Raw genomic sequence first — 263,865 nt, 5'->3', positions numbered from 1 at the left:
TTCCCGTCTTCCACCAACTTGTACACTCAATCTTTGTGGAGCTTATTACGAGTATTTAATTCAAGTAGCATCTTTTTCAAAAGTGTGTTTTGTGCAATAAATTGTTTTTGATACCAGGTGTGACTTAATAAATTGCCCTTTTGTACTTTATGGCTGTGATAGTGGAAATAAGAGTTAAAAAAAACGATGATTATCTAACTCCAGCTAAATCGACTTCACTAAATGCCTTTTGCATTTAGTTTATGAGCACACAGTTTTGCCTTTGACCCATGCAGTTTTGTGATGATATTGAGATATCCAACAAATTTTTATTGAAAGTAGCACGAATTGGATAATAACCAGTCATTGAGTAATTGCTGTTCATGGCCCTGGAACCATTGCATACTTTTTGTATCATTTTCATGAAATTATTAATCAATTATAAGCTTTGACACTCTTGACAGTGTTCTTTTTAATTGCTACCCCAACATTTTTTGATGTTTTTAATTTACTTATATTATTGTATTTGTTTATGATAAATAGTGTTAAAGTCTCCATTTATTATTTTTTTATTTTTTTTCAAATTGTTTTAGCCCAGTCAAGCTGTAGCTTGGCAAAGGAAATCAGGGTCAGTCTACCCTAATCAGGGTCAATCTACTATGAGTGGCTTCCTACCAAAGTATTTTGAACTTGTCCAGATTATGTAGAAAGCCTGAGCAAAGTAACTGAACCAGGTTGCTCTTTGTTCTATCAATCTGGCCAAATTAACTTGATCAGCACATTATAGTTTGTTATATTTCCTTATAATAAACCAAAGTGAATATTTCTTTCAGCTTCCTGGAGTTTGGGAAGATGTAAGGATCACTATTAATCGTCCTGGTGAGATCCCAACACAGAGCGTATGTGGTAATACTATTCCTCAAGATGACCTTCTTGTTACATCCTTGCCATCAGGAAGCAGGTAAATACATTCAATTCAGATTTATTTGATATTCGTGTACTGGCTATTTAGTAGTTGATTCTTTAGTTCTTTAGTATCTTTATATCTTTTTCTTTATTATATTTAATGCATGAGGCAGCAGCATTCTCGTGTTTGTTTAACTTGTTTTTCTGGGTACCAGTGACTGCCAGGAAAGTCTGGCTGGCAACCAGGGATAGGCTAGTGGACTGCCAGGAGACACTGAATAGGGGGTGCCTTGGTTAGCTACTCAGGGTACCGGCTCTTTTTCTTGAGCACCCATATTAAATGGCTACAGAAACACAGAACGAAACACACTCTCAAGGCTTTCCAAGAGGGGGGGGGGGAATGATGAGCCACAGGTTGATCTTGATGCCTACAAGAAACGTCTCAGACCAAGGAATTCATCCAATGTTTCTGTGTGCCCAGTTTGCTGGTGTGGAAGGGTGTTTTGGCAGCTTCTGAGGCAGCAGAGAAGGGTTCTGCTTGGATTTGGACCAAGTATGTCCAAAGGAAGAGGGTAAACAGCAATTAAGCAATATTTTTCTTGTCGTTTATTTCTTTCTTTCTTCCTTTTTTTTCTGTTACCAGTGGGGAAGGTAGTGCTTTGCACTGCTGGCCCACAACCAAGAGGTAGTATTTTTTCTAACAGGCCGAAACTCCCAGTGACTGTGGAAAATAATTGAGGAGTCCCCCTGGTAATGCATGAATGATCCTGCTGTCATAATTACAATTTATAAATAAATTATATGTTTATTTCCAGACATGTTGTCTTGAGTAATCCAGTGTGTCTTGAGACTGGGAAGACATATACTATCCGAGTAGACTTCACACGATACAGCTCTGATAACCAGGACAGCAATGCACAAATTCTACTTGACTCAGTAAGTAATGATAATAATGATATTGATGGTGTAATTTTATGAAGCGCACACACACCGTCCGAAGATGCTCATGGCACTATTCTAGCAGCAGTTCAGTTGTATATAGTATACTCAGACAAATTACAAATAAATATTTTAACAAATTTCTACAAATCGATGTTAAATTGCATAGTAGAAAAGGTACAATCTTTACCTCGAATACAGTTTTGCACCACTCAACATAATTCCTAGCTACACCCTGATGGGGCCTGGTGCCCTCCTGCTTGCTGCTCCATTCACCAACAATTTAAGGGACAAGCCTGGTCAGCTCACTACTCACAGAAATTGTAAATAAGCCTTAAAGGGCACCAGCCTCCAAAAGAAAGCAAGTGAGACCAGACCAGATAATCCTCCCAGAATATCACTGAAATCCTCTATAGCACTCATGTTTATGTAACTGACCAAAAATATTAGTGGAGAAATAAGAGAGATCCTGAATAAACTTATATTCCAATTGGAATATTTGACTAGGCTCTGTCAATATCTTTTTTCCAGCAATATTAATAGCTGCCTGAGATATATATAAGGCCTACAAAACATCCAGTATTTTTTTTTAAATAGTTGGCCATGTGTCTTTCTAACTTATTTATCCATCACATTGATCCATCAGAGATGATAGAATTTCTATGTCAAAGTCATGTTGGTGTTTATTGTTAGCCTCATCATTGTGACTATCATTTGTACACCAAGGGTGTGATTATTCTTTATTGTCTCATCGTTTGTAGTTGGTTGTGATGCCAAGGGCTACCATCTATCCCATCTTCCAAGGACCAGATCCAATTGAGCAATACCGTCGTGAGCAATGGGAATATTATCGTTGTGGAGAAGCTCACATGGCTGCTCACCATGCAACTCTATCTGATATCTGTAAAGAGCTCATGTTCAGCATGTCTGCACTTGCCTTTGATGGTGCACTTCGTAAGTCACTTCATGATCCTTGTCTTTGAATATGATATCTTTAATAATAGAGAAATGGTCCAGAATGCAATTCTCCTTATTGTTTCTAAATATTAACTTAATAGAAATGAAAGTGATGAGTATGACTGTTTGGTTTATTGGCCTGAATGCTTAACTAAAGAAAGTGCGTTTCAAGCCCTTTTCTTGCTATTTGCTTGAAAATGTTCATTGAAAAAAATTGCAATTCCTTGTTAGAAAGAATTGTGTTGGTCAGTATGGCTTTGATTTCCTTGAATGTATTTAACATGACTGCTAGTGTTGAAACCAAATGCAATTCTCAATAAGAGCAAAAATAACAGAAGCAAATGCATTGTTTTGTAAGTAATTACTTGGGCATTCTGCTTGCCTTTAGCTAGCATTTGATGTTTGTTTCAACAAGAGCAGACTCAGCATTACAAACAATTCAAATATAAGTTTGAATGGCACATTGAATGAATTGCCATTTGAATGTTGACTGATCTCATGTTTATATTTCCAGCTTGCCAATGTGATCCAGCTGGCTCACTGAGCAACATATGTGATGAGACTGGTGGACAATGTCAGTGTAAACCCAATGTGATTGGCCGTACATGCAATCAGTGTGCTCCTGGAACATATGGCTTTGGGCCTGAAGGATGTACTCGTAAGTAAACCCATTCTTAATCCTCCTGATAAGCATTTCATTAACATCAAGTTGTCAGATCTGAAGATTTTTATTGATTATGAAAGGCTTAAAAGCACAGGTCTGTGACTGTTGGTAACTGCCTGATGATAAAATTCTCCCCTAATGGATTTGCACAAAGTACATTTCAGGTTGTGTGCAGTCAGAAGCTTAGTAAACAGGGTAGCAACAACATTTGTCCAGAAAAAAATTGAGCTAAAAGTGTTTTCACGTTTTTGTTTACTGAATTAATTCTGCATGGAGACTATTAATCCTCTAATATTTTCTTTGATTTTTTGCATTCCGTTTTGCATCATTGACACTGATAGTTATTTTGTAAAGGTTAAGAATGATAGCTATCAGAAAGATTAGCTGATGCAATGATGAAGGAGAAACTTCATTTTAGAGAAACTATTATAGTTGTCAAATGTAATTGTACAAATGTTCAATTTTGCAACATTCACATGCAAATGTTTAAACTGTTATTCCTTACATCCATATGTTTAGTCCTCTTCAATTCATCATGTGAGGATCTTGGTTGTCAATAAATTGGTGTAAATTTTTATTCGTCCATGTAGTTTTCAAAGGACTATTTCTAATGAATTAGGGACTTTTTTTTAACATTGTCAGTGTAATCTCTCTTTCTATACCCCTTTCTATAGCTTGTAACTGTGATGGAACTGGTTCATTGAATGAGTTCTGTAATCAGCTAACAGGTCAGTGCCCCTGCAGACCCAATACATATGGACAGCAATGTAATGAATGCCAACCAGGGTACTGGAACTTCCCTAACTGTCAACGTTGTAATTGCAATGGACACGCTGACCTTTGTGATCCACGTACAGGAGAGTGTATTGATTGCCAAAGCAACACCGCTGGATTTGAATGTGAAAGGTACATGTAGGAAGAAAACAAGCACAGAGCATGACCCGGCACTGATTTCTTTGTATATAAGTTCTCATGATATTATGATGCCAGTGTATGAGGAATATAGATATGGTCTGAATTTTTGAAAAGATATTTCTTATTCTAGTTGTGGAATCTCTTAAAGTACTCGGTAAAATGAATCCACCTTTGTTTTTGTAGAAATTATTTACATACCACCTATTGTTGCAGTATAGGTATAACATTACGTTAAGGACATGATTAATTTATTAATTTGTAAATGAGTTGGATTGACCCCGACAGCCTGGTTGTATGCCATAGAACGATAATGAAACATAATCTTGAATGTCATTTTGTTTATGTAATCAGATGCAAGCGAGGTTACTATGGGGATCCCACAAGAGGCTCCGCATTGCCATGTCAGGCATGTCTTTGTCCGGGAGGAGCTGGTAGCGGGAATCAATTTGCTGAGACTTGCCAACTAGACCAGGGAACTCAAACTGTTCAGTGTGATTGTTTTGCTGGATACACAGGTATGAAGCCATACTCAATTTGATATATCCCATCTTACAGGATACATGATGTGGAAAGAGACCAAGTTATTTACTATTCAAATAATTAGACACACAGATGTAATATAGTATGCTAGTCCTAGTATTCCACCATACACAAAACATTGGAGGTTGCTAGAATGCAGCTATATTTGGTAGAGAATTTTGGAATAGAAATTTAGTTAGGTGCATAAATCATGATGAATTTAAAATGTATTCAAATACAATTAGACCCTATATGCTGTTCATCATGGCTATTTGGGGAAAAAAACACCAATCGGCTGTAAAGATTAGGTTGAATAAATAACATTTCTTTGAGTATAGTTTCCTGTATGAATTGTCAGTGTCGGTGAATAAATATATAAATGGAAAATTCTGTTTTGTTCTTTATTCACTTGATGTAAATGTTCTGAGATAAAGTCATTTGCTCCTTACCTCACCTTTTATGTTGTTTGTTTGATCAGGTATCCGCTGTGATCAGTGTGATAATAACTACTTTGGAAACCCAACTGAACCCAGAGGTGTTTGTAACCTGTGTAACTGTAATGGTAATACTCTATCTAGTACACCAGGCAACTGTGATGCAAGGACTGGACGATGTTTGAAATGTCTTTATAACACTGCTGGTTTCAACTGTGAAGAATGTGCCCCAGGATTCTATGGGGATGCAATCCAACGAACATGCAGAGGTATGCATATTACTTCTTAGTCCACTTTTAAAATTTTATTCCACTTCATTGTTGTGATATCATTTTTGTCTTCAGAGAACACTGCCTACTATGAACTGATGTATAGAAATATGTATGAAGATGTATATTTAAAAAATCTGACATTTCTATATATATTTTTTCATGAATGAAATTCCTTTCATGTAAGGAATTTTTGTAAGAGACATACATTTATTATACACTCCAGAGGCTAAAAAGATTACTATTCAAACAAACTTTGCAATGTCTTCTAACAGACATTCTGTCACTTATTGTTGATAAAAATGATGAGCTCTCGTAGATGTTGTTCTTGGAGATATTACACGGATTACAAGAAAATTGGAAATGAAATTTGTTAAAAATTTTGCTGGGGGGGGATGAGTGAAGAATGGTGTGATTGATAAAGAAGTTCTGTTTTCTCCTCTGTAGATTGCCAATGTAACGTCCTTGGAACTGACCGTTCACAGTGTGACCTTGATAATAACTGTGGTGTTTGTGACCCTGTCTCTGGTCAATGTCCATGTCTACCTAATGTACTTGGTCAACAGTGTGACCGCTGTGCTCAAGACCATTGGAAGTTGGCCAGTGGTACCGGATGTGAGGCATGCAATTGCTGTTCATATGGAGCTGTCTCATCAAGATGTGATGAGGTAAGATGCTGAGAGATTTACCTGCTCTTGTTTGAATTATATCAGATAATCTTGTAAATGATTAGATATTTATGATTGATAATTACATTGGAAGCTTGTGGCTCCCTCAAGATAAGCACAGCTTGCATAATAAGTACTATCATATTTGATTTTACCATCCAGTGATGGAGACCATGGTCTAAATGTTTGACATCAACAGCCAATTGATATAAAGAATTCCAAATTTACCGTCAAGCTTAATTAGAAAAATATATCAAACGTTGTCCTTTATGAAAAAAGTTGAAGTCATTCTTTGATGTCCTTTCTTTATTGTTTTTTTTATTTCTCATTGTACATATGTCTGATTGTGTTCAAAAATTGATTAAGATAGAATTTAAATGAAAAAATATTCAAAGTATGCGAAATAAGCAGTATGTTGTAGCAATTTTATATTTCATTTCTTTGTACACAAAATCCTGTAAAATGCCTTTTTTGCGGGAATGTTCATTTGCAGAATTTGCTGTGACTTTACATCCCCGTGCATCCATTTTTCATACACCTGGTACCAAATGATTTACAAGATGTAATGAGAAAATCATGAATTACACTTGATGAACTTTATTCATTCTTCCTATTTTTATTTGACTGGGTTTTTTTTATGTTGCAGTTCACTGGTCAGTGTGCCTGTAGGTCTGGCTTTGGTGGAAGGGAGTGCTGTGACTGTGAAGCTAACTTTTGGGGAGATCCTAGGGAAGGATGCTATGGTAAGCTACAGTCTGTCCATTTTGAATTAGACAAACAAGATAGAGCAAAAGGTGTAATCACATGAACTAGTAATGAATTTTATGTTTGATATATTGGATCTTGTATAAGAAAATATATCTATTTTTATACAGTCATGGCATTTGGCAAATTTATCTTATTTTCTTAATCATGATTCTTTAATTGGAAGAAATAAGAGTATACAAATATGCAATCAATATACTGCCCCTTCCATTCATGATCATTGTGATATGAAATGATTGGCAGACTGTAGACCTTTTGCAAAGTATTGTATCGATATGCATACTATTTCCTTGTGGTAGAGTTTAACAAGGCTTTTTATTCTGATTCCGGCCCCCCCCCCTTTAATTCATTCTTACAAGAGATTATATTGATATTGATATTACAGAATGTGACTGTGATCCTCAAGGATCTGCTACCAGCCAATGTGAACGAGGTACAGGACAGTGTGTATGTCTACCTGGTGTGACAGGATATAGATGTGACCAGTGTGCCCGTGGTACTACTGGAGAATTACCACGTTGTGAACCCTGTGGAGAGTGCTTTGATGAGTGGGATCGTATCATTCTTCTTCTTAGGAGTAAGTTCATAATCATTTAATATTGCTATTTTAAGTGTATGTGCATGGAATTCTGTTGGAAAAATCATATTTGAAGGAAAGTGACAGACTTCAAACGTGTGATGAAGGAATATGTATGTCTAACATAATGGTGATTTTTTTTTACCTGATTGTGAAGATAGTATGAATTGAGCAACCAGAGGCCCAAAGGCTTAACATCATCTCTGAAGGACCTTGTAGTATAGATGAATGACAAAGGGCACTAACGTATTAACTGTTTCCCGGCCATAGACATAATTCCTCATGTGCCACACTGGGTTTAGAGTGCAATGTTTAGATGGGTTTCACATGGATTATGCTCATTCAACTCACAGTAACTCTTGATTGGTGTATTGCAAATAAAATACACTTTACAATGTGATATGTAGACTAGGATATGTAGACTAGGTCAGTTTTGTCTGAGGTAAAGAGTTAAGTGTAATGGAACCCAAGTCATTAGAGGATTGCATTACCATGGCTCTAGGACTGAGCCAATATGCCTCATTATATTAAAAAATACAATCATAACTGTTAGATAATAGTATATTCAGTTTAAATTCTGAAAGTTGTTTAAATTTATAAGCTTTCTCTTCTATGCTTCATTCTGTGTAAATGATTTACAGAGTTATTGATTTTGAAACGACATCAAAACTTTGTACTAAAACTGAGAAAATATATAATCTTTCATTCTAGTAATTCGTGCTAACATCTGTGTTTTGATTGTCCCATCACACATGTAATTAAAGGCCAAGTCCACCCCAGAAAAAACATTGATCTGAATAAGTAGAGAAAAATCAAACAAGCATAACGCTAAAAATTTCATCAAAATTGGATGTAAAATAAGAAAGTTATGACATTTTAAAGTTTTGCTTATTTTTCACAAAACAGTTATATGCACAACTCTGTGACATGAAAATGAGTCAGTCAATGATGTCCCTCACTTACTATTACTTTTGTTTTTATTGTTTGAATTATACACTATTTCATTTTTACAGATTTGACAATAAGGACCAACTTGACTGAATCATATAGTATTACACAAGGCTAATTCCACATGTTCAGAGAGGAATTATTTGTTGTTACTTGACAATGAGGAGAAGATTAGAATATTTTTATATTTAGTATAGTAAGATACAAAAGTAATAGTGAGTGGATGACGTCATCAGTTTACTCATTTGTATACCAACTAAAATGTGCATATAATTGTGTGGTGAAGTTAAGCAAAACTTTAGAATGTCATTACTTTCTTATTTTACATCCAATTTTGATGAATTTTTCAGTGTTATGCTTGTTGGATTTTTATCTTTTTATTCAAAACAACTTTTGTTGGGGTAGAGTTGGCCTTTAAAATAGAAAGTTGAGTTTCTATTAGTTTTCTGTAATTTTTTATTCATTTTTTTTCTTACAGATGAGACTTATGATTTGATCGCACGTGCACAAAACATCAAGGTATCTGGAGTATCTGGTGTCTATGATCGAGAGTTTAATCGTCTTGAAGATCTAGTAGAGTATGCCGAATCTTTGATCCGAGGTGCTCCCTCTGTCACAGAAAATGATGTAGTTAACATTCAGAGTGAACTGGATGATATCAGGTACAGTTTCAAAGCTTATACCATATATGACATTGAATAATTATATACAATACAAAGGAAAATATACAAAGTAGGTAAAATTTAATCATCACCAAATACTCTCCCATGACCATCATCATCATGACCTTCATTTTCACCATTATCACTGTCATCTTCATCATTATATAAATATTATCCTTCCTATATATATCATCCTTCCTAAATATAATGGAAATAATGTGAATGCTTGTAATATAAATTGTTTTTACTTTTTCCCACAACAGGAGTTTAACTGAACTTCTGTCCTATAGTAAACTTATTTTGTTGAAGTTATCCTATATAAGACCTTTGTCCAATCATAAATTTACATAAAATGCAAATGCCTGTACATCATATTTTCTTGTTCATCCATCAAAGTGTAACTTCGCTCTAACAAAATTCTTATTTATTAAAAGGAGAAAATCAAACAATCTTAATGCCTAAAATTTCATCAAAGTAAGACAGGTTGTACATTTTAAAGTTTTGTCTTATTCTATAAAAAAAATATATGCTCATCTTTGTTTGTATGGAAATGCAGGAAACAAGAATGTCACCTACTCACTATTTCTTTTTTATTTTATTATATGCTATATTAGATGTTCTAATTTTCTCCTTACTATGATGTGAAACGAGTTATTCCTCCTTCAAAATAAGGAATTGTCATTTTTGAAAACTATTGTGATTTTTATGAAGAGTCTGTCAAAATCTGCAAAAATTGGAATACTGTATAATTGAAACAATTAGATATAAAAGATATCGTGAGTAAGTGACATAATCAACTCATTTGCATGTCCCTGCTTTGTGTGTATAAGTACTTTGTAAAAAATAAGCATAATTTTAAAATGTCAACATTCTCATCTAACATCATTTTTATCAAACAATATTAAGCATTAAGCTTTTTTTCTATTTATTTTCAGAAATTTTTGTGGGGGAGTGGACTTGCCCTTTAACAAAACATTAAAATGTATGTCATCTTTTATATTTATATGATTGTTGAGCATTTTGACAAAGATAGAAATGAACTCATACTTTTTTTTAACAGAGATACTCTTGAACGTTACCATGAGGAAGTACTAGGGTTAGAAGATATGCAAAGGCGTACACGTGGCAACATTGCTCGCGCTAACCGTGAACTTGACCTACTGGAAAGAGAAGCTGATGAACTTAAAGCAGATGCTGAGAATTTACAGAGGGAAAGTTATGATTTTGGAACAGCAAATGTAGAAGGTATATATCTCATTGATAAGAGTTACTTTATTGGAATGTATTGTTTCTATTGTAATAAACATATAGTAGTGTCATTGTTAGTGAATGATATGGATGAATTTTAGTTGGAGAATAAAATGCTTCATATCAAACAAAGTGATATTTATTTCAAGAATCTTCAAAGTTAGAATGTGCCATATAACTTAGTTTCTACTCCAACATGAACAATACAATCTGTGTCAGCACATGGTTGAAGTAGAATTGATTGTGCTTTATTAATGAAGGTGCCATGAACAGCATCCTTAGAAGTCAAAACCTATCGCGTGCTGCTGAGGATCGTGTTGATGGAACCCAACCTACTCTAGACCAATCAGAAGCAGTTCGTCAAGAGGTAGAAAACTTGATTGGTGAAAGGAATGCTGCCCTTGAGCAAGAGAGACAAGGGTATCTGGATAGATTGGATGATGTGGATAATCAATTGACTGGATTAGAAGGACTTCTGACAGGACTCAATGAAAAGGTTTGATATCAATCTCTGCTTAACCAATTTGTGACAAGGAGTTATATGATGTCTTATTTGGTCAATATTCTTGTGATTAATAAAAAGTACACTTTTTGTTTCTATTCTTCATTTCTCTAGTTAATGTTGTTTTAATACTTCAAATGAGTTGAATTTTTAACAGGATTGAATTTGATGAATTTGGCAAAGTGCATGTGGAACTTTTGCTCTTTCTCATGTATTTTGCATAATTGTTAGTTTACTGCATCAAAAGTAAATGGACCATTTTGTTTCAAACAGCTCAATACTCATTTTGAACCTATGACAGGATGAAGGATTATTATCCTCTAAACTTTGAGTAACATATTGGTGCTAGTTTATGTAAAGCAATTTTTGCCAATTTATGGTCATTTGCTGGATTAATTCTGCAATATAAACAGGAATTGGCCAGACCATTCAATTCGAGAATGACCTGATGAATTGACAATTGTGGTATTTGTACTAGATCTGTGGGTCACCTGGAGATTCTTGTGATAATTGTGGAGGAGCTAGCTGTGGTCAATGTGGAGGACTGGGATGTGGAGGATCTGTACAGAAAGCAGAAGAAGCACACAGACGAGCAAGAGAAGCAGACCAGAAACTTGATCAGAAAGAAGAGGAGGCTAATAGCATGCTGGATGAGGTATCAACATTACAAAAAAAAATGAATTGTTCATTAGTTTAAGACTCATCACAATGAGTTACCTGTTATGCCAAAGTTTTATTTAGTCAAATACACAAGTTTAGTAGTCTGTTATTTGATGCTTAATGACTTGATGGTAATGATGACAGTGGTAGTGATGGTGGTGGCAGTGTTGGTGGTGGTGGTGATGATGATGATGACGATGGCAACAACAATGATGATGATGATGGTGATTTTGATGATGATGATGGTGGTGATTGATAATGAGGATTATTATGACTTTTGAAAATATTTTGAAAACACAATACAACAACATCAATGATTTTATATACAGTGGTATACCTCGGTAGGAGGATTTGTATGACAATTATGTAATAAGAAATATTTCGTCAATTTGGTTTATCTGATTAAGTGGTTATTGAATTGTTTTATTTTGGTCGTCGTAGATGATGCAAGCTAAAAACAAGACTGGTGAGGCACAGGAGTTAGCCCAACAAGCATATGATCTAGCACTCTTAGCTAAACAAGAAGCAGAAGAAGGACAAATCAACATCAAAGATCTCATCAAAAATATCACAGACTTCCTAGGACGAGTTAAATCAGAGCCTGAAGATGTTAGAATGCTTGTCAATGACACACTCAATACCAAGATTTCTCTTTCACCAGAAGAAATTGAAGGTAAATGTGAGACCTATCTATGTCAGTGCTACAATAATACTATTCCTGTAATATAGGTTGATTTAGTGGTATTATTGAATGAGTATTTGGAAATTGAAACTTAGAATTGTGATTATTGAAGAGAATCATGAGAATGAATGGCTTTATTAACACTCATACATAAACATGGAAACAAGTATGAATTAATTTATCAGCATCAGATCATCATGAGTGATATCTTTATTCAATGTCATGTACTTCAAAATGGACTATGTGTAAAATGTAGGATAAAGGTGTATCATTACAAAATGCAGTGATATTCTTGTAAATTTAAACAGACCTTGCGGAACAGATCGAAGATATTATTGCAACCTTGGAGAATATTGATGAGATCATCGCAGCTACTAGAGATGACCTTGAACGTGTCAATGACCTCAAAGAAAGAGCAGATGCTGCCAGGTAGTTTTCATTTATCACTTTTTTAGTGATGGTTATTTTTGTCTTGTTATTGCTTTCATGAACAACCAGGAACCATGATTATTAAACCTTTATAAGGGCCTATGTAATTTGTTGATTAACTGGACTTGTTATATTTTATGAATATGGACCAGATGACTGACTGCTTTCATGAATGAGGATTAATGCTCTTCCAAAGGGTACTAGTCCATCATCTTGTTTTTAAGAAATATAAGTAGATGATTAAACCATTGGAAAATCACTTTTGTCTTTCCCAGAGATCTTTCTATACCAATCATATCTTCTATTCTACCTTGATGGGGTTTCTTTACTTTGTTTATTATTTCTTGAAAATGAATTATTGAGCTCTACCCAAATCATGTTCAAATAATCTTCCAGGGCAGACATATATTCATATACCCAGATGGTCCCAGTTTCAAAGTCTTTCACAGCTTCAACACCTAATCTGAGTTTACTATATAAATGTTCCAATTCATATAATCGATAACTCAACACCTTGTGAGACATGTCCCAGGACCATACAGCCTTATTTTGGTGCTGTGCCTCTGTAAGAAACACCAACACCAAAAGTTTTACACTTAACTTGAAATAACCCATTTGCCAGATAGATTTTGACATAATGTTTTGTTGTTGTTTTGTACAGGGAGTTCGCTGAAGAAGTACTGGCTTCTGCTGAAGGTGTTAGACGTGCTTTAGATCAAGCTAGGGATGCACAGGATGTAGCTGATCAAGCAATCAGGAATGCTACCAAAGACATCAATGATGCACAAGATGCTCTTGTTCAGGTAAGGAACAATGGGCATGAACTAAACACATTTTCAGGCATTATAATCACTCATGGATTGTGCTTTATCACCAGTAGCAATCTGTAACATCTCATTTTTAATTATCACAATTGGTGATTGCAACGGGCAATTTGTAATGTGTCTTTGACAGGTATTCACCTCTTGCAATGTAGGTAACATGTTTTACTTTCCTTGACAGCATTGTATCATTGATTGATGCATCACAGTGCACAATGAATATTGTCAATCATGAAGTATATTAAATATGTCACAATTCAGATGATAGTCCACTGTAGTGATCATAAGCAGGAGTCAGTCACTACTTGCTGATCTATCAGCAAAGGTGATAGATTGAATCCATGGCCTTCCATTCATGGGGCAGACACTCTATGACTGAGCCACATTGACCAAAATAGGTTGTACAAAGAGCAATCTTTGTAGAAATTTAGTATGTAGATGTGTGTTAATTCAATGTGATACGATTGGATCCTTTTTCCTTTGATTTCTATATCCAGATTGAATCTGAAGCTGGCAATGCTAGAGATAAATCTGAAGGTCTTCTTAATGATATAGAAGATATGAAAGAGCAGCTAGAAGGTGTACAGCTCAAGGTCACAGATAACAAGGAAAAGGTCAACCAAGCTGTTAACTTGGCACAAATGGCTGAGAATCAAGCCCAAGATGCTGCAGGCGTAAGTAAAATGTTCAGTCATTGCTCATTGTAATGGTTCTATACCTTTGTAAGCTGGGGAATGAACTGACTAACTTCATTCAAACTAGATGGACTGCTCGCAGTAAAAATTTCGCACCAAACTTCTTAAATTTTCAAATAATGACTGGCATGATATTTGAAATCTTGTATCATTGCCATCTTTGAGTATCTCCTAGCTTTCATGCCTATGTCCACCGTAAGTGGTAACCTGAGGTTCCCAGGAGTGATGATGATCTGATTAGTTTTGGGGCATTAAGTGTAAAAGTCACAGAGGTGATGATATACATTTAATTATGTCATTCTCACAATAACTGAAGAATTACTTGAGGGAGGAACTATACACTTGATTCATGTATACATATTTGATGGACAATGATCCAATTAAATTCAGGGGTCATGAGGTCAAAGGTCGTAGTAGTAACATACCTGAAAATATTTCTTTCTTGCAACAATTGAAGAACTGTGTAAGGAATCCTTTTCAAACTTGTCTCCTGTATGCAATTTTTTAATGAACTGATTAACTCCTTTGGGTTGCAAGGTCAATGGTTACAGAGGTCATTATTGATCATTTTAGAAGTAAGGTGTGTAATATTGATAATTTTAGAAGTAAAAAAATATTTTCTTGATGTGGCAATGGTAGAGGCATAAATATGATTGCATGCAATGAGAATCCATTTAGTTTTGATTCTGATAAAATTGATTTTAGGATCATTAATACACAACAGATTTCATGCATGGATTAGCATAATTAATGCAATTTAGAAATGACATTGTTTTAAAAAAATTGATAATCAGTCGGTAATTAACAGTGCAACTTTTATGCTAGTTTTCATCACTGAGATCTTTTGCAGGGGAGGGGGGGGGGTGTATTTTAGAGGCCATTCATAATGCAAGCTATACTCCTTCTTTGTTGACAGAGAGTTGATGCTATTGAGCAAGACTTCAATCAAACATCCGATGAGGTCATGGCGAAGGTCGCTGAGGTCGATGAAGCTAAAGGTCGCGCAGATGATCTTTTCTTAAATGTCATTGCATTTGAAGAAAAGATCACTGAAGACTATGAAGAGCTTTTGGGTAAGTCATGAATAATGTATTCATTTACTATAGGCAAACAAGGATTAAATCTGTGAGCTGTCAAAATACCTTTCAGTAAGACTGCAGGTCCCTATGCTAATGAGCAGATAAGCCAGATTCATCCAAATCCTCTCATTCCTGAATAATCCTCCATGCAAAATTTTGTGAATCATGAGATTTTCTTTCTTTAAGAATTTACCTACTTTACTCTCAAGTCAAATGAAATATCTTTGCACAATTGGACAAAGTAAATGTTTCTTTTTCATATTGGTCATTTATTTTTTTATAAAATATTTTGATAAATGAGTGAATTTTAGGCCTGAAAATGTGCATCAAAACTGAATTTTCTTCCCCTTTGTTTTTTTTTTTGCAAATTGTGCAAAACTTTTTTAGTTTGAGCTTCAAAGATATCTATAGCACCACAAAGCTGAATTTATGTACTTTCTCACAATGTCAGCTTTAATATGTGGCACATTTTAATCGGTCAAGATCGCACTTTTCCCACAAAGGTACAAGACGAGATTTCTAAAATTTTGGAGTAGCATGAAATCTAGAGATCTGATTGGCTGGATAAGGCTTAAAAACAACAAGTGCGGCTAATTTGATGAGATTACCACATGGGTAGTGTGACCTTGCCAAGAACCCAGCCGTTGAGTGTGTGATCTCTTTGACCAATCAGAGCGCAGTATTCTTGTTTTCAAGCTGCTTAATGTACTTGGCCATTGAAAAGTGTGATCTTGACCTGGTTAAACCAATTCTTTTCTGAAACCTATACCATTTAAAGCATAGATATTCAGCTTTATCATGATCTAAAAATTATTTGAGCTCAAACAAAAATAAAGAGTAAAACAAAATTTTTTTGTCAGTTTGCAATAGTTTTTGTCAGCTCGCAATAGTTGATTATACAATGAGATAAGTATCATGTACCAGAACTTCTTTCGTGTGTTATGTTGTAATTCTACAAAAATCAGCATTCGCTTGGCGCTCGCATTAGATGACTGAGATATGCTCTTCATAAATTCCTCCAAAAAAGTCCTTAAAATGTTTCTGTTTGGAGTCACTACATATAAAAATTTCAGCTCGCTCTTTGCGCTCGCGTTATTTGATTAGTGAGATCAATCCTTTTGATGGCGCAGTCCTTAAGATGTCTTAGTAGGTTAGGTCAAGTACCTGGCTAGTGAGCATGCTCCACGCGCCCACATAAGTAACCTAAAATTTTTGCTGATGCCCCCCGATGCGACGATCCTAGGTACGCCGCTGTCTGTCAGTCATGCTTGTCCATGACGCAATGTCAATTTTCTTTTTTGTTTATCTTTAAACAGGTATGCAACAGACCTTTAACAACAACAATGCCACCCTACACGACCTAACAGCCGAAATCAATGCATTGAATATGAAAATGATGCAGATACTACAAGATATACAAGAAAAGGCAGCTTACTATAGGAGCTGCACAGAGAGTCCTACACCCCCATAAAAGAAATCCATATTGTTAAAATAATGATAAAATTGCTCTTCTCATAAAAAAAAATTGTAGCACATAGTCATCAAACACCTCTTAAATAGTTCAGTAGTTATTGACTCAGTTCAGGACTCATTCATATTACCTTTGTTGGTTATATAGTTGGATTACATCTGATTATATTAGGTTGAGATAAGATGTGATAAATACATAGTATTCATGTCATTCATTTTCCCATTCTCCAAACTTTTGAATGCAATTTCATATGAACATTGAAGAGTGATAAAATGGTTCATTTATGGATCTATTCCTTCCAACCATTGAGAAATAATAGAGTCTGATTTCCAATTTAAAGCCTTCACTGGCGCACTCTAGAGGCATTATTCCTTATTCTTACTTGATATCAACTAAAAGTTACACACCTACTCTAAAATAAGACCATTATAGTGTGCTATATCATTCAATTTTCTGCAGAGTAAAGTTTTCTACCTTTGATGTAGGATAAGAGGCTACACTGAATGTATTTTGATAAAATGGTGTATTTTTTACTTTACATATTTTATGCTTAAATAAATGTAGATTCATATCAGCATCAGTGTTGGTTGTGTTTGTATTTTTACACATTTCTATCAAAAGCAAGACTTCATAGATATAGAGATGATTGATTTATATGACTAGGTATTTTCACTATGGTGCTCAGTAAGTTATTTGCATTTTACTGTTTTTTTTGCAGATTAAGATAATACCTTTTACTATATTCCCACAACTCACTGTACATTTATTGTTGATAGTTCAGGAAAAAAAAGAAAATTATCTTTGGTGAATTGGTTGTATATGAAATGGTTTTCTATTGGACAAATTATTGGTAATGTATATCAAGATGACAGAGGCTGGGTACAAGCCCCTACCACCAAATTGTCATCCTGATATTGTTCAATCTCCAATGTTGATTTACTTCAGCATGATTAAAACTTGCATGAAAATTAAGTAATGTCACTGCCATATTTATTCCCTCTCACCCTATCTAATCAGTGATACCTTATTCTAACCTTGATAGATTCATGAAATGGATAATGTCTTAAGATAACAAATAATCATGGTTTAAATTTTGAGTGTTTTTTTTAGTTTAATGTACAAAACAGAATGTTGGAGTAAATGTGAACATTTTTGAAGTTTGTATACATAATAATAACTATTTAATCAGTAGATATCAATTCATAGATCTAAGTTTCTAATTTCTGTACAGAATTTGAAAATACCAGTCAGTTTAATGCAAAATGACATTATCGAATGTTGTTTGAAAATATTTGTGTATGTATTATATGGTATAATGCGATTGGGTGCTTATAATATGTAGTTTGTTTATTTACTTGTTGGTATCATATCTGTTATCTATTTATGTTTGACTCTAGGATTAGATTTTCCATGTTTGAGTACTTTCTTTTCTAATTTATCCATTCTTTATCTCAGTGCCTGATCATGCTGAATACATATTTCCCAGCAATTGGAGTAAAACAATCAGAATTAGATATGATTGGATTCCTAATAATTTACAAAGACACAATGGATATCACACAGACTTTTAGAGAATAATATTGTGTATCATCAGAGAGGCTTAGTCAGATATCGGTACTGCTAAGATAATTTCTCATCTAATCATTTGAATTTTATCTCTTTAATGTTCTCATAAAATATCTTTTGGGGAAAGATGATCTCTTGCCCTCTCACTTTAATGCAGTATCATGTTCATTCTATTCCTTGGTTAGATAGATATATGTGAATCCATATTTTTTTTTGGAAATCACTGGCTTCCATGTGTTATTACTAATTAGAATGGGCTTTCATACTGGCTTGCAACAAGGATATTCATAACTATGCAACAGTTTTTAGTTTTCTATCAAGAAAATTAAATTAATTCATGTATCTGGCAAATTTTTAATAAACCCTTTTCATGTAAATAAACTGATCTGTGTATTTATTTTTCTTTATGAGTATGCATGAATTAAGAGTGAGTGAATTTTAAATTGATCATTCTTCAATACTAAAGGAGGTAAAGTTATCAAAGAAAGTGAGAAAGCGGATGAACGCTGTCAACTTCGCACCTTCTTGTATAACTACACAATCACATTTCATTGGATCCTTAAAACAAATACAAATCTGGGTATGAACTGGAAGATCAGAATTTTTTTATATATATTTGATCATTCAGATATATATGTGCAGTTCGTCCCACAAAACTGACAGTATTCATGATTTATCATATCTGAACTTCAAATACAATAGACAAATTACCCATGATTGTAAAGCTTAGAGTCCCTTTTTTCCAATTTGGTATAACCTTTGATTGTTCTTCATTCACAGCTAAAGTGAAAACGATTTGAAGAAATGATACCAAGATAGTTGCTTGGCAGACATCCAAATTTCAAAGGGAAAAATGTAATTCAATGAAATATTATGCAACGTAATGCGATATAATTTATTATGCTCTTAATAATCCTTATACATGTATTACGTTAAGATATAAATGTTAAGCGCTTAGAAATTATTGGGATAAGTGCTATATAAATGTACATTAATATTATTATTCAAAATTAAGTTCCACGACTTGTTTTTTTTTAATTTACACACCCATTAAACAAAAAGGCCAAAGAATAACATACCTTCGTTCTAAAAGTATATACTTGTTTTCCGTAAATTTAATGAGACTTTATGGATTGCTTACCATAGCTACGGCAGGGTAAACACACAAATTTGTGTATTCATGATTGTCAACAAAAGTGTTTAGTAAGTCCAGCTTGTAAAATATCTTAATTTGATAAATTTTTGATTAAGCATTATAAAAATTAAAACAAAAACGGTACCTTGTTATTGCTTGACCATTTTCTTTTAGGTATCTTATTCATAGGCGGATGCAGAGGCCCCCCCCCCACTGGCGGAGCAAAAAAAAAATGGGGATAGAAAGAACAAAAAAGAAGAAGGGAAAACAGAGGAGAAACATAAGAGGAGGAAGACGAGTGAATAAGATGAGGGGATGACTTGGAAAATAATTTAAAAGATCTTTCATGTCACTATATAAATTTTTGCTTGCGCTTTGCTCTCGCATAGCCTTTTGAGTGATTTACATGTCTTGATCAATATGGAGCTTAATATACCAAACGTTGAAGTCAATATACAAAACATATTTCAGCTCGGAAATCGAGCTTTAACATTTTCACTTGCTAATTCTCTATAAATACTAACATCCTCTGAAAGTGAAAGAACTGTCATGTGAATTTGCTCCTTTCTGCCTGCATATCAATGGCTTTTAAAGGTTTTTTTTTTATACATTGCCATAAGAATTATCATGGCTCAACTCGCCCCATGTTTGCTGGCTCAAATCCCCCAGTCCGAATTTAAAACAATATTTCCACATTTCTTATGCATCCATCATGTAAAGACTGTGACAGGAATGGGAATCCATACCTGGACTAACAATATTGTTCTTATGTCTTTATAATATATATTTAAAGACGTATGTGGGTAAAAAGCACTGATCTATTTCACACTCTTACTTTTTTGGCTGAAATTTGTATTTCGCCTCTAAAATAGTACTTTTTGTATCAAAGTTAAAAACAATGTGGTGGGGTTAAGGGTTATGTAATGGATCATCAATACATACATGGATAGGTCCATGACACTACCACAATGTCTGGGGTGGTGGCTCAACTTACCCCTATGCTCAGCTTACCCCGCCTTCCCCCAGGGGCGGATCCAGCTCCCGCCAGTAAGAGGGGGCGAATTTTTTTTTCAACCATATTCTCCCCGATCGGCTGCTCGAAGTTGATTTTGGTTTGTTTCTTTGAATGGGTTGTCCCAGGGGAGTAATGAGCCCAAAATTTGAGGGGGCTCGATACGGCGTATTGCATAAAAGTAAGTTGCGAGCGAGCAAAATATTTGACATTTTTATTACAAAAGTTTGTGATAGATTTTGACATAACATTTGGAAAATAATAGGGCGACGTTTCACCGTTAGCCCTTTCTTTTTCTCCTTTTTTTCCTTGGTCGTGAAAAGGGGGGGGGGGGAAACGCCGCTGTCCTAACAGTAATTTCTTAGCTTTATTATAAAACAACATGAAAAATTGTAATAATCTCAAGCACTATTTAAATAGTACGAGCACGAAGCGCGAGCTAATTTTTTTTTATTTTATTTTATGTATTTTGTCCTGAAAATTGAATATTATGTTTTGTAAATCATGAAAAAGGATGGGTAAACTAATTTGATATCTTCCTACATTAATAATACGAGCGCGAGCAGAAACATTTTGATATTCTGATCTCAAACTTGATAATTTTAGCACGTTTTGAATAAAGAACAAGCTGCACATCTCAATAAACATGTGCGCGCGCGTTTTTGGCATTGGCGTATAGCTAGGAATTTTTTTCCTGGGGGGCACTGGGGGTCCTTGCTTTTTCAGGGGGGGGCAACTTTTTTTCTGTGTGTGTGTGTGTGTGTATGCCGGTCACAAGGGCGGATCCGACTTTCGTCAATAGGGGGGAAGGCCCGAAGTTATCTTCACCTATATTTTCCCCGATCAGTCACTTCTTAGCTTTATTCTTATAAAACAATGTAAATTGAAATAATATCACAAGCCCTATTTAAGAGAAGCGCGAGCGTTTTTTTTATAACTTTCATGTATTTTGTCCTGAATATGTAATATTCTGGGCAATGTAATTTGTGATCTTGAACAAGATGCGTATGTAACTAGATATTACTGCAAACGCCAAGCGCGAGCAGAAATTTTTGATAACTGTTCTAGCATGATCGAAAAGGGACCTGACAAGGACTGTTTATATTTACCCACGAGGACGGTACATATTTCAATAATGGAAGCGCGAAGCGCGAGCTAAATTTTTGTGATATTCTGACCTAAAACAATGGTCATTCTAAGCAGTTTTTTAATCACGAATGGCACGTAACTAAATGCGAAGCGCGAGAAAAAGAAAATTGAGATTTTAGACCTAAAAGCGGAACACTAATTCATATTTTGTAAATCATGAACAGGATATTGTTAGTTTGGTATCATTAATAATGCGATCGTGAAGCGTGAGCAGACAATATTCTCGATCTGAAACTGGATACTTTAAGCACATTTTAAGTAAAGAACATGCATGGTACCGCGCATGTTTTAGATTTAGACCTATGGGCATTCTGAATACATTTGTTGAATCATGCAGATCCATAATGCAAGCACGAGCTGAAAACATTTGATATACCGATCTGAAAAAGGTCAATTTAAATACTATTTCAAGCACTGTGTAGGAAAATTGTGAAGTGGACGTGGATCACATTTAATGAATGATGCGAGCGCGAAGAGCGAGCTGATATTATTTTAACAGAGGACATTTTGTCATCATATGAAAATGACAATCTTCCTATTATTCCTAAGCTTGTCGATATTCCATATTGAATAGACCCAATTTAGTTTTAGGAATTCATGAAAATATTATTTTCTTATTTGTTAATCTAATGCGCAATGACAGCGTGGAAGTTGTTGTTTTTAAGACTTGAAAACTACACTGTAATCACTTTGTTAATATGAATACGTATTACAATAGTTAATACATCTTTTAACAATAATGCGAACGCAAATCGCGAGCTGAATTTCTAAAATAAAATGTAATGAAAAGGGGAGGTTTTTTGGTTATAGAATTGAAAAAGAGTACTCACCTATCAAAATGCGAGCGCGCAGCGCGAACTTGCATGGCCTTCGTTTGAAAATCACTTCTGAAAGTGAATATTTTTAGAACTTTACGGAATACACGAAGACAATAGGAACAATAGAAACAATGCGACCACGCAGCGTGAGCTTTAAAGAAATTGGGCATTCTGAATACTTTTCATTTTTTGTGAACCTGAACAAGATGCGTATGTAACTAGATAATTACTGCGAGAGCGAAGCGCGAGAAGAAATTTTTAATATGGGTTCTGGCTTGATCAGAGAAAGGGACCTGTAAAGACGTTTTGTAATTAGCCGTTAAGACGATGAATATTTCAGCTATTAAATAATGCGAGCGCGAAACGCGAGTTATTTTTTTCTATATTCTAAGCACTTTTTGTAATCCTTAATGATATAGGTATAAAAACCAAACAATTGATGAGATCACGAAGCGCGAGCGGAAAAGATGAGATTTCAGACCTAAAAATGGGACACTCTATTCATGTTTTGTAAATCATGAAAAAGGATGGGTAAAACTAATTCGGTATCGTCCTACATTAATCATGCGAGCGCAAAATTAAAGCGCGAGCAGAAAGATTTTGATTTATGCTGATCTGCCAACTGGATAATTTTAGCACGTTATGAATAAAGATCAAGCTGCGCATCTCAATGTGCGCGTGTTTTAGAGTTGGATCAGAAGCTGGGCATTCTCGATTCATTACATTTTTTTATCATGAAAATAAATAATGAGAGCGCGAAGCACGAGCGAAAAATACTTGATATTCTGTTATGAAAAGGGTGAATTTAAGCACTATCTATAAAGCACTGTGTATAGGGAAATTGTGAAGTGGATGTGGATAGCACTTAATAAATGATGTGAGTGCGAAGCGCTAGCTCATATTTTTATTATTATTTTGACCTACGACCTGGACATTCTAGGCCAAAGACATTTTGTCATCATATGAAAATGATGATGAAATTTTAGATAAACTGTCATAAATGGGGATTTTAAGTAGTTTGTTATATAATTGATTGATTGGTTGATTTTTTTATTCATTTATTCCCACACTTTATAAAAAGAACAATACAGTGTAAAGATGGAATTACAGAATACAGTGCAATATATTCCAATGCATAAAGAAAACATACACTACACAAAACAATAAACTACAATCTGAATAAGAAGAGAAACAGTATATGCAAATGTGGCAGATCATTTAAATAATTAAAAACTTATAACATAATTGTTAATTGGATTATATATCAATCCAATTCATATATAAAGAATCTTATGGAATAAACAAAGATAAAATGTAAGCTTACTTGGCAAATCAAATAATGCGAGAACACATCGCAAAAAGCTGCAAATGATATTGACACAATAATACGGACATTTTACAGAGCACAAAAATGATGAAAGCTCGATGTCTGAGCTTGTATATTGACTTCAAAACTTGATATTTTAAGGTAAGGTTCGAAGTGGAAAGAATATCGAATGGTGTTCAAAGTACAAATTCTGAATGCATTCTATGTTTTTTTCTAAAACTTAACCATTGTGGTCGAACAATAGTCATTTAATTCCGGCTGATTCAGCTTGATTCGGAACAGGTGTGATATAGTCCTTATTTGAACAGAGTGAGGTAAACATTCCAGTTCTTGAATTGAACAGGGTTAAAGTAAACCTTTCATGAGTATCCAGGCTTCCCGTACAATCATATAAATAAGGGACATGGGTTTCTACTTTTTGAAAAAAGGAGCATATATCCGTGAAAAGCAGTCCATGTTAGAATAAAAGCTCGTCACCTAGAACACCACCGGGTCTGAAAGACACTGCCAACCACAAGCATTGTCCGTATATAATAGTAGGCATATTTGCGAAATACCTTCTTATAATCGATATTCAAGTTGCACCGCTCATGTTGCGGCCGTTCCCACGTTGGTAGCCAAACAATCTTATTCAGTATTGGCACAATACGTCATGCGTCGCGAGCAAATAGACCAGTACGTCTGAACTTTTCATCCAGATAGGTTGTGAATTGTGACGAGATGATGGAGAGCGTGTCATCTAAATGGATTTCTGTATTCGTTACTATGTCATTTATCCAGATTGGTTTTGGACATAAGATATTAATGAATGCCATCCTCGGTGAGGGAAGCCATTTCTTATGTGCAGCCTCTGTTGGAGAACGTCTTGTTGAGCAGGGTCATAATGTAACGTTTCTTATCAGCAATGCCTACGCCCACAGGGCCACTGATCCCAAATTCTCGCAACTATTTGAATTTGTAATATTTCGTCATCCTATCCCGGTGCAGAAAGTTCATGAACAATTCAATGCTTTTAATGAACGTGCTTTCATGCCTGCTTCTGCTCAAATGTGGACCCTAGCCGAGGTGATGAGAGACGGTAGAGCTAATGATTGCGACGCCTTACTCTCTGATCTTGATATCATGGAGCATTTTCAAAGTGCTAATTACAGTGCAATGATCTCAGACATCGGTTGGATGTGCCCTCTAATTATTGCTAAACGCTTTAATATTCCTCACATAGCTTTGTCAGCTGTATCTTCACCATGTATGGTAACCGCGTTAGTTGGATCTGATAATTCCCCAGCCTACGTTCCACAAATATTTAGTGGTCTTTCTAATAAACTGAACTTTAAGGAACGTGTCCAGAACTCGATTGCACAATTATTTATTATACTTTTTGGAATGTACTTTCGCCGACCATACGATGAAATTAAAGTAAAACATAACATCATATCAGATACTTCCATCGAGCAGCTTTTTGCTCAGAGTGAATTATTTTTGGTAAATAGTGATTTTGCGGTGGAATTTCCATGCGCCATACCTCCTAATGTTGTTCCTGTAGGGGGTCTAACAACAAGGCCATCAAATGCACTTCCGGAAGAACTTGAAAAATTCATGCAAAGCTCTGGAGAGAATGGTGTCATCGTGTGCACCATGGGCACCTATTTCACTTCAGTTCCTATTCAAGTCATCAAAGATTTTATCAATGCTTTCGCACGTCTTCCCCAAAAGGTACTTTTCCAATTACAAGGCACCCCGACTGGTATTAACCTTCCTCCCAACGTGAAGACGTTGCCATGGTTACCGCAAAATGACCTCTTGGGTCACGAGAAGACCCGTGCTTTTCTATACCAAGGAGGAAATAATGGTTTTTATGAAGCCCTTTACCACGGTGTACCAATTGTTGTTATACCTATTCATGGTGATCAGTACGACACAGGTGCTAAAGTTAGTGCTCATCGAATCGGCATCACCATTGATAAACTCACACTAACAGAAAATAAAATACATGATGCACTTCATGACGTCATCACCAATGAAACCTTTCAGAGGAACATGGACAGATTATCAGGCATGTTTGTTGATCGACCAATGCTTCCTTCTCAGAAGGCAGCCTTCTGGGTGGATCATATCATCAAACATGGTGGAGCACAGTATCAAGTACCTATTGTTAACCTAAATTTTATTGAACGAAACCTTGTAGATGTATCAATTTTCTTCATTGCTTGCCTCGCTGTTTTATCAGTATTCCTGATATTAATAGGAAGGACTTGCTATAGAGTTATCATAAATGTCATACATACGATGTCAAAAGTAAAAGCGGACTAAATTATATATGTTTATATTTTTTACATTTTTTTATTTCTCTGCAAACATTCTTGCAAAACAGTAATTTTATGTGTATAAAAATGTTTATAACAAAGTCAGTACAACTTTAAGTGCCTTCGAAGTGTCAAATCACTACCACTACGAACATTAGGTGGGAAATAACAGCTCCTTCGTCTTTCGTCATATTCAGGATTTCAAAACAGTAATTTCCTACTGATCAAAATACGTAATTTATGTGAATATAATTCAAGGAGTAGAATATTTTGAATTTAAGTGTTTTTTCTATGGCATGAAAATTCACTATTATGGAATAACAGTCGACATTCGTTTATATCACTATTTACCTCTAGACATTCAATGAATAGTCTCAAGTGTGGTATATATATATATAGTAGTAAATTACATCTTTCTAACATTCTAAAGACTAGAAAAGACTAAAAATCAAACTTTATCAAACAAATATATTCAAGATGAAGTTTCTCTTACAGGTAGCTAGAAACCATGAACCATGTTTTTAGATGAACTATCATTCTTGGGATCCAGTCTGCACGTATATTTCCGGGTCCTGTGACTTCAAAATATCTCAAAACCTTTCCTATGAAATAACAAATGTACATTGATTAACCACTTTAGTAAACAAGCCCATGTATAAAACATGCATTTACCATACGAGGTATTTAAGTCCCCTCATAATCTCCAGGACGTATTTGCAGATGACTAAGTCTTATAAAACAGTATAAATACGTTTTACGTAATTTACATGTTAAAGTCTGAGTAAAAATTGCTACATTATTATTTTACAAATTTTCCGCATTGAACAAGCTTCAATTACAAAAATATCAAAACGGCATTAAGGAATCAACTAAAATGGTAGTTCAGTTAATGTCAATACATCTAAACGAGGTAATGATGTCAGAGTCAGATGTTTTCTAAAGAATTTCATTTTCCCTCTTTGACAATAAGTGCAGACTGAATTATGCTGATATACATTACTTCAATTTTTATGAAAATTTATCTGTAGCCTGTGAAAGGCCCTTGTATAACAATAATCAGTATTTTCTATTGATAAAGTGACAAATATCATTTATTATAAGCTGTAACATTCCGTGAAATTGAAAGAAAATTTCAAAAACTTGAAAAGCTAGAATAGAATAGGCCTATAAATTTTACAAATAGTTCAGAGCAAACGAATTTAGAGAGAGAAAATTTCTTCACGTTTATTTTACAGTGCTTATAGTGTTTCATCACATAAATTTAAATTCACATGAGAATATAAATATAATTCATATATTTGCTATCAGATGTATAACTTTTTATAAGCATTGTGTATAATAAGTATTTGGGTTGCCTTATTTAGGGACTGTCTGTAATGGTTGGTAGCCTGTATAGACCATTTTCCGGATTCGTTGATATCGTTTATGTTAACATGGAACATTTCATACTTGCGTTGGTGCGAATTTAATAAACGATTGTGAAAATAGCTCTTATTGAATGATAGTCAAACTGATCCTATATATCATAGAGCGCACATAATTTATTTTTGAAGATATATTATTATGGCAGTGGCGGATCCAGGAAGGGGCACATCCGGTCAGTACCCCCCCCCCTCCCCTTCGAGAGGTATAACAAATATTTGTAAAAAAAAAAAATATATGCGGTTCATATACGCAATTGAGGACCCTTTTTTTGTCAAATATTTCCTGGCATAAATCACCATCAATTGGGAGTGAAAACATTTTTTCGGGGTGGGGCTTCTTATCTGTTTGTGCGGAAATACCCCCCCCCCCGGAAAACCTAGACCCGCCCCTGATTTATGGTACCTATAACGTTTATCCGCATCATTCACCTGTACTGAGCAATATATATGTATTCTCTACTTCTGGAACAGCTCAATTTATTAGTTACAGAATGTGACAAAATATCCTACATAGTTTAAACCAGTTAAGTAAATTTATTTAACACAATAATTGAAGGCTTTACGTTTCTTTATGTCTGACTCTATGTTTTGTGAAATATAGAATGTAAAAGGTAACCTGACTGTGAAGGAATATGGATGACCGGTTTCTCGTTTTTATATTAGATAACATGCATGGTCAATAGACTGTCCGGTCGTTAATTAACAAAAGGTCTGAATTCACTTAGGAACTATCTACATCGCACAATGTTCAAAAGATTAGTTATGATAATCAATACGTTGTGAATATTTTTGTGTCCGACCTAAAATGGTCACTAAACCATATTATCTGTATATTCTAAGCAATGTCTTCGTTAATTTTGACCAAAACTGTTTCTTTTTTTGTGACATGATTATATCCCTAACACACAAGATATTTGCCAAATCCTTTAGCATGATGTATTTGCTATTGCTTTTAATTCAAACACTATCAAAAGAAATGTTAATATACAAGACAATATTTGACATGACATTTTGTGAGAATCATTTAAAACACGAAATAGACCTGTTATAGGTTTTCTAACATATTCAAATTGTCATACTTCAGAGAAAGCATCACAGGAGAGATGCCCCTGATTTTTCAAGTAGTGAAAAAATAATAGGGGGGTGATGGGTGAGAGAAGAGAAGAAAGAAGGTGGTAGAGTATAAAATGGAGAGGTCTGTGCAACTCTTTATCCTATAATTCGATTTAAAAGAAATATGAAATCACTTTGACACTGACATATGACAGAAGGTCGTCTCGTCCGACCCCACCCCTCCAGCTATGTCAAAATTTCCCCGCGCCGCCCCTGATATACTTTGATTTAAAAGCCGAGATCGGAGGCATTCAAGACATAGCAACAAGTAAATGAATACCTTCTTACTTTCATAGGAAAGAGACGTTCATTGATTTCATTCAATTAGTAAACATGTCTACGGGTCATAGCATCGGAAATATAAGTAGGCCAATATGTATTATCTTCCCGAGAAAAATGTACTTGAGGTTTTGTATTTCATAATGGAAACTCAAATATAATTCCTTTTTTAATATAATATGGGGTCCATCTAAAACTAAGTAAAATATATCACTAGACCTATAACAATTATCTTTCATAGTAGTTGAGAGTCAATCCCTATTTCAGGTCAAATCTTCGGGGATAAAGAAAGTACAAAATTTGATTTTTATGATCATGTTGAATACAAGAATTAATGGTTGAACGTGTGTCATCACTGATACATTATACATCATACACTGATATAACTATTTCAACGAAACAAGGCAATTCTTAATGAACCTATATAGCTTTGCCATGTTTCTCCACTACTGATTTAAATGTAATTTACTGTTTTACTGGTTTTCAGGGGTATTGATTCGCTAGACCTCTCTGTTTTGATATCTTGACCTTTTATTACATTTTGTAATGACAATCCAATTTGTACAAAATAGTTGTGATAGTTAGAAATAATCATATTTGCGTGCTCTTCGTCACACAAAATTGAAACAGACATGTCGATCTCTCGTGACACTGGAATTATCAACGTATAAGGGAAAGAATATGATGCAAGTCATGGGAAATAACGTAGTGAAACTAGAACACACAACAGTATAACGGAATGAGCATTGAAATTCCACCTGAATTTGAGATAAATTCAATATAACAGGTCAGAGAGGTGACCGCTTCTAGAATCGTATCTTGCCAAACTTCTGTCTCTTACCAATTGATGCATAAGTTAAAATTAAACTTCTACCCGGACATTCTTGCTTTTTAGTGCTCACTTTACGAACGGGTCATGTTCAGTCAACGGCCTTATATCATATATGCTTCAAAATATCTTGAATTATAAAGTCTTATGTACTGAAAATAATAATTTAAAAAACATTAAAGTCTATGATAAGATCATTTTCATAGGCGCATAATTTTTGTTTAATGAAAGCGCCGTTAAAAACCACTTTGATCCGTTGTGAAGCTAAACTGATTCGAATACGTACACACTTAAAGGGGAATCCAACCCAAATAAAAACTTGTTTTTATAAGAAAAAGAAAAATCAGACAAGTTGATAGGTGAAGGTTTGAACAATATTGGACAAACAACAAGAAAATTATGAATTTTTAATAGTTGTAAATATTGGTGATCACTTTACCTATGGAGACTTCAAATTGGCCGCATATGTGATGTCATAGTGATGTAAGGCAAGGACTACTCTTCCATGGACTCCAATACATATTATGGCTAAAATGTCATTTTTCCCAAAAGTTTTATTTCAAATTATATTTTTCTTTCATGAGGACATAAAACAATATACTACCTGGGTTATATTTAGAGAACTGCCCCGGGGGAATGGGTACTTAGGAGAAAACCACAAATCCCTGATAATAAAGTACATGGCCTATGGGAAAGTTGTCCTTGCCCCTTGTCATAATTTAATTACCCAGTTGCCAATTTGGAATCTACATATTATTAGTGATTTCAATTTTAAAGTAGCTATAACTTTCTTACTACTTGGCCGATTTCTTTCAAACTTTCACCATTCTGTTTAATTTATTTTTCTCCTTCCCAACACAACTGTTTAAGGCCAAGGCTGGATTCCCCTTTAAAACTCCAAACATTCAAACACCTCCAAAGTTTCGGAGTAATACCTCGGTCACGTTTGCTCTACGGCGGCCGTACGGCGAGTCGAAAACAGCCGTTTTAACATTTTTTTGTACCAGCTACATATAAGTGGTTTGAATAAAAATTAATAAAACGACTGTTTCCGACTCGCCGTAAGGCCGCCGTAGACCACATGTGACCGAGGTATAAGGCTGGTTGCGACTTTCATGATTTTGAGTTTTGTTTATACAGCGTGTCCCATCACAAAATATGTTAATTACACTTCAGATGGGTACAATATTAAAATAAAAACATAATGTTATTTGTACCTTTACACCCGTAAATTCATTTACTGCAACTGGATGAAATTTTAAGTGATATGATCCAATAACCACAAAGATATGAGCATTTGTTTAAGTAGCATGTGCAGTCAGGATCATCTAACAATTCACGTTCAGCCACAGGCGTAAATATGCAAGGATTTTCTTTTCTTCAGGACTTGAAGACGACCTATTCATTCATCTGATGGATAAATATTCTTGCATGTCATGATGAACAACAGAGAGATTCACACTTTAAAAAATAAAAAAATCGTAATTTAAATGATGATTCCAGTGAAAAATAAGGCAAATGACGAATTTTTAGCGCGACCATGGGGTCTCGAAAAGCACCTTAAACAAGTATTTTCCATATTCTGAAAATGCACCCCTTAACAAGTAGACAAGTTAACAAAAAGATACTCTTGGCAAGAATTCCCTGAATTGAACCCCGAAACAAGTACAGCGATATTTTAATTGTTGTGTAACGGACGTCGGTCGTCTGTTTTACCTTTACCTGCATCATTGGGTATAGTACGGCCCAGGCTCTTTGTAAGAATGGCAGAGGTAAAAATGGCAGAGGTAATAATGGCAGAGATAAAAATGGTAGAGGCAGGGGCGTCGATCCATTTTTCAGATTGGGGGGCAAAATCATGAATCAATTTTCCAAAGGCGCTCGATCACACAAACACACACATAATATTATGCCTATATATATGTGTACATATATATATGTATATATATATACACACACACACACACACACACACACACATATATATATATATATATATATATACATATATATCTCACCAGCAGATTAATGCGAGCGCGAAGCGCGAGCTGAAAATTTTGATATTTCGATCTGGAAAAAAAATTGAGTTTAATGGACGTTTTTAATAAAGAACAAGATTATATCCAACAAAAGATTATTGCAAATCGAAGTGGGAGTGAGGTTTAGAACTGAAAACGGCACCATATTCACCTATTTAATCATGGAAAGTATGGGTTTTTGTTACAAAAATGATGCGAGCGCGAAGCGCGAGCTGAAATTTTTTGATATTCCAATCTGAAAAGTGGACATTTTGAGCACGATTTTAGACGAAGAACGAGTTGTGTATCTCAATCTCGCTTGCTGATTTCTGTGTAACATAACAATCTTATTTTATTTTTAGCACATGCGGAATTATTGGGGGCAAAATGATATGTTTGCCCCCCAATATTTTCATTGGTGGGGCGATCGCCCCCTGCCCCCCATAATCGACGCCTCTGGGTAGAGGTAATGATGGTAGAGGTAATGATGGCAGAGGTAATAATGGCAGAGGTAAAAATGGCAGAGGTAATAATGGCAGAGGTAAAATGGCAGAGGTAATGGCAGAGGTAAAAATGACAGCTCTAGGTAAAATATGGCCAGCCTTAAACCCCCATGCATTGAACTGTCAAAAATCCCCCGCATGTACATAGATTAAATTAGAAGTGCATTTCACGCCAAGCACTTCATCATATCATTATTTCTTTATCGACCGTACAATGCTGTTTACGAATTGGTTGGAGATCGATGCACCGTGAAGGCTTTTTAAAAAGAAATCAAACGACAGATATTTTTTTCATTCAATTTATCAGGAGCAAAATGAAACTGCACTATTCTCATTCATCATTTTATAACATTCCTTTTTGTCTGGCTGTTTTTTTATATCTAAAGTTTTTCCAGGTTTACCGATGAAAAGGGATGAAGAGTAGCCATAAGAGAGGTGGAGAGAACGAGAGGGTTAGGGGGTGGGAAAAAATAGAGAACAAAGCGGGAAAAGCTTAGACGTTGAAATTGTCACGAATGATTGTGGTTAAATATTGTCCTTATTTGTATTGTCGTCTGACGTCTGTACTATTCTTTTTAAATATTTGAATGAGTAAAGCATGCGTTCCCAGGCTTGGCGCTGAATATGTAACTGATTATGAAAATCAATAATAATCTTGTTTTGACTTTTAAACCAATGTGGGGTCGATCGAGGGGGGGGGGCGTCTGGTTCAGATTCTTTGCATAAAAGAAGACACTGAACCTTCTTTACCACTGCATCCAATATGATATAAACGGCTTGATGGTCATAACCCTTGGAAGCGGAAGTGCTGTTGGGTATTTTGTACACCATAAGCAGCACCCTCTTGGTAATTAGGTTGGTATACTAAAATGTAGCGATTTGATACAAATCTCTATTAGTTTTCAAACAGAAGAAAAAACATTGTTTATTATCTGATTATTATTCTTTTTCTGACCCAAAAGAACTTTACCTAGTTGAAATAATTTATTGAGTCATTTTCCCCCTTAACCAAATCCCCTTTGATTTTAGAGTGAAAACTTTTTTTCTCGGCTTTTTAACAAACCAGCACCCCATATCTCTTTCATTTTTGCCTATGCCATCTTTACCTTTTCCATTTTCAACTCCGCCACTTTTTACACTGTTAGAAAATTTATACTTAAAAATAAAAAAATTAGTCTGGAGACCACCTGTAATTATACTGCACTGTGTAATCCTACATGCATGCATTTGTGTAAACTTACAGAAAATTGGTATTTTGTGCATGTACCCTTACAAATTTATCATAATAAAACTGTTTTCTCCTTTTTTAAAATCATATCTGTTCTGTAAAATTGTAGAAAAATTGTGGAAAATCCTCCTGTTATTATAATCTACTTTTTTTTTCTGTAAAACCTGTTTTTTAATTTTTCTTCTGTAGAATTTTCTGTTTTTTCTCACAGTGTTAACTATTTTCTCACAATTAACTATTGGCCCGGAAATTGTGGGCCCAAAATCTTAAAAAAAAAGAGAAAATAAAATAATAGAATGAATGAAGACGTGAACTATGCACTGTACTTTATTATACGGAATATCGAAACTTGGATTGAGAGGTTTTCTGACGAGAGCTGAAAAGAAGTATAGCTCCGTGTTCAATTAACCATATCGCATTAAATTTGAGCCAGTTGTATGAAATAAATCATAGTCTCCGATTATAAAATTATATACAATTTAATATAGTAATTCTTACATTATACTCATTTAAAGTGCCATTGACATTTTTTGAGGGACACGCTGTATAGAGGAAGGGGTTGATAGACCAGGACACAGGACCGTAGTCAGGAACTTCTTAAGGAGGTTCCGAGTTATAAAAGTGGACCGTTATTATAACTGTAGTTCATGATTAGTTCCTACCTATGATCAATTACGTTACTTCGCCAAGAAGGGGGGTGTGCGTGGGACATATTTTCATATATAACTCTCTCCGATCAGCCGCTAAAAGCTAACTAAACAATGAAGTTTTAAGCACAATTAACATTATTCTTACAAACAAGATAATGCATCTCATATATAGGCCCTACATAACAAGCTCAAATTTTTGGATAATTCATGTATTCAGACCCGAATTGAAATTTAACATTGAAACGTAGCGACAGCTCAAGAAAATTAAAATAGTCAGTTGGGCCTTTTCAATTCTTTATCATTATTGCTCGATAGTTCAGAAAGCTTTATCTTATCTTTTTATAAGTAGACCTTTTATTACCACTAGTACAGTGGGGTGCCAATACTTACCTGTTTCATGTGTAATGTCGTATGATAGTTTTATACTTTTTACTACATTTACAGCTTCCACTTTAAATTATATCATCATCATCATCATCATCAACAACTTTACCTGTTATTCAAGTGTTCCGTTAGCATTATAAATAAAATAGTTTTAAAGGTTTGTAGGAGCTGCAAAGCAACGCCCCCCCCATCGGTGTTGGTGGCTTAAAGGGAAAAGACATGAAAAAGAAAGAAGAAAAAGTAAGATGAGGAATTGAAAATTTAAAAAAAAAATGAGAAGTTAAGAATTGGAAAACAGAACCGCTCGTATTGTTTTCTGACATACATATCACGTTCAAGATGAGCGAATTAAAATATCTCTGGTTTTTAGGTCAATTTACAAACAACATTTTAGCTCACGTTTCATGCTTTCATTTAAGTGAGATACGCATCATATTTACGATACGGAAAATGCTTAAAAAAAGCAATTTGCCTGTCTTAATCTTCGGACATTTCAGTTCCCACTCATATTTATTTAGTGAGTTACAGATGTGCTTAAAATGTTCCGTTTCAGGTCTACATAATTATTCAAAATATTCAGCATGTGGATAATTTGATTGGCAATTTAGAATAAGGAATAACAGTTCTAGTGCATATGACGTATTTTTATGACAAAAAATATATTTGTGGTTTTTCCCGAGAATCTTATCTTTAACATTCAAGTAATTTTGAATCATAAGCTTCTGTGCTTACATTACAATGTAAATCACAATTTAGACGGTATCTATGATACAAAGTAGCTTAAAGGTCTAAAGGGGGATTAAGTTCTGCTGATTAAGTAGGATTTTTTTTATATCAGAGGGATACACCAGGCTGAAAATAATTTTAACAGATAAGGAAAAATCAGACAAAGCACTGAAATTCGATCGAAATCGGACAAGGAATAACGAAGATACAGTTTAGAGATTTCGTTGGAACAGTTCTATGAATGTCTTCATTAATATGCAAAGAAAACATTGATGATGCCATATCCCCGCTTGTTCTTTTGCATTATATGAAATACTGTTGATTAATTTTCCTTCAAGAGCAAAAAAAATTGGTTTGACATTTGCTTAATGCATTAGAAATTCATTTCTGCAACTTATAAGGGAGACATACCATACCCACATGTATAAAACTACGAAAAAAAGAAAGTGACATGGCCTCATTAGATTACCTCTTAAACATTCATGACGACGTGCATAATCGTTAAAACAAAATATTGCTAATCTTGAAAAATTAAATAACTTTTTTGTTATCAGGTTTTGATTAAATTTTCTGCATTTTTCTCAGTGAAGTTTATCTCTATTCATTTAAGGATTACTTTCAGCCCGGAGTAGCCTATATATCCCTTTGATAAGAGCTTATAGCACAATGAATACAAAGTTAAAATCTGATCCCTAATACTTGAATTCATCACACTTTTAATTTCCTCCTAATCGAAAGAAGCCTTGACACATGAAAGTTCAAGAGTCAACCAACACCTTCAACCAAAAAACATGTTTTGTTTTGCTCACACGTACAATGCTTACATAGGCGGATCCAGGGGGGGGGGCCGAGGGGCCCGGGCCCCCCCTATTGGCGGAGCAAAAAAAGAGAAAAAGGGGAAAAGAAAGCAAAAAAAGAAAAGGAAGGGAAAAGAGAGGAGAAAAGAAGAAAGGCAAACATAAGAGGAGGAACATGACTGAATTAAAGAACATGAGGGGAAGACTTTGAAAATAATTTTTTGAAAAATCTATTTGTTTGCATTAGGGATTTGCATATCTTGCTCAATATGAAGATTAAAATATCAAACTTTGAAGTCAATATACAAAACATTTTTCAGCTGGGAAATTGAACTTTCATTATTTTGTTTGATTTACAAATAGATTTTTAAAAAGTGCTCTGTAAAAATGTCTGTGTTATGGTCTGAATATTATCATTTTTTGCTTGCGCTGCGCGCTCGCAAAATTTGATTTGTCACTATTATTTTTCTGTATTCTTTAAAGTTCTCAAAATATCCCAATTCATGTAAGATTGTCAACACGTATCAGCTAGCGCTGCACGCTAGCATTTTGATTAGTGAGTTATGTACATCCCAATATTGATTCTAAATCAAACTACATTGATGACAGTTTATCAAAAATTTCGGCTCGCGATTTCCGCTCGCATTGATAGATATTGTCATGCATCTTATGCATAATTACAAAAGTGTTTTAAATGTCCAGTTTTCAGGCCTTAATAACAGATTTCGCGCTCTCATGCTTAGGAAGAGAAATATGAAGATAGTCATCATTTTCATATGATGACATAATGCCCTTATAGAATATGTCCCGGTCCTATGTAAAAACTCAAAGTAATAATAAAATACATCAGCTCTTTTTAACTGTCATCCATCACAATTCACAATTTTCCCACAAAGTGTTTGCAATACAGAGCTTAGATTGACCCTTTGTTAGATCGGAATATCATATATTTTTAGCTTGCGCTATGCGCTCGCTTTATTGATTTTCATGATAAGAAAGGTACTTAGAATACCCAAATTCTAGGTGCAAATCTAAAACACACGTTTATTCAGATACGCAGATTGTTCTCTATTTAAATCATTATCCAGTTTCAGATCACAATATCAAAAAGTGTCTGCTCGCACTTTGCGCTCGCATTATTAATGTATGAAAATTGATAATAACTTATCCTTTTCATTATTTACAAAACATGATTAGAGTGTCCAGAATTTTTCCGCTCGCGCTTCGCGCTCGCATCAATAAAGTTTAGTTTATATACATAGAGTCCTTCCAAGATTACAAAAAAGTGCTTAGAACTTTATTCAGGTAAAAAAGGTCAAAATTTTTCAGCTCGCGCTTCGCGCTTGCAATATTTGAATGTTAAAATATTAAACGTCTTTAATGGCTAAAAGCAAGCAGTCCATAACACGTACAATTTCGAGCAGTTCAAAACGTATACAAAAATTTTCTGCTCGCGCTCTGCGCTCGCATTATTAATGTAAGGAAGATCCCCACTTACTCATCCTTTTCATGATTTACAAAACTAATTTAAGAGTGTCTTGTTCAGTAGGTCTAAATATCGACATTTTTTGCTCACGCTTCGTGCTCGCATGTTTAATTATATACCTATTCTGTTAAGTTACAAAAAGTGCTAAGAATTTCCATTCCTTAGGTAAAAATGTCAAAAACTTTCGGCTCGCATTATTTGATTTTTTAAAATATGTAACGTCTTCATGGCTAATTGCAAGCAAGTATTTAACAGTACCTTTTCCATCACTTCATTTCGGCTCACTCTTTACGTTCGTATAAACTTGCATACACATCTTTTTTTTCAGGAAAACAAACATTTCCGAGAATGTTCAAAATTTTATGAAAAAGTATAAGATTTCCAAAAAATTTAGCTCGCGCTTCGCGCTCGCATTATATAAATAAGGGTTATGGTATTACACATTTATGTTTCATAAGAATAAAGCTAAAAAGTGACCATTAGGACTACCCCTTCAAAGAAACAAAAAATCCCGGCAAAAATCATATTCGAGCGGCCGATCATCGGGGAAAATATGGCTGAAAAAATTCCGGCCCTCCCCCCTATTGGCGAAGGCTGGATCCGCCCCTGGCTTATCATTCATTAATATGGCAAACCCGTATGGCAAGTACAGTATAATGTTCCTGATTTGATTTAAAACAAAGATAATGATAACATGCAAGCAAAGTGGAGAAAAGCTGTCGAATTCATTCAAACGTTAACAAAGTCGCATATCATTCTGAACTTTGGTATTCCTTCCAGTATGGCGCCGCTGATGGGGGGGGGGGGGCAAGAGGATCCGCTGAAAGTGGTGTCATCTTTTATCTAATGGTATCATAGAGTTTTCTTTTATCTTCGTTTCTTATCTGTCTTTTTTTTTTGGGGGGGGGGTCACAACTTGAAAAAGGAACGAAGGGGCGGTCACCTGCTACCCTGTCGTCCGTTTTCTTCTTGTAACAACGTAGGTCGAATTTTCTTAATTTGTTGACCTCTCCTGATGTTCAGTTTGGTCATCTTCACATCTGACCCTACCCATTTAGTGGCCCAAAATACCACAGACAACCACAGATCTGGATACACTAGATCATAGGATACCAAACTATGTACATACCAATTATTTGATGATAGAAGATTATGGGTTAAGTATCTGAGGTCATGATCATGGTTGAGGTTTGAATTCCCCTTTTCTCCCAATACATTGAGTACAATCCCTATTCGAACACAGGATGACGAAGAGTGATACGAGTCAAAATCTTCCACGAGAAATCAAACCAGATTTTACATTATTGTAACAAAATATATGAAATTTTTTGTATAGTGTCTTCAGACTTTTGCAGAAAGACAGTTAATTATTCCCGTTTCAAAAGCTTATTTTTAACATGCACAGTTAAAAAATGATTTTGCAAGAATTTGTAAATTTAAATAGCTGGATTTTTTTGACGATTGAAATAGTTTATAATGTGTATTTACAAACTGAACCATTCAAAGAAGGGTATAGACGTACATTATACATAAACACAGTTCTAATATCAAATTCTAGTTTCGTTGATGGTATACCCCTCTCTCTCTCATGCACATCCTCACTGCGACATAGCCCATGAAAAAAAAGCAAACAAAAAAGAAGTGTTGCGTCATCAAGTATAAACAATGGTATATGAGTAGACATTGCTAAGCTGATAAGCTCTGTTTTATCAGTCAAACTTCAGCTCGTTTTATAATGAAGTTCTATTTTGTGTTCTTGAAATCTAGTATACAAGGGTAAGTATAAGCATGGAGTAGCTCTATGGTATAAGATTGGAAACCCTGACAACACTTACTTACAGTGTGTTAAGTATATAACAGCTTAATGGACATGAACATTTATGGATTGATCAACTATTGAAATTAGAAACATATCTCTAAACTAGTTTTTGACCTGAAATGACGTACGAAAGTTATCAAGGGACAGGACAGTTTACTCACAAAGTTGCAATTTTGTAGAATTCAAGTAGGGGTTCCTTTCCAGGTGCCGCGTAACAAGGGGGGGGGCTGGATTCAACCCCACAAGTTTTCAGTAAACGTGTCCAAAAACGTAAACTTACAATCCGATTGTGTTTTTTTTTTCATAGTCAGTCAAGTAGGGGTTCCTTTCCAGGTGCCGCGTAACAAGGGGGGGGGGGGGCTGGATTCAACCCCACAAGTTTTCAGTAAACGTGTCCAAAAACGTAAACTTACAGTCCGATTGTGTTTTTTTTCTTTTCATAGTCAGTCAAGTAGGGGTTCCTTTCCAGGTGACGCGTAACAAGGGGGGGGGGCTGGATTCAACCCCACAAGTTTTCAGTAAACGTGTCCAAAAACGTAAACTTACAATCTGATTGTGTTTTTGTTTTCATAGTAAGTCAAGTAGGGGTTCCTTTCCAGGTGCCGCGTAATAAGGGGGGGGGGGGGCTGGATTCAACCCCACAAGTTTTCAGTAAACGTGTCCAAAAACGTATACTTACAATCTGATTGTGTTTTTTTTTTTTTGCATAGTCAGTCCCCTCACTTTCAAAACCATTCCGCATTCCATTACTGCCATTTTTTATAACGCCAGAACCTTTGTCTGCGTGCTGAACCTTCCACCCATTCATTGTTCTATCAGTAGGTAATTTTGACATCTACACACTGTGGCTTTTTCTTATCAAACTGGGCTTTCCCCTTTATAACCCCTTCCATTTCTGGCTCAACAGTGGTGCTAACAATTTAGTTAACCCCACCAGAAAATGAATATATTTCAAATGTTCAACTTCTGCCATGTTTTAATTGTGAATTCAGGTTATAAAATACTTCATTCCATAAAATCTATTTATCTGGGTTCGCCAAACATTGTAGTGGTGTAGTCTCCATTCAGCATGAAGGAGTGAATTCTATGGTGGGGTTCACTCACTTTTTAGCACCACTGTATATGTTCTTTACAGAATTCTATACATAGTACAATTTCCTGCAAACTACTGTCCTTGCAGAATTATATGACATACAATGTTTCAAAGGAGCAGCTTCTCCCAATTATAAACTACAGACATTTAAAGGGAATGAAACCTTTAGAACAAGTTGACTTTTGTGGAAACAGAAAAATCAAAGAATAAGATCAAAGCAAGTTTGAGAAAAATTTGACAAATAATGAGCATTTGAATATTGCGATCACTAATGCTATGGAGATCCTCCAATTGGCAATGCGACAAATATTTGTGATATCACATGTGAACAACTTTCCCTTTGATGGACTATAAAATTTCTATTTTTGCTCTTTCTTAGGGTGATAAAAACTCTTTATCCATAATGTATTCTTTGAAAATCTGTATTACATGCCCTCCTATAGAAAGAATATAATACGATCTGCTGATAGATGTGATGAGGCATTTGAAGTGAAATATATAGAAATGCAATGGGAAAATAGTTGACATGTGACATCACATATCTTTGTCGCATTGCCAAAGGGGGATCTACATAATGATAATGATCTAAACTTCAAATGCACATAGCTTTCTTATTATTCATTCATTTTTTTCTCAAACTTTTGTTTATCTGCTTGTTTGATTTTTCTGTTTTTGCATAGGCTATCCTGTTTCAAGGGTTTCATTTTCCTTTAAGGACAATTGAAACCCCCAGACATGCAGACATATTAAATTTCAATTAAGACTTTATTATAATATAAAGCAACTAAGAGACATTTCAAAATATAAAGTATTTATGACCTAAACTTACAATATACATAATTCATAGATGAGTGAATAGAAACAATATGAAGAAATACTACCATAAGTCATGAGGTGGGTAGAATCTGAATTTTAAAATGGCAGAGCTCAGTTGATTTTCTGCCCTTCAATATTACACATCGAGTAAAACAAAGTTTAATTTGATTCAACTAATGCTTGTTTTCCAGAAATTTGTAAAGCTTCATTTCTGAATTGTCTGTCACTTAAAAAAAAAATTATAGCAATAAATCATAATTTTCATTACTTAACCAGGGGCTTTCTTCCCCCCCCCCCATAAACATGTACAAAAAGATAAATATTACTAGCTGATTGTATTATTTTATATATTTTTGGTTCTAGCTTAGCCCAGCCCAAAATATCAAAACTTTAACATGGCCCCTGTTTCCTTTTGAAAAGCAGCTTCCTGATATCACAAGATTCCAGATAACAAAGATATTTAATCACAATGGCCTACATTAAAAGCACTTCTCCCATATAAATTATATCCTTCTTAGTATTTCTCTACCCCTACATCATTACAAATGTCATTATATCATATGTATCATACTGAAAAGTACTTCCATTTGGATGCACTACCACCCCTCTCTGGGGGATATAAAAGGGGTTATATCAAAGAGCAATGCAATGTGATTGTATCATACATGATTTTACAATATGACAAATGTCATAGCATTATTGTATTAGCCACAGCCTTAATGCAAATACACTAAAAGTCTTCATAAATTTACCTCCCATTATCACCCGAAATGAATTAATTTTCAAACCATGTTATGCAAAATGGATACCAGTAACAATTTCAAAGTCAAATTTGTCTTACGTGGAATAGACTTCTGTGATGCAAAAAATTTGACTGAGTCATAGTAACCTTTATTCCTGTACATGGTATAAATTCTTTCTTAGACCGTGAACATGCACAAATATTTGTTTAATTTCTAATCCCCAATATACAACAGTGATAACATTACACAGAAATATAGATGAAAGCATAATACTACGAAGCATGTGAATGGATGATTGCAATAACCTTTGGACTTTAGAGCTAAGATTCATTTCCTGTAAGAACTGACCTTTCCTCTTCCCACATCCTTCAAATGCTACCCTTGACATAACAAAATAAAACTAATTGTTTTACCAGTTCAGGATATCTAAGGTTGAATGTCATTACAATATGTGATTGTCTTTTTCACATGAAGATAAAATTCAAAATGCATGTGGGCATTTTCACGGTAACTGACGTTACACGGCACAATTTTACACACCTTTCATTGTGTGTATCTCTAAAACAACAAATGATGGGAGTTTGCTTTTAATAGAGTTAATAAAGTGAACCTTGCTGTATACTCTGATACTAAGTTTTTCAATGTAACCACATCAGCATGCAAAAATGTGTCGGTAACTGACATTACGCAAAAAGGACATGCAATATCAGGGTATTCAGTAAAATTAAAATATCTCATGTCCCTGAGTAGATAGAATAATAATTTGAATATGTAAATATCCCTTCATTACTAGGTTAAGATGTGTCAAAATATTAAATAATTTGTTTTTGTCTATTGGGGGCTATGATAATTTTTCCACAACCATGCTGGTAACTGACATTACACTTCATTTGCCATAGAGATAACACATGGAAGTCAAATGTGTGGAATCATTGCATTTTATCTTCTGTGCAGGGCTTCACATGAAAGTGAGCTTGATGTAGAAGTATACCTGAGTTTCTGGAAACATTTGAATGAAAAAAAAAAATCTTTTTTTAATTCCTTTTCTTTGATTTGAACATTTTATTATTACTTGTCAGTAACTGACATCGCACATTAACATTTACCAGTGCCATATGATTTCCAAAGGCATAATTTTCTTTGTTCTGATATGTAAGGCTTTTTAAAATCATAAAGGTTTCATAATATTTCACATTTTAAATCATAAAAAGATAAGAAATGTATGTTTACTTACTCGGGGGGGGGGGGGGTCATAGTAGTTACATGTATTCCTAAATAGTAATAGTAATTTAATATCGCATTGACTGTACACATGGATTTTTCTGACTATTCACCCATATACTTTACTTTTATATTGACTCTTTAAAACTGTTCCTTCTCCAACCTCCCCTCAAAAAAAGGCAAAATTAATAAGGGTCTCCTCCCCTAGGCACCCCTCCCCAGAATCTCATGTAGCCATGTAGTTTAATGGATTTATATTCTGGTCAGTGCAAGCAATGCTTGTTCACATCTGTTGGATTTCAATTTTCTTCATAATTTGTTTCATCATTCTCTTTGCTAATTTCTTTTTTAAGCTGTTAACAAAAAATAAACTCCAGAACTTCTAAACTGAAACTGAACTATTTGTAAATTAGAAAAAAAGACAGTTTTAGTAGATCCATGCAACATTGATCAGAACTGTCAAATTTCACTTTTCATCGATACTTGTAAACAGTCGGCAGGTCCCAAGAAAGTGGCTTCTTTCATCCAAGTGATATTCATGACTTGAGATGTTTTGCATATTTAATGAGCTTGATGCGGAACAAAACACCTCTTTTCATTCGGTCATTACTGCTCTAATTGTGCATCGAATTTCATGATTTTGGTATCATTGTAAAGAAGAATCATTCTTTCAGGTCATGTGTTTGAATTTATTCAAAGATTTTATAATATAGGTTAAAATTTTGATCTGCTACAAAATAATTATTTTAACCTGACAAAAGCTGATATTTTCACACTTTATTTTTTTTTTGAGCCCAAATGATTTTTAGATCATGATAAAGCTGAATATGTATGCTTTAAAATAGTATAGGTTTCAAAATGAGAATTGGTTTAATCGGGTCAAGATCACACTTTTCATTGGCCAAGCACATAAAGAAGCTTGAAAACAAGAATACTGCACTCTGATTGGTCAGAGAGACCACACACTGGCAAATTCCAACAGTTCCAGTGCCTGGGTTCATGGGAAGGTCACACTTCCCATGTGGTAATCTCCTCAAATTACCCGTGCCTGTTGTTCTGTGAACCTTATCCAGCCAATCAGAACTCTGGATTTCATGCAAGTACAAAATTTCAGAAATCTTGTCTTGTACCTTGGTGGGAAAAGTGTGATCTTGACCCGATTAAAAGGTGCCGCATATCAAGAGTGGCATTGTGAGAAAGTACAGAAGTTCAGCTTTATGGTGATATATATATCTTTGAGGCTCAAAATAAAAAAATTTGCAGTTTGCAAAAGAAAATTCAGTTTTGAGGCACATTTTCAGGCCAGAAATTTACTTATTTATCAAAATATTGTATACAAATAAATGACCAATATGAATGAATAACATTTTCTCTATCTGATGGTGCAATAATATTTCATTTAACAGGTAAATTCTTAGATAAAGAAAATCTCACGAATCACAAGATTTTGCTAGGAGGAGGAATCAGCCACGAGATGATTTGGATGAATCTGGCCTTTTTGCTCATTAGCATAGGGACCTGCCGTCTGACTGTAAACCAAAAACAAAAATTGTATCACACATCTACGCTGCTAACAGGTATAAAAACCAGGAATTTACTTTTAGCCCGGCAATGCTCAAAAGAATCCTAGAAAACTAAAAAAGTGGCCCTGGAAACCCCCTTTCATCACAATGTTAAGCTTACCAAATCTTGCAGATTTAGGCAATAGTTGGAAAAAGTACCCCCTCCCCCCGAAAAAAAAAAAATATATTTGTCTGATACAAACAATTAGGTACTTGGTAAGTACATGTACATATATGCAATTTCACAGTAATTTTTTTGCACGACGAGAATGCAACTTCCTTCATAATTTGTTATATAGTATTCTTTGTGAACTATACCTTTTAACAAGGCAAAAGCGATTTTGTGTCTTGCCCACTTACATGTATCAAAATAACCAGAAATATTGTGATTTGCGAGGGCACGCAACAGAATTATATCAAAACTTCATTGCGAAATGACTGGGATGATAACACTTGTCATAAGAGCCTTGCACATGTGACCTCCGACTGCAGCATAACATGCAGGTCCCCCAAGTCCATCTACAATCCAAGTTTGGTTGAAATGCGACTTACGGCTGTGGAGTTATGTGTCATTAGATTTGTGATGGACGGACGAACGACATTTGGATCCCTAAGTCTCGCCTTCACCTCTGGTGGGCGAGACAAATATCAACAGCAAGCTCCTTGTGTGATTTAACTAGAAAGACTTAAATAACAAGTATACAACATTTCTTCACCATAAAATTGACCACATTTGCATTTCACTACTGGTAACCAACGTTTTATCATGGTAACTGACATTACATTTTCCACTTGGTAACTGACGTTACACATATTCAATGGTTCCCTATGGCTTGATTGTTTATTGATTATTTTTAATTTTGGTGTAGAAGGGAGGGGTGTTACCTAAGGAGGAAATCTACCAAGTTTCATATAATATATCCTCTTTTCTGGGAAATAAAAAAAGTTAATGTTTTTGGTAACGGACGTTACATACCATATTACATACTTCATCAATATTTTTTTTATCAGATAAATGAATTAATAGCATTTCTTTCTATGGGATTTTATGAAGTGTTATTGTAGCAAGTTAAATCACAAGGGAAAGCAACATGATCAAACCTGTTCTTTAAAAATCTGTCAAAATAAAATATGTATCAATATACAATTTTCGACACTAATTTGTATCCATACTTTGGCGGCTATTTTGAAATAGAAAATGGCTGCCAGAGTCAGACAAAAAATTGTCCCAGAAACTTCAGGTCTTGTATTATTAAAAAAATAAAGCATTTGACATGAGTATCAATTTGATTTTGTTTTGCCTCTGTGTCCATCTGTGGTGAAAATGCCCATATGATATCTACATGTCAGAATGTGATTAAAGAGTATAGTATGCCTGATATGTTGTACCACCATTTAATACAGAGATTGCAATGTGAACAAAATTACATGAGTGTTGAGAATTGAGTATGTAAGTTTAAATGACCAAGTTACTTGTAATACATTTGAAACATGATTCTCATCTTAACCAGATTGAACATTTAGGAGGAGGCAAAAGACACAGAAGGAAAAGTACATGCAAGATATATTGGGATAGAAGGTAACAGTGAATACTATTGCATCAGAGGGACAAATCATCACCTAGCATCATCATCAGACGAACAACAATCATCTTGTCTTTGGACCTCCTATGAATAATGAAAAAGAAAAAAAGGACATTTATTCTTTTAAACCACCATGAAGATGATCATGAAACATATTCTATAAAACTTCTTGCAATGTAATGATATTTGGATGAACAGATAGTGAAAATGAAATGATCAAAAGAATTTGCCTAATACCTCAAGGATTAAATCCTAGGTGTGTGCTTCTCTAAAGAATAAAGTATTTTCAAACGTTTATAAGACAGATACAAGCAAACAAAAAGGTAATAAATTTGAAAATGTCTCATGTTTCTGTGTAAAAGTATGAAAGCAATTTGATACTCCAGCTCAAAGTCCTACAAAATGTTATTACTACTACCAGCTGCAAAATGACTGCCATTATAAGGTCATTTTGAGAGTTCAAAGGACTTTGGAATATCACATTTCATTATTAACCCTTCACATGGTAATGAAATTTACATATTGTTGCTGGGGCTTACACCTTATATCTCAGACATTCTTGGCATGGCTGATAACTATTTTTGCTTTATTCACGGATGAGCTGTGATCTCTTATCAAATTTCTAAGTTTTTACCATCTGAACGCAAAGCCTTTTCACCATGTGAGATCGAAGCTTATTCAAAAGAGTGAATTCATTTCACTCTGTTCAATGTTAATTTTTTATGATACAAGTTTTTGTCTCCTCAATGGCAATATTTGTTCAATTAAATTCCTATGATCTTATGATACTGGCAATTAAACTTCTCATACTCTTCTGTTTATATAATTGATTGTTTTCACATTTTAATTTTTTTTTTGCAATTTTGTGATACATACTGTACATCGCAAATATTGTTTCAACAGAAAATCAAGGATGGTATAAAACTTCTCGTAAAAACAAAGAGTACAATCTTGACTGCTCAGAAATGTTATTCCTTAAATTCTTACCATTTTCAAGAAGTCGACCAGCTTGTTGGCATCTGCCCCAGTGGAAAGATCTAAGAAGTCTGAAGGCATAGAATAAGCTAGATATGGACTGGGTTGTACACCAGCCTCTTCTCTGATACATCTAAACTGACATTCTTCATCGTTGTCTCTCATTCTATAGAGCTCATTCCATGTAAAAAGTAAGGAATCAGTCACTTCGTTGAAAGGGTTGAAATCTAATATCAAAAATTCAGCCTGCAACAAATAATTGAAAATCAATGTATTACATAAAAAATATGACCAAAAAAAAAAAAAAAACATCATGGCAGCTATTAAACTGTATCAAAACTTAATAAATTTTGTTTAAGAAAACCCTATAACACATCTACGAGCGTTTATTTTTTATGTTTCTCCAAGAAACCATACAAACTTTTAATTATATATATTTTTTATTAACGCAAATTATTAGCCTGCTCTTACAAAAAAAAAATTCTGGTCCTAGATGTTATGAGAACAAGGAGTGCAACGTTGCGTAACATATACTCACCTTGTCTTTGCGGAATACATCTACAGCATCTGAATGCATAACATAAAAAAAAATGGAAACATGAATATAACAATGGAATATTTCATTTCATTTTCTGTAGGAAATAAAAATCATATTCAAGATAAGAATCAGTTGAACAGGTAGGAGTCAAAGTGGTACTGATTTACAAATAACTATACTTTTTAAGTTTTGAGGAAAAAAAATCCTGTATTTCAACTTAAATGATGTTGGATTAGCATATAAAAATGTGAAAATTAGATACTGTTATTGCTGTTACAGAGATACAAAAAGTCTTCCAACAAATGTATGCATGTCATACCACTTAATACATTCAATATATAACCATAAAATGCAAAGTATAATAGACTGACTGGATAACAGCCACTCTTTCTAAAAATATATAATTTATTGCTGAATGTAACGCTGATGTATAATATCATATCTCAGTTTCAAAAAGGCATCATTTAGCTACCCTGTACAATAAAACTTACAATGTCGTTCTTTGAATGTGCCAGCTATGTATCTGTCATGAAAGTTGATTATCTCAAATGTGATGTCATCTTCCAGCGGAGGTACACATGGAAAGAAACTTTGACAGTCACGTTGTGAGATTGCTAGTCCAAGAAAAATAAAAACAATATCTACTGTAATATTCAAAATATTGCAGCCTTATATATAGGGATGCCAGTTGGAATTGATCAGAGGGCCTGAAAATCACCTAGAATACAATATTTTGTACACAAAAATGCTAAAACTATGGCCTGAAAATAAATTGCCAGATCCTGAATTCGGGCTTTTGCCTGAAAACTGGCATCAGAGATGCCAAGTTCAAAAACCAGCTATGCTTGAGATTTTCTGTGAATCTGAGTGAGATCACAGACATTGTGTACAATATATATGGGAATAGGCTGTGATAGTTGCGTGAGACAGAGATTTGAGGGGATGAACAAGAGTAAAAAATGCTTGAGTCTCACACATAATGCGTGAGACTTGGTAGCTCTGTGGCATCCCTGTATACAGATTAAATTCAAATGATTGAAATGCAAAGTAATGAAATATTTAAAAACTACATCTTTAAATCTATGTGATACAGCCTAAATATAAGAAAATAGTATTGTTGTCAATGGTTGTCATACAGAGGGTCAGTGAAAATTACAATAGTAAACACTGGTACCATTGAAAAATTGAATAAAAATTAATTAAATTGATATTGATTCATCAGGACTATACACAGTAGCCATCTGGACAGGTTCAGGAGAGCATCTGTCAATAAAGAACTTTGATTCTCTCAAAGCTACTGATAATCACTAACACTAATGTTGCCATCATCAAGGGAAGATATGACATGTAAGTAGATAAAATTGATTCCATGTGCATGCTATGTACTATAGGAGGCAACTGACCCCCCCCCCCCATGTTAACTTTGATTGTAACATGATTGTTAGTTCAAGATCACTTAAGTATCCACAACCAAGAGCCCTAAAAATGTGCACATACCTATGACATCTTGATTTGCAACAAACACACGGAATTCCATTGAAGGAGGTATTTCTATCCATCTTCTTAACACCAACTGAAAGTGAAATATATAGATTGAACTAGAAACTTACCATAGTCTAGTAATAATCCTATTTCTTCAAAGACTCTGACTGAATACATGTAAAACAATTTTGATATAGATACCACTTGAGAGGAAAGATTACCATGAAGAGATCCCAAGGAATGGTATTCTGAAATTCATTTATCTTTGAAAAAAATGTCTTTTTTTTATTTCTGTTAAAATCAATGACATAAAATACCCTTATAATCTCTTTGAATTGGTATTCTGAGAACCATTTTATTGTCAGCCCTGAGTTACCCTTCCTGGTGGAGGACTTCAGGGAATGGAACTACAAGGTACAAGGTATCTTCATTTTGTATCTCTATGTCAGACCCATGATGCAATGTCCAATGAGAAAAGCTGTTTAATGGCACTCTCATCTCATTAATCCAATGAAAATCCTTTCCACTAGGAGGTGGGGCAATGGTGTGAGAGAAATATATACATACAAAGTAAAAGACAAAAAAAAAGGAAAATAAAGACAAGTTGACATGTGACATGTATGCCAGGGTTCACAAAAGGAAATTCATCCTTGTTGCCCGTATGCATGTGAGCCCATCTTTCATTTAAATGCGCTTGCACTGTACACTTATGCATCTTTTGGAACTCTTAATAAAAAATGAAAACTAAGTGTCTTGTCACATAATTAAATGCATCATTTCTAGGACAACTTTGGTCTTTTGAAACATTTCACCATTCTATGGTATTAGTATCAATGACTACATATTTTTCTTCATTTTTATTCAAACACTCATCTAATTTATCTAGACATATTGCTGAAATGGACAATGCAGAGATAAAATATCCCCCATCCAAATCAATTAAATCCTTTATCTTGCTTCAAAGCAACCTGTTATCACATCATCAGCATACATGTAGCTATGTTCCTCACTTTGCCCGACTTTGCTCGACACAAGTGCTGATTGGGTACCCAGTAGGATGTGAAAGTTATTGTATATTTAAACTTGCCAGTGCCATGATGAGGTTGTGATGAATGCAAGGAACACTGTCCAGGGAATTGAATTGTGCACTTTTTGTGTAGGATTTAATACATCGACCTGGGTAATATGCGTTAAAGTGCTTTGAGCCATTATGGGAAAAGTGTTATATAAAAACTAGCTACTATCATCATTATTATCAAATACAAAATTTATAAGCACTTAAAATATTAAATGAAATAAAGAAATTGAAAGTTTAAGATTACCTCGTACTGTACTTGTCCCCCTTGCTCTGCCTCATTGCATAACTCAAACCTATTAAAAAATTATATATTAGATTGTTTCATGCATAGTCTGTCAAATATCAATTATGATAATTTGAAAACCTTAAGACAAACACATACATAAAATACAAGTGATTCAGTTCATGTAAATTAAAAAAACAAGTGGAATTCCTCTGGCAGTCTCGCCTGCATTACGCGATTCAATATAGCAACAGTGCTGACTTTGAAGACAGCTATTGCATAATTATTCACATAATATCATAATAAAATATTATGTCCATTGACCCAACATGACCTTTCACCATAATCATGTGACCTAAGACGTGTGCAAAAATACTTGATAACCCTTATGTCTACGTTTAATGAACTACATACGTGTAGATCCACAAACTTTCTTAGTTATGATGCCAATTCAATAAATACCCCAACACGGCCAAAGTTTATTGACCTTAAATGACCTTTGATCTTGGTCATGTGACCAGAAACACACACAGGATATTCAAGGATACATTGGTACTCTTATGTCCAAGTTTCATGAACTAGATCCATAAACTTTTAAAGTTATAACAATTCCACAAATACCCCTAACATTATCAAAGTTCATTAACCGTAAATGGCCTTTGACCTTGGATATGTGACTTGAAACTCGCACAGGATGTTTAGGGATACTAAATTGTTCTTAAGCCTAAGTTACATGAACTAGTACTACATATGCTTTCTAAGTTATGACATTTCAAAAACCTAAACTTGGTTAAGATTTCGATATTGATTTCCTAAACATGTTCTAAGTTCATTAACCTTAAATGACAATTGACCTTGGTCATGTGACCTGAAACTCAGGCAGGATGTTAAGTAATACCTGATTATTCTATGTCAAAGTTTCAAGAACTAGGTCCATGCACTTTCTGATTTATGATGACATTTCAAAAACTTACATCTACGTACATCTACCATCCCAAGTTTTATTGAATAATGACTTACGGTTGCAGAGTTAGGTGTCATAAGAGTCTTGCATGTAAACTTTAACATTGACCTGAAAATGACCTTTGACTTATCCATGTGACCTCCGACAGCAGCATCACATGCAGGTTCCCCAAGTCCAACTACCATCCAAGTTTGGTTAAAAAGTGACTTATGGTTGCAGAGTTAGGTGTCGTAAGAGTCTTGCATGTAGACTTTAATGTTGACCTAAAAATGACCTTTGACCTTATCATGTGACCTCTGACTGCAGCATAACATGCAAGTCCCCCAAGTCCATCTACCATCCAAGTTTGGTTGAAAAGTTACTTACGGTTGCAGAGTTAGGTGTCATAAGAGTCTTGCATGTAAACTTTAGCGTTGACCTGCATGTAAATTTTAACGCTGACCTGAAAATGACCTTTGACCTTACCATGTGACCTCCGACTGCAGCATAACATGCAGGTCCCCTAAGTCCATCTACCATCCAAGTTTGGTTGAAAATCGACTTACGGTTGTGGAGTTATGAGTCATTAGGTTTGTGACGGACGGACAACATTTGGATCCCTAATACCTTGGTCACATTTGATCTATGGCGGCCATACGGCGAGTCGACAACAGCCGTTTTATTAATTTCAAGTCAAACCACCTATACGTAGTTGGTACAAAAAATGTTGAAACAACTGTTTTTGACTCGCCGTACGGCCACCGCAGAGCAAATGTGACCATGGTATAAGTCTCACATTCACCTCTGGTGGGCGAGACAAAAATGGCGGATGATGATAGCAGCAATAATAATATTCCACTTGTGTGTTCATATAGAGCTCAATACACCGGAACAATGTATCTAAACACTTTTTACAGCTTTATATATTTACAAATGTAAATATAAAACATTATGGTACTATCATTTCATCAAACAATACAAATTCATAAAAATTGTTATCAGAAACAATAAAAAAGATTGAGTATAAAGGTAAAAAAAACAAATGGAACATTAGAGACAGATCTGCACAAAAATATTTGCATTATTCTGGGATATTGAGTATCACCATCCCCCCTACATAGAAAAGAGATAAGGAAATGAAGGTGTTATCAAGGGTTGATAGAAACAATGATATACTTACGGTTTGGTAAGATCATGGGATATAAAGTTGGAGCTTTTGAGGAGCAGGATTATATCATTAAAAGTGTTGCATTTCAAAGAATTGCCACATACAATCCAGGAAGCATCCTATAAATACAAACATCAAGATTAAAAACACAATTTAAATCAAAGTTTATCAATAAATAAAATCATTATAGTATTTAGATGTCCCCTTACATGAGAAGCACTTTATTTTCATTTTTTCATAAAAATAAACAAAATCACATTCAAATCAACTTGAAAGGTATCAAACCAACTGCTTGGCTTTAAATGAAAGAGATGTTGAATTGTGCATGGTCTTTACTAAAAGTTCATTGCAATATGTACTATCTTGGATAAAAGTTTGCATTTTTTTTTATTAAAATGAGGATTGAATTAAGCATGTTTAACTATAAACATGCTGAAATCAAAGATATGCATGCAGCAACCAGCAAGAAGTAATATTCTTTGGTGAATATAACTTAAGCCTGTGTCTTCTTTAGACCATTCACATCCTTTCCTTTCTCTAGTATATTGCTAATATGGACTGCAAAGCAAATAATCACCTCTCAGTTTAAGAGACAAACTATTAATTACTCTGAATGCCACATAGAATATCAATGTTACATGAAATGCAACACTTTCTCCAGGCACACTTGTTCATTTCATTGTGAACAGAATACTCACCCTTGGTGCACTCCAGTTAAGCTTGGGAAAAACTGCACCTCCAAGTTGATTGATTACTTTCTCTACTTTAGCTTGGAGATCAGGAAATGATGGACGCTGTAAAGATGAAATATTAATACTGTAATATTTATGGACTACTAGCAGGCATTGTAGCCTCTGTGATTTTGTTAAGTGTTAAGTTTGGAATGCAAACAATATGACACTATAATACAGTATATATACCCAGGGTAGCCACTTCAGTTCCAAATCTGTTCTCACAACAGGCCCTGCTATTTCAATAAGTTAGTTTATACCATCTCTTTTTCTTTTGCTGTCATTAATGAACCTTCCCTAAATAATAAATCTTTTATTGACTTTTTATTTTCCTCCTTGAAAGGTTCGCTTATTATTGAAATGCATTTAAAATGTTTCATTATTTACCTTGGATGATAGCTCACGATGAATATTCTGCTCCGCTAATTCAGCTTTGCTATAAAAATAGGAAAACAAAATGTTTTACATCAATTAATAAAATATTGTGTACATGTAGGTCTAAATAGTATGAAATGCTAACAAAGGTAATAACACAAATCCATAGAAGTTTACAGCAGCTTTAAATATGAAAACAAAAACTATATTAAATAAATGGATCACAAAACAGTCATTATAATATTTTTTGCACCAGCTACATATAGGTGGTTTGACTGGTTTCATTAAAATGGCCGATAACTTGCCGTACAGCTACCGTAAGGGAAAAATGTCTGCACCATTAGCCAAGCGTGTTGATGGTAGCAGAACTATACATTTTACAAAAAGCATAACCAGGGTATACAGCTGATTAACTTCTGTCTCTAAATGATGCAATTAGGACTGCTTCAGTCAAATTGCCGTTTTCACATACCTAAGAGGAAGATAGATTCCATCTTCTAGTAAATAGTTGACAAAGGACTGTGGCAGCTTTATGACTTCACTGCAAAGAAAAAGAAAAATGTGCTGAAAAAACTGAAATAATACATCAGATACAACAGTAGAAAAATAACACACAAATAAAATTGGCAAGGTCTTTCTTTCACTCACCAATCATGACATTATTAATTACCATTGCAAATATCTAGTCGAGATATAATTATTGAAAACCTATTATTGTATTCATAGATATGAATGAACTGAACTAAATTTTTTCCTAAAAATAAAGAATACTTAAACTGAATCTCAAATAGGCCTACCCTCTTTTAAGATAAGAGGTTATTTCAAATTATTTTCACATATTAATTTCTTTAATTGAGTGGCATTGTCATGAAATAGGCAACCACATGCATTCTTACAAGATTTGGCTCCCTATTCATTGTATGCATATGTATACGAATCAACAAGTGGTTTCCTGAACAATTTCACCAACTGAGTCAACCCATTAAAAGTATTTATTAAGGTCCTACATGACATGATTTGCAGGCATGCCAATTCCACACCATTTCAAGAAAACTTGGACTACACTTCAGACTTGGGGGCAGCCTGGGGTCTGTTTCACGAAGCTGTTCTTAACATGCCATATAAATTTGTATTGAAAAATAGTGGATTTCCTTTTTAATGTTTAGGAAAATATGGAAAAAATACATCATATAACCTTGTTCATTGAATGAGTGGAAAACACTTATTGGTATAAATGACTTGAAATCCATCCACACACACAAAACAAGAAGCAATGTTGCCTTGAAAATCCTCTATTGCCTCCATTAAGGAGAAAATGAATTTATTACAATTGCATGCCAGCCCATACATAATACGTAAAATTTTCTACGATTGCATCTATAGATATCTATCTACGGTGCATCTAAAAAAAACTATACACTTCTGAAAAGGCTGACAAACAAAAAATATGTCACTTTGGGGGAATATACCTAAATATGTGGAAAGCCAATGAAGTCAACTTTCAGATACCATCAAAAAGTTGGTAAACTATTCATGCTTGAGTGAGCAATACCCACTCAAACAAAGGGTTTGAAAATTAGGGTGGGCAGGAATTATCCTTCCAATATCTTTCAGTTTTTGAGAGGTGAGTGCTTTGGAACTTGCAAAGTTGAGGGTGTTGTGATAAATTAATGATCAATCATGATCAATTTAAATTGCTGGAGCAAATTTCATGAATAATTAAAGTGAAATGTCATGCATGAGTGAACGTGTGTTGCAATTCTTAGTGCAGCATTTGAACTTCAACATGTGGTTCTCAGCAGTGTGTTCATTGAAGTACGGAGAATAAGGGTGAGATAGGACTTAAGTAGGTGAAGTAAGTTGATGGGAAAAGGTCAACAGAATGTTTAGCCTCCCTTAGATAGAGACTGAATGCTTTTACATGTATGCATAAAGTCCAGAGCGGATTGTCAATTTGATGATAAATTCTGATAATTTGGTCATCAACTTTTACCATTCAATCAACAATTTATTAGTAAATCAACTCAATCAATGTGATCAAACATTCAGCTTTTTCAATGAATTATTTCATAAATCATCATAATTAGTCAATTTCCCCAGGTCAATTTCTTAGTAATCATTCAACAGAAAAAAGACCCATCAACCATCAGTCACTTGGCAGTTAAGTTTTGAATAACATCCAGGAGGAAGAGAGAAAGAGGGGTTGGAGGGGGAGGGTACATGATTTGTAATTTGTAAGAGAACACAAAGAAGGATGCCCTTTTAACCCAGTCTTACCTATCTGACCCCCTTATATGCATCAGGTACCATCATATTACTCTGACTCTAACAAGAACATTAATTGCAAGATCCACATAATAAACTTAAAATGCTATACACTAAAATTACAATTCCTGTTTACTCATGTACTGCATTTCAATTTAGTACCTCATGAAATTATCTTAAGAAACCAAAACTGATTCATCAGTAATTTAGCATATATACTACACCCTTAACTTTGCAAGTTCCAAAGGACTCACCTCCAAACAAAACTGGAAGGCTAATTCCTGCTCATCCTAGCAAATGCTAGTCTCTCAGGAGAGGAAGGGATGAGAGGAATAGTTTTCGAATTTTTTGGTGTCATCTGAAAGTCGACTTTATTATTTTCCAATATAGGTATTTTTCCCCTAAAGTGACATATCTTTTGTTTGGTAGCTACTTCAAAAGTGTATAGTTTTTTTTTAGATGCACTGTATAGATCGAGTTCGTTTCACATTTGCATCAGATCACGATCTACAGTGCGTCCCCCAAAAAACTATACACTTTTGAAATGGCTGCCAAATTAAAAGTATATCACTTTGTGGGGAAATACTTACATATATGAAAAGCCAATAAAGTCATCTTTCAAATGACACCAAAATTTTGGAAAACTATTCATGCTTGAGCGAGCACTGCCCACTTAAACAAAGGGTATGAAAATTAGGGTGGGCAGGAATTAGACTGCTAGTTTCTTTCAGTTTTTGAGAGGCGGGTCCCTTGGAACTTGCAAAGTTGAGGGTGTTTTGATAAATCAATGATCGTCATCATCAATTTAGGTTTTTTATAGCAAATTTTAAGAATAAATTGAAATTTAATGCATGAGTGAACATGAAATACAATTTTTCACTTTTTCAAATGGATCTCAGCAATGTGTTCATGGAAGTCAGAATAGGGATAGGACTTAGGTGGGGGAAGTACGTTGATGGGTAATGGGTCAACAGAACACTTAACCCCCCCTCTCTCTACCCCCTTCACCCCTCCTGTGAAACTAGCCTTTGCTGGGGTGAGAAGGAATTAGCCTTCCAGCTTTTTTTTTTTGAGGTGAGTCCTTTGGAACTTGCAAAGTTAAGGGTGTTATGCTAAATTACTGATGAATTGAGATCAGTTTTGGTTTCTTAAGCAAATTTCATGAGGTACTAAATTGAAATGTATTGCATGAGTAAACAGGAATTGTAATTTCAGTGTAGCATTATTAGTTTATTATGTGGATCTTAGCAAGTGTGCTTGTAAGAGTCAGAGTAATGTGATGGTACCTGTTACATGCAAGGGGTGAGATAGGGTAAGACTTTTCTTTTACAAATTACATGTCATGTACTCACCTCAGCCCTCCACCCCTTTCTTTCTCATGGATTTAATACTGAAATGCCAAGTGACTTATGGTTGATGGATCTTTCTTTTCCATTGAATGATTATTAAAAACTTGAATAATTATAATGATTTATGAAATGATTTATTGAAAAAGCTGAATGTTTTATTGATAATTTATTGAAAAGGTGAATATTTGATTGATCACATTGATTGAGTTGAGTTACTATCAGATTGTTGATTGAATGATCGATAGGTACATTTTCAGAATTTATTATCAAATTGACAGTCTGCTTTGCACTTAATTCGTACATGTAATAGCAATCAGTCTCAATCTCAACAGGAGGGGGAGGGACGGACCTGTAGGAGGGAGGCTAAACGTTCTGTTGACCCTTTTACCATAAGCTTACTTCACCCACTGAAGTACAATATTACCCCTATTCTCCTGACTCCAATGAACACACTGCTAAGACTCACATTGTAAAGTTAAAATGCTGCACTAAAGATTTCAATTGATGCTCACTCATGCATGGAATTTCAGTTTGATAATTCATGAAATTTGCTCTTACAATTTAAATTGATAATGAATGACCATTAATTCATCACAACACCCTCAAGTTTGCAAGTTCCAAGGGACTCGCCTCTCAAAAACTGAAAGAATCCGAAAGGCTAATTCCTGCCCACCCTAATTTTCATACCCTTTGTTTAAGTGGGTAGTGCTCACTCAAGCATGAATAGTTTTCCAACATTTTGGTGTCATTTGAAAGATGACTTTATTGGCTTTCCATATATATAAGTCTTTTCCCCCCAAAGTGATATACTTTTTATTTGGCAGCCATTTCAAAAGTGTATAGTTCTTTTTGGGACGCACTGTATAGTCCATCTCGTGAATATTCATGAATTGAGCTGTGATTGCCGCACATTGGGAATTTGCGATGTCTTGGATTCGGCAGTGAATGAATATGTGTGAGAAACCTGATACTGGCTCTAAATCACAAATTTTGAGACAAACCGGAGGATGGATATGGAGTTAAATGAAAATGTAAAGAAGATGTTTTTATTCTTTTAATGACTGTTTTAGTGCATGATTTTTATATTTTCCCCCCATAGAATCCCACCTTTGACACTCGGAGTATCAGACTCAGAGCGAATTTTGTACCTTGATGTTTGGGTAGGTGTAGCAGTAGTGAAATGGAAGGTTTATTTCCAATTCGTCCAATTGCCAACTCGTCACCTACCATTTGGTCTATCATAATTTTGTCTACTTTCCACATCGTCTACTTTCATTAAGTCTAATGCCATTTTCATCTAATAACCAGTTGGTCCAATAGCCATTTAGTCATACCATTTGGTCCAATTAAATTAAAGCGTTAACTGTGCAAAATGAATGAAAAGAAAAGGGGTATTACTATTAGACCAACTGGTTATCAGACCTGGATCTGGATGTATACGATGCAGGGCCCTCCTGGGCATAAACTGATTGCGTGAGAGAGGGCGGAGTGAGAATTAGAAGGTCCTGTCAACATTGTCAATGGCCTTCTTGAATGAGCTTGTTGATGTTGAGTTGATGACAGCGTCACTCAATAGGTGATTCGACTCAATAATAGTGGATGGGAAGAACGAGTTCCTGTATTGTCCAATTCGTGCTCTAATTGGATTGTAGCACTTATTATTTGTCGAAATGGTGATTAGATCTAGACAATGTAATGATTGGACCAAATATTGGTTATTGGACCAAATGGTTGTTAGATGACATGTTGATGGATGGAATGGCATTAGACTAAAAGTAAATGAAGGTAGACCATGTGGCAAGTGAACGAGTTGGCAGTGGACAAATTGGCAATTCTCCAAATGGGGAAAGACTTCCTTATGTCCCCTCCACTAATTTTAAAAAGTACTTCTCCAAAACCCCCTTCTTTCATTCCTATTTTCTTCTTACTTCTGGTTGGAACTTGATTCGAACCTCTCGCTGCAGAACGAAGCATCTCCAATCTGACGCCTTACTCATTGAGCTCGCAGGAATCGTTGAAAGCCATGGCCCATGGATGTCAAAACGGTTATCAACCGATATTACGACTAGTCTACTCTCCAAGCTTATTGGGAATTTATTTTTCTGACTAAATAAACTGATGGAATTGGAGATTTACACACACTCAAAGTTTTGATGGAATAAAGCCATATTTTGGTATGTATCCAACTTTTCCTTCTTAAATTGTCTTAGATATTTCTTGATTAACCTTCTCCATATTTTTTTTCTCAACTTTAGTGGAGGGGACATATGGAAGTCTTACTCTTGCCCCAAAAGGAGTGGCACTCACACATATTGCGAGGTTAGGATTACATGTAGTATACTAACCTTGCACTAGAAACCACATTTGGCAGTCGATTTATAACTAGTGGGTCGCGCGTGCTGCGATCTCACTTCTGGTGTCCACAACGCATGACTTCTATGGATTGATTTTTCTGTCCGCGATGGCATGTAATGAACCCTTGAGTGATGGAGTGGAGCCCACACACGCAAACTTCAGTATCACTTGATTGAGGTACCCTCAGGCCGATTGCTCGAAAGGGTCTTTTGCAAGGACCGTCTTTCATGTAGACCATTTTATGATGCGCCATGTGAAACGCATTTCAATATCTGCAAACACATTTTATTCGCCCGTTAAAATAAATTTTATAAAAATGATGCAATATCTCATGAAATTGTATAAAATTTGATTTAAAGCAAGCTTACAAATTTCGGCCAAATCGTGGTTTCGGGAACCACTCGTCGATTTGCATACGCGCACAAGTTGTGTACAAAGTGAATGGAGATGGAAATAGAGAACCGTGGTGTGACTGAATAAAACGCTGCTGTATGAATTATGAAGTGAACGGCGGTTCCCAATATCACGATACGCGATAATGCCCAAATTTCATTTGTTTATCATAAATTTAAAAAATACCCTGCTTAATAATCCCGCTTATATTAGCGCATCATAAAAGATGGGCGACACAAAAGACGGGCTGATCCTTGCCCTTGCCCACTCATTCAATGAACAAGGTTATGATGCCCTTGGAAAGACCCTTTCGTTCAATCGGCCCCTGTTGACAACGTGCGATCTCAAACCGATTCGCATTTGTATTCACATTACGTACATACGTACCTCTCGATCGTACGCTCTACGAAGTTAGAGTACCAAGACGAAAAACTACAGTTCAAAACATGCTGTCGATTCATTGTTGATAAAAGTTATTCTCAGAAAAGTCGATGAAAAATTTACATCATCATTCATATATTTAAGAGCTCCTAGGTTATCGTTATACGGTTGAATATCAACTAACTTTCGTCAAGATGCCATTGAGTGTGCGAACTGCAATGCATTTGCAGTCGTCTGCTGCATGTACAGCGCGCGATATCGATATGCAGAAATCATAATCGGGAATTGAATTGCGCAATCACCGGAGTCAAAGAGGTGAAAGAAGGGAAAGAGAGGAAAGGCTAGCTAGGAAGGGAAGGGGAGAGGAAGGGGGGGGGGGGGGGAGGGGTAAAGGGAGAGGTAAAGGGAGAGAGGGGGAAAGGAATATAGGGAAGGTGAAAGAGAGAACCGGAAACACATTAGGAAAAGTATAGGGGGAGGAAGACAGGCAAGAAATGAAGGAGAACTAAGAGAGAGAGAGAGGAAAGAAAAAAAAAAGGCGAAATAGAATGAAAAAGAGAATGGAAGGAAATGAGAAATGGAGAAAGAAAGAAGAGTTAAACAAAAGGAGATATTGGAAAGGGGGAGGAGAGAAGGGGAGAGAAAGCAGTATGAAGGAGAATAGAGGAACTAACTAATTTTTATCATTATTATCATCATCATCATGATCATTATTATAAGGCCTATATTATTCCTTCTATTTTTATTATCTGTATATTCATTTATTTATTTGCAATTCATTCATTTGATCATGAAAGACAGAAAAAATGGAAGAGACGAATGGTTATTAATTTTGCCAAGGCTAACAAAAAGTAATAACTTCTGTTACGCAGCTATGTCATCTTAGTAAACCACTGACATAAATATCGCACAATCTCATGGGGAATAAAATCAAATTAAAAGTATTTGTCCACATAATTGTAATAAAGTTAAGAATAGCCTTTTTTTATTGTAAGCATAATAGTTAGGAATGGTGACAGAAACTGCTGCCAAGCACCAATTTGTTAATATTTGCATTAACATGACTGTTGCACCTATATATCTATGGAAGGATATTGATTTTTCAACCCAAGCTATATCAATATGATTACGTTTCGCCTGAAATCCTTTGGAAATATGGTGTTATTGTTTTACGACTACTTTGAGATATTTGATGCTTACGATGATTGCTGAAGGTGATCTATCAAATCATGGAAGCATTTTAAACATCACCATAACAATGTGCTCAGGTATGGCCCATATGACTTTTGACCTGGAAGGAAGATTTCTTGTTTGGGCCACTAATATTGGCCCAAATAGAAGTCTAATTAATTGTCAGGTGTGCAACAGAATGAAAAAAAGGGGGGAACAATTCCATCAATATTTTTTCTTCTTTTTGTGATTAAAAATGAAGTTGTATCCCTTGGCCAATTAACAATCACAAGGACAAACTAGCTACGTCGTTCTTATATATTATCAAAGAGATAAGATGCAGTTTAAGTTCAATTTTGATAATAAAAACAGTAGCAGAGAAGGTTAACACCATCAGACATGTCAAACACGTAGTATTGAAATATGCAGATAGTCAGGTTTGAGAGGGAAACTCAACAACACTTTTGCTACTTAGTATAAATCTCGGGGTTATCACCGTTTTTTTCTCTGTCACCCTGTAGAAGGGCTCGCACACAATCTTATAGATTGCATGTTGATCCTTTTCTTCTCAGTACTTTCATATGCTGGGTGCATGAACTTATGATACATCGCCTGCCATTTGGGCCCTTTGGAAAGCCTCTGACAGATTTTCTGGCCTTTTTCATATCTGCAGGTCAAAGGTAGTAACGGCAATACCTAAGCAAAATTTTGATGCAGTCTGGTGTAAAATGTATTTGATTGTACTGATATTGTATGGTTTTTTTTACTCAATATGTGGGGAAAAAATATATAGTTTTATGGACCAATTTTTATCATCATAAAGTTGCAGTACTGGTTAATAAACCCAAGTCTATACCAGCTTATCAATATTACAGGTGTTCCCAAATATTTGAAGGGGAGGGTTGTGGGCTGAATATTGTTGTTCCATATTTTAATTGTATATTCAAAAATTCAGTTGTTCATAACATGCTTACATATTTTGTGTTTATGGTATATTTGGGGGTATATTGTGGAATATGAATATGAATACTTCGTCTACTACCACTACAACAACAACTACTTTTACTACAACTACTACTACTACTACTATCCATTCTCTATCCATTCTCTCTCCCTCCCTCTGTATTTTTCAAGACTGACCTCATATAAACACCTTATACAAGGAAACATGGAAAGGAAATATATGCAATAATTCTCATGATTTTATTGAAGTAAATGCCAAGACTAATACGCACATATAATTCACACTTTGTAAAAAATAAATCCATTTTACCCACATACATTATAATTTTCATGTACCATGATTACTCTGTATATAGTTTCATTTTGCATGAAAGAATCAAATATACATCTAACAGTGATAATATTTAACTATGTCAAGAATATGTTACAATAGATATTTCTTTCACATTGTCATAAAGATATATAAAAAATCCAGTGATTGAATCAATATTTTCCATATTTTTGACCACACATCAATTCATCAAACCAAAGAGAAAGCATGGACTGTATGTCCTATCACACCATACGCAAATTCCCAAATTACACAAAAAAAACCCCAAAACAATGGCATAATACATGATATTTTCCACAAATATTCAGCATTCTGCCCTTTTTTTTCAAAAATAAAATGACCATATCACACTGAACAAAATACTTCAATTACAAAAGTAACATGAATATCATTCTAGCAACCTAGAATATTGGTATTAACAAACACATTATTCATTCCTTTCTTCTCACTTTAGCAATCGACCAAGAAAAGAAAACAAACATTATAAAGAAATGCTGAATATAAATTACAGCTTGTTAAAACATTAATAATCAAAATCTGAAGTAACGATACATCTTTATAATTATATATGAATGACCATTCAGGGGAGTGTTTCATCAATATTTTCGTCCGACAAGTTGTCAGATCTGACATCTTTCCTTGATTTTGATTGGCTGATAAGCAATGTTACTATGGTAAATGTCGGATAAAATGGGACTCGGATAAAACGTCTGACAAGTCCTTTCATGAAACGCTCCCCAGGAGAATGTGTTGTCTAATATTTTATTTACTCCTGGTAGCCACTACAGCTATTATGATCCATTCTCCCAGTGGGCCCTACATAACATAAACATCTCCTAATGAGAAATGAACACTTTGCATCTTGAAATCAAATGCTATTGCAATACTTTGGAAGCACATACATGTAATTAGAAATATATAAAAATGTTAAATACAACATTTCTTAAGATATATACATATTCTAGTGTAATTCAGGAAGTTAGACGATGTGCAGAAAAATAAGAGCTGATATCCAAACCTTGACACTGAACCTGGTGAGCCAACATTACAGTTCATTATTCTTAAAAAACTGTGAGAATGGCTCTCAGGTTTCACTATTTCAACAATTGCCAATATGGATATTCATGTAACAGATAAATATAAACAGTCTGTATAAATCTCAGCAGGGATGACATGAAATATGATAAGAAAAATTTTATAATGTTTAGAGTAATTCAATTCAAAACAATAAGAATTTAACCTCAATATAATTGTTCTCATGATGCTTCTTGTATTGTAGATTTCTTTCTATTGAATACCTTTTTTAAGAATTCAGAAACAAGCCCAAAATGAAATTATTATGGCAATTAAGTATCACTTTTAAGTAGACAAATGTATATTTCTTCAATCTCAATCTACTAAGTACAACTCACTGAATAACAAATGGGATAGAATTACTTCAGCTTGTTGCATGGAAGACATTTCAGTTATTAGTTGCATTTATTTCTTTTTGAAAAGGAGAAGAAGTGATGAAACTTTACAAGTTGATTTACAGGTAATGCTTGGATAAAAAGTCTACAATGATTATGTCATCTATAAAGAATCATCAACATCAACGGCAAGACTTCACATAAATGGTTTATAACTTCCTTTGTCAATTTATCTCCAAATATTAAAATACATCCATGCGGTAACTTGCAAACCAATATAAATGTTATAATAGTAGTATACTGCATAAATAGAGTGGTATAAATATATGAATAGTCAAAACTACAGTTTCAAATACTGTATAATGGAGAAGAGTTAAGCAAATGAGCTTAAATACCAGTAACAGGAATCAGGATATGAATTAAAGTTTACTTGGAATTCATACTTTCTTTAAATGAATGACGATTCCAATTAATTGTCCAAAGAAAGACTTCCAGCTAATGACCATCTTTCTATTATTTTCTAGAATGAATAGAAAAAGAATTCACATTAAGCATTGTAGGTGTACCTTGAAAGGTATTTCATTTGCTAACCCCAAAACATATGAAGCCTATACTGCATTCTTATATCCCCTACAGCAAAATGAATTGAATGAAAGTCAATATCCATGCTGCTCCATACAAAACTAAAAATCATACCAACCTACAATTAAATATATATAGATACACCCGTAGTATATCCAAGAAAATAAGAATCCCATTTTAGAGGTAGATTCCTTAATCAAAAAATATGATACGATTTGATATCTTGATAGATGTATCTGTCTATTCAAAACCATATATTGCGCAAAGGATTACAAACAATTAAAATGGCTGCGTCATCGGAGGCAAACAATATTAAACATTATTAAGTACATTAAATGATTTCTTTCTGCATCCATTTCATCTTTTCAGAATTTTGTTTCATCAAATTTCATCTCTTCTGAATACTGTTTTATAAAAAAAAATATTTTTAATATCACTTTAATTAATAAAAATCAATTTACAACTTTCTCTCCTATCAATTCTTTAGAGAATTTTCTCTCCTAGTAATTCTTTAGAGAATTTGAGTAATCATTTCCTTATTTCCTTTTTTTATGAAATCAATCACATGTTTTTAAAATTCAGTAATCTCAATTTCATTCTCATTTTTGTAATCAATGTCAAATCAACTTCTCAATCTAAATGGAAGCTGCTTGGTCAGGAAGTCAGTTGTGTTTCAATCTGCATTCATTTTCATTAAGATTTGGTACAAGACACTCAAAGGCATAACTGCCCTTTCACATGGTAGGGAAAAAAAATCATAACTTGAATGATGATTCCAGTGAAAAATAAGGCTAATGACAAATTTTTAGCACGTGTGAAACCAAACTAGAACATGATTAGAATCACAAATTCAAATACTACTCCGGAGGTGAATTCCAGTTGAGTTTCACTCGAATTACGTTTCGAATTTTGCGTGTGAAAGGCTTGACCTCCAAAACATCTTTTTTTTTTTGGGGGGGGGCAGAGCTTACGTAGACTTTCAAGCACTTCCATATATAGTATAATTGTCATGCACTCATCTAAGTTTGTATTTGCGATGTAGTGCTTTGATTGACAAGTGACCAAGGGCACATACCACCTTTGCTCAGGAACTCGATTTCAAATCAGTTTTCGAGCGACCGTGTGAAAGAACTGATCATTCTAAAGACGAACTGCAATCATTATCAGAACGATGATTCAAGATTCATGTGTGGTAAAGCCCTAACATACATGTAATTGCATCATTCATTATCCCAAATTATTGACCATTTATATGCAATGTACATGTCAAAAGAAATGAAAATAATTTTGTTGTGAAGCCTATATTTCACTGAGAAGAAAAAAATACACAGCTAATGAATAGAAATGTGGTCGTTATAGAAAGATGGCCAATAATCATATCAATATAAGGTAAACCATGTTTTATTCTGTGAAAAATATGTACATTTTCATGATTGAAAACTTAGTCATTTAATTTAGATGTGATATAGTAACTTTGCAGCATATGACTTGTGTTAATAAGAACCACTTGGCAGATCTGCAACACTGTGTACTTTTTTCAAATCAAATTATATTATATAAAGTTTGATATATCTTACAGCTTTGATTCTTACTGGAACAGTCACTATAGATCAATCAATTCATGATGGTTGGTACAATACAAATAGTACAAAATGCAACTGTGAAAAAAGGGATGGTGACATTTATATTCAAATTTGACCGGTAACAGTTAATTAGCTTGCATATGTTATCATGATAAAAATTACCATAAAGTACTTTAAATTCATGTGATAAACATGACTTGCCTGTTTACCTCACTGAATATTCTTACTCCCCTCAAAACATGTTATCATTCAATTCAAGGGAAAAATGATGTTGATGCTAGACAGTAGGGTTAGTGGTCAGTATAGTTAGATTGGTAAACCATAAAACTTTCTTACATAAAATCACAGGATATGATCAAAACTTCAATTCAATTAATTAATTTGGAATATTTTCAAAATCACAACTCATTTAATGAAAACAAAACTGTAGTATTACTTGGTCCACAGATTAGAGAAAGACTAATGGTAAAATGTATGTGGTCTTATGCAAATCTAATAGCTGATTACCATCACTTTCACAAAAAATAAATACTGGACAATCATGCTACATGCACAAAATTGATGGATTAGTTTGGTTTATATATATATATCACTTATTTTACCATCTTATGCTCAACATTTTAAGGAAGTAGATAGTGGAAACATCTGCAGCACATAAATATAAGGTGAAAGAAGAAGGAAAACCATAAGAAAGAAATGAAAAGAAAATCAATAACAAATATACAAAAATTATATGAAGATATTATATTGGAAGTCAGTCTGCTTTGTAGTATTACTTGGTCCACAGATTTAGAAAGACTAATGGTAAAATGTCATACTACAACAAAAGACACTAAGCCCATTTAGCTAAAACTGATATGTGTTGTACAATTACAAAGTATATTATCATTTCTGATTCAAATCTACCTGCAAACATTAATATATTTCACACTGCAAGTAGGAGGCACAAAAATGGAATGCATATAATGAAAAAGTTGACTTATACACCCAATCACAAGTGTTTCCTCATGCATGACATGCAAAATTGTGAGATGAAGTTTTCTCCAATGATAAAAAAAAGTTATTTTATTCCCAATAACCTCACTCGAATTATTGCAAAAGTATATTTTTTTTTATTGATGAAATTGTTAATATTAAATTTAATCATCTGTGGATTTCATCTAAAGCTGATGTTATTGCAATGGATGAGAATCATATTAAACTTGCAACAATCCAATCGTTTGCAACTTTATGAATAGTTGTGTGAACTTCCCAAAGGATGAATCCTAAAGTCATTGGACATGCAAAGTCATGTATTAAATAAAACACAATATTTTGCCAAAGTCAAAGGTGTGCGAAAAGTTATAATGACTATCTTAATCGCAGCAATACATAAATAACATTGATTACTTTCTCTTGATAAATGAAAACATACATTCCTCTTAGAATCCATAATTTATTGCTATAATATGTCAATCTTGGTTTTACCCCTAGTGCATCAGAAAAAATGTTGACTTTGTTCTTATTTATTCAAACATAAAATTATTTTACTTTCTAGTGAACATGGAAAACATTTTTTTAAACATAGTGATTTTTAAAAACAGATGGCAAGGAAACTGTTGCAATGGTACAACTTAAGTAGCCATTTAAGATGACATGTCGATAAAGTAAACAGGAGGCATGTCTATTTGACACAATGTAATTCATATTAAAATTAAAGTCATAAATTTACAAAAAATCAGCACCGAAAAGTTCATAATCTTCAATACGAGAATTTCAATACCACATCCTCTCATATACATAATGCATATAATGTACAGGATTGCATGTGTATAGTACAATGAACAAAACCCTTTATTTACTTTTACCAGGAATAATAAGATTAAATAAACACTTCACTTAAAGTACAGATGCCATGTCTATTCAATAACTTTCATTATTGAATTCAACCAACCTCTACAAAAGAAGAAAGAACAGGCTAAAAATATATTACATTCTATATATCATGTGATCAACACATAAAGGCACAAATGGAAAATTAAAGTCCATCTCTTTCAAAGACTAGTGCCACTGCTATCCTTAATGAAAGATTCCTTCCTTTTAGCAGGTCGTAATGGAACAGGTGGTGCCCCTTGAACATTTCCATTCTTATTAGGTGAAGTCACTTTGCTAGGAGTTGTGGGTCCAGGGGTAATAGGTAATGACATGGGTGGTGAAGTGGCTGTTGGTGTCTTAGCTTTATTCTTCTCAGGGCGTATCGGGAGTGGTGGGGTGGCATCAGACTTGGCTCCAGGAGAGTCATTAGAATAACCATTGGGTTTAGGAAGTGGTACAGGAGAGGTCAGATTAGATGGCTTTCTTTGTCTGGGGACGGTGGGAGGGGGAGCTCCTCCGGGGGGACGTCTTGTATCATGGGTGGTAGCTGTGGAGACAACAGGTGTGCTGGGGGTGGTGGTAGAATTGGGGGAGGGGTGAACACTATCTCTGGTTGCTGTATTTGACGGCGGCGTTTGGACCGCAGAGGGAGAGTTGAGGAGGAGACTGGTGTTACCGGTTCCCGAAGGTCCATGTTGGATGGTGTCCTTTGCCGGGATCTGCTGCTAATAGAAATGGAAATATATTAGTTATCATATCTATAATGTCAAATATACTCTTCTCATTTATTTCATAACCTTTCATCCGCTGATTAATTGATATATTTCACAATAAAAGTGGAAACAGTTTAGAATTGAAAATTATTTTCCTATTATATACAACTCTTCCTGTTTGTTTTCAAAATAGTCATAAACAAGTCAAGCTCTATATTTTTCTCTATTTTTTTATCATAAAGTAGTCAAGATCTATCTATCCACCCATCCATCTATCTATCCACCCATTCATCCATCCATCTATCTATCTATCCATCTATCTATCTATCTATCCATCCATTCATCAGCCTACCTATCTACCAGTACCTAAATGTATTTATCAAATTCTGCAAATACCTGCATCCCTTTGTCTAACAGTATTTGTGTAATGAATGTTTCTACTCTTTGATTTTTATAAAAATATGACTCCTTGATAATTCTGCTGTTTTGTAGTCAGTGAAAACACAAATATGGGTTATGCATGCCACCAAACACTACCACAACAGTGTATGCTTTATGCGTCCAAATAACTTCCTGTTCGGTAGTTTTCTTGAGTTTTTTTTTTAAATGCTGACCTAAAAATAAAAAAATATTCACTAAAACAAACATTCAAAAAGTTGTTACTCCTCCCTCTAAACCTCTGGCAATTTATGCTCTGGCAATGTAATTCAATAATTCAATATCATAAATACTAAAGGTTTCCAAAATAAAAGCTTATGTCTTTTGAATGGTACCATATTGAAATCTTGTTACAGATGCCCAATTGCAAAAAGAATTGCAAACAAACCCCCCAAAAATCAAACATAAATATGTTTTCAACCAGTGAGAAGCTGGGACTCGTGCTTGATTTTTTTTGCAACGAGTCTCAGAATGCTCAATTTTCAAAAATATATATATATTTATTACTTTACTGTTTAGAAACTACTTGATCCTTGCTTATAAATGGATTCTATACTTGAGATGACAGATAAAATGCCATGCTTCAATAATTCCTTTTTTTTTTTTTGAGGAACACAATTCCAACCACACATGCATTTTACAAACCAGATAAAACCCCATGCTGCAATTAACCATTCATTTATAATTCATTCTGCTGCTAATTCCGTAAACAGCATGAAATTCATACTTAGGATATTAATGCTTCAGTTGGGCATCATTTTAAGTCACATACTCATCAAAATCATAGGTTGCATTATATTAAAAGGCTAAAAATATTGAGCCAATATGACAGTCTTCAGAAAACCATGTCAACTGTATACTGTATCAGTCTGTTAGGAAAATGCAGATGCTGTCAGTTGAGAATTTGAAGAAAAAACAATAAAGGGATAAATAAAAGTTGGAGCAGATTATTATCTTTCTCATATACATTATTAGGCATGCCTGACAGTCCCACACACTCATGCTTGCGTACCATTGTATGATCATTCACTTTAAAGTATGGATGAATTCTGCCATTTACCATCTAAGAAAACGTTTAAGCTGAGTCAAAATCAATAAAATGCATTGATATTATGTCATGATACCATCATTCAAATGAATCTTCATAAATTTCTTGCATAATCCATTTTACAGACATTGATACATGTTAATTAATTTTAGAAGCAGAATATGACCCCATTCTCATTATACTTTCTACAAATACTTTACTAGAAACTGATTCAGGAAAGCAGTTTGGAAGATTGCTTTGCGCGCATTCCTATCTTATGTAAAGTGGTCTAGTTACAGGAACACTCCCTGTAGGGTGCCATGTTTTGCAGCATAGACATTAGTGTTTGGAATACCATGCTCAAAATGTGTGAAGATCGCTTCCCAAAGAACAGCTTGGAAGATTTCTTCCAAGGCTGCTTCAAGTGTTCTCATTACAGTAAACTTGTTTTATACAGGGTTTTAGAACAGGGTCTATGAAATCCAGTATATTGAATTGGCTTGTGAAACTAAGCAGTAAAACAGTGTGTGAATACATAAATGTATGTCACTTTATCCAGTGCAGACCTCATATTTTTATGGGGAAAATATTCAAGTTATGCAAAGAAAAATGCAATTTCAGTTACAACAATTTTAACAACAATTTGATGCAACTCATATTCACTGCACAATTTTTTTTGAAGATAGCAAATAGACATGAAGAACAAAAGGATGAATCTCACAAAAGTGAATCAATCTATTCAAAGAGGTATAGCTGAGTTACATAAATTGCCTTCTTCGACTTTGGAAGAATTATAAGGTTCCTGTACCTTGATGAGAGCTTTGTCTTCTAAAATAAATATTTGGGGTTTATCTTTTTGAAAGTGTACTTTGTTAATGCAACCCCCCCCCCAAACATTTGAAGGCATTTAGTGTGATGTAAAGATGGCATGCCTTTTTGATCCTACTGAACTAAACACACTCATAAGGTGACCCACTGATGGATCTAAGGGGGGGGGCATGCCCCCTTTTTGAGAGGCATAATAAACATTTGAAATGTAAATTTGCCACTCTAACACTCTGTGCCTCCCTTTGAAATTGAGGACTTTTTCTTTTGCTTGTCAAATTTTCCATGGACGAAATGACCTTAAATTTTGGGTGAAAAACTTATCAAATTTTCCTCGGGATGATGTGCCCCACTCCCCCTTTTGGAAAATCCTGGATCCACCCAAGGTGACCTGTCAACATGAATAGACTAAAGCAATAGCTGCACTAAAATATTATGTGGGATTTCTTATGGTGTAACACAAAAATATTGGTCAGATTTCAGAAATGTTAATCTTTTGAAAAAAAAATCTAACAAATTGCATCCACATTGGTGTTGATTTTACTATTCTTAGTCCAATGTAAATGTATTTCAAACATCAAATTTAGAAAGGTTTAGAAACTAGAATTTATGGGAAACGAATGGATAGAATGTAAAAACATTTAATTTCCAAATAATCTTGTCATTTTCGTTGAAAATGAGCAAGTCCTTCATATCACATCTGAAGTCTTACTTGTATTCATATGTTCAATATTAAAGATAATATACATGAACGACAGATACACAGCCTACAGAGAAAAGGAATGTATCAATCCTATGACATTACTTACACTCAGTAAACATTTAAATCAATATTTGCTCAGTGTTTCACTTTAATGTATGCTTAAAATGGCTTTTTGCCCATATCTTCACTAGATATTGTTGGCTGAACCTCATCAATTCTCTCCTAAATCCACTACTCATATGATTTTAAGTCCAAAATATATTCATATTATGATTTGCCATCTTCTCTCTTTTTTAGGAGGGGGGGGGATTTGAATATCACCATCATGATCATCATCATTACCATTATCATCACTACCATCAATCATTTCATCTCCACCTCCATTTCATCATTTATTCCGCTAAATACATGTGTCTGTCCAATTAATGCAGATGCTGTAATTGCAAAGCAAATTCCTTTTATTTTTTTTATTTTTCTTTATAATAATTAAAATTTTGACGTTCTTCTATCATGCAAATATACAAATTGGTCCCTGCTTTGGGGGATAAATTACTTCCCAACTTGTTATGGTTCCTCATGCTTTGATCAGGCTATGTTACTCTTGAAATCATGCTTTGATAAGCTTTATTATGCTTTGATGCGATTATGACCCTTTAAATCAGGCTCTGATACGATTATCAAGCTCTGTTGTGAATTGTTACGCTATGTTAAGCTGTGTTACGCATTGGAAAATGTTGAGATTGCCGATTTCATGCTGCTTTTGATCCAGAGCGTATAAAAATGCAGCAGATCCACAAGACCTCGACCTTTCAGCCGCCGGGTCTCTGCCTGTCCCCTCGAGCTCTTCTTTGCTGCAACTCTGCCTCTCTTGGGTCCAATCTTTGTGTTTTTTTAGTAATTTATCAGGTTCAGGATACTTCATCTTCGTTTAGAAACAATGCAATGAGTGGTACTCAAGTCGCAGCACTATTTAGAGGGACGGAGACAGAGCGTTGGTATCATGGGAGCACGTGAAAGAGCGTGAGGAAGCTTGCCAAGCGTAACACAGAGTTTCAATCCTTGATCAAAGCATCTCAATAGACCAGTTCGTAGTTACTTCTTGGACAATTTTGGTCAAATGACCTTTCATTTATTTCATTATGATAGGCAGATTTCGAAGCAAGATATTACGTAAGCATGCCTTTACATAGCAGGATGAAGAAATTGAATAGACCAGGTGACTAGAATAGCACACCAATGAACACTTTATGAAGGTATTTGTTGCATTTCTATTTCAGATGCATATTATAGCATGTTGCACAATGTACTTGGCAAACTGTGATATACCAGTCGTTCATGCACGCATTGTTATTGTTTTTGGATGTAAATGAAAAATACAATTCAAAAGAACATATGAATAATCAAGACATCAAAGTTGGTGCTTATCTCATTAGATTTTAAACCACCAATTTATTTTAGTACAAATGACCTTCCTCTCATCATGCGCAGAAAGGAACTATGAACTGGCTTATTCGTGGGAAAGCATGAGAATCCTTCAGGAAAGCATCACAAAGCAGGTCAGATCTTGATGAAAGCATCTGACCTTGTGTAAGATCTTCATGCCAGATCTTGAGACATCTATAAAAAATCGTGTCAAATGGTGACAGACTGTGAAGACTGGGGTCCTAGCTTTGAACCAAGCTTTGTTAAGTTTTCCTACACTTTGAGTCAAGCTTTGCTGAGCTTTGTTAAGCTTTGATATGCTCTCGGTGCTTTAATCAATTCGTGACAGATCGCCAAGAATTTTTAAACAATCAATATGTTTTTGGCACTCTTGCCGAATGTCCCACTTTACTCCAAGCTTTATCCACGATCTATTACAACCCTGACACTTTAATCAAGCTTTGGTGCCACTTTGCACGCTATTTTAAAGCACCATTAAAGCACGTTCATGTGAACTGAGCATTACTAAAAATAAAAGTCAAATCAAAAGAAACCTAATTTTTGTTGGCATCAAGATTAGAGCAATAAGTTAGAATGAATATTTTAAAAGATCACTGGGGGAGGGGGTCTTAAAATCTGACTGCTTTATTGGCAGGATCTAGTATGACTGGTACACACCAGTGGTGCAGTGTATGTAATTGTATAACAGGGTGACTAATAGAAGCTCAGACAAATTTCAGGTTGGAGATTTAGGTTTAAACTATTAATGAATTATGCTTTCAAGAAAAACAAGTTGAACGCCTCTGGCAGTCTAGCCTGCATTATGAGATTTGATATAGCAGCAGTGCTGACTTTGAAAGCAGCTATTAAATAATTATTCACAAAAGAAAACACTCATTGGATAATAAAATACTATGTCCATTGACCCAAAATTACCTTTGACCATGATCATGTGACCTATGGCATGTGCAAAACAATCATTCATACCTGATTACCCTTATGTCTATGTTTCATGAACTACATGTGTAGATACATAAACTTCCTAGGTTATGATGCTAATTCAACAAATATCCACAACACGGCCAAAGTTAATTGACCCTAAATGACCTTTGATTTGGGTCATGTGACCTGAAACATGCACGGGATATTCAGGGATACATGGTCATGGTTACTCATGTCCCAAGTTTCATGAACTAGATCTCTAAACTATTACAGATTTATGATGACAATTCCACAAATACCCCCAAAATTATCAGTGTTCGTTAACCATAAATGACCTTTGACCTTGTTCATGTGACCTGAAACTTGCACCGAGATGTTCAGGGATACCTAATTGCTCTTAAGTCTAAGTTTCTTGAACTAGATCCATAAAATTTAAAAGTAATGACAATTCCACAAATATCCCCAACATGGTAAAAGTTTGTAGACCTTAAGTGACCTTTAACCCTAGTCATGTGACCTGAAACTCAGGCAGGATGTTTAGTAATACTTGATTACCCTTAGCTCCAAGTTTCATGAGCTAGGTAAATATACTTTCTAAGTTAGGATGACATTTCAAAAACTTAACCTCAGTTAAGATTTCAATTTGACGACATGGCCGCCATTGGAAAAGTGGCACCTGTAGTCTCGCTCTGATATGCAGGTGAGATAAAAATCAGTTTACCAACAAAAATAGACTTCAAATTTTATTGGGAATTTAAATGGACACTGCTCTTTATATTGCATTGTCAGACAAATATTTCATTTTTTTTAAAGCAAGGTCAATGATTAGGAAAGCATTAGGAAATGTGATGGGGAACAAAAAAGGAAGAAGATTAATTAAGGATGCAAACAATCACTTTCCAATGGTGCTTTTTGCTAGGTGGATCCTGCACTTTGTATGAATATGAAAACAAACCCCTTTTTTATATCAAGATGGGTTTGATTTAAAAGAGTGCAAAATCAATGATCAACATGGATACTAACTTCTCCATTATCAAAAAGAGAGAAAACAGAAAGCTTTCTTTTGAATGCTTGAGCCCAGAGATAAGATGATTGCCAAAGACTGCTCTCATTTAAATCTCCCTATTTAAAGTGAATACAAAATGATTATTTCACATTTAGAAGAGGAGAAAGAAGAAAAAAGATCTATAAAGTGGATGTGGTACATAATAAATAAACATGTTTAGTGAAACATGTTTGTACTATGTTTTATTGTAATCATATTTGTATCTTTGAATATCTACTTTGTATTTAATTCTCTTGCTGCATTTGTATTTTTTGAACATTGTAATTTTGTTGTTTTTTAAAATGGTTAAATCAATAAATGAAATGAAAAGACTCCAGATTCAGTGTCTTGTATATGCTTCACAAATTCATATATAGACCAACAGTTTATAAATAGCAAAAAAATAAGTTTCATGCTCATGAGAGATGGATATTTATACCAATTTCCCAACAAAAGATGGGCTTTAAAGACTAAGTTTCGATGTGAGGGAAGGGGCGGGGCAAAGTCATCCCATCCCCCAGCTATCAGTATCTTAAAGGTCAAATGAATGCAATATTTCTTCCATTCTATTTTCAATGACATTGTTCACATATGTTCATACTGAAACTTTGTAGGTAGCATTTGAAATAATATAGTACAAAAACGAAAATTAGAATGTTATTACTATTCATTGTTTAACATATCCCATGGATTCAAACTACTTCATTAATTACTTAATATAATATTGAGACTCCACAAAAAATTCCCAAGATATGATGGTATCCTATTCAATGTGAATCAATATTATAGGAGTATATCATGAAATAAATTGCAAATGAGAAGTCAGTCATGACATGCTTATCACACCAAAACAGCATGTCTAAGTACTTTACAAATACATTATTATTATTACTATCATGCTAGAGATCTCATAAATAATGCTATTGACATTGAAAGGATTTCAAGAAAACTGGGGTCCGTTGCAGAAAGAGTTGCGTTTAAACGCAAGTAAAAAAATCAATCGCAAGTCCCAAATGCGCGCTTTTGATTGGTTGAAAATCAAGTTGCGCATGATTTTTAGAGTTGCGTTTAATTGCAACTCTTTCTGAAACGGGCCCCTGGGGGTGTTTCATAAAGATGTTCAAAAGTTAAGTGACTTTAAGAATGACCTGTGATCCTTTCTTACGCACTAAACCATAGCCAATTAATATTTTAGTATATAGGCCTACCATTTACCACAAGGATCACCAGTCATTTGTAAAGTCACTCTTATCTTATTAACAGCTTTATGAAATGGCCCTAAAGATCAACTTGAATGACTTTCAGCAAACCCTGATGATAATTGCAGAACTAATGAATGGACCTCCCTTCCTTGTTAGAATGATAAGATTGATTTTCCACCCCCTACCATGCTTCACTAGGCAACAAATACTGCATTTTTATTACAATGAAAAATAATTGACACTAAGTATGGATTGAAAGTTCTTCCTCACTCTGTAACAAACATCTGGGTTTAAATCTTCCATATTTCTTACTAATGACACTTTCCTCACTTGTGCTGCCAAAGCTAAATATTGTTAAATGTTCAAATTTATCTGGAAAAAAAATTGTTCAAAATAGATGGCCTAGAATGGCTAATATAAATGTGTGTTAAGGAGTAAAATATAAGGTATTGTTCAAAGAAATATCCCTACAGCTTCCTGATAAAATTGCATGGGATAGCAGTACAGTTTACCATTATACAGTACTACCAAGCTTACCCACAGATTAATTGAATCACTTTTAAGTGATATTAATAATTACAATACACCCCTGCAAATATGTACCAATACTAACACTTGTAGACTTATGTACAGAAGTCATATAAAACATGAAAGGCAGTTAAAATAATTTTTTTCTCTGAATTTTATATCAAAATAAAAAGTTTTGTATTAAATAGGTGTAAATTTTTGCTGGCTCGCAGGTTTTTTTTTTGTTGCCCCATACACTATATTTGGTTCCCTCAAAATTTTGGGTTCATTACCCTACTGTATACATCACCATATATATACATTATATAATCCCCATTCTTTAACTGCACTACATTCAGTGTGTACCACAAAATGGCACTCTGGATGGGTGTAATATTAAAATTACAACTTATTGTTCAAATCTTTAAACCTGTAAAGTAAACTGTAATCAATTTTTAACAACTGGATATTTTATGTTAAATGGTACAATAATCACAAAGATATATGTGCATTTTTTCACTACACATCAGGAAACCTCTCCATACAAGTTTGTTATTAAGTAGTAAATGTAATCATATCAATCAAGTGGTGGAAATTATTCTTGTTCATTTCATTCAGGAATCTGGGATGACCCATTCATTTATCCCCTTCTATATTTATGCCCATGACTAAATGTGAAAAGATATAATTTACACCACTTGAATAGATAATTGTGTTAGCTGAACCTGATTACACTTACTATCAATACAAAACTTGGATTGAGAGGCTTTCTGGTGGGTGCTGAAAGAAGGCACATATATCTTTGTTCAATGGACCATATCAAATAAAAATTTAAGCCAGTTGTATAAAATACATGCTAGTTTACAATTATAAAATTGTAACTCATTTAGAGTGCCATTAAACATTTTTTTGTGGGACATGCTGTACATAAATTTACTTGCCAAGATCTAGAGTTCAATGTTGTGCACAAGGCCACAAAGCTGAGGCCACACTGTCCAAGGACTTCATACCACTGAGGCCAAGGCCAATTAATTGTCCTTGAGGCCACAGCCAGGCACAAGGATCACAACACTTCATATAATTTTCCATTAAAATATTTCACCAATTCAATTCAATATCATTTTATTGTCCAATGTTTCCCTCTTATTTTGGATTAAATTAAATTTCCTGGCCTTGTCCAGCCTTGTCCTTGCCTTGTCCCAGCCTTGTCCATGGATCTCTCCGGCAAATGCTAAGGACTTAAGACCTCTATGTCACATAAATTGTCCATGGAGAAGCACTACATTGCTAGTGTTCCAGTGACTGCATGGTGACATGTACAGCTAAATGTTTACATACTTTTCTATGAAAACAGAAACTGAAAGCAATCCAGACTTTTTGATGGAACATGAGCCTTATGTATGATGTGCAAATGATATCTCTTCATTTTTGAGACTATGAACATGCATGACAAGAATCTGTTGTGACTAAATGTACATAAGAGTGCATAGGGTGATGTAATTCATCTGAGAAATCAAATTAATATGATGGGTAAGCTGTGTAAAAGAATTCTAAAATCAGAATAGCATGTATACATATAGAAATCATATTTAATGATCTTCATAAATGTAGTATAACCCAAAAAATTCCCCAAAGTTTACCTCTTAATCCATAGAAAGAAGTTTGACTGTTGAACATAATATTGCCAATCTGAATTTCCCATTCTACTATGAAACAGTGATTAATGTTATTCATATGAATATAAACATTCATGTATATTTAAATGTATAAACCTCATGAAACCATATGCACATTTTTCATGTTTGCTTTCATTCCATAGGAAATGCACTCATATACATGTATGCAACTGAAGCAGTTATTTCACAGAAGCAATTCCACAATGAAAGTAATGAGCCCAATGGTCAAGCACTACCTAATATCACTTTCTTTTTCAAACAGTATACTTGACATCATGCCTTTTTACAAGAGACTCATTCAGTAACAAACAGTTGCAGACTTACCCAGTAAAAGATAATTTTTATCTCTTAAATACTAGGAATAAAATAGTGAAATATTTACACTTGACATGTAGCTTTAGGCAGAGGCAAGTGGCTAAATCTGAACCAAGTTGTACAAAACTTAAACACTAACATTTACTTTTAATTGATGGTAACTTCCAGACAAAACTCGATAGATGTTTAGAGATGTTGACATGGTAACTGACACTGATGGCAAAGATACCATTAGTACTTGGGTTTTCATGCAACAAGGCTCATAACTGGGGGAATTTGCAGCTGAGGTAAAGCTTGAAGGTTTTGCAATTAAATGATAAATGAAACACATCTTTCAGATATAGACAAGAAGTGAGTCAAGAAGAAAAATTAAACATTGGAACACTCTTCCCTCCTAGACACCTCTATTATCAACCCATTGCTTTTGGGAATTGATTGCAGACAGCACCTCAAATCTGTAATTAATAATCTCTTAATTAATGATATGCATAAAAACCAGCTAAAAAACAAAATACCAAAATAAAAGAGAAATCATAGCAAGTTTTACTTGTGTTGAAGCTTTTTCTTAACTCCGTCTGGGGTATTCCTAGCTTATTCATGAGTTCTGCTAGATTTGCTGATATCTATGACAATGTGAAGTTATTACAAACAAAGAAAATAAAACGTGTGAAACTGTGACCAACTATACCCATTTAACCATTTCATGGAGCAGCCTAATCAAATTCTATTTTAGTGAGATGTTATGAAATGACTTGCCAGCAGATAACTGGATTACCTCATACTATGATTTACTTCCAGTAATCTAAAATAAGAAAGATTATCATTGCAAAATGATATATCATTGCAAAATGAAATTTTTCATACAATCTCAGTATCTGATAATTCAAAGGAGTCTTGCAGATTTGTAAACCTTCATGAAATATCAATCCCTTGATCAATTATATATGGATCCTCAGTCTCATTTTTAAAAACATTAAATGCTAAATATGTTTGTCAAGCTTCTTACATCTGCATCATTTTTTTTTCAAATTAAAAGAATAAAATTATGGGAAATGTACATTTTGTAAACAATGTTTTAAGGTAAATTTGTTTAGTAAATGACAACAAACTCCACCTCCTTTCTTTTTTTCAACGTATTTAAAACGTATATGATAAATACACTAAGATTCAAGAAATGGTCAATATTCAGATTTTTTTTATTCTGAAATATGCCAAGATGCAAAATCATACTTTTAAAGCTCTTAAAAAATTATTTTCAAATAAGATACAAATGATAGCTCGATGATATATTTCATGTCCATTTTTAAGAATTGTCAATTTCATTTGAAAACTGCTTATGTTGAACATCATGTCAAACTGGGCAGATCTTGCATGTGTTCTCCTTACACAACTTAAATATCATACAACTGACCAAAGTAAATTTGATGGCTCCGTGATAAATACAATCAACAAATATAAGCAATTTCTGTGCTTGTGATACAAAAACTGGTCAAAGCCATTAAAAGAATAGTAATTGCATACTTCAAATAAAAAAAAAAAACATAGTCAAGTTTGATGATACCCACTCTCAGGATATATGTGGGTGAGTGTATTGTAAAAGAGGTGAAAGTATGTATCCCTGACTTACCCCAAAGAATTCCAGGTACTAAGCAGAGATATCCTGAAGGACTAGTCAATTACATGAATAATATATTGCTTATTTGTATCTCATTCTTATTTAAACAATAAGTTATTTATTTTTGTTTTACAGGCCAGGGGAATATTTCATAAAGCTATCGTAAATTACCTATGACAAAGATTGAAAACATGTTCTTGAGTCTTAACCAGATTCTCAATCAATGTCATTCACAAAACATAGGTGCCTCGGAATAGTTTACTAGACAGATGGCGCATAAGAAAGACTGTGTTTATTATTATCATTATATTGTCTGAAGTTTAACGAAAATATTTATAAATTACAATCCTTTTCATTTACAGACAGTTGAATGCAAAGCTTATCAGTCATTAAAAAAGTCATTAAGGTGTTAGGAAATTCTAAAACCAGAGAAAATTAGAGATAACAATTGAAGTGTAAGAATATTAGTCCTGCTAATCCTTCATAAAGTCATGACAAAAAGTTTTAAGAAACAACTGAAGGGGAATTATAAGCTTTATATGAATTGCATGTATCTTGTGATGTCAAATGGTAATTTCAGAATATTACGCAGGAAAGGCAATTGATTTAAATTAAAAAAAGGATAAGTTGAGTAAAATTAAATCCCTATGCTGAGATTTATCACTGATTTGATTAGACACCAAAAATTTGTATATAAATAATTGTAAAGATAGTTAAAAATCTAACAAGACAAAAAAATTTTGTAGATTTTGTTTAATATGTTGAATGGCATCAATGATATTTTGAGCATTAGCAACCACAACAATTTTTTTTGTGCTATTGCTGAAAACAATATTAGAGCAAATAACTTTTTTCTTAATTCTGAATTTATAGGTGTTGAATATTTTTGTTGATAAAGTGACAAACCAAGTAAACATTTCATAATGCTTTTGTAAGTTATGCATGACAGGTGAACTTTTTTGTATAATTTCTGAACAGTTTTTAAAAACACCATCCAGGTAATTCTAACCCACGAACAATACAAAATATTGAGTAGTTCATTACTACAGTCTGACTTTATTTCATATCTCACGTTGACCTAATATTTAATCCAATAACAATTTATTCTGTCTTAACATCTCTGAATACACAAGGTTAGAGTTACTGTAGGGTTGTGATATCAAGGTAATGTGAGGATGAGAAATAGGGTTAGGGTTAGGATTATATTTGGTGTTTGGATTAAGTTATGTTTTATGCTTGGCTTAATGTGCACATTTTTTTATAAGAGTGACACTGTCACATAAACAAATGTCTCAGAATCACTATATACCTCTCTTTATATTTATAGCAGAACTTGAAAGATAGATGAAGTCTAATAATATAGCCAAAACCACATAACAGTTATGAATTTTTAGATTAACTTGCAAAAGAGAAAGTGTGCTGCTACACATGACTGATATAAACATACTTCTGGAATGGATAAAAGTGATATAAATACATAACATGTTTAGATTAGGAAGCAAGAATTTAAACAAGGAATATATTAACAGGCTCTGAAACACGTTATTAAGTATAAAAATACAAAGAAAAAATGGAATAGAATGGTATAACTAATGAATACTAGCACTTAGAATTTGACAAAATGATGACAAGAGGAAAAAATGAAGGTGAAGAAATGGGAAAAGAGGAAAAAAACATGAAAATTGAAAGAATGAGATTTGGGGGTACAAGAGATACGAAGGGAAATGAAGATGAAAGGGAAGGGATAAACATCTTGAGTGAGGGGTGCATGGAAAGGGAACTATCAAAACTAGAGAAGGAAAGAATAGGGGGAATGCATGTGCAGGAGAAAAGAGAGGCAGATAGAGTGCAAGACAGAAACAGATAATAGAAAGGAAGGAAGGAAGGAAGGAAGGAAGGAAGGAAGGAAGGAAGGAAGGAAGGAAGGAAGGAAGGAAGGAAGGAAGGAAGAAAGAAAGAAAGAAAGAAAGAAAGAAAGAAAGAAAGAAAGAAAGAAAGAAAGAAAGAAAGAAAGAAAGAAAGAAAGAAAGAAAGAAAGAAAGAAAGAAAGAAAGAAAGAAAGAAAGAAAGAAAGAAAGAAAAAAAGAAAGAAAGAAAATAAAAAGAGATGGGGAACATAAAATATCACAGGAAAGACATCAAAACTTGAAGACTATTTGATTAAGACATTACACTTACTGTTCTGGAAGGGACAGGGGGAGCTACACCCTCTTCAGATATATCTGTACCAGAGCAGGAACTAGAGCTACTCATTCCTGAATCAACAAAACAAAAGAGAATGGAAAATACAACTTCGATTGTTTCAACTAAGTATTATTTGTTTACGTACAGCATTTAATCAAAATTTGAAAGCAGAAGGTACATAGATCTGGTAGATATAAAACAGTTGAAAGCTGTCTCATGTTTGTATTTCTGTTTATCATGTCCAATATATATAAGCATACAAATATACAACCTGCAATGTTAAATTGTCTTAGAAACCTCCTCAATATTTCATTCAAATGCTTATGATGTATAATAAATAAATAAAAAAATATTTCCTTGAAACTGATTAACTATTTTTTCAAGAAAAGAAATCAAAGTTGTATTTTCTGTTTTTTCTAAAACATTTGGTATGAGCCTCCATTCTCTAACCCTGTTTATTGGGAATAATACATGTATACCGTGTTTACACTTAATCGGCTTTTTCATAGCGTGTAAATGCAATTAACTTGCGACGGCTCACGGTTCCGAACCGGCAATTTTGCGCCACCAACGTAATAGGCTCAGAACCGCGAGCTGATGCAGAATTGGCTTTTTTACTACATGTAAACAGAAAGCCGATTCTGCATCGGCAATTGGTGGGCATTTCATTTACTTTACCATTGTGACGTAATTGTAAGCGCATGGATCCAGCGTTGTCTTTATTATGACGTATATTGTTGGTTTGCGTATCTTTTCAGGTTTTTGCATTGGCTCGCGGTTCTGAACTACGAGCTGTAACAGCATGTAAACTCAGTACAAAATAAACCACAACCCGATTAAGTGTAAACACGGTAGTATTCATACAAAAATTCTTTGAATATACATTAAACATTGGAAGGGTTAGCAAAATCATAACACAAAATATTCAATACCCGACTCCTAAAAAATAGGTCATACTCCAGACGTTATAATCTTATTTCAATTATTATGTAAAATCATACGCTTTACCAAGTTGAATGGCAACTCCACTCACACATGAAGCAAGCCTCATTTCTTTACAAATCCTTTCTGACTGAAAAAGCTACATGTACTTGTAATCATGTACTCTCACAGAATAGCATCGTCATACAAAATGAACCATGAAAAAAATGAACCAATGAGTGAAAGACAAAATGCAGTTTCTCATTACATTGGCAGCTACACAAAAAGGCATGCAACAAGTAGACAATCAAACTCTGTTGTCCTACAAGAATATGACATAATGTAATGAATTAACAAGTGGAACACCACATTACGCCATTCAATACAGCAGCAGTGCTGACTTTGAAAAACAACTATTGAATAGTTATTTAAATAAAAAAACACAATTCATATAATAAAATCATGCATTCATTGACCCTAAATGACCTTTGACCTTGGTCATGTGACCTGAATCTCAAGCAGGACGTTCAATGATACTTGATTAATGATACTTGATTACTCTGTCTCAGTTTCATGAACTAGATCTTCAACTTTCAAAGTTATGATGGCAATTCAGCAAATACCTCCAACATGGCCAAAACTTAAACTGCAATTAATGAGAGGTCTGCTGTGCTGCGCCGCTGCACTCAAATTGTAAACGCGCAGGCTAACTTAATCGGATCCTGACTCACCTTGTTAGTTAGATTTTGAATAATCCTGTATGAAAGGCCGTCATGCAATTAAATTTTCTGCATGATGATCTAGACACGATTCCACACTGTTTTTTTCAGATTGTCGGTAATTTGAGCAAGAGCTTGTATTTTATTTATTTATTTTTGCGGATATCGGGATAAAAATGAAGTGGGCAATTCCAAGCAAAAGTGGACATTTTCAAAAAAATTATATCGGCTCTATTTCAAATCTGGATCACAATTTTCCATCACACATGGAATTTCAGTAATACAAAAGAGAAAAATAATCAGCCACAATTTTTTTTATTATGCATCTCCTTATTGGAGAATCCAAACCAAGCAAAAAAATTCTAAACATGGGACTACATATATATTTATTTACCAAATTCCAATCTTGTTTTGTAAAATTTTCCTTTGGATAATCTGAAGGTCATCATTTTACATCATAATAAAGGAAAATTCTCAAATATAAGTTCATTTTACATTGCCTGTGTGTGAATATTTCCGACACTCTCTGTAACCGTCACTCCGTAACCGGGTTTGGGTTTATGTTTTAAGTCGTAATTAACAGAATATTTGTAGTGCAGCATAATATAGCAAGAACAACAGAAAATCCAATCAATAACTCTAACTTGTTATAACCATTTTAAGTTCACAGAGTTTGGTCGATATGTTATCCTAAAAAATACATGGCCATACTCGGTCACTCCATAACCATGTTTATGAATAATCATATCTCATTAATTAAGTGGATTGCTGAAACAAATATCATTTTTTTAAATTGGGTTTCAGGAAATACTGTCAGGTACCATTTCTTTGCAAATAACGATTCAAATATGGGTGATAAATTTGTTTGAATGCTAAAATATGTTTCTGAATATCACTCCGTTGGAACTGCCGAAATCGTTTTGTTTATTCATGGATGAGTGAGCATGCATCAAATGGGGGGGAAGGGAATTGAGGGGTTATGAAGTGAATAATGGGGGCAAATTCGGTTTCAAATGTGACTTAAATGTTGTTGCTTTTATCATTCATTATTCCTATCACCACACACTTACTGAACTTTTTACACTTTCATGATCGAGCGAGCACACTCAAAAACTTAGGAATGAATACTCTTTTTACTGCATAAGTGTATTCTTTTCCTAACAATTTCTCAGGATCAGTTGAATTTACAGACAAATCAGTAGTGGATCCAGAATTTGAAATTGGGGAGGGGGGCGAGAAATTGGGGGAGGCAATAACATGTTAAAACTTGAAGACTTTTTTTTGTTATAGAGGACACTACCATAAATCCCTATGGTAATAGGTCACAAAAAATTGTACTCACTCAACCATGAACATACGTTATCAAATTTTATGTAGAGTGGCTAAATGATGGATAGTAAAACAGCATTAACACCATAAAATTCTCCAAACAACTTTCGCCCAACTTTGTATTTTTTAATTGAATCTTTGATTACTCATACATGACTCAACTGATCAATTTCATTTTTTCCCAAGGAGTTGCTTAATGAGTGTAGAAAACCACCTACGAAATATCATATATCAAAATTATTCCATTCAAAAGTTACAGCACTTTGAATCAGGGGGGGACTTACTTTTTTTGTTGTGTATATGTCCATCAAAAAATCTTTAAAAAATCTTAGTGAACAATAATTGAAAAGAGTAAGACAAATGAGGTCTTTTCCAAAGAATACTAGATAAATTAACTTAGATAAATTGGCAGATTTAATATGGGTCCATTGTGAAAACTTTGAATAACAATGCATGATGCAGTTATGCTTTTTGCCAAGTTCTAAACTAACACTAAATAAGATGTTGTTTGAAGGTTTGCATGGTGGCATGTACAATTGCTGATGTGGTTTATGGTACACCATGTGGAGCGTTATAGAAATAGTGGATAGAAGAAGAAAAGGAAATGGATAGGTGAGAAAGTGGAGATTTGAGAGTAGAGTATTCTTTCTCGAAAGTAGTCCTGAAAAGGACTGTAAACCAGAAGGAATTGATGAGTGAGAACAGCTAGAGTAGTAGAGCTGATGAGGAGATGCTGGCTTGTGTTGGCGAGTAGAGATGATGAGTAGTAGAGAGACTCAACGTTTCGGACAGGTTGACTGTCCGTCTTCTACTCGCCGACTCAAGCCAGCATCTCCTCATCAGCTCTACTACTCAAGCTGTTCTCACTCATCAATTCTTTCTGGTTTACAGTCCTTTTCAGGACTACTTTCAAGAAAGAATACTCTACTCTCAAATCTCCACTTTCTCACCTATCCATTTCTTCTCTTCTTCTATCCACTGTTTCTAAAACACTCCACATGGTGTACCGTAAACCACATCAGCAATTAACACTAAATAAGTTCTGTCATTATCCTATCCAAGATAATTTGAGCAAACACAGGGAAGACTCAAAAGCTTATCAGTGTAAATTTCATCAAAATTGGATGTCAAACAAGATATTGGTGGCATTTTTTAGTTCCAAAATTTCACATTACTGTTATGTGCACATTCATAAACAGTATGCAAATGAGGTAACCAATTTACAAATTCAATGTTTTGTAGATTTGATGATAAAGAGGATTTCCACCAGGTCTCAATAAACTATGTTTATACATTTCCAATGAGGAATCAAACTTAGTTCTATATTGTTAGAACATTAATATTAAAATTTGATATATTTCACATGATAAATACAGAAGAAATAGTAAGAGTGACATGATCATCAACACATAATAATGTTTGGTGCAAATAATGCAAAAATTGGATGTCATAACTTTTTTCATGAAATTTTTAGTGCTATGCTTTTTGATTTTCTAATGCAAGACAACTTTTGTTGAGGTGGACATGAGCTTTTAACAGGGTTTCACACCATCTACAATTCCATATAATCATTCAAATTATTTTTGGGGGGGCGGGGGGGGGGGGGGGTATAATGAGACAAATGAATTTATCACCATCTAGATTGCCCATTTACACTAGTCGCACACCCCTAGACACCACTTAAACTATCTAATGACTTTACCATGCACAATGCACCAATGTATAACATGCAAACATTCTTTGGCTTATAATTAAAAAAATGAATTATTAATCATGAGTAATATTTCATGTTTTTTGTTATAACTGTTTACAAGTTATCACATGTTGATGTTTGACCTGGCTTGAAAATTTAATAAGATATGTAAATGCAAATCTTGCAGATAATTGAGAGAAATTTACTATTTGGGCATTTTTTAAAAGTACTCTTCAATGAACGGATAGTTTAAAAAGCGATGAACAAATTAGAATTTTGGTCATTTCTTCATTCTCTTTAAATTGAACAGCATCAATAGTGCATTTATTGATATATCAATCATTTTGTCCTCTATACAAAATTGTGAAAGCAAGGCATAATAATTAATTTAATTGGTTGCATTTAATACTGTCATTATAAAAAGTGTGCATTACAAGGTGCAAATAGAACACAGAGAAGCATGACATATCTTGTATGAGCCAAAATGCATAGGAGAAAACACTTAAAGGGAGAAATACATTCATAAGTTCAAATATTAAGTGCCATTAAAGGGGAAGTTCACCCTGACAAGAAGTTTATTGTAAAAATAGCAGAAAAATTAATGAAAAATATTGCCGAAGGTTTGAGAAAAATTCATCAAATAATTAAAAAGTTATTAGAATTTCAATTATTTGATTTGTGACGTCATATGCGAGCAGCATTCCTACATAGCGAATGGTAAAAAATCAATGAAATGTCATTTTCTCAGAAAATTGAAAATGGTTTTCACTGTAACTTTTGTATATCAATAGACAAATCGTTTCACATCCGATCATGAAAAGAAAACAAAATTAAGTCATCAGGAACCATACAAAATTTGAAATTTATGCATTTTACATTACATAACACATGAGACAGCTGCTCGTTTATGACGTCACAAATCCAAAACTTTGAACTCTAATAACTTTTTTACTCTTTAACGGATTTTCCTCAAACCTTCACCAATATTTTTTATTATTTTTTCTGCTATTTTTACAAGAAAGTTTTCTTCAGGGTGAACTTCCCCTTTAAGTAACATGCACTGCAGTAGGAAAGCGAAAGAGAGAGAAAAGAACGCTGTGGAAAAGACACTGTTCTGAAGAAAGAGAAATCATCTTAGTCCAGATGGAATCACATGTAAGTATCTCCTTCCAATATTGCTCATCACAAGCATTAGACTGTACAACACTTACTGAACACATGTAATAAGCCATGATTTGTAGGTGAGCAAAACAAGAACAAGGACACATTCAGGTCTCAAATCCACAAGTATCTTGGGGAGGGCGAAAAGACTATCCTATAGAAACATGAAGTAAATGATGATATGAAATGATTCGCATGCAGCAATGGCTTTTTTGTTGACATCCTTTGGATGCTACTACAATGTATGTTAGGATGATCTCAGGCAAGACAGGTCCAGGGGTAGTTAAAGTGAGAGAGAGAGAGACCTACGGTTGTGATCGATGATTCCAGCTGACCCCCCTGAGCTCGGTCTTGAGCTAATCTTTCTAGGAGGTAGCTGAGGAGGACGATCATCAAGGTATGAAGCTTGACTGTCTGCTGATATCCTGCTCATCAATGATGATACTGAAGGACTTTCACTAATACGAGATGATGATGTTACTCCAGAGAATTCTAATCATTATCATCAGTAAGATGAATAAAGTTGCAATCAAGTCAAGAAAAGAAAGTTGTTGTATGCACATGAATGTCCAAGATAACATGTATACTAGATTAAAGCCACCATTTCTCTACGATATGTATAATAAAAAAAAAATACAGAAACGGAAAGTATAAAATGAAAAAATATGGAATGCAAAAATAACAACCTTTGAATTGGTAGCAATTTACAATAGAAATAAATATCAAAATGTCTGAAATAATTTTTCAAGAAAATATACCATTACAAAGCATGAGCATTTACATTAGCCACCCTCCCCCCCCCCCCCCATTACTACCAGTATTCTTTCTCACTCTCATGACTACATCACTATAACTCGGTGCTTCATTTCACATGGCCAATTAGATAGGGCTACAAATACACCATTAAAACTTGGGCAATAAAGTATGTAATATACCAATTTAACTTTAATCATGCAGGTACTAAGCAATTTTGCAATACATGTTTTTTTAATAACGAAGAAATGAGACAATAAAAAGTTTTGATTTTATAAAAACAGAGAAATAGAGGCTTCATTCTAGATTGTCAAATGAACAACTTTGGAGGGGGGGGGTTCATCATGAAGATTCATGATTGAAATGGAATGATAGATGTTTGTGGTAATACTCCAATATGAATGAACAGGATATACTATTAAACATAAAAAAATGTATGATGCAGTGAATACAAGGAGAAATAAAGGTGAACCTATTTCTTTTTAGACTGCTCTTGAATGATATAAATATGGTAGCTCATTCTCTTTCATTGATAATTTGAGTTTAATGGCAAACATGCAAATAAAAGTTTGTGCTTCCAAACAAAATTGTAGGTAAGATAGGTAAGACAAGCTAACAGGAAATCAAGTTTTCTACTTTCTATTTAGAAAATAAGGGCATAATTGAAAACAAATAGCAAGTAGATTTTCCATGTGCAAGAAATTTCAAAGCCTATCAAGGAATAAGGAGGTATTTCATAACCTATTGCATGAACTAGTAACTTTGTCCTCAATGGAGGGAATCATGGTAGCACTGCTAAACAAAAAATAAAATTCTTTACATGGAAATAAAATAAAAGTGTTGTATCCGTGCAGAGACCTAAGGTGTTTGTTATATGTACATGTAGTACTTGCTTATAATAAATACATGCAACAGATTTTAAGGGTAAAAAAATGCTATTCACATGAAGAAATCTGCATTAGAACAACTTCTGGATATGTTTTATTTTCTATTCATCCTAAAAAATATAAAATGTAACCAACAAAAATAAGGCCTGTATGAGTAACATAAGCAACAAATTTTGAATACAATATTAATAAGGAGTAAGTGGACTCAAACTGAAAGGACAGGAAAAATCCATCTAATTTTTGTCTTAACTGAAGAGTGAACTGTAACAACTTTCTTTGCTTTCATGATTGAAACACTTCAGTTTCTGTCTGTGTTGTAATACATTATGTGGAATGCTTTTTAACAATCATTTTATAGTCTCTGTTTACTAACTTGTGCAAGAAACTTGTTTCTTATCTGAACTGCAAATTTGCAATTGACATTCAATCGTTATAGCAAATCAATTCATATTTTTAACAGATGAGAACTATTGCAACACTTGGGATTGATTTGGAACCTCAAATTGATTTGCTATTGATTGCAAGTACTTTCAGCAATATAATATTGATTACATAAAGAGAAATGACTGGATACCTGAGCCAGATGAGTTTGGTCTTGAGCTTCCTTTCTTTGGTAGTATTGGTCTATCATCTTGAATAGATGAAGATTGACTTTCTTGAGATAAACGAGCTGAAGAAAGAGATGGACTCTCACTTGTACGGTTTGATGATGATGTTGAATCATTCACATCAGTCACAAACTCTTGTATTGCTGTTTAAAAAAAAACCAAAAAGAGATGGATAAATCTTTCAATATGGACCATATCTAATACAAAGATTAGAGTATGCAACAATATTATGTTTACCAGTTACCTTTTTTTTAAATACTTTAACATAACAATATTTACATGGAACAGAAAATAACATTTTTTAATACCATGGCATTATGGAAATGGAGCAGATGTTTGTTCACAATACCATGTTACAAGAAATTAACCAAATTTATGTAACAAACTGTCATTCACAATGCCATGTTATTAGAAACGAATACATTCAAGCCATCAACAAATATCAATCCCAATTTAAAATGACCTTTTTATGTTTTATTCCACCTCATATAATTAATAGTACTATGAAAGATAATACATCTGCACAGACTCACAATACAAGGTAATAATTAAGTAGCATAATTACCTGAATTTGGATAAGGTGATAGTGATGATAGTGATGGCAAGGAATCCTTTCTCCTCGTACTCTGCTTCTAAGAAAGACAAATAAAAGACAATAATCAATTATCTGCATTCACATAATGATAACTAATACCACATTAAAAAAGATGTAATCGATTCCCAAGCATTTCTCATGAATATTTTCATTATCATAGTTGAATAGTGATATTTCACTCACTGATTTTCATTGGACAAATTTTTGTGTGAATATGAAATGCTTTAAAGCCTGGCTAAAGCTTTGGTAAAGGATTATAATGTGAATTACACTTGAACATCATCTAAACTTCAATCATACAGAATAATTTTTTTTCCAACCATTAAAAGTCAAATTTGGCAATAGTTTTTTCTATTTAATGCCCTTTCTTGATAATGGATTCATTTAAAAAAAATCTTTTTGCACATATCTTACAAATATAGTCACTGGCTGTCAGTAAGCTACATATAGAGATCACATTCTAAAATTTTCAGTCAATTTGATGCTTTGTAATAGGTTTAATATAACAAAGAAAACACATTTTATTTTAATCAGGCATCCAATGAAAATGAATTTCTAGGCAAAATAACAAAATTTAAGCTGTAGAACACATTTCATTTCATATCTCCACATCATATCTGTTTCAGGGCATACACATTCATATAGTCTAGTAATATCTTGAAATAGTGACAGGCAGTTTGGGGGAATTTACCAAAGCTAAAGGCAGGCTTTAATACTAATTAATTTTTGAAATAGAAAAAGATGTTAAGTGATATAATCGACAAGTACATGTAAATTGAACACAAAATGCAACATGCATAAATGCAAAATTGCAAAAGTGTTAGAGTTAGTTAACATTTTCAAGGAAAATAACGGTCAAAACTAGACTAAGTATATTGCTAATATGACATTCAGAACAACTACTACACAAACTAAATGAACATGATAAAGTTAATGATAACTCACACACATTGTTTACATGAAATAACATCTAATATTGGTAATGAAAAAAAGAGGGAAAAAGAATGTTCCTCTCTATGATTAAATCTGTAATAGAGATGAGGAACAATTATTCTACAAGATAACTCATGTCTAAAAAGAAAATTATAATTGCTATAAAAGAATAAGAATGACAAATAAAACATAGCATATATCTGTTATAGGCTAGTAATATAATGAATAAAGTACATTGATATAAATTTAAAAAAAGCAAGAACTGATATTTGGATAAAGAACTAAACAAGATAGAAATATAGCATTAGTCGGAATACTTTGAATCATAAAGAAATGACAGAAATGTATGATAACTATTGGATACATGAACAAGTTGTGGGAGTCCTAAACAAAAATCCTTATCATCTAGGTCTAAAACAAAATACGGTAGGCAGTTGATCATGGTAGCTAAACCTGTTCAGTATAGTCAGCCAATATGAATACATTGATTGAAGAAGAAAAATAATGGAATGAAAAGCAGAAAAAATGACTGACTATACAAAATTTGATTTAGGTGATGAGATTTCATGAATTGTAATCCTATATTTTGCACTTGTAGCAATATTCTTATTTTTTTTACAAAGATCACATTATGTCACACCAATAAACAGCAACATTCTTAACCCAGCATCAAATATCTTACATCCATTTTCATCTGAAATGATAAGGGGGGCTGGTACAATAGTACAAACCATTTTTGTCATGGCAAAATAAGTCATTTACTGCTTGCATAGAATTAAAATCCTTCTTTAATAGCATAAAACCTTCTGAAATTCCTTTAAATCATTAAGATCTGGGGGGGGGGTATTCTGAAAAGTCTTGTAAGTTTCCACTTAAATTTCCTTTTAAGTTACCCATTTTATGGAGCACTAATGTACATCCAAATTTGTATTCTGAAACTCTATTAGCGCTCAATTAACTCCCTTTAGGCCACTCCCCTACTGAGCCGAATTAGCCAATCAAATGCGCTCTTACAACGTAAAATTTCCTAGCGCGCAGTATCTCTTCACTTTGCAGGCTTGCAGGTGCACTGCACCACGATCTTGATACAAAGAATTTTTGCTGAAAAATAATGCTAAGAGCATTTACATCAGATATTAGAGGTTCGTTATGATGTTGAATTTAACTGTTGTCCTTTCCCTTTCTCTCTCATTTATTGTACCTTTGTGCTTTTCTCTTTTTTTCCGAACACGTTCTGATTTTCACATCCCCCTATTTGAATCCATTTGTAGCTTTCTTTTTTTTCTCTCTCTCTTTTTTACAATATTTTATTCGCCTCTTTCTCGGGGCCATGATAGGGGGGGTTCTTCTTTAACTTAATTCCTACTTATTTTAAAAACTACATACTTTTCATTGATATGAGAATCTTCTCCAACAAAAAGCTGATTTTAATACAAAAAATTTTAAAATCAAACAAGCATAATTTAAAAAAAGGGGAAAATGATGGCATATCACTCACTATGTTTTTTCTTTTGTATTTGATTCTATATTCGTTTAAATACTTAAAGGTCTATGCTTATTTTTTCATTGTCAGAAAGAAAAGGTTCAATTCACCCCTGAACATTGCTGCATCTTACACCTTGATTTGGCGATCTTATTATTGTCAAAATAATGTGCAAAAACAAAATAGTTTATGATGCTAATAATAAAAGAAAATATAGAAAAATAATAGTCACATTTCCCCTATAAGTACATAATTCTTGTCTCCCTTTTCCCTCTTTTCTAATTTCTTTGATACCAAATATAGTCCATATTCCTTATTTTACTTGTTTCTATATACCACCTTTCCCCCCTTTATTCTATTCCCTTTTTATACCTCTCTCCTTTATTCTCTTCCTTCCTCCTTTTTGGTCGCAGTATCAAACCGATTTGATGATATTTATACGAAATAAAAGCCACATTTAGCATGTTTATCAAGATATGATGAGACTTAATGGACCTCTTATCACCATTATCTTTCCCCACTGGAAAGTCCGCTAATTGAGCGCTATGAGACTTTTCAGAATACCAAAAGTCTCGTAACTACTCAATTAAGTCTTCGCGCAGTCATAACGCGTACTATTTTAAGTGCGCGCAACGCAACCCTGCCAAATAAGGATAGGGGGACTTAAGTGACTTTTCAGAATACCAAAATGCTAATTGAGCGCTAATTGAGCTTTCAGAATACTGCTCCTGCTCAATTATAATACATGTATGAGTAACAATGCTGAAGAGTTTTCAAAAAAATCTTTGGTATTTGGAATCATGTCATATTGTGGATCAGACATGGTTCAATGTTTTTATAAAGTATTACATGAATGTGTTTACAATGATTTCTAATGAAATGTACGCCAAAGAGTGATATCTAATGCTACAATGTTAAAAGAAATGATAGAAAGTTTAATCTATCACAACTGTTAATATGCAAACCAAATAGATAAATTGATATATGCACAAAAATTCAAGGGAGGAAAATAATGAAAATTAAACTAAAATTTCTACAAAAAAAACCCCATTTGAATACTAGGAATAACAATGTTGACAAGCTTTTTCAAAAAGATATTTTACCATTTATGAACAAGGCTGTATTTAATAGCAAGCTATTATATTATATGAACATGTACATATATGATATAACTAAGTTGTAACCATACTGTAATCTATACTTGACAAAAATGAAATTCCCCTAAATCATAACATCACCTTTTGGTGATGTAAATGAACATTCACACCCTCTCCAAAAAAATAATTAAATAAATTTGAATATATGTCCTGTAAACTTTCAATAGTGATAACCTTTTTATTTTCTTACTTTGTTAAACATGTATACACATTGGTATTTAAAATGCATAAAGCATTTTCATTTATTTGATGCAAGATAAGAGATCAATGTAGATAAAAATGACTTTGTCAAGGGTTATGCCAGGAACCGAACCCCAGACTTTCATGGTGTTGTTCAGTGCCTTTAACCACTCAGCCACATCACCTCGCTAGTGAAAATTTTGCCTTTAAAATGTGCTCACTCATTCATGACTTGAAGAATTTCTTTTTATTTTACACTTCTTTAAATTTCTTTTTATTTTACACTTAAGTAAGTCAGTAACTAGAAATACTGAATATATTACTTTCATTAAAAGACATGTTATTCAGTGGAAATATATCTGTGTTATGTTAATAAAATGAAGATTAATTAGAGAGTATGCAACCACTCCTGAATAAAATGCATTAAACTTTTTAGAATCAATGGTTAATAAAAAGCTCCAGACTATCCCATCAAAAAATAAGTATCTCAAACAAACCAAAGTTATTGTTCAATATCAGGCCTGTGAAATAACTTGATCTGCATTGATTACTGATTGACCAACCATAAGCTTTCATCATCATCAAGCAAGTAATCTTGAAAAAAAAAACAATACTAAAAAAAACCAATACTTGAAAAATAAAGATATCTATAAGTTGAAAGCTACATTAGTAAGATTATGGCAAATTTGTATCTCCTGATATTCCCATAAAATAAAATATCTATCATTTCCCAAGCCAATTTGTTAAAAAGCATTTAAAAGATGACGGATGCCGCAAACTATATGGCTGAAAATGGCAAAGTGCCTTGATGGCATGAGGCTATATGAAGCATCTTTAGTTCACCAGCAGTCATATACCTGTGTTAAATGAGTTTGATCCAGTACAGTAAAGACAGATTGTGACCTATTCCGAGACTGTGGATACAAGCAAAGTCATTCAAATGCATTTCATGAAAACACAAATAGATAAAAGGTAGTTAAATGCCCCATCTTTTGTTGCACAGCAATATCAAGAATAAAAGCAATTGTATGGATGAAAAAAAAACATAAAAAAATATTGTGTACTATTGTCTGAATGTCTGCTTGAATTGTTTGGATAAAATTATTTCATTCACCTGTCATGGTATAATTCTAATAGAATGCTAATGCAAACTTACTGCAAATGTTGCTTCGTTGAACAATTACAATTTATAGTGTGACAGAGCAACAATAAATAAATCAATAAATGTTTAAATATTACAAAGAATTTCACCATGGTACCATCTGAATGAAAAACATATAACAGGAGAAATTCTGACAGCAAAATGAGAAAAATATAGAGTCTGTACAGCTGCATGTACACTGTATATTATGTGGTACCTTAACCTCGATAGCAAGTTTTATTCACTTAACCCTAAATAGACTGGGCAATATCGACGCCTAAGAGGATGGGGGGGGGGGCTGAATCTGCCCCTTCATGATCTCCGCTGCTGATTGCACAATCGCGACAAAAATTGGCATGCACTTTACCCATGGCATAATCTACAAAACTGTGACATAAAATTCTGCAAAAAATCTCATTGCTAATTAATCATGCATAAAATCAAAAGTTCGCTCTTATTAACTGAATAATGCCCCTAAAATGCTAACGTTTGGTTCACAGACTCCTTATATAATTCTGATCAAATGCACTTTTTAAAAACCTTCAGCATCAAATTTATTTTTTATGTATTTTATCGTTTTCTAAATTTTGTATGTATTTCTTTGTTTTTATTTTTTTCATTGGACAATTTCATGGACTTTATTTTGATCATAAACAAGATGAAATTCATTGATTTTAATCAGTAAAAGGAAAAATATTGATACATTTTGATATGAATTTGGGCTAAAAACGCTATTTGCATTAGATTTGAATACGTATATTCATGTTTTTGAGCAACTCTGGGTCTGTATGCACTTACGAAATGTTACGTAATTTTGGAACCGCACACCCAGGGATTTAATTTTGGTCTCAAAAGTTGCACAAGACTTGAAAGTAAAAGGTCAGTGAGCAATGCGGTAAAAAAAATTGCGCCAGATTTACACAAAAAATGTTGATTCAGCCCCCCCCCCTTCCAGACTTATTAGGGTAATATATATTCAGAATACAATTTTTGTTTTACCGATTAGCTTTTTTATACAAAATTATGTTACAGAAAATCATGTTAAGCACATGACAAGATTACCTGCAAATAAAAGCCTACGTTTGACCAGCAAAGTTAAAATATATGAAACTGTTAATGCCTCTATGACCTCCCTTAAAAACAGCATAGGCAATATTTCTTGATTAAAACATATCCCCACATAGAAAAAAATAAACATGGAATTACTTTCTCCTTTAATTCAGGATGGCATATTAAGTTACTCATGAATACCATGAAGGAAACCTCTTAAGTTCTTGTTGTGCTAGTCAAACTCATAGACAATTCCATCTTACAAATAAACAAATTCAAATTTAATTCTCACAATTTCAAAATTTATTTTCATGGAAAATTAAGATGTACTTAGATGTATTAAGACTGTACATGTATAAGTTTGTTTGGAAAATTGCACTGACATCAATCAACAAAAAACAATGAATAGGGAATGTTATATTAAACAGAAACACTAGACCTACAGATTACATTTATCTCAATTTTTTTCAAGAATGATATTTAACAAGACACAACAAGCATTCCACAAACTTCATCAGAAACGAACGTTAAAGCAAACATGTAGGTAAGTTGATAAACAAATACAGACATATATCACATTTGTTTTTACATGTAGCATATTTGATTAACCCATTGGTGACTGAGCCTGCAATGTTCTATGGATAATGCATATCATAGCATCATCAGCCAGTTTCCATCAGGATAAATTTACTAGCATTATTATCACACAAGACTGAGTTAATGAGCTATAAGCAAGCAACAATAAATTAGGTTATTCTATTTTTCCATGTTTTTTTTTGCATGAGCACATTTAAAAGCATCTAGAAGCAAGTAAATATGAAAATTAGTATTCAAGCCTAACTACTTATAAACACCAGAAATTAGTTATTTTGAAGCAAGAAAACAGAATTAAAATATAAAAAAGAAACATGCAACTTTAATTTTGGAACAGTGCAAATGATCAAACTAAAAAATTGATTGCAACCTAAAAATCATCAAACCAATGGGATGAAAATGCGCATAAATATATATATATATATATATATATGTATATACCACTCCTCAAAAAAAGTTTGAGGGGTATATACATGTATATATATATATATATATATATATAGGCCTACATGTATATACCCCTCAAACTTTTTTGAGTTTATACATATATATAACATGGAAAATAAATAAATGACAATATCTAATCAATTGCAGACTCAACTCCACACTTGTATGTGCCCTAATGCAATTAGACTGACATTGGTTGACATTGGATTTAAATCAAAACAACTGAACTATGTGTTTTGAAATAAACCTAATTATATACACGAGTTTATCATTATAATTTTTGTTCTTTTCAGATAAATGAAATAAATTCTCGCCTTTTTTATTTACAGCATCTAGCCAAACAAAACCACTCCACTCAAAATAATAATGCTGACTGCAAAAGTGACAAGGCTAGCACATCTGCTGAAAATCACAGCAAATATTTCATCCTCATGAAATTATTTAATTCATCAACTCACAGGCATTGTTTCAATATCACAAAAAGGCTAACTGATAAAAAAGCACAGTGTGGAATCAAGTCATAAGTTCACCATACACTATACCAGCACTATACAAAACAATTGTAATAGTGCTTTTAAAACACATTTTCATCAGTTTTGAAGCTTTGAATATGATTTTGAATATCTTAAACACAATTGCCAGTGGTATTTAACAGAGGTAATGTGGAAATTTTAGTCAATCCTTGGAAAAAATATGATCAGTTTAAATCATATCACATCTTGTGACAATAATGACTAACCCTTTACTACAAATACATTCCATCTGGGAAACAGAGCTTCTGGTAATTTCAGTTTTACTTTTCAAACAAAGAATATGCCAAGTAATTAGCAGGAATACAATTTCATTCTATGATCTAGCCCCAGTTGGTTGACATAGTGTATGGTGACCTGCCTGATAAATACTTTATAAAATGGCAAATGAAAAATGCAAAGTGCAGTGTATGTATGTACCGGCAGAATGCGAATGTATCCCGTGTGATCTACATGCGAGACATGATGCCTGAGATTAGGTGGTGGTAGTGGTGGCGGCATATCAGGAGGAGGCATACCAGGGGGTTCATGTACCTCTTCAGACATGGGAGTGGTAGTGGCAATGGTTGCTCTACCACGCTGTAATGTACCCCCACCCTCTGGCATAGTACGACTCTATAGGAGGCAAAGGGGGTGAGGAGCCCACAAGGTGGCACAGATGATAGATTCAGAGGAGTGGGAAGTAGGTAGGTATCAAAATAAAAGATATTTCAAAAATTATAAACAAGGACAAATTTTATGGTAGTAATTAAGGCATGTATGATGTATTCAGTAAATGAATAATATAGAAGGCCTGCTCATATAAAGAATGGAATGACAAATTTAGAATTAAAGAAGGAAGAACAAGGGAAATATCATTTCAAACATTGTGAAAGTGAGAGAAAGGAAAACAAAACAGACAGATTTAAAATCAAATTAGCAAATTCAGGAAGAAAAGATGAATTTGAAAGACAAAGAATTAAAAAAATATTGAAGAAAATAATAGAAATTATGTAAGGTAAATAAATAAGATTACCAAGATTCAGAAAGAAAATATCTAAATTTTGAAAAGAATCAGAGAATTATATTTCATTTCCTAAAAAATGCAAGAATTACATTTAGTTTTGCAGAAATGTTTCCAAAGAATCCTAAAACAAAGATATATAGAAGCATTTGATGATGTCCTTTTAGGAAAAATATAGACTTTCAGATTTTAGAGGAAATATAGAAGCATTTGTAAGCTTTAAGGGCGTTCCACAATTAAATTGAAAACTATCATATTTTCACCAACTTTGGTACTGTATACAAGGCAATCATGCAAAAAAGCTCATTTTGTTCTATAGACCTTTGAAAATGAGAGTCAATGAAAATGGCTGAATTGTAAGATTTGGGCCTCTGTTAGATTTGACAGGTCATAATGTTGTGTTTAAATCCCTTTTCACCAGATATTCAACTTTAATTCAGAAATGTATATCAAATATGTAGTTATACTGGGCCCTATGAAATCTTTCTTTAGTTACAAGAGCTTTTATGTTTGGAAAATAATTCAAAAAATATAAAAAACATATCCCTAAAGTTTGAAATTATATTCAACCACATCAGATGTGCAGTTAGGATACAGATAACAGAAATGTCAGCTGAAACCTTTCAAGTGATTGTGATGTCACATAGCGTAAATAAGGATGCGCACAAAAAATAACTGGGGAACGTCCTTAAGGCAAAATAAAGAAACATTACATTTAGTATTTTAGAGCAATGGATGCAAGCAAATACCCAAAAATCCAGCTACAGGGCTAATATTGATTCCATTACTGATTTTAATCAGAAGAATTGTGAAATTTCAAAAGTCAAACATATGGCATCTAAATTGTCCATAGAGAATCACAAAGAGGATTGGTTAGACGTTTCATTTTATTTTAAATTATTGCATGCATGACTTTTTTCAATCTGTTGTCTGATATTAGAAGTGGCATGGGATTGGGGAGCTTGAAGGCTGTATTGCATGCAATCAATTTTTTTCCAACTCATTCTCAGTATGGCCCTAAAGGTCCTTCACCGTAGATGTATCTCTAATTATTTTTAAAAGCTAAGCAAAATGAAAGCAGTTGTTACATGCAAAATGCTCTGTAAGACATAATGACCATTGTAATTTACTCCATTGTACCAGCTAAATGTGACACAGATAGATATAAGGCAAAGACATGACATTGACAAACAATTCTGATAGACTGAAAAGAGCAGATTGAACTTTTAGATAAACAGGATTTATACAAAGAAAGGAAGTGCTGGCTTTGAAGAAAAACACTTAAAACAAAACATTAACTGCAAAGGAATATTAACATATCTAGCAAAATTCACAAGGCAGAAGTTTAACCAGTTTGCATTCATACATGTAAAAACATTGAAAATATGTTTAGTAGCAAATCATTTCTTTATCTTTTCTTCTGTTCAAAACAAAAAGCACAAATCATCTTTGAAGATATTCGAATGAAGTCAAGGACACATTTTTTTTCTTCAACAATTATTACAATAAAGCTATTGCAATTTTTATGGAAATTTCAAACCAATATGTTACATAAAAGAGGTTATTTAGAAAAGAAATGTAAAATCCTATACAGCATGAAGATGAGACCTTTGATATTAATAACACATTACCGGTATTGGTTCCACTGGTGTTTGGCAGTAGAACTTGCTGGCATGTCTGTCTCTTGGTCTGAAAATAGAAGGACACAACTAAGATATCAAACCAGTCCATTTCTTAACTCATGACAATTGTACAGTCTGTGAATATATTCCACTCAATATTTCATTACTTTAAAAGCCTTTATTGCAAGTGTTAGATTATATCTTAATAAAGTTCCCACAAATCTAGGTCCTAAACTGCAAAGCTTAGAAATTGAGTGTGGGGCTGATTTCTGTAATTGATTGCAATGATTATTGCGCATGATCAAAAGAAATAAATAATCCCCACTGTCAATTGCTAAATTTTACAATACTGGGCTCAAGTAATATTTGTCAATAGAATGAAATACTGCTATAAAAAGAGTTACTATATTTTGTAAGATCCATTTTAATAATTAGATGAACTCATTATGATGTAATGTTAATTTCATATCACATTAATAATTGATAGTACTTACGGATGGAAGTTTGTATCTGATGTAGTTCTTTTATACGTTTTGGTTCCCGATGTGATGTTAGCAACTTGTTGAAGAGGTTGCTGCACAGGTCTTGAGGGAGGTCTTGCTTTGGAATACACTTTAGGTTGTCCCTACAAAGAAACAAAAAAATCAAGGTAATTAATAAAAGTGAATTTGAGAAAATAACATTTGTTGAAGAAATAAACATCCTGGGGGAAGAAAGAAGAAATCAGGGTGCATGCATACCTATACTGATTCATATATCATTCTTTTTTTTCATACATCTTTGCTTCCATATGACTTGCAAATAAAACTTACCAGTCCAAATTCCTTCATCAGCTTGGCAAGTTTTCTCTCCAGGTTAAGATGAAAGTCCATTAGTTCTTCTGAACATAATTCCTTATGTAGCAATACTCCATCATCCAAGATCTTCAACTGTACACAATCAACATAATATCCAATCTTTAATTGTTCAGTATTTACTAGTCATGGAGTTCATGTTCGTTTACAATATATATCTTGAATAAATCACTGCATCTTTAAACATACAGCAAATTAAAACCATCACTCCACATAACAATGATTTCCCAGTAAACAGACTAAAGCTGAAGTTGTATTTAAATACTGACCACCATTTTTTTAATAACATGAATCAAATACATTCATTTTATCAATCACGTTTTGTTTTTTCATTTTCTAATAAGGTCTTCATTTATTTCATTAATAAAGTTTCTCTCATATATAACATCAATTGCATCAAAGCTGGTTTGTATTTTTAAAAATAAGATAAGAAAATTGATGACATCTGAAAATACTACCTGGTCAACCATGAGTTCCCTGAGCTTAATGATAGCATCCTTATCTGTTGGGTTGTTCTCCTCATACTCAGCAGTCAAAAACACCTGAAAGTATACAGTGCAATCAGGGTTTAAACAAAATCATTTGAATATACCTTCAGCCAAGATCAACCCTGATTTTACCCACAAAGAAAAATACATATAGTAGTCTAAATAAATTGAACAAGAATTTATAAAACTGTAATATTAATTATTGCTACCATTCATAGCAAACTAACCACTCATAATGGCAGCCTCTTGTGTTTGTAATATATATTTTTGATTATGTTCATATTAATCAATAGTTAATAAAGATTGTCATTGATTTACACGTATCCTGACTTCATTCATATTCCTCAAAGTTCAATTAACATCTGTAAATATTTACATTCTTTGATCGTAGGAGATGCAAGAACATAAAATAAAAATAAAATCAAACTCAAATTTCATTTCCTAAAATTTGGCAAAATATGAAATTCGAAGAGAAGTTAAACACTGGTATTGCATAAGGCAAACAAGCATATAAATTATCTTAAAATCAGAAGAGAACCAGATGGAATATCATCACTGATATGTACAAAAGATTTGGCATCAGTTAGAATTTAGTTAGGCATCAGAGGCCTGTTTCATAAAGATGTTCGCAAGTTAAAAATTACTTAATGCACGACTGGTGACCATTTCTTGTGCTAAATAATATCCCTATGTAACTGATATAGCGTCTGAGACAGGTTCCAGTCATGCGTAAGGTTGTGTGTAACTTTACGAACAGCTTTATGAAACACCACCCTGTTAGGCTAAAGATGTTGACTATTTCAAAGGTGATAAGTGTAATCATAATAATACCTTGACAAAATGCAACCTGTTTTGTAAAATGATGTGGATCCTGAATGTAATAAATCATTATCATCTAATATTTATGGCTAAACATGGTAGTTGAGCTTGGTAGACAGTAAAAGTCGTATTTACAGACAAAACGAATCACTTTATGATAATCCACTTTATCGTCCCTTCATAAGGACTTACATCTTGGTAGACTTTAATGCCACCCTGTACAGCTGCATCAATTGTTCCTTGAAGGACCATACTAAGAGGGTTAATATTAGAGTTTCTATGAGCACGATGTCCTTGGATCTGCACTTGCATTGATGTGTTCTTCTCTGTCATCACATTGATAGCATTGGCAATGGGTCGGATCTCCTCCTACAAAGACAAATCATCAAAAATTCTCAAAGAAACAAGATGCTTGGTTCAGAATTCAGTCATCTCTAGCAAACCATCTAATTTCATCTGTATCATCATGGGGAAGGTAGAAATGCAAACATCATGACTTCTTCTTTTTATCATTGGGTTTATAGGCCATCAGAAAAATGAAAGTGCTGAATAAATTCAATAATCAAAAGAAAATTATCAATACCTATCCCTAATAGCACCCCAACATATTTTCAAAATGAATTTGTAATGTAAACTGCCTTTGCTGCAACATTTCATTTTTACAAAAAATCTTTTGAGTCCCAAACACTGTTTGACAACAAATATGCAATGCCCAGGTATCTAGTACTAAAGCTACACATGAAATTGACTATCACACCATAAAATTCACAATTGTCATTGTTAATAACACTGTCTGAGTGTGTGTATTTGAGTTTTGTCAGACGTGTATCAATCAGGTATGATTATTTACGTCTGGGACCGACCTTTAACGTCACCATCCGAAAGACGTGATCAGGGCTCGAACCTCTGCATCAATTTCTAACTTCCCCACAGCTTGGATTATAGGCGCACGCCACAACGCCCAGTTGTCGTAATAATATCACAAACAAATTTGGTGAAAATAACAGTGAAAAATAAAAGGACCAACAAACAAAGTAATGCATAAGATTGCATTAAAACAACATTTTTAAAATCAAGTTTTTAAAACTTCTATAATAGTAGTAAAATCTGAAATTATTCCATTTGAATCATTATTCAGTGACTGAGAGCACCATAAAAGAACAATGTTTCATACATAAATCATTGTTCAGAAAAAAAATGTTTTGTGACATCTGTCAGTATTTCTTTTGTTATTTGCTATTACTTACCACTTCAGTCTTGACAATTTCAGACCAGCTCAGCAAACCTGGTAATGATGATCTCGTTGTCATGAATGTTCTCTCTATCCATAGGGTCTATAAATCAACAAACCATGATCTGTCAGTCTCACTTCTATATATAATTCTTATAATTTGGATAAGATTATGATAATCATTTTCATGAAAAAATGCTATGCCATTAAACATAGTGCAATATAACACTGCATATCCATTCTACATAAATGTAAAACATGTGACTGTGGAAAGGTTAAGGTTCCCTTGATTTTGTGACCTCTACTTCAACTTGGATCATGTAGTTAAGCACAGAAAACTGGAGGTTTTATTATCCAGTAATAACATCATAAAAGTATTCATGAATAAAGTAACAATGACACCCATCCCAGCTCTAACAGATCATGGATGAACACTCAATAGTGAGCAGAAACAAGATGCTAAAATCAGTCAGCTCCTTGAATAAAGAACTTAAAATGAGGTGAAGGAAGGAGAAATAACTTTATAACCAAATCATCCTAACAGGAAAACCTTTTTAATAAAATAGCTAATCTAATTGCCATATGTACCTTAAAATCCTGAGTCTTATCCCTCTCCCCTCTATGGAAAGGGCGGTCAAAGCTGAAGACACTGACATCATAACTCTCTGCAAAGTGACGGATGTTTGGAGGTACATTACCCTCTAAGTGAGGATGTTGAGGAGGAACACAACTCACTAATCTCACTTCAATGTCTGGATCATGGTAGGTTAAGGTCTATTTACATATTACAAGAGTGAAATACATCTTCGATAGTATGAAAGATGATCATGGTCACCTTTGGCATCCTCACAATGATCAGACAATATATCAACACATAATCAACTCAACTCATCTTCCATTTTATAATGGACTGGAAATAATAGCATACAGGACCAAAAGTTAGAGTATTTTGAATATTCAGGTCTATCCTTGATAAAATAAAACATCATCATTATCATTACTGACAGAGTCTCTATTATGGGATTGTTTAAATCGAGGCAGCTGATAATCTCCTAAATAAAGGGCTTTTATTTCTACCTTTATTTTGCATTCTTAATTGCATTTTAAAGGTAAATCTTACTTAAATCAAGGATGGGAATATATTTAAACCACATAACTTAAACATTCATTATGATATATAATGAATAACATTAACCCAAAGGATGTCCACTAGGAACCTATAGCAGGAAACCAATGAAAAGGATACATTGATCATATGCTATAAGATCTTCTTCTGTTGGCGGTTGTTTGCTGGTCCATGCCCTAGCCTGGGGAAAGTCTGCCTGGAATCGCTGTATAACAATCTGAGGTTGATCAAATGGTTGACCTCTGTAGATATACTCACGATGCTATCAAACAAAAGTTTACAAATGAAGTCTTATTCATACAATAAATCAAACATCTACTCAATATAAACAATGAGTGGTGCTGATGAAGCCAGCATAATACTAGTAGCTGTTTTTGTACCATCTGGTAGAGAGTACTATATAAGTTACACTATTAATCATATCCTACAATACATGTAACTCTAACAAAACTAGTTGTTTCTATATCAAATGAGGTTTCTTAAACACAATGGACAAATGAAAAAAAGTTAAAATACTACGATACGGTTTATCTTTATTTCATAAGGTGTTCCATTATTCAGTTTATCAAACTGTCATAGTTTATTATGTATGTGAATCAAAAGATCTTGATAGACTATATATGTAATGGAATGCTTTAACCATGTTTGATTATTTGGTAAATACTTACTTTTCTGAGGATAGGGAATGTACCAAAGAATTTGATCCTAAAGAAGGTTGGTGGCTGCCTTGGTTGGTTTCTGATGTTCTCAAAGAACTGAGCTTGGGTCACCTACAAAAAGAATGGTGATTCACAAATCAGAAACTATCCAAACTACATGTAGTCAACCTGATAACTGCATAGTACACAATTCCTGAAGATAGGTAATAAATATAAGCTTTCAGAATAATCAGAAAAGGCATATTTTCTGGTAAATTCTATGTTCATTATTTAGCATTTCCTTCCATGATTATTTTGATAATGCAGCATTTCAAAAGAACTTATTGAGCTGGAATATATGTGTCAAAAAAACTAGAGGGATTACATTCATGTACTTGTTCTTTAGCTATCACATGAACAAAAATAGAACTGGCAGACAATTCGAAAACGTACTGCTTTCAGCAACCAATTAATGACTTACAAAAATGGAAAATAATAAAGAGCATAACAGTCGTGTTTATGCCCCTACTTCAATAACTATTACAAACACATTTACAGCACTTGCTTATCTGAAAGTAAATTTGACAGTTTCTAAGTGTGAAAAGGGGCAAGGATTACCTTCAATACCTTATTCTCTTCATATTTGGGAAGTACATGTATTAAGTCTTACCAGTTGTACACTGAGATTTTTGTAGTCAAACTGCTTGGTCTCATACTGAATAGCCAACTCCTTACACAGAGGGATACCATACTCCCAAACCTGAAAGAAGAATGGAATTTATAAAAGTCTAATATAATGAATTCATCACCTTTTTCAACAACATCGATATCATTAATCGTCATATCCATCATTACATCATAACCACCACCATCATTATCATCATTATCATGTATCTCTAATTTCTCACCTGTCCTTTCTTCACCAGTTCGATAATTTCACCATAGAGCTTGGTCTTTCGTTCAGCTTCAGTTTGCTGTTCATGTCTCTTGTCTGAGGGCAGTAAGTTGTCTGTCCAGTCCAGTGTCTTTGCTAACATAAGAAGAGTATGAGCAGCTTCAGTGTAATCTCCTGCGTGTAGATGAAGATCATGAAGATGATAGATGTACCTCATGTAGATGTCCTTCCTTCTCTCATCATCCTTGTAGAAGTTCTGATGATAAAAAAAAGCAAATGCATCCATGTATCATCTCCTACTTTTGAGCAAGACAAAGAACCCATCATCACCATCATGTTTAGTAGTTCATAGTTCTGCATGACTTGACACATGGATGGTGACCATTTCTTCTGCAAAATGAGAAACCTAGATTTTCTTCCGTTTTAAATGGGAGTGCATTTCCCATAACCCAAATCATGTTTTTTTTTTAATATTTAAGTTTTCCATCTAGATAGTTGATCACATTTAAATGTTATCTACATAAATCTAATTGATGAGAATGAACATGATGGAAAATCTGACAAAGCATTCATGAGGGGGAGAGGGTGATCGGCCATGCTGAACTTAAAAGCAACTTTATGAAATACCACCCAGAAGTATGAAATATCACTGAAATACATACTACAATATTCTAAAATTCTATCATTTGCACCAGTATTAATCTAATTATCTTCAGAGCATGGGAAACAATGCTAAGTGGCATTAAATAATTCACAATCATATTCAAATATATCACAAGAAATACCATTAATTATCACAATTATTGTACAGTGCCAAACCCAATTAAATCGATGTTCAACAAACTTTTATTTTACTTTTTTTAATGATGCTTCAGGAGATCAACAAACAGGAAATCACACAGACTTCATTTCTTTTGAGGTATTAAATGACAAACTTTCAATACAAAAAAAAAAATCCTTTTTCTTCTAGTTTTCCTCAGAATTTGACAAAACAAATAATGTAGACCCTTTATCAAAACAGAGAAACTACTCACCATGAGTTGATAAATACAGCTGAGCTTGAGGTAGCGGTTCTCTACCGATTTGTTACAAACATTCCTATAGTCAATAAGTCTCTCTAGTAAGCGAGTAACTTTCTCAACAAATTCTTCTCCTTCTGTCCTCCAAGACTGCGTAGCTATCTTTTCTCTCAAGCTGTGATAATACATCAAAGTAAACTAAGCCATTATATCTATCTGATTGATCATAAGTTTGTGTCATAAATTTTACAAGAATGGAAGTGATGTAATTCAATTTTAAAAAAGTACATGTTTATCAATGGGTTTCTTATAACATGGACCTGAATGATCTTTAAACTTTATCTGATGGGCAACATGGTCTAAGTTCATTGACCCTAAATGACCTTTGACCATGGTCATGTGACATGAAAATCTAATAGGATGTTCAGTAATACTTGATTAATCTTATGGCAAAAATTTCATAAACTAGGTCCATATACTTTCTAAGTTATGATGTCATTTCAAAAACTTAACCTCAGGTTAAGATTTGATGTTGACGCCGCCACCGTCGGAAAAGTGGCGCCTATAGTCTCACTCTGCTATGCAGGTGAGACAATATATCGGGTTAATAGATTCCAGATTCTTAGGGTATTTGTCTCCATATTGTATATAATATAATAGCTTACGTGTTGTTGAAGAGCACTGTGTATTGTTCATCACCTTTGTTCTGATCACAAACCATGTGATCTAACTTGTCAATCAGATCATCCTCCAGCTGAAGTCATTTCAATCAAACAAAAAGAAACATTTTCAAAAATTATTACAAACTTCTTTACATAAGATATTTGAAAGGAAAATCAATCAATCTGAAATATGTTACCTTTCTTTTAAAATATTACATTAATGTAGAAGTTTCATCTGACAAATAATGATTTTAACATTATATTTGTATTGCTTATCCAAATATGTAACAACAACTCTTATAAGCATGTAGGAGCTATAAAAAAAATAAATTAAAAATAAACAACACTAAAAAGGGTTAGCTATTACTAAGATATATATATATATATATAGACTATTTTGGACATGTAGGACTAACCTTGATGAAAGAAGGCTTCTCCTGCATCTCGGAGCACATGATGTCAAAGATCAGTGGTAGACTAGCTTTACGTATGTCATCATGAGGTATCATTGTTACCTCTAAGAAATTCCTTGTCAAATGACTGAACTGACTCTTGTCGGGGCCTGGATCAAATGAAAATTTTTAAATATAACAATGTTGTCTTGCAATTACTAATATCAAATTAATCTTGTATCCTGCAGAAAATCTTCTCAAGATTTTTTACACATGTATAAATCTTAAATATTATAATCAATGTAAAAAATCATTGATAAGTGATATCAAAGATGTATTTTTACATGAAGGAAATGAAACAGCATTTTCATCAAATTTCATCAAAGGTGATTCCCTTTTCAAGACGATTACCCCATCGACTTGTACATATAAATATTCATCCCTATCACTAAACATTAAATTATCTCAAAGAATTGATTTACCTAGACTGTTCCACTTCTCAATCAACTCATTGGTCATTGCAATTCTCATATCACCAAACTTCTTTTTGAGTCTTTCTTCTTTAGCTGATGTGAAGCTTTCTAACTGCAGCACTGGTTGAATGATGAAGTACACTGCTAACTCAAAGTACTGAGATCTCATCTATATAAACAAGAATAAGTAAAGGTATTATTGGACAAAATGACAATCCTTATAAAATGCTCTACAAATACTGGCAGAGGTAAGTCGAAGATGAATAGATGAATTGAGAAGAATTGAAGTTCTGGAAGTGATATGTAGATGAACTGCAGCAAGTAGCCGGGCATAGCTGGCCATTCTGGGGAGCTTGACTGTCTGTCATCAACTGTCATCAATCTAATCTGGTTTACCTTATATCACAAAAGATGGTTCGTAATGTCCCTTTTCTCTTTCTTGCCTTTCATTTTAATCTCCATCACTCCACCACCACAACAGACCATTTCAGGACTAACAACATGGTGACTCATAACCCTCTCCAACAACATTAAAACCTTCAAAGATCATCTACTTACCCTTATCATGTCATCTTGATTGAGATCTGAACAGAACCTCTTGATTGCTGAAAGAATGACCCTGTCAAATTCAATGATATAACATTAGATGCTACAATAAGAAATTGTCAGAAGATATTTCCAAGTAAAATAACCCATGGCTAACTGCGAATAAAGAACCTATTACTCTGAATCTTTTAGCTAAATAAGTTGGCTAGTGTCATATCATATTGGAGATGTTTCATAATATGAAGGACTATTTTGGACATTTCAGGGGTTGAATTACCCTCAGCCCTGGGATTGTTTTTTTTTTGGGGGGGGGGGTTGCTGTTAAGGATAAACCTCTTCAAAACTTGTGGTATATGTAATGAAAGTGATACATATTGAGTACAATCACACTAGAAAACTTTATAAAGAAGGAAGTTTCTGCATTTTTAAATTAAGATGGCAAAGTCAGTGAGAGTACTCTTGAAACCTATCTGAATATTTAGTTGAAATTATAATGAACAGATCTAAAATTTTGACAATTCAGGGCAAGACATTTTTAATTTGCAAAACAATCTTAGATTTACTATCTGAAAGAGAAAATGGCTGCTTCAAAGACCTTTATCTATTTCCTGTGTATTGGACCTTGTATACAGTTCTTGCAATGGGGTTTATAACTGCAAACAATATTCATTTCAAATTTATACCTAAATCAATCAATAAAGATAAGTAATGTTTTAATGAATTCACTAATTGAAGTGAATTGAAAAGTTTTCAATAATAAAAAATATTTTGTTTTTATACAGCGCATATCACATTATCATCCAATGTCTATATGTGCTTCCAAAGGGACTTTGAATATTATTGCCCTAGCTTCAGCAAAGCAAGCCTTATACAGCACACAAGTTATTTCATAGAATTGATTCGTGCTAGCTACCCACTTACCTAACCTAGGTTGAGTGCAGCAAAATTTAAATCAATATTTTTGCTCAAGGAAATTACATTATGGTTAGACTTTGAACCCCAAATCCTCTGTTTCAAAGTCCAGAGACTAATCCACTGGGCCACAGAGCTATAATACTACATCATCTTATTTCATCTAATAATGATGGCAGATGGACTCTCAGGTTATTTTCATTTTCTTCCTATTCTTATTCATTCTTGCATTTTGATGGTTTTATCCTTAGCTATAGTAAATCCATAGGCCTAATGGCTTTTATTTTATTGTCAGAAAATGTATAGAATAGATTAAAGGGGAATGAAACCTTTGGAACAAGTAGGCTTGTGTCGAAACAAAAAAATCAAAGAATGAGAACAAAGAAAGTTTGAAAAAAATCGGATAAATAACGAGAAAGTTATGAGCATTTGAATATTGCAATCTCTAATGCTATGGAGATCCTCCCATTGGCAACACGGCAAGGATGTGTGATGTCACTCATGAACAACATTCCCTTTGATGGACTATGAAATACCCTGAAAATGTGTCTTTTTGCTTTTTCGTATGGTGATACAAACTCTTTATCCATGATGTATTCTTTAAAAATCTGTATTACATGCCCTCCTATAGAAAGAATACATGTTCTACTGATAGATGTAATAAAAGAGGCAATTTAAGTGAAATATATACTAAAGTAATGGGGAGAGTTGTTCAAGAGTGACATCACACATCTTTGTCGCATTGCCAATGTGAGGATCTCCATAGCATTAGTGATCGCAATATTCAAAAGCTCATAACTTTCTCATTATTTGTCCGATTTTTCTCAAACTTTCGTTGATCTGTTTCTTTGATTTTTCTGTTTTCACACAAGCTATCTTGGTCCAAAGGTTTCATTCTCCTTTAATGATTATTCATACTCAGCTCCTACACAGTCGAGCACTATTAGATATTGCAGTATATCACTACTTACTTGCTTAGAATGTATTAATGTACATCTACAATGTAATATGTGAAAACAAGCATGATTCAGCCTTTGAGCTCATATGCCATTGTATCAAAAGCCATTATTGTTTTAAGAGTTTTAATTGAATTGAATTATTGCATGTTGGTATAACAGAGAAAAGTTGTAATTAAAAGTAAAATGTACCTGTTTACAACCATCCTCATTGCTGCCCAGTCCTTGGAGTAGATATCTTTTGTTACACACTCAGCAAAGAGCATTAGAATACCATTGAGGAAATCCTGTTTATATCGTGAGCTTGGGAAGCAATCTGTTAGCTGGACATAATGTTGCTCCTTCATCAGACGTAACATCTCCATAAGACAGGTAATGCATCGGGTCTGATTTTTAAAAAGTATTGACAATAAAGATGTTGAATATCTAAACTATCAGCAATTATGTATTTCTGTCATTTTTTACATGTGTACACAAAGCCTGATTATACAGTCACATGGCAAAAGGTCTGTGCATAGTTCACAACAATGTAGTCTGCATGATCAAACAGGAGATAGCAAGAAAGAGAGAAAGAAGGGGAGAACACTTTAGAGATAAAAGCTGAGAGTGACTGAGAGAAGAGAGAGTACCAATATTGGGCAGAGGTATCATCAAGTTACAGTCACTGAATATGCTCTCTTCCCTGGCCACCAACTGATGCACTGGGTCGACTGCTACTAAAATTAAATTTGTATAATGATCTCTCTCACTTTATGCATGAAGATGATTTTGTAACAAACATGAGTGTGAATTGAAATTTCATATAATATATAAAAGAGAGAGAAAAAAAATATTTAAAAAAGTTCATGCTTTTTATTTTCAAAAGATTTATTCATATTTTACCACATTTATCTTACTGTAAAATGACATGGGGTAATTGTACTTACTAATTGTATGTACTAACTACTCCCATCCCAGAACAACTTCTGGATCATTATTCTACAAGTTCATAGTTCTCAATTTTTTTATACCTACAATTTACAAATAGCATCGTTTATTCATATGTTTGTGCAGCAGTTGCTTCCTCCCTTATTCACCAAATATTTTGATTTGACTGAAAATTTCCATTCATATTCAAAGAAAAAACATCTAATGAATTATATATGCCTCTGTTTAACTATGAATCTTTTAAAAACTGTGAAATATGCTGGAATTACGTTATAACTAAGGAAATACATAGATGCCCATCTCTTGTCTATTTCAAAAACAATGATAAAAATACCTTAATAACACTCATAAATCTGGAAAATTATGAGGAAATTGCCTCTCTCTCTCTTCTATAATTATTATGATTATGTTATGGTTTTGGGAGTCAAGCCATTGAAAGGCCATTGTCCTATGCTGGATCCCAATATACTATCTTTTTCTCTTTTGTTATGTATTTCCCTTGTATCTTATTTGTATAAAGTGTATTTTTCATTCAATATGAACTGCATGTTATATGTTTAATGATAATTTGAAATAAAGTGAAATAAAATGAAAAGTGAAATAAATAAAAATGAAATGTTACCTTAACAAACTTAGATTAGTTTATCTGATTGAAATAGCTGATTTTTAATTTTTTTTGGGGGGGATTCTTTGATGACTATTGCACATACTTTCACAAATCATAATTCCAGCAACGGTGCAGCAATCTTAAGGCCTCTATGCAAGTATTCAAGTATGTTCAAAACTTTTCTGCGAGCAAATCAGACTTGCTTGCGCCCATGCAAGCAAGCTAAGCAAAAACAATCACTCATGGAATGATGTGACAGGGGCTTACTATGTAGTAATACTCTTGAATTATTTCTTTGGCACATTGCATGAGACCTTTAGTATGTTGATACAATGACTTTCTTTTTGTTTGATTCTTAGGTGAATAATGAGCTGTGATCACCTTGAATTTTTTTAAATTTTTTTTACTACCTTTTGTCTTCAAGTAACAGTTGATAATATTAATACCTTTATTTTACTTGTGATAATAGAAAAAGAATATTAAGGTATCAAGCCTTACAATATTAATCAATAACTCAAGATAAATTCAAGGAGAACAATATACCATATATGGGAAGCCATCCTACTAAAATTAGACTTAAAAAGAACTAAACAAATAAAAAAAAAAAAAATACACTGCTTCAGCACTAATATGGGCATTATCTTAAAATAAAAAATAATAATAATTTATTGCACAATAAATGCACAAAAATGAAAATGCAATTTCAATGTAAAAAAATAGAGAAAACCAAATTTCTATGCTAAAAAAAAATCCATTTGTATGAGGAAAAATTACACGAACAAACCTCCAAACTTCCTAATATAGAAATATGGATGATAGCAACAGCATTTTTCATAAGAGTGTTTTATGAATATGAAGAAGACTAGGAAAATCAAATCATAACAGGAGTTTGCAATGTTCAAATTAATATTTGGATTTCTCCTTGGCCTTGGAGGCCTGCATAAACAATGCTTTGATGACAAAGATCAGATATGTAAATTTTTTAGAAAATAATTAAATTTCACAATGAATATATCAGATAATATTCTTGATGCACTGCAAAGCCAAGATAGACATCTAACATTGAATCTGATGAATACTCACTTTCCTTTTGAACTGCTTTGAAATAAAAATAAAAATTACAAAATAGAATAAAATATAGAGGCTTTCATCATATTATAGATGTAACTGCAATACAAATTTTAGAAACAGTATCAACGAGATTTCATAAAAAATGTATATACATTTCAAACGATTAATTAATTATATATTATACAGGCAAAAAAAATTGATAAGCAGTGAAAGAAACTTAACAAACACAATGAAAGATGATACTCACATGTAAATCAGTCATGTTCTCTGATGTTGGAACCATACCAAGAATCTCTCTGAAGAGGTGCTGTATTACTAGACTAATCTCCTCTTCTACTTTCTCTGTCTGTTAATATCAAAGATCATATCACATATTGACATATTCTTTTTAATGAATTATCAAGTTTCATAAATGTGATAATACCTGACTAAAGAGCAAAATAAATTGAAAAGAATACTTACATACTGACATCATTACATTACATATTGAAGATATTATTCCTAAAGAATATTGCATAATACTGCGATAATAACAATAATAACTCTGAAGAAACATGTTTTGCATTGCTGTGACAAATCAAGGATTATTTTCAGTCTGATCTGAATGACTCAGTATGTAGGTTTACCTGTGAAAGCGTATGGAGAGATATCAAGACATCTTCTACAATAGAGATACACAAATCTGGTAGATCTCCAGTCTGAATGTGGTGTTGAAGCTGAGTGAGACATGGATGAAGAAGTACTCTCCTTGCCACTGAAACCACATAACATAAGACTTGTCATTCATTTTACCTTTCCATACATATACAAAGAGTATCTTATGACTGTCTATCAATTTATTAATATATTAATAAACAATGTTAAATTCTATATAATGCAAATGAACAAATAAAAACTACATTACCATTCATAAAAGGATAATAAGATAAAAAATTATGTCATATTAAAATTCCTAAATACCTGTATAATTTCAAACACTTTTACTGGACAGATTATGCATTTGAGCAAGCATACAAAATACTCTAAAAAATCAAGAGAATTGCTACATTTTCTTATCATTGCTGCCCTGTGTTCTCTTCACCAGAACACATACGAATAACTTACTTGATTCCTGGAAGAGTGTGCTATTAACAGCTTCTTTGATGCATTCTAACTTGCTCTGTAGAACATTCATTCTCTTCAATGTATGTGGTATACACACCAACAGGTCTGCAGTAAACTGACTCACTTCAGGTGCAGTGTACATTGACATAGCCATCAGCTCATTACAAATGGTACTGAACTTCCGTAGCACAACAAGCTGGAGAAAACAGATATATCATTACAAAATCAGTTGGATACAAGCCTTTGTACTCAGGAAGTGTTAAGTAAGAAAGCCCCAAATTGAAAAGGTAGTAAAAAACAGATGTCATTTGATCAAGATCATTGATTTCAAACTCATCTATGCTGATTTATTCGAACTGTATTTCTCTTTACATGACAGTACCCTCGCCACAATGATTTACCAATGTTTTCTGCCCAAGCTTCCTTACAAATGCTCTACCCTCGTATAAACAATAATGCTAATAATCCTGTTATTCAAGAAGGTGCCTGAGACAGAGAAGCTTAGCACTCACAGAATGTTATTACCCCTGTCATTACATTCAACATGTATTGCCTGTAACAAACACTCACTCCTCTCTGAGGAGTATGTCAGCTAGTTACTGTATGGGAGTTGGTATCTATGAAGAGCTCAGTGTTAATATAGAAGAGAAACTAACCTGATGTTTTTCTAGTCTGTCATCATCTCTCTGCATTAGACAATTGATAGATTGGAATAGATTCCTGATAGAGTCCTGCATATCACCATCATGGACATCACCTGTAGCCCTGCATTGAAACCATATATGGATATTGAAAACATTATTTGATGAAGGGGCAGGTTCTCACTGGGTAAAGAGTCTATGGAAAGCATCTTTTCTAGTTTAAAACTTCTTGAGAAGATCACTCTTTTGATAAAGTATTAATAAAGACATCATTATTTACTTGGATCAATTAGTCCATGCCAGAATTTCATTCAGTCTGAATGCGCTTCCTCCTGACACACAAAAAATAATTTTTACTTAGTTTTGATACAATATTTAAGAATAAATCTCTTTTCTTTCTCAACTATTGAGCAAAGTGAATTAACTTTTACTTCATCTACTAAGTTTCCAGTGATCAATAGTATATTGAACAAACATGTACCAACATTTGACGGACTATTGATGTACTGTGTTTCATAGAGTTGTTTGCAGGTAATGAAAGAATTTAAGAATGGTGTTGACTCTTTCTCAGATGATTTATCATATTCTCAATCATTTTTATTCTTTTATACTAATATTTCTTGTAACTATGAGCTTAATTTCAAATCCAGTTTTTGTAGATTAAAATTCCCATTGTCAACAGACATGCCATACTGTGTTCATTAGAAATGCACTCCTGCTATGTTAAAACAAAGACAAATTTTGGGGTATCTAATTTACCACAAAATCTATTAAGAACAGACAGCCTGATTAACTTACATTTTGTAGAGGATATGAGATCTGAAGATGAACTTGAAGAGATATTGAAGTCCTTCCAGCATGTTTGTTATGTGATGATCCTTCTGTTGCAATGCCTTGTCAATGTACATCATTAGATAATGTACCAAGAACCTACAAGTAAAATATATCAATTCATTGCAACATTTATATTAAAAAGAACACTCATTGTTTTAAAAGCATTTCATTAACTTTCTCTGTTCTTTAAATCACATTTCTGAGGATGTATGTAAAATAAAACAAAAATTCAGCTAATTACTATAAATAATGAATTATATTATGTGTTACGTAAGTACTCATGAAATAATAAAGGGACTGCCATGAAGACCGATAAATCAGCATGGACAGTAATAGATCATGGGAGTGTTTCATGAAACAAAACTTGCTCTGAGCCAATCAGATGCAAGGATTTCAGTAGCTTGTAATATACAATGACTGAAAATTACATGAAACTATATGAAATGTTCCCCTGTTCATTGAATAAGGATACTCACTGATGGGCTAATGTGCTAACGAAGTGATTCTCAATGTAAGTATCCAAGACAGTAGTGAAAGACTTGAAACGTTGCTCACCAAGTACACTGATGATATGAACCTACAAACATAAAATTAAAATAGAATCAAGCAATATCAAATACATCAAGGGCCCCATCTTACAAAGAGTTATGATTGATCCAATCAATCATAACTATGGAAAGCCAGCAATGACAACATATAAAATGCATGTTTGTTTGCAAATTTTCTAGATATGATGTAGAAATTCATCGATTTCTTGACAGTTTACTGTGTTCTCCTTTGTTTACAAAGGACATTTTGCAAATTTCTTGCAGAAAATTATGACACTGATGGATTTCCATAGAGTAACAATTGATCGGATCAATGTCAAGTCTCTGTAAGACAGGCCCCAGATGTTCTGGTACAATTGGTAGAACCATTTTGACAACAACAACATCATCATAATTATCATTAGTAGACAATACTACCAACAGGGTAGCCAAACAATAATTCCAAAATAAAAATTTTGAAGTTCATGATGAAAGTTTTAAAGATCTTGATAGAATAATTCAAAGACATGGTTTTTGTTTTAACTTACTAGGCATTCAAATATCTGGCGTCCATATTCGTCACTCCTCTCATCTAAAATGGAGAACAGTGCATCTAGGATATCTTGAAGTACCTACAATTACAAAGCAAAAAATATATAACATAATCAGCCCGTTTCAGACTCAGAAATATAGAAATGTCCAGAAGAATTTAATTACTGATTTCCCATTTATTGATGGTGTGATAACAATCAAGTTTACCAAAGCAAATTTGTTATCATATCAAAATCAGAACTAAGTAGTAACACTATTGTAGATGACATCATTAGATGATGAGATTACATAGTTCGCCATGGCTACATTGCATTTTGAGACCTGGTATCATAACAGGATAGAATTGACAAGCCCCCTACTGTATGTATTATTGTATCGTATATGACAAGAATCAGCTTTCCTTCATGACAAAATACACATGAAACATACAACAGAAAATTTTGCCTGCAGTAAAATGACAAACTTAAAACAAAGAGATATTAACAGAAGGAGATCTGACTCTCCCAAATGCTTTGCCCCATGCGCGGCACCGCTAATCCCCTCTCAGCAGGGTCCCTCACGGCGCATTGCACAGGCCGCTCGTAAATCAGATAAGGAAAGTTGATCGACGCGATCAACAGCTCGGGTTTGCGCTTGCGCAGTAGCGTTTTCACCCATAATGCATTTCACATCGGCTTCACGAATTTTATGCAAACTTGGCGGCTCACGATTTCGAAAGTCGTGATTTCGAAGACGAAAATCTGGTTTTGGAACCAGCTGAATGCAGGCTTGACCAGATTTCACAAAAAGAAATACGGAACAATCGACAAAGTACGCTGCATGAGCAATTCGACAGGTCTTTAAAAAAAAGATCAACAAAGGAGGCTACACGGTGTTTGACTTGGGAAAAAATGTACAGAATTGGAAGGTGAACGAAAGAATGAAGGAGGGAATGAAGAGGCAAAAGAAAAGAGTTAAATTGAGAACGGAAAGAAAGAAAAAATGAAGGGGAAAATGAAGGAGAAAATAAAGAAAAAAAAGGAATGTTAGAATAAAATGATGAAAGATAGAATAAAAGAAAAAAAACGTTTCATTCATTATTTGAAATGAATTAAAGGAAAGAAAATGAAAAGAAGGGAAGATGTGTGAAATAAAACATAAGGGAGAGAAAATAAAGCAAGAAAAAAGGATGAGGAAAGAAAGAACGAATATAAGAAAAATGTTTTTTTATTCTTTGAAAGAAAGAAGAAAAACAGGAAGGGAAGAAGGGAAATAAAGAACAAGTGGAATGCCTCTGGCCGTCTCACCTGCATCACGTGGTTCAATATAGCAGCAGTGCTGACTTTGAATACTACTCTAACTCGCGCAAGATGTTCAGTGATATATGGTTACTCATATGTCCACTTTTTATGAACTAGACCAATAAACTTACAGAGATATGATGGTTATTCAACAAAAACCCCAACATGGCCAAAGTTCATTGACCTTACATAACCTTTGACCTTGTGACCTGAAACTCGCACAGGATGTTCAGTGATACTTGATTACTCTTATGTACAAGTTTCATGAATCAGATCCATAAACTTTCAAAGTTATGATGGTAATTCAACAGATACACCCAATTCGGCCAAAGTTCATTGACCTTTGACCTTGGTCATGTGACCTGAAACGCGCACAGGATGTTCAGTGATACTTGATTACTCTAATGTCCAAGTTTAACGAACTAGACCAATAAACTTTCAAAGTTATGATGGTAATTCAACAGATACCCCCGATTCGGCCAAAGTTCATTGACCCTAAATGACCTTTGACCTTAATCATGAGACCTGAAACTTGCACGAAATGTTCAGTGATGCTTGATTACTATTATGTCTAAGTTTCATGAATCAGATCCATAAACTTTCAAAGTTATGATGGGAATTCAACAGATACCCCCAATTCGTCCAAAGTTCATTGACCCTAAATGACCTTTGACCTTGGTCATGTGACATGAAACTCTAATAGGATGTTCAGTAATACTTGATTAACCTTATGGCCAAGTTTCATGAACTAGGTCCATATACTTTCTAAGTTATGATGTCATTTCAAAAACTTAACCTCAGGTTAAGATTTGATGTTGACGCCACCGCTGCCGCCGTCGGAAAAGCGGCGCCTATAGTCTCACTCTGCTATGCAGGTGAGACAAAAACGATCCAGAGACAAGCGAGCACGGAGCTCCCGTCATTCATTACACTCACTTTCAACTTACACAAATAGGAGTGCGTGGTGACCTCAGATTTTACGAGGGGAATTATCGCGTTATGTAAGCGTGCTCTAACTTTCGCCTGGCGGCTCGCCGATTGATGTTAGATATCGTTAGATTGAAGCCATAAAAAGTGAAAATACAAAGAAATAACTTTACTATTTAAAGAACATTGCTGATGCCCACTGTCCACTGACATTTATCAAATAGAATAAATGCACTTATGATAGAAATAGTTGACTGACCCTGACAATATCTTGACCACTGACACTGCTAAGTTTCTCAAGGATAGCATGAAGTCTATCAGGATGCTGCCTCCACTTCAACAAACCAAGCAGGTTTACTGATAGAAAAAAAAACATAAAAAGATACAAAATCCTAAAATTATCTATTTGCTATAATAGAGCAAATCGTACATATCATATGTAACAGAGTTTAATGATACATATCAGACCACTAGGTTATATTTATCTCTGCCATGAGTTTTGCTACATAATAATATACATAATTACTAGAAAATTAAATGATCAAAAGAGAAAACATATTGTTTTCTTAAAATCTGTTAACAATTTTCTAACATAAAGCATAATAATCATGTAATTTATCAAGCATTCAGTTGAGTAGTCAAGGTACTTATTGTCATTATCAGCCTTGCTTCATTTAACCTCTGGCTGATGGTCATCTTGGAAGACATGCACTTTAAGGAATAACTTATCCTAGCAGTTACCATTTACGACATATAGTTGAGAGAAATATGACGTAGCTGTGATTCAAAGAGACTACAACACCAAACCATGATAAAACATGATAGAACACCATTTCCATCTATTGAATTTTTAAGATTCACAATATTTCGGACTACCCTTTCTCACAAGTATTTAATTTACATTATCAAAAGCCTTCAAACCCCCCCCCCCATATAAAGCAAATCAAAAGAATATCCGTTAAAGCAAATTGTCAGATCTCAAAATATAAGTTACTTAATTGGAAGTGCATAATAACCATAATATCTAAGCAATTTACAAATGAATAAAGCAAAAAAAATATGTGTGTGAAAAATGAAAGGTTATGAAAAGAATCAGAAATTCAAAGGAAAAGACATATTTATATTATTACTTACTGTTTTGCACAAGTTTTGTTGAGCATATGACTGTCTTAACAATGAATGTGTCTTTTTGGTTAAGTTCATACATGTCATTGCTTGTTGCGTTGCCCTTAGAAACCATATCAGCTGAACAATATGGCAGCCGAAGGTATTGGGCAGGATCTCTGAAATCATGATGATCTGTGCACTGTATATTAAAGAATTTCAAAAAAACAATGGATTAAGCACTATATAAAAAAAGGCAATGGTGATTTTTATTAACTATCTCTATCGCTATTGATTTGCAATCTTAATACTCTAAATCCAAAATTTAGTAATTATAAAGCTACATTGTTTTTCATGTGGTACTACTGTACTTGCAAGATCATACTTTTAATCACCTTTAGTTTCATCATACTTTTCATCAGCTACAGTTTAAGTAATTTCTTTAAACTATAACTTCCTGTAAATACAACTCAGGCAACATTATATTACACAATGTTATATTGCACACCCTCAACAGTCAATATATGTACATTTACAGTGTGTGCAGGCTGATGTCCAAATGTTTAAGTACATGTATTGATTTATGACCATTTAATGAAGCATTTCAATACTAGGAATAGGACTAAATTGGACTTTGGCAGTGAGCCAATATATATATATAAAAAAAGGTTGTAGTGAAAGCAAAATGTGATATATTAATAGTAATAACCAGCATTTAGTACACTCTCTATAACATTTGATCAAGTTTGTGTAAACAAATTGTCATTCAAGTAATATCTTGATGGATAGGTATTTACCTTATAGACATAGAGATGGTGTGTACTGTCTTCAACAGCTGTACCATCTTTCTTCATGAGTGGCATAAAAGCCATTGCAAACAAACGCTTTTCTCTCCTTTCTGTTAATGAGAATAAAGAGAATATTGCTAAATGATCTTTAAAGGACAAGTCCACGCCAACAAATAGTTAATTTGAATAAAAAGAGAAAAAGCATAATACTGAACATTTTTGTCAAAATCGGATGTAAACTAAGAGTTATGACATCCTAGTTGGAATGCAAATGAGGAGACTGATGACGTCATCCGCTCACTCTTTCTTTAGTATTTTATTGTATGAAATATTCTTATTTTCTCCTCATTGCCAAGTGAAACTATTAATTCCTCTCTGACAATGTGGAATTAGCAATATTTGATACTATATGGTTCAGTCAAGTTGGTCATTATTGTCATATCTATAAAAAAAATGAAAAATTGTAGTATTCAAACAATAAAAAGCAAAACGAATAATGAGTGAGGGACATCATCATCTCTAAATTTGACGAAATTTTCAGAGTTATGCAAGTTTAATTTTTCTCTATTTATTCAAATCAACATTTTTCAGGGGTGGACTTGACCTTTTAATGATGAATCAGTTATGGACATTTAAAGATAGTTAGCATACAGCTTCATTGAGAAAACATGTTCATGCAACTAACTTACCATGTATATATAATTGGCTTTTGATATAGTGGCAAGTTAAGGTACCTGTAGACATAGTGATATTTTTTTCTTTCTTTCTTTTCTTTTCAAAGAGAATGCAATATTTATAGATATTGTAGGATAGTGCCTGTATAAAAACTGAAAGCAATAATTAAAAACATAGACCAAATATGAGATACAATGAACTGCTGCATTCATTCTCGGTTGAAACTGAGAGTACATAAAATTCTTGCACAAGTTCTACACACTTTCAATTGACAATGTATCACTCAATACCACAGACACAATTCTTCAAAGGTCATGCAAAGCTGAGCAGAAAATATTAACCATAATGAATACACAACATAACAACTGACACCTACTCTTGACAAATAATGGTTACAGTGTCCTTACTTCAGCACAAAGCTACATGAGTTTGTGCAATTCTGAAATCATACAACATTTTGTAACTGCATCTCAGACCCAAAATTGCTTTTAAAAAAATGATTCTGTGTAAAAAGTCAATGCAAATTGTGTTTTATACCAAAAATCATAAATACATGATTATTTTACTTTTGCTGGTGTAAAATGATTTATTCATACTATTTATGATCAAAAAAGGTTCCAAACAAAGTTGATCAAAGATGATAAACAAACAAAGTTTAGAAAAGGTTCTGAAGATGGCGCTCTTCTATTAAATATCTATTTTTTTATTCATCGAGGGAAGCTCCTAAAATTCATTAAAATGAGTGCACAGAAAAAAGAGACAAAGAAAACAATGTTTCATGGAGTATCCAATAATTCTTCACCTCATCGGGATCAGATTCAGGTAGAATCGAAATGGACATAGTGAAAATTTGGACATCCAGGTTTAACCCTATCTAGGCCGGGGTATTTTTGGAGTTCATATGGCCGGGGGGGGAGGGGGGCCTCCCAGGCCCCCCCCCAAGATCTCGGCCGTCGACCGTGCGATTGCGCCAAAAATTGGCACGCGGGTTGCCTGGGACATAATCTACAAGATTGTATAGTAATTTATTTCATGCGAATCGCTATTAAGTGATTATGCTAATTTATGCGTAATTAGTATGCGAAATCATACTTTTTCCTCTAACTCCCTAAATAAAGCTCCAAATGTACTAATTTTTGGTATAGAAACTCTTTGTGGTGTTCTTAGCAAGTGTAAATGACAAAATTGCGATATCAAATAATTTTCTTATGTATTTTATTGTATTCTGTAATATCTTATGAATTTCTTTGTTTTTTGACCTTTTGTTTTTTTATTGTTTTTTTCAATGAAATTTGTTGGTGACTCTTCTGTGATCATAAAAAGCATAAAATAAATACATTTAGACCAGCAAAACTAAAAATAATCATACATTTATGAATTTTGGTTGAAAACACAATTTGCATTGACTTTGTACACGAAATCACGTTTTTGAGCAATTTTTGGTCTGACATGCACTTACATAATGTTGCGTAATTTCGGAACCACATACCTGGGTGACGCAAAGTTGGTCTCAAAAGTTGCGCAAGACTTTAAAGTAAAAATTCAGCGAGCGGCGCGGTAAAAAAAATTCGTGCGGCGAAAATATTGCGCGATTCGTTAAGGGGGGCCTCCAAGGCCCCCCCGGCCTAGATAGGGTTAAATACAAACCCAGCAGTCAACGTTTGCCTATATCTGCGAGGCGCACCCTCAAGAAGCCGGGGGAACGGTAAGAGAAGACGAACTGCGGGCACTAGCAGAGAGGAATCAGGAAATCAATGGGGACCAGATACAGGCACGCACTACCAACGATCTATAAGCAAAGCTTCTGGACAGATTTGATGAAATGAACTCAAAGTTCAATGACATAGCAGACAGATTAGATATATAACTCAGATTGATAAAAATAAAAGAGAAATAAATGAAGTGAAGGAGAAACAAAAGGGAATGAACTTTGACACTGAATCAGAACAATTACATGAACATTTGAAGGAGAAGTTGCATGAACGTGTGATTGACCTTGCAGCCAGGGGGGATGAGAAACCCTTGTTTTCAAGGTATTCAGAGGGTGTGGAGAACAAGGGCTGTAAGTCATTTGCCAAGTCTCGCAGATCAAATCAGAGGTAGACCTAATCATAGAGAGGGCACACCATAGTGGTCAAACTTCTCTTCTAGACCAAGGCTGATTATTGTAGGCTTTAATCAGCATTCTACAAAAAGCATCATCCTAGCGAGCGCCTGTAGATTCTTGAAACGAAGACCATATGAACACAACGGACAACATCAGATCTTTGTCAATGAAATGCTCCCCACGAGATCTGAGACCAAAGAAAGAAGCTGATTCCCATAAAACGAGAAGGTGAAAGAGTAAAATGCAGATTGTGTGGTATACTTCAAATACCCTGCACATGTTTTTTTTTAACAATGGAAAAGGTGGAAAGGAGAGGTAGTTTCAGATATAGTGAGCACAAAACAATCAGAGACATAATCACCTAGAAATGCAGGAATAACCAGAAAGAAAAAAAAAGATCTCTGACAGAAGGAAGTTGGTTCTGTAATAAGAACTTGAGTTAATTCATAAATTACCATATAAAAGACATTAGTGAAAAAGATTCACTGTGGTTAATGACATGGACTAAATAATTTTTTTTTGGTATGCTTATTATTTCTTTACAACTTATCGCAGCAGAAACTTTTAAAAGTGATCATGTAAAAGAGAGCTCTCTTAAAACAAGTGGAAAATGTAAAACCATGATGTAGCACGCCATGTCTTTTCTAAGAATAATAGTAGATTTAGCTTTTGTTGTGTGTTTTTCTACTGTTTGTTTGATGAACCCGAATACTTAGTATTCATTAAATGTATTGCATTGGTGATGCTTTCTAGAATTTCATACTTCTATCATGGAAATGAAGTTAATGGTTTGGGGGACTTCAAAGCAAGAAAACTTTATTTTAATTACATGCTTAGAGAAAATAAAGATATTATCCTTCTACAGGAGATCCATTCTACAGAAAATGAGGAATTGTTATGGAAGAAACCAAACTAGACAAGATATTATTTTTAGTCACGGAACTTCCAAAAGCAGAGGTGTGTGTACTTTTTTGAGAAAGACATCAAATTAATAGAAATTGTTAAAGATACAATGGGTCGTTTATTATTGGTAAAAGTTGAATTCCAAAAAAGCTTTTTCAATATGCAAAAAAATAAAGATTAGGACCAAGGGGATCTTTTGAGGAAGGTCGAATTGAAAGTACAAGAAAATGTTACACATGGAGAAATATTAATGATTGGTGGAGATTTTAACTTAATTCAAGAATATGATATTGATAGGGCAGGTGGCTCAATGAAAATGCATTTTGGATTGAATGGTATATGGAGAATCAGAAATCCTATCAAGAATAAAAAAATAATTGGAGAAGATATAACCCTATGGTCCAATCGACACATGAATCATTACTGGACAAAATAATATATGATTATTTTGCAGAAGGGGCAATAATAAGATCAAGGAGTACATGGTATGAACAAAGGGGGGAAGAGCACCAAGTATTTTTTGTCTATGGAAAAGGGCCATGCAGTGATTGATTTTAGATGCGCATCATATTTATAGACAATCAGAATTACAACATTTTGATAAAAAATCTCATGAAAAGTTATTTGAGAATAATGATACTGTAATTGTTAGGTGATGATTTTTTTAAGAAAACAAATGTGAGAGTAATACTAAACAACTTTAATACAAATGAAGAAATTAACTCCTGTGAATGATATCACTTGCTCTGGAGCTAGAGCAGAAATTTAAAAAACGGCAAGGACTAAAACACATGGAAACGATGGTTTAACCATAGAAGTTTATGACTCTGGCAATTGATATTAAAACAAATGGTTGATTCTTTTAATTTTGAATTTATATTAGGGGTATATTTACAAGAAGGAATAAGATTGATATTAGATTTACCAAATTGCACGGAGGAAGAAAACTTGAGAGGAATGATGGTAGCCTTTGATCTAACAAAATCATTTGATTCAGTTGAATGTGTATTTTTATTGAATTTTAATTACATGGTTTTGTATATACTGGAATGTGCAATACTTTCTCACTGGCTTTTCTATGAGGACTCGCATGCTTCTGGGCAATAGTAATGAATTTTACTTTTGCAAGCCCTGGCCCATGGAAAAACCATTTTCTATCCTCTCTTCTTCTTTTCTTTCATATTTTCTTATTTATATTTCATTATTCAGTATCATATTTTATATTTGTCTTTGCATTGTACAATTTTTGTATGCTCTTATCATGGCCAAATGAATATTATTTATAATAATAATAGGTTCAAACTAAATTGCTTAGTAGCTTTCAATTTTGGGCCATCCTTCATACTATCATTTAGAACATTTTAATCTGTGTATTGGTGAATGGAATTACCACTGTATATTTTTCAGTGTCTAGGGGTGTCAGAAAACGAGATCCTCTTGCTCCTTTGTTGTTTATAATGAGATGAGAAAACTTTCTTGTAAGACTTTATAATAATGAGAATATCCAGGCTTTTCAATTAAAGGAAGTCAAATAAAGTATACTGCTTATGCTGATGACATAAATTTCTTTTGTAGTAACTTAAAATCAATGAAGATGGTTTTCACTGACTTCGAAGAATTCTCAAAGATATCAGGGAGGCGTTTCATGAAAGGACTTGTCGGACGTTTTATCCGACAAGTCCCATTTTATCCGACAGTTACCATAGTAACAGTACCTCTCAGCCCATCAACATGAGAGAAAGATGTCAGATCTGACATTTTGTCGGATGAAAATGTTGATGAAACACTCCCCTGGTCTTCATTTGAATAAAACAAAAACAGAGAGTATATGGATAGGGAAAGATAGGCAAAAAGGAGGGGGAAAAAACAAGCGATATACGATGGGCTTATAGAGGCATTAGTTTGAGGCATTCATTTTTATATGACCTGAAAGTTTTTAAGCTGTATTTTTATAATAAACTGGATGAAATACAATGTACTTTTTCGAGATAGAAAAATAGAGGGTTGACTTTGACAGGAAAATTAAACTGCTGAAAACTTTTGTCACGTCTAAAATTATGTATACAATTTCAAATATTGAAATACCTGATGATTTTGTTACAAATGGTGATAAGATGTTTGATCCAGAAAAGATATCTAGAAAAACAATATTTGCAGATTATGCTGACGGAGGTCTTAAATTCCCTAGACTAAAATGCATGATAGAAGCACAACTGGTCAATTGGATTCAGAGATAATATGAAGAATCTGATCATTATTGGAAGCTGTATTTTGATCATTATTGTAAACGATTTGGTGGTAAAATCTATATTCATTAGTAATTTTGCTTTGGGCCATCTGAAATCATTTGGAATACATGAGGCAGGTCTTTGTTATATCACTTGTTTGATCAACAGGGAAGGATTAAGTCTCTTGACTTTGGAAGCAAAAAGGAGTATCAGGTAAATATTTTATGAAATATTTGGCAATTGTGTCAATAGTAAGGAAGAAATGAGGAATTATATTTTATCAAACAGTATTACAAATTGTTTTGGATAAAATAGATTGTGAACAAAACCATTCAGAGCTTTAGGCAGCAGAAATACACAAATTGAAAACTAGAAATATCCACGTTGATCTGGACAGCAAATATATTATTAGACCTGTATGTGAGCCTCTGTTTTTAATAAAATATATACAGGAAAAGAAGTGATCTCAAATTTACCTTATCCCATTTCAATATACAATGGAAGTTCAACTTTCGGAAGTTCAACTTTCGGTTCAACTTTTGTATTTCGGTTTAAATCTTTACATACTATCATGTACACAAATGAAAGACTATTCAAAATTAAGAAAGTGGAATCAGACTCTTGAACTTTTTGTGAGACTTCTGTTGAAACTCCTTTACATCTTTTCTATGATTGTAAGGTTGCTAAAGATGAAAGAATAGCTTTAGTTGATAAAATCTATGGAAACTTGCTAGGTAAATGAGAAGATCTAATGTAATGAGGGTGGTTTTTGGAATCATATAAGATTGAAAAAGACCACATAAAACGTTATTAAACCACCTAATCATTATACGAAATGGTCCTCATTGTTATTCTTGTAATTTGTGTTAAATCAAATTCACAAGAGTTACATGTATCTTTAAGTTGTTAAGATTCTGTATAAGTTGTTTTCTGATTATTTGATTCATTTTTAATTGTAGTGAACTAATGATTCATTCTTTATTATTGTTCTTCAATGTAGCACAACATTTTGATACTGTATGACTACTGTTCTTGTTATGCTACAAAATTAAGAAAATAAATATAAACTTTAAAATATTAAAAAAGTTTTGAAAAGATATCTAGGAAATATAAAAAAAATTCACAAAATATAAAACAAATAAGAAATTAATGACATTCTGGGTTTGTGGCAATTTCTTTTGTATTTATTTGTCAAAAACTGCAAAATTATACTACTAGCTATCTAAAATGAATTAGAAACAAAATAAAAAAAAAACATTAAGCGCAAGTTTCATGCACTTATATGCATAAGAAACAATTGATTTTTTAAACATTTTACTAGTCTTGTAATTCACATCTGGCTCTACATGCATGCACAGTTTCATGGTAGTCATACAATCAGCAGCTGATATATTGGGCCATTTCATAAAGCTTTTTTGTAAGTTGAGTGTGAATTTAAGTATGACTGGTGATTCTTGTGGGAAATTATATTTACCATTAAATGTTCATTGGTGATTATCTAGCACATTAGAAAGGTTCAACAGTCGTTAAATTCACTCTTAAGTTACAAACAGCTTTATGAAACACCCACCTCGTCCAAAATAGCCCAATTACAATGGGGTCATTGCAGGATGATTTCTTATGTCACTTCAATCTATTTGTCAGTTATTCTCATTATTTATAATTAAAAAAAAACCTGTAATGCCGTCAAACATGCTTAAGTAGGATTCAAAAGGGTGAAAAATACTCCTTAAATGAGTAGGAATGACTTATTTTAATGTAAATATTTAGGATACTTACTACTATCTTTTGAGCAGTGTCTGAACTCAAAGCGAATGTGTGTATCTTTGAAGCTGTCCATAGGAACATTGAGCCTTAGGAGTTCATTCCAGCGAGGGGTTTGATTATGAACATACACCACTGATCTATATTCAGTTTCAGCTGCTTCATCGTCTACAAGGCATATGCAAGACTAGAAAATATAAAGAATGGATTCCACTTTTCAAAGTGTGACTCAGGTAAAATAAACATTAAAGTCTATCTAACAAAAAAAGAGAGCATTCTACTTTTTAAAATTGGCCTCGTCAATAAACTCAATAATCCTACATCTAACTCATTTAAATAAATTCTAATTCACTGATATTTAACCATAATTCAACATATTGCATCCTTTTTACTTTGGTAATCTTACACTAGGATATATACATGTACATGTTCTCAAACTGGTATACTTCTGCAGATCACTGAATCACTATCATGTCAATAAACATACAAAAGCCAAGTTTTAAGATGACCTCAAAAACACTTCTTGAGTTTTTTTGAGAGCTATTTCATTGTATGTAAAATACCACTTTGAATTGTGACCTCATGGCCCCAGAACCTTGTCTGATCATCATCACTAATAAATGCACACATGCATCATTTTAAAAATTGGTCCTTTAAACAATTCTTTAGTTCTCACTGAAAAATATTTTTAGGTAGGAGACCTTTGACCTCATTACTCTAATATCTAAAACACTCACCTTCCCTTCAATATGCATACAAGTATTTGGTTTGAAGTTGATCCATCAAACAGTTCTTCATTTATCGCAAGCATGACATATCTTTACCTATCTTGGTATATGACCACTGTTTCCTTTGAACTTGGACCTTGATACCCCCGGCCCCCCAAAATTAAATCATTGCAAATCCTTGGATCATGTTTGAAGTTAATCCATTTAATGGATATCATGAGAAGGAAACTGGGGTAAATGGACAGATGGCCCATGCTCCAGAAATAGACTTACAATCATTTTCCATTTTTCATCCAATGTACACATGGTCACCTCGATGTTTTTGCCAGCATTCTTATCATAAAATTCTCCTCTCTCTAATGCAATGAAGAGATCATTCCGCAAGTCACCTACAAAAGTAAAATACAAATATAAATGCAGTACTATTTCCCTTCTAAATATGAATATTCTTTTCAAATATTTCATAACTATGATTTGCCAACCATCTTTTTTTCTCCCAGTTTGGTCAATGACTATGCTATTGTACCCTCGATGAATAGGGTCGTGTCAGTTACATTAATTTCAATCAAATACTAATTGCTTTCAAGATGTCATTACCGACATCCATAGTTTCAATTTTTGGCAATCAGTCACTTTCATATCCTCTTAAGTTTTGGTTCCATACATGTACTTTAAGAAACTAACAATCACTAGCATTGTGTTTATGCCTTTGTCATCTCAATTAAAATACAAAAAGAATCAAGGAAGCATGCAATATTAAAGAACCACTTAAACAATGATTAATGACTAGAAAGGCCATGATCGTGTTCTCATGCACAGTATCTTATGACAACACAGATACTTATTTCATATATCATAGCACCTTCTCATTTGGTTCAAGTTTTTGGTTAATTTGAAACTGATAGCTTGGCTTTACAACACAAAATGTTTGCAATGGATAGCATATATATAAGAATGACACTTACTGCTTCAAGATCAGTACTTTGAACAATGATCTAGACTGGTCATTGCTATTTACAAACCTATGTGTTACAGAGCCCTTGTTACTTTTTCTACAGTAATGTATCACAGAATCCATTGATGGATATATTACCTGGCATGATGATATCACTGAATCCTAGTTTATGAGTAACACTGTGACCTTTGTTGAATAGAAGATGTTTCTCTTTCTTGAGGCTATCAAGATGACCATGAAGCATCAGAAGCTTTACAGTGATACCTACAATATAAACAATAATACCGGTTGAGGAATGATATCATTGTATTAAGGTTCACTCATGGAACATTCCTGTCAGTGTGTTAACATCCCACTCTTACAGCATCAGAAAGACACATAAAAGCATAATAGTTCATAAAAATTCAGTCACCTAGCTGAGAAATTGATACTTGGGTACCTCATTCTAAACATGAGGAGGTGATTGAAGTCATCCTGCCTAAACTCATCTGCCCAAATTAATATAGGTGGTTTTGAATCGGGGAGGAGGGGTTGAATCGAAGTGTATACAGATACAGTACCATGCATTCTTTTATGTTTTAATCAATGTACATTGAGATAGAGTCCGATAAAAATGCATTAACATTAGAACACTAAAGATTACAATTTTAATGAGAAAACTGTTTTTAATTAGTGAGTCCACAATTGTGTTAATTGATTTACATAAACAATGGGCTCATTAATGATGTAATCTTAGAAAACAGTGTCAATTCAGCACAATTAAGGTCATAATGTGCCTCATTATGGTAAGCTAGTAAAGCAATTTGAGATATTTCAACATTATACTACAAACTTTGCATTTTTTCTTGAGTGTTTGAATATTTCAGGAGGTTCTGATCTATCCTGTGTTTTTCTTACAACCCATCCCTTGAAAAACAACAATTAAACAGTCTTGGAGCCTCCTCTGGTGTTTTCTCTTCCGGCATTGGAGATGTGATCTGATTGTACATGTATATTATGTGTTAAAGTGAATACATACCATCAAAAGGTTCAGGGTAAAATAGCCATAATTCTATTATTTCTGTAGATCAAATCAGAAGATCAGAAGTAATGTCTGAGAACTTTTCACTGCAAATTAATTCAGGTGACAATTCACAATGCCTGTTTCATATTTTGAGGATCCATATTCACCAAACATTATTAACTAAATTTGTATTGTGGCAACAGAAATGTTTAAATGAAATGGGCCTTAATAAGTGCAGCAATATACCTATATTGCCAGATGCAGACATGCCCTTTCTACTTGTATTCCTGATGACTTGATCATGGAGTGATGCAAAGTCCTTCTCATCAGCTGTATTTGCTACACTGTAATTCAAATAAAAATCAATCATCAATATTTTTCATAAATCAATAGTATATACAAATAAATTTTAAGGCCCATATTCTAAAGTCCAAATCAACCTACATCATGGTTTAACTCTATGCTTAAATTATGAGAAGCCAAAAATTTTGTTTATATTGTATGTTTTTCATTATAACTATTTTCCCCAACCCTTTAACGGTTAAGACGATTTATAATTAATCATTCCCACATGATTATATATGATATGTGTGTCAAAAGATCAAATTAAATCAACCTGTTCTATGAGAAATTTGTTTCACAACAGACAAACCACAACCTCATACCAGAGTTCATTAAAATTAAGCCCAAGTTTAGAATACGGCCAAAAGTTTGTATGATCATTTAACATTGAAATCTGCTTAAAATTTGGCTATCCTCAATTTTATGTATACATTTCAACTGTCAAAAGCTGTATGAGAGGTGGATGCTTTGTTAATCTATTAAGATCACATACCTAAATTTCATGACTATTGTCTCTCAGATCTTTTGAGACCAATCTATGCCATCCCAAGATACATATGATCTTGTTATTGAAATATTTCAAGACATAATTTCAATACAAATTACCTTTCAATGACATTGCTTAACATTACACACCTTTGATATGTATCTTGTACTCACTATGGTTCATATGGATTAAGGATTCCCAAGAAGTCAAAGAAAAAAATATCAAATTCGTAGAGATGCTATCAAGATATCTGTAATTACGAAACCATCACTAAATCTCTTGGGGAGATTAACGTACCACATGCTGGTATACAGTATTTCAATATTTTAAAGCGCTACTGATTTTTTGGTGTGATAATTTCAGGGCTTCATTTTACAACATATCACAGACACAAGTGACGAATGGGAGATTGCAGCTCAGATTTTTAAAACAAAATCAATGCCAACCAATGGCTCTCAGCTAAAAGAATCTATTATTTCACCTTATCAAAATTGGTAGATGTTATGGTGTTTATATATTCAAACTTATTTCAAAATATTCCTTCAGTTGTTACTAAACTACAGTTTTCAGGCAAATTAACGCATTATGAACTAAAGGAAAGAAAAACAGATTAAAGGACAGATAATAAGAATGACAGAACTTGTAAGAATGAAGAGGCAGCAGAGATGCATCATCTCACAGCTATTTGTTCTGCACTGGGATAATAGCAACATTCATCATGATGATCAATAGAAGGTTCATTTTTTGCACTATTGTCTGTCAGACATGTTATTATTGCCTTCCATGATACACTGCATATAGCATAAGTGCAGGAGGTATAACTCCTACATGGCGCTCAAACATTCCAAGGATTTTAGTTCTCCTGGTTCGGGTAAGCTAATCAGAGATACAGGTCTCTTCAACTGTTACAATATGGTTTGGACTCATACACTGATGTACATCATCTAGAGACCTATCCAGTAGAGCACTACACTCCTCTACAATTATACTTACTATATTTTCATAACCTCTTCCTTGCCTTCTCTACCATCATCATCTGGCATCTTCAGAATGTGAGTGATCTTCAAGACTAGAGAAAACATAAAATGACAAGTTTGTGATTTATGTTGTGCAGATAGAAAATGATGCCTTACAAGCCAAGATCGATGCAGTTTCACAGTGCCATTTGTTTGTAAATGAATCCTCATAATGAAAGATATCGCCAAATAATTTTAACTTTACTTCCTCCAGTAATAGCTGATATGATTTTCTATGGTTTTCACATGGGAAATGAGTACCTTCTAGGATACTTCATATGCAATTTGTGTTATCAAACATCCTTTTTACATATATATTCAAACTGCAACTCAGTTGTTCACATATTTCTTATATCTAGATTAAGTAATTATGCAAATATTACCTCCATATCCATAGGGTCTTCTATAGTTTGGACTATTGGTTTTCTTGTCTATGTGCTTAGCTTGTTTCATCTGCCCACATCGTATGATATGACAGGTAAGATACAGATCCCTCTCCATGTCCTTGTTACTCATATCCTACAAAGTAGCAACAAAATAAAGGAGACGCAAAGAGAAATATATGATCAAATGTTCTATGACCCATGTCATTATATAATAAAGAAAAATAATTTGAAAAGTATTTTGACTGGAGTTGTATTCAAAATTTAAACCCAGATCTTATTATTATAAGCTGTTGGTAAGTTAAGAGCGACTTTAAGAACGACTGGTAAACCTTTCTTACGTGCTCAACCATCGCCTATGAATATACCAATCATCACAAGAATGGATCACCAGTCATTCTTAAAGTCGCTCTTAACTTACAAACAGCTTTATGAAACACCCACCTGATATACCATCTTTGCTGTTACCATTTTCTACCAATCCAGAGCACTGTTTTATAAAAACATGTCAACAATGGAAAGCTACAAACTTATGTCATATGCTCATGAAATGGTGGTTCCTGTGAAAAATCTGATGATTTTAACTTCATAAACAGGACCAAACAGTTGTAAAGGTTTCATTTATTCCAAACTAAAGACATAAGTTGGCTTCAGATTTCTAATAAATAGAACTATTAAGATTTTCAACTAAAATTAACTGAATGTCGGACTGCCTTTCTGCAGGAGAATGTAGGAATGGAATCTGATCTCAGCTTTACATAGTCATACTATCACGCTACTTACTGTGAAAATAGTGACTAGGTTACCGATCTTCTCTACATTCAGAGGAGCACCTTGTCTGTTGAACTTGGCTAGATACCGCTCTCTGAAAGTATAAAACAAAGATAATTTTTCTTAATGATTGGGTATATTGTGGAATCAATTTTCCTGATAACTTTGCTGACATGTCACCTTTACAACTCATCTGTTTAACCTAGAATGCATTTAAAACAAAACAAGATTTATAAAACTTGTACATATTGTGCACATTTAAATCACATATTAGGATCACACATTGTACTGATTGGCCTCTTGTTGGGAGGTAGTATCTTCATTAAATAGAGCTCCTGTGAGTAATGACCTGACCAAGCTTGCCCTTTAAATCATTGATGAATGGAGCAGCAATCAAGAGGCCACCAGGATGTAGCCAAGAAATCTCTTGAGTGATGCAATATTGTATAAAGTAGCAAATTATTAAACTTTTTGCATAGTGTAATTTCAGGTGATTTTTTTTACATTTTAACTTTGTGTATCATATAATTGTCCAAAGAGGTCACTGTCATTACAATGTGGACACCATGCTTGTACACGAAAGCATGTATTGTTTTTCATATAAGAAACATAATTTCAAACATTTGGTAGCACAAATAACAAAATATACAACTACTTTTTAAAAAATTGGTTTCATATTTACTTCTCCAGATACCTTTGTCAGAAAGCTTCAAATATGACTTAATAAAGTAACACATGAGTATAATATCATGTGAGATGAACATTCAGTTCTACAAAAATAAACCAATAATGACAGTATTCTAACCATCTCAATTGAGTTGTAGTGAAACTATAGCATTGCATAATAATAATTGTATTCATGGACTACAATTCAGGATAATATTCAGGACTTTCGACTACATCTGTTTTTAACTTCATCTGACAAAATGAATCATGATGGTAAATAGCAATTGGCCAATTATATTGAAATCACAAATAAAGTACAGATATGAACATCTTTTTTCCCCTACTCAGTATTCATTTACTTCAACAATATGAGAGATGGTTCAGTATAATGGTTCCTTCTAAATAACAAATGTTCTTTCAATCTGTCACAGGTTATAAGGCTCAATACAATTGAAAAGTTATGTTATAAATGCACACTTTACTACAAATAAAAACTGCAAATGTAATTGATTAATGTTTTTATCCCTGATATCAGAAAGGGTATACACTTACGTAATGAATGTTCCCTCTTTAGCATCATAGAGAGCAAAGAAAGCTTCCGCTGCTTCACCTGTATTGATCCCAAAGTTTACCAACTGAAGATGGAGATGGTGCGCAAAAGCTTCCACCGGTTCTGTTGTCTACAAACAAAATTCAAGCTCAATAAATATGCATTGCCAACAAAATTCCTATGCCAAAGTCAGTGATTATGACTAAAATATCATTTCATGACAGAACTGGGAGAAAAATACAAAAACTACAGGAGACAATAAAATTGGGCAACACTTCTATCTATAGGACTGAAAGGTTTTTAAACAATAGCATTATCATCAACAGCAGAGAAACTAAATACATGTATATGACCGGCTACCCCAAAACCAACAATAAGTCACCAGGTTTTCTGTAAATGGCCCAAAATATACATATATTTTTTATCTGAAAGTGTTATTCTTCTTCTTCATACTGTCAAAAGTAAAGTTGAATAAAAGACAAGACACAAAGAGTTTCTTTGATACCAGTTTCACTGACACTGCACAGTGTGCATATATTATGCTTGAGAGAACCCTTAACTTCAAACCTTGTTTTCTCCTTATAATTTGAAGCTCTCACTTAATTTCTTCTGTACCCAATCAAGTGGGTTATAGTTTATAAATTTGACAATGTACATATTATTTCAAAGCTAAGAATATGCTTTTTAAGCCCCAAAATTATTGGAATTCATTACGGGCAACTTATTAATGGTTTGGGGGTGACAAGTCACATAGAATATGAGATGTATTCACAGGACCTTAAAACAATACTTATTCTAAAAAGGATCATAGAATATCCATGTTCAGCATAAAAAAAAATTTGCAGGAGTTGTCATGGTCATTATTACAAAACAATTAAACATAAGGAGAGTTTTAAATGGGATGCATGAGAAATGAGAAGGGTTTCAAATTTAAAAAGCATGCAAATGTAGCATATTTCTAAGAATAAAGTCTTTATGTTAAAGAATGAACAGTATAACAGCTTGATTATCACTGAACTGACAAGAAAAAGTAAAATCAATGATGAAAAAAAAATATTGGTGTTTTGAGTATTGGAGAAGAGCTTGTTCTGGCATTGGATATTGTATTATGATTTTAAAAATACTTTTACAGCAGTTTTTTACAGGAAGTATTTATAAGAAATTATCCAATGAGCCCTAAAACTTCTATTTCTATGAATGATCAATTAAATTCAATGATCCGTGAATCAAATACTATCTTTTAACTTTAGAGGGACAATATGGCCTGTATTCTGAATTTGGGTTCAAATATGGTGTAAACTTGTGGTTTAACTATGGTAAGTCAATTAGGGCACAAATCCCTAACAGTACAAATCCAATTTATTCACTCATTTGACACTCAATTTGTCCATAATTGTCGTTGAATCTGAAGTAAATTTCTTTATTATGAAAGCAAAAGGAAACAAAGCAGTAAACATAAGAATTATGCAATATAAACAGAATTTTTAATTTTAATTTTTTTTTTTGAATTTTTGGCTCCCCATAATTTTAGTAGAGTTCGACCATGGTCTAAGTTAAACCTGACTTCAGAATACAGGCCCATAGGTCTACTTTACTCTTTTAATGCAACTAAGAAAATCTACATGTAATAACCTAACAATATTCAGATACCTAAGATGAATACTATCAAATTCCCTTCAAAATGGTTTTAATGAAGGGAGAAATAAACAAGAAAAACATTAATGAAAGACACTAAAGAATAAAAGACATGAAGTTTTTAAAGATTTTGGTGACTGCACATGTGAGCAGTTCCCTGAAATGTCCTGTTATTAAATTCATTTTTAATATCAATGATTCATGATGACTAAATACTTTTCCTCATAGAAACCTGTAGGACATACTTAATACACACGTAATTCAATTTCAACTTTCTTAGAAAATGACAACTTATGGAAATTATGACACATGGGGATGCTGCTAAAAGAATCGTAAGTCTAAAAACTCATCACTGTATCTTTATTCTTTACTGAATTTTTTCAAAACTTTCAATAATACTTTTCTTTCATTTTTCTGCTTATTCAAAGCCAGCTTGATTTCTGGGTAGACTTCCTTTAAAAGAAAGACTTTTTTATCAAAAATTAAAAAGACTAAATCTAGGTTATCGGTGCAAATTACCTGTGCCTGTGCACTTGGGTCTGGTACTTGCAATGAAATAAGTGATAGCAAAGGTTGCACCGAGGTTGCGACCGGCTGTAAGTGGACAGTTCCACGTCATACAGGGGGCGGACAGCATCACAACAAGGAGGCATGCCAGGATTTTCACACAAAACAGGTTAACAGTTAAATGAAGATGGTAGGATGAAGGTGAAAAGAATATGAATACACACAAATGAATAACCATAACAAAACAAGAAAGAAACATTGAAAAAGAAAATAGGTATTAGTCAAGGGAAATTATCTTATCTTCATGAAAATATTTAATACATTCTGAAATAATTCTCAAGGGTATATAGGTCATTGAAGACTACATGTAAACTGATTCTAAATCAAGCATGGAGGAAATTATACGTAATTATGTAATACCAATGCCCCTGCAAAATCTAAAATAAACCATACATCCAGTATTGAATTTTTAAGAATTTATCAATTGAAAAAATATGAATTTATTGCCCAAGAGTTGGCATAAGTAAATAGAGTCATAATTTTTTATTCTGATCAAATCAACAGATAAATATTAAAACTGGTTCTTATTGATTTAGGGAGAAAACCCTAGTATGGTAACATATAGGAAGTATACTGTACATAAATTGAACTAAACTTTTTTTTACTTGAATTCAAACTTAAAGACTTCTACTTGCTAGTGTACCAATATTATATGCCTTTAAAAAAAACTTTTTCGCACTATAAATTGGAATTATTCAACGTGTGTTAAAGAATTTTGGTATGTTTTATGCAAGAATAATTATCAATTTGTTAATAATGGTATGCTCAAATTCTTAAGATCTCCCCATACTTAACTAAATTGAGCTATATAAAAATAACACTAAAAATATACATGAACCTTTTAAGTGTCAAATCCCCCATTTACTTTTCTTAATTATCAAAACTATTCATCATCATCATCGTTATTATTAGATTATTATCATTCATTTTGATTTGTTTAATTCATAATAATAATTATAATTGCTTATATAATGCTTAACACTTACTTTATCAGAAGTCCCTATTAAAATTCTCTATAGTAATGGAGCATAATTACCCTGGCTTTAGCAGGTGTTAAGCGTGCTGCGTTTCAAGGAATACATTTCTACCAGGTACCCATTAATCTCAGTTTTTATAAGTTTTTTTTTTACGTTTTTCTACTTTTATTCATTTATTCACTTTAAAAAAATTATATTTCTGTTATTTGTTTATTTATTTATTCAATTGTGGGGGTCTACCATTGACATTAAAGGAAAAACACACATTTTACAAGTTAATTCTACTTTGATCAAATGTAATTTCCTATGCTACATGTACATACCAGTGCAGAAATTTTAGTTTCTTGGGCACTCCTCAGATGCTGAAAAAAAAATAGAATGTAAACACAGATGGTACTAATATACCCTTTATCATAGGCTCCAGCAAAGCATATGAAATAAATATACATAAATTATCAACCTTAAGAATTCATATATTTGTATGAGCGAAGAACCTTTTTTTTTGTCAAAATGTACTAAATGAACACTGCAGAAAGAAAATCCTCTGTGCAAATTTTTCTATTAGAATAAGATATCCATTGTTGTTTGAAAAATAAGATCATCAAAATAATGTGAATCTCAAAGTGGCAACTTGGTAAAGCAGATAGTGGACAAGTTGTAACGAAAAAGCTCCCATAAGGATGGAATCAGGAATGTTTTGGTTTTCTCTTTATACCCTTTTCCTTGGCAAAGTGATTTAAAACATTCTTAGTAAAGTAAAAAAAAAAAAAATATAGTAAACCTGTGTATAGGAGTAAATTCTTTTTATCACTATTACATCTCCTACAGTATGTGCCAAATTTGAAATCCCCATGAATGTAATGATCACAACTTTTGAAAGAAAACGCCATTAAATTTCAAGAATCTGCTTCTCTGATTTTTGAAGGCAACATTCCACTATGAATGGATTACCTTCTCAAGTCCACCCCAACAAAAAAAATATTTGAATAGATAGAGAAAAAAGTTTAATGCTGAAAATGTCATCAAAATTGGATGTCAAAAAGGGAATAATAAAGTTTCGCTTCATTTTACAGAAGTTATGCTCCTCCTGGCCAGAATGCAAATGAGGGAACTGATAATGTCACCAACACATTAATGTATTTCTTTTGTATTTTATTACATGAAGTATTTTATTTTTCTCCTCATTAAAAAATGAAAAGGAACTATAATGCAAACAATGAAAACAAATGAAAAGGTGAGTATGAAAGTGACACCATTGATTCTCTCATTTGTATATCACTGTGTTTTGGGCATATAACTGTCTCAGGGAAATGTGCATAACTTGTGCATACATATGCATAAATGTCAATAACTTTCCTATTTTACAGCTGATTTTGATGAAGTTTTCAGCATCATGCGAGTTTGACTTTTCTACTTTCATAAAATCAACTTTTTAATTGGGTGAACTTGAACTTAAATTAAGGGTATAATGAACAATGAAAGTAAATAGTTGATATTCTTACCACTTGATGTAGTTTTACCAGACTACATTGGTTACTGTCTATGATTTCACCATCTACACTCGGTACTAGATCCAATTCAAGTCTGCAATTTCCCCAATCCACTCTGTTCATGATTGTACCTTTGACCTCTTTACTCATGCCTAATGTCATTGTCCCTGGTAGAAGTTGACTTCTAAGATTAATAACCTCCAGCATGATCTTCTTCAGCTCTTTGAACCAGTCCATTTTATGTTTCTACAAATAAAACAAGGATTTACCTTGTCAATGTCCTTTTAATTCTTAAAAAGCATTTTTTCCAATCTGTGGATAAACAATACTTGATTTTTACTTTATTAAAGCCCAATTACTTCAAATAATGCAAATTACATTGGAATACCATCCATTCTTCCAACTTTATACAAAAGTGCACTGACAGTTAAGTTTTCTAATCTGTTGATTCTATGCAAAGTATTGCAATTTGATATTTGAGGAATAGTGCATTCTCTTGTAAATTTCACATTTTATTTTTAAAAGGCCCTTTTAAACTTATCTTACAAATTCATTATTTATCTAATGATGGGGCCTGATTATGAATCCATACTTCAGAAAGCTACAAGATATTATATCCAATCTTTTTAACGCCCATTCCATGATTGAGAAACGGTTTTATTCAAAATGAAAAAAAAACACTGCTTGGTTGGGAACCAGACCCCAATGTTTCTTCAAGCCTAAAATCCCCAAAATAGTTTAAACTTTAAGGCATTGGTAACATCAGGATATAGTGATATGGGCATAGACAGTGCAACACACAGAAACCATGTACCTGTCAGATGAATTATTGACAGTATGTTGATACCCTGATATTGCAAAATCATGGATATTTTTTTTTGGAATAGCTGACAAATATGTCTTGTAATTCCTGTCTGACCTACATGTAAATGATTGTAATTATGATTTAAATATGATAAGCTGCGGAATCAGTTATTTTCATTTTTAAGTCCTACATGTAGACAAGAAATCAACAGATGAAATGAACAAAAGTACATGTACTACATGTAAGTATGGACAATTCATACTACCCCCTCCCCCATTCCAGTTTAATATACATTGTAAAGCATATGTCTCTTGAAACAGTTGGATCAGGATGATAATTGATATTTAAAACCTGTTTCAATGGATGCATGCATTTTGCAATTTTTCATTGAAAATATATTTGTCAGGATTCTGACAAAAATGAAAAATCTGCATATTTACTTTTCCTATTTCCCTTTTACAAAACAATGTTTTTTCAACACTAGGAAAGGGCTATAATCTTCTTTGTTTTTATACATGTACAGTGTACATGTATGACATGCAATCACTAAAATGGTTATATGTTAAAAGGCCTAATTTCAGGCTTGGCAAGAGAACTGACTCAGAAACAAGGAGGGAAGAAATATGACTCACACATATTATAAACTAGCATGCAGTGGCACCTGTAAACAAACTCATACACAAATATGCATATTGCATGTCTTGAACATGTAATACAAGCTTATTGGATGAGTGAACAAATTGTCATTTTGGAAATTCACTGAATGGCCTTGGAATACTTTTATGAACTCTTAAAGACCTGTAAAATACACATCTTTCATATGTATCTGACACAAAGCAAAACTTTTAACGAATGATTAAGATTTACAAACATGTAGGGTTGATATTGTATGTACCTGAAAACACATGTACAGGTAATTAACATAGTTTAAGATTAATTTTAATTCATAAATTTTTATTTCAAATTGCATTCATTAACTCTGTACCAGGATGAAAGTTTGATTTGAGGGAAAGGACAGCTGAGTTTATAGTTTAGTCTGATTCATGATACTACATTGTACATATGAGCACAGCAGGAAATATTGACTCACTGGGAAAATTGTATCCTTCCCTCATTAAATGAGGAAGTTTTTCTTATTTTGTTTATAATAGACATTGTGACGTTATGGAAGTCATCAAGTATCAACAATCAGATTCAGATTCTTTACACACATCATGACAACTTCTTTATACTTTGGTTAAAATGATATAAAGAAGATTGGTTCATTCATGGTCAATAATTAATAAAGTGTGAAATCTAGCTTGTATTTTTAGTGTACAAGTAGCTATTAATACATGGAAAACCGACATGCTTCCCATTGTTAATAGTATCAAACTTATCAAGGCCTCAAATTTGCAAGAGATTTTCATCTCTAATCAAGGCACTGTTGCAGCACACATTTAAATGTATCGCTGCCACAAACATCTTTTATTTTTCACTCATCAGCAAAGAATGCCAGCTGTCTACTCTTTCAAAATGGATGTGTAAAAAACATGAAGGTACATATAATTGCAGCTCTGGACATGTGTACATCAGTTAAAAACAGAGTGTACATGAACATGTATGTTGCATAAATCATATTTTACAATCCCTCTGATTGAATTTGAATCAATGACAAGTTGTGAGGTATACATGTATGTTCATGTATATTTGGTTCCCTATGCAAGTACAGATAGATACTTATTCTTTGTGTGCACTGAAATGAGAAAATTGAACGCCACCAAACATTAAAAAAAAAAAAAAATAAAATGAACTTGATACAATGATCTAAAAGCGTCGAACAGAGAACTACACATACACTGTAAGACCTAAATGTATTGCCCCCCCCCATTATTTCAAGTCAGAAGACATAATCCAGCCTGTATGGGTATCGGGGGGGGGGGGGGGGCACTCAGTATATAATACATAGTGGGTACATGTATGTGCCGTGGTGGGGACCCCCATTTTTACACTCAAATTTCTGTTCCAAGGCATACCATTTTTGTCTTATTGAGAAAAAGAACAAAGAAAGCTGCTCCAAAGCATAGCATTTTCTTCTTATCGAAAAAAAAGAAAGAAATCCACTCCAAAGCATTGCATATTTTTTTATACGCCATTACGGTCGCATTGCTACAATTTTGGTGAAAAGCGGCCGCAGAGCACTGTCCATCCATTGCCTCTTCGTGAGCGCACCCAGCGGCCATTCCGTCAAACTAGCTGCATCATGCACGCATGCCCGTTCCATAGGGATGCATACGCACTCACATGCTGGCGATCCGTTCCAAGGACCCCCGTTTTCACAAACATTTGTAGTTCCGAGGACCCTCCTTTTACAATAAGCCCGCTCCAAGGCCCCCGTTTGATGTCTCGCCCGTGGCACATCCCTACAATACATGTACCTCCCCCCCCCCCCGCGGGATGGGTATATACTGTACATGTAGACCTTCTAAAACATGTACTTCCATACATGTATAAGCAAAGATTTGTATAAAAATGTAATTTATTGGGCAGTCAGTATTAATTGAGATGATTGATACATCAGATACTAATACACTGATGTCATTTTGAAATAAAGCATAATAAGCCTATATGGGCATATGTTCAATTACAAAAATACTGTACGATCAAGCCAATATTTTGAGTGATACCTTTTAAGGGCCATTCATGTTGACATAAGAAAACCCTTTTTGATCAATCAGACAGTTGAGACAACAAACTTTTGGCTGCTCACTTGGCTAATTATTTAAAAATCAACAGATGACAATCTATAGATGTAATTTGTTATTTTATCTCTAAAAACTGTCTGCCTTCTTTCTTCCTAAATCCTATCTGAAGTTATTAAAGAGTGTTGTACATAGAAACCTTGAAAGGTATTCTATCAGATAATGAGTCTGTCAGCACAGCTCACAAAGAGCCTAAAGATTAGACGCCTTATCAACACTTAATCAAGAGACTAATGATTATCTCATTTAAGGCCAATTCAACTCTTGGGGTCACAACAATTCATTTGCATGACAATTAATACATGTAGCTTGGTTATAAATTATGGCACCATGACAAAATTGCAAATACATAAAAATAGGTACATCCTTTTCTACCAAGGGTCACTGTATGAAAAAAAAAACATTTTGATAGATTGGCATTGTGCTTTCTAAAGCCTTAACCCACCCTGCATCATTTTCCTCTCTGTACAATCTCATTCTCACACTTACCAGATAATTAGCTTACTTGTATGAAGTGTGCAACCTACATGAACAATGTACATGACTGTATACATGTATGCTTTCCTGTCAGTAAAATACTCATGGATTTCAATTAAAGATCCATGTTTTTTATGTATTTTTATCCATTTTAGAGACACTTGTATAAACTAGAAATTTTATTCTTTCTGTTTTTATATGTTTAAATCTGTAACTAAAAGTGAATTAAAACTGACATGAGGCTGCAATCATACATTAAGTACTATACACTACATGTATGCCCCATTGCCCCCCCCCCCCACACATTCATATTTAATGTATTACATCTCAACAAGGGCCTTCTTGTTCTTATTTCTTGCAATATGAATTTTACAATCTTAAATCATTCAACAGAAAATACGCTTCCATACAGGTACATGTACATGTAATGTATACGTACAAACTTAAAGAGAAATGCCAGTACACATGTAGTTGCAGTAAAATTTGATTTCATGAGAAAGTCTGTAAAACCAGATTTAGTTGTCCATATATCATCGAGGATCTAGATCTGGTACAGTTACATAAACTGAACTTTGTGAAATATTGAAATTTACACTGAAAAATGTTCACGCTGAAGATCACCAACACAGATAAGTGCACGTGGGGCAGTGTATTAATATTGCTTTGGATGTCGGCCCAATGCTTGACCCGTATTTTGTGCTTATTTGCTTTTTTAATATTTCTCAGCAATTACACAATTTCTTCCAGAATCCTTTGGCACATGTGTTTTATTTATACAGACACTCTGGTGATCATTTCAATGGATTCTGTACGAACTCATTTTGATATCGTTACCAAAACTGGCATTTACCTTTAAAAAAGGAATCATCAGCTCTCTTTTAACTAGAAATTTGATGTGTCCATAGGACACAGATGTCCCCACTTAATGCGATCAGAAATTCATTCAATATAAACTTAATATCGTGCGGAACAAATTTAGATTTTTGAACCACCTCGCAGCTGTGACCTTTGACCTGCGAACTCAAATTCGAACTTAGCCTGTATTTTGGAGTCATCTACCTACATGTACACACCGAAATTTTTTTGAATCCATTAAATATTTTTCGAGTAAATGTGCAGAAACCAACTTGCATATTTGATGAGCTGTAACCTTTGACCTACGGACTCCGAATTCAAAATTAGCCTGTATTTTGGTGTCATCTACCTACACACCCATTTTTTAAATAATCTGTTGAATATTTTTCGAGTTGTTGCTCCAAAACCAACTCGCATATTTAATGAGCTGTGACCTTTGACATGCGGACTACAAATTCAAAGTTCACCATGATGAAAACTTTGCTGGTACAATATTTAGCAGAAATTAAAAAAATATCATTAGTGAAGGAAAATCCATGATTATAAAAGATTGAAAAATCTAATAGAATTTTAAGTTTTTGATTTATGACGTCATAATCGAGCAGCTGCCCCAAATGTATAATGCATAAATTTCATTTTTCTAATGGTTCTTGATGACTTATTTTTCTTATTTTCTTTTTTTAGGAGTGGGTGTAAAATCATTTGTGTACTGATATACTGTACATGAAGCCAGTACAATAGAAACTACTTTCAATTTTCAGAGAAAATGACATTGCATTGATTTTTACCATACCACAGTTTATGTCGGAAAGCTGCTCGCATATACATGTATGACGTCACAAATCAAATTATTAAAATTATACAATAAAAGAACTTCATATCATCCCAACTTTTGGCACTGCATGTTAACTTGATTTTCAATGTTGATGAGATCATTATAAATCCATCTTTGAGCATGGACCTACCTACATGTATATATGTACATATATGTACAAGTAAATTCCATGGACTGAGTAATCATGCATACAATGTAGAGTATTCTTCTTCCCACTTCCCCTTTCTAACTTAGAAATAAATAATAGCCCTTTTCCTACTCAAAGTTCCTGAAATTTGATATTGTTTGGACAGACTCAAACATTAATATCCTGCATAGAATTTAATCAATTGAGTCTACATTAGGTCACTTATTTTTCATAAAAGCTGACCCAAATGTCCATTGGATTTCTTCACTGCAATAATTTCATAAAATGTCTGAAAATATGGAAAGCTACAAAATACAAATACCTTTGACATACATGTACAGTATACTTGTTTTCATAGAAACTTTTATCAAATTAAACTCCGATCAAAATCAGAATGGTCCGGGGCTAATAAGGAACTGCAAAACATTTCAAATAATGACAGGATGAATAATGTAGCTATACATGGTTTAAGAATGAAGGGATTGATAGAGGAGTCAATGATTCTTACCATAAAGCGTTCAACAAAGATGACATGCCACTCTCGCAGGACCAATGTCACTTCCTGTATCAGAGGCTCGTTGGCCTTCCGGCGCCGTTCTTCCTCTCTATCAAATCAAAATGGAAGAATGGAATACATGTACAGAGTGAACGTTTTTGAGCATTGACAATTTTAGGTTCAAGCCTGTATATAGCTTCGGTAAAAGGTCGAGTAACAACAAACATTACAATATTACAAAAGTTTAGTATTTGTTTCAGCCTGTTGGATTCAAATTTGGCATTCATTCTGCCAACTAGTATTTGAATTTAAATCTAGCGCCTTCGCTCATTAATGTTTTCAAATCCATTTAAATTAGCTGTTTGAGCACTTGGTTTAAATATTAATAAATTGGATATAGGAATGCCACAGACAAAGATACATGTATATCCTGAAATTTTCAGCCCATTCCAAGCTTGAAGAAATATTTTGTATGATTTAAACAAGGAAAAAAATGCATAACTATTTTGATTGAGCACTGAATCAAATTATATTATGATGATGCTTATAACCCGGGGGGGGGGGGCACTTCCATTGACGAGTGGATACCATGCGCGACCATGGGGTCTAGAAAAGCACCCTAAAGACGTATTTTCCATATTCTGAAAATGCACCCCTTAATAAGTATTGGCGTGTGAAAACCTGTACTTAACAAGTATTGAAAACAAAACGATACTCTTGACAAGTATTCCCTGAAATTAACCCATAAACAAGTACAGCGATATCCGGGAGCGATATGTCACGGATCCGTCGGTCGTCTGGTTTAGTATGGCCCCACCTTCCACATGTCGCACAAATCGGACTCTAAACACCTAGTGTTGGAGCAAAAAGGACATCCTTTATAAAAATTTTAATTTTGTTTTATCATCCTCGCAAATTTGACCTTAAACACGTAGCTTTCCTAACGAAATAAATACCCTTTTTTCATTATTTTTGTGTTTTTGACACCCTTATCACGTTACGTACGTAACGTGCCCTACCTTGAAAAAGACATCCTTTTTACGTTTTTTTGGTCGTGCATGGTATCCACTCGTCAATGTAAGTGGCCCAACCCCCCCCCCCCCCCCGGGGCTTATAAACAAATTTATTAAACTAGAAGTAGATATTTGTTGTTCAATGACAAATTATATGTTAAGAATAGTCTTGGAAATGTACAGTGTTTCTAAAAAAAACCCAACTATTAGCAACATTTAAATAATACATTTAATATATGTTTCAGGACAGGTCTGTACTGGTTTAAGATGTTTAAAGGAAACCAAAACCCTAGGCGAGAATCAATGTTATTCATAACAAGATACCTCAAATTAGTTATGAAATTAGACAGTTGTGAAAGTTTCTCTTTAAAAAAATTTGCTCTTTCTCTCTATCACTTTTTCTTTTTTCCTTGCTTTTTCCTCCTTCTTTCTTTAATTTTTTTCAGCTTTCTTACTGCGTTCTTTATTCCAAGATACTCGAGAATGCCTTGAGTATCGAACCATCAAATGTATGGCCATATGATTTTGTGCTCTCCCTTTGTCTGGGGGTAATTGTCCTCTAGGGGTAACTGTACCCGGGGTAATTGTCCTCGGAGGTAATTTACCAAGGGTAATTGTTGGGATCATTCTCCAGGGGAAATTATCGGGGAGGGGGATTGTACACAGTAGCTTTCTGGGAATGGAAGGGGGTGATTGTCCTCAGGGGTAATTGTGCTCAGGGGGTAATTGTTCGGGGGTACATGTAGCTGTCTGGAGGGAAGTTGTCTGGGGGAAATTGTCCTCGGGGGTAATTGTCCTCAGGGGGTAAATGTCCAGGGAGCGATTGTCCAGGGGGTAGCTATCCTAATACCATGTCAGTGTAGTGCGATCGCACAGACATTGCCGCTCTGCATTGCATATTGAAGCGCGGATGCTATTTTGCTCAATGATGGTCTCAGATTCCGCAGTATGGAGAGATTTTATGAGGTCACACATGATTTTTGGCTCAAGTTACCGTCCTAGATTTCTCCTGTCGCAGATCCAAAGTATGCTAACATCATAAAGGGTTTGCCTCTTCCCTCTCCCAACTACATGTACATACATGCACACAAATGCACTTTGACACAGAAAGACTACAGAAGTTGATTATAGGTCTGTGCGAATGAATAGACTGAAATCCATCAGAAATGAAGCAAGAGAGAGAGAGAAAGAGAGAGAACTGGTACAGTGCAATTAAACTCCTCCGGAGGGGGGGGCACTCACATATAGTGAGCACTTTTAGAAATGCACGTTGACATAGTCAACTGGTACGAGATGACGTCATTTTTTAGCGTTCCATATGCCTCAGGTCCTCACACACGTCTACTATCAGAATCGAGAACCTCGCCACATCCATTTTGCGGTTCTCCTAAATCACAGTCGACTTGCACGTGAGTGACGTCATTTAACTGCTCAAGCTCAGCATGAAGTTCAACCTTTCCCTTTTAAAACACAGTTTTGACTTGAGTGATCAGAGGACTGCTACGACGTTCTCGTTCACTACTCCTAAAAGTCTCTATTGGTGGTATGAGGACGTGCCGTTTTGATGACCCCCTTTTTCAGACCCAATTTTCAGTTCTCTAGATACTCCGAATGACAAAAGTTCAGTTCAGAAGCCGCCCAGTCCTGCTCGCAAGACCCCCGTTACGAGACATCTCAGTTCCCCAGTCCTGCCAAAATTATTGTCACGCACGAGCACCGCATGCGAGAGATGCACGTACGGCTTGCAACTCCCTACATATAAATGGTAGCCGATCCATGCATGGCTAGCGCATGCACAGTGCTATGGTGCACCGTACCTACAGTGCCGAGATACCGTTCCGTAGACCCCGTTTTTCACACTGCGTGGTATATATTTAGTTCCCAAGACCCTGTATTTTCCCCTTTTAGTCATTTCCTTAGACCCCCATTTCAGAGTTTCGTAAGGCACATCCCCATCAAAAAATAATTAGAGTCCCCCCCAGGGATGTCCTCATTCAAACTCACTCTTTGTAAATGTAGTCACCATTAAAACTAATTAAAAAAAAGAATGATTCAACAGCTTTTTTTAAATGAGTATAGTGCATTCATTCATCTTTTGTTAGAAAAAACACAAAGGCATAAAAAATCAATAGTGAAAATAAGCATTTCATAAAATCCTGAAAGTCTATAACGATTCAAGCACCATGGTACCTTGTGTATGGTATCTCGATTTATATGCTCTGTATGATTATATCATGGGCAATGCCATATTCTTTTTTATGTTGGAAATAATACAAACAAGAATTTGGACATTTGAAAGTTTCATTTACACTTTCATCAATTTCATTTTTCTTATGCGTGTTTGAGATACATTTATGAGATGAGTATAAAATAAAGCTATATATGTACTATATTGTTTTGAACTTCCCTAAGAATTCCAATGAACCAGGTCTGAATATGAAATCTCCCGACAGGAAATTTACTCAGGGGTACCTACGTTCACCTTTAGAGGATCACATTGTTCTGTACATGTATGTAACATCAATACACAGCTCACACAGAAGCTACATGTACAGTGTAGTTTGTAGGAAACTGAGATCAAAATAGATACAGATTGTGTTTTAGGAGCTATATTACATGCCTCTGGACAATAATGAGTTCACTTTTTCTTTCTGAGGTTTGTATACACAATTTGTCATCAGTGTTGTAAGTGTACATGATCTAGGCAAAGAATAATATTTTGGTGAGCAGCATTTGATTTACTAGTGGGAAATCTACCCCCCCCCCCCCCTCAAGTGCACTGTGGATAATTTGTAATCTGTCAAGTTTTACCTTTTTGTGTTTGTTAGATAGTATAGTGTTTATCTAAAGTGTAACCATAATATTTCATTAGAGTATGAAAATTTGCAGTTGCAACAAGAACATTATTTCTGGCTAAAACTCACAAGAATGAAGGCTATCTCTTCAGTTGACTAATTATCAGCTTTATAAAAAAAAAATAAAAAAAACTCTGATGGGGTTAACCATGTATTTTAAAAATTCAGACTTGAGAAATTTAACAAAATTACCTCAGAATTCACTACTATTATTACAATTCATCAGATTTATAATTAAAGGTATAATCCAATGACAAATCTAAAGGCCTACAGAAAAACAGTAACTTTTAAGTAAACAAAGAAAATGTAGGCCTATTTGGAAACCTTTTTCACTGGGCATATTATTATAAACAAATATTAGAATTCAAGAAGGAATCTGGAGTAGTGCAGCCAATTAACTGTGTAGGACTCTGACTCAGATTCGGTCACGTGTCAGCAATTAACAATTAATCCTAAAATGTACACATTGCAGTTTTAGTCTGATAGCTGTATCAATGCCAATAACTTACAGACCAAGGTTACAAAACCTATGCATTAATGCATGGAGCGTGTGGGCAACAGGGTTTTTTTTTCTTCCACAGAGTTCCTGATACTAGAGGCAAATTTACTCGCTCATGCTTGACACCACAACAAGTAAATAAACAATGAATACTGTATGTTATTCACCTATTAAACAAAATTTGTATTTGTCAAATGGTCCTGAATTCTTATGACAAGAAAAGCCTACATGTACTAATTTATACTAATTACTTGTATCATGCTATGTACTGTATGTACATGCAAATCAATCAAATACTAGTATTTCAACTTGATATTTCTACACATAACAAATTAGTACAATTTGGAGTTTTAATTGAAATTCTCCTAAATTTTTTAAACAATATTAAGCAAATTCCATATGACTGATGGAAAGCAAATGAAAAATTGTAATTTTGCACATCAAATAAAATTTGGATTCAGTGCACACCTTTTTTAACACTGCATTTTATAACCCAATAACCCAGAACTATCATAAACCACATAATATATTTTTTGTGTGTTTCAGACTGTTTTTTTCTTAATCTCGCACCATTTTCTTATTGCAGGATTACAGGGGTACTCAAGGCTGGAAATATGATTTGAACAGATAAAGAAAAATCAGACAAATAAACACTGAAAATTTGATCAAAATCAGACAAGGAATATTACAAAATTTTAAGTTTTGCAATATTCCGATGAAACAGTTCTGGCTTGTTTTCATGAATATTCAAACTGATGATGTCATATTGCCACTTGTTCTTTATTAATTATTACATGAAATCTGGATCAATAAAACATTTTCCTCTAAGAACTAAAAAATTAGATTGACAACTGATTAATAGTGCATTAGATATTCATTGCTGCAAATTATTTCATTATAAGGGAGACATATCATTCACACATGTATGAAATAATGAAACAATTATGATTTCATGTCTAACATTACAAAAATTTAAGTGGGATGTGACATCAGTCCACCAAATAATATATGGCAAAGGGCATCTAACTTTTTTCACAAAATATTGCTAAACTTTATAAATTCAATAACTTTATTATTTGTTATCGGATTTTGATGAAATTTTCAGCATTTTGCTCTGTGAATTTTACTATTATTTATGTATACACATGTAAATCAGCCCAAAGCACCCCTTATAATGCCTTAACCCTGCACAGTTAATAAATATTAGGCGGTGCTGCAGCAGCCTGAAATCGCTCAATCTCGAGATTTTAGCCCGATTGGCCCTCTACACGATTAATCTTGAGATTCAAGAAACCCTGTCTCCACCATCACAAGAAGAGTGATTCCTGCTCGAGAGAGGCATTGATGCATTAGGGTCCGATGCCGTGAATAAATATTCCCGAGTGCATCTGCAGCTGCGAATTAGTGGGAGAATTAGTAAAATTGGGCGCTATTTTGCAAATATTCCCAAGTTGACTTGGGATTGCAATCTCGAGATTAATCCTGCAAACTAGCGCGATAATTGTGTCTCCATTAGAAATAATCTCGAGATCGTTCAGATCGGGATAATTTGCTGGATCAGAAATAGCGTGCTAATTTGAAAACTTGGGCTGGTGCAAATGGCCCTATTGATGGTTTTGCCATATAGCACATGTTTAATTTTGACTTTTGTTATTGGCTAATGCTAATCCCCTCATTTCCTCAGCCTGGTTTGATTTCAGACTTTAGCTCTAAGCACCTGGCTAGCACCACTCAGCTATCCTAGCTTTTTAGCAGGGCCAGATAGTACCATAGCCCATTTTGGTAAAATGTAGTCTGAAACAGAAGAGGGCTTTATATGAACCTTGTCCCTGGGAAATTGGTGAGGCTAAGGCTGCGTTTATGCGACCTCAACCCAGAATCATGATTTGAATCACGATTTGAATCATGATTCAAAACAGCAACATGAATCACGATCCGACAGAATCAGCGTTTATACGACCATCTTTCTAACGCTGTTTCTCCCTGAATTCGGGCCGATCCAGTGCGCATCACAGTGGGCAGTTTGACCCAGGAAGCATAGGTCAACATTTTCGCGCATTTCTAAATTCACGTCGGCTGCTAGATTTTTGCTGCCGCCGGAGCTAACATGCGATCGTTTGTGCAACGTTTACTCGGCTTCCGAAAAATAAATCTTTTACTTCCAGAATTCTGTGTATTGTACCTCGTATAGTTTTTGTTTACTTGTATTCAATTTCTGTGAATCCCGGTAAGGGATGCTTGTGCTATCAGGCTGAGCCCAAAGCACAAGCAGAGCCCTGAGTTCGTCGTTAGTCCAAATGGAACTTGAAGACATGAATGATGAAAACAATGAACTATACAAATGACGCTACAGTACAACCCCGGGGGTACAATACACAGAATGATAATTCCTATTAAATGCACGTGACAATTGGCATATACCGGTACTAGTACACTGGCAGTACTAGAAATTAACCTGCACGAAACACAGCGTGCGCCTTTGAGTTGAACCCGGAAGAAGCACGACACAATGACGTCATAGAATCATGATTCAAATCACGATATCGTTTATACGACCTTTTTCGTTCGTGATTCTACAGTAACGTCTTTCAAAACGCTCCTTTTTCCGTGTTTCATGTTTGTGATTTGAAAGACGTTTATTTCCACTTTCGACTAAACGCAATCGTGATTCTGCAGAATCGTGATTTGAATCATGATTCTTATCATGATTCTAGGGTAAAAAAGTGTCGAATAAACGCACCCTAAGTCTACATGTGGAACTAGAATTCTAATACCACATGCAGACATTCATGTTAGTAGATCTAGTATGACATCAACTGAAAACGATCTTCCATAGTCAAGAAAGAAGGAAATATTCTTCATTTATATACATGTATAGAAGGATTACTGTCATTTAAAGACACCCTTTTTTTTCAATATCATGGAGCCCAAAAGAAACTTGTATGTGTGACATGATATGAGTATTTAACAATGTACACTTACCCATCTGCTGGTGGCTCTCGTATATGAATGAATGATGTTGGAAAAATACCCTGTAAAATGCATCGACATAAACAAAATATTTAAATCAATGTACATTTGGAATTATCATAATAATTGGAATACATGTACTAGCATTATATATAAAGATCTTGGAGCCACAGAATCCAGCACTAGTGGTATAACATCATTGTCCAAACTAATATTAGTATACAGGTTGCTTTTTCATGAACAAACTGTAGTATTCATATTCTCCAGTTATATTCAACTTGAATTCTGTATTTCATGAAATGCATGCATTAGTAGGGATAAAATATAAAACTAACAAGACTAGCGATTCATATAACTTTGCTGTCATTTGAGTTAATAGGAATCATACACAAAATTGTGATTTGAATCAGTATTCATATTTTTTGTCTGCCATTACATTCATGAGCACAATCAGGCTTTCTCAAATCCCTATGAATATCCACATTGTACATGAGCAAACCAGGATTGTTTACAAGCAGTAGTCATAGACTCATACTAAACTGAAGATGAATTATTAGATTCTATTTTGGTTTTTTTTACAGATGAAATTCTGTAGAAAAAAGTTTGATTTGGTGAGATAAAAGAAATAATGAATGGAAGCCATACAAATCAATAATCTGTCAGCTCATGTCATTACTACAGCTACATGGAGTGCATTTACATACATGTATGTATATTGTGTTATAGTGCAGTCTAAGGCTTGGGTACTGAAACTACTCTTTAGGAAGTCCATAAAAACTCCCTTCCTACACTGTTTGCTCAGTGAACAATGAAAATGTTTGATCATAACATCATCTAAATAAATTCTCCCTGCAAAGAAATAAGGAAGTGCTATACTATATTTAATATCGCTGTACCATGCGCACAGGTCTATTGTTACATGTACATGTCAACCAATGTACTGACATGGGAAGATTTCACAATTTATTTCTCGATCTAAAACTTTTTGAATAGATGCCAACTTTAGATGATGAGCTGTCATCAAGATTAGCAACCAAATTAAATCCAAAAGTGATGATTTTCTGGGTAAAGAACTGATTTACTTCTTACTTTGAGAAATGAGAAGTGACAGTATCAATATCATCATGTCATGGGGAAATGAATGAGAAAGGTTTCCTTCCATTTGAATCTAAACTATCAAAGCTTAGTCAAAACGAACAAGATATTTCTCTGTTTAAATTCCTCTCATTTTCTAGGAGGTGCAAGGGAAGGGGGTGCCATCATATGAGCATAATATACATGTACACTGTAGTCATGATTGTGTGAAAACTTTCACTTTATATTCAACTGCAACCCAGTGCAGTGAACAAAGTTCTTAAGGTCTGAGTTACGTTTCTCTTTTAAAATTAGCAATGAATTTAAGTTTTCAATTGTTTAACATATAAAGTGAAAATAGTATCGAATAATTTGATAAATCTTAGTCTTGATATTAAAGGAAATAATCAATCTATATATATATTTCAGCCATGCACATTTAGCTAGTATCCTTCTCTGACAGAATATATTTGTGGTTTTTTCAGTGATATCTATATTTGTCCTTCAAATGCTTGCAAACTATGCAGGCCTTCAATTGCAAGCATTTGAAGGGGAAATACAAAGTAATACCAAAGGGAGATGCCTGAAATCTGGTTAAGACTCTTTTAAGAACAATTACCATACTATATGAATACAAAATACCCCCTTGAATACAGTGAGTGTGAACAGAATTTGACCTTGGCAAGATTGTTATTTAGAAAGTATATAATGATTTCATTGATTACTAACCCATGATGAGCCTATTGCTTTGTCAACCCTGTGACTAATCATTCCAAAAGTGGGAACAGTGCCATTAAGGGGTAGAGATTTATTCATGGAGGCCTACAGTGTTTCAGCTGATCTGGTAATCAGCTCTTTACTACATGTATCATGCACCTGCTGAACAATGTATGTAGGCCTATGAAGTGAATAAAACCTACATGCACATGTAGGCAATGTAATAAGAACATCTTTTTTCTTTCTTTCTTCTTTTTTTAATACTGTTAAGCTGTTATTTTGGCGGATTTCGCGAATTGCCAATCGGCCACGTATTTAACAATGCGGAAAAATATTGACACATTTAGTAATCAGTGCCAACGTCCTCAACAGCAAAGCTTTGCTACAGCAAATGTCCTGCATGATGAAACAAGTGGAATGCCTCTGGCCATCTCACCTGCATCACGCGATTCAACATAGCAGCATTGCTGACTTGAAAACTACTATAACTCGCACTAGAAGTTCAGTGACACTTGGTTACTCTTATTTCCACATTTTATGAACTAGACCAATACACTTACAGAGATAGGATGGTAATTCAACAAATACCCCCAATGTGGCCAAAATTCATTGACCTCACATGACCTTTGACCTTGATCATGTGACCTGAAACTTGCACAGGATATTCAATGATACTTGATTACTCTTATGTCCAAGTTTCAAAAGTCAGATCAATAAACTTGCAAAGTTATGATGGTAATTCAACAGATACCCCCATCATGGCCAAAGTTCATTGACCTTTGAGCTTGGTCATGTGACCTAAAATGTGCACAGGATGTTCAGTGATACTTGATTACTCTTATGTCCAAGATTTATGAACTAGACCAACGTACTTCCAAAGTTTTGATTTTAATTCAACAGATACCCCTAAATCGGCCAAAGTTCATTGACCCTAAATGACCTTTGACCTTGGTCATGTGACATAAAACTCACGCAGGATGTTTGGTGATACAAGATTGACCTTATGTCCAAGTTTAATGAACTAGGTCCATATATTTTCTAAGTTATGATGACATTTCAAAAACTTAACCTCAGGTTAAGATTTTTGATGTTGATTCCCCCAACATGGTCTAAGTTCATTGACCCTACATGACCTTTGACCTTGGTCATGTGATATGAAACTCTAATAGGATGTTCAGTAATACTTGATTAAGCTTATGGCCAAGTTTTATTAACTAGGTCCATATACTTTCTAAGTTATGACGTCATTTCAAAAACTTAACCTCAGGTTAAGATTTGATGTTGACGCCGCTGCCGTCGCCGTCGGAAAAGCGGCGCCTACATGTATAGTCTCACTCTGCTATGCAGGTGAGAAAAAAATTGAAATATGCATATGAGGTTGAGAAAGTGGTTAGTAATTCAAAAATTAAAACTAGAATTTCAATTCTTTATTTCTCAAACAAAATCAGAGCCTAAATTATTCCCTAACATATTTTTATCAATATTTATTAATGATAAAAATACTGCGCACATATCCACCTTGTAAGGTGCTCAAGGCGCTCCTATATTACCCGGCTAAGCTAGGTGTTCAGAGCGCACACAGCTTCTTGAGGAAATACTTTGTACCGGTACCCATTTTCCTCACCTGGGTTGAGTGCAGCACATTTATGGATCAGTTTCTTGCTGAAGGAAATTACGCCATGGCTGGGATTCGAACCCACAACCCTCTGTTTCAAAGTCCGGAGACTTATCCACTGGGCCACATCGCTCCATTTATTCACTCACTGTAACATTACAATGTATTTTCCATGAAATAATTTGATTTCATTGTCATCTGCATGACTCTATTATACACAGGTACATTGGCAGTTATTTGCATACCGGTACTCATTAATATTCATAAGTCACATGATTTGAGGTTATAGAAGTGTAAGATTCCGTTCACAAAATTCAACATTTTTGCACTTCAACCAACTTTTAAAAAAATGAATTTATAAACAAAACACAATTTCCAAAGATTGCTTTTACAGATCAGACTGTGACATGTTTTTTCAGATCTAAAGGTACAAAAAGTGAAATTTAAGCCACTTTTTCACACTTACATGTAATATGAACGAAAGATACGTCAGCATGAAGGCTTTCAGGAGTATATTTTCGCACATATTTTGCCCGATTTTTTCTACTCTGAATTGCTGTAGAAGTGTTTGGTACATATTCAACATCCCGCAAAAATGTTGGGTGCCCCGCGAATTGCAAAAAATATGTACATGTACATGCGAAAAAAAACAGCTTATAAGGTACTATAACCATTGTGATGTAAAATAATGCATAATGTATGTACATTTATCCATCTGTGCACAGAATGGTTTACTTTGCATCCAATAGATTTGTCAACTGCACAATTTAAGCGAAATAGGGACTGACTTAAAGATTTGAGCAAAATTCTTAGCCAGAAATTACAAATGAATTCCAAAGATTGTTAAGTATTTTACTTAAGCAAAATACTAAGTAAAATACTTAAAATGAGCACTGGCTACATTAAGTATCAAATTGAATACCAGCCCTGATGCATGCTTATACAGCCAGCATGCCACTAACAGACAATAATATTGATTAAGTGTGGAAACTATGGATCATTATTATGTAGTGGGTCACCCAAATTGCATATAGAATGCAAATGTAAAATTGCAAATTAAGAGCATGTATAATTTCTCCTTAAAATATATAAGGCTCTGATGATTAATGCTCAACTGAAGTGTCTCAACTTATTTTACCTTGATCTTCTCACCAGCACTAATCACGAAGTCCTAGAGACTGGTGTTAGTGAATGGGAAACAACAGATTATCAATACCAACTATGATATACTCCATTCAACAGACGACAATCAACACCACTGCTAAAAATGATGTCTGGTATTAAATATTCCATATCTTGAGTCAATCCAAACACCAGCCTAATTTCAAGTATAGTGTTTTTCAATCATCCAATGTAATCTTTCTTTTACCACTTTATTTTTAAGAGAATAAAATCTGCATATGACTATGAGCAATGCTTACCTTTACCATGGGTTTCTTTGAGCAATAACCCCGGTACCAACCTAAGCAAAAGAAAGTGAAAAAAATCAAATGAAAGGGAAAAATGTCATTTTTTTAAGAACAAATACACCCATAAAACCCTAGTGCATTATACACCCTTTTTACACTCCAGCTTTCAACTTCTAAAGACTAATAATAATATCCCTGTCTTTAAATAGCTCACTGTGCACTTTAATACTTAAATCCATGATTTTGGGGGGTATGCTATTAAGGAAAGCTCTTTGTTTTCTACTGGTAAAATTCTTCAATTAAACTCCATACATGTATGTACATGTAGGTTCAGACATTTTATGCTTGCTAAACATTTTTCATCAGGGAACATCAAGAAGACCGATTTATATTAGCTCTGCAAATGACAAGATACTATTTAATGTTTTCAAGCTAATAGCAAAGATCTTCTCATACTAGTCCCTACAGTATAGTAGACCGGCCAAACCTCAAAAAGTGCTCTAGATAAGGATTCGACGGCAAAATTTGTTAATGCTTGGCATCCCAGCTAATAGTCTTGCAAAAATACCCAGGAATAGCGTACGGGCGGATGCCAAGCGCAATTTTGCGTGAAAGTGTCATTTTTAGCGTAAAATCTGAAGGACTGTCGAAAATCACGCATTTTGATATTTTGACGGATTATCATCATATTTTTTATTATCTTTAATATGAAATTATTTTTATTCAGAATTTCAAATTATAAGTCTACTAAATATGCATTTCAAATTTGAATATTACACACACACATATGGCACAGGGAAACATAAAACCGCGATTTCCTCGAAATAAAAGTTTGTGAAAACGATCAATAGTTTGAAGTTTTTTTACGCAACATAAATTCATCGATTTAAATGCGTTTATCCATCGGATGTATAGTAAATGTCCTAGTGCCACAAATATTAAAAGAATTTTCAAGTAAGATGGTAGATATCTCATTTTATGTTATCCGAAAGGAGACAATGTGCATTTTACCAGGTGCGCATTTTGAAAGAAAAATTGAAAATACCGTACATTATGTACATAATTACATGTATAAGTACATACTAAATCGAGTTTTTATTTACATGTATAAGTCCATAATAAAGCGAGTTTTTAATTGGATAGCACAATTTGTCAATTCCTTGCATCCCAGCTAAAAGTCTTGCGGAAATACTGAGGAATAGCGTACGGGCGGATGCCAAGTGCACTTTTGCGTGAAAGTATCATTTTTAGCGTAAAATCTGAAAGACTGTTGAAAATCACGCATTTTGATATTTTGACGGATAATCATCATATTTTTTATTATCTTTGATATGGAATTGTTTTTATTCAGAATTTCAAATTATAAGTCTACTAAATATGCATTTCAAATTTGAATATTACACACACATATATGGCAATATGAAATATAAAATCGTGATTTACTCAAAATAAAGGTTTTTAAAAATTATTAATGGTATAATGTTTGTGTTCCGCATCTCAATTTCGTCAAGATTTAGTGCTATTACCGAATAAATACTTGATAATTGTTGTTATGTCACATATAGTGAAAACAAATACTGAAATAAGATGCAAGATATATATCATTTAATGTTATATATGCGAAATATAACAATGCACATTATTTTTTCAGACGCGCATTTCTGATAAAAAAATAAACAGCGCACAATATTAGATCGATATTATCAGTGCGATACTCGTCATGATATTATATAGGATTATGTTTGCTTTTGTAGAGTTCGATCTTCTTGATATTTCCACGAATGAATTGGTGCTGAACTTAATTCTACCTGTGGCGATATTCAGAAATAGGTCTGATATTTAATTTGCCGTTACCATGGTAGCATTAATTTTACAGGAATATCTACATGTATATCCAAAATCATAGAAAACATACATGTATGAATAAAGCGATTGAACTAGCATTTTTAAACCACTCTGTCAATTTTCAGTGTAATGCTTATTGGATTTTTTTCTCTTTTCAATCAAATCAATTTTATGTTGGCATGGTTGGGGTGGACATGTCCTTTAAAGTTCACATTTAAAGTTCACATTTCACATCTTAAAGCTCGTTTCACCACAGTGTATTGCCATTTTGGGAAATGCCGTCGCACGACCATTATGACAAACAAATCTAAAGGCTAATGCCCAGCGTCCAACGCATATATTGTAATATATAGATTGTCGTACAACTGCATTTCCCAAAAGGGCATAGGTATGTCCAGGGCTGCCCAGGGTCGGGCTGCCCGGCCCCCGTCTTAGACCAGAATATATAACAACATGGACCTGTGATAATAGCAAATGCAAAAACTTTGATGAAGTAAAATGAATTGAATGAAAATTATAATTTGCAATGCAAAAGACCAAATAACATTTATCATTCGTATTTTAACATAATAATTATAGCAGCAGGACATTGGAAACAACTGAAATTAATAATAAAAAAACGCCATCCATTGCTCATCGAACCAAAATAACGTATGACCTTGATCATGTGAACTGAAATATGTGCAAAATGATCGATGATACTTTAATACCCTTATGTTCAAGTGTAATCTTTAACTGGATCAATAAAAATCAAGTTATGATGACATTTAAAAAATACCCCCATATGGCCAAAGCTCAGTGACTCTAAATGACCTTTGACCTTTTAATCATGTGATCTAAAACTTGTGCAAGACGATCAGTAATACATGAATATTAAAGTGTCATTAACATTAAAGTGTCATTAATTTTTTTTTCTATACGTTCAAAGTTATAATGAAATTTTGAAAAATTAATGCTACCATGGTAACGGCAAATTAAATATCAGACCTATTTCTGAATATCGCCACAGGTAGAATTAAGTTCAGCACCAATTCATTCGTGGAAATATCAAGAAGATCGAACTCTACAAAAGCAAACATAATCCTATATAATATCATGACGAGTATCGCACTGATAATATCGATCTAATATTGTGCGCTGTTTATTTTTTTATCAGAAATGCGCGTCTGAAAAAATAATGTGCATTGTTATATTTCGCATATATAACATTAAATGATATATATCTTGCATCTTATTTCAGTATTTGTTTTCACTATATGTGACATAACAACAATTATCAAGTATTTATTCGGTAATAGCACTAAATCTTGACGAAATTGAGATGCGGAACACAAACATTATACCATTAATAATTTTTAAAAACCTTTATTTTGAGTAAATCACGATTTTATATTTCATATTGCCATATATGTGTGTGTAATATTCAAATTTGAAATGCATATTTAGTAGACTTATAATTTGAAATTCTGAATAAAAACAATTCCATATCAAAGATAATAAAAAATATGATGATTATCCGTCAAAATATCAAAATGCGTGATTTTCAACAGTCTTTCAGATTTTACGCTAAAAATGATACTTTCACGCAAAAGTGCACTTGGCATCCGCCCGTACGCTATTCCTCAGTATTTCCGCAAGACTTTTAGCTGGGATGCAAGGAATTGACAAATTGTGCTATCCAATTAAAAACTCGCTTTAATATGGACTTATACATGTAAATAAAAACTCGATTTAGTATGTACTTATACATGTTATTATGTACATAATGTACGGTATTTTCAATTTTTCTTTCAAAATGCGCACCTGGTAAAATGCACATTGTCTCCTTTCGGATAACATAAAATGAGATATCTACCATCTTACTTGAAAATTCTTTTAATATTTGTGGCACTAGGACATTTACTATACATCCGATGGATAAACGCATTTAAATCGATGAATTTATGCTGCGTAAAAAAACTTCAAACTATTGATCGTTTTCACAAACTTTTATTTCGAGGAAATCGCGGTTTTATGTTTCCCTGTGCCATATGTGTGTGTGTAATATTCAAATTTGAAATGCATATTTAGTAGACTTATAATTTGAAATTCTGAATAAAAATAATTTCATATTAAAGATAATAAAAAATATGATGATAATCCGTCAAAATATCAAAATGCGTGATTTTCGACAGTCCTTCAGATTTTACGCTAAAAATGACACTTTCACGCAAAATTGCGCTTGGCATCCGCCCGTACGCTATTCCTGGGTATTTTTGCAAGACTTTTAGCTGGGATGCCAAGCATTAGCAAGCATTAACAAATTTTGCCGTCCAAAGTATAAAAAATCGTTTTGGCCGGTCTACTAGTACATGTATGTACTGTATTAAAGTTCTCTCTACATAATGAATTATGAACATTATCAACAAGGTTTAAACACAAACACACAAAATCAATGTTGCCTAGAGAAAACAACTTAATTATGTAACAAAAAATGAATATGACAATAATTTTTTAACATTCCACTCACAAATTCTCATTTTTTCTGACTAAAAACCTGAAATATGTCCTACAGCATGAAACTAAGCAGATTTTTCTCTATTTTCACATCTTATTGTATCATTTCACTTTAATAAAAGCAAATTAAAAAAGAATGATAAAGGTTCTTTACCCATGTTTTCTTCCAAGATGTGGACAGCATCTCCAATTGAAAGAGGTAATCCATGATCAACTTTTCCATCAAAATTCCATATAGCTGTGGTACATGTCAAGGAGGAAAGATGAATAAAACTCATAAAGTAGCACTCACATTTTGTAGAAAACATTTATTAACATTTTCCTAAACTAGTATTGTTACAAAATATAACAGTTATCACTTGATAATTTAGTATTAAATGGGGGGGGGGGCACTTCCAGTGACGAGTGGATACCATGCGCGACCATGGGGTCTCAAAAGCATCCTAAACACATATTTTCCCTTTTCTGAAAATGCACCCCTTAACAAGTATTGCCGTGAGAAACCCTACCCTTAACAAGAATTGGAAACAAAACGATATTCTTGGCAAGTTCCCTGAATTGACCCCCAAAACAAGGACAGCGATATTTTTGTTGTTACCACATGGACGTCGGTCGTCAGTTTTTATACCTTCACCTACATCATTGGGTTTAGCAGAGACCCACCTCCCACATCTCGTGGAAATCGTACTCTAAACACATAGTGTTGACTCTTGGGGCAAAAGTAAGTTCTTTATCAATTTTAGTTTTAATTATTTACACCATTGCAAACTTGACCCTAAACACATAGCTTTCCTAGCGAAAATAGATACCCTTTTTCATTATTTTAGTGTTTGACACCCTTATCAAGTTTATACGTACGTAACGTGCCCTATCGGCTATCTTGAAAAAGACATCCTTTTTTACATGTTTTTTGGGTTGCGCATGGTATCCACTTGTCAATGTAAATGCCCCCCCCCCCCCCCGAATTGCAGTTGTTTCATTGATCTAAACTGACAATGCCCTGAGATAAAGACTGAAATTTGCTTCCACTAAATCTAGAATTCCCCATGTAAAGGAACCTGTCCATCAGTTGCTGTTCATAAAGACCACCTCCTCATAAATATACAAGTATCCCATGGGTGGTCATTTTATTAGTTTTAACTGTGTAATAAATGATCAATATGTTTAATTTTAATAATTTGCATATAGATATACATGTTGACAGACCTTTAGAGAATGGTATGATTGCAAACTAATGACAAGTCCACCCCAATAAAAAGTTGATTTGATCAAAAAGAGAAAATCCAACAAGCATAATCATTTACATGTAAGTATACGTACTGAAAGACCTTTGGAAAATGGTATCATACATTAGGAGAATGATATGACTGCAAACAAATAAAGGATAAGTCCACCCCACCAAAGTTGATTACTTGATTTGAACAAAAAGAGAAAATCCAACAAGCATGTCTTCAAAATCGGAAGGAAAATAGAAAAGTTATGACATTTTAAAATTTTGCTTAATTTCACAGAACAGTTGTACATCCTGTCTGGTATGCAAATGAGGTGATTAATGATGTCACTCACTCTTTCTTTTTTATTCAAAATATGAAATATTATAATTTTCTCCTCATTGGAAGGTGAAACAAGTTTTCTTCCTCCATAACCATGGGGAATTACAATTTTTTAAAAATTTTATGGTTTAATCAAGCTTGTCCTTATTGTCAAATCTGAAAAAAATGAAATATCATTTTCAAATGATACCAAAAAAAAAGAAACTAATAAGGAACATAATCAACTTTTGCATGCTGCTGAGTTGTGCATGTAACTATTTTGTGAAAAATAAGAGTCTCTGAAATGTCATTAACTTTCTTATTTTACATCTGATTTTGATGAAATTTTCAGCATTATTCTTGTTTGATTTTTCTCTATTGATTCAAATCTAACATTTGTATGGGGTGGACTTGACCTTCATGTACAAAAGATCATACATGTACCTACAGGGTGTAAGCATAACTAAAAACTGATCTTTGCCAAGGAAACCATAATACTTAGACGCCTCTGCATCCAGATTAAAGGTTTAGTTTCCTTAGTTACTACTGCCCACATTATAACAAATAGGTAATGAATTTGATAATTTTAAATAGTGCTCAGGTACGATGACAAAAAATAAATAGTGGTTTCCATAAATCAGTTTAGGAAACAAGTTTAGAAGATCGCTTCGCTAATAAACATTTTCATTACCATCCCCTGAACTGGTTTCCAGTTGATGTACATGTAAAGTGGTATTCTGCTATGGAAACACTCTCATTGAGGTCACATGTTTCGCGCAAATTTGAAACAGCAGCGTAGGCTTTCTATTAACAGTGAATAGCACATCCAACATGCGCACACTTTCGTACTTCCATGCGAAGATCGCTTCCTAAAGAACAGTTGTATCTTACCTATACCTAAACCAGTTCAAAGGCAAACCGTAATACATCTACATGTACAGTATTCCATGGATATTACATTATTGATTTATATACAGATTAACATTACCAACAGTATTGTTTATACTTGTACCAATTTCTATATATACCAAATTTTAACTCTTAGATTTCTTAATGGTACATAACTGTATGTCATTTTATGTATAGAGCATGATAAGGAGTTAAATATACCATAATATGAGTGTCCATAAATTTCAAACTCCTTGCATGCGATTGTATTTCATCGAGGCCGCAGGCCGAGTAGAAATATAAACGCACAAGAGAATTTCGAAATTTATATATATTGAACAACAATTAGCATGTACACGTGTAGGGAAAGGTGGGATAAGTTGAACATACATTGTACACTGTAGGGGTAAGTAAGTTGAGCCACTACCCCCAGGCCGATAATGAATGAGTCCGATAATGTGGTGGTGCCATACATGTACATGTATATTAATGACCCATTGCATACTCCCCCCCACCACATTGTTTTCAATGTTGAAACAAAATAAAGCTACATGTAGCACATCAATGATGTGGAGCTCATCCGGCATCTCGTAACACAATTTAACACAATTTAAATTTCAGCCCATGCAGTTGACACTGCAGTGAATTATATTGGTGACATAAATTGAGGATATGTAGAATTGAAATTGATGAAGAAATAACATAGAAGCATTTTTTTGTGATATATGAATAAATTTCATATGAATTAAGTATTAATTATCATCTAGTCAAAGTTTCTTATTAAACTCTGTGTAGAACATTGGTGAACCTAATGTAGCTCTCATACCCCTTTCATAAACCTATCCTCCAATTAGCCGCCTAAGAATAATGCAGATAATTCAATAAAAATTGCGTTCATAAACTCCGAAAATAATCCGCACTATTTTTACGAGCACCCGTCCTGAAAAAGGAGGATAATTGTCATGGCAACCACACACACCCCCTCCGATGCGGTTGCGTTGGAAAAGGGTGACCTTGTGACCACTCCATGACAATTATCCGCATTACTTTCGAAATGCATTCCTAAAAAATAGATTGCTACACAATAGACTAGTAGCAGTGAAAAGAACAACAGGCTTAGCTATTTTGTTGACATTGTTAATTTCACTGAGGCCATTCAAGAGTCTTCTAGATTTGATTGCTCCTGAAAGAAGGAGAATGTTCTTTTTGAAGACAATACCAGAAGCTTCCAGAATAATGAATCCTAAAAACTTTCAGAATAGTTGAAATATAAGCTGACAGTTTCTTCAAACATCAAATCACATCACATCAGATCAGAACTCGGAGTTTCATGCCAGACTTTACATGTATGTCAGAGCATATTTTATTTCCACATGAAATACAACATTTATCTTCTGTGGAATTTTTTGCACGCCATAAATGAACTGTTTGCAGTTACTTTGAGAGAGGAATTCTCAGTTCTCATCGAGATTATCAAGCTATTTTAATGAACGCTAATCAACCCATGGATTGCTGAAATTGTCTGTTAATCATCATCAACATCGTCTTCACAGACATTTCAACTTGTTAAGTGCAGTGACTCTTGTTATTCATTGTGCTTCAATTCAACATCAGTTTCATCATCGCCATCTTTGTGAACTATACAGAATCTTCGCCGACCAACTAGGATTTTTATTTGGATATAGGATTTCACTTTGGATTGCACATCTGTCACTTCAAGAGATGTACAAGTAAGATCAATATTTATTTATGTTTTGTTAGTTTATGATTGTTACATTTCCTGTAATAAAAAAAGAAGAAAATCTAATTTAAATCTAATTTTTCTTATTGTTATTTGTTGCAGTATCGTACATGTAACACAACCCATCTTATATTAAGTTGACATTGCATGGGAACAAACAGTATACATGTAGCTGGCATAACTCTCACTGTTGAAATCAACAATGTTTGCACCTGAGTACTTCCCATTTTAAAAAAATATTTGACATGCTTGTGATTACATATATCACTCAATCCTCTCATCATTCAACTAGATAGCATTTGCATTATGATTCTTATCAAACTAATTACAAAAAGGTAGTGGACTAACTAATATTTGAAACCATTCTTGTTAAATGGTATTTCATTGGTTGAATTACAGTTTTCTGAATTTCAATATATTGCTCATGAATTTGCATTTATTTATTGCTTGTATGTTTTCAACTATTTGATAGGTCATGTATTCAAGATGAAGTACAGAATTTATTCTTAAATTTATTGATCTTAGTTTTATTTCAAATCATTTTATGTGAAAATTTCGGGACCAATACCCCACTAATCTTCAATGATCCACAATCTTGAGCTCTCTAAGTTAGGGGAGATCGGGGTTAGTTGGAACGCAGGGTACATGTAATTTGAAACATTGTAATTTTCTTCAACGGCTGTATAATAAATTTATGCAATACTGCCCTCAATTTATTGTTATTAATAATACGACAGTCAACTTACCCCGCGTTCCAACCAACCCCGATCTCCCCTACTCCTATCACTAAAATAATTGACTTAAATTCATGTGCATTCATCATTTGAAATTATATGTAGAGAGACAAGTTCACAATGATAATTCACAATACATTGTATGACATATTTCATCATGTCTGCCATGGAAAAGTAAATAGCAGAAAATAAGCATAATTAAAGGTGAAATTGAATGAACAAAGCATAATGTTTTCATTCAGGAAAACCTTCATGTACGGTATCACGATACTTCCCCTTTGAACCAGAATTACATACAAACAGGAATGGATGAATAAGGAAGTAACAGAAAATATACATGTTCAGTACAGTAATGAAATGAAGGTGAAGTACTATAAAACACTAATACTGTTAATTTGTACACAAGCACATGTATACAACTAATTTTCAGACAATACCTGAGCTTTTATTTCTTGACAGGTAGTGTTCACAAATGTATGCAAAAATGTCTATGACTACAGTTTATTATGGACAGACTAATCTTAAAGGTCAAGTCCACCCCAGAAAAATGTTGATTTGAATAGAGAAAAATCAAACTAGCATATCACTGAAAATTTTATCAAAATCGGATGTAAAATAAGAAAGTTTAATAAAGCATTTCTAAGTTTTGCTTATTTCTCACAAAACAGTGATATGCACAACAGTGTCATGCCAATGAGTCAGTCAGTGATGTCCATCACTATTTTTTTTTTTATTGTTTGAATTATACATATATTTCATGTTTTACAGATTAAACATTAAGGACCAAGTGACTGAACCATATATATAAACAATACTAATTCCACAGTATAATCAGGGAGGAATTAATCAATGTTTCACTTGACAATGAGAAAATTACATTATTTCATATAATAAAATACAAAAAAATAGAGAGTGGGTGACGTCATCAGTCTCCTCATTTGCATACCGACCAGGATGTGCATAAACTGCATATAACTATTTGTAAAATTACATGTAAGTAAAAATTTAAATAAAATGTCATAAATTTCTTATTTTATATCTGATTTTGATGAAATTTTCAGTGTTATGCTTGTTGGATTTTTTCTTTTTATTCAAATAAACTTTTTGTTGGGGTTGACTTGTCCTTTAAAGGTAAAAGACAGTAGTTGCAGCAAACAATTATTTAATGAGAAAGTATTTCAAATCAACATTAATTGTCAAAATATTATATTACAAGTCAAAATCTGGTACATTAATGTAAACTTATCTTTGCAAAATCATGAAATCTTAGCTCAAAATTGACAATCCTGATGATAACTATTAAACACAGAAAGCATACATGTATGTGGGACAGTGTATTGATATTGCTTCGAAAAATGCCTGACATTAGATGGAAGTCTGTGCCTATTTTTTTTCATTTCTCAGCAATTATGCATTTTTTTCAGAGCTACATGTATTTGGCACATATAGTTTTTATTTATACATTTTGGTGGTAATTTCACTGGATTCTGTTCAAACTCATTTTAGATTGTTACCACATCTTTAAAGGGAAATCCTACCAAAACAAAGTTGTTTTTAGAAGGAAAAGAAATTTAATCAGACAAGCAGATACATGGAGGTGAAAGTTTGAATATTATCAGACAAGCAATAAGAAAGTTACAAATTTTAAAGGGTAAATTGCCAATTTGTCTACTGCCAACTCATCCCCTAACCACATGGTCTACCTTCACTAATAGTCTAATGCCATTCTGTCCATCAACATTTTGTCTGAAAACCATTTGGTTCAATAGCCATTTGGTCCAATCATCACTTTGTCTAATCACTAGTTCATCTATGACCATTTCATCTCATAACCAGTTCGTCTAATATTCATTTTTTTCGTTCATTTTGCCCAATTAACACTTAGTAATTGGAAGTATCGACAATATACCAATTGAAAATAAACCTTTTTTAAATGGTGTAAAAGTTGGTAATCACTACATCCATGGAGACTTCAAATTGGCCACATTGGTGATGTTATAGAATCTGAGACAACTCGGACCTACATGTACATGAAGGGAAAACTCTGCCCCATCTCTAAAATGGAGCCGAGTTGTCTCACCTGAGTCACAACTTTTTTTCTTCATGATTTTGTATCCATTAAATCTTCATTCTGAAATTTCTTGAAAAAAATTCAAATAACAGGGTCGGATTTCATCCCGAATGCCAGGAAAGTGAGCATGGACAGTCACTGAGGTGAGCCTGGCTGAGTGAAACTTGGTAGTTCAGTGCAGGCTCTGCCCAATTATATTATACATTTTTTGTTCCTTTTTATTTTTGCTTAAAACACTGATGGTGTGATGGTGTGGCATGCCAAGGGGGGGAGTAATCAACAAAAAGTATTGCGTATTGGGCTTATTATAAAAGGCCCTTTAAGTTGTTCATAGCTTTCGGTTAAATTTCTATGGGCAGCCGTAAGGGAAAAGATTTAATGGCTGGGTACAGTGTACATGGCGTGTAAACTCACAGCTGGCCAATTTTTCCTATGGTGTCTTTCAAAGAATAAAGCTACAGAATTTACAGAAGGGCATTTTCATGGTGCCTGACATTACACAGCGCAATTTTACACACCGTTCATTGTGTTTCTCTAAAACAACAAAAGATGGGAGTTTGCTTTTGATAGACTTAATAAAGTGAACCTTGCTGTATACTCCGATACTAAGTTTTTCAATGCAACCACATTTGTTACGCATTAGCAAGCAAAAATGTGTCGGTAACTGATGTTACACAAAAAGAACATGCAATTTCAGGGTGTTCAGTAAAATTGAAATATCTCATGTCCCTGAGTACATGTAGATAGAGTTTAATAAGTTGAATACATAAATATACTAGGTTAAGATGTGTCAAAATATTAAATAATTTGTTATTACTTTTGGGGGCTATGATAATTTTTCCACGACCATGCTGGTAAATGTTAGGCCTACATGTACATACAGGTACACTAAGATTTGCCATAGAGATAACACATGGAAGTTAAATGTAGGGACAGTGATTTTCCGCGATCGCGGAAAACGGACGGAATTCACGGAATTGGCTGTTTGAAACGGAAAGTGGCTTTTCAAACGGAAAATTACGGAAAACATGTTTTTTCTCAAAATGCACAAAAAAGCAACAGAAATTAATCCCGAATCCTCAACAAAATACTAATATCAACTGAAAAAACACGATCTCACTTTGCAACAACATTCATGACAATCAACACATCGTAACTACACTCGAGCCTCTCCATCACTTGATCGTATCCAAATTAGTTTACACTTACGTCCCCATAGAAGGCAGAATCCGGCCGTGTGTTGCTGCCCTCTGCGTTCGGTCATAATATAATGATCACGGTGATTCATCAAATCCAAAATGGCGGATATTTGGAAGTCGTCGACTACTCAAAACGATGTCCGAAAAGTCCCCAAATCAGCGATAAAATCCCATTTAACAATAGAATAATGCTAATAATATGAAAGGTGAGAATATTAATGTTGATTATGTTTCCCTAATTTTTTTTTGAGCTCGAATCTCTTCGATTAAAATGGATTTTAAAGCGATGTTAGTACATTGGTAGATGCAAATTTTGAGCAGCGCTAGCATTTTGACATCGCTACTCGTTGCGTAGTGGTTTTCTATGTAAACGGAATTGTCAATTTTTCTTGTACACAAAGTCTATGGGGAAACGGAATTTCCGTTTCCAGACATGCTGAAACGGAATTTGAGATTTTCTGAAACGGAAAAGGCAATTTTTAGAAACGGAAAATCATTGTCCCTATAAATGTGTGGAATCATTGCAATGTATCTTCTGTGCAGGGCTTTACAGAAAAGTGAGTTTGATGTGGAGTATAGGCCTACCCAAGTATCTGGGAACATTTCAATGCAAAAAAAAATTCTTAATTTCTTTTCTTTGATTTGAACATTTTATTATTACTTGTCGGTACTGACATTGCAAATGTACATGTACCATTGCTACAGGGTGTATGATTTTCAAAGGCATAATTTTCTTAGCACTCATATACATGTATGTAAGGCTTTTTAAAATCATATAAAGGTTTCATAATACATTGTACGTCACATTTCAAATCATCAAAAGATAAGAAATGTACTGTATGTTTTACTAAACCCGGGGGGGGGGGGGTAATAGCAGCTACATGTACATGTACATGACATGTATTCCTACATATTGCATTGTATAAATTTACATACATGTAAATAGATTTTTCTGACTATATACCCATTTACATATTCATTGGTTTTATATTGACCTTAGTTTTTACCTTTTCCTTCTCCAACCCCCCCCCCCCCTCAAAAAAGGCAAAATGAATAAGGGTCTCCTCCCCTACCCCTCTTCGAATCTCATGCAACCATGCAATTTTACTGATTTTCTATTCTAGTCAGTGCAAGCAATGCTTGCTCATATCTGTCGGCTTTCAATTTTCTTCAAAATTTGTTTGATCATACTCTTTGCTAATTAATTCTTTTTTAGCTGTCAACAAAAAATAAGCTCCAGTTTCTCAGCTAAAACTGTGAACTATTTAGAAAAAAAGACACAGTTTTAGTACATGTAGATCGATGCAACATTGATCAGAACTGTCATATTTCACTTTTCATCTATACTTGTAAACCAAACAAAAAAATTGTATCGCACATCTACAACTACTAACATGTAAAAAAAAACAGGAATTTTTAGCCTGGCAATGCTCAAAAGAACCCGAGAAACTAAAAAGGGGGCCCTGAAAACCCCAATCAACGCAATGTTAAGCATATCAAATGTTGCAGATTAAGGCAATACATGTAGGTTGGGAAAAGTACCCCCTCCCCTGAACACCGAAAATCAAAAAAATATATTTTGTCTGATACAAACAATTAGGAACTTGATAAGGCCATGTGCATACATGTTATGCAAAACAATTTCAAAGTAATTTTTTTTGCACGATGGGAATGCAACTTCCTTCATAATTTTATATAGTATTCCTTGTGAACTATACCTTTCAAAAGTTCATAGTAAGCTCCTTCTGGTGTAATTTAAGTAAGTGAAAGACTTAAATAACAAGTACATGTATACAATATTTCTTCACCATAAAATTGACCACATTTGCATTTCACTATTGGTAACCAATGTTTTATAATGGTAACTGACATTACATTTTCCACTTGGTAACTGACGTTACAGTTACACATACATGTAAGTAATGTTACTCTATGACTTGAGTGTTGTTATCTTTAATTTTGATGTAGAAGGGAGGGGTGTTACCTATGAAGGAAATCTACCAAGTTTCATGTAATATAACTTTTTTTCTGGGAAATGAGAAAAAAGGTTCATGTTTTTGGTAACTGATGTTACATACTGTATCACATACTTCATCAATATTTTATAATAAGATAAATGAATTACTGGTGTTTCTTTCTATGGGATTTTATAAAGTGTTATGATAGCAAGCTGCATCACAAGCTAAAACATCATGATCAAACTTGTTCTTTAAAAATCTGTCAAAACAAAATATGAGTCAATATACAATTTTCAACACTAATTTGTATCCATACTTTGGCTGCCATTTTGAAATTTAAAAAATGGCTACCAGAGTCGGGGAAAAATCAGGTCTTGTTTTATAAAAAAAAACACCCAAACATTTGACATTAATATCAGTTTGATTTGTTTTATTAAAAAAACATAAAGCATTTGACATGAATATCAGTTTGATTTGTTTGCCTCTGTGTCCATCTGTGGTGAAACTGCCTAGAAGTGAAAGAGATCAAAAGCTAACTTGTACATGCATTCTTAGACAGACAAAATGACTCTGAATCATTAATTTGATCATATTCTGTTAGAATTTTGATGGCATCATCTCTCAAAATGCCAGGGTGCAGCAAAAAAATAAGAGGCATGTCTGGTAGAATTACAAGGTGGGGGACTACATGTACATGTACAATGTAGGGGCTGGGAGCCTGATGCCCCCTCCCCTGAGCCCTTGACCACTTCCCTTGCCCCAGCATGCCACACAGCCACATCACAAGCTATTACAAAGATGGGTCTTTCAAATGATGCGAGCTGAAATTCTTTTATATACTGATCTGAAAACCGCACATTTACGCAAATAAAGAACGAATTGTGTATTTCATTAAAAAAAGAATAATGCAAGCATGAAGATCAAATTGATCATACTAAAGCACTGTTTATTATGAAGGACCATTAATATCAAGAGGACATTTCTGTTACTAGAATTTTGGTGGGGGATTTAGATCTAACTGGATATTCTAAACACCATTTGCAATCATGAACAGAATGAATATCTAACTAAACTAATAAATGCAAATTATGCAAAGCATTGGCAATACTTGTTATAGGCATGGACCTACTACAAATGGACATTCAACAAGAGCATTTTATGGCCATCACCTGTTTCCAGCTGTCAAAATTGCTGTCACTTTATATTTAAATTTCTCTTTACGCTGTTTTTACAATGAGTGCCCGGGGCGATTGTTTACTCAATCCCTTCTTGGTCTATGATAGTCACCGATCAATTTCTGGCCCTCTTTCGACCAGAAACAGTCATGTACATGTACATGTAAGTTTGATCGCTGCAATCATGGAAAGTCCCTGCATTTTTCAGGGACAAGCTCTTTACGTTACTATTTAATGATACAGACCCTCAGGACAAACATCAATAAAATTGAGGTGGGTGCGTGATTCCCATTTTTTAAACGATTTGGTCCTTTTTGGGGGTGTTCTAAGTTTTAGGGTACATGTACATCTGCACAGGGTTGGAAATCTCTCCCAAAAGGTAGGGGGGACGAGGGGCTGGAAAATTTGACAAGAAAAGAAAAAGGTTATCACCCCAAATTTAAGGTCATTTCGACGAAAATAAATTTGACAAGAAAAAAAAGGTTATCATCCCAAAATACATGTTTTATTTCGATTTTGAATGATGTACATTGTACTTCTTACCATCATAATACTGATAATAGACCAAAAAATAGTAGGGGGGACATTCTATATAGTGTCCCCCCTACTATTCTTATTAGGGGGGGGGGAAGTCCGTCCTGGGATTTCTGCCCATGCATCTGCATCGCAAAAGTTCAATAGTGTGAATAGCACCTTGGGCTCCCTCCAGCATGAGAGCCAGCCTGGGTTAGGCCGAGTCAAGCACTAAAATAGACCAACAAGTGGAATGCCTCTGGCCGTCTCACCTGCATCACGCGGTTCAATATAGCAGCAGTGCTGACTTTGAACACTACTCTAACTCGCACAAGATGTTCAGTGATACATGGTTACTCTTATGTCCACTTTTTATGAACTAGACCAATAAACTTACAGAGATATGATGGTTATTCAACAAAAAAACCCAACATGGCCAAAGTTCATTGACCTTACATGACCTTTGACCTTGATCATGTGACCTGAAACTCGAACAGGATGTTCAGTGATACTTGATTACTCTTATGTACAAGTTTCATGAATCAGATCCATAAACTTTCAAAGTTATGATGGTAATTCAACAGATACACCCTATTCGGCCAAAGTTCATTGACCTTTGACCTTGGTCATGTGACCTGAAACGCGCACAGGATGTTCAGTGATACTTGATTACTCTAATGTCCAAGTTTAATGAACTAGACAAATAAACTTTCAAAGTTATGATGGTAATTCAACAGAAACCCCCGATTCGGCCAAAGTTCATTGACCCTAAATGACCTTTGACCTTAATCATGAGACCTGAAACTTGCACAAAATTTTCAGTGATGCATGATTACTATTATGTCCAAGTTTCATGAATCAGATCCATAAACTTTCAAAGTTATGATGGGAATTCAACAGATATCCCCAATTCGGCCAAAGTTCATTGACCCTAAATGACCTTTGACCTTGGTCATGTGACGTGAAACTCATGCAGGATGTTTAGTGATACTTGATTAAGCTTATGTCCAAGTTTCATGAACTAGGTCCATATATTTTCTAAGTTATGATGACATTTCAAAAACTTAACCTCAGGTTAAGATTTCGATGTTGATTCCTCCAACATGGTCTAAGTTCATTGACCCTAAATGACCTTTGACCTTGGTCATGTGACATGAAACTCTAATAGGATGTTCAGTAATACTTGATTAACCTTATGGCCAAGTTTTATTAACTAGGTCCATATACTTTCTAAGTTATGGCGTCATTTCAAAAACTTAACCTCAGGTTAAGATTTGATGTTGACGCCGCCGCCGCCGCCGCCGCCGTCGCCGTCGGAAAAGCGGCGCCTATAGTCTCACTTTGCTTCGCAGGTGAGACAAAAACAGCCAAGGTAAGTCACTGTTTTTGTTCTATTTAGGGCGATTCCACACTAGAACTTCAAAAATATCATAAATTTCAACATGCTTTCAATAAGTCATAAGTAGTGTAATATTTTACTATGATACCTAAATTTTATGAAAATTATGAGTTTTAACCAAAAGTGAAGACAGATATAGTTTTTTGGGGGGGAGAACAATGGAATTTTAAATTTTCAATAATTTTGCTCATTGAATAGTCAAGTACAAATTCCACCTGAAACAATTATTTGCAAAGCAAGAGAAGATTGAAAATATTGCAGGTCAATAGAATAATGTATCATTGATGGTTCCAAATAATATCTACAACATTTTCATGATCCATAATAGGGGCAGCCCTGATTTTTCCGAACCTATTTTTGGCAATGTCCCGTACGACACATGACAATGCAAAAGTTTTTCCTACAATTTTATTTTTGATGATGCAATTTCATAAAATGAGTTTCTCTTTGTTTGACCCATGGGTGATCGATTTATCCCATAAGGATCTAATTACTGCCCTTCATTTTTCAATTATTGTCCTATTAAAAAATGTCCCGTACGACACACGCTGTGTCGTACGGGACATGTCCCGTACGACACACAATATAATAATGCATTTAATTGCAAGATTTGGATTCAGAAACCATAAATAGTAGGCATATTTAAATTCATTTAATTGATTTAACATAAAGTGAACTGAAAAAGTACTTTGTTTATCTCCATAGAACATGAAATAGGTGATTCTAAACATTTTAATTGATTTCATGTAGGCTTATTCTTTTGTGAATCCCTTCAGCTAAACTGGTGATTTTCACTGATCAGAGCAGGTTAATTTCTTTTCATTGAGCATGAAAAGAAACCCTTTATAATTATTTCAACCTAGCCTGGAAGATAACTTCCTCTTGCATGCTAATGTGGAATTATTATAAGATGTAGAAAAAAATCATATCAATCATCCCTTGATGATCACTATTTTTTATATACAATATTGAAACTCCTTACTTTTTTCAAGTTGTAAAAAAAATCTTGAAAATAAGAAAAACCATTTGGTTTCATGAAATGCAGATGGGTTTGAAAAAGTAGAACCGCATTTCTTTAGACAAAAAATTGTGACCAAAAAAAAGGGAAAAGAGTGACAGTTGTGACATATATCATGTAGATATACATTTTATATAAAAAATCATAACATCATGATCATTTTAGCCCCATAATTTACACAAAGTTTCATTCATTTATTGTTTAAATAGTGTTTGGAAATCATCAATTAGTTCCCTAAAATATAACTTCACACAAAACCTGAAGTTTTTCAGCTTGTAAAAATGCTGTGAACACTTGTACATTTCCCATCATGAAAAAATTATAACGTATTGCTCCCAATTGTATATATTGAGGTTACTTAATTGTATTGTCCTGAATGACTGCTTATTAAAAGATTATTCATAAATAAGCAAGAATTTAGGGGCAATGCTCTTTCTGATTGATAAAAGTTCATGTTTATTTATTCAGGCTGCCCAGTACAACACGCAGTGCCTGTACAACACACAAGTGTCCCGTACGACACACAAGTGTCCCGTACGACACACAAGTGTCCCGTATGACACATTATTTTGTTTATGATATATTGACAGAAATATTCACCTAATAGCGGTTTCTAACCTAATGAATGTCTTAGTTTGATGGGATTATCATTATCATCAGCCAAATAATGTGATTGAAGAAGTCAAAGTGACATAAAGTAAGGAAGTTTGGCTTCAATTTAGAGATGTCCCGTACGACACATTTTGAATGTCCCGTACGCCACAATGTTCTCGAAAATTATAATTTGCTTTATTTATTCATGAATGTTTATTTTGCTTTCTTTTGTAAATGTGTTTGTTCTTGGGTAATTGAGTGTCAATTTGAGTTCAGTTTCTATGAAATTTATCTGCCCAACTCACAGACTTTTGAGTACAAACTTGAGGTTTCTAAAAAAGCCACTTTTTCTGCGTCCGTACGACACATTACTATTTTTAATCTGTATTATACAGGATGTGAATTCAAGTCATGTTAAGTCTTGGTTTTTCTTACACTCTGGTAGTAGTTGATGACCACCTATAGTTACTGGAATATTTTTTGTTTTTTCTTGTCAAAAACTGTCAAATGTTCTCTAAATGTCCCGTACGACACGTATGGAATCACCCTTAACTTGATTTTTCCCCATTTTTTGGCAATAAATGCCAAGAGGGAATATTAATTTGCATTTCGGTTGTATTAATTTTCAAAAGTTTGATTCATTAAAGACAAAAATTGAAGAGCCCTGACGGGGGGATTTTGCATTGTAAGTCCCTTAATGGTGGCTGCACGATAGCGAGCCATCTGTGTATGAGGAGAAATTTAAAAAAAATTTAAAATGTTTAAAAACTCCTCGAAACAGACGGCTGCCAGCTGTCTAGCACTAACAGTAACACAGCTATTAAAGTAATAGATACCTGCAGCTATGGAGATCAGACTGTAGGAAAGGTAAATAAAATTACACTTTTTTGTTTCAAGTTTAACAAAGAGGTCAAATTAATATTACCATCCAACCCTATTCCTTGAAAAATATTACAAGAAATTTTGTATGGTTATGAAGATTTAATAGAAATAAAATCTTCAAAAAAATATAACTTAAACTAAGTTAAAGTTAACTTGCATAATTTATATTTCATAAAAACAGTTCTATGCATGTCCTCATGAATAAATGTAAATTTAGAACTAACGTTAGATATAGAGCTCAAATGTATGTACAAGTTTCACACATGGTCCACATCAACTAATGTTAAGCCAGGCCACCCGCGCCCCGTTCCCCCCGGCCCCGAGCCGGGACGGGGTGCGTAGCACTACAGCAGTGTTGACTTGTTTTGCTTTGCAAACTTTTTATCTGAATGTGTTTTCACTAAAACAACTAGATTTAAAATTTGATTTTTCTTACCGATGCCACACTTTCTCTCCTTGTCATTCACCGGTTGCCACATGGTGGTATTTTAAATCATGTCCAATACATGTTATCCACAAAACAAAAAGCGGAAATAGATTCCCGACACAAAGGTCTGTTCCACTCTGCGCTACACAGTATGTGTAGTAACTGTCACCGTACATTTGTGTACCCGATATTACCGGTAGCGCTAGCTCAGTACATAATGTACTGCTTGCGATGCCGACCCGATTGCACGAGAGAGTCTTTTTTGCAGGGACCGTCTTTCGTATCCCTGATTATTATGATGCGCCGTATGAAACGACTTTTCAATAAATTACCTGCAAATGTATTTTATTTTACCGTTAAAACGAACGATAACCGTTGGTCACAAAAAATATCATATTTTTTTAAATTAAATATAAATGGACTAAAAGGTGAACGAAGTAATTTCAATAGCTTATAATATATTTTCAGAATTCCATCATACAGCGCACCATAAGTAATGAGCAATAGGAAAGACGATCCTCGCAAAGACCTTTTAATGCAATCTGCCCTTTTGCGAACTCGGAAGTTGGGCTCCTTAAAAACATGAAATGGTGAGCAATATACTGGGGTTGGGGATTTCTCCCCAATCATCATACCCCTCGTTTAGCTTCGTTTGAATGCTAGATTACCTCTGAGCTAGGTCGAAAATCATGAATAAGTAAAGACAGGCCTAACTGCATAGGGGATCGAGAGGGATATTTAAAAGGAGGCAATGAAGTAAATATTAAAGGTTACTAAATGATCAATAATAACCCTGCTATTGAACTGAGAAAAATCATACAGTGACCTTTATAAATCTGATTGCTCCAATAGTCGTTTGTCAGCAGTTTGGTGTTTAGTCAGTGAGGGACAGGGGGTCGACGGGCACAGATTACGTCCACCGGTGCTCAACTGGATTTTGGGGTGGGAAACATCGGTGCCCCCACAGTGTCAGAAAACAGGGGGGTGTTTCATGAAGGGACTTGTCGGACATTTCATCCGACAAGTACCAGTTTATCCGACAGTTACCATAGGAACAGTGCCTCTCAGCCAATCAGAATTAAGGAAAGATGTCAGATCTGACAACTTGTCGGATGAAAATATTGATGAAACGCTCCCCAGAAAAATAGGAAAGGAGAAAAATACAAAATTGATTTCAAAAAGTCCATTAGAATGACCCATGTTTTATACATTGCGTATCAAAAAAAAGTTTACACTTTGAAAAAATCCTATAAAATTAAACATTTGTAATATCCTGAAGATTTTTCCACATTTTAACTTTGGTACAGATCCATTTAATCAAATGACGATATAAATGTCGAAAAATATTTCCACTTGAGTGAGCACCACTTACTTTTGAAAAGTTAGTGAAAAATGATTTGCGCAGAACTTTGAAATAGTTATGCGAATAAAAGTAGACCTTAATCATGAAGAACATGTACAATTCAGCTATTAGAATTGATTTGAAGATATCTTTTACCTTTTTGACTTATTTCCTTGCCCAAAACGCTTTAAAGAGAGCATTTCACCCCACCCCTCTCCCCCACATACCGAGGCCTTCGTGACGATATTTGCTTTACACCGAGCTGTAATTTACATGGAATGGCTTAAGCTTGATTTTCATTTTGTTAATCGCTGCCAAGCTTGGGAAAAGTGTGGAGAAACAAGTATTAAATGAAAAATGAAATGTAAACCCACTTTCAATGGTAAAAATTTAGTGAAATAATGCTGGAGATGTCTGATATAAACTTTTGTTCATATTCAGTGATGTACTCAGATCCAGCTGGCACAAAAGGGTAAAGGTTGTGCTTACTAAGTGTTGAAATTTCAATTTGGGTGGCAAAATCGTTACAAAATGCTTGAATGTATCCATCTTATTTCAACTGACTAAAAGTGCAAGGGAAATGTATGAGAAATGTTTCGCAGGGTAAGTTTGATTTCACTGCTTCCACTTAACACAGCGTGAAAACGAGCATTCTGCGCAAACTGATTTCTGCGAGCTTTACAAAAATGGACAGTGCTCACTCAAGTGTAACATTCTGACAAAACTTTTACTTTCATTGGATAGATGAGACCCAAACCCAAGATTATATGTGAAAAAATTACCCACATGTTGTATATTTTTAATTCCCAGGGCTTTTTCAAAGTGTAAACTTTTTTTTGATACGCACTGCATAGAAATTTACATACACCCAGGAAATTCAAAGAAAAGTTGACACTTGGCAGCCTCTTGAAATTTACTGTATCTTATCAAATATTTGTACTATCATGACGAATTTTATATAAAACAAATGAGTATTCCATGCCCTGTCACATTGCTTTTTCATTAGGAGTTGAACAATATTTGGGCGTCATTTTTTCCAAAATTATTCATATCTTAGACAAATTAACAACACAAACTTGACAAAACATATAAAATTTGTGCTCGGCACCGTCTCAACACAAACATTTCAGATTACATTGTTGTTGTTGTTGTTATTTTGAATAGGCAAACTAGTCAGTTTTGACTATTATTGCCTTATAAATATGCTTTTCTTTTTTTCAAAATATGATAATATCTTTGTTCAAATTATGTCAGTTTGAAAAGTAAAAGAAAGAAAGGAAAAAAAGTTCCCAGGAAATTGTGCAAGACCACCTCTCCTGCCCTGTTTTAGTACGTTATCCTGACAAGCCCGCTCGAGGTGCATTTCGAGGGCGTCTCAGGAGTACAAAAAAATTGTATTCCCTATGTCTCTCAAACGTAAGCAGGGGGCGCTCTTTCCAATACCTCGTAGAACTTGATTTAAATTCCGCAGGTGCAAATTTATGTCAAATTGATCGGAACCATATCAACATTATTATTTTTTTTAAAGCGAAAACATTTATAGTAGAGTAAATACTGACATTTAAGGGCCATGTGATAAAGTGAAAGTGACAATAAAGGTGCACACATAGATTAATTCGGTGAAAACATCATAAAGAATTACCCCCGAAAAATATGAATAATTATAAACACTTTGCTCAGCAAGGTATTCTGGTCACGAAAGTAATAATTTGCTAAAGTTTAGTTCTCTTTACTCTTGACTACACCCTGTTAAGATGGTTGCCATCCGGGCAGCCAATTTGAAATCTATGAGTCCTTTTGAAATATCTGATTAGAGCACTTTGTGTCTTAAGTGTGAGATTCTCCACTTTACGTTCCGCATCAGGGATATTGTTAACATTTAATTCAGCAAGTAATAGGGCTCGTTGAATAATAAATTTAGGGCACTTTTTTGTTCAGTGGTGATTATAGAAAATGTTATATAAATCACTGATTTGACAGTTATATATTTCCATGAAACAATGTTTGAAAATATAACAAACAATATAATCCATATGCCACAAATATTACTTTTTTTCTTCAAAGAAAATTTCACCTGAACTATACTCAAATCCGAATGGCATTGTAATCATCTGGAAGAGTCTAATGCACTCTTTCATTTGATACCAAATTCGTCATGATAGTATTTATATTTCTGAAGATATAGTCAATTTCACAATGTTTGGCAAGCGAACAAATTTTATTGAATTGCATTATTGTATGTAAACTTTTAGCCTCTCGTAAACATTGCCCAAAAGTGAGTAATTACCAATAAATATTTTATTTATTTACTTATTTTTTTTTTTTGGGGGGGAGGGGGCTACCATCTAAATTTGTCCAGTGTTTTCATAATAATAATCATCATCATAATCATAATATACATAATTTAAATAACACTTAATAGCCTACTATGTTTCTAAGCGCCACATACTATTACTTTTATCAGATTATGCTTTAGCATGACAACCCTGATCGGTTCGATCATTTAAGGGATTACTTCATACCATGCAGGTCCCCATTTACTGCACCTGGATGAAGAGTGGCAAACGTAGAAAAATGCCTTGCCAAAGGACGTGACTGCTGCGGTGGGATTCGAACCCCATATACCTTGTGGTTCAAAGTCTGGAAGCTTATCCACTGAGCCATAATAACTCTTTAAGATTGATATGGCGATGTTATTTTGCCTTGATATAGACGACTCATAGTTCACCGCCTCATATCTGTATGGGAAAAGGATCATGTAGCTTACATGGTCTCTGAAATTTCTACAACAGACTATGGAAACAAAGTGCTTGATGTAAAAAAAAAAAATCCCTGCTGAAAATCGACATAAATGCAATGCTGTCACCCGGGGGATGGGGCAGTCAAATGTATTGCTGTACACACGCTTGGTCAAATTATTCCCAAACACCTCCTAAACAAGTTTTTCACGGGATTTATTTACACATTTTGGCCCCTAAACAAGTTGTAGCCATAATATGACCCCAGGGAAAAAGCTCGGGGGAAAAATACCCTAAATACGTTTGACCCTGCGATTGACCGTTGACCATTTTTTTAAAGAAGACCCCCAATAGGACTCCCATTTCATTTTTTTTTACAATAGAGAAAGCGCTGTGTCATTTTCAGATGATTCTTATGACAATAATTTTATCAGAAGCGTCTAAAACTAGCCAATATAAGATACAAGAGCATGTAAAATACATCAAACTAATGACTTTTTTGGTCGAGATGTTTATTATGTAAGTAAACTAATACAATATTTCCACTTATAGGTGGCGCTATACTATCTTAAGCCATAATGGGCAAATTTCAATAGGACTAAATTCACTTTACTCTGAGGTTATGCTAATGATATTTCTCATTAAATTTTAAGCAAAATATTCATGATGATATTGAACTGGCTTTAATTAAACATGACAATATATATATATATATATATATATGTTAATCTTTTGTTTAGGAGGTGAATTTTCTTAATTCAAAATTTGAAAGTAATTCCTTATTTTTTCCCGCTGGATTCGTGTCCTATATTTTCATAATTTAATTGTTGCTCCTGTGATCTTCGGAATACTGTTGATTGGTTGATTAATTTAATATATTTTAATTAAGCATTATAATACACATTCTGTACAGCATTATTACAAGCCACTGCCACAATATTCTGATAGGCGAAGATCAAAATTTATAGCAAGTGCTTTATGTGAAACTTCCAATTGACGTGACCGTGACAGGAAAAGCTATAACACTATATGACAATTCCATATGTAAATTTTGGCTATCAGAAGGGGTGGGTGTTGTATTTTAATAATTGCTTCAGCAGGGGCGTCGATCCATTTTGCAGATTGGGGGGGGGGGCAAAATCATGAATAAATTTTCCAAAGGCGCTCGATCAGACAAAACAAACAAACTCTCACACACACATATATATAATATATGTATATATATATATGTGTGTGTGTGTGTGTGTGTGTATATAAATATATATATATATTTTATATATATATACATATCTCACCAACAGATTAATGCGAGCGCGAAGCGCGAGCTGAAAATTTTGATATTTCGATCTGAAAAAATATTGAGTTTAATGGACGTTTTTAATAAAGAACAAGATATATATATCCAACAAAAGATTATTGCAAATCGAAGTGGGAGTTCTCTTGAGGTTTAGAACTGAAAACGGGACCATATTCACTTTTTTAATCATGGAAAGTATGGGTTTTGTTACAGAAATGATGCGAGCGCGAAGCGCGAGCTGAAATTTTTTGCTATTCCAATCTGAAATGTGGACATTTTGAGCACGATTTTAGACGAAGAACGAGTTGTGTATCTCAATCTCGCTTGCTGATTTCTGTGTAACATTACAATCTTATTTTATTTTTAGCACATGCGGAATTATTGGGGGGCAAAACAATATGTTTGCCCCCCCCAATATTTTCATTGGTGGGGCGATCGCTCCCCCCCCCCATAATCGACGCCTCTGTGCTTCAGTGCTTTCTCTTCTATATTCACAACCATGATAATATTTGCGGAAAATTATACTCCTAATTGGTAACTCATGAGCTATCCCTTCTTATCTACAGCGTATCTTCATAACATGGAGAACATAATCCGAATATCCGCTGCTGTTGGAGAAGATCGAATTCTAGTTATTTTCGTCTGATTCCCCTCTTCTTTTCTTCTGTTTTCCTCCCATTGTATATAATGTCCCCAATTTTTCTTTATCTCCTTTTCACTTTTTCGATACCCCTTTCTCTTCAGTTTTCCTCTATCTCTCTTCCATTTTTTCCTTCTTTCCGGGCTTCTCCCCCATCCCCCTTCTGTTTTATATTTTCTCCCTATCCATATTCTTCCAATTTCTTTCTTCTTCACTTTTTTCACTTCTTTTATTCTTTTTTTTCCTCGCCTTCCCCCGTTTCTTTCCCTTTTTCCCTCGCAAGTGCGCTGTGGCACCAGTGCTCTTTCGCCATCAAAACATTAATCTTTTAGTACATGTATTTGAATTATCCTTGCTTTCGGGACTTATTTCCTATTGTGTTTATTTTATTCTTTCTTAGCTAACCTGCTTAAAAAGAAAGAGAAAATCGAGAAATGTCAGTTTGGGAAACTATATCGTGGATGTTTTGTGCTTTTTTATGTTTCTGTACTCTTTTTCTTTTAATTTGTGCCATTTGTCCCCCTTTTTTATGGGATGGGTTGAAGCTTTCGACCCTTCATTATTTTTCTTACTTACCTTTCTCCATTTTTTTCTTCTTCCTCTTCTTCTTCTCCTTCTTCTTTGCCTCTTCCTTCTTCTTATGTTCGCCTATACGGGTTGGGGGCCTAGCTGGTGTGGGCAAGGGGAGGGGGCAGGCAAGAAGAGAAAAGCACCCCAACATGACCAATACCATTATGTTTGTTCACAGTTCATTTCTTCCTTTGCAATGTGTATAGACAAATACCTTTTCAAGGTCTTTGGAAAGAGTTTGGGAATGATGGAGGCTGGGTTGTTTGTGCATGAGAAGAAGATGAAGAAAAAAAATTGAACAATTAATGTTTCAAATGATCGAAAGTTTACGCGATGTAAGCATAATTATAGAAAACAAGGTTTAGCATTTTTTCCTTATCGTCCTATTTTGGTGACCCTAGTATGACGAAACCCAGGCAGAATTAAGAAGAACAAGAAAAAAAGGAGGAAGAAGAAGAAAAGGAAGAAGAAGAAGAATAAGAAGAAGAAGGAGAAGAGGAAGAAGAAGAAGAAAAAAAAAGAATGAGGAGGAGAAGGAGAAAGGGAGAAGAAGAAGAACTAAAGAAGATCGGAGGAGGAGGAAGAAGCATTTTCATGCCATGATATCAAAGGATGCTTTATTTCCAAGCTAACAAGTCAGCATCATTTACAAATGAATACGTTTAGCCTATATATACCTACTTATTCTGCTTTTCAAATTATAACTTTTTTAAGGTATTGGTTTCCGATTTCTTTTGAATTTACTACAGTTATCGTTACTCTGTGCAGAACAAATTACTCACACCACACCTCGAACTCTTGACCATTTTGGTTACATTCAATGGGTTGACGACCTAAACAATACTTCACGCCTTTAGCGGTAACCAGCTAATTGTACGTCGAGTGTTTGATGCCTCTCTTTCTGCAAATATGTCTCGCTCCGGGGGTAAACACCAAGCTGTTTTGAGCAAGACATAGAGTACAATAATTAAGAAACAAAGTGGATGCATCAATGAGCACGTCGATTTGCTAAATATTTAGTGACATGTTCGATTTAGTGAAAGAAGGATCTCAAGAATATGTAGTCATTATCCGAGGAGGGGGGCATCACCCTGTCTCCGTTATGAAAAGGTACGGAATTTTGGTATTCTGCATCATTATCGTGACGTTCATTTATTTTTCAGATCCTGATTTCTGAAAATTCATCGGAAAGCACGACATTTTTTCAGCTATAGCTCATTCTGATACTTCAGCGATTCTATAAAACATTTCCAATACATTTACGTGTGTATGTACATTGAGCGTAGGTATTCGTGGCAATATCATCATTCTGAGTCTATAAAGCTCATCGACATTGACTTAATATTTTCTTTCGTTTATCAAGCTATTCACCGTGCAGGTGTGAACCCGTTGGGAACTCATGAAAGCAATCTTTAAATCTTTATTCCTTCATTTAAAGAAATCAATATCCGACCCGATTCATCACAATTATCGTCATCACCTTCCGTCAGCCAATGATTCCCAATGGAAATCAAACGGATGGATAATCTCTTCTGCAGCAGTTAATAGAGAATCGAATACGAACTTGAAATTACTGAACAGTTTTAGTCAAACAGCTAGTGGACGGACTACATTCTGCCAAAAGCATACATTATAAGCTGAAACTAATTTGGTCTAGACAAGGAGAGTGATATCTCCTTGGTCTAGATAAGAAGAATTAAATACGGCCCGTATAATACGGAGCTTCGCTTGAACCGACTGGATGTGACCTAAACTATTGTGATATTGAGGTTTAGATTCATGATGTAGTTTTGATAACGAAAAAGCATCAATTCATTACCTAGGAGATTTTTTCAAATTTTGTATATCATCTTTCAACAATGTAAAATGACAGAGAGTGCAGCATATCCAAAGACGGGGCAATCCAACTCCAACGCAAAGACAAAGCTTCAGTTACTACTACGACAGGTAAATATATACTTCAAAATTGACTATTCAATCATACAATTGCCGTTTTCTTGCGATTTCATTTTCTCTTTATTTAAATTTTCAATAACCATGCAAAAAAGTTAAAGATGTCAAAGATTCGTTGATATCGTTTATGTTAACATGGAACATTTCATACTTGCGTTGGTGCGAATTTAATTAACGATTGTGAAAATAGCTCTATGTGATTTTAGTTTTTGGTAATAAAAAAATGTTTATATCAAAATTGTCAACTAAGATCATAAAAATGATATTAATTAAAAGAAAATAAATACCAAACTCCTACTTCTGAAATATATTGGAGATCAAGGTATGATATAAGTAAAGAAGATTTTAGTTTTATTTATGAATTGCCTTTTAAAGTTATCCCAGATACAAGAACAAGAATATTTCAATATAAAATAAATACAAGATGCCTACTAGTAAATGCAAAGTTAAAGAAAATGAAAGTTGTAGACAATGAGATGTGTTCTTTTTGTAAACAAGAACAGGAAACAATTGAACACCTACTGGTAGAATGTTCGCATGCTCGAGATTTTTGGAATGAATTTCTAAGATGGTGGCATACTAAATTTAAAAAGGAAACTATCCAAGTAAAGGATGAAGAGATTTTATTCGGAATTAAAAACAAGCAAGATGTGTTATTAAATCATTGCCTTATTGTAGCAAAGAAAACTTTATATCTGTGTAGATATATTAATATCCTTCCTTGTTTTGACTTGTTTATCAGTAAATTAAAACAAGTGTACCAAACAGAAAAATGTATTGCTTATATGGACACTGTATAGATTTGTTAAAAAATGGAATCTATTAGATTTTGGGTAATGTAGACGAACAGACCTGTATTGCTTTTCTATGTTTCTTTCCTTTCCTTTTGTTGGTTTTGTATGTATTTTTTTTATCAAAATGTAACTTATCCATACTGTACACTGTTATTTTATATTGTTATCAAACTTGTTTGTGATATGTGTATGAGATGGTTATACTTAAATAAAAACGTTAAAAAAATAACCATGCAAAATCGGCACTAAAGAAATCGAGTATCACAAGTAATGTTTTGTTTTATGAACATTTTTTTCCTTGAACCGTCTCGTTTTACTTGATATGATTTGTGTTTATCAAGATTTTGCACTTTAAAGTTTCTTTATAGTTACTGCTATTTTTGTTGTAAGCACGATTGTCGATCGGTGTTTATGATGGGGGGGGGGAGGGGTACCATATTGCTCTCTGTGTGAAGGCTTTCGTTTAAGGGGAGCAGTTGATTTTAATTGATCTTCTTATTATTGTTTTATATGTTTCTCCTGATTTAATTATAGGCTAACACGAATCGGTTGAATCATCGATATACATAAAACGAAAATCAAACGAACTCTTTATCAGTGTTATAATACACAAAGAATCAAAGCGGAAAATCGTTTCGTAATATGGAGAAGATATGCCTACTGACTGATACATATTTCAATTATTTCTTCCATTTTTTTTTGGTGATACCAGATTGAGAAGGCATCTCGACTGGCTGAATTTCGAGTTGATCGAATCAAGGATCAACTTCGTCATGATCTGATTGATTTAAAAGCTAATAAACTAGCCATGAAATCACATGCAGTTAGCTTCAGGCATCTCAACTGTATGGATGAAAGTCAACAAAGAGATATGCTCAAAGTAAGATTTTTCTCATCAATCATTAAGTTAAATTTTTCAATTTAAATTCAATTTTATTTATTTCACTTCCATCAAACAAAAACAATTGTATACCAAATATAAACATAAGTATTTGTATCCGTTGCAAAGAAACAAAAATAATAGAAAAAAACACACAATTTGGGCAACACATTGGAGGTTTCAAATATTAAAGTATACTATTTTTCAATAGAAATTAAATTAAGATGGAAATGGAGGGACCCACTAAAAAGCAATGCTTGTACAATGTGGGCCCCTCAATATACCATACCATACAAGTTATACCATACAAAGAGAAATAAAAAAATTGGCTGTAAAGTATTCTGTAAGTTGCATCATGCTATCAAACCGATGTCAGTCAGCTTGCAAAGATCGATAAACATTACTTACTTGCCTACATCACATTGCTGTTCTTATATGTTTAATGCATTCAGAAAGCTAACGCAGCGTATTATCAATATCTAATTTATTGAATGATTTGTAAGATTCTGTTCATTTATTCAAGCATAATTTTGAAAATACGAAACACAATGCAGATAGTGTATGCAGGGAGGAAGGCCTGTGGTGCAGCGGATTCAAATACGATATGTACGAGTTAACGGCGCCACAAGGGACTTCAAACAATGAATGCATAGTGGAACAGAACTGCTATAATTTCTCGCATTTGCCTCTAAAACTTGCTGATTTGATAAATGAAAAGAAAAATAACAACATCATACATGTGTATTACTCTAAGGATTCAAAATAATATGTAAGGTATGTGATCATCATCATTCGTTCTTGTTTTATTTCAGGTGGTTTCGCAACGAGGTCGTTACTACTATTCATTAAAAAGTGAGGTTAAAGTTCACATTGACAGAATGAGCTCCTACAATCCACGCCTTGAACGTGCCAAACGACTTCTTATTCCTGCAAGGTAGAATGTACAGGCTTCGTCTTTCAACAGTTAAAACAATATTAATAATATCCTCACGTAATCGAGAATAAAGCAGGAAAAAAGCGGATCGATAGTGATAGGCCTACAAATGGGACAAATTGAAGAATAAGAAAAAGGAAAACGGAAAGGAATACAAACTGGAGAGGGAGAGAGAGAGAGAGAGAAGGGGGGGGGGGGCTGCACAACCGGTTCTTTTATTCAGCGTGATCATTGAAAATGATTGGTCAAAGGGATCTGTCACGTGGTCCCAAATGTATATTGTATAGGAGGATGGGATGGGATAGCGATTAATATGATACCTCGTAACTAATGTGGAAAAATCCCAATTGTTTTAATGAATAATGTATCTATAAATATTAGTTTGTTGATTTTAAGCTGTTTCTTATTTGTTCCTAGACGAGAGTCACTAGAGGCTATGGAGAGAGGAGTATTAAATCTACCCGATCTAGACGGGAGCCTTGCTATGAAACGAAACATGACGATGCTGGCTGATTTGAGTTTGGTTGAAGGAGAGCAAAGGGAATCGAATACACCAGAATGTCTTATATTTCCAAGAATATGAAAAATATAATTATACCGAGTTATTCAGAAAGAATAGGCCTCAAAATTACCAAACCTTGTCATGAGTACAGAAAGATATCTTGAAAAGAACATGTTGTCCCAAATAATCTGATACCATTTTCTGCGGATCGAAGGATAGGCCTATATACTTACTGCACGTAATATAAAAGCCAATTCATCATCATCATCATCATCATTATTATTATTATCATTATTATTAATATTATTTGTGTTTCATGAATCCAGATATCAATGCATGAATTGCATGTTGTGGCCCAGTGGATTAGTCTTCGGACTTTGAAACAGAGGGTCGTGGGTTCAAATCCCAGCCATGGCGTAATTTCCTTCAGCAAGGAATGCATCCACAGTGTGCTGCACTCGACCCAGGTGAGGTAAATGGGTACCGGCAGGAAGTTATTCCTCAAAAAGCTGTGTGCACCTGAATAGGTAGCCTAGCTTAGCCGGGTAATAATAACAGCAGGGCCCGCTGGGAGAACAGTTTTCGGAACTGAAGTGGCTACCCTGGGTAAATATACCTCTATTATTATTATTATTATTATTATAATTGCAGTAAAATGTATAGCAAAATATAATTTCAACTTAATTGACCTAAAAATTGTTTGATAAATATACTTTTTGTCAATTTTCACGTGCAATAAAGTTTACTGCAATTGATGTAGGAATATGGATCCATGGACATCTAGATAATTCGTTGCAGTCATGCATATTATACCATGTACAAATGAAGTAGGGGGAAACCTTCTGAAGTAGGTGGGGCGAGAGAAGTAGGGGAAAAACCTACTGAAGTAGGGGGAAACCCCGGTGTAGTGGTCCACCTGCATTCCCCATCAGTTATATATGGAGGAGAGACCTGCAGGTCATAGTGATTCAGTTCGCTTTTCGCCTCCCACACTGTAAAAATTGTTGTGTTAAAATTGACACCAATTGGTGTTAATAAAGGACCACACCCTGAGGTGTTAAAATAACACCCTAGAAATTGAACATAAAACCAAAGAGTGTAAATGTAACAACCATAGGTGTAAAACTAACACCACCAATTTAACAAGGGTGTAAAATAAATGGTGTGGTCCTCTATATGTACACCGGTTAACACCACAGTTTTTGCTGCGCAGGCACAGGTGACGCCAAATAATAATTATAATAATAATTATCATTTTGGTGAATATACATTATCAGGACGTGGAATAATTTTTCACAAAAATTGCGATTTTTAAGTGTATTTTTGTTCAGAGTCACTTGGTTTAGCCGACTTAATTTGATAAACCAAATTTATGTTTATTTCAGATCTAGCAGCCCCCCCCCTGAAATACACGGTTATTGTCTACGATTTGTGATACGAAAAGTATGAATAGCTAATCGCAGTTCAGTATTAAAACCCCGAATATTGCTCCGGATTGTGATCATTACATCAAAAGCCATACTCACCTCCAACGAAATTACAAGATCCAGTGGCGATCTTGTAGGCAAGCTGTCTTTTTTTTGTTGTTGAAAGTTGCTACATCAAGTTAATGAAAGATCTTTGAGAGTTTTAACTCCACAACGCACGACGGCCACAAGAACGTAGAAAATGTATTGTCAACAATGCCCCTAACAACCAAGCACAACCAATAATTAAATATTCATTGAAAATTTGTGAATCAAAGTAGCAGTTTCATCCTGGACTCGGGGCAAACGTCATATTTGCAATTTTTGTTCCGCTCTGAAAACTAAAACGAAATTGTTGTTCGGGTTTACCAATTCGACAAAGGCCTCCAAGCTTAGTTTGACGGGCATTTTAATCTATGTTCTTGGATCCGTCGTGCTTCGCGTGGAGCGAAAACTCTCTTGTTTCGAAGTTGAGTCCGTGAGTAAAATATAGATCTTGTAAATATGTAATAGATCAAATATGTAAAAAAATAATAACAGTACTTTTTTTGAGAATGTATATAAATTTATATGAAGATGGGATTTAAATAGAGGAAGTTTGTAAAACGACCGTCAACGCGTCTGGTGTGGTAAATCGCATTAAATGGTAAACGAACGACAATGCATCTGGTATGATGTGCCGAATTGATTGCATCAATTCTTCTCCCACTTTCGTCGAAATTGCTTTTTAAAATCGTATCCTGACTAGTTTGCAGTGTGATTAATATAGAATTCGTATAATTTGCTCATTGTCAATAATGTGGTCTCTGCAAGATCAACATAATTTTGTTTGAATTTCTACCTTTTCATTACTTATGAAATACGATTTATAATAGCGCGATCCTAAATCATTTTAGATTGGGAAGTTGGGAGAAGAAAAAAATAAAATCCATGCCAACATGATAGGCATATTTTGTTGGGGTTGGTTCTAAAGAGGATCGTAACAACCGTCAGAATGAAAATATTGCAGATGAAATGCACTTGTGTTTCCTCGAGCCCGATAGACTGTTGTGTGTATATTGCTCCTTGGAAAAAAAAACGTCCTTGAAAAACCCCACCCTTTTCTCAGTTAAAAGACGATTGAAAAAGTTTGTTTTGTGTATTTGTGAAAAACAAGTTATACACGTAAAAATAAATATTAGCTAGGTGATTGCGCGTGATTATGTGTTCTGTAGATGCAAATTGTTTGTTATAACTCGTATGTACATATACATGCACTCTATTCCTTCGAGTATGATTAATAGTATACTTTCACTTGCATGTCATTAAAAATCTGTTCAAAAACTTTATAGTTGATTTTATTAGAAGATGTAACTTTGGTGCATATTGAATTATTGAACTGCATTAATTTGGATATGTACTCGTGGTATTTGACACTTCCCCCCTTTTCAAAATATCATAAATATTTTATAACAGAAGTTTGAGCTAAATAATTCAATGATTTTTACACCAACTGACTAACCTATTTCTTTGATCTGTTGAAACACGTTTGAGATAGCGAACATTTAGTGGGGGAATTCTATTATCTGAACATAATATGATTTGAAAAAAATGAACATGTCATCAAAATCGGACAAGAAATAAATTTATGACATTTCAAGGTTTTGTATTATTATTTTGTTGAAACATTTATATTCGTGTCTTCATGAATATGCACTAAGATTAACTTCTTTGGGGATTACAGTTCTTTTATTTCAAATTACATTTATTCAAATTTTGTCCCTAAAAATTGAGATAATAATAGAATTACATTTGATTTAATGCAATGAAATGATATTCATTGGTGCAATGCACACAATAATGAAAATATGAAATAATTATGATTTCATGTAATACCATAGAAAAATGAAAGTAGAAAAATAGGCACCAGCCCATCTATAATACATGATGGCATGCATACAACTGTTTAAAATTCAATAACTTTTTTTATTTGTTGTCATTGATTTTGATGAGAAATAGTGTTTTGCCGTGTGAATTTTACTATATCTTAGATATAAATTTTTTTAGCCCAGAGTACCTCTTCTACTCATATTGTAACTATTCAAGTTAGGAGTTATTTCTAGTGTCAAACTTACAGAACACAATATACATGTATATATGAAAAAATATTCATAAAGTGTATTCTCTCAACGATATGGTTATAAGCTCCAGAGATCATATAACATGTAAACAAACATTTTGCAGAATAGTTACATTTTGTCCCCCACAAAATATATATATAATGGCTTTTACCACTGTATTTCTTTATGCAAAAGATAATTCTTCAGTTGTGCTTTTGTAAAGAACATTACTAGTATTATGAGATGTGCTAAGAGTTCAAAGGATAGAAGATTAACATTAATATTGCTTAATCAACACCCCCAAAACAAGATTGTCAAAAGCGTGTATGAAAAATTCACCTAAATTGACCCATTTGACTTTTGAGATGAGTTTTTGCCTTTATAAGGTGTTCACTTCTGCATGACTTGAAAGAGTGGCATTATTTTTTATACAGAAGTTAGCTAATAAGTGTAGCAAAACTCCTAATAAATTAATTTGATAAAGACTGTTTTGTTGTTACTAAGCTATTGTATTTTGAAAATGGGAGTTAGTCACTTTTGGTTGTGTTTAGATAGAAAATATGAAAGATTATAAAGAAAAGAAGAGAGAGAGACAGTCACACACACGCACCCATACAGCCTATTGGACCCCACAGTTTAGGTTTATATAACTCTATGCCCCACACACACATAAAGCCTCAGGTCAGGGAATCAACAACACATTCATTACTTCATTAAGCAAGGTTTCCACTTCGGCGAGTTAACATCGCGAGTTATGGCGAGTTATAGCGAGTTGCCAAAATGAGGCACTCGCGATAACTCGCATTAAGCTCACCATGAAACTCGGGATAACTCGCGACAACTCGGCATGACTCGGCGGAGCTCGTTCAAGCTCGGGACAACTCTCCTTGAAGTCGTGAGCAGTTTCAAAATTTTTGAACATGTTCAAAAATTTTGCTAACTCGCTGTAACTCGTGCTGAACTCACCTAAACTCGTTGTATACTCGCAGTACTCGTACTAACTCGTAAGAAGCTCGAGATAAACTCACAATAACTCGTAATAACTCGCCACATCTGAGTATACGCGAGTGCGTTCCGAGTTTTCAAGAGCGAGATACGAGCATTGCGATCGTTTTACGAGTCAAGTGGAGGTGCCCACGAGATTAGCGCGACTTTAGATCGAGCACCCCGAGTTACAGCGAGTTTCGTATGAGTTTATTCCGAGCGCGTGGCAAGGGCTCAGAGGCATGCAAGCTGAATGATAAATGTCCAGTGATCTATATTTTCCCCACATCTAAACCCCTCAAAAAAAGTTTGGAAATCTGAGTTTGGCCATTAATTTCTCCCAACTCCAAAATTTACATATTGCATATTTGACATCATTTAAAAGGTCATTCGATTTTCTTTACCGTATGATACCATGCTTGTTATGATCATGTCATTACGAAAAGAGCAGGATTCAAAAGTGTTGGATGAAGTTTGAATTGAAAAGCTGCAAAACGAGCAAAAAAGTTTGGAAATCTGAGTTTGGCCATTAATTTCTCCCGACTCCAAATTTTACACAATGCATATTTGATATCTTTCAAAAGATCATTTGATTCCCTTTAACATGATCCCATGCTTGTTATGATCATGCCATAAAAAAAGAGCAAAATTGAAAAGTGTTGGATGAAGTCTGAAGTAAAAAGCTGCAAAACGAGCAGAAACAATCATGGAGGGTCAATACAGAACAAGATTCTTTTGTCTGTGTCAATACAGATGAAAGTCCATTGGCCCTGCTTTTTCATTTCATAATATTTCTTGTGGTTTATGTTTGTTTGTTGTGTGTTTGCTTGTGCAGAGGTATGTTTGATTCCATTTGAATGTTGATGTTAAGGTGCATGAAAACAATTGCTGAGAATCTCACTCATCATCATGGATGAAAAGAACAGTGACTTTCAATATAAATTTTGAATTTTGACCTTGCCCCACATTTCAAGGCACTGCACCTCCATGTGAGCCAAAATCACATCATGGAAAGTATCATTTTAAAGAAAATTAAATGAACTATTCATTGATATTTACTTAGACCGAGGCAAGATTACCGATCAAACTCGAAAGAAACCGCTTAAAAAACTCACTCATCACCACGGAAAAAGGAACAGTGACTTTCATTATTGTGTCACTTTGCAACTTAATGTTTGAATCTTGACCTTGCCACGCCACATTTCAAGGCACTGCACCTCCATGTGAACCATAATCATATCATGTAGGGTATCATTTTAAATAAAATTAGATCTAATCATCAAACAATTGATATTTATTAAAACCGAGGAGGAAGTTTATTTTAAAGTGAACATTTTAACTGACCCAGACAATTTACACTTACTTTTAAAAAGGCTGTTGCCACTGCATTATTACAACTTTAAACAAATAAGGAGAGAAATATGCCTCGATCCAAAAGATCCAAGAGTTGTGGCCATTCAGGTAGGGAAACAGCGAAAGAAGATATCATTCAAACAAGGGTAGAAGAGGTGCAGGAAGAGACAATTGAAACGGAAGAAAAGTTCAATGACGAGCAGAGCCAAGGTAAAAGAACAAGACATCAAACTAGACAAGGTCCAAGTGGAGCGCCTCTGGCAGTCTAACCTGCATCACGCTATCCAGTAGCAGTGCTGACTTTGAAAACTACTATAAAATATTATTCACAAAAACACCATTCATACAATGGTACAATATTACGTTCATTGACAATAAATGACATTTGACCTTGATCATGTGACCTAAGACTTGTCAGTGATACTTGATTACCCTATATCCACATTTTAGAAACTGTATCTAAACTTTGAAAGTTATGACAGCAATATAGTATTAATATCCAAAATGGCCAAAGTTCAATAACCTTAAATGACCTTTGACTTTGGTCATGTGACCTGAAACTGGCATGAGATGTTCGGTGATACTTGACTACTTTAATATCCAAGTTGATGAATCATATCCATAAGCTTTCAAAGTTATGATGGTAATTCCACAAATACCCCCAACATGGCCAAAGTTCGTTGACCTTAAATGACATTTGACCGTCTTGTGACCTGAAACTCTCACAGGATGTTCAGTAATACTTGCTTACTCTTATATCCAAGTTTTATGAATCACATCTATAAACTTTCTAAGTTATGATGGTAATTCAACAGATCACCCGAACATCACTAAAGTTCATTGACCTTTAACCTTGGACATGTGACCTGAAATTTGCACAGGATGTTTAGTGATACCTGATTACTCTTATGTTCAAGTTTCATGAATCAGATTCATAAATTTTCAAAGTTATAATGTTAATTTAACAAATACCCCAATTAGCCAAAGTCCATTGACCCTAATTGACCTTTGACCTTAGTCATGTGACTTGAAACTCAAGCAGGATGTTTATATTCTTTAATAACCTTATGTCCACGTTTCATGAACTAGGTTCATATATTTTCTAAGTTATGATGACATTTCAAAAACTGAACCGTAGGTTAAGATTTTGATGTTGATTCCCTAAACATGGTCTAAGTTCATTGACCACAAATGACCTCTGATCTTGGTCTTGTGACCTGAAACTCAAGAAGGATGTTCAGTAATGCTTGATAAACCTTATGGTCAAGTTTTATGAACTAGGTCCATATACTTTCTAAGTTATGATGCCATTTAATTTCAAAAACTTGACCTTCGGTTAAGATTTGGTGTTGACGCCACCGCCGCCGGCATCCATCTTTGAGTGCCAAAAAATTTGCATATCTCGTCCCTTGGTCGTATGAAACTCTTATCACTCGTAACAAAATCTTGATAACTCGTTCATAGCTCGCTTGAAGTCGTATAAAGGTCACTGCAACTCATACTAAGCTCGGCCCGACTCGTTTCGCGCTCGGTTCACTCGTACAGCGAGCGTAATGAACTCGATGTTGAGTCTTTTGTCACTGAAGCAAATTCCAGGAAAAAATGTAAATTTCACGCGAGCTTGTGCGAGCTAAGGCGAGTTAGAGCTCGCGTATGACTCGCAACTCCAACTCGCCAAAGTGGAAACCTTGCTTTACTGATTATAATTTTGTATATCATGTCCCCCTCCTCTCTCCCCTATCTTTCTTTCTTAACATCTTCCAGCCTCTGTATCAGCACTTCTATTAGAACAACAAAGTGGTGTGAAAATAAATACAAATAAATTGGAAAATTAATAAATGTATGAAAACAAAGAGATCACTGACACTCTGCAAACTTCAAGTTGGAAACTTTGTGAATAATTGTGACAATGATGTGAATTTTTAAATTTTGGTTCCATTAGAAATATATTTAACTCTCAAGAGATGTGTTAAGCATTTGGCAATACAACTCAGAGAAATTATCATAAGTCATCACAAAACATTAAAAAAAAATTATCAAAACTTGTGAAAAAAAAATGACATTTAGGAATCTTGTACAAATTATGGTGAATTTGTTCCTCTAATTTGAAATCCTTACCTTAAGAGATTTCAACAATTTTTGTGTTCTTTTCATTTTGATCAAACTTTCATTAATGGTATTTTGCTTTTCTGATTATCTTTTATCTTTTTAAACAACTTTTTCCTTGGATTGAATTACCTTTTCTCTCTCTCCTTCTGCTTTTCTTTCTTATTCATTTTTCTTGCTTTCTCTCTCCCATCTCTTGATATCTATTTCCCATCCCGTCTTCTTTGAATACATTGTACATGCATTTCTTTTGTGTATAACTGCAACATTCTTAGTTAAAATCAACAAAAGAAAAATCATCAACATCAATGCTCAACAACTCAGACTAATAATAACTATCAAGGTGTTTACAAACAAAAACACATTCACAAAGATTATTAAATACAAAAACACAAAAAAATAATCAGTTTATTGTACATAATGTAAACATGTTTAACATATTAAAAATGAAACATAGAATCATCTGACTTTCAGTAATAAAAGTGTTCTACGAACATGACGAAGGGTACTTATCGTATTGTCATCAACAACACACATTTTTACATTTTCATTGGAGCAAAATTATTATGATTTACTCATCACATATATCCGTTATTGACAAAACTTAGCAAAAATCTTTGAGTTCAATAAGATAGAGGAAGATGTGGCTTCTACATACAAGAGATGTAAGCCGCCTAGACCTAATATTGTATAGAGAACAAGAGAGATTCCCTTGTTTTGAAGGAATATAGAAATAGAATTTTATATTGCTGTGCAGAAATACAGAGGTAATAAGTATATAACCCCCATTCTAACAGGTAAGATACTGTCACAATGGTTTGGCATAGAAATATAGTATCACACATTCAATAAATTGATTGAACAATGATGGCTTATCACTGATGCAACAATACCTACAGTTCGTCGCATGCACCACGAACCGTCCTCTCTGCGCACTTCAATGCGAAAGTTAGTTTTACAGAAAACGCATTTGAAGATAGCTTTTTAAAACCAGCATTAAGTGCACCTACCAGGAGAGCCAATTATTTACCAGCGTCTTCGTTCAAAAGTTCAGGAACTAAGGTTTCATCCCATATCTTTATATTTTCTTGAAATTAATTATTTATGCCACAGTGGGCATCGTAACAGAGAGGACGGTTCGTGGAATAGATACAGTGCGCTATCGCGCATCTAAGTTCGCAGAGAGGACGGTTCGTGGTGCGTGTGACAAGTTTGAACATCAAATAATTTTCAAAGTATTATTGTTGACCATCACAAATTATTTGTAAATCATTGGTCAGTAAGTAAAGTGTTAACTGTCCAATATGACATTTTACATCAAAATAATTATCAATAAACTGACATGGGGTGAGCAAAGAGCAAAAACCCAAGAGCTCTTAATAGGGCCCTTAGAAGCAAATCCTGGAGTCCCATCGAAAGAAAATGAAGATTTTACACTGATGTGTATTTGAACCTGTAATGTGTTGGACCCAAACCTGTCTCCTAAATCTGACCCTGCTGACCCGAGTTGTTGTACCATATATATATATATATGTATATATATATATATATATATATATATATATATATACACAACAAAAAAAGTAAGTCCCCCCCTAAACAAACATCAATAATTTCCGAACCAATGGGAGTTTTTGATATATTTTTACATGAGCGTGTAGGTAATTTTATAAGTTACCCTCTGAGTAAATGTTGTGGACGTATCTTACGTCATGCTTCAGTGAGCAACGTCAGAAGGCAAAAATGTCACTTTTCAAAAGTCACAAGCAAAATATCATGACTTTGATTCCATTTTATTAGAACTAATTCCACTTTCTCATCATGAAAAATAGTCAGAAGGCTTGTAAAAGGTAGTTTCTAAAAGACAATACAACTTTTTAAACTAAATTTCACGGTTGAATAAACTCAAGTCCAAATTGGCCATAATTGGATTTTTACACATTTCTATCAATAAAAATGCTAGAATATGATGACAGTTATTTTGGGGAAGATTATCTTCAACAATATTCATCGTTTCACGGTTCAATGAACATTTATTGGAAACAAAAAATGCGATTTTAAAATATCGTAGGCAAGTATTGCTTTATTTTGGTAACTGAAAATGATCTTTTCTCAACTTTTTTGTTATGTTCATGACCAATTAACTTGCTTCAATGATTCAAAGGTTTCAAATTAAACATTTACGCTTGACTGAACATGTGGAATGTGATTAGCTCTTTTTTACGTTATTGGAAAAAATGCAGTTTGTAACTATGGATATCTGTCACAAAACTCCTTGTACAGTTCATTTGATTTGATTTTTATGAAAATCCCGATGCTTAATGCATCAGTGAGCACACAATATTCGAAAATTATGCAAATGAGAAGAAAGTTCAAGGCCTTGGCCCCACTCTGTACCGTATCGAATGGTTATTTTGGTGTGCGCACCTTTTGGATAGTGTTACTCAGAAGCCATGTGCGAAGTTTCATGAAATAACTGTTAGCAGAAGTAACAAAAACCGTCCATGAAACAAACCCTCATTTCATATTTGTTAGAATTTTGACTTCCTCTCTCATAGACTTGTGTACATTATGGGTGCGTATGTTTAAGCATATGTAACCCCTTATTCAATATGGTGGAACTTTTTTTTAAGGCTGTCTTTAGCAATGTCGTTAGGCAGTAATGTTTATCAACCTATGGGCAGAATTCTGTGCAAAAATGAAATCGATTTGTTTAGTTATGGATGAGTGAGCACGCATCAAAGTGGGAAAATTAGTATTTTCAATGTCACAGCCTCATTTTAAAGGGTAATAAAGTGAGTATTGGGGGCAAATTTGGTTTCAAATGTGTCTTTAATTGCTATTGTTTTTATCATCCATCATTTCTATCACCAAACACTTTCCGAACTTTCGCCATTTTCATGGTTGAGCGAGCACATTCGAAAACTTAGGAATGAATACACTATACTGCATAAATGTATTCTTTTCCTAACAATTTCTAAGGATCAGTTGAATGTATGGACAGATCAGTGGTGGATCTAGAATTTTAAATGGGGGAGGGGCCTATAATCGGGGGAGCCATCAACATTTTCAAATTTTAACATGATCTAACAAGTTGTAGAAGATACTACCAACCCCCCCCCATGATGATACGTCACAACACAGGGGCCACAGAGCAGTTTTCAAAGTGGGGGGGGGGGGCTGACCATGCCAAAAATCACAATTGTATTACATTTTTGCACTTGCTTTTGGAAAAAAGTGGAGGGCTGAAGCCCCACAGCCCCCGCTTCCGCGGCCCCTGCAATACATCGTGCTCACTCAACCATGAACATACGATATCAAAATTTGGTGTGAAGTGGTTAAATGATGGATAGTAAAACAGCATAACACCATAAAATTCACCTAAAAGCAATTTTTGCCCAATATTTTTATTTGCACAATCTGAAAAACGACACTTGTGACTTTCAAATATGGTCATTTTTAATTCAATCTTTAATTACTCATGCATGACTCAACCGATCAATCTCATTTTCCCCCAGAAGTTGCATAATGAGTGTAGGAAACCACCCATGAAATATCATATCTCAAAATAATTTGGTTAAAAAGTTACAGCAATTTGATTTAGGGGGGACTTACTTTTTTTGTTGTGTATATATATATGGAATCTGGTCCTGTTTATACACTCAAAATTGTATGTTGACATGACATAAATATAATTGGATAAATGAAGAGCTCCTTTCCAAAGTGATAGTTGACATTAATTTACTCATTTTCAGTACTTTTAACACTACAACTAACAAAATTCTGATTTTCTAAATGGAAAAAAAAATTAATGACATTTAAAAATCCTTTTATGCTGGCCATGAATTCATCAGCTGTTCCAGCTTGTCATAGCTCAGATCCAAAGCATAAATCCTGATTGAAATAATACGTATTATAATGCAGGTTGAAAGTTCTGGGTATGGAGCATGCATGCATGTGTTGTGTGTATTTTCACCTTATAACTCATTGGTTACCAAACCAGCATAGTGACACAAATTTCATGAACATGATATCATACAAATATTGACTGCTCATGATGATAATGGTGGAAACTATCACTCTTGATGTGCTGTTCATATTTAGGCCCTTCTCATCCATGGTGGAGCCGAGAGGTTTTAGAACCAAGGGAGTAATAATTTCCATCATCGACCGAATACAGATCAGTCAATATCTAACGCTAAATTAAAGAAAAGTCCAACATCAAAAATCCAACTCGGCGAAATCCAACGTGATTTATGTGCTGAATGGAAGAGAAGTCCACACACTGTGCCCATGGAAATTTAAAGGACAAGTCCACCCCAACAAAAAGTCAATATTAAAAAAAAGAGAAAAATGATCAAACAAACACTGAAAATTTCCTCAAAATTGGATGTAAAATAAGAAAGTTATGGTAATTTAAATTTTCACTTAATTTCACAAAACAGTTATATGCACATCCTGGTTGGTATGAAAAATGAGGGGACTGATGACATCACCCACTCACTATTTCTTTTGTATATGGGCTATTCCACGGTTACTCACGTTACATTTGGAGACACCTTGACTCATATTTGGAGCTGTAACTCCATTATTATTGATAGGAACTAAACATCTCCTTATCACAACAAAGTACACAGTCTGCCTATCCTTCGTATAAAAACAAAACTTGGGAAATTCTATTATGCTCCTGGCAAATATTTGGAATGTGTCGGTTACTCACGTTACATGATTTGGACATGCATAAAATGAAAAGTCAACATAAGTGAAAAGTCTCCTCATACAAGGCTTTTATGAAAGTTGATTATATCCATTTCGAAGAAGTATATTAGGGAGACAAACTTTGTATATAATTAAAAAAATAAAGAACACATGGTTTTTACTTGGGGTGCAGATAATATGGTTACTCACGTTACATTTTGTCCATGTATGGTTAACAACACACATGTCATTAAAAATTCAATAATGTGTGTAAAATTCATTGCTAGGAACATCTAAAAGAGATTTTATACCAAAAATTGGAACAATTGGAGCTTTATTAGGGAGTAGGAGGGAAAAGTATGATTTCACTTACTAATTATGCATAAATTAGCATAATCGCTTAATACCAATTTGCATGAAATAAATTACTGTATAGTATTGTAGATTATGTCCAAGACAACCTGCACGCAAATTTTCGGCGTGATTGTGCGGCCAATGGCCGAGATCTCAAGGGGGGCCTGGGAGCCCCCCCTCCCCCGGGCCATATCAACTCCTAAAATACCCCTGCCTAGATAGGGTTACAGGTAAGGGCATTCAATGTGTTGTTCAAACACTCTTTAAAGTTAGGTTAATCAAAACCAAGTCTTACTAATGCACTCCTCGCATTGTGAATACTTCTACTAATATTCATTTTTTATGTGTGATTGTATGACCACTGATATTTTGATGAACAAAGAGTCGCATCAAAGAGATGTACCCTCATTTTGCTTTTAATTAATAAAAAATAACTTCACAACTCACCATGAGACTTAAAACTTGACATCCTACAGAAAATGTTACCGAACTGAATAATTTTTACTGGTTACTCACATTACATGATGGTTACTCACGTTTCAAAGTTACTCACGTTACAGTTTTTCTTCATCAATTTTATAAAAAAATTGTACTTTTTAATGATTTTGATAGTCATCATTGTGTCAAAGATTGTTTGAAGGAAGAGAATTTAAAATCCCACCAATTAACTGAAGAATTTTTCTCTCAGAAGAATTTTTCTCTCAGTTTTTTCGGTTACTCACGTTACATCACCTGAGCAGGTTGCAATATTTATTTTTGAATGAGTACTACAAATTTACTTGAAAAGGGGTTGTTTTTTTTAAGTAATTTGACTCTTCTAAACTTTAGAAATATATAAAGTGGTATGTTGTTGCAACAACAAAATGGTAATAAGGCATATTTCATTTTTCACTATTTTTCTTGTATTTTGGTACACAATGGAAGACACAACTTTTGACCCTTTTTTTTCCAAAGTATACATATGAAAATAAACTTTTTATTTCTTGTTCCTGAAACTATCATGTATGAAGGACTTAACGTATTAAAAAATTCAAGAAAATATTGAATTTGAATTTTTAAGCTCATGTCCACCAACCTGTGGAATTGCCCATATTAATTATATGAAATATTTCAATCATGAGAAACAAAGTTTTATTCCTTCCTGAACATGTGGAATTACTACTGTTTTCACATTTTGTGGTTCAACCAACAGGGTCCCTTTCGTCAAATCTATGAAAATTGAAATATTGTATTATTCAAACAATAAAAAACAAAAGAAATAGTGAGTGACATCTTCAACTTTTCCCAGGTTGGACTTGCCCTTTACATGTAAGTGGTCAGCGGAAATGGAAACTGTTCCCTGCCGTATCATCGCGAGAGTTACCCGAAGTACTATCACAGGGTTTGGGGTTACTATAATTTTACCTTAATAGTTCAAATGATAGCTAAACACAAACACTCGAGGCAATGATAAACGGTAAATTTTACCATATGTGTCACGTGAAAGTTCTTTGACCAATCATATTCGAGATGAATCAATCAAGCTGGCAAATGCGGGTTACCTTCAATTTGTAACCTTGTAACGATGCTACGTCAGCTGTTAAGTTGTAATCATGTTTTTATTAATCAAATGAAAAAACATGTAGACAAATGCACCAGGTGCATGGTCCTATATGACCCTATATGAACACATGGCAGGTCAAAGTAACACAAGAGCTTACAACATAAACATAGCTAATAAAGGCACATATATAATGTAAATAATTTAAATGACATTTAGCCCTCAATACGTCCACCAAACGTAAAAGATATACTGTTTGTAGTAAATCATAAAGCAAGATCGTCATTGCAATAACCAACACATCTCAAAATACCTGCATGTAGGCATTCGTGCCCCCCACTTTTTGAAGCACTGAAAAAGTGTCCCTTTTTACCCACTAAAAATGCCTCCTTACAAATACATTCAGTGCCGCATTCATCTTATAAGGACCAAATTTTATGTGTTAACAAGTGCCCAATTCCCTTCTTATAAGTGCACATTCTCGTATCAGATAAGCTGCCCTTTTATGCACGACCAGCATCCGTTTTCATTTTACCGTTCTGAGTTTACAAGTGCATTTTTTTCAAAAAATCCTATCAAAATGTTTGTGTCCCCTTCAGTTGTCCTTTTTCAAAATGAGATTTTCCCTCTGCAGTGTGCCCCTTTCTACATTTGATCAAGTGCTCCATTTGAATACAGGGCTCGAATTAATCCAAGGCCATCCAAGGCCATGGCCTTAGATGCCCTCAGAAATGGCCTTGATGCCCTTTCAAATATTTGTAGACTTAAGGCCAAAATAACTGCCCTTTTTTGCTGTGGCCTTGGTGCCCTGCGGTAATCCAGTGCATGTGCCCCATTGAAAAGTGCTTTTATTATTGATGCCCTTTTTTTGGTGGCCTTGGATGTCCCATAAAGTGAAAACTGCCTGCCCTTTCCCTTAAGTGCCCTTTAAAAAAATGGCCTTGCCCCTTTAAATTCTTAATTCGAGCCCTGTGAATATGTCCTCATTTACTTCTAATAAATGTCCCTTTTCTTTTCTAGTTGGTTCAAAATGTCAAGTTTGTTAATGTAATGTATTTGCAATTTATAGCGCCCTTTCTTTTCTGCAGGGGCACTGAACCGGAGGGAAGGAGGCACTTTCCCCCTAAAATTCCCATAGGAAGGAAATGCTTTTTTTTTTCAAAATGAAATGTGCCCTTTGTGCCTAAAAAGGGCATTTGACCTTTTACCTTAGGGTGCCCTCGGGAAAATAAGCTGTTTGCACCCAATACCCCTTTTGACTTTCTCTGAATATTATGTCAAATTATATAATGAAGACGTAAATACTGATTACGCCTTCAAACTCAGAGATGCACTACGGACAGTACACGAAAGAGCAAGAAGAAACCTGAAGGATGCTGGAAGCCGACAACGCACTCTATACAACAGGAGGGCATCCGAGGCTGACTTTGACGTGGGGCAATATGTGTGGCTCAGAAAAAAAATAGGAAAAAAGGAGTATCTGCAAAATTGGAACCCCGATGGCTCAGACCGTTTCTTATCGTTTTGAAGCTCTCTGCTGTCACATTCCGTCTTCAACAATCTCCTAGATCTCTACCACTTGGGGTCCATGCAGATCGCATGAAGAAATACCAAGGTGTTGAGCTTCCAGTATGGCAATTCAAAACAACCAATAACAACTAAGCTTACAACGACCACAGTCGAATGATTATTCACCAACAACAGACGGATTTTCGCTTTGACCATGCCCTCTGTCGCTTAGATGTAAAATTAGATGAAGAATATGAAACTCAGCTGTTTTGTTTCATGCTACAAATTAAATCTAATTTCGGGCACAGAATTATGACCAATTTTATGCTCTTCTCCAATTTGTATTGCAGAAGATGGTGAGTGACGACGAGATCAGCATTTCCAGCAAAGTATCACGCAATGAATTCTCCTGTGGGGAATGCAGCACAACATTTGAGAAACTGACACAGCTAAATCGCCATCACCATTAATGTCATGTGAAAAGATTTAGATGCACCAAATGCGATTACAGATGTGGAAGGAAGGGTGACCTGGAAAAACATGAAGCGACCCATGCAGAGCCAGTCCCAACCAGGAAATATGGAAAAACTCCAGTTCACACTCCGGAATCTAGGTCCCGTTCAGACAAATCACCAGTACGACATAGGAGCCCTTGATCTCCTTGGGAGAGCGGAAGATAATCCCACTCAGCACCTAGATCACCAAGAAGTCTGGAAAGGTCACCCGCATCTAATACACCTCAATCTTCTCATCGGAATGACTGAGGAAAATCTCACCAAAGATTTAGATCTGCAGAGAGGACTTCATCAAGGTGCTGCGACGCCAGTTGCCAGACAGAGGAAGAAAACACTTCCGAGAAGGTTTTTGTCCAGGCAGATGAAACCAGAAATATGTATTTGATGAAACCTGAAAACTATGATAAACTACTAACCGATAATATCACTCAAAAATAAAGGAGAGCAGAACCAGAAGTAACTTAAGACATCGACAGGGAATTCGACCAAATAGCTGGGGCCCTTAACATCCAAGACAGAATAGGCAACACTGCTCATCAACCAGCCTTCATCGCCCTGAAGGACCATAAAGAAAACTTCAGAAACAACCCAAAAGCCAGACTAATAAACCCCACTAAATCCGAACTAGGTAAAATAAGTTAACAGAATTCATCATATAAACAACATTAGGAAGAAAAATAAAGCAAACCAGTGGATTAGCACTGCGAATGTCATCAAATGGTTTACAAAGTTACCTGATAAAGACATGCTCACTTTTTTGGTCTTCGACATAGTCGACTTCTACCCCTCTATCTCCCAAGACCTCCTCCTCAAATGCTGAAGGTGGGCTGAAAGGTACACCTCTCTCAGTAATATCGAATGAGACATCATCTTGCATGCTAGGAGAACTCTCCTCTTTGACAACAGCAACAAACCTTGGATAAAAAGGGAGGCACAACGCCAATTCAATGTCTCAATGGGGGCCTACGACGGGGCTAAAATCTGCGAACTGGTAGGCTTATATGCCCTATCGCAGTTGGAAACCAAAACAAATAAACACAGTGTCGGTCTGTACAGGAATGATGGACTGGCCACTTTAAGACGCACCTCAGGCAGCAGGGCCAACAGAGCTAGAAAAACACTCATCAAAGTCTTCCAAGAGCTCGAGCTGAGAATAACAGTGCAAACCAACCTGAAACGGGTAGACTACCTAGATGTAACTTTAGATCTCGAGAATAACTCCTACCAACCCTTAAGAAAACCCAACAACACCCTGATGTATGTGAATGCCAACTCCAACCATCCCCCTACCATCACTAAGCAAATTGCCACATCAGTACAAACAAGAATCTCATCCCTATCTTCAAATGAAGAAAAATTTAAGACTGCAGCACCGGTATACAAGGAAGGCCTGAGCAACAGCGGTTACAATGGTGACATCAAATTCGCTACAAATCAAAAGTCCAAGAAAACCAGGAAAAACGCCTAAGAAGAGTTACAAGGTTCAACCCATCCTACAGCAGTAATGTCTAAACCAAAACTGGAGGGAAATTCATTAACCTAGTCAAAAAACATTTCCCCAAGGGACACAAACTGCTTCCATGGAAAAATTAACTTAATGATCGCCCTTTTATCATTCTATTTTGTCACCTCTTTCAAAATGGTGGAGGCCCAGAACTGAGGTGTAAACCTGCGCTCAAGGCAGTATTGGAGGCAATGGCTCCCCAATCAAGACATGGCGTGCTTGGTCCGTCTATAAAGCTTGGCCTGAGTCAGAGCAGTATGAGTTCACAATTAATATAATTAGTAGACTGCCTTTTTCTATTGTAAAACTTCTGTTATTACCCAAGTTGCTAAAAATATTTCATATAAAATATAGACAAACTGGCAACAAGAGACCAGAAATCTTTTAAATTCACCATTTGATATAATTACCTTTATTTCACCTTTTTCAGATGTTTTGAATCGAATTAGGCATGCTTCATTATTCAATTTCATTTCATACTCAATAGTACTGTACATAATCATTCTTTTCTTCAATAGATTATGTGTCTTATACTTCATTTTTATACAGAGCTCTGATGATGAAGTGGGGATTGCCACTTTTGAGAAAATTATGAATCTGCCAGTTCAACCTGAGCAAGTCCTGTCTAGTGAAACCCAGTCATTGACGGGGAGCATCAGCAACCAATAGGCGATACTCCAGCCAATTGATACTCAGCCATCGAGTTCTCACCAACCCGAAGTACAACGTAGAAGTACTAGTACATCGAAGAAAGAAAATGATGTTGATGAGAGTTTGCAGATTCGCAAAGATTTTATTGATATTGAAAGGGAAAAAATGAAGATCATGAGGCAGAATTTGGCCCTGCAGCAGGAACAAGTTGCTTTATTTAGAGAACTTGTGGGCCATGTTAAATTATTCTTCACAAAAAGTGATGAATAAGGCTTCACTTTTTCTTTAAATAAATCAACTTTTCCTGTTGTAATTTTTGGTGATTTTGATTGATTCTTAGTATGTTATTTCTGAAGTTAAAGATAAATACAAGTTGTAATGATATCAAAATAAGTTTAAACAGAATCCAATGACACCGCCAAAGTGTTTGTATGAATAAAAAAAAATTGTGCCAAATAGCTCATGGCAGAAAATGCGTAATTGCTGAGAAATAAGCTCGGAATTCCATCAAATGTATGGTATTTTTCAATGCTACATTAATACACTGTCCCATATATGCTTTTCTGAATTAGTGATCATCAGAAATATTGATTTTGAGTTAAGAATTAATGATTTTACAAATACATTTACATAAATGTACCAGTAACCCAGCAACCCCAAGTGCTGTCCAGTGATACCCAGTTACCATTGACCAGTTACCACCACTGATCTCTCCACTAACTGGATGGGAACAATAATGCTGATTGGCCTATTCCGTGGGAAGCACCTGAAGTTGTACCTCCGCATGCCGAGTTCCCCCAAAAAAGTCAAAATCGAAGCAGGGACTTCGACTGGGCAACAAAGTCAAAAGTGCTCACATACAGTGGAGAAAGCAGAAGATGAAGGTCAACTTGGCTGCCCAGGTTTTCAGCTCCAGTTTTGCTGATGCACTGGAATTTTGTGAGGAGTTGAACTTACCCTAGTTCAGAGGCTGTGCAGCAACAGTACAATTTCTTCACCACATTGATGCTGTTTTCGATGTGCTCAACAGCAGGAACCCAATCGCGAAGGTGTACAAGGCTTCTATGAGAAACACCAACAAGGACAGGTCAAAAATCTTGACGAATGCATGCTACATTTACATGTATATATTGAATTATGTAATGCTGGCAGGACTGTCAGATGCATTCCAGCTGTATAAACAAGGCATTAATTTTTTTGTATTTCAATTTTCTTTTACTCTGTAGTCGTGATGCTTCAGTAGAACCAAAAGGAGGACTACAGATGGGAAGACTAGTTAATCATGGATGGAGAGGTCAAGTTAATTGCAGAATGAAAACCATAGAAAACAAATGTGGAAAGCCTGAACTTGTGCTCTTCTCTCTGAAAAAGATTAATGCAGCTGAAGAATTACTATACAATTACGGAGTTGCAAAGAACTTTAAGTTTCCTCCTCCTTTACCAACTTCATGGAGTCCTTCAGAGAGTCCTATGGAGAGCAGAGAAAACACAGTTCAGGAGAATACAAAAACTTCAGAGAGTCCTGAAGGAACAGAAAATACATTCCAGGAGATTACAAAACTTCAGAGAATCCCAGAGTGTAAGCATGATACCATTTTCATACTAATGGTGTGTTGCAAGAAACTTGCGATCAATTGCAAGTCTATTTTCAGTTTGGCAGTGGCTTTGGGAAGCCAGGCATGGTGTTGAGATGGCTAACAGTGCCTTCACTCACATGTTGATAAAATTAATATAATTATGTATGCAGATGACTGCTCTGCTGTTGACATGGCATACAGCCCAAGCTCTCCTTGATCCTCTTGTTCAGAGGTGAGTTTGGCATCATAATAACACAAAAGGTTTTAATATGGTAAACAGTACAATGTTTTCATTATATGTCCCTTTTAAGGTTTGTTCACAGGGTAATATAACATCGAAGCTGTTGCTTGTCTATACGACCATCTTAGAGCAGATCGGGGTTACTGGCATCTGCATCTGCGGGGACAAGACGGAAACACTTCCAATGTCCCCTCTAGGATCGTTAGAGAAGCGACCAGAAAAAGGGTCAACAGACATCAGCGGATTCATATCCACTGTTGCACGCTTGGACCTCTAGAGGTCGAGGCTTGGGGAAAAATTTTCCACAACACCTACTTTATCTTCGGCTGCAAGGTGAAATATTTCACTGGGGAGCAGTTGGACGCATTGAGGAAGGTTCCTCTTCCTAAGCTATTGCTGGAGACGGATTCTCCATATCTCCCCGTAAGGGGGGGGGTCAAATTTATGACCCCTGCATACATTAGGGAGGTGGGAGAACTTGTCACCTCAGCTCGGCGCGTAAATTTTCTCACCCTCATGGAGCGTGCTCGGATTAATCATCTGGCGAAGAATGAAAACAATAGAAAAAAAATGTGGAAAGCCTGAACTTGTGCTCTCTCTGAAAGATTAATGAAGATGAAGAATTACTATACGATTACGGAGTTGCAAAGAACTTTCAGTTTCCTCCTTTACCAACTTCATGAAGTCCTTCAGAGAGTCCTATGGAGATCAGAGAAAACACAGTTCAGGAGAGTACAACAACTTCAGAGAATCCCAAAGAGACAAAAATTTACTCCAGGAGAGTACAAAAACTCCAGAGAATCCCAAAGAGACAAAAATATACTCCAAGAGAGTACAACAACTTCAGAGAATCCCAAAGAGACAAGAATATACCCCAAGAGAGTACAAAAACTTCAGAAAGTCCTGAAGAGACAGAAAACATAGTAGTCCATGAGATTGTGACAACTTCATGGAGTCCTTCAGAGATGGAAAATATAACCCAGGAGAGTACAGACAGTACTGATGAGTATGATGATGAAGAAGTGTGATGATCCAGATTTCATCTGTGAAACTGAAGATAATTCTGACTCTACTGAAGAATTTATCTCCATCCCCAGAAAAAGAATAGCAGGAAAAAAACAACCAAACCAAGCAGAGGTATCAAGCAGCACAGAAATTCATGGCAAGAGCAATGAGAAGATATTGGTAATGAAAACTGATAATTTTGGTAGCCAGAAGTATGACAGGGTTGCTTTTTGTATGGTATGTGAAAAGCCACAAAAGAAACTTCCTGATCATCTGCATTCCTAATATGATCATGATGTTGAGGTTGCTCAGTACATGGCAACAAAACCTTGGAAAGAGAAAGACAAGCTACTGACATTGATAAGAAAAAAGGTTTATCACTTTCATAATTACAAGGTCATAGAAGAAGGCAATTAAGCTTTTTCGATATACCGGTATTAGTAATACCGTTCGGTATGAAAGTCATACCGGTATGGATACCGCCGTTGAAATTTCAATACCGAAATACCGTCATACCAAAAGTTGAAAATATCATACCGGTATTTTCTTCTGTATTGTCGTTTATGGGTATTTTTACAGTAAAATTAAGCCAAAACAATAAGTTCTTTGGCTCTCTCAACGTATTTAATGAAATCAGAATCCAATAATCTAACCTCGAAATGAATACATCGCCCCTTAACTACTGTCTGAGCTCCGTTAGCCGCTGCATAAGGCCTCGGCCCCACCGCTACTGATACTGGGGTGCATGTCGGCTCAGCTCCATGCACTCGTGTACACAGCTACAGTAAACAACGAAGTCGACCGAGACGGAGAGCATTTCATGAAGAGTTTTTTTCAGTGGTTTCAACAACAGATTTGCTTTCCGCCAATCACATGCGAGGGTTTCCTAGCTTGTAACATCCCTCTACACAAACAAAATCACTGACAAAACTCTTTTTGAAACACTCCCTAGCCTGCCTTTTGACCACGTGGTGTATTGCGGGCTTCAACAAAGTATCAACCTTGGCTTGGGGCGTTGACAGACAAACCACAGGGATTAACACTTGTTTTTTCTTTATGCAAGTTTTTTTTCTCGGACTGCTCTTAACTTGTATCAATGGGAATATCCACTGAGTTTTTTTTTTTTTTTTTTTTTTTGGGGGGGGGGGGGTGCTGTGCATTGACAGACAAACCACAGGGATTAACACTTTTTTTCTTTATGCAATGTTTTTTTTTTCTGGACTGCTCTTGACTTGTTTCAATTATGACAAGTTTACTTTTATACTATAAGCCTGCTACAAAAACCGTCTGACCCCCCCAAAAAAATAATAAATAAATACATAAAGAAAAAAATAATACATTAATGAATAAATAAATTAAATATGAAAATTAAAAAATGACAGAAAATGTTGATAAAATTAACAGGAAAAAAATGTTACGCCATCCCTCTTTGTTTATTTTGATCTGTGAAGTGATTGTAAATGGAAGAAAGTGGCTGAGAATATTTGTGTGATTTGTGATGGGTGTTGTATCCGTTTTGTGCATGTGCGGTCATGAATAAAATAAAATTAATTATTGGATTGATTGTATGATGGTCTCGTGGCGTGATAAGATGTTGATCAACTAAAATTTGGCATGTGTGAAAGATGAAATTGACAAAAAAGAGGGGAAGATCGAGATTCGGAGAAGAGGATGTTGATTGTTCGTGGTAAGAGAGGGGTGGTGACGGGGAGAGAATGGGCCGATGGGAAAGAGAGAGTGAAGAATTAAGGGGCTTGGGAGATAAAGAAAAACAAAAGCAAGAAAAAATGAGTGAGAAAGAGGCAGCCAGTGATAAGAAGTTTGGAGGGGGGTTACTTTTAGACAACGTGGAGATTCACAAGAGGGGGGGGGGTCAACACAATGGACATTTATAAGAAAAGTTATGTACGAGACGTCAAAATTTGAGGTCAACAAACTTTGAACCTTCGACGAACACGTGTTGATGTGAGTGGTAAACAAAAGGGGCGAATCTGAATGTGAATGAGTGGGGTCAGTTCGGTGAAGGGAAAATCACGCAAATATCCTTGACAGTTTTAGCAGGGAATTTTGGTGCTTGGAAGTTAGGGCATGTACACATGTTTAGCAAAGTAAGTAGCAGTGAGTTTGTGCCGTGTAGCATTTGGCAACTTGACTTATTGATTTCGTACCATGTGCTTGCTGAGATAATTTTGCACACATGCACAGGTAATTCACAGCTCTCGTTGGGAGAGAGCATGATCGTATAACTTTTGGTAAAGAAAGAGAAAGTTTTTGTCAATGAGAACGGACCATGCTGAGCATTCCTCAGCTGACCACAAGCATCCCCTCTTTATCCGAGGCCATATCAGGGCTAAACAAACATTGGACACTGTACAATAAATTGGGAATTTACTCGGTATTAGTCGGTATACCGGTATTGAAGCTATTAGTAATACCGGTATTGAAAATATCAATACCGAAAAAGCTTAGTACTAGTATCCTCTCCTTTTTCAACTTGATAGCTCATGAATAATTGGTATATTTCACCTGTAAACTTTTCCTGATTGCCATAATATGGGAGGAGTGGAAAGTTATCTACACAAAAGTACATGTATTCACTTAAGAAGTACAGTACAAGCAAGATTAGTGAGGAGGGTCATTATAAAGAGGTTACCAATTTCTAAATAATAGTATACAATTAATGCACATTTATGAGTGTGTTATGACGATGCAGCACACTCGAGGGTATTTACAATTATGCGAAAGCAAGAGGCGCTTGCGCCGAGTGCTTTTGCATAATATTGTGAATGCCCGAGAGTTGCTCGCATCGTCACTAACATCACGAATCTTAAAATGTGCATTAATTGTTTTATAAAACGGGTCGGCAAAATGAATTTTTTTCATGGAAATCTTGTTCAAATCCCTCCAAATTGTGTACGATCGCACAGACAAAGAGATCACAAGACTGTCAATTATGACATCACAGGCGTATCTACTATGCGCGCCTAAGTAAGCGCGTCAAAATCCTAGCCAGCCTCTTTTACTGAACGCGTATCAGTTTTTACGTGCTATTGGAACTAATGCTGCACAAAAAATGCACAGTGCTGCACAAAAAATGCAGTGCTGCACGAAAAATGCATGACTGGAAGGTTGCGCGTAATTAAAGCATGAACACGTGACTTGAATACGCACTCTCCATTGGCTACATCCTTGAACCCGTTTTATAATAAGTTTTAATGTGTTCAGGGTGCAAAAATTGATTTTTTGTTGTTGTTGCAACCATGCATTTTTTGCTTTACTAATGCACAGCTAGCCAATCATCGGGTTATTATGTACTTATGCATGATTGATAAAAATCTATTTTTCGCCCAAAAAATCCACTATTCTATAAAACAAATGATACACAGTTTTGTTCATGCATTTTTACGATTAGTGAGCATAAGGTAACTATGGAAACTAGTCTGAACCTATGAGGTGCAGCTGAGTGGGTTTAACAGTTCCATATACCTTCTGCTCACAAAACTTACCGATGCACTCATATCTGTGCATCATTCATATAATACAAATTGAAGATAAGATACATCCAGTCATATATAACCTACAACTGTGATGATGATGATCTGAATTAAAACAAGCATTACACTTAGCAATCTTTATCACTGACACTTCAAGATATTATGCTTGCTTTACATTTTCTACCCCTGAAGTTATTTGCGATGCTGGTTCCCTTGACTGGTGGGATGCGATTGTTGGACTTGGCAGACAGAGCTAATACGCAAGGGATAACTGAGGCTTGGCATCAAGACTGAAAACACAATTTTCCTGGATTGTATCGGTCCATTATCTGGCCCATCACCTCAAGCTCACTGCTGGAGACACAATTAAGGAAGTGCACTAAGTTAAAGAGATCATTGACATGCTTGAAATTATCTACAAGGTCTCCAAAAATGTGGCGGGAATTGAGAGAGGTAAGTGATCTAATGGAAAGCCAAAGTGCTGAAGCCACAAAGAACGCAAGGGACCCACTAGCTTACCGATCTGAGACATGCCCTCTAAATACAGTCAGTCCGCAAGCCCGTATGCTAATGAGCAAAACCGTCAAATTTATCCAAGTCCTCTCGTACATTCTCGGACATTGTTCGAGTCTCGCAGTTTGCGAGACAATTCCACTGCTGAGTTTGTAACGCGATGTACAAAACTGTGTGCACATTTTCTTCGAAATGTTGGGGTAAGCATGAAGTTTAATTTCTCATGATTCGAATAAGCCTTTTTCCGTTAATATTGAACGATTTTTTGCCATCTTAAATGTGTGTTGAAGATGATAGTGTTTTTTCTGTTTTTTTCTAATGTCTGAGTTTGTAGCTGGCTGCTGACCCATCTAAAAAGGGAGATAATTTGGTGATATGTTCATCACATTCGTCGTGCTTTCCCCTTTCGAGTGGTACCAAATTCGATGGTACCCTCGGAACGAAATATGTTAAAAATGAGGGTGAAATTTGCAATTTTACGAACGTGGGACAGTCACATGACCTCTCAAAAAAGCAATATGATTGTATAATCGGGATTCGGACGTATGCTTACAATCTGTGCGGTGCAGAGTGAAGTCAGTCCCATACGTAGATATTTTTGTTGCTTATGTCGTGGGAGTACATCGATCGCGATCGTACTCACTCTCGCCCTCAGACTAAGTCTCACCTCCATGACATGCACCAGGTCCATGCTAACATTAATCTGACTTGTTAAATATGTACTCTTTTGTATATGCCTACCTACTACAGAGGCATAACATGCCTACATTCAGAAACTTCCCTAGGTATCCTAGGTAGGTTAGATCTAGGTTAGTAAGTACTACTTGGGCAGTGCCAGTGGGTGTCGGGTGTCCATCCAGACATATAATTTTATTTTGAAGCCTTCTTTTTTGCTATGGATTTCTCTAAAATATGAATTCAATAGTTGTAATCATCTTCTATTTCGTCCTCTATAATATTTCCCAATATTTTGTACTAAAAATTGATGAAACTTCCCTTGTAAATTTTTCCAAATGACTTTCTAAATTTGATTGCGATCTTCCGGACACACAACTGGGTAGGCCTATGCTGACAGCAGTGTTTAGCATAAGCCAGGTTTAAGGGCAAAACAAAGGTGCATGGCTGATTTTCATTTATATTTCTGGGCTGCATTTTATGTTATACTCATAAGCTTTCAACTTCCTGAAAATCCCATAGAATTATTTTTACGATAGATCCAGTCAAAAAAGTTAAGACCAAAAGCTTCAGTCTTCATCTTACAGGTAATGTAAAAAGTCCAAAAATGTTTTGAAATATCCAAACAGCTTGATTTTATCTGTGTAACATACGATGTAAATACTTTTATCACAATAGCTGTATGCTTTTATGGTACAAATAGCTAGACTACAGTACATGACATTTTCATGAAATGCAGCGCCTTGCTGTCCACAATTGTTCAACTTTTCATTTATGACTATAGCCTTGATCGATCATTATTTTTTCTTTTACTTTTCTTTTGTCACAATATTACAGGTATCCCCAGCATCAGCAGGCATCGCTTCAAGGAAAAGTCCATATCTATGGTGATTCTATTTTTCGGGATCTGCAAGACAACCTAGAAAGGCTAGATTTTAATTGTGAAGTTTTCGTTTTGCCTGGTGGCACGGTGTCATCTTTAAGGACATTCATTAGAGACAAGGACATTTTTGACGTTGAAGACGTGGAAGTCGTTTTGTTACATATAGGAACAAACAATTTGTCAAAGAGTGTGTGGGATTGGGACAAAAAATCCTACACAAAATTATATACGACTGTTCGGGAGAGGTATCCCTCATCAAAAATAATTTTTAGTGCAATTCTTCCCCGTTGGGACTGCGAACTATTGTACGAGGCCAGTCTTTTTTACAATCTACATCTCCACTCTCTTACTACTTCTTTCTGGAACTGTTCTTTCTTGGATTTTTCTTCGCCCTTTTGTCTTTATGACGATCTTTTTGCATATGATGGACTTCATTTAAACTTTTTTGGAAAGAGGATATTTTCCGAAGAGGTACGAAAAGGAATAGTGAAGTCGATACAACCCAGTACAGGAAGGAAGTATGTACCGCCCGAGTTAAAGAAACTGTGGACACCTCGCCCTCTGAGGAAAAAGAAGGTAAATATTTGTTTACATGTAATGAACGATTTGTCCAAATTTGCTCTTCTATTTGTCATTGATAATGAATTGTGTTTATTTTAACATTTTGATGAAAATGTACATTTACATGTATGTATTCCTAGTTCGCTACGTGTACCTAATGAATATTCCAAACTCTAATCTCAAATTTTGCCCCATATGTGAACAACATTTTTGTGTCTATTGTTTAGTACACGTAGTTGATAGGTCCAATGCACTTTCCATGTCAAAGAAAAAAATCAGATTCAGAATCAAGCATTAGATTGACCTGTAACCATGACCTTTTGAAAAATAATTTTCCACCTATCCAGCAGAACGAGTCACTGCCATCATGTCAGAAGACACGGGAAAATACATGTACACCTCCTCCGCCATCTCACCGGGATGAGTCTATCCCAATATCATCATCCCGGCTACCAATGTCCCCTCCATCATCTCGCGAGACCCAGTCACACTCAACATCAGCTAGCCAGACTTGTCTTACTGCCATGCCATCCTCTTGCCAGTCTAATAACTCTCAAACATCATCTCCCAAGTCCTTTCACCGTTCATCAAAGAATCGAAAGAAACGTAGAGGAAGAAATTGCCGCGCTTTGAGAATGGATTTATCTTGCCGAAATACCCAGCCAAGCAACCAGATTATCTCCCACTTCCACCTAACCAACACAGGCCAAATACAAGCATGCTGTACTTCATCCCCTACGTGCGATTTCCTTTGCCTCCAAAGGTTTCATACAGTTTCGAAGACCTTCCCAGACCTCATTCTGGATATGTTCGTACCAAGATTCATCTCCGGTTAAAGAAAAGTCGAATGAGATCAAGTAAACGAAAGAGAGACAGAAGAAAGGTAAATGTATTTTATATTCCATGTTTTCTTCAACCTCATAACTGATTATCTTCTAGTTGCAGATGGAGTATCGAGCAAAGTACAGATACATGTAGTTTCAGATTATTGGAATTCACATATTAATATTTATCAAGATACTATAATAAAAAAAATTGCAGAATTAAAACAAAATGTGTTCTATTTTTTTTTTGTTTTCACCATTGTGAAGTGATGAAGATTTAAGTAGTATTGAAAACAGATAGTTATTCCTAAAAGATATTTCTTCTTTGTTGATAATGCAATTCTTTAAAACCTTTGCTTCCTATTTGTCTCTTTGATGTTCATTCCAGATGGACCTTTTCTACTCAAGCTACTGCTGCCATAGTCTTCTGTTGGGGTGAGGCCATGCGGAAAAGACAAATGTGGTACCTGCACACTCTGTAATAGACAATCAACGAGGTACTGTCACATTAGTGGAATAAATTCTCAAGATCTGATTGATAAAATACATGAACATTTTAAGCATGTCAGTGACACAGACTGTATCTGTAATGCATGTAGACAAAAATATAGCACAAAAGTAAAAAATAGTACATACACTCCTAAAAAAACAAGGCTAAAAGGAGAAAGGGGTATATGTATTTTGACACATATGTCAAAATGTGCAGGTATTTCAACAGTGGAGACATCAGGTATATCATAAGATGAATTCAATTCTGCTTTCTCTCTCAATTTACAGGAAATTCCAGTATCTATTGAGTTTTGTCAAAAACATAGGGCACAAATGTCAAATTACCAGATACTCCAAAATTGTAAATGTGCTGTATGTGGTTATGTAGTTAAATTATCACAAAAGAAATACAACTGGCGCGATAATGAAAACATTGACAAAGACAAACTGAAAATAATCAATTCTGATTTCCTTGAGAGTGAAAGGGAGGCGTTATGCAGGGAATGTTATAGATTTTCATATAAAGGTAGAGTTCAATCTGAAGTAAATATAGAAATCATGGATAGTGTAATAGATATAGATGAAGATAAACTATCTGGTTCAAATTTGGAATTAGAACAAATATGTCATACTACTTTGAAACAGGTATGTGTATGGACTAAAACAGATTATGCATTTTTGTTGACTAATGCATATGATTTCTTTCTCAAGGAACTAGAAAAATAATTTCCTCCTGATTCTGAAGCATATCAGGATTCTTATCAAACTAGTCCCTGGCTGATGACCAAAATTTTGAGTACCTTTGAAAATCTTTTTTCGGTTCAAAGAACATCCAAAAAGAAAGGAATTTTGATATATGTAAAAAACATTTCACCTGATCAACTACTTACAAGTTTACACGATGCTCACTCAAAGATCCGACATTTAGTAGAGGAGATGATCAGTTTGAAGATGTATCTTTTGATAAAGATAGTACAAAGTCTGTTCATGTGGAAGGCTCTCTACGTTCACTTTTAGAAGATGGGAATAAACGTCTTAGGAGTCAGGCTAAGAGTATAAATGATATTTTTGTACCTAATCCACTTTCAGTAGCTGAATTTACTCTTCTCGACGCTGCAGCATCGTTTGATCCTATTATTTGGAATATTGTCTGTTTGCTTACTTCAAATTCAGAAGAAACACATTTTTTCAAACAATCTTCTCTTTGCATTACAAAAGACCATATATGTTTTCCAAACGAAAGTTCATCATCTGGCATACAAAGAAAAATCAGAAGGGTAGTTGTAGTTTTCATTTTGCAATTTTTATTGAGTGATACATGCACATACCCCTTTCATATTATTATTGCTAATGTTGTAAAGAGAATGTCCCACTCTTCAAAGCTACTAAAAATAATGAACAAGTTAGGATTGTCATGTTCTGAATCAACCCTTGAGAGGTTTTTGCAACATGTAAAGGATGTCAGAGATGTAAATGGGTCCTTGTCAACTCTTAATACTAATGCTCTTACACTAGTTACTATTGATAACATTGATGTTCTGGCATCACATGCAGGTGTGTTTGCAGACAAAGAAAGGAGCTGGCATGGTACATCAATAATGGCACAGCAACCAAAACCTTCCACCAAAATTTTAGACAGTCGTTTTGAAAGGCTTTCCAATCCAAGTACAAGCTCCTCAGATCCAAGTGCCAGCTCTACTGCACAAGTTCCAAAAAGAAAACCATCTGTTCGAAAAAAGATCAAACTCACTCACTCTCTTGATGCTCCTACAAAAGAATATTTCCAACTTACTCATTTCAAAACATATCTAAGATCACAGGTGTCCTGGGAAACTTTTATTCTTTCAGATACAGAAAAAAAGATGCTACAAACAATCAACAATGACATGTTGCTTTATGACTTGGAGAGATATTTACCTGTAAGAAATGAGGAGCAATCAATTACATTATTACCCAGTTTTAAATGCAAGCTGCTCCTCAATAGTAAACATGACAAAACTGAAAAGTCTAAATTTTCTTATCTGTATATATTAGACCAGCCAGCCGATTCCAAACAAACTCTTCAGATGTCAATCCAACTTTTGTATGATCTTTTCCAAATCACCAAGCAGATCGATCATTTAGTAATTTTGGGTGATGGTGCAACTTTTAAACTTCTACTCAACATAAAACGTGAATACGGTGAAGCACTTGATTGGATGATTCCATATATTGGTGACTGGCATCTTCTTAAGAACTATCAGGAAGTACTTATGAAGATATTTTGGGATGGGGGTTTGAAGGACCTAGCAAAAATTACACACAAAAGCATGACACTCAATAGCCTTTCACATTGTTCAAACTTTAAAAGAACCCATAAATTCCTGTTACAAGTTCATGAAGCACTTTTTATGTTTCAATTTAACTGTTTTCTGAATAACAGAGATGGCAAAACAAACAATACCTTTTCAAATGAAGTATTTTTAGAAGGAGTTCTATCTGTAATCTCGTCAGTTAAAATAGAAGGTGATACTTTTGATACCAGTGGATTTGTTAAATTACAAGAAGATTTCCGTAACTCAGATATGTATATTTCTGTGAAGGAAGAATTCTCATCATTTTGCACTGAAATGTCTGAAAAACTTCACACTTTCAAATATTGGAATGATTTCGTTCATAAGGACTGTATGTCATACATCCATTTGTATCTTGCTATACGTTCTGGCAACTGGGAATTGAGAAATGCAGCTCTTAAAGAAATTGTCCCTTTGTTTCATGCTTGTGATCGTCAAAATTATTCCAAAATGATTCCAGTCCATTTGAGTATGATGGAAGGTTTGCCTGAACATGTTCTTGCACATTTTAGGAATGGTGCATTTGTATCCAATATAAAGGGGATCAACTTTTCATCCACTGCTTTAGATGAGGCTCATGAGATGTTGATCAACAATCATTGCAAAATGGCCCTCTCAAGAAGCCTTACTAAAAATATGGAAAAGATAGCTGGTACGATACAGTACCAAGCCCAATTAATAAATAATTTTCAGGAACAATTAGAAGTGTATAATCCATCAAAATCTGTCCATAGAGATCTCTCGCATTCTGTAATCGAGTCTGAATTTTCTAATGTGAAGTTGTATTTTGGCAAACTTTTTGAGAGCCGCATGTTCTTACCAGATCAGGAACCAGGATTGTGTCATGTATTTACTAGAGTCCCTGCTTCTAAGGAACAAGAAACTAGTTTGCTTTCATATAGACAGATAGGTGAGGATGCTTACTCGTACTTCTGTAAATTCCAAATCTTGCAAGATAGTAGTGTTGAAAAACCAGTTTTAAGAAAGCATCATTTGAAAACATTCGCGAAACCTAAAGTTACTCGTAGAAAGATTTCAAGTTATCAGAAGGAGATGAATATGGTTACTCTTTGTTGTAAGCACTTAATAGCTTCCTCCCAAGAAAGAAAACAACCTATTAATAATCTTTGTCAGTTTATTGAAAAGCCTCGAGCTATCTGTGATCGCGACAATCTGCCGCAAAAAGGTGCCAAATATGTAATGTATGACATTTTTGATAAAAGATATGGAAGTAAATATATCATAGTATCTGGTAATCCTAGTATCAATCAAAAAGGGGCATGTCTAATTGCTGAAGGAATGAACATCATTTATACATCACCCCTTAAACATTATCGAAGGTTTTTTGAATATGCATCCTTTATTGTTGATGTCTGGATTTTGAATCGTTTCAAAAAGGGTTTCAGAGATATCAGAATTTTATTTGACCAATTTGATACTCAAGGGATATCACCTAAATACATTGAACGATCAAGAAGGGATAAAGGGGATGAAGACTCTGATTTTGCTGTGGATGAGGTAGATGACGAAACTCTTCTACCTCCAAACTGGTCAAACTTTTTACATATAAGAAAAAACAAACATGCACTCATTAGATATCTTTCAAGGAAGATGGTCGATATTGTCAAAGGTAAATTGGAACATGATCAAGTTTTTATCACATCTGGAGGCTTTCATGCTGGATTACAGTCAACATCAGAGTGGTCGGGGGTTATTGTTACCAGCAAGGGGGTTGAACATCATTCACTTGTTCATAATCATGAAGAGAGTGATACTCAGATATTTTTACATGTATATGATACACCTTGTAGTAATGTTTTGATCTATTCAATTGATAGGGATGTTGGGATAATTAGTTTGCCATTGAATTTTTTAGATAAGAATGTTTGTATACAGTATAAAGCTAAAGTTGGGGAAGAAAGATTTTTAAATGTAAATGCCTTACAAGATGCTATAAAGGCAGACCCTGATTTGTCTGCAATCATTTCTAAAAACATTAATGTATTAAAATGTATACAAATGTTATACATATGCTCTGAATGCAATTTCGTATCATATTTTGCTCACTTGGGAAAGACCAAATTTATGAATATATTTTTTCAATATGCATCTTTCATTTCAGGAGAAGATTCTCCATTTACTATTGGTAATTTGACACACAGTAATGTTGAGGAAAATAGTGACTTGGGCCTGCTCTCTTTCTACAGACTTATTTTATGTGTATATTTTAAGGCAAAGAGAGCTAGTCTTCACCAATATGATTCTCCAGTACAGTTGTTAGCCAGTGTTAGCGGAGATACAGTAAGGGAACAACATGAAAATGCACTTGATAAAGTAAGAAAAACATAATGGCTAGGGTCATATGAAGATGAGTTGCTCCCTTCAAATACTGCTCTGCATTACCACTGGCTCCGATCTTGCTGGGTTTCTACTGTGTGGAGTTCTTGTACAATTTCTCATTTCAAATACCCTGATTTAGCTGCACATGGCTATGTTGTGATGTTTGAGAGTGAGAACAACCATCCAATTGTAGAAATAAATTGGGATTCAGAAGAAAATATGGCTGCAATTAGAAATAATGTTGCTTATTTAACAAGGGGATGTGCATGTAAAAAGAATAAATGTGCAAATAAACAATGTAAATGTAAAAAAGATGGTAAGTTATGTGGTCCAGGCTGCAGATGCAATGGATGTTTGAATGTAGCAGAAAAACCAACATCAGCATCTGTACCAAGTGAAAGTTCTAGTGACAGTGAACCTTATAATTCTTCAGAAGAGGAAGATGAAGAAGTTATCAGTAATATTAATCATGAACTTGAGTGTGCAGTTCAAACAGTACTCTTCGACTCCTCTGATGAAGAATTAGCAGATTTAGAATTTGCTAAAGAATTTACATGAATATGAGCGTTTTAGTATTTTTGTAGCTCTCAGAAACTTTACAACTCAGGGTTATTAACTTTTTCAAGAATACATTTATAATGTTTGGACATGATCAATAGTGTTTCTTTACAGGGTAGCATTGATTTTGTCATACATGTATGATATGTTCATGACTTATTATATTTTCACCTTCATATTTTTGTATGTTTATTATATGTTTATGTTGTTTTTATATGATACATGTACACTGACATTCTTTTTTATGCAGCTGTTGATATGAACTTCAGGTGTTTTGCTTTATATAGTTAAAGGGTACCTCATTTATTCTTATCGTGTGTGAAACATTGCCAAAGAACCATATGCCTTATGTGTTTACTGTATATTCTTGTATTTCCTGTGGAAATTGTAAATGTGAATGTTTTATCTTGTTTGAAACCTTGCCAAATGCTGAACTTATCTTTTTGTTTGGGTATTCAGTGGATCTGGAAAAAATGTACTTAAAGCAGCCTTTTTCCCAATTCAGGGAGTGATCATGCTTATTTATCACATTACATGTATGCATGCTTTTGTGAAACCTTGCCAAAATAATAAGATATGAAGTATGTACTCACAATCAAGTAATGACCATATTTATTCATACATGTAGTTATGAGACTCAGCCTATGAGTGCACAGGTTTTCATCTTGTACTATATTGTATTTTATTTTGTTTGAGATTGTTTTATTGAACTTATGTATATGCATGCTGTATAAGGATCTTCAAATCTCTAACTTTAGATTTTGTATACCTGATGCAAAGAAATAAGAAAGAAAATAAACAAACATAGGTTGAGCCATAAATGCACGGTTGTGAATTCCAAGAAGATACGTTTTACAATTTTTTTTTTTATGCAGTCTGTTACAAAATAGACTTACACAGAAATATTTGGCCCTCATAATTTTCTCTAATAGGAATTCAATCAATGTTTGAAGGGCTTGTCACACTCTTTCCTTTCATTTGGGACATGATCTTTTGCATATATATTGATTGCAGCTCTCTTACCTTTTTTGCCATGTGTGTGAAACATTGCCAAAGAACCATACAATATGCCTTGAGCATTTCCTGTATTTGGCACGTAAACTGTAAATATGAATGCTTTATTTTGTTGTATACATTGCCAAATGGCAAATGCTAAACTTATCTTTTGTTTGAGTATTCAGTGTATCTGAAAACCTGCAATTTTCCCCAATTTCAGGGGATGAACCAACATGATTATCTACTATGTGTACTTTTGTGAAACCTTGCCAAAAAAGCAATATACAAAATAGGAAGTGTGCCATCGCAATCAAGACCATTTATTAAAATTGATAAGAGTCAGGTATGAATGCACAGATTTGCATCTTGTATATATGAAAGATTTATTGAACACGTCTCACGCTTGTACAGTATCTGCTGTATAAGGATCTCCACATCATTAATTTACATGTACATTAAGTATTTGCATGTGTGATACAAAAAAAATAAAGAAAATAAACAAACATAGGTGGAGCCCACTGTCTTTTGAGAAGACAGTTTAAGCTCGTGTATGGTTGTTATGATTTTTCTGTGCATTCTGTAACAAGATAGACTTACATGTACGCAGAAAATGTTAGCCCTCATATTTTTGTCTTTTAGGGGCTAAATCAAAGTTTCGAAGGAATAACTCTTTCCTTTTTCGAGACATGATGTTTGCTTAATAAACTGATTTTTGTGTTCTTTTTAAAAATGAATGTTTGCTGTGTTTATTTGCTTTTGGATTGGATGTGAAGACTCTTTATGCACAAAAAGTGATGGGAATAATTGTAGATATGTGGGGGGTCTAATTCATTTTAACTTGTCTTTGAGGATGATAAATATATGGATATTAATCGATATCAAGCAAATGAGAAAGTATAATAACACACGCCAGGGTAATCAACAATGAAAATAATTTGGGACGGGTGAGGGATTCTGAGAAAGAGTAAGGATATGATAGCAGGCTGGGGCCTGTTAGTGTTGCAGAAAGAGTTGCATTTAAACGCAAGTCAAAATATCAAGTCCCGAACTGAATACGGGTGCTTGCTTCATTCATTGCCTGAACTTGCTGAATATCAAGTTGCGCAAGATTTTCTGAGTTGCGTTTGATTGAAACATTTCTTTAACGGGCTCCAGAACAAAGGGTGGATAAATAAATATAAGAAAGAGAGAAAATAAGAGGAGTAAGTTGGAGAAGAATACGAGAGAGGGGTGGATGCCGGATGGATGAGCTGAGTGAGAGAGCTAGAGCTCAGTCACAGAGTCATGCAAACGCAGGGATATTCCCTACATGGATTTCTATACGTGGGACAACAGTATATTTTTAAACGAAGAAAGGAAGGGAATAGTCATATTTTTTCATACCGTTACTTACCATTATGTTTCCAAAATTATTTAATTGGTATTTTGACGTAAATTTGAAGTTAATTTTAGAGAAAATGAGCTGTTATGGGGTCAAATTACGCCGCTCAAAAAAGGAGCGATGACGTCATAGTCATAGATTTGGGGTGATCGAACGCAAGCAAAGTGCGCAAGATTTCAGTCTGAAAATAAATTGACATGGGTATGTTTTCTGCTGGCTGCTGACCCATCTAAAAGTCGCTAGAATACAATTTTACCATCAAATTTAAAGGTATGCTTGGTACCAAACGAGTATTTATTGGTGTTTTAACGTAAAATCCGTACCCAAATTTTTGGCTTCTAAACCATTATTTTGCCGCGAATTCGCATAATTATTCTAAGGAAATAAACTTAAGGAAATAAACTTAAGAAAAAATAATATTCCCGTGGTTTGAAATTCCTTCTATCGAATAAAAAAAAATCATTCGAAAATAATGTTTTATGACGGAGTAACAAGCGTTAGAAAACGGGTCTTCAATCACGACCTCTGAGGTCAAATCGAGGTCACCTCGACGAAGACTTGGATAAACTAGACACATTTTTCACGGCTTGCGGACTGACTGAATAGTGGTGAAAAACTACCAAGGTATTGGAAAGCATCTGGAAGATGTCATAGGGAGACAAAGGGGAAGCGTCAACATTCAGGGTAGGCAAAGAACATTGTGAAGATGCTGACATTCCAACCTTGAACTTTGCATTCTTCCTCCCTCCAAAAATGTTCTAGAAGATATGAGCAGGTAAGTTGAAAAGAAAATTATCAATTTCTTTTTAGACATGACAGGTGCTTATTTGTGTTTGAGAGAAAAAAACCCCATTAAAACTAATTGGAACATGAAAGCAATGCTTTTGTTTTGTCGGCCATTTCATTTTATTTTGGCATTAACAAAAGCAAGTGACATTAGATTTGCCACTTCGTGTATATAGGATGATTAAAAGAAAAAAAAAATTCTATAAAAATGATGTACCTTTGTCTTTTACATTTCATATAATAAAATTCTGCATTAATTCAATATCTTTTTTTTCTTCTTTCAATTCATATTTATGATTGATTTTGAAACTCTAACAAGATTCAGGAAGCTTAACAGAGGCTGCACGAGCTGTAGATAGCACAATATTCCATCTTATGAGGAAGACGACAGATGCTGAGAACCATCTACAGCACTCTTGACGAGATGGCAGACAATCCATCTTCCTACCTGGTTAACAGGTGAAGATAATGAAGCCATGTGTATATACTGCTTTGAACTGTGGAGTACAGCATGATCAAGATGATTCTGATGAATCACTGGTATGTGATCTTTTTTCTTCAGAAAAAAAATCACTGAGATCTGGAGCCCATTTCATAAAGGACTTTCAACTGTTGTAACTTTGCCATTATGACAACTACCATGGTAACAGGGCTCAGCAGCCAATCAGAATCAAGGTTACCATGGTAGTTGCCATAATGGCAAAGTTACAACAGTTCCAAGTCCTTTATGAAACAGGCCCCAGGACTAGATATGACCCAAGCTCGAAATCAGTTTATTTATAGTTTGTCAAGCACCTGTTGATTTGTCATATTTTGGTGTCATAGCACCATCTGTGTTCAATGTATGAAAAACACCTGTCTGTACTTGGCTACATTTCAGCTAAAAGTGCTGATATCTACTATAAAGTTGCATCCGTGTCCTCATTTAATTTCAAAGATTAGAGTTGATATACATTATCACTTTACATGATTTCATAATTTTCATAATGCAAATTTGAAATCAAGCATTCCATTAGGCCCCACCTTCCCCTACTATTACTGACAGCTACCTACACACCCAATGCATGACACTTTGAACTTTCATACATTTCAGTCACTATCAATATCATCTACTTATATAGGAGGGTTCAATACAGAAATCATATCAATATTTAAAGGGATCTATTAAAATAAATGGGGGCCATTTCATAAAGCTGTTCGTCAGTTAAGAGTGACTTTATGAAGCAACTTAAAAGCAGCATTTAGAAACAATGCGTATTAAGCATTTTATAAATGTTGTTTTATTATTAAGAATGACTGGTGATCCTTTCTTGTAGTAAAGATATTCACCATTAAAATCAATTGGTGATTATAAAGCGCATAAGAAAGGTTCACCACTTGTTCTTTAAGTCGCTCTAAACTTACAAAACAGCTCTATGAAACACACACCTGAACTGTAACTAAATAGATATTGCAGCATCAGATTCAAGTTGAAACAAAAGCTTACACAACAGGTATTACATCGGTCAACTTGATCCATCAGTAAGAGAGTAATTCTTGGTCACAGCTTCTCTTTCATCAACTTGATAGGTCAACTCAACATTTAGAAATCTAAAAATAAACAATAACAAAAACAGAATAAATTGGATAACATATTACTTTTTATATATGGCAATACAATTCCAACAATAATAAAAAGTCTTCAACATACCTTAAGATGTTGATAACATATTAATAAAATCTATCAATCTGGATATTGACTCAAATATCATTAGACATTATTTAAGATTAATTTCTTTACAATTTATTTCGTTTTTCATGGTGAATAGTTGTTTGGCTGAGTTTTGTCAAGGAATCACTCAACATATTTTTCTACCTAATAACGAGTATCAATTGATAGTTATCATCAGTGGTGTACTGTGGATCACGGCATGGGGGGGGGAAGCGCACTCAATTTTCTGGCTTACAGACATAGTAGAGATATTTTAAGGACTGCCATTAAACCGATATGTATCTCACTGATCAAAAAATGTGAGTGCGAAGCGTGAGCTGAAACTTTATTTTTTTGTAATCATTTTTTGTAATCGTTTTTTGTAATCATGATGTGTACCTGTCTCACTACACAAACAATGTGAGCATGAAGCGTGAGTTAAATTTTTGTATAATATTGACCCAAATACTGGGAAATTTTAAGAACTATTTTTAAAGGAATTCATGAAGAGCATACATATCTCACCATAATCATCTTTATGATTGGAATTACACCTAAACACCTGACGCACTTTTTGTAGTCATTGTAGACATGTAAATGATACGTATCTCACTAATCAAATATTGCGAGCATGAAGCATGAGCTGAAAATGTTTGAAATTCAAACAAGAAAAAGGGACATTTTAAGGACTGTTTTTAGGAATTCATGAAGAGCAGACACATCTCATCGATCCACTAATGCAAACATAAGCACAGATTGGAAATGCTTTATATTCAGATCTCAAATGGGGGCAATCATTTTTAGTCATGAAAAAGAAGTGTTTGTCAGTTGTCACTACATAAAACAATAACTCAAAGTGTGAGGAAATATATTAGGTGTATATGGACTTGAAAACGGGATGTTTTAGAACAAGATTATATGTCTCATTAAAATGACAATGCGAGCACGTAGGCCCTATGTTTCATTTAATTATGAAAAATTATTTCTAATGTAATGTAATATACAATAATTTATTCTTCCCCCATTACGTTTCTCTTTCTTTTTTTTGCCAGCCAATGGGGGGGACACATGCCCCCCCCCCCTGCAGTTATGCCACTCGTTATCATATTACGCTATTAACCATACACTGCAAATCAAAGTTTTTGACAGCCATGCAGGTCAGCGAGTAGGCAAATTTAACGATGATAACCCCAATAGCCCAATAGAAAGCAGCACTATGAACAGCTTGTCAACTCTCTTGTCATGAGGGAATTCTGTCATTGGAGAAGGCGAATCCCGATTATAAACCATGGAAAACCTCACTCACCCCAGGCGTGTTATTTAAGTATCAAAACATGTGTTTCTTGACCTCGATGGGTCCGAAAAAAAAACTAAATCGCAATTAGATACGCAGCTTGGTTCCTTCAATGAGGATTTTGTTATCGGGGGTATAGGATTGTAGCAAAGCCATGAGCTGGTTAGGTGAATCTGCAATGAGGGTTTGACGTAATGTGTATTTGTCGCAAGCAATTATCTTGTTTGAGTTTCCATGCATTTCTCTTGATCTTATAGTTATTCCAATGAAGTTGACACAGATATCTTCAAAAATCATAGGCCTATTGAAATGTCCATTAAACAAGATTGGAAATGATGCATTGAATAGTTCATGCATTGATTGTTACAGGGAGGTTGGTGCCTAGAGTTCTTCTGATGCGTATGCTGGCTATCATCATCATATCATGACTAACCTTCTATTTTGTTTGCCTGGTGTTAATGTAATTGTTCCTGCTATGATGGTATCTTGTTCAACATCTATAGGTTCATCAAGGTACATGGCACATTGCCTCCAGTGTGTACAACTGAAAGAAGGTATGCAAACATGTTATTTGGAGAGATATTGATAATGACACTAGCAGAATACAATACGTAGAACATGGGAATACAACTTCACATCAAATGGATAGATTTAATTTTTGTTGATTAGCCTATCAATCATTAGTACAAGGACTCATTGATCTAGCTGACAAATGCTTTGAAATTAAATGACAAGCTATCTCTTGGACATTTTCCGGTTATAACTTCTCCTATTTTGGCTTGATACATGAAGTCCAATATCTGCAATGCTATCTACTGCATGTACCAGTATGTGCACCATCACAGGATCTGTATCGGTCCCTACCTCAAACAACAGAACTAGAAAGAAGAGCCAGAGTTATATAAGGCATCAAATTTTAAAATAATAAAACAAAAATGACTTTTTAAAAAACTTTTCCTTACGGTTCATCCGGTGATGTTGACAGAGTGAGCAATTCCTTCCCTTTGACCTTTGGATCAAAGGTCACTGTGAACCATGCAGTGAAGCCACAGAATGTCTCTTTACCAAAGCAACTGAATCTAAATGATGACTATCAGATGAAAAAAAATAATACAAAGAACATAAATATGACTCAATTTGTATTTGTTTCATTACATGAAATTAACAAGTGGTTTCATCTGGCTACTCTTTTAAAAGCATATTGTCCACCAAGGAGCCCTATCCCAAAGTGAGTCTCCTGATATAGATTATAGTTTTGGTGTAAACTTCTCATGACACAATTCTATATTGAATGTAGATTTGGGAATACCAAAATATGATTGCAAATTTTAGACCTTTATTTAGAAAACGGATATGCTTCCAGACATGGTAAAATACTTTTTTTTTGGGGGGGGGGGGAGTATTGATGTAGGAGTGTTGAAAAGTGTAGCAGAATATCAATGACTCGTTCTTATGGGCAACTGTAAAAATAAATGACCAATCTTGTTTCTGGGTAAAATTTAAAAACTATTTGGGGTTTTGAGAAATGAAAGAATGCTGTCACAAAAAGGGAATCTAACCAAGATGGAAAATTGTCTTGAAAAAAATAAAGACAAATCAAACAAGAAAATAGGTTAAAGTTTGAATTATAGAAAGTTATAAATTTTTGAAAGCTTGTAAAAAAATTATTGTAATCAATTTTCCAACAGAGACTTACAAATTGGCAGAATGGGTGATGTTAACTTTAAACTTTCATTTAAATAGTCTTAGTGATCTCATTTCTAAAATGGACATAACTTTCTTAATTCTTGTCTATTTTTTTCTTCAAACTTTCACCATTCAGTTCATCTTATTTTTCTCCTCCCTCATACAGTACATGATTTTATGACCAGGGTTGCATTTCCTGAAAAGTAATTTGTATCATATTCAAATTTTTGGACATCACTATAGATCATTACAAAAACATTCCCTTGTAAAAAATTGTCATGAAAACTACTTTCATTGAAGAAGTCATGGTTTGAGTGTTCTAAAGTTGCTTTTTGAAAGAAGAGTATAAAATCTATACTATCAAAATTCTGTCAAAATGACTTCTATGGAAATCAAGTTTAGTCTACCTTCATGCTAATTACCACAAAAACATCATCAGTAATTTTGTTTTATTCAAAGGGGCCTGAAATAATATCAAGATTTGATTGCTTGCCTTTATACACTGTAGATCATCCTGAGTCATGGTTTCAAGATTAAGTTCTGAAATTAGGTTTTCCCTGGCCAATAAATCACCACCATATACTTCTTCTATATGGATAGCACCTGTAAATGATAAGGGAAAAATGCAGGCAATCATAACACATGCTTGTTTACAGTATAATTTATACTGTCTACATAACTCATTGTAAATGAAATCGATCATTCTTGGAATAATTCAAGATATTACAATCTTCCTAAAACTAAAGAATTATTGATAACTGGAATCAAACCTTGTTTGAATGCCTCAGATCTTGGACCAGGACTCCATAGAAAATTAGATTTATTCATATTTATTGGATAAAACCCAATTTTCTAATCCGAAGGGGAAAATGAATAAATAATTTGTTGTAGGTTTAAATGAACAAGTGGAATGTCTCTGGCAGTCTAGCCTGCATTACGTGATTTGATATAGCCGCAGTGTTGACTTTAAAAACAGCTATTGAATATTTATTTACAAAAGAAAACATTCATTTGATAACAAAATACTATGTTCATTGACCAAAAATAACCTTTGACCTTGGTCATGTGACCTGAAACTCGCACAGGATGTTCAGTGATACTTGACTACTCTTATGTCCAAATTTTATGAACTAGGTCCATATATTTTCAAAGATACGCTGGTTATGATGACATTTCAAAAACTTAACCTTAAGTTAATATTTTGATATCGATTCCCTCAACACTGACCATGGTCATGTGACCTGAAACCAAGGCAATATCTTCAGTAATACTTAATTACCCTTATATACAAGTTTCATGAACTAGGTCCATATACTTTTTAAGTTATGATGTCATTTAAAAAACTTAACCTTAAGTTAAGATTTGATGTTGACTCCGCCGTCCAAAAACGGCGCCTATAGTCTCGTTCTATAAGGCAGGGCAGACAAAAATTACCATAATCCTAAACATGCCCTAAAACTAGTAAAAAAAATTTTAAAGCATGGGCCAATGTTATGGAAAGAGTTGATATCAAAACTAAATGAAAATTAGATGCAGCTTTTTAACCAATTAAACCAGATGCAGATTTTTAACCAATTAAAACTACCTATATATTTGGGACTTGCACTTGATTTTTGAAAAGTAATGTTTAGGCAAATCTTTCTGCAATTAAACAGATGAGTTTTTTTAAACCAATAAAAAATTATTTGGCTTCTATACAATATTTGATGGATTAATGCAATCACTTACTGCATAATGATTTCTTGGCTTCTGGTTTTATACATGACATGTCTACCCCAAACTTCTCCTTCACAGTACTCCAAAATTCTATCCTAAAAATGGAAGCAGAAATGTCATAAGTCATATACATTCCACATTTCTGTCGGATTTCTTCTTTTAGGAAGTTAGTGACAAAAATTATTTGCCATAATCTTATGTATAATATAATAAATAAGATTAGTGTATGAATGGAAAAAAAAGGTATGTCTCCATAAATCATGCAACGACTAGTAGTATCTAAACCAATTCTCATGTTGACAAAAAGTAGCTTCATGACTGAATTTATCTGGAGATATACTTTGAATCTCTCGTTGGTCTCCTATATGTAACATACATTCATATTAATCAAAAGCCAATCAAAGGGTAATTCTAATCTAATAGAAGTATTCTCGGCCCACAAACTTGGTGGATTATGAGCAATTCTAGGGTGACATGAATTACAAAGACAAAGAAAAATTTTGCAGTACACCATTTGCGTTTCCAACAATTTGAATAATGAAGTTTGAATACAAATGTGTTTATACCATTTTTCATGCATTAAAATTGGAATCATACAAGCATTCTAGTGTAAAGTAAAATATTATATGGGGTACCCAGAGCAAAGATGACAGCAATTATTGGTCCATATTCTAACTCTGGATAAAGCATGGTCTACAATTGTGAATTAGCCATCAGTAACCAAATGTGACGCTAACTAGGTGATTACTTCATCATCATATCACCAAGGTTTGAATTAAACTTGGGTTCAGAATACTGGTGATTGTATTTATATATCATTACCTTTCAGAATAGAATAGGTCATTGGTGAATGGTGCTAAGTACAGATTGGCTTTATTTGGTAGAATCAATCCATCCTAACAAGAGAAGAGAAATTGAATTAAATCATATTTAGCATGGTGAATAAACAAACTGCACATGGTTCCTTTATCATCAAACACTCTAAATCATTGGTGCTCATTAAGAATCCTAGCTTGACGTAATAATTTTACGCTAGAACGATACTAGTCGAGTGATCACAAACTCTTACATGCAATGATTTATGGCTCTTAATATACATCAGTTTATTGCTTATCTTCAAAGTAAGAATTCTCTAAGAAAGAAATGATACTTTATGTTATCAATTTGGATTTTCAATTAATGTTCTGAATCGACATGGCATGAACAAAGAGAACAAAATTAACCAATGAACTCGCTATATTAACAAATGTCTCCTGATGGCGAACTAAAGCAATTTTCTTCTGATATACACACCGTGCATCATATCTTACCAATAAACATTCCCAGTACAAAGTCATCTGATCTAGCAATACAGTTAACACAAAAGAACCTATAATACAACCCCTTCCAACATTTATCTCAACAGCCCAAATTACAATTCAATGAACATGAATTCATCAGAACAAAAGAATGATTACTTACCTTCTTAAGCCACCTGTCCCTTGAAGATATGACAGAATTTAGCATAGATTCATATAGCAAAAAATGTCCCTATGAGAAAAAAGGAAAAAGAATTAAAAAAAAGAAAGTCAATTCCCCTCTCCCCTGTGGTAGCTTATTTTACCAGTAAGCAAATGTCATTGATGTTACTTTAATTTGATGTATGAATACCTACAATCTGTCTTTTTTTAGCCATATCATACGATGAACATATGCCCAAAGAAGCACACTGTATCTCTCCCAGTCAACTGTCTACATTGGTAAAGTTTATTATTTTGCTTAATGCCCAGTCATATTATTTCTTTACTTCTTAAATGTATCAATCAACAACTTATATAAAGTACTTATACATGTAAGATACATACATAAGACCATTCATCATATATACATGCAAGATATAATAATAATAATTCAAAGCTCTTCCTGTGAAGGACATCGAGCACTCTATTCAAGGATAGAATTCCTGAAGTATGCAAGATATATATATATGCAAGTTTATTTTTGTAAGTATAGATAACCTACATTTCATAGTTTCTTTTATTTCATAACAGTCATGGTTATCAATCATTTGTCACTGCAAATTACAAAATGATGCTAAGACTTTCATAGCAAACTGAGCAAAACTGAGTGACATAAAATATTTTCAAAGGGTGTAAAGGATCATTCTCTACAATGTTTCCAAAAAAGGGAGGAAAATGCACAAATTACACAGGTATCCTCATTTCAATTCCAAAATATTAAAAACAATGAATTCTTGTAAGATTATCACCTGTTTGAATACTCACCATCCATTCACTGACTATTGCATCAACTTTCTCTGGAAGTTCAATATTCTTCAGGTGTAAAGAAAAAAAATACATACATATTGTCTAGGAATATGATGTATTGTTTATATTGGCAATATAAGCTACACACTTAGAGTATATCTATGATAACAGTGACCACATTTGTTATCTTTTTATTTGTATTTTCTGAGACTGACGTGATGTCACACGAGTATAAGATCTGATGTGGAAGGCATGAGAGGAAAAGGAAAATCAAATATTATTTGTTAATAGATGATGGTGACAAAAAGCAGTAAGTTTGGTCTGAATTTAGAAGATGACAGAAAGATGCTGAAGGTGGGAGGAGAGTCTTCATGGTGTGAGAGTCAGTACTTCTTGGTTAGAGAGACAATGCTGTCAAATGAAATGGATGAATGAGGAGGAATTGAAGAAAAAGCATACTGTTACACAAACCAGCTCTGCATTTACTATCATTATGAATTGTTGGAAACAAAGGCATGAAAAATAAGGCACAATTACTTTCCTCATTTGCTTTAGAATTAGATGGAATTAATACAAATAAATGGACATATTTCAAAGTATCTGAAACTAAGACAAAGATAATTGACAATCTTTTCCTGTTTTCATGAGTGAATCATTATTCATATTGCCTTATCTATATAAATCTCATATCATTATATTAATGAATTATTGTTCATGTTGTAAACAAAAATGCATCCGTATTTCTCTACAAATTGTATTGAGGAAAGAAAATGTAAGAGAAGGTATAGTGTACAGAGTATTATGCTACTTATAATTTAATGTTTGATACTGTATGTTTGCCTTTCCATGGAAAGACAAAGTATTGAAAATATAAATAGATAGGTCTCAATTAATGGATTATGTAGTAGACATAGACAATGTAAATTTTATGAAGATATTACTCAGTGTTTGCATACCTCTACACGATCTTGGATAACATTAATCTTTTTGCTCGCTCCATTTGCTTGAGCTACACTCTGTGCTTGCTTGGCCATAGAACTAGCTTCTATAGCATACACTGAAAATAAAAAAAGTTTATTATCGCAATATAGTGCATGATACTTAATACGATTGGAGAAATAGATGAACAAAAAGATATAGATCTTTTTTTATAAAACAGAAACTTCATAGCAGTATAGCCAAACTGAGATGATCTTTATCTGATAAAGTAATGATTACAACCAAGCACATACTCCTCTCCTTTGCTATTTAAACATACAATGTAAAATAAGTGGTAGATGATAGAGAAAAGAAACATTGTTTTCATTTAAAACAGGTTTAAAACCCACCATAATACTACCAGTTTGGAAGTAAAATCTTTGCGGTAGCTTTTTTTTTTTCAATTATTGATTTTCTATTCAGTAAACGAAAACCATGTATACATACACAATATACCAAGCTACATAACAAGTGGAATGCCTCTGGCAGTCTCGCCTGCATTATGTTATTCAATATAGCAGCAGTGCTGACTTTGAAAATAACTACGATAAATTGTTCTTCACAAAAACACCATTCATTTAATATAACAAAATAAATATCAATTTCATTGACCCTTAATGAACTTTGACCTTGCTCATGTGACCTGAAAGTTGTGCAAATTGATATTAAATGATACTCGAGTACCCTCATGCCAAAGTTTCATCGATCCATTTACTTTCAAAGTTATGACACTTTAACAGCTTAGCCTTGGCTAATATTTCAATGATGATATATCCTTAACATGATTCAAGTTCATTGACCCTAAAATGACCATTGACCTTGGTCATGGGACCTGAAACTAGTGAAAGATGATCAGTGATACCTGATTACCCTTATGTCCAAGTTTCATAATCTAGGTACATATGAATTATAATGACATCGAAAAAACTGAACCTGGGTTAATATTTCAATCTTGATGCCAGTGCTGTTTGAAAAGTGGTGCGTATAGTCTCGCTCTTCTACACAGGCCAGACAGAAACCACAGGGAAAATAATTAAACTTTAAAATATGGACTGTTCAATTACTTTTGATTTATTACTTTTTGCTATCCCTCAATCTTTATATTTACCTTTTCTTGCACCAGCTTGCACACAGAAACAGCTCAAAACACCTGAATTAAAAATGAATAAAATTAATATGACCAAAATAAAAAGTGTGCAAAAAAAAAAACTATGAAACAATCTGGCTTACAAGGTCATGTTCGAATTACAATAAGCTCAATCGTTCAATACAGACATGACATTCTTTCTGCTTCCTTTTGAACACCATGATCTACGGCAGATCAAAGATTTTCCAGTTGGGTGGGGGACATTTTCCCAAGGAAAAATTTGACAAGCAAAAAAAAAAGGTTTCCACCTAAACTTGAATGTCATTACATTTGTGAAAACTGACAGGGAAAAAGGTCCTCACTTTCAAAGGGGGAGGGGCACAGTTGGGTAAAAACATCATATTTACATTAAATGTTTTTCATTGCAGCTCTAAAAGGGGGGCACAGGCTGGATGTGACCCCCCCCCTTGGATCTGCCACTGACCATTATGGGGTGGTAGTCTGGAAAAATCATAAATTTTGACAGAAATTCTGTCATTTCCCCCAAGATGTGACACTGCTGTGATTTTCACAAATTGGTAAAACCTTAAGCTTTTCATATCTGTGTAAGTTCCAGCCCATCTTTTCACAGACAAACCAATCAAAATCACTGTTAGTTTCGAGTGGGATTTTGATTGTATCCTCAATACATTAGCTGACACTGCATGTATATTAATACGCTTAATTTTACAGAGAGACAGCAAGCTAAGAATTTTTTGAGGAGAGAGTGAGAGAAAATGGAATAAAAGAAAAAAATAATAGTAATTACTATGTACACGAAGCATGAAATCATATTTTGGAAAATTGTCATGGATAATAAGTGAAACTTATACAACAATCTAATCTAAATGATATTGTATGTTTGACATATATTGTATGGTAAGAAATGACATAATTTATGAATGCTGGACCCTATCATAAATTTGTTCATATTTTGTGCTTGTATATGTACTGAAAGTAGTTTTGTATAAAAAAGACAAATATTGTATATTTCTATTTTGATTGGGCACCCGATCATATTCTAGTTAACTTACAAAATAGATCCTATAGCTCAAATCATCCACAACAATAAAATGTTTTACAAAAAATGTGTTCATATGTAAGTGATAAAATGGTACAGTGACTCTTATACTTGTAGGGGGGTTTAGTAAAACTGAAGAGGGGGCTTTAACTACAGTACATGAAGTATTGATAAGCTGGATTTGATCACAATATTCTTATTGCTAAATTATGTGAAATGCATGTTCGACCCTGTGTTATATCATTAGTAGTATATTTCTTAAGTAATCGCCAACAAACTGAAGTATAGGGGCCAGTTATTGAAATCAAAATGCAGTGTTATGGGTGTACCCCAGGGTACCAAACTTGGTCCCATTTTATTTTTGATAATGATAAATGGTGCCTGTAGTGATAGTACTTTGTCATACTTTAAATATGTAGATGACTTAACCATGGTAGAGTGTAGAATGAATAATGAAACTTCAAAAATACAAACTGAAATTGAATTACTCGAATCATGGAAATGATAAGGAACTCAATACATCAAAATGTTCTACAATGTCAATTTCATTTTCAAAACAACCTCTTCAACTGCAAGTGATCTATATGAATAACACCCCATTACATTGTGTAACCACAGTGAAAATCCTAGGAATTACAATTACGAATGATTTAAAGTGGAAAGCTCATGTAACCGAAATAATGAAAAAGAGCAATAAAAAGTTATACATGCTTAGAAGATTGAAAGCTTACAATCTAACCAGAATGTGATTTGTTAACAGTGTATACAGGGTATGTAAGACCAGTCCTAGAGTATTGTAAACCTCTATTTGCTGCTTCTCTTACTTTGAAACAGATAAAAGATATTGAAACTGTCCAGAAAAGAGCATGCAAGATAATATTGGTAACCAAATGTCTATTATACGAAATGGCTCTATCTTAAAATTGACATCACTTGAAAGTCGAAGAGTAAAACTTAAACTTTAAAGTTAGAAATTAATCAATTGTACACAAACTGGTTACCTCCACTGAAAACAAACGCTTTCAATAGGACATATGAATAAATACTGTATAAGGAAATTCCATGTAAAACAAAAAGATTTCAGAACAGTGCTCCTCCAAGTCTGACAAGATTATTAAATAAGTACCATGGTAAATAAGTTTGCAATTTGTGTAATGAATGTGCAATATTGTGTTATCTATAATTTTATTTTTATCCATTTTAACTCCAATTTTAACAGCACATATGTAATTTTGATTTGTATATTCATTGTTAATCTTAGTAATTTTGATTATTTTTATATATTGGCATTGTGTAAGCATGTACAATTCATTCTGTGACTGCAATTATGTTTTTTTGCAAATAACCTGAATTGAACTGAATTGAGTTGAATACAATTCAACTTTAGTGGCCATATTGTTTTTGCACAATAGTTGACCTCTTAACCCTTCTAAAACTGGGGGGAGAGGGTCAATTCTAACCCCCCCCCCTCGACAAATTTCACCACTACACCGTCACGCAAAGTTTTTATGATCACGCCGCTCACTGCTTTCTTACTTTCAAGTCTTGCGCATCTTTTGAGACCAAAATTGCAATTGGGGAGCGGTTCTGAAATTACGCAACATTTTGTAAGTGCATGTCAGACCCGAAATTGCTCAAAAATGTGATTCTGTGTACAAAGTCAATGCAAATTGTGTTTTTCAACCAAAAATCATAGATGTGTGATTATTTCTGCTTCTGTTGGTTTAAATGGATTTCTTTTATGCTATTTATGATCGCAGAAGGGTCCCCCACAACGTTCATTGGAAAAAACATAAGAAATTAATTACATTTTGGCAATTTTGTTTGTAGATATTTGTTAAAAATGTAATAATTGATATTCCAACCAAAATTAGCATTCTACTGGCTATATGAATTGAGTTAAAGGCAAAAACATAAACAAACAAAAAATTTAGGGCAAATTTCATACGCTTCTTTAAATAATTAATAAGAAAATATAAAGAATTAATCTTTACATCCCACAGTATATACTAGTCTGAAATAGCCCAGTTAACATAGGGTTAAAACTATTGTGTCTAATCCGACTGGATCAACACCTGATCATATGACCTACCTGTACCTGCTCCAACATCAGCAACCACCTTCCCAATGAGTGCATCACTAGCCCGTAAAATGGCTAACCTAATATTAGAGGTACAACAAAAACATTGAGTATAGGAAATGAACAACAAAATGAAAAGGTACGGATGACATCTTAAAAGCGTCATATTGGTTTGAAATAGGGACTACCACTACTCCACGGAGGAATTATTATAAATTAGACCAGTGTAGCATATGAATACATGCAACATGTAAAATGGAAAAAGGAAACACTCTTGAAGGGTATATTGAAAAAAAGTAACCAATTTACGATACAGATATGTAAGATACTAAGATATGATATTACAGATATGTTACCATTTCAGTTTTTATCACAGGAATATTTTTCTATCTAGTCAAAAACAAACATTAAACTCGGCATTTTCAAAATTATATCAAGCAGGTACTTCTTACATGGTTAAAAAACATCCTGGTATATTCAAGAAACTTAAATTCTTCATATTAAGCATCCTGTTAAGTCTCATTCTAAAAAAAAAAGAGAAAAGAAATATAAAAAAATATATTACCTGTATGAATTTGTTCTAACAACATCTCTGATCATTTCTTCATGAATCCCTATGTGTTCATATGATCTGTGAAAGAAAAATAACCCAAGGTAGCTAGTTCAGCTATTAGTTGATTACCTTCCAGAAGGCTCTGTATAGCATGTTATTATAAACCTTCTGAATTCTAATATGTGAGTGCCTGACAAGAATTCATAAGGGTCCATTTCTTTTCTAAATCTTTCATATTTGATTCAGCCAGGTAGATTTCAGCTGGTAGATTGATGGAAAACTCAGATTCATAAACCACAAAGATCTCTCTTCATAGAAAATAACATTTTTTTTAATTTGTAATTAATGCAACTTAAAAGTATAATTTTTTAGTGATATAGAATAATAATTATATGCAATCTGTTACTTACAAATAATGCATTTACATGCATGCAAGCTCAAGCCATATTGGCATTGTTTCATAGAACTTACCAAGTGATAATGCTACTTCCAATAGAAAGTTCAATCGTAATACTACTCAAATGAAAATGAAAATTTGTTCAAACACATTTGAGACAATATTAGTCAACACGACCCTGAATTATTCAACAGGGTCATGTTTTTTTTTGTTTTAAAAAGAAATGACTTACTTGAAATAAGATGTGTCTATCTCTTCAGCCTTTCCTTCTGTTTCTTCAGAGCTTCTGATGCATATTCTGTTGAAATTAATTTTAAGAGAGTAATAACAGGTAAGAAGATTAACCACATAGTGCGGATTATAATGGACTCATCGTACATGTAGATCTACTGTAGATTAGTGTTTCATGATGACAATGTCAACTTTGCAAGATTTCATTGTCGAGCAACTAGCATTGCAAGCAGCTAAAAGAAAGGTCAAAAAGGAGGGACCATACAATACAAAGACTCAGACTCCGTGTCATTTGCTGTTAGATATGCTACCTCAAAGGTTACCGAGTGTAGCGAGATGGTCATTGACATCTCGTTTTGAATCTGCGACCAATAATGTAGGAGCCGTATTTCAGATGAAGGTTGATATAACACCAAAAGCTTTGGTCTCTGTTATGTTGGTTGTTCCGCTGAACTAAAGACTCAATGGCCATATGTTTATGCATTAAGTTCGGATAAAAAAGGGAAGTGAAGTTGCGTGACAGCCAAAGTAAGTCACTGTTTTTTCCCCCTTTTAAGTTTATTTTTCTGTTTTGGTGGATTTCAGGCCAAAACGGAATTATAATCTTTATTTTGGTACAGTTCTTTTTATATACCAGCATTTTTTATGAAATAAAGACAAAAATCGATGAGCCCCGCCAGGGGGATTTTGCATTGTTAACCCTTATGGTGGCTGCACGATAGCAAGCCGTCTGTATACGAGAAATTTTTTAAAATAAAAATGTTAAAATTCATAAAAACTCCTCGAAACAGACGGCTGTCAGCTGTCTACTGTTTTCTGTATCCTTTCCAGGTATCAGGAGCCGATTGCACAAAAGGGTCTTTGCAAGAAGTCTTTCGTGTTGCCCATTTAATTATGATGTGCCACGTGAAACCCATTTTGAATAAATTACCTGCAAACACATTTTATTCATCCGTTAAGTAAACAAAATCTTTGTTTATAAAATGATGTGATATAACATGAAATCGTATACAAATTGATTTAAATGCTAGCTAACAAAATTTATTTCTTTATCATACATTTTCAGAAATCAGATGGGCGACATGAAAGACGTCTCTTGGAAAGACCCATTTATGCAATCGGCCCTATGCTTCATTTGAAATGTCTTTTTAAGAGCTATCAAATGACACCAAATTTATTGATATGTGATGATTTTCATTTTTTTTGTCACATACCTAGTCTGTGTAACGTTAGAACAACAACAAAAAAATGAGAAAATATTGAACTCCTCTGATTCTGAAAAATAGGTAGATTCCATATGAACTAAAAATATTATGAGAACCTGTGATTGTGAAGTGTGACTGAATTTGAATTTTAACCTGGCCCTGATGATAGAAAGGTGCGCGAAGTTTGGAACCCCATAATCAATGAGAATTGGGATATCTATATCGCCGATCTTGTAAGCAAGATCGAAGCTCTAAGTAAGTCTTGATCACGACTAGCCTGGAGGCGTCTGCGGAGTAAAAGTCATCTACTCTACAGATGCTTACTCCCCACCAAAGCCTGGCACGGGAAGGCATAGGGCCACACGAAGGAGAGCTTTTGGAGAAAACAATGTTGCTCCAAAATACTTGATTTGTTTTACTTGCTAGCCACCTACTTATGTACATGGACATCAAGTTTAAATCCCCCCATTACGTACATTTATTTATACTTAAAAATGATGAATATTGGAAATATTACTAAAAATGATGTAAGAAGATGAGCAGATACTCACTGATGATCTTGTCGCCATTTTCCTTCTTTGTTCGTAGCCTAGTTACAAGACGCGTATAAGATCGGGCGACGATATCATGAGCAGTGCCAATTTAAAAAAAATAAATCAATCAATCGGCTGATGAATATCGTGAATTGTAAAATACTTGCATTAGCCAACAGATATTTATAAGCTAATGCAAGTATTTTACAATTCACGATATTCATCAGCCGATTGATTTTTCTTTTTAAATTGGCACTGCTCATATCGCCGCCCGATCTTATACGCGTCTTGTAACTAGGCTACGAACAAAGAAGGAAAATGGCGACAAGATCATCAGTGAGTATCTGCTCATCTTCTTACATCATTTTTAGTAATATTTCCAATATATATCATTTTTAAGTATAAATAAATCTACGTAAATGGGGGGATTTGAACTTGTTGTCCATGTACATAAGTATTTGAACTTGTTGTCCATGTACATAAGTAGGCCATGTACTTTGCCATAATAATCAACACTTTGATTGTGGGCATCAACGGAAAGACAAGACAAGTATGTGGCTAGCTAGACAGCTGGCAACCGTCTGTTTCGAGGAGTTTTTTAACATTTTAAAAAAAATTTCATTTCTCCTCTTACACAGACGGCTCGCTATCGTGCAGCCATTAGGGGACTTGCAATGCAAAAGTCCCGTCGGGGCTCTTCAATTTTTGTCTTTCATGAATAAAATTTTGAAAATAAACGTGACCAAAATGCAAAGTAATATTCCCTCTTGGCATTTATTGCCAAAAAACAGAGAAAAATCAAGCTAAAAAGAACAAGTGGAATGCCTCTGGCCATCTCACCTGCATCACGCGATTCAACATAGCAGCAGTGCTGACTTTGAAAACTACTTTAACTCGCACAAGATGTTCAATGATACTTGGTTACTCTTATTTCCACGTTTTATGAACTAGACCAATACACTTACAGAGATAGGATGGTAATTCAACAAATACCCCCATGTGACAAAAAATTCATTGACCTCACATGACCTTTGACCTTGATCATGTGACCTGAAACTTGCACAGGATATTCAGTGATTCTTGATTACTCTTATGTCCAAGTTTCAAAAGTCAGATCAATAAACTTACGAAGTTATGATGGTAATTCAACAAATACCCCCCAATTCGGCCAAAGTTCATTGACCCTAAATGACCTTTGACCTTGATCATGTGACCTGAAACTTGCACAGGATAGTTCAGTGATACTTGATTACTCTTATGTCCAAGTTTCATGAATCAGATCCAAAAACTTTTAAAGTTTTGATTGTAATTCAACAGATACCCCCAAATCGGCCAAAGTTCATTGACCCTAAATGACCTTTGACCTTGGTCATGTGACATGAAACTCATGCAGGATATTTGGTGATACTTGATTAACCTTATGTCCAAGTTTAATAAACTAGGTCCATATATTTTCCAAGTTATGATGTCATTTCAAAAACTTAACCTTAGGTTAAGATTTGATGTTGACGCCGCCGCCACCAAAGCGGCGCCTATAGTCTCACTCTGCTATGCAGGTGAGACAAAAACAGTGACTTACCTCGGCTGTTGCGCAAATTCACTTCCCGTTTCATCCGATCTTAACTACATAAACATATGGCCATTGAGTCCCCTGTACAGATTGCGCTAGAAGAACTTTGGTCTCTGTATTTGGTGATGACATTTCAAAAACTTAACCTCAGGTTAAGATTTTGATGTTGATTCCCCCAACATGGTCTAAGTTCATTGACCCTAAATGACCTTTGACCTTGGTCATGTGACATGAAACTTTACTAAGATATTCAGTAATACTTGATTAACCTTATGGCCAAGTTTCATGAACTAGGTTCATATACTTTCTAAGTTATGATGTCATTTCAAAAACTTAACCTTAGGTTAAGATTTGATGTTGACGCCGCCGCCGCCAAAGCAGCGCCTATAGTCTCACTCTGCTATGCAGGTGAGACAAAAGCAGTGACTTACCTCGGCTGTTGCGCAAATTCACTTCCCCGTTTTATCCGATCTTAACTACATAAACATATGGCCATTGAGTCCCCTGTACAGATTGCGCTAGAACTTTGGTCTCTGTATTTGGTGAGTGAAGTCAACGGAGTTCAGCGGAACAACCCGGGGGGGGGGGGGCACTTCCATTCACGAGTTGATACCATGCGCGACCATGGGGTCTCGAAAAGCACCCTAAACACGTAATTTCCATATTCTGAAAATGCACCTCTTAACAAGTATTGGTGCGTGAAACCCTACCCTTAACAAGTATTGGAAACAAAAAGATACTCTTGACAAATATTCCCTGAAATGAACCCCTAAACAAGTACAGGAATGTTACGGGTCCTTCGGTCGTCGGCTTTACCTTATTTGGTTTAGTACGACCCCACCTACACCTCGCGCAAATCGGACTCTAAACATGAAGTATTGGGGCAAAAAGGACATCCTTTATAAAACATTTTAATTTTGTTTTATCATCCCTGCAAATTCGACCCTAAACACGTAACTTTCCTAGCGAAATAGATACCCTTTTTTCATTATTTCTGTGTTTTTGACACCCTTATCACGTTACGTGCCCTATCGTGAAAAAGACATCCTTTTTACATGTTTTTTGGTCGCGTATGGTATCCACTCGTCAATGTAAGTGGCCCCCCCGGGGGAACAACCAACATAACAGACACCGAAGCTTTTGGTCTAGCAAGTAGTGGCTAGCAAGTTACTTAAAGTTAAACAAATCAAGTATTTTGGAGCAACATTGTTTTCTCCAAAAGCTCTCCTTCGTGTGGCCCTATGCCTTCCCTTGCCAGGCGTCAGTGGGGAGTAAGCCTGAGTAGATGACTTTTACTCCCCAGACGCCAGGTATACAAATAGCGAATAGGCATGAGTGCGAGATTTCACATGAGGTAAAAGAAAGTTGCTCTATTCAGCGAGGCGTTAGCGGAGTTGAATAGAGCGTTTCTTTCTTTCACCGAATGCGAAATCTCGCACCATTGCATGAATATTCGCTATTTGTGTTGTACAACGCGTCGGAATCTAGCAAAAATATGAAAAAACAAAGAGTTTATCCCTGCAGTAATCTATGAAAAGGGAGCAAAAATACTGAAAGCGAAAAGCAAAATCCAACAAGCGCACAGTCATGATCTCCGATAATCCTGGGCTCCCGCCTTACGTGCAATTTGGCATACTCACCTGACAAGCGTGAAGTATGGTCAAAATAATACTCCGAATAAATAGTTAAAACAGAAATCAAGCACTTACCACGATTATATGGATGAAGGTCTAACGAGTGGCAGTTTCCTGACATCTGGGCACAAACTGGAACCTCAAAAAAACGAAAAGTTCTCTCCTTCTACCCCCGTCTCGATCGGCCATTTTTGTTATGAATCGTAACAATTTAGCCAGCGGCCTGTACGCGCATTGTCACCTTATTCAATAAAATCGCATTATGACGTCACCTCCTAAAGCCGTGCAATGGTACATTTTTGGACGGTACGTTTTGGATGGTACGTCTTGTGTGCAACGGTATACCCAGTTGTTGTGTGTCCGGACAGGTTGTGTGTCCGGACGATCAATTTTAGAAAGTCATTTGGAAAAAAAATACAAGCAAAGTTTCATCAATTTTAGCACAAAATGTTAGGAAATATTATAAAGAACAAAAGAGAAGATGATTACAAGTATTTAATTCATATTTTTAGTGTAATCCAAAGACAAAAAAGAAGGCTTCAACAGGGATTCGATTTTAAGGCGCGCGAGAGCGATCGCGCGCTACATGCGCGCCTTAATCCATTTTTGGTAGCGCGATTAATAGCGCGCCTCGCGATCATTGACCTGCGCGGAAATGCCTAAAGTCGCCCTCGAAATCACCCAAAATCATGCTTATTGCCGAGTGAATAACAACTCAATATGCTCGAGCTCCGCTTACCATTTAAAAATAATCCAAAAACCAACACTCAAAGTTATGAATAATCCTTAAAAATAGCGCGAGTAGCGCAGTTTCAAATGCCGACGTTGCGTTATTTTTTCTGTACCACGTATTTCCATACACATGGTACCAACTACGGAAAAAAAAAATCAATGCAACGGTCGGGAAACAGTTGCATGTATGGCAGTGAGTCCAAACTTCGCGCGTGTCCAAACTTCGCGGACGGTCATTATCTCCAAAACTAGCCAATATCCTTAAAATCTGACATCATCAATGTGAAAAGCGACCTAAAATTACCCTTCGCTGAAAGTTTCTTTAGGATTAGTCAAGTATTCATGAAAATATTGGCAAAAGATCGGCAAATTTTTCACCGTTAGCGCCCGTTTTGAAGAAAGCAACAAGCATCACGATATCACCATTTTACAAGCAGAAATCATAAAAAATGTGAGTTAAATGTGGTACTAACCGATTCCATAGCATTTTGCCAGCAATCTGACATAAATATTTCACTTTTTGAGCTTCAGTTTTTGTTTGAATCTCCACAAAAGCTTTGGTGCGCGAAATTAGGTCACACTTTTTCTGAACGGTTTTCCAGCACAGCCCGCATTCGCCAATCGGAATAGAATTTTGAGATCGCGCTAACGGCGAAACCCCTTGACCTACTTTACATTTTCGTCCATGATTTTATAGTTTACGATCTTGCTGTCAGTGTTGTAACTATTTCTTGAATTGGTTTTGTATAAATTATGAATAATTTGTGGACAAAATTAAGCCTGATGAATATTTTTGAAAAGTGCGCGAAGCCGCGAAGTTTGGACACCCCATCATATAGGGGTCCATTATGACTACCACCATGTGCAATTTCGAATGCACATGTTTCCCCTACAGATATCACGATTCTGTGATTAAATAATTCGAATTACACAGGAAATAAATCCCTGAGACTTGTAACCTAGCATTGGTGAGTTGTCATTCGGCTTTGCTTTTCAAAACGGCTTAGGCCTATTAACTTCCAAAATAAGTTACCTTATTTATTAATTATGACTAAAAAATCATTTATTTTCTTTTCTAGGGGATGAGGTATTATATCAGACAATAAATCATCAAACAAAGCTCCATCTATTTTTACAAGGCTGACGGCAGGCTCACGCATTGGCGCTTTTACTAGCTAGCCAGTTAGAGCTGTCTCTGCCAGAGCTCTGGGGGACAATTCACTCAGTAAAGGCCTCAATGATGGTGATTTTCTGTTTCAGACAGAGTTTACATTTCATGAATATTATTCAAAACTGCCAATAAAGTTTGATGATTTCTTCATTGTCATGTATATTTAAGTTCTTAATGAATACATTCTCACCGAATTTAGACTCCCCAATAGAGAAATGAAATTTTCATGGAGATCTGCGTTTTCAAAGAACTTCAGGAAAATTTAGGGGATGTGGGCCTTTATTACATGTACATGGCTGAGTACAAGGTATTGTACTGGAATAGATGGAGTAGAAATTAGATATTGAATTCATTTATATCCAAGTCCAACTCACAGTCACACACACACGCACACACCCACATCCACCCACACACACCCACATCCAAGATTCTAAGCATGAAAAATAACTTTAAAAATCATACAATATTGAACAAAAAGTAATAATTCATTAACAAGTGAACAGGTATATCCAAGTCACACACACACGCACTCACCCACATCCACCCACACACACCCACATCCAAGATTCTAAGCATGAAAAATAACTTTAAAAATCATACAATATTGAACAAAAAGTAATAATTCATTAATAAGTGAACAGGTATATCCAAGTCCAACTCACAGTCACACACACACACACTCACCCACACACACCCACATCCAAGATTCTAAGCATGAAAAATAACTTAAAAAATCATACAATATTGAACAAAAAGTAATAATTCATTAATAAGTGAACAGGTATTCCTCAAAATACAAAAAAGTAGCATTTAAAAAGGGCAGTGTATACAGCCACACGCGTGTGTCTTTACCATCCAGCCACACGCGTGTGGTTATATCCAGAACACCTATCTGTGGATACCGCCACACGCCTCCAGTAATAACAGTAAAACACGTATGTAGGTCTGACCGTCTATATCACGATCAAAATAACCTCATTTCTTCATTAAATTCTTACATTCTAAACCCCTTTGATATCCTTAGATCGTTTCAATTTCATTCTCACCGTCTTCTCTCCTTGCTTTTCTTGTCTTGTTACAAACGGTCGTCTGTTTAACAGCAAATTCTCTTTTTCTACTTGTGTCGATTCTGGCTTCCTTCGCGGTGGCAGACCCATACAGCGTTAGCGCAGCGCAGTAGTAGACATACACAGTTTGGGTTTACGTTTGGTACGAATTATGAATATTCATAACTTAGTTGTACGTCTTGGTAGTGCATGCACGAATCCTGAGTTTCGTACGTACGCACGTACGCGCACATAGCCTAGAGTCAGTAGAGAATCGACACAAGTAGAAAAAGTGTGGAAATTTGCTATTTAACAGGCGGCCTTTTGTAACAAGACAAGAAAAGCAAGGAAAGAAGACGGTGAGAATGAAATTGAAACGATTTAAAGAAATCAGAGTGGTTTAGAATGTAAGAATTTAATGAAGAAATGAGGTTATTTTGATCGTGATATAGACGGTCAGACCTACATACGCGTTTTACTGTTATTACTGGCGGCGTGTGGCGGTATCCACAGATAGGTGTTCTGGATATAACCACACGCGTGTGGCTGGATGGTAAAGACACACGCGTGTGGCTGTATACACTGCCTTTAAAAAGAGCCCCCGAAATTTGCCAAAAAAATTTAAAATGGAGCCCCTGAAAAAAAAATTGTTAGTTACTTAACTTTAAGCCAAAGTCAAACCTAACTCAAACAAGTTTTGATAACACACAATCTATAAATTACAAAACATTGTAAAACGATTACAAATACTTCCTTTGGTTGTTGATTGTAACTTTATAGTACATACATTTCCTCTATCTGTTTTGTTAATTGGACAAAAAGCTCCCCTTGTATGTTGAAGAAGAGCTTTTTGCAGTGCTCCTCTACCGCTCTCCTTAAAAGATCTAGGAGAGCTATTTATTGCTCCCCTCATAATTATAAAACTGAGTCCCTGCTTCAAAAAGATAAACTGTCCGGACACCCGACCCCCATCCTACAATGTGTGACATTGAGCCTCCCATTTGCTCGCGTACAACAAGCTAAGTAGGCGTTGTATACCCAGTTGTCGTGTCTCCGGACGATCAATTTTAGAAAGTCATTTTGAAAAAAATGAAAAATTCACAAGCAAAGTCTCATCCATTTTAGTACAAAATGTTAGGAAATTTATAGAGAACAAAATACAAGATGTTTACATCAATTGAATTCGTATTTTTAGTGTAATCCAAAGACAAAAAACTAGGCTTAAAAAATATCAAGTGTCCGGACACCCGACCCCCCATCCTACAAATAATAGGCTAATCACGACCACAATCATGACAATACATTCGCAACGAATGTGCACTTGCGCGCAATTACTCCGCTAGCGCCGAGCACCCGACGACGAAGCCGCCAGACGGGAAGGACGAGGGGCAATTAGGGGTGCGGTAGTGCCTAGTGGAGTCTCTGATCAGGAACAACAGCGCTGTGTCAATTCAACATTTTAGCGCCAAATCTTGGTCTTTTTACAGTAAAATACCTTTTGGAAGGTGCTTCTTCGCCTTCTTTCCCTGCATCCAGCCCATAATTCTTAGTTGCTGCCATGTCTCGTCGGACCTCTCTTCTCAATCGTTTTTAATAAAATTTCCAACATTAAATTTTGTTCGTAGCGCGCGATAGCACGTTCGTTCAAAGAAAACACATGTTCTGTTAGTCTTGATCTCAGTATTTTTTAAAATTGTGTGATAATTTATTCATTGCCACAATGATTTGATTTACACAATGGAATAATTTATATTGTTTCATCTTAACTAGCTTAAACTTGACTTGTGTCATGATAAATGAAAGTTTCAACCAACGAGAATTCAATTTTACCTCCCAGGCTGGATTGTAAATCTTTCAATTAATTGAATATGACTGATGGCCTAATTCTTGCAGCCTACGAAAAATGAAGTAAAAATTGATTTCTCAGCGGCAGAGCTTAGACTGCTATGCAGACTCTGAATGGCTCGTGAGGTGGGATCTGCTTCTTAAAGCAAACCAGCCTGAAAGGGCGAGCGAAGCGAGCCATTTGAGCCTCAGTCAACTCTATGGCCTCAGTAGACATAGTCTGCTATGCAGACTCGTTGAATCAGCTGAGGTACACACACTGCACATGTGGGTCTACATTTGTAGACTAGGCAGAGCTAATGTTGATAAAACCGCGCCGATCGCAAAAAATGTTAATGCTACGCATGCAATAAACTAATTTGCAATCAATTACAAATAAGTTTCTTGCAATGCCTCATTATTCATTATCACAATGCTATTGATAATTTAAAAAACAAATTCTTCCAAGGAATCCCAAAGATTTTATTGGACTAAAATATCTAAGATTAGGTGTCAGAAGTTTAGATTACATTTACAATTGAAATACGTGTCCGCAGCATCACTTCAACATATTCTGCCCTACCCGCCCAACCCTATTAAAAACTTGACATCTTGCATTCACAAATTCCCATGTTAAGGAAAAATATGTCACGAAAGAATAATCATTACTATGGTTGGAAAGATTTTTTGGTGTATCAACATTTAGATAATCACTCTTTGCAGTTTGACTTAAGCTAGAGTAAGGCAAGACTGCAATGAATGAATCGAGATGCCAATGATGTCATATTCTTTCATAAGTTAGAAAATATATTTGCAAATGAATTTAACTTGAGAATTGATAACAAAAAGTGTTTAAAGCAATTATAATGCAAATTTATTGAAAAGGTGTTTTGAAATGGATGTTAATGCAAGCATTGTATGATTATGACATCACTGACATCTGGATTCATTCTTTACTTTGGCGCTATAATCATTATTTACACCACCGCAAGGAAAACCTCCTGATTATCTTAGCGTTAACACATACATAAATATATATAAATATGGTATTCAATTCAATTCAATTCATCTTTATTTCACAAGCCAATTAAAAAGGCTCTTTTTAAAAACAACATACATACAGTATAAACAGTTCAAAGATAAAAATATAACAATGAAAAGTAGCTCATCGCAGGATATATAAATGTTCCATAAGGCATTGTGGTAAAATACAATACATGTTGACTAATTATTAAAATATAAGGACGTGTTCAGAAAATAAAGGCTTGTGAGGCACACCTAAAAAGGCCTAGAGGCCTGCAGGCAAGGTAGCCTGAATAGGAAAAATTAGCTATTTATAAAAGAAGAGAACACATACAGGGCGGATCCAGGATTTTGAAATAGGGGGGGCGCCAGCGGCGAGGGAGCGAAGCGACCGAGCGGGGGGAGGGTGTGGGAGGGGGGATACCCGGCCCCCTCCCACGGCAAGGACTTTTTAAAAAAAAACATGTCCAAAAGTCGTATTTTGAGAGCACCTTTAGAAGAAAAATGCACACTTAAATCACTGTAACTTCTTGAATAAAAGACACATACTGACTCATTTAGGAGCTGGTTTCCAGTCACACACCGTATAAGCGGTCATTCAAAACATACATTTGGCAAAGGCTCTTCACTTGCTTGCATCGTGTGATTGAAACGTCAAATTTAAATGATACGAAACTGAGACTTGTAATCGATAAGTTCCGAATAATCCATTCTGTTTATTGTCATGTGTGTATTTACATTGTGTGTTTCAAACGAGAATTGTTTAGTCGTATGGCAACATGCATAAAATTTGGTTCTTTTTCCCCAAAAATGCACAGTAAATTGTTACAAACTACAGAAAAAACGACATCATCTTCTGGTAATCAACCTTTTCCCTCGTATTATTTTCAAATCATCTTCAATAATCCAGTCATTCTGCACAACCTCAAAGTAATATAATGCTTCTTAAGGGGATTCTCATCATTTTTATTGTTTACGTTTTCGATTTTGCTGGCAATTTTTTTAAAAAGATATATTGTAATCAGCAAACCTATAGATTATCAAACATTAAAAATGGGGTGGGGGGTTAATGTCACAATTTCTACTTTTTAACAATACACAATGTGTCCTCGGGACGTTTTTCCCCAGCACGAAAGTATTTTTATTCTCCCCCCCCCCGTCACATAAAATCTTCGCTCCTTACGCTGCTGCCTATACACAGCAAACGCGGAGTGGGGTCGACTGGTGATTGAGAATATACAATTTTGCTCCTTGATAATTCGTTGGAATGATTGCTTCGGCGAAACTTAGTTGGGGCGCCCTGGATAATATGCCTCTGAATCTACCAGAAAGTGTAAAAGTTAGTTTACATTAAATACAAATATGTCTGACCTATACATTTCAGTGAAAACGTACATGATCAAGGCAGAATGATAATGCTGCGCACGTGCATGGCGCCCGATATAGGGCTTCATCTTTGAGTGAAGAATAATCTCGGGATAGACATTATCATTCGCATCGTTGACACTTTCTCTCGCGATCTGTTACTTACAATTTACATGTATTTGCCATAAAGACGGACAAACGCATGTTACAAAAAACACAAAATTTCGGGAAAAAATGATATCCAATCCAACATCTTCACACTGGTCACTGCACTGCAACTCCCGATTACAAGTGGTGCAACTTTCCAACCAATCGACTTGCGCGCCCTGGAATTCCGGAATTTACATATTGCAATACAGTATGACAGAGGTGCATTTGTGCGAACACAAAGGCCATGAGCGTAAGTTAAAATATAGTTTTGACTAGATCTAGCCCTTGAAATTGACTACATTGTACCAATCCAGTAAATATAACCATCCAAAAAAAAAAAAAAAATCCGGCGAAAATAGGGGGGGCGCGCGCCCGGGGCGCCCCCCTCTGGATCCGCCACTGACATATGGAGCAGGAAGCTTAGAAAAAAAAGAAGAAAAAGAAAGGGGGTACAAAACAAGAGAAGAGATAAGAGAAGGGGTAGATGTGGAAAGAAATAAGAAAAGAAAGAAAAGAGGAGAAGTGAAAAAAAGAGCTCCAAAATAGGGAAGATGAGCAGGAGAGATTGGATAGAGATATGCAAGTATATAGAGTAGACATTCCTTTAGACCAGACAAACCCAGCACAAAAACAAAAATACCTTGATGTAATGTACCTATGCTATTATTCGATGTGAGCTTGTAGAAAAGACTTGTAATATTTTTTGAAAGTATTTAATGAAGGTGAGTTCTTTAAGTAGGATGGCGTATTATTCCACAGCTTTGAACCATTCACTGTGATCGAATTTGAAGAAAGTACGTTGGATTTCATGAATGGGGTGCGGAGATGTTTGTTATGTCTTGTGTAGTAAGAATGAAGGGAGTCTGCAGTGGAGAACATGTTGTCAAAAATATGGGGTAAAATTTGCTTGTGGTATTTATACATGAATAAAGCCGTTTGGTATTTAACAATGTCTGGAAGTCGTAGGATATTCAACTGCTTATAGAGGGGGTGTGTGAGCACGGAAATCTGCATGCGCGAGGATGCGAATGACTTTCTTTTGGAGGATCAGTGTACGGTTCAAAGCTGTGGGAGATGCTCTGCCCCATAATATGTTACCATAATTTAAGTATGGCAAAAACAAAGTATTATACAGTACATGAAGTGTTTTTAAAGGTAATACATGCGACAATTTATAGATTATACCACAATTTCTTGACAAGATTTGATTAAGACTGTCTATGTGACTTTTCCAATTTAAGTTTTGGTCAATAATCACACCAAGAAATTTAATACAATTGACTCTCTCAATAGTATTCGAATTAAGAGTTATATCATTATTTTTTATCAATTGTTGATGAAAGCCAAAATTCATGAATTTTGTTTTTTGAACATTAATAGAGAGTTTGTTAGCTTGAAGCCATTCTAATAAATTGGCAAGATTATTGTTAATATCCTCTGTGAGTTTTGCAGAATCTTTGTTACTAAATATTAAGTTTGTGTCATCTGCATATAAAACAGTGTCACAATGCGTTAAGGAATTATTAATATCGTTCACGTATAAAAGAAAAAACAATGGGCCAAGAATTGACCCTTGCGGAATTCCGCACTTAACAGATAACAGAGGGGAGGAATAGGTATCGACACAAGTGAATGGTGAAAGGTATCAAATTATTTGGGAGTATACTTTCAGGCCATACATGAAAATTTTGTGTTCATGACATAATTTTTCCTTTTATTAGAGATTTGTGAGGTGTCAATTTTTTTTTTACTCAAACCGTATATTGCAATCAAGCACATCCTCCAATTTCTTGCTACTATACCCTTTATGGTAACTTATATCAGTTTTGAACTTTCCTTGGTCATCATCGGATATCGTCTTATGGGGGGGGGGGGTTGAGTTAACCAAGGGCTGCCAACTCTCACTCATGCATTGAGAGTGAGACTCACTCACTTTGGTCCTCTCTCGGTCTAAAATTTTGTTTTATTTCCATGTATTTCTACTCTTGTCACTCATTTTGACCCCTAAATCATATCATTGGCATATACCCCCCCCCCCAGGCGCGCCGGAACACTTTCAGTTTTTTCTTGGGGGGGGGGCAAAATCCCTAAGGGGGCACAATATTTTTGATAGCGTGAGATACCGAAGCGATCGAGCGGGAGAGGCTGTGGGACTCCCCACGGTAAGGACTTTGTGTAAAAATGGAGTATAAAAGTTGCGTTTCTAAAAGCATTCAAACATAAATTTCTTGAGAATTAAACAGTCTTGAAGTTCTATTTGCTCCTTCTGTTTCCTCCCTTCTGACCCAGAATGGTGTTTCTTCATGATCAGGGTCGCAGTTCCAGCAAATTACGAGCCTTATTGCAAACGAAATTGTTTCAAACAAACCAATGTAATATAAGCCTTTTAAAGACTTTAAGATGACAAACATGACCGTACGCAGCCGGGGGCCGCCGATCGAGAGGGCAAAATTCACAAAATTTACCAAAAGTGTGCACGAAATGCTTTAATTTTATTCTAGAAAATGCAAAAGCTACCCCAACACAAACCCCCTCGCTCTTAAGTTTCTTCGAAAATTTAGGTCTTGCAGCCCCACCCACTCCCGGATTGTTTCTTTTTTATTTTTGCAAACGTCCATGAATAACAAAAGCTGAGATGAACCAGAGAACATAGCTGCCATCTCGATCTGATTAGTAACAGGTATTAAATGGGAAGAAGTTTTGGAATTTGAAATACATAAGTGCTATATCATATGAGCTGAAATAGTATCAGACAAAACGCCTTCCAATCATGCCAATGAAAAGCAATAGAGGAAAATACGGGGCTGTGAAAATATCTTAAGACTTTTTTTTTTTTTTATTGTAGAGCAGTACGGTAACGCTTTTTTTTCTTTTATATTCTTTATTTACATTTTTATTCATATCTCGGATAATATGAGTCCGGTCAAGAAGACACTTTCACAGATGATTTTATTTTTTTCATGTCTAAACATTATCTCTAAGTTGCTTTCGAGTGGAATTCACCATTTTCACAAATTATAAATTATAATCCTCTACACATGATTATTCTGTGTGTAATTTTCTGATAACATGTCTATATTGAGTTGAAATGACCTTGGTATTTTCTTTAGGGCACTGACTTGTTATCACTGTATTAACTCAATTTATATTTAGTTGAAAATGAAATAATTGAAACAAGTTTCTCGAGATGTTATGGTTTCTGGGCTTGACAGCTATGACATAGATTCCATATGTTGCTCGAGTAACTAGTGTTCACGCGCGTTAGTGATATCGGGTCCGGTCTGAGCGCTTCGGCTCGGTGTAAGAATGGCAAGGGTAAAAATGGCAGAGGTAAAAATGGCAGAGGTAATAATGGCAGAGGTATAAAAATGGCAGAGGTAAAAATGGCAGAGGTAATAATGGCAGAGGTAAAAATGGCAGAGGTAAAAATGGCAGAGGTAAAAATGGCAGAGGTAATAATGGCAGAGGTAAAAATGGCAGAGGTAAAAATGGCAGAGGTAATAATGGCATAGGTAAAAATGGCAGAGGTAAAAATGGCAAAGGTAAAAATGGCAGAGGTAATAATCAGAGGTGATAATGGCAGAGGTAAAAATGGCAGAGGTAAAAATGGCAGAGTTAATAATGGCAGAGGTAAAAATGGCAGAGGTAAAAATGGCAGAGGTAAAAATGGCAGAGGTAAAAATGGCAGAGGTCATAATAATCTAGGTAAAGAGTCTTCAACCCCCATGAAAAAAAAATCAAAAAGCCCCCGCATGTAAGCCCTACATAGATTAACTAAGAAAGGTTCTAAGAAAATGAAAATAATGGAAAGGGTGACATTCTTAAATCATAGATAGATCGTCTGCACCAAATTGATAATCTTTTGGCTAGAATATCTTATTTTTTCTGGACTCTCATGGACGGCCTTCTCATGTCAAATCGCTGTATTAGTATTCAAATTTGAAGCACACTCTTGATCGCAATTGTACTTAATTCATTACAGGGGAAGTTCAACCTCGGTTAAAAGTCATTGCAGAATAGCAGAAAAAAATAAAATGATAATGGTGAGGGTTTTAGGAAATCAATCAAAAATTTAAAAAGCTATACTTTTATATTTCAATGGTGACGTCATTTGCGAGCAGCTTTCCCATATTTGGTGTATAGAAAATATTAATGAAATGTAATTTTCTAGAAAAATCTTTTTTTTATCTTCAGTATATATCAAGAGACAAATCATTTCACTGACGCTCCTGAAATATTTTTTAAAGCAATTATGAACCATTTTTTAGTGCATAAAATGTGGGCAGCTTTATGACGTCAAACCCTTTGGGAACCTGGCATCCACTTGGACTAGCTGCATTGAGGTATTGCTCTATAAAGACTGAACAATAATTGTATCATTTACATTTAACGTATCACATTTAATCAGTGGCAGATCCAGGATTTTCCAAGGGGAGAGGGCACATTTTCCTGAAAAATGACATGCAAAAAAGTTTTCCGCCTACTAACTCGTAAACAAAATAAATAGCAAGCAGAAAAGGGTCTCGCTTTAAAAAGGAGGCACACTTGAGTTAGCATATTTGCTAAGATTTTAATTGTACCTCTCAAGAGGGGGGGGGGGGGGGGCACGGGCCAGCTGTGCCCCATGGATCCGCCAGTGACATCACTGGTGGATTTATTCATCATGATCCATCATGATATGGAAATTAACAAAAATACTTTTATTACAGAATGTTCAGTTATTTTTTATCCAGTTTAAATTATAAAAGTAGTTCGACGTAGACCCGAACTTGTTCGTTTCAGAGGGTTAGTGGCTGCACACATTGGTGTTTACATTTTAAAAATCGTTGGGTTTGTATGTAAAGCGTTGTTCTGCTTAAGATCCTTTCATCATGCAGTCACTAATTGAAATCATTTTGGCAAGAAAATGCTTGAGTTTAGTCATATAAATGACAGAGTATAGATCTTAAATGACGAAAAACAACATAATGTTTAATCAGTTTTTATAGCCCATTTCGTCGACAAGATGATAATCATAATGTAGCCTATTTTAATCATCTTTACCTCTGCCATTTTTACCTCTGCCAATTTTACCTCTGCCATTTTTACCTCTGCCATTTTTACCTCTGCCATTTTTACCTCTGCCATTTTTACCTTTGCCATTTTTACCTCTGCCAATTTTACCTCTGCCATTTTTATCTCTGCCATTTTTTCATTTGCCATTTTTACCTCTGCCATTATTACCTCTGCCATTTTTACCTCTGCCATTTTTACCTCTGCCATTTTTACCTCTGCCATTTTTTCCTTTGCCATTTTTACCTTTGCCATTATTACCTCTGCCATTATTGCCTCTGCCATTTTTACCTCTGCCATTATTACCTCTGCCATTATTGCCTCTGCCATTTTTACCTCTGCCATTATTACCTCTGCCATTTTTACCTCTGCCATTATTACCTCTGCCATTTTTACCTCTGCCATTTTTACCTGGCACCGAGCGTTTCTGGGCGACCGCGCGTTTGTTAGAAGACACAGTCATCATAGAATTATAAACCTAATCATTGGTGGACCACTATCAATTTGCCATTCGCTTTTAGTCTGAAATGTATTCATTAAAAGGTTAAACGTTAACACACTGTAAAATAAGATGGAAAATGGGCTTATCAAAGGTATGTTTTACAGAGGAACTGTTCGTCAAAAGACGCTAGGCTTACTATGATAATGTATTTGCATTTTTTTTCATTTTTGACAATGGAAATGACAATTTTCAGGCGGAAAAGTGCCTTCCTTTACTTTTGTCCTTAAATAATTTATCATTTTTCTACTTTCAGGGGGCACATTGTGGGGGGGGGGCAAAATCTATTTTTGCCCCCCTGCCCCCCCCCGCTTCCGGCGCCCTTGCCCCCCCATCCAATTAACATCCCCCAAAAAGCCCAGCTTGGTTAGGGTTAAAATAGAACAAAAAATAAGTAAAAGATGTGTCCTTTTTAATATTTGGAATAATGTCTCTTC

At 34.4% G+C, this 263,865-nt stretch overlaps 7 protein-coding genes across 21 annotated transcripts; 4 read left to right on the top strand and 3 right to left on the bottom strand.

Annotated features, from left to right (window-relative positions):
* Positions 1 to 812: 812 nt before the first annotated feature.
* LOC121410199 (laminin subunit beta-1-like) lies at positions 813 to 18,736 on the top strand (the record flags this gene model as incomplete). The annotated part of the gene is given in 20 exon segments (XM_041602126.1): positions 813 to 940; positions 1,701 to 1,821; positions 2,586 to 2,778; positions 3,296 to 3,439; positions 4,120 to 4,351; positions 4,712 to 4,875; positions 5,358 to 5,582; positions 6,030 to 6,250; positions 6,897 to 6,993; positions 7,401 to 7,592; positions 9,019 to 9,202; positions 10,263 to 10,447; positions 10,711 to 10,946; positions 11,431 to 11,607; positions 12,054 to 12,285; positions 12,603 to 12,723; positions 13,385 to 13,526; positions 14,042 to 14,218; positions 15,156 to 15,312; positions 16,635 to 18,736. Coding segments are annotated over 20 exon segments (3,483 nt in total), but the record flags the coding sequence as incomplete, so codon positions are not given.
* A 4,754-nt stretch (positions 18,737 to 23,490) lies between these two features.
* LOC121410198 (UDP-glucuronosyltransferase 2B23-like) lies at positions 23,491 to 28,071 on the top strand. Its single transcript, XM_041602125.1, has one exon. The coding sequence runs from the start codon at positions 24,517 to 24,519 to the stop codon at positions 26,104 to 26,106; it is 1,590 nt and encodes a 529-aa protein (XP_041458059.1). The 5' UTR covers positions 23,491 to 24,516; the 3' UTR covers positions 26,107 to 28,071.
* An 18,014-nt stretch (positions 28,072 to 46,085) lies between these two features.
* LOC121410197 (cell division cycle protein 123 homolog) lies at positions 46,086 to 60,907 on the bottom strand. The gene is made up of 11 exons (XM_041602124.1): positions 60,636 to 60,907; positions 54,359 to 54,427; positions 53,899 to 53,947; positions 53,479 to 53,574; positions 52,793 to 52,899; positions 50,691 to 50,739; positions 49,384 to 49,459; positions 48,378 to 48,500; positions 47,887 to 47,915; positions 47,361 to 47,594; positions 46,086 to 46,457 (listed from the first exon to the last, which is right to left on the bottom strand). Exons 1-11 carry the CDS (start codon positions 60,707 to 60,709, stop codon positions 46,407 to 46,409), a joined length of 957 nt encoding a protein of 318 aa, XP_041458058.1. The 5' UTR covers positions 60,710 to 60,907; the 3' UTR covers positions 46,086 to 46,406.
* A 2,942-nt stretch (positions 60,908 to 63,849) lies between these two features.
* Positions 63,850 to 181,792, bottom strand: LOC121410196 (dedicator of cytokinesis protein 3-like). 12 transcript variants are annotated; one of them, XM_041602120.1, is made up of 52 exons: positions 181,531 to 181,791; positions 165,545 to 165,628; positions 161,062 to 161,102; positions 156,247 to 156,296; positions 148,910 to 149,006; positions 142,574 to 142,807; positions 141,395 to 141,433; positions 140,047 to 140,121; positions 137,895 to 138,022; positions 136,689 to 136,770; positions 135,906 to 136,041; positions 135,500 to 135,575; positions 133,924 to 134,021; positions 132,813 to 132,938; positions 131,993 to 132,108; positions 131,007 to 131,178; positions 123,324 to 123,424; positions 122,557 to 122,728; positions 121,682 to 121,779; positions 119,212 to 119,295; positions 118,613 to 118,713; positions 118,101 to 118,232; positions 117,318 to 117,426; positions 116,662 to 116,857; positions 116,184 to 116,311; positions 115,805 to 115,903; positions 115,570 to 115,581; positions 113,145 to 113,338; positions 111,097 to 111,157; positions 110,548 to 110,707; positions 110,090 to 110,235; positions 109,677 to 109,765; positions 109,027 to 109,186; positions 108,006 to 108,248; positions 107,768 to 107,857; positions 107,128 to 107,229; positions 106,580 to 106,721; positions 105,922 to 106,085; positions 105,350 to 105,436; positions 104,295 to 104,471; positions 103,254 to 103,337; positions 102,754 to 102,870; positions 102,436 to 102,566; positions 101,951 to 102,008; positions 99,737 to 99,931; positions 96,412 to 96,468; positions 91,772 to 91,838; positions 91,173 to 91,349; positions 89,268 to 89,450; positions 83,130 to 83,206; positions 80,964 to 81,004; positions 68,895 to 69,243 (listed from the first exon to the last, which is right to left on the bottom strand). In XM_041602120.1, the coding sequence occupies exons 1-52, from the start codon at positions 181,571 to 181,573 to the stop codon at positions 68,988 to 68,990; spliced, it is 6,087 nt and encodes a 2,028-aa protein (XP_041458054.1). In that variant the 5' UTR covers positions 181,574 to 181,791; the 3' UTR covers positions 68,895 to 68,987. The 12 variants fall into 12 exon arrangements, with proteins under 12 accessions (XP_041458044.1, XP_041458045.1, XP_041458053.1 ...); XM_041602110.1 differs by lacking the exon at positions 80,964 to 81,004 and having other exon boundaries at positions 63,850 to 69,246; XM_041602111.1 differs by lacking the exon at positions 80,964 to 81,004 and having other exon boundaries at positions 63,850 to 69,243.
* A 7,325-nt stretch (positions 181,793 to 189,117) lies between these two features.
* LOC121410195 lies at positions 189,118 to 194,132 on the top strand. 2 transcript variants are annotated; one of them, XR_005969287.1, is made up of 5 exons: positions 189,118 to 190,055; positions 191,568 to 191,735; positions 192,548 to 192,669; positions 193,087 to 193,518; positions 193,823 to 194,132. XR_005969287.1 is itself a non-coding variant. In XM_041602109.1 (4 exons), exons 1-4 carry the CDS (start codon positions 189,975 to 189,977, stop codon positions 193,250 to 193,252), a joined length of 537 nt encoding a protein of 178 aa, XP_041458043.1. In that variant the 5' UTR covers positions 189,118 to 189,974; the 3' UTR covers positions 193,253 to 193,589. The 2 variants fall into 2 exon arrangements, 1 of the variants encoding a protein (XP_041458043.1); XM_041602109.1 differs by lacking the exon at positions 193,823 to 194,132 and having other exon boundaries at positions 193,087 to 193,589.
* Positions 194,133 to 218,266: 24,134 nt separating this feature from the next.
* On the top strand, positions 218,267 to 224,314 carry LOC121410193. 3 transcript variants are annotated; one of them, XM_041602107.1, is made up of 4 exons: positions 218,267 to 218,980; positions 220,293 to 220,914; positions 221,247 to 221,782; positions 222,112 to 224,314. In XM_041602107.1, the coding sequence occupies exons 1-3, from the start codon at positions 218,973 to 218,975 to the stop codon at positions 221,733 to 221,735; spliced, it is 1,119 nt and encodes a 372-aa protein (XP_041458041.1). In that variant the 5' UTR covers positions 218,267 to 218,972; the 3' UTR covers positions 221,736 to 221,782; positions 222,112 to 224,314. The 3 variants fall into 3 exon arrangements, with proteins under 3 accessions (XP_041458041.1, XP_041458042.1, XP_041458040.1); XM_041602108.1 differs by having other exon boundaries at positions 221,250 to 224,314; XM_041602106.1 differs by having other exon boundaries at positions 221,247 to 224,314.
* A 7,661-nt stretch (positions 224,315 to 231,975) lies between these two features.
* LOC121410192 (protein arginine N-methyltransferase 6-like) lies at positions 231,976 to 255,176 on the bottom strand. Its single transcript, XM_041602105.1, has 14 exons — positions 255,011 to 255,176; positions 245,626 to 245,691; positions 245,009 to 245,074; positions 244,456 to 244,523; positions 241,325 to 241,366; positions 240,195 to 240,295; positions 239,257 to 239,304; positions 238,454 to 238,522; positions 237,815 to 237,888; positions 237,005 to 237,087; positions 235,770 to 235,879; positions 234,553 to 234,680; positions 234,024 to 234,134; positions 231,976 to 232,196 (listed from the first exon to the last, which is right to left on the bottom strand). The coding sequence occupies exons 1-14, from the start codon at positions 255,073 to 255,075 to the stop codon at positions 232,112 to 232,114; spliced, it is 1,116 nt and encodes a 371-aa protein (XP_041458039.1). The 5' UTR covers positions 255,076 to 255,176; the 3' UTR covers positions 231,976 to 232,111.
* Between the last annotated feature and the right edge of the window lie 8,689 nt (positions 255,177 to 263,865).

This window comes from Lytechinus variegatus, chromosome 3, assembly GCF_018143015.1.
Source record: "Lytechinus variegatus isolate NC3 chromosome 3, Lvar_3.0, whole genome shotgun sequence".
Classification (NCBI taxonomy): Eukaryota; Metazoa; Echinodermata; class Echinoidea; order Temnopleuroida; family Toxopneustidae; genus Lytechinus; species Lytechinus variegatus.
The sequence above is the reverse complement of the archived record's forward strand: the minus strand, read 5'-3'. Positions and strand labels throughout refer to the sequence as shown.

Coding starts and splice junctions, on each gene's coding strand:
- LOC121410198 (XM_041602125.1), top strand. CDS start 24,517: ATGATGGAGAGCGTGTCATCTAAATGGATTTCTGTATTCGTTACTATG.
- LOC121410197 (XM_041602124.1), bottom strand. CDS start 60,709: ATGAATCGACAGCATGTTTTGAACTGTAGTTTTTCGTCTTGGTACTCT. Junction 53,575..53,898: donor ATCGTGAGCTATCATCCAAG/GTAAATAATGAA, acceptor TCATCTTTACAG/CGTCCATCATTTCCTGATCT. Junction 47,595..47,886: donor ATGTATTCCGCAAAGACAAG/GTGAGTATATGT, acceptor TATTTGTTGCAG/GCTGAATTTTTGATATTAGA.
- LOC121410196 (XM_041602110.1), bottom strand. CDS start 181,573: ATGTGGCAACCGGTGAATGACAAGGAGAGAAAGTGTGGCATCG. Junction 116,858..117,317: donor ACAGACTAGAAAAACATCAG/GTTAGTTTCTCT, acceptor TGTTTTCTCCAG/CTTGTTGTGCTACGGAAGTT. Junction 111,158..113,144: donor ATGAGGATGGTTGTAAACAG/GTACATTTTACT, acceptor TGAATTTGACAG/GGTCATTCTTTCAGCAATCA.
- LOC121410195 (XM_041602109.1), top strand. CDS start 189,975: ATGACAGAGAGTGCAGCATATCCAAAGACGGGGCAATCCAACTCCAAC. Junction 191,736..192,547: donor AACAAAGAGATATGCTCAAA/GTAAGATTTTTC, acceptor GTTTTATTTCAG/GTGGTTTCGCAACGAGGTCG. Junction 192,670..193,086: donor CGACTTCTTATTCCTGCAAG/GTAGAATGTACA, acceptor ATTTGTTCCTAG/ACGAGAGTCACTAGAGGCTA.
- LOC121410193 (XM_041602107.1), top strand. Junction 220,915..221,246: donor GCCCTCTGAGGAAAAAGAAG/GTAAATATTTGT, acceptor CCACCTATCCAG/CAGAACGAGTCACTGCCATC.
- LOC121410192 (XM_041602105.1), bottom strand. CDS start 255,075: ATGGCAGCAACTAAGAATTATGGGCTGGATGCAGGGAAAGAAGGCGAA. Junction 245,075..245,625: donor ATAGACACATCTTATTTCAA/GTAAGTCATTTC, acceptor TTTCTTTCACAG/ATCATATGAACACATAGGGA. Junction 234,681..235,769: donor ATGATCTACAGTGTATAAAG/GCAAGCAATCAA, acceptor TTCATCTGATAG/TCATCATTTAGATTCAGTTG.